Source organism: Perognathus longimembris, chromosome 8, assembly GCF_023159225.1.
Source record: "Perognathus longimembris pacificus isolate PPM17 chromosome 8, ASM2315922v1, whole genome shotgun sequence".
Taxonomy (NCBI): Eukaryota; Metazoa; Chordata; class Mammalia; order Rodentia; family Heteromyidae; genus Perognathus; species Perognathus longimembris.
Genome location: NC_063168.1, coordinates 34,052,936 through 34,341,293, shown reverse-complemented (window position 1 = coordinate 34,341,293; position 288,358 = coordinate 34,052,936). Strand labels below are relative to the sequence as shown.

Below are 288,358 nucleotides of genomic sequence, written 5' to 3'. Positions count from 1 at the left end.
GGTCCTAAATTGTTACTCCTTTGCAACAAGAAACAAAACCTGAGAGTGAGGAGCCTAAGCAGCTGTTGCACCTCTATATTGTAGCTTGGGCCTGACTGGGCCCTGAAGCTTCCTGGAATAACTGCAGAACATGTCAGTGTGAAGCCTGAACAAAATGCAGTCTAAAATAATCAAGGTAGCCAGAGAGACTTCATTTGACCAGAGTCAGTTAAAGTTAGAATGCTTTAGCCATTGTTTGTAAGATGCTTCACTGCCTTGTTTGATAATTGTGCTGTATACTGGAATATCAGCAGATAAATATTTGAAGTACCAGGTGCTCCACCAGGCAATCAAGCCCCTGACAAGTTACTGCCCCAATAAGTAACTAATGTATACATAGCAGGAGGGGACTGATGCCAAAAGCCCCTTGCAGCACCCCCCACTAACAGTCCTGAGGTCGATAACAGGTAAAAGCTGACCCCAGATGTCTTTTGCAAACTTTGACTAACTGTCTTGCTGTTAAGCCACAATGCCCCAACTAATCAGGAATAGATAACACACTAAAGGTTAACCAATCACTTCTTTTTAACTGAGAATCCCCTAGACTTGTTTATTATAAAAACCCGGTGTAATCTGTGCTAGGGGCCTTCACCCATCTTGGCTGTGTCCTTGTGGGCGTAGGTCCAAGCTCGAGCTTGCTAATAAATGACTCTGCTTTTGTATTGGAATTGGCTTCTCGGTGGTCTTTGGGGGGGGTCTCGAATTTTGGGCATTTCAAGAGTAAATGCCTAGAACCCTTGTAATACACCATAATAACTTTTCCTGTCTGTGACTACCAAGTGATCCTTTGTAGAATGATTAAAAGTAAAAGGCTACTCTTGTGCTTGATAATTAGAGAAGTCCTCCTCTATTTCATTGGGGGGGGCAGTCTTGGGGGCTTGAACTCAGGGGCTTGTACTGTCCCTGAGCCTTTCCATGTCAAGGCTAGCACTATACCACTTGAGCCACAGCACCACTTCTAACTTTTTCTGTTTACGTGGTACTGAGGAATTGAACCCAGGCCTTCATGTGTGCTAGTCAAGCACTCTACCATTAAGCCACATTCCCAGCCCCCCTATGTCATTTCTAACACCAGAAGGCATTTATTTAGATCAGGGACTGTGAGTGAAGGGGATGTGGAAGTGAATGTAAGCTAAACTACTAAAGAGGAGATAGAAAAGCTGTAATAGGATGCAGCAGTGGTACTCACTAGACACTATGTTGAAAATAAACTATACAATTTGTGGGTTGGTTGGAAGAGAAAATCTGAGAGAGAGAGCAAAGGAAAGAGTGACATTGTCCAAAAGGAAATGTACTCTTCACCTGACTTTGTAACTGTATAACCCCTCTGCACATCATCTTCATAGTAATAATTTTAAAACAAACTTTTAAAAGGAATCTCTAATAGTACAAAGAAATGAACTGTGTTGGGGCTGGGAATATAGCCTAGTGGCAAAAGCACTTATCTCGTATACATGAAGCCCTGGGTTCGATTCCCCAGCACCACATACATAGAAAATGGCCAGAAGTGGCGCTGTGGCTCAAGTGGCAGAGTGCTAGCCTTGAGCAAAAAGAAGCCAGGGACAGCGCTCAGGCCCTGAGTCCAAGGTCCAGGACTGGCAAAAGAAAAAAAAAAAAAAAAAGAAATGAACTGTGTTTAGAAGGAACTAAAAGTTTTTTTTTTTTGTTTAGATTGAGCATCAGTATTAAAAATCATGGATGACTTGAGTAAAAGAACATCTGCCTAGCAAGCACAAAGCTTTGAGTTCCAATTCCAGTACCACAAAAGAAAAGAAAGAAAAGAAAAAAGCAAATGCCTGTTTCATTAAGTCTGAGTGGGCAGCTGGCACAGGCCAACAGGCTCCCATTCTCTATGGCTTGGCTGAGATAAATGCAGTCTGCCCTTTGCTCTGAGTTGTTGCAGGCATGGGAGATAAATAAGGCTTGAGATTAGCAAGTATTTTGTACAAATCTTGGGGAATGACCAAGGTGAGTTTTAATACACGTCTCACAGACATCTCAGGAAGGTATGCCATCCAGGGCAGTGTGCTTTTCCGAGTCCTCAGGATGCCAAATACATTGCTAGAGCATTCTTTTTTTTTTTTTTTTTTTTGATGTTTGCATATTTATTTACTACTTTTATGTTCTTGAAAAAGGGAGGGTTGCTTTCCATTGAAGGGGGAAAAGGTTGAGTAGGCAGAATAGTGTTATTAGTTTCAATCGCAGACATCACTGCAGAGCAGGCATATTCTCCACACTCCTGGGAAAGGCACCCTGCGGGTTCTTTTGGTGTTGCACAACCTTGTCAGAATTAGATAGGTTTGTTAATGTTTATACAGACTTATTTTGCTTCAAGTGGAGGTATTGCTGCTGGTGGTTGGGTTTGATCATCACAGGTTTATTTATTTATTTTTCCACACACATTAGTAGACCCAAGCTAGTTTATTTACAGAAGAATTTTAGTTGTTTTTCCTAATTTGTATTTCCTTACATCAGACCAGTGCATGGTGATCCTCACCTGCAATCTCAGCTACCTGAGAGGAGGAGTCAGGAGGAAGGTACCTTTAAGGCCTAAAATTCAAATTCTGTTTCAAAATAAGATTTTAACAAGGTAGGATGATAGGATGTGGATCCATGGTAAAGCTCTTGTCTAGCATATGCAAGGCTCTGGGTTCGATCCTCAATACCTCAAGATTAATTATTTTAAACTCTTAACTAGTGAAAAAAATACATCAGAATCGGTTAGCAAATCACATTTGCTTTTAATTATCTCATTCACATTGCTTCCTCTTTGGCTGCTGTTCTGGCAACAGTTAGGTCCCCTCACTCAGGAAGATGCTTCTGATGAGGGTGTGAGCTGCGTGAAAACAGGCCCGAACCAGGGCTCTCAGAACAGGAAAACACGGAATCGCAAAACCACCTTTCTCCCTACTCCGAAAGAGATTGGGAACCAGAAAACCTGGAGCCTAGAGCTCAATGCAAACAAGGAAAGTAATGTTCCAGGAATGAAGCCGCCTTTCCCACACTCCAGAGCAAGATTGATCTTGAGAAATGCACTGACCACTGGCTCCTCTGGCCTCCTCCAGCAGGAACGGCCCCACGCCAGCATGTTTACAGGAAACTTTCTGCTTCTAGTTCTGTTTTGCTTGAGTTCAGGACCCCCTGAACAGACCACCAGAGACCAAGACCGATATAAACAGCAAAGAGGTGTTTATTGCGAACTAGCTCCGTCCTCCCCTGGTGATGCTCAGAGGCCCCGAGGCAAATTCTAGCAGTCTTTTTATATCATGAAAAAAACAACTCTTAAGCCATCTGGGGAAACTTCCACACACTCAGGCATACTTATGATTAACAATACATCACATTAAGCAAGCAGAGGGAAATAGGCTAATCTTATCTATAGTTAACTTTGTTAGCAGAGGGCCATAGTTAACTCTGTTAGCAGAGGGCTAAACCACATTCCCAAAGTTAAGCTTCAATCTCTGTTTATATCTTACACATACATTCTCCGTTAGAGACATTCAGCAGTTTTTCTCAAAAAATGTTTTGTGCATGCTTTCTGTGTAACCTCCTGATTTAGGGGAGAGCAAGCTTAGATTTTTAAGATGGAGTCACTTAGGTCTTTTCATTCCCTCATTTCTTTTCTGAGCCTTAGAAACATGGGTTCCTTTGGGTTGGTTTATAAGATGTTACCTCACCATAGCATACAGGTGCGTATTGGGCCCACAACACCAGCATTAACTCTATCTTTTACAAAGGCAATAAGTTTGCTAATTACATGTGGTCCAATAGTAAGCACAAGCAAAAGTATTATTAGGGGCACCATAAGGGTAGAAATTAAGGTAGTCAGCCGAGGGAAGTTGCTCACCCTTTTCCTTAGGCTACACATAATGAGCAAATCCAGGCTTCACATACTTTGTAAAACCATCTCAGCGAGGGAATCAAGCAGTTAAAGATATTTACATGAGGGGCTGGGGATATGGCCTAGTGGCAAGAGAGCTTGTCTCATATACATGAGGCCCTGGGTTCGATTCCCCAGCACCACATATGCAGAAAACGGCCAGAAGCGGCACTGTGGCTCAAGAGGCAGAGTGCTAGCCTTGAGCAGGAAGAAGCCAGGGACAGTGCTCAGGCCCTGAGTCCAAGGCCCAGGACTGGCCAAAAAAAAAAAAAAAAAAAAAAAAGATATTTACATGAAATCATTCTGGCTTACATTTAGATGACATCACACAAGTCCCTTAGCCCTGCAGATGCAGGTACAGATAAACATAGTTTCATACCGAAGCCCCAATTCTGACCCTATTTATATTATAGCCAATTTGATTACATACCAACTTTACTCATGAATGTCTTCCTTTTTCTAACCTAAAGGGAATCACTTGTCTTCCCCAGTTCTCTTTCTGAAGTCCCCATTCATGCCCTTATCCCCATTCATGCCCTCTTTTACTTACTCAGCGACTTACTTGAACATTCTGTGACAATTAACAATCCTTACTTTTTAAATCCCTTTGTTATCCAGAGGAAACCATCTTGTTTGCCCTATCCCTTTCTCCAAGGCTTTCTCTACTAACTTTCCTCTCTACATTTCCTGGGGCTTCTTTGCTGCTAGAGTTTTAAACTGTCTACATTTTCCTCTGGTTTTGGAATCTGGTTTGTCTAACTTACTGTGACTTCACCCACAGGCTGTTGGGGAAAACCAAGATGGGGCAAGGGTCAGTCCAATGGTCCAATGGGACTGCTGCTCCTAAGAAACCAGACCAGAGCCAACTATCATGAGTTACTATTTTAGAGTGATTTCTCCAGTTTCCAGTGTCTCTAAGTGCCTAACGTTGGCCAGTGGCATCTGTAAGATCCACCCCCAAGGGCTCCATGAAGATGCTCCCAGTAGTTTAAATTTCTGTCCAGTTACCTTGGTAACTGGCACACCTGATGGCAGTTACCTCCCTCTCTTCTCTGAGGTCACACCCTAATTCATCTGGACACACTCCCACCCCAGGCATTGCCTGGAAGTGACTCTCCAGCCTGTCATACATGCTTTGGATTTAGCAACAGGCCATCTGTTCCATGGAATTGTGTACTTGAAAATCTCTTACAATATCCAATTTTCTTAATAGAGGTAGTTAATTCCAGTCAACTCAAGAATGTCCCTCCAAAATTTTAGTTTCAGCAGATCCGAAGCACTTTCCAGAAGAAATCAGCTGCATGTGATAGAGTCCCATCTGTTTTTTACCAAGATAGGGCTGCACATGGTGAAGATGTAGATTCTTTCAGATAACTGTCAGGCAGGGGGCGTGGCAGCAGCAGGTAGCAGTGCTTCCCAGTGGCTCCAAAGGAATGTCACACCTCCTGCTGGGCTGCCTGCAACTCTGCATAGACTCTTTGGTAAGAAATATTCTTTTATGTGGGGTTTCCAACTCAACTGACATCCTGTCTTCAGAAAAGCTTCCGGTAAATTCCAAAGTTAGCTGGAAAATCCAGAATCCTTGGCCAAAAGTTAGGAGACATTTTAAACTGGCCTTATCTGAAAGACACTATAGGAAATCTTAGATATCTTTTATAATGTGAAAAAGAAAAGCAGTTTACTGTTACTTATTTAAAATAATTATGATGTACTATTTGCCACTGATCAGTAGCTGTCCAGCCTCATCCACACACAATCACTGAGCTCAAGCCACAATAAAATTGACAGTAAGCAGGACACAGTTTTTAGCAGCAAAGAGCACTGTTTTTACAGGAAACAAAAATCTAGAATCTTTCCCATGTGCTTAAATTATTATTTCAAGGAAGATAACATTCCTTGAATAACTTAAACTATTTTACTGTACCACTTACTGTTTTCAGTAACTAAACCTTTTAAATTATTATTTTTTTATAGGCCAACATAGAAGATTTGGCCTGCAATCATCTCTCACAAGTGCAGTTTTCACACTGTTTACCATTTACCTACTCACTGTAATCCCTTGATCTCAATGGGTAGCTAATGGCCAAAGATCATCCATCTTCTGTAATTTCTTCAAGCTGACTCATGGGCGTTGCTTACCTAGTTAGGATCCTATTACCTTAAACTGCTTTACCAAGGGGCAGCAGGAAATTATTAATCATTTAACTTTTAACAATTATACAAACCCTCTCTTGGGTTACAGCACTGTAGCCTCTTATCATTTTAATTTGTATAGGCATTTTTTTTTTTTGACTGGCTGAGGAAACCCAACAATGCCTAAATTACCTTTGTAGGCCTAGATCTCAATAAAAACAATTTTAGGTCCACAAGCTTTCTTTCCTGAACAAATATGCTAGCTCAGAATTCTTGTTGCCAATTAGAACTTTGAATAGATGCAGGGGTTTGGGATTTTAAACTATCCCCCACATGAGACAATCTTATCACTACTACTCACTATTACAAATGTCTGGCAAGTTCCTGTGCAGTAACAGACATGGGCATTAGAAAGGCATGCTTACAAACTATTCTTCTAGGATCACCCGGCTCTGATTAACTTTCAAAGGGCCAAGCACACATGACTCTAGGGTCTGACACCATCTCTGCCATTTAAGCAGTGGCTTACTGCGTCCGATGCTCCATCCTTTTCATCCCAGGAGTGACTTTTCCATTCTGAGGTAAATGCACCTTTGGCATTTTGCTTGGTCAGTTGCTGGGCTTGGGCTCGGGGCCTGAGTGCTACCCCTCAGCTCTCCAGCTCAAGGCTAACACTCTACCACTTTTGAGCTCTAACATAACTCACAACTCTGTTCCCAGCACTCTGCTGGCTGACTAGAGATGAGACTCTCACAGGGACCTTTCTCTGCCCGGGCTGGCTTTGAACCACTGATCATGAGTCTGTAAGGCCACCTTATACTCCAATTAAAGCAACAAGGTGGTCCACACAGAAATAGTTTTTAAGTATGATCTTAACTGGAACTTATTAAGGACCAAAGTTACATCTGACAAACTTGTAGGAATCGTCTGTCCTCTGTGAATCTGTCTTCAATTTTTACAAAAACCTGCAAAGTAAACTGGAGTAGCAATTAAACAATCATTTGGTAGCCAATACTTTCCTTTGTCCAACTTAAAACAGACATTTAGGACAAGTTTTATTTCCAAATCTCATATCTAGATATCCTTTTTTTTTTTTAATTTTAAAGTGTTTTTTTTTTTGTGTGTGTGTGTCTTTCCTGAGTTTCGGACTCAGGGCCTGAACACTGTCCCTGGCTTCTTTTTGCTCAAGGCTAGCACTCTGCCACTTGAGCCACAGCGCCACTTCTGGCCATTTTCTATACATGTGGTGCTAGGGAATTGAACCCAGGGCTTCATGTATGGAAGACAAGCACTCTTGCCATTAGGCCATATTCCCAGCCTGAAATTTTAAAGTCTTTAACATTACTCTCTAGCACTCTGGCTGCTCAAATTCTTTATCTAGAAATGTATTTTAAAGCCTTTAAAAGTAGAGGCTTTTACACCTTTGCCTCAGCCTTATTTACATCCGAAAGACTCTGAAACCCAGGGGTTTCTAGCCTCCTGGTTGCTTGTTTTAAGAGTCACTTATTTATTAATTATTTTAATTAATTAATTTATTTTTCCCAACTACTGCATGAAGACCTTTAAACTCAAAAGACAATTTTTCCTTAATGCGAGAATTATAATTACAAAATTAGAAATATCCATTCAGCTTTCCAATAAATTAGTGAGAAATATTATCCTGTTTTGCCATTTTTTCCTACATACAGAGAGTTAATGAGAGTTTATTTCTATCCTCATTAGTTTAATTTATATACTTTAAACTACTCTCCTGATTATATGTAACTTAAGATAGTTAAGAGTCTTACTATTACATCACAGTATACAAATAAAATTTAGTACCTGAATCATTAAACTGATGTCCAAAACAATTGTAACAAAAGTACTTTTAACAGTGTTCACCAGAATTACAAACACAAGAAATCCAGTCTCAGCATCTTTGCTTTTTCAATACATCCAAATTCTAAAAATAGCACAGAAATCAAATCACAACAGGTAAATATGAAAAGGGCCTAAGTGACTCCATCTTAAAAATCTAAGCTTGCTCTCCCCTAAATCAGGAGGTTACACAGAAAGTGTGCACAAAACATTTTTTGAGAAAAACTGCTAAATGTCTCAAGTGGAGGATGTATGTGTTAGACATAAACAGAGATTGAAGTTTAACTTTAGGAATGCAGTTTAGCCCTCTGCTAACAAAGTTTTACTATAGCCCTCTGCTAGCAGAGTTAAGTATGACCCTCTGCTAACAAAGTTAACTATAGATAAGATTAACCTATTTCCATCTGCTTGCTTAGTGTGATGTATTGTTAATCAAACATATGCCTGACTGTGTGGAAGTTTCCCCAGATTGCTTAAGAGTTGTTTGTTTCATGATATAAAAAGACTGCTAGATTGTGACTCGGGACCTCTGATTATCATCCAAGCTAGCTCACAATAAATGCCTCTTTGCTGTTTGCATCTGTCTTAGTCTCTGGTTGTCTTTTCGGGTTTCTGAACACGAGCATAACCTTGGGGGCTCATCCAGGATACCTCCCAAGTCCACCCAGACACCTGATCGAGAGGCGATGAAAATCCGGCTGGTAAGTGAAGGGAAGGCATTGCCAATCTGTGAGATTCTGCACTTTGGATAATCTGTGAGATTCTGTACTCTGATTCTGAGTGGATTGCCTCATTCCAAAGGCACCCGTATTTGTGATTGACGGATTCTCTGTCCACAACTGCCTTTAGTCTCAGGTTAGCAATCCACGACTGCAGCGAGTTCTTTGTCACATTTGTGTTTGTGTTTGTGTAGTTGTCTGGCTGTTTTGGTTGTCTCTGGCTGAGGGGGAAGTGGTCCCCTCAGAACTTAAGCAGGTCCCAAACCACTGGGAGAGCCTGGTGGCAGAAGCTTTTGTTTTAATATAAGTATTGTATTGGGTATTGCATATTTTATGGTAAATGTTTTTTGGACTGATAGAAAGGACTGCTGAATGTTGCCTTGAAGGTAAGAGGAAGTGAACGGAAAGGTGAGGAGTTAGGATTGGAAGCAGAAAGTGGAAAGGACTGAGTGGATACTCTGAGAGATGGTTTTTGGGTGTTAAGCATAAAGAGATAAATGCTGTCAGGTTGTATTACTGAGAAAATAAGCATAATGAGACACACTCACAACATCCTCCCCCCTTCCAGCTAAATTCCTCCTAGGTATCGGGCCTCAACTGAGAACATGGCAAACAGAAGACTTCAAGGAGTGACTCCAACTTCTCTTTCTCTTTAGGTCCCCAGTGGAATTCTCCTCCCTTCCTTTTCTTAGCAGCGTTGCTTCTCCAGATTTGTCAAACTGCTTGCCACTTTTTTATGTTTGTCTGGTTTATGTCAAATGCTCTGAGTTGTCTGAATGATGTGGTTAATTGGTCTGTGATGTAAAAGAGAAAGTGAAATTGAAAAGAGATTGAGTACTGAGGAGACTATGTTTGGTGGTAAATTAGGAAAGAAAGTAAAAGTAAATCCAATCAGATACTAGAAAAGATTGTGTTACAAAAAAGAAAAAAATTGCCTACATTCGTTATAGGACTGGTCTGGACTGTTCTTCTCTGCTTTCTCTATCTCCTGACTGTGACTGAGGAAATGGGACAGACTTCTTCTACCCCCCTGGATTTATGTTTAGCTCATTGGAAAGATGTACAGGCAACAGCTCACAATCAGAGTGTGAGTGTCCACAAAAAGAACTCTGGGGGACCCCCACCCAGCCGTCAGCAGAAAATTATTTGGTGTACTAAAATGTTTTGGTAAAACTATCAAGCCCTGGAAAATGAGGCTGGAGAATGCTAAAATCATTTGTTAAAAGTTTTGTCTTAAAATTTGGGTGTGGCAGGAGTAAGATTGGCAAAAATACCTCTTGCCACAGGAAAATGTACAACTGGTGTGGGGGTTCTGGCTGTATACGTAGAGGGGTGGTCCCCGATTGACCTCCCCTCCTCCCGCCCTGGGACCGAATGGCTGGAAGCCACTCCTACGCCTTCCGGTCCGGAACCGGAAAGAGTAGTTCTGGCTTGGCCCACCTCCCATCTCTATCTTGGGTCCATGTGGATGCCTTCAAGATGGTGCCGCCGGTGCCCAGGGGCGGTCCTATTGGGGCGTGACGTGATGCTACTCTGGCCGAGACAGCCTGGCTCAGCCAATTAGCAAAGCCCGCCTTCCTGCCTTCCCGCCTTCCCCACCATAATAAAAGTCTTCCCTCTGCCCCCTGGGCAAGGAGTTCAGTTCAAAACCCCAGACTGCCTCCCTGGAGTCTTCTTTTTTCTGCACCTATCGCTGACATGTGAGAAGGCGCAGGGGCGGGAGATTTCAGTAGCTCACTCTCCTTGGCTAAATGCAGCCCAACGAGAGCACGCTTTCACCTTCTGCAGGCGGAAGATAAGGCCAAGTGCACTCTCATAGTTTTTGGGGTTCGGGCATTTCCCCGGGAGATAGGGGAAAAGGGATTCATCAGATCCTGACAGACCGGTATTAATTTTGCGTGCTTTTAAGTTTTTAAACAAATATTTGTGTATGAGTATGTGTGTGCGCGCGTACGCACATGTATGTATGTGTATGAATGTGACTGGGTGATGCAAAAATGGGTGAGTTTAAGCTTAACCTGCAGGAAGCCATCAAGTTCAGGCATTATCAAATGCTTTAAAAGATTAGTGCATTGTTTTTTTTTGTTTTTTTTTTTTAAAAACAGAAACAAAAGGTTTTTTTTTTTTTTAAAGGATTTCTAAGGGTTCTTTAATTTGCAGTCAAAAAAGTGTTTAGTGAATTAAGATGTTTTCACTGTCATCAAGTAACCCGATTTGGCAAAGGGCATTGGGAACTTAAAATTTATTTTCCTTCACTGCTAAATATCAGAAATTTGGATATAAAGGTTTGTCACTGTTAAAAACACAAACTGCTTTTGTAGCCACTCCACATGGTGGGACAGTCATGGGGATGGCCATTCATGGTGGAAGAGGGCAAGCTGGCATGAATTCATGGAGACCTATGGAGTCAGGATGGAGCCAATAGAAGACTTTCTTTTGTCTCTTTGTTTTCAGGTGAACATTGGAAATCTTGTGGTAAAAAATAAATGATTTGACTGGAATTTCTAAAACTATCCCTTGAGAGGTACTAAGAATTGGAAAAGTTTTTTTAAATGGTTAAAAAGTTTATTTACCTAAGGTGATTTGATTCCTGTGCTATTTTTGCAATTCGGATGTATTGAAAAAGCAAAGATGCTGAGACTGGATTTCTTGTGTTTGTAATTCTGGTGAACACTGTTAAAAGCACTTTTGTTACAACTGTTTTGGGTATTAGCTTAATGATTTAAATACTGAATTTTATGTGTATAGTGTGATGTAATAGTAAGACTCTTAACTATCTTAAGTTACATATAATCAGGAAAGTATTTTAAAGTATATATATGAAACTAATAGGGATAGAAGTAAACTCATTAACTCTCTGTATGTAGGAAGAAATGGCAAAAAAGGCTAACGTTTCTCACTAATTTATTGGAAAGCTGAATGGATAAGTATTTCTAATTTTGTAATTGTAATTCTTGCATTAAGGAAAAATTGTCTTTTGAGTTTAAAGGTCTTCATGCAGTAGCTGGGACTGACGGAAAAAAAAATGGCTTTTTTTAAAACAGGCAGCCAGGAGGCTGGATGCCCCCTGGGTTTCAGAGTTTTGGGATGCAAATAAGGCTGAGGCAAAGGTGTAAAAGCCTTGACTTTAAAGGCTTCAAAATACATTTCTAGATAAAGAATTTGAGCAGCCAGAGTGCTACAGAGTAAATATTAAAGACTTTTAAAATAAAAAAAGGGTATCTAGATATGAGATTTGGAAATAAAACTTGTCCTAAATGTCTGTTTTAAGTTGGATAAAGGAAAATTATGGCTACCAAATGATTGTTTAATTGCTACTCCAGTTTACTTTGCAGGTTTTCTGTAAAAATTGTAGACAGAGGACAGACGATTCCTACAAGTTTGTCAGATGTAACTTTGGTCCTTAATAAGTTCCAGTTAAGATCATACTTAAAAACTATTTCTGTGTGGACCACCTTGTTGCTTTAATTGGAGTATAAGGTGGCCTTACAGACTCATGATCAGTGGTTCAAAGCCAGCCCGGGCAGAGAAAGGTCCCTGTGAGAGTCTCATCTCTAGTCAGCCAGCAGAGTGCTGGGAACAGAGTTGTGAGTTATGTTAGAGCTCAAAAGTGGCAGAGTGTTAGCCTTGAGCTGGAGAGCTGAGGGGTAGCACTCAGGCCCCGAGCCCAAGCCCAGCAACTGACCAAGCAAAATGCCAAAGGTGCATTTACCTCAGAATGGAAAAGTCACTCCTGGGATGAAAAGGATGGAGCATCCGGATGCAATAAGCCACTGCTTAAATGGTAGAGACGGTGTCAGATCCTAGAGTCATGTGTGCTTGGCCCTTTGAAAGTTAATCAGAGCTGGGCGATCCTAGAAGAATAGTTTGTAAGCATGCCTTTCTAATGCCCATGTCTGTTACTGGGCAGGAACTTGCCAGACATTTGTAATAGTGAGTAGTAGTGATAAGATTGTCTCATGTGGGGGATAGTTTAAAATCCCAAACCCCTGCATCTATTCAAAGTTCTAATTGGCAACGAGAATTCTGAGCTAGCATATTTGTTCAGGAAAGAAAGCTTGTGGACCTAAAATTGTCTTTATTGAGATCTAGGCCTACAAAGGTAATTTAGGCATTGTTAGGTTTCCTCAGCCAGTCAAAAGAAATGCCTATACAAATTAAAATGATAAGAGGCTACAGTGCTGTAGCCCGAGAGGGTTTGTATAATTGTTAAAAGTTAAATGATTTATAATTTCCAGTATAGAGTAAAAATCCTAAAGGACTTCTGACCCTGCTGCCCCTTAGTTTAAGGTAATAGGATCCTAACTAGGTAAGCAACGCCCATGAGTCAGCTTGAAGAAATTACAAAAGATGGATGATCTTCGCCCATCAGCTCCCCTTTGAGATCAAGGGATCAGAATGAGTAGATAAATGGTAAACAGTGTGAAAACTGCACTTGTGAGAGATGATTGCAGGCCAAATCTTCTATGTTGGCCTATAAAAAAATAATAATTTAAAAGGTTTAGTTACTGAAAGCAGTAAGTGGTGCAGTAAAATAGTTTAAGTTATTCAAGGATCATTATCTTCCTTGAAATAATAATTTAATCACATGGGAAAGATTCTAGATTTTTGTTTCCTGTAAAAACAGTGCTCTTTGCTGCTAAAAACTGTGTCCTGCTTACTGTCAATTTTATTGTGGCTTGAGCTCAGTGACTGTGTGTGGATGAGGCTGGACAGCTACTGATCAGTGTCAAATAGTACATCATAATTATTTTAAATAAGTAACAGTAAACTGCTTTTCTTTTTCACATTATAAAAGATATCTAAGATTTCCTATAGTGTCTTTCAGATAAGGCCAGTTTAAAATGTCTCCTAACTTTTGGCCAAGGATTCAGGATTTTCCAGCTAACTTTGGAATTTACCACCAAAGAGTCTATGCAGAGTTGCAGGCAGCCCAGCAGGAGGTGTGACATTCTGTTGGAGCCACTGGGAAGCACTGCTGCCTGCTGCTGCCATGCCCCTGCCTGACAATCATCTGAAAGAATCTACATCTTCACCATGTGCAGCCCTATCTTAGTAAAAACAGATGGGACTCTATCACATGCAGCTGATTTCTTCTGGAAAATGCTTTGGATCTGCTGAAACTAAAATTTTGGAGGGACATTCTTGAGTTGACTGGAGTTAACTACCTCTATTAAGAAAATTGGATATTGTAAGAGATTTTCAAGTACACAGTTCCATGGATGGCCTGCTGCTAAACCCAAAGCATGTATGACAGGCTGGAGAGTCACTTCCAGGCAATGCCTGAGGTAGGAGGTATGTTCAAGTGTATTGGAGTGTGTCCAGATAGACTAGGGTGTGACCTCAGAGAAGAGAGGGAGGTAACTGCCATCAGGTGTGCCAGTTACCAAGGTAACTGGACAGAGATTTAAACTACTGGGGGCATCTTCATGAAGCCCTCCTGGGGGTAGATCTTACAGATGCCACTGGCCAACGTTAGGCACTTAGAGGCACTGGAAACTGGAGAAATCCACTCTAAAATAGTAACTCATGATAGTTGGCTCTGGTCTGGTTTCTTAGGAGCAGCAGTCCCATTGGACCATCGGACTGACCCTTGCCCCATCTTGGTTTTCCCCAACAGCCTGTGGGTGAAGTCACAGTAAATTAGATAAACCGGATTCCAAAACCAGAGGAAAATGTAGACAGTTTAAAACTCTAGCAGCAAAGAAGCCCCAGGAAATGTAGAGAGGAAAGTTAGTAGAGAAAGCCTTGGAGAAAGGGATAGGGCAAACAAGATGGTTTCCTCTGGATAACAAAGGGATTTAAAAAGTAAGGATTGTTAATTGTCACAGAATGTTCAAGTAAGTCATTGAGTAAGTAAAAGAGGGCATGAATGGGGATAAGGGCATGAATGGGGACTTCAGAAAGAGAATTGGGGAAGACAAGTGATTCCTTTTAGGTTAGAAAAAGGAAGACATTCCCTAGAAAGTTTGAGTATGTAGCAAATAGTATCAATATGTCTTAAAATTAGAGCTTATGAGTAAAGTTGGTATGTAATCAAATTGGCTATAATATAAATAGGGTCAGAATTGGGGCTTTGGTATGAAACTATGTTTATCTGTACCTGCATCTGCAGGGGTAAGGGACTTGTGTGATGTCATCTAAATGTAAGCCAGAATGATTTCATGTAAATATCTTTAACTGCTTGATTCCCTCGCTGAGATGGTTTTGCAAAGTATGTGAAGCCTGGATTTGCTCATTATGTGTAGCCTAAGGAAAAGGGTGAGCAACTTCCCTTGGATGGCTACCTTAATTTCTACCCTTATGGTGCCCCTAATAATACTTTTGCTTGTGCTTACTATTGGACCCTGTGTAATTAGCAAACTTATTGCCTTTGTAAAAGGTAGAGTTAATTATATGCTATGGTGAGGTAACATCTTATAAGCCAACCCAAAGAAACCCATGATTGGTTTCCAAGGCTCATAAAAGAAATGGGGAAATGAAAAGGGACTAAGTGAGTCCATCTTAAAAATCTAAGCTTGTTCTCCCCTAAATGAGGTCGTTACACAGAAAGCATGCACAAAACATTTTTTGAGAAAAACTGCTGAATGTCTCAAATGGAGGATGTATGTGTTAGATATAAACAGAGATTGAAGTTTAACTTTAGGAATGCAGTTTAGCCCTCTGCTAACAAAGTTTTACTATAGCCCTCTGCTAACAAAGTTAACTATAGATAAGATTAGCCTATTTCCCTCTGCTTGCTAAGTGTGATGTATTGTTAATCAAACATATGTCTGACTGTGTGGAAGTTTCCCCAGATTGCTTAAGAGTTGTTTGTTTCATGGTATAAAAAGACCGCTAGATTGTGACTCGGGACCTCTGATCATCATCAGCGGAGGTCTGAGCTAGCTCGCAATAAATGCCTCTTTGCTGTTTACATCGGTCTTGGTCTCTGGTGGTCTTTTCAGGGGTCCTGAACGCGAGCATAACAAATGAACTTTTTAACCATTTTAAAAAACTTTTCCAATTCTTAGTACCTCCCAAGGGGTAGTTTTAGAAATTCTCACCAAATCATTTATTTTTACCACCTGGTTTCCAATGTTCACCTGAAAACAAAGAGACAAAAGAAAGGCCTCCATTGGCCTGTCCCACAGAACGGCCTATCTCCATCCTACTCCTCAGAACTTGATGAACTGTCCTGGTGCCGGCTTATCCTCTTCCACCATGAATGGCCATCCCCATGACTGTCCCACCATGTGGAGTGGCTACACAAGCAGTTGTTATTTTTAAAACAGTAACAAACAAACCTTTACATCCAAATTTCTTAATATTTAACAGTGAAGGAAAATAAATTTCAAGTTCCCAATGCCCTTTGCTAAATCAGGTTACTTGATGACAGTGCAAACATCTTAATTCATTAAGATACCCACTTTTTTTTTAATTGCAAATTAAAGAACCCTTAGAAATCCTTTTTTTTAACTATGCACTAATCTTTTAAAACATTTGGTAATGTCCAAACTTGATGGCTTCCTGAAGATTAAGCTTAAACTCACCCATTTTTGCATCACTCAGTCTCAGTAAACACATTCATACACATTCATACATGTGCGTGCGCATACATATACATACACACTCATACACAAATATTTGTTTAAAAACTTAAAAGTGCGCAAAATAAATACTGGTCATACATTTTCCAGTGGCAAGAGGTATTTTTGCCAACCTTACTCCTGGAACACCCAAATTTTAAGACAAAACTTTTAACAAATGATTTTAGCATTCTCCAGCCTCATTTTCCAGGGCTTGATAGTTTTAGCAAAATATTTTAGCACACCAAATAATTTTCTGCTGAAGAAGACTGGGTGGGGGTCCCCCAGAGTTCTTTTTGCAGACACTCACACTCTGATTGTGAGCTGTCGCCTGTGTATCTTTCCAATGAGCTAAACATAAATCCAGGGGGGTAGAAGGAGTCTGTCCCATTTCGTCAGTCATATTCAGGAGATATATAAAAGAGAGAGCAACAGTCCAGACCACAGCAAAATCAATTTTCCTCTCTCAGTAATACAACCCGATGGCATTTATCTCCTTTTTGCTTAACACCCAAAACCAGCTCTCACAGTAGCCACTCAATCCTTTCCATTTTCTGCTTCCAATCCTAACTCCTCACCTTTCCTTTCACTTCCTCTCACATTCAAGCCAACATTCAGCAGTCCTTTCTATCAGTCCAAAAAACATTTACCATAAAATATGCAACACAAAATACAATACTTATATTAAAACAAAAGCAATACCATAAAATAAACAACAAACACCTAGGTCTTCTGCCACCGGGCTCTCCCGGTGGTTTGGGACCTGCTTAAGTTCTGACAGGACCACTTCCCCCTCAGCCAGAGACAACCAAAACAACCAAACAACAAAAACAAACACAAACACAAATGTTACAAAAGAACTCGCTGCACAGCGTGGATTGCCAACCGGAGACCAAAGGCAGTTGTGGACTGAGAATAATGGGAGGGGAGAGGGACTTCTCCCACAGACCCCATCGGCGGCCCTATAGTGCATCCACCAGGACCCTTTGCCAACTTGAAAAAAACCAGGCAACCAGAGTACTTGCTGCTTGGCATGGATTGCTAAGTGGAGACCAAAGGCAGTTGTGGACAGAAAATCCGTCGATCACAAATACGGGTGCCTTTAGAATGGGGCAATCCACTCAGAACCAGAGTACAGAATCTCACAGAATGGCAATGCCTTCCCTTCACTTACCGGCCGGATTTTCACCGCCTCTCGATCAGGTGTCTGGGTGGGCTTGGGGGGGGTATCCCGGAGAGCCCCCAATGTTTTGCTCAGTTCAGGACCCCCCCCAAAAGACCACCAGAGACCAAGACCGATGTAAACAGCAAAGAGGTGTTTATTGTGAACTAGCTCCGTTGTGACACTCAGAGGCCTCAAGTCAAAATCTAGCAGTCTTTTTATATCATGAAACAAACAACTCTTAAGCAATCTAGGAAAACTTCCACACAGTCAGACATATGTTTGATTAACAATACATCACCCTAAGCAAGCAGAGGGAAATAGGCTAATCTTATCTATAGTTAACTTTGTTAGCAGAGGGCCATACTTAACTCTGCTAGCAGAGGGCTATAGTAAAACTTTGTTAGCAGAGGGCTAAACCGCATTCCTAAAGTTAAACTTCAATCTCTGTTTGTATCTAACACATACATTCTCCGTTTGAGACATTCAGCAGTTTTTCTCAAAAAATGTCTTGCAGGTTTTCTGTGTAACGACCTGATTTAGGGGAGAGCAAGCTTAGATTTTTAAGATGGACTCACTTAGGTCTTTTCAGTTCATTTCCCAGAGAGGTATAAAATCTACAACAAGGGATACAATCAGAATAAATAGGTTCACTCAACAAAAATGCTGCTATAACGACTCCTGGTTGCTGAGGTTTTCAGCACATTATTCCATGCTGGAAACGCCAGGGCTGTCTGAGAACTCGGGGCAGCCACACTCACCAACAGGTTTGTGCAGGATACACAAAAACACAACCCTCCTTTTTTCAGTGTACATGGCAAAGAACCAAGACTCCATCGTCAAACAAAATTACTTTGAACATTACAGTGCACAGAACAAGAGGGAGACACCTTCTTCTCAGAGGGTGACTGGAAGGCATTGTGCAAAGGTTCGTGTCCTGTGAGGAGGAGGGTGGAGCTCAGTGCCTGTGGTCTTCATTAGCTTGAACTCTGGCTCTTGGGCCGCTGCAGCCTCAGTGGGGGCCGATTCCTGACCATGGTTGGCTGTCTTCTCCTCCCCCTCCTCACTGTCATCGTCGTTGTCTTGGGGATAGAGGTCTGGGTACTTCTGCATGCATTCCTGCATGGCCCGGAACTGGTTCACACAGTCTGACCCCTTGATATCATCTGCGCTGTAGTGGAAGCAGAGAAGGTGGACTTGAACTGCTCCCCACAGGGCCGCTGGCCATGCCCCCAAGGCACGGCCAGTTCCAGTTAATGTCTCCATTTGGCAGTATCAGTCCGTGCTCCTCATATGGGTCGTTGGGGTCATCAGCCACCAGCTCTGCACTCCTGGGAGCTTCGTGGTCTTCTTTGGTCACAAATATGATTCGATCTTTCCCATCCTGCCGACAGTAGGCCATCGCTGTGCCCGGGGCTGGGACCTCGCAGAGGTGGCGGCTGTGGAGGGAGGTGGAGCGGACACAGGGCACACTTGGGCGCCGCAGGCGGCTCTGAGGCCCGCGCGCCTCCGCCACCTACGGGCCTGCCTGCCATGGGCCTGCCGCGCGCCTTCGCAGCCCTGGCCTGGTCATCTCAGGTTTAGATGGGGAAATTTTAGGAAAGTGTGATGGTAGTTTGATTTTCTTTGCTTTTAGTTGCTGAATAGATAATATATGCCTAAGCATTGGGGGAAGCTTCTGCTTGCCAACCCTCTTAAGTCCTTCTGATCACACACCTTGAACTGAATCTTGAAAGAGTTGCTTCTCTTGTTAGGTGTTGAATTCCATGTGCCTAGTCTAAATGCCGTTGGACTCTAGTGTTGATTGTTGATGTGAGGTGAACGGAATTGGCTGCCTTTGGATAACCCCCTCAAATGGAACTTGGTATTATTTGTTTTTGTTTTGTTTTTCATTTTGCCCAATAGAACCATCACAACTGGGAGATCCTGGATAGAAAAGATTGCACATATTCATCTAACTCGTGGAAGATGGACAGTAATTTTACAAGAATATGTATTTCAGCATCTCCAGGATGTCTGTTTTTTTAATTAAATTTTATTGACAAGGTATTGTGCAAAGGGGGTATAGTTACGTAATAAGGCAGTGAATACATTTCTTGTGATATCTTACACCCTCATTTTTCTTTCCCTTCCCTTGATCAGGTAGGCATATATCCAATATCCAGTGTACCAAAATCATATACAGTAACCACACAGGGTAGGCAACAGGAAATTCACCTAGAACTTTAAAGATAATGTCAACAGTAGAATCCTCCTGTGTCCTTCTTTTGGAGTTGTTTTTGCTTATCCTTGTCTTATATGATCATCTGTACATAGCTGTTGAGCTATTGTGATCCACTGATAGGTTTATTCTAGACCTTTTTTATGTTTAGTAGTTGTTTGGCTTTAGATACATAATGTAAAGTCGCTGGCCCAACCTGGCCTTGGACTCAGGGCCTGAGCACTCACTGTCCCTGACTGGGCCATTTCTTTACAAATGTACCTGGAAAACATACACATTTATATACATGTTTCATCAAAATTTATACCATACTCTGAAAATATGAACTAGCCTGCCTTTTGTATCCATGTTCATTTTTACTCATCTTTTTCAAGAGCTTGCAGAGCTAGTGTGTCCAAGGATGTGTTCATGGGTGTGAGAACTAACATGGCTGACAGGAGGAATGTATTTACCCAATCTTGGGCAATTCTCATGTATTATTAGTACTCTATGATGCTTTTTCAGGCATTTCCATTCAGAGGAGTTGGTATTAGGGTGAGAGTCTGCCTGCCTTTTGCAGTGGCTTTGCAGGCTCTTCGGCTGAACAGAGGCATTTGGGGATAAGTGCCCTCCCTTCTCCTTTACTCTCTTGGTGTTGAACCCCTATCAAAGGCAGGGCTAACTGTCTCATACAGGGGGTGGGGGTATGAAGGATGTGCAGACAGAACCAGCTCTCAGCAGCAATCCCTAGCCCAGCACTACTTCTCCACATACCAACTCAGACATGGGATGGGGCCTTTGTTCCTTTTGGGGGGACTATTATATGTGTGCATCAGAGAATACAAACTCTGCTAATCTTAGTTACACAGTTTGACTTTTTCCATATATTTCCAGTCCCTGATTTTCTATTTTCATTGCTGGGGATCAAACTCAAGATTTTTCACATGCTAGGCAAATGCTTTAGTACTGAGTTGCACCCCCAGCCTTTGGGTCCCTTAAAGTTCTTTTGAGGGCCTGGGAATATAGCCTAGTGGTAGAGTGCTTGCCTCCCATACCTGAAGTCCTAGGTTCAATTCCTCAGCACCACATATATAGAAAAAGCCACAAGTGGCGCTGTGGCTCAAGTGGTAGAGTGTTAGCCTTGAGGGAAAAAAAAAAAGAAGGGACAGTGCTCCGGCCTTGAGTCCAAGCCCCAGGCTTTGGCTGGCTAGAGGAGTCATCCAAGAGTTCTCCTGACTCTGCTTGGAGTGGCATTAGAGTGTTCATATGTTGTACACACACACACACACACACACACACATACACACACACACTGGTAGAATGTGCAGTCCTGACTTTGAGCTGCAGTTCCCACCTTTCTGGGGGAAGCTAGTATCCTTGCAGCCCAAAGACCCTCTATTAGCATTTGAATATTTTTGTCCCCTTCAAAATTCCTGTTGGAAACTTAATCCCCAATGCCACAGTGTTGAGTGTTGATAGTAGAGCCTCTGGGAGATGTTTGGACTAATCCAGTTATAAAAAAGATTTTTTTTTTTGAGAAGCAGGATGTGGTAACTCATGTCTCTAACCCTAGCTGTTCAAGAGGCTCAGATCTGACGATCAAAATTCAAGTCCAGGGCTGGGCAATATGGCCTACTGGCAAGAGTGCTTGCCTCATATACATGAAGCCCTAGGTTTGATTCTTCAGCACCACATATATAGAAAAAGGCCAGAAGTGGCACTGTGGCTCAAGTTGGCAGAGTGCTAGCCTTGAGCACAAAGAAGCCAGGGACAGTGCTCAGGCCCTGAGTTCAAGCCCCAGGACTGGCAAAAAAAAATTTCAGTACAAAGTACCCAGTGCATGATATTCTGTTATAGCAGCACCACATGGACTGAGATACTCCCCCTCACTACCAGGCTCACATCTGACTTATTTTTTTCCAGTCCTGGGCCTTGAACTCAGGGCCTGAACACTGTCCCGAGCTTTTTTGGCTCAAGGCTAGCACTCTACCACTTGCGCCACAGCACTACTTCTGGCTTTTCTATATATGTGGTGCTGAGGAATCGAACCCAGGGCTTCATGTATACGAGGCGAGCACTTTACCACTAGGCTATATTCCCAGCCCCACATCTGACTTCTTCAGATGTGGTTGGCAAAGGAGGCTAAATCCCTTTACCTTACTTGCTCCTCAAAAACTCCAAGCTCCACTTTCTCCCTATTTTCCCTGGATACCACTTGCTCATACCTGAAGTTAGGAGGGGGCCAGGGTTCACCTTCACGAAGATCACCTTGTTCCCTCCTTCTTCCCCAAGCCAGGGCCTTTACAGACTCCAGGAAGTAGGCCCAGTGAGATAGGATTAGAAGAAAATGGGTCCTTCATCCCAAGCTGTTCGAAATACGTTAATCACTGACCTGGGTGCTGCAGAGGGACATTTTGTAGAAAGGAAGTACACTTGTGTGCATGTCTGTGGGAGAAGCAGAGTTGGGCTCAGCTTAGGAGAGGAAAATGGGGTGTAGAAAGTGAGAAGAAAAACCTTGTTGGGAGTACATACTGCCAGCCTCCCCTTTACACTCACAGGCAAGCATGGGGCAGGCCCAGAGAGCTTAGTGGCCTGTGGTCTCCAGGTCATGAAATCTCTAACTGGATGACTCTGTGGTTCTGTGATGTCACCAAAAGGAGAAGAATGGGGAGCTGGGCTCAGCTCCATCGGCTCCGATTTTTCTCTCCTCTGAATTCTGATAGTTTTTGGGATGAGGGGAGGTGAGCTGAGTGACCAATGTGACCCAGCTCAGTCTCCCCTCAGGCCACCTCAGCCCCCACCACATTGATGGAGAGAAATTAGCCAGTGAGAGTCATTTCTGCAAAAGCAGAGCATCTTTTATGAAGCTCAACTGATCTAAAGAACAGCCATGAAAAACAGCTTTTTATTCTTCTGTTTCTAGAAACTTAAAGAACAAGAGAACTCATTCAAGCTGAGCTGGAAAAAAAATGTTTGGACAACCTGTGATCATGAGAATGGACCAGTCTTCTAAAACGAATCCTATGAGTTTTGAAACCACCGCAATCACTTTTTTCATCATCCTTCTAATTTGCTTCATTTGCATCCTCCTTTTATTGGTTGTTTTTTTATACAAATGGTATAAATCCATCTTGATAAATTGGGATCAGAATTCATATCATAGTAGATGTATCTAGATAATATATGAAGCAGTTTAAAATAGAACAAGTTAATACCTCAGCTATCTGCTTTTTCCTTGTCGGGGTTCTAGAAATGCTAATTTCCTGTTTAAAAGTGAGCGTCTCACATCACATGCTAGAATTAAGACTATTCTTCCTTTTCTGATTGTGTGTGTATTCTGGTTCTGGCTGGGGGCTTGAACTCAAGGCCTGGGCACAGACACTGAGCTTTTTTGCTCAAGGTACTAGAGTTATGTCACTTGAGCTATAGCTCCATTTCTGGCTTTTTTGGTAATTAATTGGAGATAAGAGTCTCACAGGCTTTTCTGCCCAGGCTGATTTTGAATTGGAATCCTCAGATCTCAGCCTCCTGAGTAGCTAGGATTGCAAGAATGAGATGCTGGTACCTAGCCTGATTTTTTATTTGTTTTAAGTTTTCAAGGCAAGAGAAGAGAAAAAAAAGAAAAGTCAACTTGTATAAATACTAATGGAGGTGAAGATTGTTTAACTACTAACGAGACAACCAATCAAGGAGAGCAAGAAAAGTAAGTACTCAAGGTAATGGCAGGTGATATTGATGAAGATTTAAACCGTGTTAATTTTTTCTCCTATTTTTGCAGTACTACAAATTAAACTTGGGGTCTCATTGCTAAGCAATTGCTCTACCACTTGACTACTCCCCCAGTCCTTTTGCTTTTAGTGTGATTTTTCAGATAGAGTCTTACACTATTTCCTCCAGCTGGCCTCAGACCATGATCCTCTTGTTCTCTATCTCTCTGGTAGCTGAGACTACAGATGTTAGCTGCCATGCCTGATCTATTGATTAATTTTTCTAGGATGCTAATTCAAGCCATAAACTTGAATGCACCACCAGGGCCCAGCATTCTTGTCCAGAGGCGGAGTAAAGAAGTGTTGGCCACACCCTTAGAAGAGGAGGACAAAATGAAAGAGACACAAGAGCCTGAGAATGCTGGCGAAAATGATCAGCAGGTGCTATGCTTCATTCATTCTCAAGTTTCATATTAATGTTTGAAAAGGAGGAAAACAATTCAGCTAGGTATCAGGGGAACTGCAGTCTTTCACTTAAGTTCGTACCTGGAATGAGTCCAGTGTCCACAGTCACTTAAACCATTTTTCTAAGCCTATCATTTCCCATTACACCAATTACACGCCAATTACGCGTGTCAAGCCTCGATGCTTACTCATTCTTGCATTCTTTTCTTGGTCAGTCATAGGGCTTGAACTCTGGGCCTAGGCACTGTCCCTGAACTCTTAAGCTCAAGTCTAGTGTTCTACCACTTTGAGCCATAGCACCACTGCCAGTTTTCTGGTGGTTAATTGGAGTCTCATGGACTTCCTTCTCAGGCAGACTTTTAACCAAGATCCTCAGATCTCAGCCTTCTGAGTAGCTAGTGAGGATTACAGGCATGAGCCACCAGTGCCCAGCTCATTTTGCATTTTTACATTCCTTTTTTTTGTAACTATTCTCTCTTCATTTTGTTTTTCTTAGACTTCTAGGATCTCAGAGGTGTAAAAGACTTTATAGGTCTTTCAGGGATCTACCTATTTCACATTACACATGTAAACATGAGACAAGTTCATCTTCCCACTGTGGCTAATCTTAGAGCTAGCACCCACGACCCTCAACTAGACTGGTCCTTCTTGCATAGCAGCCAAACTCTGCGTGGAACTTCAAAAGCTCTACCTCCAGGGTCCTAATGACAACCAAACACACACCCAGCCCCCACATGACCATGGGTTTCACTTTGTCAGCAAAGAACAGTTGTATCACTGTAGGCTTTGGCAACTGTGGAAATGCGGTGGTGTGGTCAGGATGTATAGTGCTTTCCTAAATAATTTCCAAAATCTTTTCCTGTTTCTTATTCTCAAGGAACATTAACCCTGCATTTTTTAGAAGCAGAGATCACATGTTTATAAATTGTTCACTTATGCTGTTTGTCCCCTTTCTCTTGCAGGGCAAAAAAGTTCAGAAAGTGCCCAGAATTGTTTCTAGAACTCCTTCAGTTGTTGAAATCCATAAAAGACCTTTAAAAGGAGTGACATTTTCTAAGGAGGTTATTGTTGTGGATCTTGGGAATGAATACCCTGAACCTCGAAGCTATCCTCGAGAACATAAAGAGAGAAAATGAAGCTCAAAATAAGGCTGAGCGCCAAAGAAGTGTCACCTTGGACTAACACTGAAATGACAGAGGGTACCAAGTCATGTTGAAACAGCAAAATGATGGGAATTAATTAAGCAAATACTAATAGTGTTTTACCTTTGTGCAGCAAGAAGTGAGCCATGTGCAAAATTCTGTAAGTAAAACACGCAGAGCTTGAATATACTTTAAAAAATCTCAAATCTAATTTCAGAAAATTGATTATATTAGGTGTCCTTGAAAGTCTCTACTCAAACACGTGAATAAAGGTTCTTGTGTTTATACAGATGTCTATTAGGTGAATTATATTCTCTGGATGCTCTAGCACAAGCATTCATGACCAAATAACATTATAATTAGCATCATAGAAACTTCCAGTAATTCGGGTTTGGGTCTCTTGTCTAGTCTTCATTGAACTCAGTCCTGACAAGTGCTTTTTAAGGTTGGTCTAAAAGCAAAGGTCAACTACCAGCAACAAAACATCCTGTTACTTTAGGTAAGTCCTGAGATTACACATATCTTGGTTTCTCTAATTTACTGTCTAATCCAGGTATAATGGCATGCTCCTGTAGTTTTGGCTACTTAGGAGGCTGAGGCAGGGAGATCATTTGAATCCAGAAGTTTGAGGCCAGCTTAGATAACATAGCAAGAATTTATCTTGATGTGAGAATGAGAGAAAGAGAGGTGGGGAGGGGAAGGAGAAGATGGAGAGACAGAGGGGAAGAGGAGGGAGGGAAGAGAGGAGAGAAAAGGAGGAAGGCGATAAATTTCCTGTCCTTGTGTAGAATATAATAGTACATACCAAAAACCATTGTAGTATTTATGAAACATTTATGAACTGTGTTAGGGGGCTATGAGAAAAATAAAAGTAGAAAATATAGCTTTTGATTCAGAGGCTTCACACATTGTCATGCATATGGCCTATAATCCATTAATATTTATTGATGATTGAGATAATATGTGCTATAATTAGAATGTGTGACTAATACCTAATGGGACCTAATGACACTTTAATAGGAGGAAGCCCTATGTTCTGGACCCATCCTGTTAGGAAGCAGAAAAGTAGCTTAACCAAAAGGAAGGATTTGATATATAAGAAAAGGCCAGAAGACCCAAGCCAAGGCAGAGTTTGTGTTGGGCAGCAGTGAGCTAGAGCTCAAGAGCTGGAGGCTGCTATAGGAGAGAGTTGAGTAGCATCCCATTTGTATAGATACATAACATCTTGTCTCTTCATTTGTTTATGGACACTTCAGCAGCTTCCATCTTTTGGCTATTGTAAATAATGATGCTAGGAATATTAAAAGATTTTTTTTTTGGTCTTGTTTTTGTGGGTCTTGAACTCAGGGCCTGGACGCTGTCCCTGAGCTTTTCTGCTCAAAGCTAGCCCTCTACCACTTTGGACCACAGCTCTACTTCAGGTTTTCTGGTGGTTAATCAGAGTAAAAGTCCTGTGGACCTTTCTGTCTGGGCTGGATTTGAACCATGATCCTAAGATCTCAGCTTCCTGAGTAGCTAGGATTACAGGTGGGAGCCACCAGCACCTGACATTAAAAGTTTTTGATCTAGAAAAGTTCAGACTTGGGCTGGGAATATGGCTTAGTGGTAGAGTGTTTGCATAGCATGCATGAAGCCCTGGGTTCAATTCCTCGTACCACAGAAACAGAAAAAGCCAGAGTGCACTGTGACTCAAGAGGTAGTGTGGTAGCCTTGAGCAAAAGAAGCTCAGGGACAGTGCCTAGGCCCTGAGTTCAAGGACCTAGACTGGCAAAAAAGAAAAGAATAAAACAAAGTTCAGACTTATCTAGATAACCATTTATAACTGTATGTTGCAATGTAATTTAATTGCCTATATCCTTGATATTTATGGAACCAAGTTATTTTGTTATAAGAAGAGGAGGAATTACTACTTAAATGATGTGTTTGTGTCAAGATGAAAGCCAGTTTCCTGGTGACTGAGTGTACTGAGCAAGGTAACAAAGGAAAATGGTGGAGAAACTGGCTATTAGTACCTGTAATAGTGCAGGCTAACAGTCTTGGCCTTCTGGATTGTTGACATCACTGTAATGTGAATCTTAGTGTGGTCAACAGAACAATCTGACGTTAAATATTAATTTTAATTTTACTCATTTTGTATGGCTGTATCCTTGTTTTTCTTTTTTGCCAGTCTTGGGGCTTGAACTCAGGGCCTGAGCACTGTCCCTGGCTTCTTTTTGCTCAAGGCTAGCACTCTGCCACTTGAGCCACAGTGCCAGTTCCGGCTCTTTCTGTTTATGTGGTTCTTAGGAATCAAACCCAGGACTTTGTGCATGCTAGGCAAGCACTCTACTACTAAGCCACATTCCCAGCCCAGCTGTACTTCCTTTATAAATGAAAGCTCCAAGAGTCAATACCAAGTTACATACATACATACATACATACATACATACATACACACATACATACACAGTTTTAAGTAGCACTCCCCCTTCCTTTCCTGGCCCTCTCCTTCATAGTTCAGTTATTGAAGAGTAAAAACTAGGAAGACAGTAGAGATGACTGTAGTGGCAATTCAGATGTGAAGCATGTGGATCTGCAGGTGGGAGGTGACAAAATGCAATGAGAATTAGCAAAATTATTGGTTAGAGATGGGTGCAAACACCTATATTCTCAGAATTCAGGAGCTGAGGCAGGAGAACCCTAAGTTTAAGGGCAGCCTGGTTAACATAGGGGTACCCTATCTCAATCAAATACACATACACACGAGTACACAAACACATGCACAAATACACACACATACTTTTGGGTTAGAGGGGGGAAGAATAAGAGGATGAGAAAGGGGGCTCTTCCTGAGTTTGGGTAATTGACTTATCAGAAATAGGAAATTCTGAAGAAATGACTGGATAAAAATTGTGATAAATATGCACTGAAAATGTGGCTTAGTGGTAGAGTGTTTGCCTAGCATGCATGAAGCCTTGGGTTCAAGTCTTCAGTACCACATAAACAGAAAACGCTGGAAGTGGTGCTGTGGCTCAAGTGGTAGAGTGCTAGCCTTGAGCAAAAGAAGCTCAGGGACAGTACCCAAGCCCTGTGTTCAAGCCCCAGGACTGGCAAAAAAAAATGTGATAAGTATTAACACTGTCTAATTTGATGTGTTGTTAAGAGGTTCAACCAAAAGTTCTCAGTGAAGGGTGGACATGATGATGTATGCCTTCAATACCAGCACTTGAGAGACAGACTGTAGGATCTCCAGTTCAAGGCCACTCTGGGGTGTGTAGTGAGACCCTTTTAAATGCTTTTTCTGGTTTCATAATTAAACAAGTTGAAATCAAAACAATAAGGTAGGATTTCCCCTCTGTCAAACTGTCAAATATTGGAATTATGATTATAGTTTTAAAGGATAAAGAGGTATATAAAATGTAGCCAGTATATAACTGGAAGATAATTTGTCAAAATTAAAAGCATACACATCAGGGGCTGGAAATATGGCCTAGTGGTAAAGTGCTTGCCTAACATATATGAAGCCCTGGGTTCGATTCCTTAGTACCACATATAGAGAAAAAGCCAGAAGTGGAGCTATGGCTCAAATGGTAGAGTGCTAGCCTTGAGCAAATACAAACCAGGGACAGTGTTCAGGCCCTGAGTTCAAGCCCCAGGCAGGACTGGCAAAAAAAAAAAAAAAGACACACACCATCCAGAGGCTGGTGGCTCACATCTCTAATCCTAGCTACTCAGGAGGTTAAGATCAGATGATCATGGTCTAAAGCCAACCTGGGCAGGAAAATCTATGATACTCATATCTCCAATTAACTTCCAAAAATCCAGAAGCAGAGCTATGGCAAAAATGGTAGAGTACTAGCCTTAAGCAAAAAAAAACAAAAACAAAAAAACTCAGGAACAGAGCTTGAGGCCGAGTTGAAGCTCCAGGACTTGCACACATAAATTGTACAAATGTGGGCTGGGAATATGGCTCAGTGGTAAAGTGCTCGCCTTGTATACATGAAGCCCTGGGTTCGATTCCTCAGCACCACATATATAGAAAAAGCCGGAAGTGGTGCTATAGCTCAAGTGGTAGAGTGCTAGCCTTGAGCACAAAGAAGCCAGGGACAGTACTCAGGCCCTGAGCTCAAGCCCCAGGACTGGCAAAAAACAAAACAAAACAAAATTGTATATATGTTTAGGCCCAGCAAGCCCTCTGTCTGGGATTTACCCCCATGATAAACTTTTATAGTTTACAAAAGGGGTAAGCCTGCCTGCTTCCTCTGTAGCAATGCTCAGGGGAGGGACAGCGAGAGGGAACATGTGAGCCTGCACACTAGCAAGAAGGTGGGTATTGGGGGTAGCCTAACACTGAAAATGACCCCCTTTACTGCTGCAGTGTTCTTTTCATTAAAAGTGAGTCCCTAGGTTAGCCCAATTTCAAAGAGAAGTGAAGTATAATGGGGGTTCGCTACAATTGTTGTGCCAAGTCCCGAGAAGACCACCAAGAAGGCCACGGAGACTCAGATGTTCCGAAATGCAAAAGCAAGGCAAGGCTTTATTCAAGCGAGCTGCAACTCGGGCCACGTCCTACCCACCGACACTGGAGGTTAAGAGGGAGCCTCGAGCTGCGATTTCACAGGGCTTATAAAGGCAAAAACAAAGTTACAGCAATCAGGTGTTCAAGCAAGATTAGGACACAGGTACAAATCTGATTGGCTCAGGGCTCGAGGCATTCTAGGGGTGGTTAGAGTTAAGCATTCCCAGTGGTTAGAGTTCTTGACCGACTGGGCCCTAATAAGCTTGTCCTGGGTTTGCTCACAGGGTCTGCTTATCTCAGGTTCACATGGTAAAGTGGGGTTCGTGTGGTAAAGTGGGGCCTGACTTCAAAGTCTGGCACGTCACAATGAAATGGGGTTCCCCCCCAAGGGAAGGGATTCCTGGTTCCCCCAAGAGTCCACCACACAGTCTCCAGCTACAAGATGACAAAAAGACAGATTTATTGGGGAAGTAAAAAGTGAACAAAAAGTGAACCGACTGGCCTTGGTCACAGCCTAGACTCGGGAGCCGAAACTGCCGACCACGTGTGCAGGATCAGAGCCCAGACTGGGGAGCTGGAACCGCTCACACCTGTGCAGCTCAGACTCGGGAGCTGGAACCGCGTGTCCGTGTGGCCTTCCAGCCTGGTTATAAGGCAAACATCACAGCCAAACTTGCCACACGCAGGCGGCCAATGAGGATACAACACTTACAGAGCATGCTAGGCCGCACGCAGGTGGCCAATAGAGTTACAGTCTGTCTCATGCTATCTATTTGAACCAACCTATCATTCTAGAATTGGCGCATGGATTTGGCAGGGCTCACATGATGCAGGTGGATATGCCTACTCATAGGAGGGCTCGGGTTTAACCTTGAACATTCCTTGAACTTTCCATGCTTCAGGTGGTCAAGCAGTTTACACAATCACCGTAAAGGGGAACTTCCCTGGATAGGGTAGGGGAGATCTTAGTGAAGATGGAGTTGGCTTCTGCTCTAATCTGAGCTGGAGTCAACCTGAAGTTCCTCCACAGCTAATGATGGCACTGGCCAGATCTGACCTCCCTATTACAAGAAGGAGCCACACATGAGCATTAAATCCAAGAGATAGGGAAAGGTGAGGGCCAGCCAAGAGGTGCCTACCACCAAGACTCATGTGGGGCCTGCCCCCAGTGACTAGGAAAGATAAACATGAATCCTCATTGAGAGAACTTGGCTTTCACAGAGGTCAGGAGCACTTGTAGGACACTGCCTGTCTGAGATACCTTTTTATCACAGCTACTGAAAAGTCTACTATAATGTACCAGCAGAGGGAAGTTAGACTCTGAGAAGTGGAGACAGCATGGAAATTTTCCAGGGAAAGGAGGATTTAAGCAAGTGTTGGTGATGGAGACTGTTAGGTCCTCTCCCTGAGGGCTCCATGTAGATGCTCCCACCTCATTAAGTCTCCACCCAGTTACCTGGGTAACCTGCAGACCTGGAGGCAGTTACCTCCCCCCCCCTCGTACTGGACAAAAAATGTCATTTACTATTGGAATTCCAAAAGTCTACTGCTGAAATTCATTTTTGCATGCTGTAAAACCTATGTGCACAGTGTGTATGTGTGTTCCATGTGTGTATGTATGTGTAAACGTCATTTGTTAGTATGTCCATCTAGCTATATATCTGTGCTAAAAACATCACATCTACTGAGTTGTCATTGCAGAATTCTGGCAAGTATTTGGTCAGTTCTTGACAAGGTACAGGTAAGCTCTAGTCCCCTTGGTCTCCTTGTTGTTTTAATTGGAAATCAAAAAGGGCTTTTGTGGCAAAGACTCCTTGGATTGCAGTTCGAAGCCAGCCAGGGCTGAAAATCTCTCTCAAACTCCATCTCCCAATCAGCAAAGAGCCAGGCTGGAAGCATGACTGAAGAGACTTATCTCTTACCAGACAAATGCTGGAAGTGGAGCTCAAGTGGTAGAGTACTAGCCTCAAGCAGAAGTGTTCAGGGACAGTGCCCAGGCCCTGAGTTCAAATCCTGTGAATGCCAATGGGGGCAAGCCATCCCAGCAACAAGCACTTAGACCCCTGGGACTCAGCCAGTTTAGGGAGCAAGGATCATGGAGAGGAGTAAGAGGAGAATTATGTCACATCCTAAATGGAGTCACTTTGTCTCGCCCTTTCAAAACTAACCAGAGCCGGGGGATCAAGAGATAGTAGCTTGTCCATCTAATGTCCATGCCTGAGTATAAGAACTGTCCAAGTCATCCAATTTTTAATTTTGTGCCCTAAACCCTTCCTTTTGCCTTAATATTTTTTTTGCCCAGCCCCTGCCTCATGAGACTTCTTCCAGGCTTCATTCAAGGACTGGCATCTACCACCAAGGGACCCTGCTGCTCGCCTTCTCCATTAGGGGCCACATTTCTGCCTTTTACCCCTAATGCCGATGCCCCTTGCCAGCAGGAAGCAGCCAGAGAGTCTTCGTCCTTTTTCATAACTATTAAAAGGCTGGAATGTAAGGTCTGTCCATGGAAGGCTCCATGTAGATGCCCCCACCTCATTAAGTCTCCACCCAGTTACCTGGGTAACCAGCAGGCCTGGAGGCAGTTACCTCCCCTTTCCCTGAGGTCACATCCTAATCCACCTGGCCACACCCCTTGCCCCTGCCCTAGATATAAGGCAGGGCCGGGTGGGGGTCGCTTGCTCTCTCTCCCTTCTCTCCGGCCATGGATCTTCTTGGCCACACACAGGCCAGCAGTTCGGTAATAAACTTTCTCTCCTGCCTGAATACCACGTGGCGTTCTCCTTTACCGGCTACCTACTTTAAAAAACCTAACAGAGACAAAGGGGGAAAGCCTACCAGGTAGAGGGACCTGACAGAAAAAGCCCAGGTGTACTGGGGAGCAGCAGCTGTCTGCTGGGCAGAGTGCAAGTGGTGGAGTGGCTCTAGATGAGAAGCTGAAAAGCTAGGATGGACCAGATTTCCAGGGAGCCTTGCCAAGAAATGGACACAAGGAGCCATTGAAGGAGATAAAGCAAGACAGTTCTGTTAGGAAGATTGCTGTAGGTGTGGTGGAGACTAAGGGGCCAGAGGACCATTAGGAGGAATGTACCAAGATCTAAGAAGTAAAACATGAATAGCTGAAGCTGAATGAGATGGAACAGAGCAGAGCAAGCACAAGAGAGACTCAACGGGGTAAGCAAGGCTGTGTAGTAACACAGCTGGCTGGGTGTGAGGCATAGACTCCTATCAGGATGGGGCCACTGAAGTTATATAGCCAGGACCCTGCAGATGAGAAAACAGTACATCCCAGACTAGACAGCTGTCTAGATGTAGAATGGCCTACACAAGGCCCACTGAGGGAACACAGGGCAGAAACAGGCAGAGAAGCAGGCTTAGGAAAATACCTGTGAACAGAAATTGCAGGTTCTTCAAATATTCATTGTCCTTTTTCTGTAGAAACAGCCCTTTCTCAGGTGATATTGACCACACTTTTTGGTCAGTGTACTCATAATCTGACTTGTGGGATTGTAACCTCTTTGCATAGCTATAGAACAACAACAATAAAACAAAAAGAGCTGGGTGCTTGTGGCTCACACCTGTCATCCTAGCTACTCAGAAGGCTGAAATCTGAGGATCATGATTTGAATATAGCCTGGGAAAGAAAGTCCATAAGACTCTTTATCTCCAATAAAACGACTCAGAAAAAGCTGGAAGTAGTATGTGGCTCAAGTGGTAGAGCACTAGCCTTGAGCACAAAGAGGCTTGGGGACAGTGCTCAGGCCCTGAGTTCAAGCCCCAGGACCAGCAAGAAGACACAAAACAAAAATAAAACCAAACCAAAAATAACCCCTTCTCCCATATTTTGGTGGGTTACCTGTGACTACATTCTGGCCAATGAGGTGAGTAGAGAAAGGGAAGCTTGCAGCTTCTGAGGCAGGCCTTTCAAGCAATGGAGCATGCTTGATTTGTATCCTTGCCTCTCTGTAGTGAGAACAAAGCAGGTGAGGGTTGTGTTTCAGAAATGATGGAGTAACAAGATAACACTTGGGAGCCAAACACATTGGTTTAGAGCCACTAGCCCAGCCAAGTGACAGAAATGAATTTCTAACTTAAGTCACTTATCAAAGGACTGGATTGATGTGACAGCCATTGTTTAGAATATGTATCTTATCAGAAGGAAGAGTGGGGTAGAGTTAAGCAAGGAGTACATGCCTCCTATCTGGGAGGCAGAGACCAGAAGGATAATAGTTTGAGGCTAGCTGGGGAAAAAGTTAGCAAGACTCTATCTCAAAGAATATTCTGGGTATAGTGGGGTGCACACCTGTAATTCTAGCTATATGAGGTGATGAAGTAGGAAGATTACCATCAGTGATTGGCTGGGGGAAAAGCACAAGAGCCTGTATGGAAAATAATTGAAAGCAAGAGAAGGGCTGGAGGCATAGCTCAAGTGGTAGAGCACTTGTTTAGCAAGTACAAGGACCTGAGCTCAAACCTTAACACTACCAAAAAAGTGGGGTGTCACTGGTGATTCTCACCTGTAACCCTATCCACTCAGGAGGCTGAGATATGAGGATCCTGGCTCAAAGCCAGCCTGGGAAGTAAAGTCTATGAGACTTTTTTTTGCCAGTCCTGGGGCTTGAACTAAGGGCCTGGGCACTGCCCCTGAGCTTTGTTGTGCTCCAGGCTAGCACTCTACCACTTGAGCCACAGCACCACTTCCAGCTTTTTTTTTTTTTTTTCCTGTGCATGTGGTACAGAGGAATTGAGCCCAGGGCTTCATCCATGCTAGGCAAGCACTCTACCACTAATCCACATGTCCAGCCCCTCTATGAGACTCTTATCTCCAATTAACCAGCAAAAAGCCAGAAGTGGAGTTGTGGCTCAAGTGGTAGAGTACCAGCCTGAGTGAGAAAGCCAACTAGGAGCATGAGTCCAAGTCCAAGCCTCAGTACACACACACACACACACACACACACAAAGTGGGTTAGGAAATGATGGAAGAAAATGCCTCTCATATCTCCTGCCAGAGTGTGTAATTGAAGGAGGACCACAACTGCTGTACTCTGAGTTCTATACTGAGTTTGTGCCAAGGCCACTTTCAGGTCATCTTATCCATTGACCAAGGACTCCACTAGTGGGCAGCATTGCTTCTAGGAGTCACCTTTGGCTTGGTGGGTAAAGTGCATCCTTGATGGAGGAGCGAGGGTAAAACATTACGTGCTTGGAAATGTTCTAAGAGGTTTGTTTGCATGGATTCCTTGAACTACACACCATCTACGTGGCTGGGTGTCAGACTCTGCTAGTTGTTTGCAATATCCATGCCTCCCTATTTTATGGGTAATAGAATTCCCAATATTAGCTGTGCCCATCACTGACCAAAATGAGAACCACATTTCCAAGCCTTCTTTACTAATACTGCCATGTGATACATTGTGGTCAATGAGATTTAAGCAGAAATATTGGGCTGGAGGTGTGCCTGTGTTTTATGTCAAAGGTATACTCTTCTCCAGTCCTTTCTCCTGCTGCTGGTTAGAATAAGGACATGCTGACTGGAATCAGAAAGACCACCATGCACTCTGATGTACCTTGTGTACAGGATTGATTGCCCAGGTCCCTAATGACTGTATATCTCTCATACTTGCCACAGGCTGTCAATTACTACACGGGATAGTAAAGACTATCTTGTTCATACATTCCTACTCCCCTATTATCATTTCTTGGTTATATAGAGGAAATGTAACCCTCATGGGTTCTTAGTTGGAATGGAGCCCATAAGGAAAGACACTAAGAAGAGAAAAACAAAGGAGTTTATTAATGTATACTTCATAGATGCAGGGAAGATAACTAGAGAATAAATAGCTCTGAAATCCTACTTATGTAGTATCTTCAACAAATCATACAGAAGTGAGGTGAAAACGACTCAGCCTCTTGGCCTGGCAACTTATAGGAAGCCCATATAAGACAGATAAAGGCTGATTAGTAAAGCTTGTGATGCAAGTTCCTAAGTGCCATCCCCAGGCTTGTAAAGACTCAGTTCTAGATCGGAAGACCAATGGATTAGAATTGAAGACCCAGAAATAAAACCGCACTCTTACAGCCAACTGATATTCGACAAAGGAGCTAAAGACATACAATGGAATAAACATAGCCTCTTCAACTACTGGTGCTGGGAGAACTGGGCAGCCATATGCAGAAAACTCAAAGTAGACCCAAGCCTATCACCATGCACCAAGATCAACTCAAAATGGATCAAGGAGGAAGAAAGATGGCGCCGATGGAATAGGGAGGCACCCCGACTCGCTCCAACGGCATAGTGAGCTGGGAACCCCAACACCCAACACCCCATCAAGAACCCAGTAAAACCAGCAGCCAGAAGCAGTGGAGAAACGCAGGAAAACAAAAAGGAGCAAAAAAGAAGAACCGAAAACCTACACGGAGCCGGAGATTCACCGGGGCACCCTCCCCCCTCCAGCCGACCCTGGCCCAAACAGGGTCAGGCTGGGAAAGGGGAACCCGGCGATCGGCAGACAGGCTGCCAGGAGCGCAGAATTCATATAGGGGGAGACCCCACGGACACAAGGCAGGGTGCGGACCAAGACACACCGGCAGCGACGAGAAGTTCGGGTCCACACCGGGTTTGGACAAGGGAACCCAGCGCGGCAGAAATCGGGAACCAGGGAAGTCACCACAACACTTAGCCAACCCCTGGAGGACCAACGGCTGCGAGGGACACACACACAAAGCAGCAAAAGTGAGTGCCCTCCCCTCCCCCCTCCCCCACCCCTGAGGGAACAAAGAACCCACAAATCAGGCGGGGAAACTCCCATCAGGCGCTGGGAAGTCAGTTTAGCAGGGGAAGGGCTCAGCAGCACCAACACCCCACAGGTTCCTGAACTGGCAGAACCGGCCCCGCCCCCTTCCCAACAGGGGCCGGGAGACGGCCGGTTGTGCAAACCCCACCTGAGGCGCCTGGACCTCGCAGACTCTTACAACTAAAACCACAGGCGCTGGTGGGCAATACCAGCCCAGCAGGGTCACTTGAGCCTGATCACGTCCCCCCTCCTCACAGCGGAGGTGAGGTCTGAAGGTGCCAAGCCACACCCGGACAGTCGATCCCACTGGGCCCCACACGTACCCCCCCCCCAACGGACTCGTGGGAGGGCGCAAGCACAACCCAACAACCCAGGACTTGCTCTGGGAGGCATATCCCGCCGAAGTGCCTGTTGCACTGAACGCACAGCGCACAGGAGGGCGGGGCCCCCCGGCGACAGCGCCCGCTCTGGTAGGCGTACCCTGCACTGGTGGGCGGGGACACAGCGACAGCACCTGCTGCCGTAGACATGTCTACACAGGAGGGAGGGAGGAGCTACAAACCAAACCTGAGAAGCCATCCAGATCTCCAGATGCGCAAATCACAAAGAAACATAACTCAGTTCATCAAAGGGCAAGCCAACTCGCCAGCTCCAAAAAGCAGCACGACTGAAGAGGAGATGGAGACTAAAAAAGCAAATGAGGCCATGTTAACAGGAATGATCGAAAGCGTCAGAAATGAAATCAGAAAACAATTCCAGGAATTTAGAGCGGAAATCTGGAAGGACACCCAGGAAGCCAAGAAAGAAATGGAAGCAAAACTGGATACAATGCAAACCTGCTTTAAAGAAATGGAAGCAAAAATGGATACAATGCAAGGTGCCTTTAAAGAAAATCTCCACATCCTAAGAATTGAAATGCATGAAAAAATAGATTTAAAATACAACTCTTTTTTTTTTTTTTTTTTTTTTTAAATTTTTTTTTATTATCAATTGAACATAAATTTTTTTTTTACAAGGTGCTGTGCAAAGAGGGTGCAGTTACATAGTAGGGCATTGTGTACATTTCTTGTGATATCTTACAACCTGTTTTCCCATCCCTTGTCTAGGTCAGGTAGACCCATATGCAGTATACAATGTATCAAGCACATATACAGTGTTCACAGACTTGGTCTCTACTGTCTCTCCATCTCCCTTTGTTAACAGTCATATATCAGGGAGATCATGCCCCTTTGTTTTCTGTGTTCTAGGCTTGTCTCACTCAACATTATTTGTTCGAGTTCTGACCATTTCCCTGCGAATAACAATATTTCACCATTCCTAATCGCTATGTAGTATTCCATTGTGTATAAGTACCATATTTTTTGGATCCATTCATCTGTGGAGGGGCATCTGGGTTGTTTCCAAATTTTGGCTATTGTGAATTGTGCTGCGATAAACATGGAAGTACAAATGTCCTTTTGATATCTTGGGTTTTGCTGTTTAGGATAGATGCCTAGGAGTGGTATGGCTGGGTCATAGGGTAGGTCTATATTGAGCTTTTTGAGAAACCTCCATACTGTTCTCCAAAGTGGCTGTACTAATTTGCACTCCCACCAACAATGGAGAAGGGTTCCTCTTTCCCCACAGCCCCTCCAGCATTTGTTGTTTCCTGAGTTCAGAGTATAGGCCATTCTAACTGGGGTGAGGTGGTATCTCAGGGTTGTTTTTATTTGCATTTCCTTTACTAGCAGGGATGTTGAGCATTTCCTCATGTGTTTCTTTGCCATTTTTATATCTTCTCTTGTGAAGTCTCTCTTTAGCTCTTTTGCCCATTTCCTAATAGGTTTATTGGGCTTGGAGGGGCTTAGTTTTTTGAGTTCTCTGTAGATGACAGATATCAGGCCTTTGTCTGTTGCTGTGCTGGTAAATATCCTTTCCCATATCGTTGGCTGTCTTTCTATTTTGGTGGCTATGACCTTAGCTGTGCAGAAACTTTTTAATTTGTAGTAGTCCCATTTGTTGAGTCTTTCCCCTATTTGTTGTGCGCCTGGGACTCTATTCAGGAAGTTCCTTCCTGTGCCTATAAGTTCTAGTGTCTTTCCTACTCTGTCCTTCAGTAGTTTCAAGGATTCAGGTCTGATGTTGAGGTCCTTGATCCATTTTGAGTCGATCTTGGTACATGGTGATAGGCTTGGGTCTACTTTGAGTTTTCTGCATATGGCTGCCCAGTTCTCCCAGCACCAGTAGTTGAAGAGGCTATGTTTATTCCATTGTATGTCTTTAGCTCCTTTGTCGAATATCAGTTGGCTGTAAGAGTGCGGTTTTATTTCTGGGTCTTCAATTCTAATCCACTGGTCTTCCGATCTGTTTTTATACCAATACCATGCTGTTTTTGTTATGATGGCCTTGTAGTAGAGCTTGAAGTCTGGTATGGTGATACCTCCTGCACTATGTTTTTTGCCTAGAATTGCTTTGGCTATTCTAGGTTTTTTGCTGTTCCATATGAATTTATGGATTGGTTTCTCTATTTCAGTGAAGAATGTGGCTGGGATTTTGATAGGTATTGCATTGAATTTGTATAACAATTTGGGCAGTATGGCCATTTTCACTATATTGATTCTGCCTACCCATAAGCATGGGAGGTCTTTCCATCTCCTTGTGTCTTCTTTGATTTCCCTTATTAGATAAAATACAACTCTTTAAAGGAAGAAATCTCCACGATCAGAGCTGATATGACAACCATAAATAGCTCTCTGACATCCATAAACTCCGCAATTGAAACCATGACACAAAGAGTAGACCATATAGAATCCAGAATCTCTCGCCTGGACGATGAAGCAGCTGACAACAACCAGAAAATGACCACACTCCAAGAAAAGGTGAAGCTTCAGGGAAGACTAATCCAGGAACTAATGGACAAAGACAAGAGATATAATCTGCGCATAATTGGAATAGAAGAAGGAGCCGAATACCAGAGCAGAGGGCTTAATCATGTTCTCAATAAAGTTATTGCAGAAAACTTCCCCAATCTCACAGGGGACCCCATCCAGGTAACCGAAGCCTATAGGACACCTGGCAGGCCAGACCCCAGGAAAGCCACCCCAAGGCACATAATATTCAAGACTACAGACCTCAAGATTAAAGAGCAAATTCTGAATTCAGCCAAAGCAAAGAAGGAAACTTTTTTCAATGGGAAGAGGATTCGAATAACATCCGACTTATCCACACAAACTTACCAAGCTCGAAGCGAGTGGAAGAACACCATCCAAGTACTCCAGAATAACAATTTACAACCTCGGATCAAATATCCAGCGAAATTGGAGTTCACATTCGAAGGGAGAACCAGATCTTTCCACACCAAAGAGGAGCTAAAGGAGTATGTGAATAAAAAACCAGCCCTACAGCGAATATTAAGAGGGGAACCCCACCCAACAGAGATCGTAAAAGACACACAGACAGAATCAGAAAGAAACTTCAATAGCCAAAGTCCAGCAGAAACACAAGCTCACTAAAGACAAGAAGAAAAAAAAAAAGAAGAAGAAGAAAAAACAGCCCACCAAGAAAATGGAAGGAGAAAAAACACCCTTATCCTTGATCTCTTTAAATATAAATGGTTTAAACTCCCCGATAAAGAGGAGCAGACTGGCAGAATGGATTCACAAACAAAAAGTTGACATCTGCTGTCTACAAGAGACCCACCTTACAGCAAGGGACAAAAACAGGCTTCGAGTGAAAGGATGGAGCAAGATCTACCAAGCAAATGCATCCACCAAAACGGCAGGTGTAGCCATCCTGATCTCAGACAAGCTTGACTTCTCTTTAAAGTCCACTCAAAAAGACAAAGAAGGACACTACATATTAATACAAGGAAAAATACAGAATCAAGAAATCACGGTGATAAATGTATACTCACCAAACAAAAGAGGCCCGACATATGTCAAGCAAATTCTCAAAGAATTACAGAGCAAGATAGACGCAAACACAATCATAGTGGGTGACTTTAATACTCCTCTCTCTCCAAGAGACAGATCCAACACCCAGAGGATTAGTAAGGGAGCTGAGGACCTAAATAACACCATTTCCCAAATGGATCTAACAGACCTATATAGAACCTTTCACCCCACAGAGACCCAATACACCTTCTTTTCAGCAGCCCATGGATCATATTCCAAAATAGACCACATCATAGCCCACACAAAGAACCTCAGCAAATACAAAAGTATTGACGTCATCCCATGTATTATATCTGATCACAGTGGATTAAAGGTAACCCTCAACAACAAAGGATACCACAGAGCCTATACACACTCTTGGAGGCTAAACCCCACGCTGCTATCCAACACTTGGGCCACAGATCAAATTAAAGATGAAATCAACGAATTCATAAGCCACAATGACAAAGAAAACACATCACAAAGAAACCTATGGGACACAGCTAAGGCAGTTCTGAGGGGCAAGATCATTGCACTCAGCACCCACATTAAAAGAATGGAAGCAGAGCAGGTGAATACCCTCACGATGAAACTAAAACAACTGGAGAAACAAGAAATGACAGAATCTAAAACGACTAGGAGGGGAGAGATCAAAAAGATTAAAGAAGAGATAAATCTGATTGAAAATAGAAAGACCATTCAACAAATAAATAAGACTAAAAGCTGGTTCTTTGAGAAAATAAACAAAATTGACAGACCCCTTGCAAGACTTACAAAAAAAAGAAGAGAAGAGACTCATATTCGTAAAATCAGGGACTCCACAGGAAAAATTACAACAAGTACACACGATATTCAAACAATCATAAGGAGCTATTTCCAAAACCTCTACTCAGCAAAAAACAATAATTCTACAGAAATGGATCAATTCTTAGAGAAGTACAAACTGCCCAAACTGAACCAAGAAGAAATAAATCAGCTAAATACACCAATAACTTACGGTGAGATACAGGAGGTAATCAAGAACCTCCCTACTAAGAAAAGCCCAGGCCCAGATGGATTCACCAACGAATTCTACAAAACCTTTAGTGAGGAGCTAATTCCAATACTCCTCAAACTCTTCCGCGAAATAGAAATGGAGGGAGAAATTCCAAACTCATTCTACGAAGCTAATATCATACTAATTCCCAAACCAGGCAAAGACCCAACAAAAAAAGAGAACTACAGACCAATATCACTAATGAACACAGATGCAAAGCTCCTCAATAAAATATTAGCTAATAGGATCCAGAAAGTGATCAAGAATATCATACATCATGACCAAGTAGGCTTCATCCCTCAGTCACAAGGATGGTTCAACATCCGTAAATCAATCAACGTAATTCACCACATAAACAGAACTAAAATCAAGAATCACATTGTTATCTCAGTCGATGCCCAAAAAGCCTTTGACAAAATACAACATCCATACCTATTAAAAGCTTTGGAGAGAACAGGAATAGATGGAACATTCCTCAAAACAATAAAAGCCATATACAACAGACCAACTGCTAATATCATATTAAATGGAGAGAAACTTAAGTCATTCCCCCTAAAATCAGGAACAAGACAAGGATGCCCACTCTCCCCACTTCTGTTCAACATAGTGCTGGAATCCCTAGCCATAGCAATAAGGCAAGAGGAGGACATCAAAGGGATCCACATCGGCAAGGAAGAAATCAAGTTATCCCTATTCGCAGACGACATGATCTTGTATCTGAAGGACCCAAAAACCTCAGTACCCAAACTCCTACACCTAATAAACCAATTTGGCAAAGTAGCAGGATATAAAATCAACCCACAAAAGTCAGCAGCTTTTCTGTACACCAGCAATAGACAAACAGAAAAGGAAATTATGGAAACAATTCCATTTACAGTAGCCAAAAAAAGAATAAAGTACCTAGGGATCAACTTAACCAAGGACGTGACGGACCTATTCAATGAAAACATCAAAAATCTAATAAGGGAAATCAAAGAAGACACAAGGAGATGGAAAGACCTCCCATGCTCATGGGTAGGCAGAATCAATATAGTGAAAATGGCCATATTGCCCAAATTGTTATACAAATTCAATGCAATGCCTATCAAAATCCCAGCCACATTCTTCACTGAAATAGAGAAACCAATCCATAAATTCATATGGAACAGCAAAAAACCTAGAATAGCCAAAGCAATTCTAGGCAAAAAAAGCAATGCAGGAGGTATCACAATACCTGACTTCAAGATCTACTACAAGGCCATCATAACAAAAACAGCATGGTATTGGTATAAAAACAGATCAGAAGACCAATGGATTAGAACTGAAGACCCAGAAATAAAACCGCACTCTTACAGCCAACTGATATTCGACAAAGGAGCTAAAGACATACAATGGAATAAACATAGCCTCTTCAACTACTGGTGCTGGGAGAACTGGGCAGCCATATGCAGAAAACTCAAAGTAGACCCAAGCCTATCACCATGCACCAAGATCAACTCAAAATGGATCAAGGACCTCAACATCAGACCTGAATCCTTGAAACTACTGAAGGGCAGAGTAGGAAAGACACTATAATTTATAGGCACAGGAAGGAACTTCCTGAATAGAGTCCCAGGGGCACAACAAATAGGAGAAAGACTCGACAAATGGGACTACTACAAATTAAAAAGTTTCTGCACAGCTAAGGACATAGCCACCAAAATAGAAAGACAGCCAACGATATGGGAAAGGATATTTACCAGCACAGCAACAGACAAAGGCCTGATATCGGTCATCTACAGAGAACTCAAAAAACTAAGCCCCTCCAAGCCCAATAAACCTATTAGGAAATGGGCAAAAGAGCTAAAGAGAGGCTTCACAAGAGAAGATATAAAAATGGCAAAGAAACATATGAGGAAATGCTCAACATCCCTGCTAGTAAAGGAAATGCAAATAAAAACAACCCTGAGATACCACTTCACCCCAGTTAGAATGGCCTATACTCTGAACTCAGGAAACAACAAATGCTGGAGGGGCTGTGGGGAAAGAGGAACCCTTCTCCATTGTTGGTGGGAGTGCAAATTAGTACAACCACTTTGGAGAACAGTATGGAGGTTTCTCAAAAAGCTCAATATAGACCTACCCTATGACCCAGCCATACCACTCCTAGGCATCTATCCTAAACAGCAAAATCCAAGATATCAAAAAGGCATTTGTACTACCATGTTTATCGCGGCACAATTCACAATAGCTAAAATATGGAAACAACCCAGATGCCCCTCCACAGACGAATGGATCCAAAAAATATGGTACTTATACACAATGGAATACTACATAGCGATTAGGAATGGTGAAATATTGTTATTTGCAGGGAAATGGTCAGAACTCGAACAAATAATGTTGAGTGAGACAAGCCTAGAACACAGAAAACAAAGGGGCATGATCTCCCTGATATATGACTGTTAACAAAGGGAGACGGAGAGACAGTAGAGACCAAGTCTGTGAATACTGTATATGTTCTTGATACATTGTATATTGCATATATGTCAACTTGACCTAGACAAGGGATAGAAAAACAGGTTGTAAGATATCATAAGAAATGTACACACTGCCCTACTATGTAACTGCACCCTCTTTGCACAACACCTTGTAAAAAAATTTATGTCCAATTAATAAAAAAAAAAAAGAAAGGAAGGAAAGAGGGGAGATTGATAGAGGGGGCAAAATTATTGGAATATAATATTAATGTGGAAATAAAACAATGAAATCACTGAGTAATCAAAAAACAAAAAAACAAAAAAACAAAATGGATCAAGGACCTCGATATCAGAACTGAATACTTGAAACTACTGAAGGACAGAGTAGGAAAGACGCTAGAACTTATAGGCACAGGAAGGAACTTCCTGAATATAGTCCCAGGGGCACAACAAATAGGGGAAAGACTCGACAAATGGGACTACTACAAATTAAAAAGTTTCTGCACAGCTAAGGACATAGCCACCAAAACAGAAAGACAGCCAACAATATGGGAAAAGATATTTACCAGCACAGCAACAGACAAAGGCCTGATATCGGTCATCTACAGAGAACTCAAAAAACTAAGCCCCTCCAAACCCAATAAACCTATTAGGAAATGGGCAAAAGAGCTAAAGAGAGACTTCACAAGAGAAGATATAAAAATGGCAAAGAAACACATGAGGAAATGCTCAACATCTCTGGTGATAAAGGAAATGCAAATAAAAACAATCCTGAGATACCACCTCACCCCAGTTAGAATGGCCTATACTCTGAACTCAGGCAACAACAAATGCTGGAGGGGGTGCGGGGAAAGAGGAACCCTTCTCCATTGTTGGTGGGAGTGCAAATTAGTACAACCACTTTGGAGAACAGTATGGAGGTTTCTCAAAAAGCTCAATATAGACCTACCCTATGACCCGGCCATACCACTCCTAGGCATCTATCCTAAACAGCAAACCCCAAGATATCAAAAAGACATTTGTACTTCCGTGTTTATCGCGGCACAATTCACAATAGCCAAAATATGGAAACAATCCAGATGCCCCTCCACAGACGAATGGATCCAAAAAATATGGTACTTATACACAATGGAATACTACATAGCGATTAAGAATGGTAAAATATTGTTATTCGCAGGGTCAGAACTCGAACAAATAATGTTGAGCCAGACAAGCCTAGAACACAGAAAACAAAGGGGCATGATCTCCCTGATATATGACTGTTAACAAAGGGAGATGGAGAGACAGTAGAGACCAAGTCTGTGAATACTGTATATGTTCTTGATACATTGTATATTGTATATATGTCTACCTGACCTAGAGAAGGGATAGAAAAACAGGACGTAAGATATCACAAGAAATGTACACACTGCCCTACTATGTAACTGTACCCTTTTTGCACAACACCTTGTAAAAAAAATTGTGTTCAATTAATAAACAAATAAAAAAAACTCATCTAAAAAAAAAAAGACTCAGTTCTTCTGAGTGTCATCCTTTGTTCTCCCTGGTGGGAGGGGGACAAGATACCTTAGTCTTCATAAATCCATGCCATTTTGGGAAAATAAGCTTTTCTCTATATGTGTCCCCCTACCCCCAGACCCTGGGGCTTGAACTCAGGGCCTGGGTATAGTCCCTAAGCTTCTTTTGCTCAAAGTTAGCACTCTACCACTTGAGCCACAATGCTACTTTGGGTTTTCTGGTGGTTGACCTTTCCTACTCAGGCTGGCTTTGAACCATGATCCTCAAATCTCAGCCTCCTGAGTAGCTAGGATTATAGATGTGAGCTACCAGCACCAGCTATGTGTCTTGTTTTTAGCAACATAATTCTGTTTGGGGAGGTATATTCTGGTATCAGTAGCAGTTGAATCTAGTCATTCAGGTAGGTGGTAGAGCCAAGCACTGACTGGACTTCAGAACCTGTGACATGGTCTGAGGTTTTAATAGGAGACAGCCATATTTATGTCCATTGATGGTGGTACAAAACTCTTCACAATGGCTTTCTACACTTCCACTGCCTCATCAAAGTGTCCCCATTATTGTTCTTGCCCATCTTCTTTGTGCAGATATACTATTATACTATACTATTCCTCTCCTAACTTGCACATGCGCCTCAGCATTAGGGACCAGGATCTTGAACTTGAGCCTCACCCTCAATCCCTTTGCTTTTGCTCCTGGGATAGAATTTCACTACCTTTCCCCTGGCTAGCCTTAAATCTGTGATCCTCATGCCATGTAGCTGGGATTAGGGGTGTGTGCTCTATGAATGAGGCTCATCCTCAGCCTTTTTATTTCTGTTTTGTTTTGTGGCTAGTCCTGAGGGCTTGGAACTCAGGGCCTGAGCACTGTCCCTGGCTTCTTTTGCTCAAGGCTAGCACTCTACCTCTTGAGCCACAGCACCACTTCTGGCTTTTTCTGTTTATGTGGTGCTGAGGAATCAACCCAGGCTCGTGCATGCTAGGCAAACACTCTACCACCGCTAAGCCACATTCTCAGCCCAGCCTTTTTATTTGTGAGATAGGATCTTGCAATGTAGGGAGAATGGCTGCAAACTTTTAGATCCTTTAGCCTCAGCCTCTGAAATGCTGATCACCAGCAGGCACTCTGGTGTCAGGCTCAGTAATATTTTATGAATTCAATTTTTAAAAACTGAGCTGCTAACCCACAAAAAATGTTGCCCATTAATTGCCATTCCTGTAAATTCCTGTAACCAGTTGCCCATGTCTTAGGTGAAATAAAGTGTGAAAGGTGAAATTCGCATTGAAAGACTTTTTGGTTCATTTTTGGCAGTGGGTTTACACAGCTGTGGAAGCCCTTTGGATTTTGGCATAGGTGGCTCCAACGACAAAGGAAGAAAAATGTTCTTGAGCCATTGGTTTATTTCATGCACCGGTAGACAGAACCAGGTAATCCCAACCTTCCATTGTCTGGTACCCATTTCTGAGCTACCCAACCCCCACCGCACCCCCATCCAAAGGGTGAGTGCTAAATTTTTGTAGGTGAAAACCGTAGAAGGGATTATTTCATACCCACTGATTGCAGAGTGCAAGAAGAGTCTCCCCAGAGTACGAGAAACTGTTCTTCACCTCCCCAGTCCGGGGTTGGGAAGACGGGGCTCGGCCCCACGCCATCTTTCTGCCCAACCCGCACCGCGGCGGGAGCGAGCAGCAACCCTTGGGGCCCGACACCAGTGTCGGCGCCCCGGGCTGTGGTCCCTCGGCCGGGCCCAGTCCCCCGCCTCGGCGTCGCCTCCGTCCACCCCGCTGGGCCCAGTTCCCTTCCCCTCAGTCCCCTCAGTCCCCTCAGTCCCCTCAGTCCCCTCAGTCCCCTCAGTCCCCTCAGTCTCCCTCACCGGGTCCTATCCCTGGTCCCCCCGTCCCCGGCCGCTCCGTCCCCTGTGTCGCCTCCAGCGAGTGTGGCCCAGTCTCAGGAAGGCCGGCGGTAGCCGCGGCTCTCCTCCGCGGCTCGGCTCCGCTTGGGCCCAGCTGGGCTGGGCTCGGCGCGGGCGGCAGGGCGGGGCGGAGCGGCGGGGCGGGGAGCCCCGGGGGCGGGATTTCTGGCACTTTCTGGGCGCTGCGAGCTGCTCCGGGGCGCGGAGGCCGGAAACGCCCGCCCGGAGCCCCTGCGGCCGGTCCTTGTTCGGCGCTGAGGCCGCGTCGCCATGGCCAAGTGGGGACACGGGGACCCGCGCTGGATCGTGGAGGATCGGGAGGATGGGACCAACGTGAACAACTGGCACTGGTGCGGCGGGCGCGGGCGCGGGCGCGGCGGGGGCTAGGCCCCGAGGACCTCCGGTGTCTCCGAGCCTCGCGGCCGCGGCGGAAAGCTGAGTCCGCACTGGGGCGGGGGCCGCGGGGAACGGCTGCCCACGGCCCGGGGACCCCGCTCCGAGCTGCCCCGGCCTCCTGGGCTCGGCGCTCCTCTCTCAAAGTTGGGCTGGGCCTCACGAGTGACTTCTGACACACCCTGTCGCTCCCCCGACGCCCGGGACCCGTGTCCCCGCGGGGGTCCCCCACTTTGTTGGCCAGAGCTGGCACAGGCGCTTGGGGATCGGGTGTTAGTGGCTTGAGAAGAACGGGAATTGGGATCTCACCGCCCCTTAACTTGCTGGGCCTAGCCTGCCCTTCTTTTTGACTGAATTCTCACCCGTCCTTCTTGTGTTTCCCCCTGGAACATGGGGTGACGTCTGCCCAAAGACTCAGGAAGATAGGCTTGCTGGTTCCCCGGTCCAGGTCACCTCAGGGCCATCAAAGGATGCCCAAAGCACAGAGTCCTGGCAGGGCCCTGTGGGGATGACATGGCTGTAGTAGATGTGTGAGTGCTGGTGGTGTCTGGGCCTTGCCTGTGCACCGGACACTGATTAATCTTTTAGGTCCATTACTGCTCCCTCCCTAAATGGGAATATTAATTTGGGAGAATTTCAGGGGAAAGTAAATACGTGGAAAAGCTTTTTTTTTTTTTTGTTTTTTTACATAGTGGGTTGTTAGTAGTGTCTTAAGGAATTAAGAGGACTTGAATATCCTTGGGAGAAGCCTAGTTTGAGAGTGGTGGGCCACTGGAAAGCACGGGGCCTGATCTGGTCTGGGCACTCTGGCTGGGCAGGATATCAGCTGGGCATTCCATTCACAACTGTGCTCTTGATTTCCTGGACAGGACAGAGCGAGATGCCACCAGCTGGTCTAAGGGGAAGCTCCGAGAGCTCCTTGTGGGCATCGTAGTGGAGAATGAGGCTGGAAGGTGTGAGATTGGCGAGCTGAAGCAGGTGGAAGGCGAGGCTTCTTGTAGCAGTCGCAAAGGAAAGCTGATTTTCTTCTATGAGTGGAACATTAAGCTGAGCTGGAAAGGTAACTGGGGACTCAGAGTATAGGCAGGGCTGTGAGAAGTCAATCCATTCAGTAGGTGTTAGTGGTTCTTGCCAAGCACTTGGAGTTGCTTAGTCTCAGAAGCTGGAGTTGTGCTTTTCTCCCAGCATGCAGACTCTGTGGAGGCCAGTGCTTTCAGCTGGACTCTTTCCCACCACCTATGGACTAGGGCAACCTGGAGCTGAAGCCTGGAGCTCTCTCCCTGCAGCTGTTAGCCACCTGAGTGAAGCCATCTCTCTCCAACCTGTACCTCATTGCTTCCCATTTCATTTCCCCCAAAGCTGATACTTGGTATGCCATATATGAGTTCCTAAAATTTTTTTTTTTTTACTATCCTTTTCCCTACCCCCATCATCTTCAGGACAAGGATGAAAAAGTGTATATAATTCATCGATTATTCAGTATGTGCACAGTTTTTCAACTGTCACTGCAGTCGATTTTAGGGCATTTTATTACCCCAGAAAGATCCTCTGTACTATTAGCAGTCACTACCATTTGTCTCTTTCCCCAATCCCTAGCAGCCATTCTTCATGTTTTTGCTTCTTTGGATTTGCCTCTGGGCAGTTCATATGCATGGAATCTTTTATTTGGTGTTTGGTGTCTGTCACTTCATTTTTCAAAGCACCTATGTAGCATATATGCCACTTATTTTATTTCATAGATGATTGATATTGTATGGATATAATACATTTTGTCTATCATTCATCAGTTGATGGACATTTCCGTTGTTAATAGTTTTGGGTCTTTTGCTAAAATCTCTTGTGATACAGTTTGTGTTCAGTAAGTATTGTTAAATAACCAAGGGGCCAATGACATGGAAAAGAAAAGGAGGAAAAAGAGAGAGAGATCTGCTTGTGGAGGACTGTGCACTGTTAATATTTGGGACTTAAGCTGAGCACTGGTGGTTTATGTCTATAATACTAGTTACTCAGGAGGCTGAGATCTGAGGATCTCCATTTGAAGCCAGCTTGGGCAGGGAAATCTATGAGACTCTCATCTCCAATTAATTACCAAAAAACCAGAAATGATGCTGTGGCTCAAAGAAGTAGAGTATTGGTCTTGAGCAAAAAGGGCTCAGGGACAGTGCCCAGACCCCAAATTCCAGCCCCACAACTGACACACATACACATACACAAATATTGGGACGTCCCTGGAGTGTTTCTGGAGAGTTTGTCTTAGAAACCCAGTGAGCTGACCTTGGCCTCTGCTCTTTGTTGCCTTGATGTCAGGAGCCAGGCCAGAGCCCAGGAAAGTATTCAGCAAGCATCAGAAACCGTCCCACAATGCTTTGCATTGTGGCGTGTAATGCCTGTAATTCCAGTACCAGGGAGGCTGAGGCAGGAGGATTGTGAGTTCAAGATCAGCTTGGATTACATAGCAAAATCCTGTCTCAGGAAAAAAAGAAAAGCCCACCCTTCTCTAGGAATGGGATCCTCCTGCTGAAGGTTTGTCCTGAGTTATTCCCCTGGTGGCTGCTGCTGGCTGGATTATATCAGGATCTGGCTTTACTCCTTCCCCAGGACAAGGCTGCAGGAACTTCATAATCTATGTCTTTTCATGGACTGTGTCTCTTCATCTCCCTTGGCTTAAAACAACAAGCAGGTCCTTTGCAAGATAAGACCCAGCCTCCATTCTGGAATTCATTGTCCCTTTCCATCCTCCCATCTCTTTTATGATTTGTCTCCTCTACATACCTTTCATTTTGCTTTGACTGGCAACAGCTCTGTAGAACAAGTTGAGAAATGTGGGTTACACATAGACCAACTTCTCCCCTTAGGGCTCTCACTTCCTAAGCTCTATGTCTGGCTCTTCCTCCCCCGCCTGCCTTGGCAGTCTTCTTAGATGTGGCCACTGCCCTGGGAGGAAGGTTGAATCCTGTGTGGGCTATTCAGTTAGGGCATAAAACCAGTTTTTAATTGAACCCATTTTCACTTTAGGTACAACTAAAGAATCTAGTGCAAAACACAAGGGATTGATTGAAATACCCAACCTTTCTGAAGAAAATGAAGTAGATGACACTGAGGTATTGATGGAGTTTCTTTTTTTTCTCATTAAGCTTCTGTGACAGATATTGGGTGTTTGAAAACTGTTTCTAAGCTGTATAATTATGGTGTGGTAGTTGTGAACTGTGGAGGGTTGTTTGACAAGAAGGATCACTTTACTGTGAGGATAGCATGGTGTGTAGAGCTCCAGTGGTGTGGGAAAAGGAGGAAGCCTTGGACTCTTCAAAGGGCCAGAGGTGTCACCTAGGCAGGTGACCACAACCTCCATAGCTCCATCTGCAAAGTGAGGCCAGTTCATTCTTCATGGGGGTCATCAGGTTAAATATGACCAGGTATGTGCTAGTCAGTGCTCAGGCTGCTTGCATGGCTTGCCAACTGATTTTTTTTTCTCTTCCCTTGTTTCCCTGTTTTTTTCCTCTTCCCTTGTTTCCCTAAGGCATTTCTTAGTCTTAGTATGTCTTGTCGTAAATGTTGCTGTTTTCAGGCTCTTTTCAGCCTCCTGGGAGATGGAACTGGTATAATTCCCATGCTTGGCTTGCCTTTTCATGTAGAAAGCTTGGCTTGGGGATGAGACCATTTGTGCACTGTACTTTCCAGATCAAGGTGGTCTGAGATAAGGTCTTTTGTGCATATATTTAACACAGAGGCTTCAATAGTAAGCAGCATGTCTTGGAATTCACCTTTTTGTGAAGGTTATATCAACTGCTGTGACAGTGGTTCTATCTTACACCTTCAGACTTGTAGTTGCTACACTCAGGGGTTGTGATTTCATTTTGCTAAATTCAGATCATTCACTGAGAAGCTTATTAACAGCATATTAACTTGGTCTTTTAGAGTTTCCCCTCAATGTTCCAGAACAGACAAGATTTGAATGAGATTTGAATTAGGCTCAGCTCAGTTAAATTATTGGGACCCAGCAAACCTTCATTCTGACAATACCAGAATACTTGATGCTTCCCCTCTATCTTTGGTGCTTCCTTTCTCTGTTCTTCTCTGTCCTTTCCCTTACTGAATCCTAATTCTTGTTCCTACCAAGAATCTTAACTGCAGGCTCTAAGGAATTTGATTTTCCTAATTATGGTGGCTTTGGGTTTTAAGAGTAGTGCTGTTGGGGCTGGGAATATGGCCTAGTGGTAAAATGCTCACCTCGTATACATGAAGCTCTGGGTTCGATTCCTCAGCACCACATATATAGAAAAAAAAAAGCCGGAAGTAGCACTGTGGCTCAAGTGGTAGAGTGCTAGCCTTGAGCAAAAAGAAGCCAGGGACAGTGCTCAGGCCCTGAGTCCAAGCCCCAGGACTGGCAAAAAAAAAAAAAAGTGCTGTTGAATATAAATATTTACAAGACTCATATTTGATCCAAATTTTTCTAGTAACCATATTAAAGAATAGTTGCTCCTGGTGCTGGTGGCTTACCTGTAGTCCTAGATACTCAGGAAGCTGAGATCTGAGGATTACAGTTGGAAGCCAGCCCAAGCAGAAATGTCCATGAAACTCAGGTTACATAGCAAAAGCTATAAGTGGACGTTATGACTCCAGAATTAGAGTGGCAGCCTTGAGCAAAAAGCCAAGCAAGAGCTTGAGGCCCTGAGTTCAAGTCCAGTACCAACCAACAACCAAAAAGCTCCCTTCCCCCAAACAGCAAAAAAAAAACCCCAAATCCTAACACCCCCAAAACAGGTGAAATAATTTTAATAATGTTTTAGTGAACCCAGTATATTAATACTATATAATTTTAGCATGTATTAATATATAATTATATATTTTATTGTTTTGTTCTAAGTCTTTGGAGTCTTGTGTGTATTACTCCACACATACTCTGGACCTTTTTCAGACGCTGATAAAAGCCATGGACCAAATCAACAATTTAACTCAAATACATACATGTAAACAATTTTAAATGTAGACTAAGGGGTTCATGTTCTATGAAGCCCATTTGAAATTTAGCACCAAACTTATTAGTGTACAGTTGATTAAAATTTTTATCCTTGCTGGGTGTTGGTAGTCTTTGCTACTGAGGAGGCAAGATACTACTCAGAAAAAGCCGGAAGTGGTGCTGTAAGTCAAGTGGTTGAGTGCTAGCTTTGAGCAAGAGAAGCTCAGAGACATTGCTCAGGCTCTGAGTTCAAGCCTCAGGACCAGCAAAAAAAAAAAAAAAGAAGGAAAAATTTTACCTTTATGCTGGCTGCTGGTGGCTCACAGCTGTAATCCTAGCTACTCAGGAGGCTGAGATCTAAGGATTGTAGCTCAAAGCTAGCCAGGAAAGTCCATGAGACTCCAAGTAACCATCAGAAAACTAGAAGTGGAGCTGTAGCTCAAAGTGGCACAATACTAACCTTAAGCAAAAGAGCTCAGGGACAGTGCCCAGGCCCTCAGTTCAAGCCCCATGAGTGCCAAAGAGAATTCTTTTTCAACCCTTATAGTTCCATTATGAAGAAACCTGTCACATCTCCAATGCTGCCACCTCCCTTCTGCCACTTTCACAGTTCTCTCCATCCACAGGGCCCAGTGTTGTGAGTATATTTTAAACCAGATTTTTCTTAGGTTTATATTTTTCTGATTTGTAGGTGAACGTGAGTAAAAAGAAAGGAGATGGGGATATACTGAAGGATCTTATGAAAACTGCAGGCACCGCCAAGGTCAGGGAGGCCCTTGGAGAGTACCTGAAGGCACTTAAAACGGGTAAAGAAGGCATCCTTGTGAATGAGAGGGTCCTTTTTCTATTTACCCAAGTATGCTTTGCACTGTGGTCTGGAGTCCCAGGTTTTTATAGTAGGAAAAATTGTAGTATGGACATCTAGAGCTAGACATGGCTAACAATTGGTGGTAATCAACACGTGCACAACATGAACTTTTTTGCCCTCAAGATTCTTAGTTTTCTGGAATGAAAATTATTCAATCATTTGTTTGTGTAATTACTTGTTTAATGCTTTTTCTGCTAGACTATAATCTCCACAAGAATATGGAAGTTGTCTTATTCACTGCTGTATGTCCAGCATCTAGCACAATGCCTGGCACATAGTAGATGCTTAATAAAATGACTTCAGGTATTACAGGTGTAGTTGAGATATGCACCTAGATGGTTCTACTGCATACTGAAGTGAGGTTATTAGAGAATCAGAGAAGTTACCAGGCATAATGTCCAGCAGCCAGCAGGACCCTTTCTGTGCACCTCATCCTCACACCCTGCTTGCTGGGTGTCCCAGGTGTTAGCTTAGATAGATTTGGGATTGCCAGTCTTCCCATGAAGCCACACAGAATGGATGGCATACGAACATATGAGGTATTGGGAAAGCACTGAGAGAGAGGGTCAGGTTTTTTACAGTGGGCAAGGGCCACAAAGCTATTAATAGTTAATCATACAGCATGGTTACTTGGAACTTTTGAAACCTTTACACATTTAAAAAACTAGCTTGATAGCAAGTGTAAGGTATTTGAATAAAAATAAGGCCTTTGATGCTGTGGAATGTAGCTGTAGCATGCTTTTGAGGTCCTCTAACGGATAATAGAAATTCTTTAAAAAATTTTATGCCAGTTTTTATTTTCTCATGTGATTTTGGGTTTTCTACTTTATTCTGTGCTTGAGGAAATTGTTTCATAAAACCATTTTCTGCCCTTCTTTATAGAATTTACAACAGGAATGATTTTACCAACGAAAGCTGTGGCAGTTCAGGAATTGACAGTTAAAAGGAAACTGAGTGAGAATACCTTGCAGGTATGACCTTTGGTGGCCCAAGTATGATGAAGGGAATGCTTAGTGCAAGTCATAGCTCTACACAACTTTTGATGAGAAACTGAAAGATAGCTAGGAAGGGTGTTATTCTGCACTTACATCTTCTGTGAGCCTTTAAGTTTCCATTTGGTTGGGAGCAAACCCAGGGCTTTGTGCATGTTAGCCCTACCATTGAGCTGTATGCTCAGCCTTAGACTTAGAGAATTTATGAACAGGCCTTTTTTTTTGTGGATACTAAATTTAACTCTAAACTGTCCTAAAGACTGTGTGTTTGGTAGGCAAGAATACAAATGAAATAACTTTCTCTCCTGTCTTTGGGGAAGATTTTAGATGTTATTGAGTTTGAGAAACATGGGTATGTCTCTGTGTGAAATTGATATTCTACAGCCTTAAGCAGACATCTCATTACATCATTTGGGCCATATTTACCATGTCCAAATAGGATTGGGGTGCTCCACCAAGCCTGGTAATAGATCAGAGTTCTGTTGCTGAAGGCCTTTCATGCTGCTTCTTGGGTGTGAAGAAGTAGTGTGGAACTTGTGGCATGTTTCACTGAAAAACATTTTATTGAGAAGACTTGACTTCATCCTAGCATTGTTCTCTTCTGGTACGCTTATTATCCTCTGGAACCCTAAAAAGGTTCAGGCCTCATCTCCAGTGGCTTTGGGTGTGAGGATTCCCACTGTGGCTGTACGTATGACGGAACTGTTTGACACAACAGTAGACCATCTATACAGCATCTTCACTGTGAAAGATGTAAGTAACTCCCTGAGTTAGTGTCCTAAATCCTGACACAGGAGGCTGGATTTTGGTTTCTCTTTTTTCTTATTGTTGGTCATGGGGTTTGAACTCAGGGTCTGCGTGCTGTCCTTGAGCTTTTTCACTCAAGGTTAGTGCTCTACCACTTGATCCACAGTGCCACTTCTGGCTTTTTCTGAGTAGGTGATTGAATTCTCAGAGACCTGCTGGGTTGGGTTTGAACTGTGATTCTCAGATCTCAACTTTCTGAGTACCTAGGATTATAGGTGTGAGCCACTGGCATCTGGTTCTTCTCTCCTTTGGCCATATTTTATGAGAACTGAGATGGTGGGGATATCAACAAGAATGACTCTGGATAATTGGAGGGGAGAGATGGGTATTTTCTCCCTGAGAACAGAAACTTTTTTTTCTTTCATCCAGAAGACAAAAACCTGAAACTAAACCCTATGGTTTAGATTAAAAAGGTAATAGGGATGGGGATGTAGCTCAATGGTAAAGCACATGCCTAGTGTGACCAAGGCAGAGTTTGATTGTACACACTCACACACTGATGAAATGTCTATATTTTGTTTGGATAGCTGGTACAAAAATTTTCCAAATCTCCTGCTGTATTGGAAGCTGAAAAAGGAGGGAAATTCCAAATGTTTGATGGGAACATCACTGGTGAATACATAGAATTGGTAAGTTCACAGGGTTAAGAAGTAAGCTTGTATCTAACTCTTCTTTTTGTTAATACTGTTATTTTTGTCCATGCTTCCCCGCCCGCCCCCCCATCCTCGGTCAAACTCTGGGCCTTGGCGTTATCCCTGAGCTCTTCAGCTCAAGGCTAGTGCTTGATTACTTGAGTTCATAGATTGAGAAGTACATGAAAGTTGGTTGTAGAACAAATTAAAAATGTTATGTATACTTAGTAATGGTAAAGATGATGCCCTAGTTTTATAAAAATTGTGCAAATGCATAGTATTTGAAGAAACAGGTCTTGCCAGGTACTGGCGGTGTACACCTACTGTAATCCTAGGTATTCAGGAGGGTGAGATCTGAGAATCAAAGTTCAAAGGTAGCCTAGGCAGAAAAGCACATGAGACTACTTATCTGGTTAACCACCAACAAAGCTAGAAGTGGAGCTGTGGTTCAAGTGGTAGAGTGCTGGTCCGAAGCAAATAAAAAAGCTCAGGGACAGCACCCATGCCCTGAGCTCAAGCCCCCAGCAGGACTAGCACATAGGATGGACACATGGAAGAAAGGAAAGAAATGTATCTTACCTCTTGCCCATTTTAGAAATTCCATGTTTGGCATACTACAATCTCCTGGTTCTGCTACCTAAATCATTAGGGTCTGTGTTGAAAGTGTTAGTACCTCCCCTTGACACTGGCTTTCTGTAACTCATTGGTATTAATGCCATGAATAAGGTATTTGGCAGTTGACACCAGGACTATGCTGTTCAAAGGATGTTTCTTCTGTTTTAAAACCGTTTTCAGTGGAATTTCCCCTTTGTTTTCAGTTAACAAATAGAAAGATCACCATGAAATGGAGATGTAGGAACTGGCCAGAAGGTATGTGATGTGACCGTCATATATAGAGGTCCAGTAACACAAAAGCTGGTATGGATAAGTATTCTTTTCCTAATGCAATAATATAGCTCCTTTTTTTTTTCCAGAACACTATTCAACAGTTGCACTAAGTTTTGTGCCTACTCTAGGGCAGACAGAATTACAGTTGGACTGTACAGGAGTTCCTGTGTGTAAAGAAGAAAACATGCGATCCTGTTGGCAGAAGCAGCATTTTGAAGAAATAAAAGGTTTACTACAACTGACCACTCTAAGTGGTTGAATTAGTTAGGTTTTATAAGGGCGTTGCTTTTTGTAAGCTTTCATGTTTACCTCTTCCTTAAAAAACAAATCGCTGTAATTTATTTTCTATTGGATGAAATCCATGAACCTATAATTAAGACTCTGCATTGAGTTAAAAGTAGTAAAAACCTGAAATTAGATATTAATCTCCCCTTCCTTCCATAGATGTCCCTCTGAGAGTAGATCAAAGTCTGTGTTCAGATAGTTGGCGTGTCCCAAGTTAAAGCTTGTCCTAGTAAGCTTGCTTTCAGCTCTGGTTTATATTTGAAGAAGACAAAAAAGAAATGGCATGTATTCTATTATTTTACTTCAGGGTTTTTAAGATGTAGCTCATAGGTGTGTAGGTCTATTTGTGGCATGCTGAAGTGAGGCTAGCTGGCTGAATTGCTATGCTCCTCTGGTCCACTCTGGGATGGAGTACATTGAGACATTATGGGTAAGATGCTTTTTTGGACTGCCACTATTTCTTTGTACTAAACTAGACAAATGCTTCTTCCCTTGTTCAGTTACCTCATTACTTTAATCTGAGATTGAAGCAACGTATGTAAACAAATGAAAAGTCATCACAATCAATTTAATTAAGTGCACAGAATAGCAGTCAGTCATGTCAATAAAAATAAAACAATTATTTTTACATCAAGTGTGCTTTATTTCCTCCACAGGTATTCTGTTAAATAAAGCACCATTTATATACTGCCAGGCCACAGCTAAAGAGGATTCTTTACAGAATCAAATTTCTTGTGGTTGTTCCGTATACAAGTAAACTTAATTTTGATAATAAGAACCACAGCGATTGGAGGCAATCTGCCTCTATTATAAGGTACAAAACTGGCACAGAGGACACCATATTATACACAGTAAAAATGCTGTAAGTTTAAATTACATTTTACAGGGTGAAGGAACCCCGTTTCTCCCAGACAGCCATATTAAACAAAAGCCACTACAGTGAACTCTTAATTACATAAAACATATCCATTATCTGATTGCCCTTTAGAAAGTTACTGAAGATGCAAGTTTTTTGTTTGTTTTTTTTTTCAATCTGAAATTCTGCCTGACCAAGAATTAAGCCTATAAATCTATCTTGCCATTCAAGCAGAGAGCACTGGACAAACTGAAGCACAAAAACAAATAAGCAAAACTTATACAAACAGCATCAGGAGGAGGGACTTAAAAGTAGACATGCTACATCTAATGTCAAGAAGCAGCGTGGTTTCCTTTGCCAGATATCCTTGTGACCATGTGGATTGTAGATTCAATGGTCCTACACAGGGTATCTAAAATGTCATGTTGCTGCATGTGACTAAAGAGTCCTCTGGAATGGCCACAACTGAGAGACAAAGCAGCTTCAGGGTCAGCAGAGGACAAAGCTTGACCATCACAGCTTCTCAAATCAGCTAAGTCAGACAGAACAGCAGAGATGGAAGTAGACGGGAACTCAGGTTCTTCTTCAGCTATGGTAGAATCCTTAGAACAGTGGAGGTCTTTAAATTCTTTACAGTCTTCAAATCTACCATTGTTGGACTGTTCTTCTGTATGCTGTGACCTGATGTTTGCTATGTCTTCTGAAAATGAAGATGGAACTTCCATTCGGTATTCTTTAACAGAACTATTTTCAGGGGAAGGAAGATCTTGCTCAGTGCCTGGATCAATAATTGAAGAGTCTCTTGTCTCATTGTCTGAAGTGCTGGTTGGGGTCAGGACCTCCCTGGTTTCTGTTTTCATGTCGCTGATGCAGCTGTCTACAGTGTGTTCCTCGTCACTGCTAACGCGCCTTCTTTTAACAGGAGTTGCCCCTTCGTCATCTGTGAACACAAACATGCAAGTGGATACTTGGAGGATAGCAATGGAGAAGCCAAATTTTAAACTAAACCAACGTATAGCTATTATTAAGTCAGTTACACCAAGTGTATTCTTCCATCTCCAACCCAAAGTCATATTAATCCATAAAACCAACCTTTAGTTTTTCTTTCTTTGGCTTCTTGCTCTTGGAGTGAGTTTCTCTGTTGTAGACACGTCCTACATTTGTTTAAAAGTTCTTGCAGAGTTGGGATTAGAGCTGGGTTTAATTGTTTGGGAGTGTGTACTGACAAGAGTAAAGCAAGTGCCCGCAGGTCCTACAAAAACCCAGATAGGAATATCTCATTTGAAACCTAACATTTTGACATAGCATTTCAGTTAAATGAACAATTTACTCTCCTAGGAGTCTATCCACATGTTTTTGGCAGTGCTGTGTGTGGTCTGAACTACAGGTCTTGTGTTTGTAGGCCTTGTGCTTTTAATCCCCCCCACCCCCACGCCTTCTGCCCCAGGCTGAGGCACTATTAGCACTACCATTTGAAACACAACTTTATGCTGGTTACTTAGAATAAGAGTCTGGAGTTTTGCTCAGTTGGCTTCTCAGTCTCCTAAGTAACTAGGATTATAGGTATGAGCCACCAGCACTGTTTTTGGTTTTTTTTGCTGCTGCTCTTGTTGGTCATGGGGCCTGAACTCAGAGCCTGGGGTGTCCCTGAGCTCTTTGGCTCAGGGCTAGCTCTCTACCACTTTGACCCATGTTGCCACTTCTGGTTTTCTGGTAGTTAACTGGAGATAAGAGTCTTATGGACTTTCCTGCCCTGGCTGGCTTTGAATCATGATCCCCAGCTCTCAGTCTCCGGAATAGCTAGGGTTACAGGCATGAGTCACTGGTGCCTGGCTGCTGGTTTGTTGAGATAGGTATTGACCAAGCTGGCCTATAAATTATCTTCCTACCTTTTTTTTTTTTGGGGGGGGGCAGTCCTGGGTCTTGACCTCGGCCTGAGCACTGTCCCTGAGCTTTTGCTCAAGGCTAGCACTCTACCACTTGAGCCACAGTGCCACTTCTGGCTTTTTCTATATATGTGGTGCTGAGGAATTGAACCTAGGGCTTCATGTATACAGGGCAAGCACTTTACCACTAGGACATATTCCTTGCTCCTATCTTCCTATTTTTGCCTCCTCAGTAGGTAGGAATATAGGTGTGAGCCACCATACCTGTCCTACTTTCCTAGTTTCAACTGCCTTTGTAATCAGTAAAGCATTAGTCTATTTGTTCTGGTTATTTAGGAGCTATAGACAACAACAAACATCACAAGTGTTCTAAAAATACAAATGAAAAGGAATGATTCTTAGTGGCCTTACTGCCCCTTAACATACTTAAAGCCATTATCTCAAATCTTCTAAGGCAGTTATATACATGTAAGCCATATTAAACACCTTTTTGAAAATTTGGTATTTTTCATCCTCCGTGACTTCTAGGAAGTGGATGTAGCTCAAATGGTAGAGTGACAGCATTGAGCAAAAAAGCCAAATGAGATTGCAAGGCCTCTGAGTTTAAGCTCCAGTACCCATACCAGAAACAAATAGCCAGGCAATGGCACTGGTGGCTCATGCCTATAAAAGGAGTTACTCAGGAGGCTGAGATCAGAGGATCATGGGCTGAAAGCCAGCCTGGGCAGGCAAATCCATAATACTCCTACCTATCTACAATAAATATTCCCACAAAAGCTGGAAGTGGAGCTGTGGCTCAAGTGGGAGAGTACTAGCCTTGGGCAAAAGATGCTAAGTGACAGCGGACAGTGCCTGGGCCCTGAGTTCAAGCCCTAGGACCCGCAAAACAAAAACTCCTCAAACAGGTGATGGTCCAAAGTTTTACAGTAGTTATAGTCACAGCAGTAAAATCTTATAATACAGGCCAAATACAGAGTTGGCTTAAGGCAACTTGAGATGATGCCTCTCATAGTTCTTACCCCATTTAAAGAAGCACTTGCTTTGGAAATTTCAACTCGGTTGGTGAAATCAGATTGTAGGTTTTGATACTGATTTATCAAGTTTGTAATAAGGGTACTAATCAAATTGGCACAGTTTGCTTCAGAAAACACTTGACTTTGAACCTGAAAAAGATATATTTTAAAACATCAAGAAGACTAACATAATAAAAATGTGCTTTAATTGCAAAAGACACATGATAGTTTCTGAAGTACCACATACCTTTAGAAGGAAATGTGTCATGAATGTGTAGACTATATTGTTGTTTAGAAAGGTTCTTTCATCCATTAGGATACATTTTATATATTCAGCGAAAACAGGATCTTCACACAAAAGCTTGATGCAGTTTTTTGACATGGCAGACTAAAATGAGGAGAAGAAGCACTGGTGGTTGAGCCCTGAAGTAATCAGACTTAAAACATTTTAGATGTCAGGACATCCTGAAGTCTTTTTTTTTCTTTGCCAGTCATGGGGCTTGAACTAAGGGTCTGAGCATTGTCCCTGGCTTCTTTTTGCTCAAGGCTAGCACTCTGCCACTTGAGCCACAGCACCACTTCTGGCTTTTTCTATATATGTGGTATTCAGGAATCGAACCCAGGGCTTCATGTATATGAGGCAAGCACTCAACCCCTAGGCCATATTCCCAGCTCTGAAGTCACTTTTTGAACAGCCACTTACAACTTAAAAGTCTGTTCAACATTTACTTACAACAGTAGTCACTATCTATTAAATAGATTAGTGCTAGGGGAAGATACAGCAAAAGTGGACAAATACATGCAGCTTTGTTATCTGGCATTGTGAGACTTAGCTAGAACTAGAAAAATAATGGCAACAGAAGGGGGATCCAATTAATAGGAAACCAAACTCTAGACAAAATAAATTTAAGAACTGAAATACATTCTATACATTATTGTATTATCTTACTAGCAATTATAATTTGGTGAATAACTGACCTCTAAGTACTGAAATGGTAAACAGCAATAGCTTTTCCTACGTACCTCAAGATTTAGTGGGTTCCATTATATGGCAATTTTACTAATATCTGGTACTCCTGTGTTTAACTGATCATGGCTCTTACACAGATGTAACTCTCTGGAGTGTCTTTATATGTGTTCTAATTAGAATTTTTATGGAAAATAAAACTTAAAAATAGGATTAAATTTTAACTAATATACATGTGTATATTTATTACAGTAGGCAAAAAATAACTTTTTTCGGTGCTGATACTGGTGCATCTACTCAGGGACAGGTGTTATCCTTAGCTTTTCCTCTCAAGGCTAGCACTCTACCACTGGAGTCCCAGCTCTGTTTCTGGCGTTTTGCTGGTTAACTGGAGGTCAGAGTCTCACTGACTTTACTGTGTGGGCTGGCTTCAAGGAGTCCTTGAATCTCAGCCTCCTGACTAGTTAGGATTACAGGTGTAAGCCACCAGTTCCCAGCCTGCAATAAGCAATTGTAAAAAGTTTAAAAAAGCTCAAGGTCACTTGAGGATTCAGGAGTAGGACCAGAATCCAAGTCTTCACAGCCTTAGTGCTAAGAAAAAGCTAATAGTGTCTGTGGCAAAGAATAGCAGCAGCAGAAAGGGAAAAGCAGAGCTCTCCAATTTACTGAATAGATCACTCAGTTCAAAAGTCAACCTGTAGGGCTGGGGATATAGCCTAGTGGCAAGAGTGCCTGCCTCGGATACACGAGGCCCTAGGTTCGATTCCCCAGCACCACATATACAGAAAACGGCCAGAAGCGGCGCTGTGGCTCAAGTGGCAGAGTGCTAGCCTTGAGCGGGAAGAAGCCAGGGACAGTGCTCAGGCCCTGAGTCCAAGGCCCAGGACTGGCCAAAAAAAAAAAAAAAAAAAAAGCAACCTGTAACTCATTTTTGGAATGCCTACAATGTATATTTAGTGTGAGCCAAGTGAGGTCCAATGCCTTTTAAAGATTCCTCCTTTTAGAAGGCATTTCTTCAGGGCTGGAATTGTGGTTCAGATGGTAGAGGTCTTCCCTTACTAGCATGAGGCTCTGAGTTCAAACCCTAAGTACTGTCCTCACCCTACCCCACCAAGAAAAGGCTTTGGTGGACAAGAGATAATTTAAAAGGTCTCTCTTTGAGAACAGTGTGACAAATAGTAAGAAGTAGGTAAACTATAATGTGAGTGAAGGTTTATGCTCAAGGGTGGTTAACAGACTCATCTTTTTCCAGTTTCAGGTTTTAAAGGGTAAGTAGGATTTCTTTAGGTCAGACCCAAGGACTACCAAACCTTTGGGTTCATTTGCTTTTCTCCTTTCTTTCCATTCTTCCCAATTCATTCCTTACACTTTACAAGCACTATTTATGTGCTAACTTGTATGAAGATGACTCTTCGAAACTTGAATAGTACAGGTAGTCTTTCCTGTTCTCACTGAGACTATTAATGATCAAACAGCCTATGAACCTTAAGAAAAACTACACATCAGAGTTAAAGGTCAACTGACATAGACATTTGGAATGGTAGTGAGCATCAGACAGCTGGAAGTGGCATATGCTTTCTTTCCACAGAATCTCCCTGTTTGGGAACTTTTCCCCACAACTATTGATATTGAATTATATGAGAAATTCAATTATAAACAACTTTTTGAGATATTCTCTGTGATACATATACATGTTAAGTAAAAGAACCCTTTTAGCCAAAGAAAGGGAATGCCCAAGGTTTGGTACCTAATATTTCTGAAATTCTGAATATTTCTGAATTCTGAAATATACTTCATTTCTAGTATGTTTTCAAAACTACTGTTCCTAAAATTCTTGACTCACTTGGTCATAAGAGACAAAGACCAAATCAATTAAAATTAATTTGCTTTACCTGAGTCTGGCATAGCTCAGTCCAAAGTTTGGGAAACAGTGCAAGATGAAGTGGCAAGCCTTCATAGGCAACTAGGACACCTAATATTTGAAAAGAAATCAGGAGAGGTTATAATTATAAATTACATTAATGAGGTTCTAAACTTGGTACATTATTACAGTTACTTCAGGTTTTAACTATGTGGTTGTCTATATTTTTAGATATAATGAATGTGTTTATAGTTCATTCCAATGATTCAACCAGTGTGATAATTTAAAATGCACTATTCACAATCTATTGATCTTTACTCTTTTAAAAACTTTCTCCAAATATAGGAGGGGATCAATCACAGGACCTTAAACATATTAGGGAAGCACTCTACCACGGAGCTGCATCCCTAACCTTGGAATCTGTGATTTAATCTCACTTTCTGCTTTTCAGACATCAAATATGCTAGTATTTCACCTCTTTCACCATCAGGTCTCTTGAAATAAACTTCCTTACTATCCTCCACATTTCTCCAACCCTGTTTAATCAGGAAAGACAAATGTAAGCTATCCTTCAATTAAACCTAAAAAGTATGGGCAAGACCAAGAATTTAAAACTTTATTTCATAAGATGTCTGCTTCAGATATTTATTTCCCAAGTTGTGGAGAAGCAGCATATACAACCTAAATGAATATGGCTATCCTTAAGTAAAACTTATAAACAATATAATCTGAATCTTGTACAGTTTGCCCGAAGTATTATTGTATTCTAGGTATTTTTGTTTTAAACTATTTAAAAACATGAAGCATACTCTTAGTAAGAAGTCACTAGGCATACAAGAACACACAGCAAATGGGCATAAGTTTGCCAAACCCTGGGTTAGATCTAGGATTTGAGAAAGTCTGAAGACAGCAAATCAGATACTGAGGACCCTTTTTTTGAGGTAGACCCGGGTATTTTTCTGTCAAAATTGTTCCCTTTGCAAAGACTCAAGGAAAATTTCAACTTTACCCTAACCTAATCAGGCTGGGGCTGCAAACATTTACTCACCACAACATATAAGTTTGATAATGCCATCAAATCAAGGCTACAGGGTAATTTTTTTGTTCCCATATTCCTGTGTCATAATTATCCATAAAAACAAGGTAAGAGATTGGCAAACTATAGTCTTTGGTCTAAGTCTGTCTTATTACCTGTTTTCAGTGACCCATTGAGCCAAGAATAGCTTTTATAATTTTTTAATGACTAAAAAGCAAAACAAAAAACCCAGCAGGGCACCAGTAGCTCACACCTGTAATCCTAGCTATTCACTGAAGGCTTTGATCTGAAAATTGAATTTTAAGCCAGCTTAGGCAGAAAAGTCTGTATGATCTTCATCTCCAATTAGCCAGCAAAATTTAGACTGGAGGTTTGGCTCAAGTACTGACAGAGTGCCAGCACCTGTACCGGGCATATGAACACACCAAAAACTAAAATGAGCGAAATAATACAACAGATCACAGCAGACATGAAGTAAAAAGTCTAAACTATTACTAATGTCCAGCTCTTTGCAGAAATCATCTGCCAGTTTTCTCAACTAGAGACTGCCCCAACACAAACCCTCTGTTTCTTTGGTCTTTCCTCCCTAATGGACCTACAAACTTGAAACAATCTATTTTTAATTTCTCTTGCCAGTCCTGGGTCTTGGGACTCAGGGCCAGAACACTGTCCCTGGCTTCTTTTTGCTGAAGGCTAGTACTCTACCTCTTGAGCCACAACACCACTTCTGGCACTTTTGTCAGGAACTTGTTTATGTGGTGCTGAAGAATCGAACCCAGGGCTTCATGCATGCTAGGCAAGCATTCTACCATTAAGCCACATTCCCATCCCCTCTATTTCTCTCTCTCTCTCTCTTTTTTTTTTTTTGCCAGTCCTGGGCCTTGGACTCAGGGCCTGAGCACTGTCCCTGGCTTCTTTTTGCTCAAGGCAGCACTCTGCCACTTGAGTCACAGCGCCACTTCTGGCCATTTTCTGTATATGTGGTGCTGGGGAATCAAACCCAGGGCTTCATGTATATGAGGCAAGCGCTCTTGCCACTAGGCTATATCCCCAGCCCTATTTCTCATTTCTGTAACTACCAAAAATAACTGCTATAACAAACAAAAACTCATGAAGGCCTTTTATGATCTAAAAACACTTCTAAGTGATTTTCTGATATAAGGATGTCTTTTGTACAAGTGAAACAAATCTCTAATGGCATCCACTGTGTTATATATATCAGAAAATCAGGGCTGTGAATATGGCCTAGTATTAGAGTGCTTGCCTTGTATACATGAAGCCCTGGGTTCGATTCCTCAGCACCACATATATAGGAAAAGCTGGAAGTGGCACTGTGGCTCAAATGATAGAGTGCTAGCCTTCAGCAAAAAGAAGCCGGGGGGGGGGGGGGGCTGGGAATATGGCCTAGTGGCAAGAGTGCTTGCCTCCTACACATGAAGCTCTTAGTTCGATTCCTCAGCACCACATATATGGAAAACGGCCAGAAGGGGTGCTGTGGCTCAGGTGGCAGAGTGCTAGCCTTGAGCGGGAAGAAGCCAGGGATGGTGCTCAGGCCCTGAGTCCAAGGCCCAGGACTGGCAAAAAAAAAAAAAAAAGAAGAAGCCAGGGACAGTGCTCAGGCCACAAGTTCAAGCTCCAGGACTGGCAAAAAAAAAAAGAAAAGAACATCATTGGATTTTTCTCATCAACTTTGGAGGGAGGGTGTTTTATTTTCAATCTGTATCATTTACTTGAATGGGACAATTAGGTTCAGAGAAATATAATCTGCTGAAGTCCATCCCAAAACCACTTCAGGATATGACTTTATCCCAGATTTATCTGATTAAAAAGCCTAGACACTTTCCAGTAATCAGTGTTTGCCCAAGCTTCAATAATTTATGCATCAATGTGAAAATCTTCACATTTGCCCATTACCTGTATTACCATTTTCTTGATACTTTAGATTTACTTGAGAGACTACTGTCATATTAGCCTTATTTTAGGCAATATAAACATCTAGAAAACCATTTTATTTACTAATTTGTAATACAGAAAATTCATATATATTACTAAGGAAAATATTTTCCTGGATCACCTCATACAGTACACTGGAAAACACTATCATCCATGGGAAGCTAAAGACCTTCTCGTAGCCCTTTCTATTCCCTTTTAAGCTGTGCCACCCTCTTCTGGAGTTTTTCCCTAGTATCTTCATAATGCAAGTATGGATGAGAAGCCCCCTAGCTCTATGACTCAAATTAAGACACCAATGTCATCTTAACTCCTACCAGACTCCTCTAATACTTTAAGTGTCCTACTCTCTAGATGCAAAGCACAGAGTGATATCATCACTAGAGTTCTTAAGCAAGCCTATAGTTTTTTACCTCCATAAACAGAGTGGGTACCTCTAAAAGTCTGTGAGACTCTTACCTCCAATTAACTACTAGAAAACTGGAAGTGGCGCTGTGGCTCAAAGCGCTAGCATTGAGCAAAGAGCTCAGGGACAATGCCCAGGTGCTGAGTTCAAGCCCTATGACTGACCCAAAACAAACAAAAACACCAAACAAAACAAAAGCAATAGCAACAAAAAACTACACTGAATTTCATACCACGTATCTTTTTTCATCCTATGATGATGTCCGGCATCCTCAGTAAGTTTCATATTCTGATACATCCCACCCATGAAGGAACTAATAAAAAAAAACCCAGAAACGATTCCAAATACATTCTTTCCTCACTACTAACTTAATAACCTCATACTGTAGAAGCTGCTAGGTAATAAGTAATTCTAATGTTATACCAGTGGATTTTCTACCTGAATTATATTATGATTGTCTACTTTTGTTCAGGAGGATATTGGGTGAAACTAAAAAACTCCCAATTACTAGGCAGATGTGCATTTATGTATGTATGTATGTATGTATGTATGTCAGACCTGGGGCTTGAACTCAGGGCCTAGGCTCTGTCCCTGAGCTTCTTTGTGCTCAAGGCTAGAGCTCTACCACTTAAGCCACAGCATCACCTCCAGCCTTTTCTGTTAATGTGGTACCGAGGAATCGAATCCAGGGCTTCATTACATGCTAGGCACTCTACCACTAACCCACAATCCCAGCCCTCTACTTTTTTTTTTGGATAGGGTTTTACATTTCTTGGTAGTGGCAGCCTCAGACTAATGCACTGACCTATTCTTTCCATGTTGTTGGGATTACAGATGTAAACCATCATGCTCAGCTTATCTGTTAGGACTCTCACAAATACTGCCAGGGCTGGCCTGTCTGTATTCCTCCTGCTCTGCCCAAGTAGCTGAGATTACAGCTGAGAGCCACCATACTCAGCCTCCTTTTTCTACTTTTCTATAAAACTAGAAGTGTCTACCCATCCACACATTATCTAGGGGAAGTGGTGGCACTGACAGATAAATGAAAGCCCAAAAGTAATTCTCTACTATAGGACCGAATCATCAGGACAGCTTGAGAATATCAAATATGGAACTACCCTATGTAAACCATTGCTTATCTGGGTTTCCTTGTAGGTTTCTAAAAAATATGATGGCCCTTCTACGGAACAATCAGATCCCTATGCCTGTTTTTCCATTATAAATGAACTGACAACTCTAGAATTATAAATATGTATCTTAAGTATGATTACTATGGATTTACTTTTTGGACTACAAGATTGGCTTCAGTAGATGTCTAGAGTACATATCCCCCGAAGCCTTTTAGGAAGTAGTTAACTAGTCACTTCTCTAGTTAATACCACCCTGATATTCCAGAGAAAGCTGACTTTTCTTTTTGGGTCAGTACTGGGGTTTGAACTCCAGGTCTTGCACTTTTGTTAAGGCAGGGCTTTACTACTTGAGCCACACCCCAGCAGCATTTTTTATGCTTAAATAATGAAAATGTTTACGGCTGGGAATATGGCCTAGTGGTAGAGTGCTTGCTGTGTATACATGAAGCCCTGGGTTCGATTCCTCAGCATCACATATATAGAAAAAGCCAGAAGGGGCGCTGTGACTCAAGGGGTAGATTGCTATAGCGCCTTGAGCAAAAAGAAGCCAGGGACAGTGCTCAGGCCCTGAGTCCAAGCCCCAGCACTGGCAAAAATAAACAAACAAACAAATAAATAAAATAACGAAAATGTTCAATTTCTTCTTGTTTCTAGGTTTTGTTTCCTTCTTAGTATAGTGTTCCTTAGTATCTCAAGGTGTTATCCACACAATCTCATGGTTTTATTATTTCAAGAAACTTCTCGGGCTGGGAATATGACCTAGTGGTAGAGTGCTTGCCTCACATACATGAAGCCATAAGTTTGATTCCTCAGCACCACATATATAGAAAAAGCCAGAAGTAGGACTGTGGCTCAAGTGGCAGAGTGCTAGCCTTGAGCCAAAAAGGAAACCAGGGACAATGCTCAAGCCCTGAGTTCAAGACCCAGGACTGGTGAGAAAAAAAAAAGAGAGAGAGATTTCTTAATTAGGTGTCTAACTGGGTTCTGGAATTGATTTTGGTCAATGGACTAAAGTATTAGAGATTTGCTTTCCCATTCCCAAGAAGCTGAGCAGTTATCTCAATGTGCTACCTATTTTCTTCCTTTCTTTTTTTGGCCAGTCCTGGGGCTTGAACTCAGGGTCTGAGCACTGTCCCTGGCTTCTTTTTTTGCTCAAGGCTAACACTCTGCCACTTGAGCCACTTCTGGCTTTTTCTATATATATGATGCTGAGGAATCAAACCCAGGGCTTCATGTCTAAGAGGCAAGTACTTTTACCACTAGGCCAGATCCCCAGCCCCTATTTTCTAATTTGATGTCATCCTTATTATAACTTACTTTTATATAATAAAAGGAAGAAAATACAATTACAAAAAGGAAAGGATCAAGTGACAGAGGAACAGATCTTCCTGTTTTTGTTTGCAATATTAGGGTTTGAACTCAGGGCTTGGCACCACTTGTTAGGCAGGCACTCTAACTTACTTAAGCCCCAGCCCCAGCCCCTTTATCCCCACCCCTTGCATTTTGCCTGGCTGGCTTCAGACCATGACTTTCCTACATTTTCCTGAGTAGCTGGGATTATAGGCATGTGCCATCATGCCTCACCCTCGTGAGTGATATTTTGATATGTACCTTTTTTTGATAGTGTTGTAAATTGTGTGTATGTAAACTCTTAAATACCTGAACTTTTAGACATCAGCAGTGAAATCTTTCAATTGTTTGGCTAACTTCTGCTGCTTTTAAATATCAAACTACTATGGTTCTGCATATACACTGTATTTTCTGACAGTAGCTAAGCTCCCTTTCCCTTCTGTGCTGTTTCTTCTAACTCCATTCCTGACAGACCTCTTTTTAAGGGACTCTAGTCTTCCCTTTTTACCTACAGCTCTACAGCCCTCTGGAATTCTAATCTGTAATTATCAAATAACTTCCTTTTATCTTTTAATAAATCTTTGTGTGTGGGGGGGAGGGAGGTGTCCAAGTACTAGACTTGATCAAAGGGCTTCACATTCTCACTTGGCTTTTTCACTCAACTCTGGTGCTTCACAACTTCAATCACATATGGACTTCAGGCTTTTTGCTGGCTAGTTGCAGGCTAGTCTCACAGGCTTTCTTGTCCAGGCTGGCTTCTAACCAAGATCTTCAGATCTCAACCTCTTGAGTAGTTAGGATTATAGACATGAAATACCAGTGCCTGGCCTAATAAATCTTAAAATGTTTGGTTATCCACATAAAACCATAAAAAGTTTTGCTCAAAAGCGGAAATCAGTTACAATCAAACACAGGTTCTGATACAATCCTACTTCTGGTTCAAGTATTTTAATAACCTCATCTTTGAATTAACTAACTTCAAGCAAGATCAAAAGCATAAGGAAATAACCAATTTAAATTTACCCATACCACTTGTTCGTGAAGAAATTACACAAATCAAAAGTCTAGAACTCGGTGTCAATGGAACACACCTGCAATCCTAGCTACTCAGGAGGCTGAGATCTGAGGAGTGGTACTTGGAAGCTAGCCTGGTGAGAAAAGTCTGACCATTAGCTACCACCAAAAAGCCAGATATGTGGCTCAAGTGTTAGCGCATAAGGCTTGAGCAGAAAAGCTCAGGAATAGTGAGTGCCCAGGCCCTGAGTTCAAGCCCCAGGACTGGCACAAAACAAACAAAAACTTGTGGGTAAGGATGGGAGGGAGAAGGCGGGGGGAAATGGGAATGAAGGAGTGACAGGGTCCAAGAAGCAATGTACTCCTGTACTCAAAACCTGACTTTTGGAACTGCAACCCCTTTAAAACAGAACAACAACAAAAAAATCCTATCAGCTCACCACTGCAGTTTATCAATGTAGGCTTTATTTTATCCAGACATTTACTAGGTGTCTCCCCTTGAAAATAGTCATTTCAGTTCCAGGAGGGAGTTAATGTTAAACTCTGGAACATAAATCTTTCCATGTATGAGAAGGTAGCTAGGACAGCACTGTTTTTAAGTCATTGTCTAACTTCATATATGGGACAGGTAATATGGTTTGGTTTATATGTAGTGCTAAACCACCAACCACATTTGGCTATTTACATACCATTCCTTTAATATATTTCATGTTCCCAGCACTCCCATATGGCAACAGTAACACACTGTGGTAGTGGTGCAGTGAGAGATAATACTGACACACAGAACAGAATCAGTACTGCTTCAGGATTACAAAATATTAAAGTACAAAATCTGAAAGTTAATTCAGTATAACCGGTGAATATTCTGCTTCTCCTCCCCACTCCATGTTTAATTACCTTTTGTTCAAAGAAAGACAGAATATGCATTACCTGATCAAAGCTGTTCAAATAAGAATAAAATATCCTCACATTAACTTTGGCATTAATTACGTGAACACAATTACCAAGAAGTTTTCCAAGAGTCAATGTAAGTCCCTCGTATCTGGGAGCATGTCTGTACTACCTACCAGAACTCCTGAATATCGTCTCATACTTGAGTATTGTTATTGCTAGGTTTTAGGTTTTGAACAATCAAGATGCACTGGCAAATGTAAGGATAGCCTTCATCCCCAGATCCTGGCATTTTAGCCACATACATTTTGCATACTACATATGCAAAATCTGCTAATAGTAACAGGTGGAAGGGAAAATCTTTCAAATTTGAATATGCTCTAATCACTTACCAATAAGATAGTTTTTTTTGAAGAAGTTTTCCCTGACAGCTGTTAAGCACTGCCTTCCTCTTGGATAATGAAATCTACATTGCCCTATCTGAAATGGATCAAAATCTTTTTGGTAGGAAGGATGGAATTGGGAATTAAGATTTAGATAGAGTACAAGGAGGACTTCTAGGGTATGATAATATTCTACTTCTTGACCTGGTTGGTAGTTTCATGAATATGTTACTTCCTACCCTTTAAAACCAAACTATACAGAGTGGTGGGGCTCCTGGGCCATCCTTGATGAAGTAAGAAGGTAGGACAAAGAGCCTCAGAACTTGGGAACAGTTCTGTGGATTAAGGGACACTGGGGGAGAATGTCCCCTTACTAGGTAGTGGAAAGTTACTCATCAGGAAAAGTTCTCTTGACAAGCACATCCTTGGAAAATTCACTGAAGGGTTTTCTTTTTCCTCTATTTCCCTCTTCAAATTTCTCTTCTCACTCACCTACTTTGTAAGATTTACCTCCTAATTACTCATATATGCACCTCTGCTTCACACTGGTGAGCCCACTTGCTTGCTACTGACACTGCTAGCTCCAAAGCACAGCTGGCACTATAGAGCTCATTTTACCCTCAAGATCATGGCTGGGGAAGTCCATCTCTAAGCCTGTCTCCCTAAGCAGAGCAGTTTTTTGTTTTGTTTTACAATTCTGCTGGGCAGATGGTGGACGTGGGCTTCAGTGTGTAAATGGGATTAGCCCTACTCCACACTCCTTTATAGGCCAGCTGAAACTCTGGGCAGGACTACTCAATGGAAACCAGTAAGTTAGTGTTTTCTTAATAAAAATTAAGTGTTCCCAAGAATACGAACTAATATTTTTAAACATTCACTTTAAAAAAATAAAAAAAGTATTGTCTCATATATTTTTCCCCTTCCTGAATGGCTAGGGTCTTAAAATAATTCAGTGGAATTTACTGCTCATCTTTTATACTTACTCAGCTTAACTAATGTTTCAGTAAATTTTTCACAGTTGATTGCAACTCGGCATAATAGATGGATGAACTGATGATAAGAAAAGAAGTAGTCTAGCAGCATACGATCATAAACGTCATCTTTGCCCTGAAGGTTAAAGATGATAAAATGGTTGCACTTAAATTGTATAATAAAGAGCATATTTTGTGCAAATGTAATAATAAGTTTAACTAAAATATGATTATTTAAATTCTATAAGAATCTAGTTTTAAGTTCTAAATTAGTAATGTTATTAAGATCTTAATTGTCATAAGTTTATTTTCAGTGTGCAAATGCTACTAAAATTACCCATTATTTCTATATACTCTGATAAAATAAAATTACTGTAGGATTTTAACATGTGACACTTTAGTTCTATAGATATATAAAAAATGACTTGAAATAAATGTGAAGTTATTTGTGTAAGAGTAAATATAGTATTATTTTAAATAAATATTTTATAGCTCAAGTATACTTAAGATCCAAAGATGGAGAGAGAGCGTGAATGAAGTGTGGGTGAAGAAATACAAAGGGAAAAAATGGTTTTAGAAAAACATTAAAACTAAGATAATCCTTTGTCAATGTATCTTGTTTCTATATTTTAGAATTGGCATTATTTTAGAATAAACATTAGAGGATAGACTAAAAGTGATGATAAAACAGGGGTATTATGCATAGGTCAAGAAGAATGTGATTTAAGGGCAGTAAAAGAGGCCTTGATTATATGGTGAAATTTAAAAATCATTAAGTACCTAACTTAACTTTTCAGATTTAGATATATGACCCAGTTATAATTTAGTCTAGTGACAAACACTAAGGATTACTATTATTAAGCTACTTTTTTCAGGGGGAAAAAAAAACTTACTACTTATTGTTGATTTTGTAAATATTTAACCAGTATTTCAGAGCACTGAATAGAAAAAGTCCAATGAGTCCATTCTTAGGATCCACAAAATGATCACTTAAGTCTAACATACTCTTAACTGCCAGGGGGGAAATTTCAAATTACTCTACTATAGAAACATGACTTTCCTGGCATCCCAACATACCTTACTGGTTTCCACCATTGTGGGCAAGAGGCACATATTGAGTTCAGGGCGCGGAGGCCGAATATTGCTTTTCCCTCCTATTAGCTTGATATTTTCTCGACAAGGGAAATAAGGTCCAAGAGACACTAAGACATTAAAAGTATACAATAAGAATAAATGGAAAAATAAATCTCCAAGATTTAGTGTGCAGAATGATTAATTGCCAACCATATTCAAATACTGTGCTAGATGAATACGTACTTGGTATATTACTGTGATGGTAAGTACAATGGTTGTGTTGTAGAAATGGAACCAGAGTATGAAGGAAGTCATGGGGACTCAAAAGCACAAGTTCCTTGAGGACATCTGAAAATTAAAACATAATTTGAGTATTAAAATATTGGAGTTAAAGCTACCTGCTATTTTCAAACTGTCTTTCTCACAAAAAAATTAGTATCAAAATCTCAGGTGGTATTTCTGTAGCTGGATTAACTTAGATATTACTCACTAGCCGGTGGGAACTGTTCCTTTTCCTGAAACATAGATACTATACAAAATTTTAACTATTGTTGCTTGCTGAATCAAAGCAGCTGAATTTGAAACAAGTTCACTTCATTTCCTTCAAGGACTAACTCATTATTCTGGGCTTGAGATGAATACTTCTCACCCAAGAAGTTTCAGATTTAAAGTAGAGAGTAACGATGATGGGGAAATGATCATACAGAGAAGCTCAGTACCACTATTGATTATGTTCTATAAAAGACTCTTAGGTTCCTATTTTCCCACTATTTGTCAACCCACTTCTTTTTCTCTCCAAGGAAACTGAGGTGTTTTTTGGGGGGCAAGTTTTGGGGGGCTTGAACTCAGGGCCTGAACACTGTGCCTGAGCCACTCTGTGCTCAAGGCTAGTGCTCTGCCACTTGAGCCACAGCACCACTTCTGGTCGGCTTCTCATGCATGCTAGGCAAGTGCTCTACCATTAAGCCACATTCCTGGCCCCAGGAGACTGAGTTTTACACTGATATGGTTTAAGACCTCAGGAGGGTTCCTCTGTGGCAGCGAGAAGAACCATCCCTATGCATCCCTTCACAGTGATGTCAACATTTTCTCATAGGTTAACAATCTGATTGTTAACAACAATATAGGGCCATCACCCTGTATATATCTACATAATTCTACTTTGCTTTTATAGAATCAAGAGGATTTCAGAGCTACAAGTTAACTTTAGACAAATGAAAGTCAAAGAGCTCAGATAAAATCAGTGACCAGATGAATAACTATTGTCCGGTGGAAGAAAAAAACACAACACAGTTTTTTTAGGATCTGTTAGCCAGCTAATGTGAACTACACATAAAAGTATACATTTATTCCAAACCGTATAGGAATAATATCACTTTTCAAAAACACAGAAACAAAACAACTTCACAGAAATCATTTCCAGGTTTTTCTTTTTGGCCAGTCCTGGGGCTTGGACTCAGGGCCTGAGCACTGTCCCTGGCTTCTTCTTGCTCAAGGCTAGCACTCTGCCACTTGAGCCACAGCGCCACTTCTGGCCATTTTCTGTATATGTGGTGCTGGGGAATCGAACCTAGGGCCTCATGTATACGAGGCAAGCACTCTTGCCACTAGGCCATATCCCCAGCCCCATTTCCAGGTTTTTACATAGGTGTTTATTTCAAGTAACTTACCTATACAGGCATTTCTTAGCTCTGGGGGGCTATAGGAATTAAGAAGAGTTAACAGTTTATGGGCAAATTCAATTCGTTCTTGCCACTGGATTAATGCTTGTTTCACATCTGCAAATATAAAAGCATACATAAAATAGAAAGCTTTTGAGAGATCACAATGTCTTATAATTTTATTTTGAAAACTACAGAATACTAATTCTAGATGATTCCAATTAAATCACATCAAAAACATGTTGGTGAAAACTAAGTGATTACTTTCAAGAGATAGCTATTAAACTTGTAGCTTTTCCCCCCACTCCCACCTCAGGTTCTTCTGTTTGCTAGTCAGGGTCTCTACTTGAACTATGTTTCCAATCTCTTGTTGCACTAGTTATTTTCTAGGTAGAGTCTTGCTTTATGCCTGGGCCATGATTACACCTATGTTTCTCCATTCACTGGAGATGATAGGTGTGCACCACACCACGGATCCATTACGCTTCCCCATAAGCTAGGATAACAGGTGCACGCTATAAACTTCTCTTTGCTGAGGCTGGCCTCAAACTAAGATCTCCTAAGCCTGGTTCCCAAGTAGCTAGAATCACAGGCTTGCTGAGACACTATTCCGGGCTAATTTTCCTGGATTTTCTTCTTGCGGGTCTTAGGCTCTTGAGTAGCTAGGATTCTAGACTTGAGCCGCTAGTGTGCAGAATAGATTTCTTAAAGTTCATTGTTCAGTGATAAAGATATGACACTTGTCTGTTGCTTTTGTTGCCCAAGCTGGTCTCAAACTCCTGAATCCAAGTAATTCTCCTTGCCTCAGCCTCTCAAAGACTGGGGCAGAAGGAAGCATGGATCTGTCCATGTTGTAACTAGAGGTAGCAATTATGTTCCTCTTTTTAGAAGTGTATATATGACATTCGATGTTCTTATTATTTTTGGTCTGTTGTGGGGCTTGAACTCTGAGCCTGGGCACTGTCCTTGAGCTTTTCAGCTCTAGGCTAGCCTCTACCACTTGAGCCACAGTGCCACTTCTGGTTTTCTGGTAGTTAATTGGAGATAAGAGTCTGGAGGACTTTTCTTCCTGGGCCAGCATTGTACCACGATCCTCAGATCTCAGCCTTCTGAGTAGCTAGGATTACAGGCGTGAGCCACTGTGCCTGGCCGTTCATACTATTTTATACGAACCTAAGTTATGTTTTATAGTTATCTTTTCTTGAAACAAAACAATGGTAATCTGAGTCATGAAGGTTTCTAAGCCAGAAAACCTTTAGGAAAGAAACCCAACTTTAGTTACTGTGCTTAGTATTGTTTTCCTAGCTCCTAAGTCTTAACAGTTATGGTATGTTTGCCTGTTTTTCAGGCAGATATTGAGAATATACCAGAACATTCCAGCTATATACCAGGAAGACAAGACAAAAATTTCCTGGTTAGCTAGCTTGGCACCATCTTCTGTGCAGAGATTAAAGACAATTTCTCATTTTGAGCTTAAATACTCTTATCTTTCCTTACTAGGAGCATTAACAAAAGTAAGAAGCAGAGATGATCAAACCTTTTCTCTGGAGATATGGACGTGTAGACTTCAAAACCGAAAGGAATATTGAGAGAAGTTCTACTAAGTCTCCAGTCACATGGCAAGCTGTAGCTTCATGATACATCATGTGCAATGTGTTGAAAGACTACAAGTCAATTAAAAAATTGAAACTTAATTTCATGTTTACTTTATAGAGCCACAGAATAGTAGTGCTCAGCCTGGCAGCTATTTTTGGATGCAGATTGTAAATCTGTGCACATGTGTACAAAGCAAATATCTGTTGTCTAATAACCAAGTCAAATTCTCCTATTCAGCTCTTCCAAAATATATTAACAGTTCTCACTTTCAGAGTCCTGTTTGTTGTAAACATTTCAGTTTGAAGAAACAATTTAACAAACTTCAAAAACAAATAAAAAGATCTTTTTTTGAACCACAATCTTAGAAATTGCAAAGATTAGTGAAAATAGGTAGCTGTTTTAAATAATTTTCCAGGGCCTGTATAGAAAAGACAATAGTAAAATGGCCATTAATCATATTCAAAATAGCAGGCCTAAAATAGGAAAAAGAGCTCTAAAGATATGGATTAAATTCCTTAAATGTATTGGCTTAACATTCTTTAAAACAATAAGAGCCATATACAGCAGACCAACTGCTAATATCATATTAAATGGGGAGAAACTAAAACCATTTCCCCTAAAATCAGGGACAAGACAAGGATGCCCACTCTCCCCACTTCTATTCAACATAGTGATGGAATCCCTAGCCATAGCAATAAGGCAAGAAGAGGACATCAAACGGATCCACATTGGAAAAGAAGAAATCAAACTATCCCTTTCCGCAGATGACATGAGCTTATACCTGAAAGACCCAAAAAACTCAGCCCCCAAACTCCTAGAACTAATAAACCATTTTGGCAAAGTAGCAGGTTACAAAATCAATCCACAAAACCCAGCAGCTTTTCTGTGTATCAGCAATGTACAAGCAGAAAAGGAAATTATGGAAACAATACCATTTGCAATAGCTAAAAAAGGAATAAAATACCTAGGGATTAGCCTAACCAAAGATGTGAATAACCTATTTAATGAGAACTAGAAAAATCTAAAAAGAGAAATTAAAGAGCAAACCAGGAGATTGAAAGACCTCCCATGCTCATGGGTAGGCAGAATCAATACAGTGAAAATGTCCATATTGCCCAAAATGTTATACAAATTCAACACAATCCCCATCAAAGTCCCAGCTACATTCTTCACTGAAATAAAGAAAACAACCAATAAATTCATATTGAACAACAAAAGACATAGAATAGCCAAAGCAATTCTAGGCAAAAGAAGCAGCACAGGAGGTATCACAATACCAGACTTCAAGCTCTATTACAGAGCCATCATAACAAAAACAACCTGGTACTGGCATAAAAGCAGACATGAAGATCAATGGAATAGAAGACTTGGACATAAATCCGCATGCTGATATTCGACAAAGGAGCTAAAGACATACAATGGAAAAAACAGAGCCTCTTCAACTACTGGTGCTGGGAGAACTGGGAAGCCACATGTAGAAAACTCAAAGTGGCCCCTAGCCTATCACCATGCACCAAGATCAACTCAAAATGGATTAAAGACCTGAAACCCTGAAACTACTGAAGGACAGAGGAGGGACACTAGAGCTTATAGGTATAGGCAGGAACTTCCTGAACAGAGTCCCAGGGGCACAATGATAGGGGAGAGACTCGACAAATGGGACTACTACAAAATAAAAAGTTTCTGCACAGCTAAGACATAGCCACTAAACTAGAAAGACAGCCAACCATATGGGAAAGGATCTTTACCTGCACAGCAACAGACAAAGGACTAATATCCGTCATCTACAGAGAACTCAAGAAACTAACCCCCTGCAAACCCAGTAAACCAATTATTAAATGGGCAAAGGAGCTAAAGAGAGACTTCATAGGAGAAGAAATAGAAATGGCAAAGAAACATATGAGGAAATGTTCAACATCCCTGGAAGTAAAGGAAATGCAAATAAAAACAACCCCGAGATACCACCTCACTCCAGTTAGAATGGCCTATACTTTGAACTCAGGCAACAACAAATGCTAGAGGGGATGCGGGGAAGGAGGAACCCTTCTCCAATGTTGGTAGGAGTGCAAACTAGTACAACCACTCTGGAGAATAGTATGGAGGTTCCTCAAAAAACTCAGCATAGACATACCCTATGACTCAGCCATACCACTCCTAGGCATCTATCCGGAACAACAGGATCCAGGATACCATAAAGACACCTGCACATCCATGTTTATCTCTGCACAATTCAAATAGCCAAAATATGGAAACAACCCAAATGCCCCACTAGAGATGAATGGATTTAAAAAATGTGGTAACTGTACACAATGGAATACTACATAGCGATTAGAAATGACAAAATAATGGCATTCACAGGGAAATGGTCCGATCTTGAACACATAATGTTGAGTGAGACAAGCCTAGAACACAGAGAACAAAGGCGTATGGTCTCACTGATAGGTGGTTGTTGGGGGGGAGGGGTGGGAGAACAGTAAAGATCATGTCTGTAAAATGACAAACTTCAAATGGTATTTCTATATGTTTTGGTCAGCGACTTTACAGTATGTCTCTAAAACCAAACAATTACTAAATAAACATAAAAAGGTCTAGGATAGATATGATTATAGAAGATGAGGCTAAACAAAATGAACTCCAAGAGATGGAAGAGGATTTTATTGTTGAGGTTATGTTTAATGTACTAGGTGAATTTCCTTTGGCATACCCCCTGTGGTCACTGTATATAACTTTGGTATACTGGATGTTGTATATATGCTTATCTGAACTAGGGAAGGGGGAAAAATGAGGGAGGGTGGAATAAATAAGACAAGAAATGTACTCACTACCTTATTATGTAACTGTACACCTCCGTACATCACCTTGTCAATAAAATTTAATTTTAAAAATGTATTGGCTTGTCCAGTCTTGTAACCTTTCTCTAAATTAACCTATACTATAATCCATACTGATTAATCAAATTCTTACATAATGTTCTGTTTTACTTTATTACAGTATTCACAATTCAAAGTCCAAAATTCGGAGTCTAGACTTTGTGGCAGTATATCATCTAAATAATACTGAGGGGCTGGGAATATGGCCTAGTGGCAAGAGTGCTTGCCTCATAAGTAATACTGAGGCAGTATTAAATCTGTAAACTGTTGAGAACATGATCTGTTTGTATGTCTTGTCACTAGGCACTGCATTCAAGTCTGTATGGCACAGAGTAAACATTCAAACATCTGTTAAATGAAAGACTAAAATTCTCACTATTCTTTTCAGATGCTTTTTCTTTTAACCAAAAAGAAATGGCCATTCCTCAAACAGAACCAGTAGTCCCTTGCCTCTGTCCTCATGTCATTGATCTGAATGCCACCCCATTAACCTTCCCAGTCTAACTTCTTCAAACCACAGTTCAAAAATGCTCTGTTTCTACTTGATAATCTCACTAACTGAAAAAACTAACCTATTTCTTTATTCTTGTGGTACTTTTGACACACACTGTTTTATCTTCATTAAGAGATTAAAGGTTATAATATACCACTGGTGGCTTTAAAATCATCTCAACATTTGTGGATGTGTTAATTTCATTTTCTCAGCTCTGTCAAATCAGTCAACTCTATAGAGATATAGTTTCTGCTCTTAACAAATAAAATGAATAAAGCTGGTTTATTTCAAATGGCTATTCTAAATACAAATCAAAGGAATAGAAAAGATACTCTAAAATTCTGATCTAATTATTAAGCATAAACTAGCATTTATTAATCTAGTTGAAATCTTGACACATATAAAACAGACTACCATAAACTTTATATATTCATAAAACAAGTAATTTTGGTGAGAACATTAAGATGAAAGAAATTCAGATAAAATATCCAATAAAGTATTTACCTCAGTCATCAAGATCAACCCTCGATTAAATATAACAAGAAGCCTGTCTTCATCCGATTCTAATAGTATTCTGAAGGCACTAGAAGAATATATCAAGTCCAGTGTGACAATTCTGAATCATAACATAACACTTAAGTGGTACAAAATAGGGTAGTAAAATTGTCATTAAATGTTTTCCACTTTACTACCAACATCAAAGTGGCTGCTACATCTGTTTCTTAATAATACAGGGCAAGATGAACACCCCAAACATTACAAATTTCCAACTGGTATATGTATGCAAATATTCTAAAAATTAAAAAATGTAAAATCTGAAACACTTCTGCTCCCAAGCACTTTGTATAAAGATTATTATAAAAGGCATTATAAAAGGTATTATTATAAAAGGTAATAATGTAAATAGGAAATTTTGGTGGTGGTGCTTCAAATGGTAGAAGATTTGAACCCCAGTACCAAAACACAAAGATGAAAAGGATAATTTCCAAATCTTCTAAGAACTTAGAGGAACATTATGCCTAGTAAGATCTAATCAAGGGGCTGGGAATATGGCCTAGTGGCAAGAGTGCTTGCCTCATATACATAAAGCCCTGGGTTCGATTCCTCAGCACCACATATATAGAAAACGGCCAGAAGTGGTGCTGTGGCTCAAGTGACAGAGTGCTAGCCTTGAGCAAAAAGAAGCCAGGGACAGTGCTCAGGTCCTGAGTTCAAGCTCCAGAAGTGGCAAAAAAAAAAAAAAATCTAATCAATTATTAATTATTCCCAATTGCAGAAGATGTGAAAATATTTTAAAGTTTTAGTACTAATAATATTGATTGTTAACAATAGGTTTATATTCTAAGTTGTTAAGTGCTAAATAATAAAATACACTGAATTATCAAAGCATGCATCAGTTAATTATTTAACATCAATGGAAAAATGACTAAGAATATTGGCCTAGGGCTAGGAATATGGCCTAGCGGTAAAGTACTTGCCTCGTATACATGAAGCCCTGGGTTTGATTCCTCAGCACCACATATATAGAAAAAAGCCAGAAATGGCACTGTGGCTCAAGAGGTAGAGTGCTAGCCTTGAGCAAAAAGAAGCTAGGGACAGTGCTCAGGCCCTGAGTCCACACCCCAGGACTGGCAACAAAAACAAAACAAATAAAAAAATTAAAATAAAAAAAAAAGAAATCTTACTTCATTAAGTACCTGGAAGGATTATTATAAAACCCTTCTACTTTCATGGGATACTTCCGCTTGCTTTTTAAAAAATTATTAGGGAGCTGGGAATATGGTCTAATGGTAAAAGTGCTCGCCTCATATACATGAAGCCCTGGGTTCAATTCCTCAACACCACATATATAGAAAAAGCCAGAAGTGGCGCTGTGGCTCATGTGGTAGAGTGGTAGCCTTGAGCAAAAAGAAGCCAGGGACATTGCTCTGGCCCTGAGTTCAGGCCCTAGAACTGGCAAAAAACAAAACAAAACAAAAATAATTAGGAAAACTGGAGGTAAGTAGTAAAGTCTGAGAAAAAACAATGTATTGAAAATCAATGCCAAGAATTCCTTTAAAATCTTGTCAAAGGTATTTTTCTCAGTCTGTGAACTAATGAACATTAAAATTCAAAAGCTTTCTAAAGCAAATAACCCGAAAAAACTTCATTAGTATATTAAAGATAGTACAGTGAAGTCTTCATAAAAGTACTGTAAAACAACGTGTGCCTAATAAAGGACCTCATCTCTAAGGTATACATGTTATATAGGAATATTTTTCCTTCCTTTCCTCTGCTTTTTTGTTGTTGTTGTTGGTCATGGGGCTTGAACTCAGGGCCTGGATGCTGTCCCTGAGCATTTCTGTTCTACCACTTTCAGCTCCTGATGGAGCTGGCTTCAAAACTTGATTCTCAGATCTCAGCCACCTGCGTAGCTAGGACTATAGGGTATGAGCCACCAGCACCCAGTCTGTTTTTTTTGTTTTTTTTTTTTAAAGATTTAACAAATTAGATTGAACATTATTTCTAGGGATAAAGGGAATGATTAACTATAGCAGCTTCATTAATTTAATTTTATTCAGACACTCAGTTACTTCTGTTGCTCTGAACAAGAGTGTGTGTGTGTGTGTGTGTGTGTGTGTGTGTGTGTGTGTGTGTGTGTGTGTGTGTGTGTGTATCTCCTCATGTTTAGCTACCCATACAAACCTAGGTAAAACAGAATGAAAAAAACCAAATACTATCAGGCTAATGCCAAGATGGAAAAAGCTGTTTCTGAATGCTTCTAGAACTGAATTACTTAGTATAAGTTAGGATGGATTGCCATAGGACAACTAAAACTTTAGGAGATTGTAATTATACACTTTGGATCCTTCCAGTTTTGGGGAAGCAGGGTGCTTAAAACCTAAGATTTGGGGGCTGGGGATATGGCCAAATGGCAAGAGTGCTTGCCTCGTATACATGGGGCCCTGGGTTCAATTCCCTAGCACCACATATACAGAAAACGGCCAGAAGTGGCGCTGTGGCTCAAGTGGCAGATTGCTAGCCTTGAGCAAAAAGAAGCCAGGGACAGTGCTCAGGCCCTGAGTCCAAGGCCCAGGACTGGCCAAAACAAACAAACAAACAAACAAACAAACAAACAACAAAAAAAACCAAAAAACCTAAGATTTGGATTCTAAAAAAAATATACAAATCTACAGAAGAAATATGAAGTTTCAGTGTCTCAAATTCTTCCAAAATAACTTTAAGTATATAAATTCTTCACTTATAATCTTAAAGAACTAGCTTCTGATTACAAATAACTTGTCTTTTACTGTAAAAAAAAATAGTCTTCATCCCCTCACCTAGTAAAACAAACCAAAACTAACTAAAGAACATCACAAAACATTTACCTTATTAAAGTAGTCCAGCAGGAACGGCCATCTAAGCAACGTAAGTAACAACTTATGGTTGTTTTCTTAAACTGTTTAATATCTTCTAGTTCTTCTTCTCTCAGGTCAGGCCTCTGAGCTATAAATAGCTGCATCAAATTAAATAATTCTTCCACTGCCTAAAAAAATGACAAATAAGAAACAATGTTTTAACCCTACAACATCTTAGAATGTCTTTCTCATTTCTAAATGGTATGTATGCTCATTAACTCCTAAAAACCACACAATACAGAGTACTAAAAAACTGGTTCAGGAATGGTTATTAAAAAATTAACAATGGATTCCATTTCAAAAACTGAATTTTATATTTGAAAAGAAATCAATAAAATTTAAACATACAAGTTCAAAAAGATAAAAACTACAAATAAGTATTGTGTAAAGAACTATTTTGTAATTCAGAGACAAGCTACACTAACCTTATTCCTTTTTTCAATACTAGGGACTGAATTTAGAACTAAGAACTCTACCACCTGAGCCACACTTCCTGTCCTTTTTGTTTTTTACTTTGTTTTTCATCTAGACAGGGTCTTCTGCTAACTTTCCCTAGACTGGATGATATTATTGTCCTCCTATTTCTACCTCTGAAGCATCTGGGGTTAAAGGCACAAACCATGTCCACCCTCATTTCTTTCAAAAAAGAAGAAAGCATTACTTTGCAACAAGGAATTGTTTACCTAAACTACACTGGAATTAATACTTTTCTTAATCTCGTGTGGCAATATTTGGAATAACTTTTGTGGACTAAGGGCTAATTCAAGTATCTCATGGATAAAATGTGGGAATATTTTAGGGAAGTTACTAAAAGTTAAAAATTAATTTCCTTTTGTGCATTTTAGGTAAGGTCTTAACAATGCTTACAATGTCAATGAAATTAAATCCCCACTTTCTACCTTTCATGGCAAAATTCACTTTTTTCATGACTATCTCCAAGGTAAGATGCACAATATATTACATTTCACTTGCCAATACCAAGAAAACACCATAGAGATGACATATGTTCTAACTCTACTAGTACTTGCCAAAGACATATTTAACCTTAGATATAATACTTAGTTGTGAAATTAAATTTTACATGAACTGTACTGGAGATAAATCCATGGAAATGTAATAAATCCTGTTATAGCTCTTTTATTTTCCCCCCTGTATTTTTTTTGTTTTTTTCTGGCCAGTCCTGGGCCTTGGACTCAGGGCCTGAGCACTGTCCCTGGCTTCTTTTTGCTCAAGGCGCTATAGCACTCTGCCACTTGAGCCACAGCGCCACTTCTGGCCATTTTCTGTATATGTGGTGCTGGGGAATCGAACCCAGGGCCTCATGTATACAAGGCAAGCACTCTTGCCACTAGGCCATATCCCCAGCCTCCCTCCCCCCTGTATTTTTATAGCCATGATTTCCTTTTTTGGGGGGCTTGAACTCAGGGCCTAGGCCACTGTCCCTGATCCCTTTTGCTCAAGGCTTATCAATGCCTGGCTCAATTTCTTGTTACTGAATTCTCTCCTTCCCTCCTTCCTTCCTCAAGTTTTCCTTCCTTCCTTCCTTGCCTTGCCCTACCCTTTCTTGTCCCTTCTTTTTAGTCATTCTAATTTCCTCACTTAGAGATTAAGTTTTCATTGTGGGCAAGGAAATCTAAGTAACTCACTCCACCACGTATAAAATAATTTGATCTATAAAGGACAATTTGCAATATAAAGAAAGAAGAACAGTGCTTAAAAAGGGGTTAGATTTAAGCTGTGCACGCTTGTAAATTAATGGATCTCTTCTCCATTACAATTCACTATGATGTAAGTTTCAGGCAAAAAAAAGAGCTAGTTTAAGATAAAATATTGTGCAGCCTAGAATAGTATATAGATCTGGATAATGAATTATCTAATTTTTAAATAGTATTTATATGCCTAAAGCTGACTTTTTCAGTAGGCACATATTTTTAAAAGTACCAAAAGAGATAAAAATCTATCTTTACAATAAGAAAATTTAGCCACACAGTTGTCAAATTTTATAACAATATATAGTAAGCTCACCTTGTTCGCAGATTTATTACACTGAGTTTTGACCAATGGTGGTAAAAGAGAAAAGTGATTTTTTTTTGGGGGGGGGGGGGGGGAGTCCAGTCCTGGGCTTGGACTCAGTCCCTGGCTTCTTTTTGTTCAAGGCTAGCTAGCACTATGCCACTTGAGCCACAGTGCCACGTCTGGCTGTTTTCTATATATGTGGTGCTGGGGAACTGAACCCAGGGCACATGTGTATGAGGCAAGCACTCTTGCCACTAGGCCATATTCCCAGCCTCGAAAAGTTAATTTAAAAAAAAAATTAAAGAAATTTTAAAAACAAAAAACTTTCTACAACTCTGTTGTCCTATGCTATCATTTGTCATATTCACATGTGGTCTGCTGAGTATTTCCTTGACCTTAATTTTGTGAAAATATGCCTCCCGAAAAGCAAATGGTGTCACAAAAACAATGTGCTTCACTGACACAAGAAGGTGACAATTATTGATTTGTTCAAAACTGGCATGTCTTTAGTAAAAGGTAGATGACTTTATAGGAAAAATATTAACTAAGCATCAGTACTGTACTTTTTTTGTGCCAGTCTCTGACCTTTTTTTTACTCAGGGCTAACTCTTTACCATTTAAGCCACAGCCCCACTTTCAACTTGGTAATAGTTAACTGGAGATCAGAATCTCACAGACTTTTCCTGCCTATGTTGGCTTTGAACTGCAATCCTCAGATCTTGGCCCCTTGAGTACCTAGGATTACTAGTGCTAGTCACCAGCATCCAGTGGTACAGAACTCTTATGTGTGTTTAGAGCATCTGTAGTTTTTCCTCAGTGAGGATCTCTTTGAAACCATATACACCTTGATACCAAGGGTAACAATATATGTGGATATTAAAAAAAGCACATTTATGTTAAATTCTGAAGAAAGGATGATGGGCTGAGGTATTATATTTCAGTGGTAAAGTCTTCACTCAGTATGTGCAAAAGCCCTGGGTTTGATCCCTAGCACTGATAAAACACAAGGAAAAAAAAAACCGAAGAAAGAATGTTTAACATTAGATTACTCTTATGTTTTTGAGAAGACAGATAAGAGCATCAATTTTACTCACTCCAGGATATTGGCTGGCATGTGGTGTAAGATTCTTAAAGGCCCACTGGATGTTCTGGTGAGAAGCCAGCTGTCGTGTGAATGCAGGAGATTGCTCACAGCAGAGCCTCAGAATGCCGTAGTAAGCAGGCAGCATCCCACGGTTAAAAAGCACCACATCCTGATCATCATGGTCAGCAAGGATGTAATTGAAGGCAATGTTCTTGGTTACCACTGGGTTTTGAACAATAAGGCGGATATTCTCTGGACAGTCAGCACACACATTGTACCAAAATGAAAGCAAAGCCTGTTTATTGTGATTTGTAGCTATTGCTGGCTCAGAAAGTTTAGGCTGGAAAAGGTTCCACAAATCCATGAAATATGTGGAAAACATCAGCTTCTCAGTTTTGGAAATTAAACAGTAAGTCATAAAGCTAAAATAGGGCACTAACTTTGTAGTGCCATGAACAGCAGCATCAACATAAAGTTTGGCTCTTGAGAGCAAACCAAGGAGTACGTTGTAGACCTGATGTAGGACTACTGTTGTGTCTGGACTGAGTGGAAGGTCACGGGTTGGGATGTGCAAAGACCTTGTTGACCGGAACATCTGGCGGAATGAATTGCTTGGTATAAGGGACACCAGAAGATAAGCTGCAGCTATAAAATGTAAAACAACACTGTCAGATTCTTATAAGATATAGACTGAAGAGCAGTCATTAATCACAAATTCACTCAGCCCTTTAATAATGAAAATGAAGAAAAACTAAGAGACATGACTTCTCTTTTAATGTCTGCTACAACCTTGGCTCTGCAGAAAGACTCCTAAGAGGTGATAGAAACACAAACCTTCCATTCTGCTGTTATTTTATTTATTTATTTATTTTTGGTCAGTCCGGGGCTTTGGACTCAGGGCCTGAGCACTGTCCCTGGCTAACTTTTGCTCAAGGCTAGCACTCTGCCACTTGAGCCACAGCGCCACTTCTGGCCATTTTCTATATATGTGGTGCTGGGGAATTGAACCCAGGGCCTCATGTATATGAGGCAAGCTCTCTCGCCACTAGGCCATATCCCCAGGCCCCCTGCTATTATATTTTTAATAGCAACAACAATCACCTTAGCAGAACTAGTTTTCAAGCTCTTTTGTTTAGCTTCTCCCAAATATAGTATTATTTAATTAAGAGAACTCAGCATTTAGAGGAATGATCTATCCAAAGGTGCTTGATATGGTCAAACCAATTAACTTATTTCATGGTCTCAATTTTCTTGCTACTTAAAAACCTGGTAAGTTACTTTGAAATAATATACAGATGTTTGAAAATTAAGATATAAAGTATTTTTTTTTCTGTTCCTTTCTGAAATAGAACTTATCATCTTCCTGCCTCTGCATTCAAAGTGCTGGGATTACAAGAAAGTACATAAAGAGAAAATCTTTATCTTCTAAGGCTAACCTAGAACATAAAGAAATTCTCCTTTGGGTTGTGGATATGGCCTAGTGGCAAGAGTGCTTGCCTCATATACATGAAGCCCTGGGTTCAATTCCCCAGCACCATATATACAGAAAATGGCCAGAAGTGGCGCTGTGGCTCAAGTGGCAGAGCACTAGCCTTGAGCAAAAAGAAGCCAGGGACAGTGCTCAGGCCCACAGTCCAAGCCCCAAGACTGGCAAATAAAAAAAAAAGAATTTCTCCTTCAACATATCTGAAAACTATCATTAAGCCTATGTTATAAATCTGAGAGGTTAATGAGTTTCTATTTCAGTCCACCTATCTGAGCACAGCATTGAAGTAGACAATATAAATACCTCACCCAACTCCCACAATTATCCTGGGGATAGGCAAAGTTACAGAGGAAAATCTTAATCTTGGATAAACAAATAAAAAGCGAAGAGAGGTAAAGGCTAGATTAGACTTTAAGAGATAATAACGAAGACAATAATAGTAGGAAAAATAGTAACTATTAAAAATAGGAAATTGCTAACATTTCAGAACCTATAATATTTTGACCTAACTTTATGTGGTAAGACACTGCTTTTATTATTTCTATTTTCACTTGGACTAACAGTGGTAAGACTACCTCAGATTACACAGGAAGATGGTAAAACTGGGATTCAAATGCAAGCTCAACTAACATTTGCAACTAAACTTTTTTTTTAAAACACTGTAACATCAGGGGATGTATACACTTTTCGATTTTTTGGTGGAAAGAGCAGTACTGGAGTTTTGTCAAACTCAGGGCCTTTGTTAAGTATTATCTGAGGCACACCCGTTGTCACAGATATGCTCTTAATGTAGTAATTTCTACTATATTATCATGGCAGATAAAGCTTGGGTTTCTAAAATCAAGTAAAATCAATTAAAAAAAACTACTTGAAATGATGCTTTGTGCATAATACTCTTATTTTCTAAAGAGTTCTTTGTCTACATGCTATTCTAGTCAGTCTAAAATTTTTAGGCTCATTTTGGTATGTGTTCAAATGTAACAATATAGCGTATAGTTTGTCATCCTGAATAGTTTTTGCATAAAACTGCAACTGCACAAAGTGATTTGTGATTTCAAAAGGGCATTCAGGGGGCTGGGAATGTGGCTTAGTGGTAGAGTGCTTGCCTTAGCATGCATGAAAGCCCTGGGTTCGATTCCTCAGCACCACATATATAGGAAAATCCAGAAGGGATGCTGTGGCTCAAGGGGTAGAGTGCTAGCCTTGAGCAAAAAGAAGCCAGGGACAGTGCTCAGGTCCTGAGTTTAAGCCCCAGGACTAGCAAAAAAAAAAAAAAAAAAAGGCATTTAGTTTAAGTTATACTTTTACTTCATTTCACTGGGGTTGGAGGCGGAGCTCAGTTGGTAGCATGCTAGCCAATGAACAAAAGCATCAGGTACCAAGCTCAAGTCCCAGTATTGGTCCAACAAAAAAAGAAAAACATTTTATCAAGAAAAAATTTAGCAGGGCCCAGATTTACCAAATAAAGCACAAAGAGGAAATGAAACCTCTATTGAACCTGTGGGCCTATCATTTAATTTCTATAATTAACCTTTTGCTTTGCTTTAATGTTGCACATAACCATCTCTTCATTTCTACAAAAATTGTTTGCTTTCAAATTTTTGCTAGAAAGGAAAACAACTTTTAAACTTATGTTTACATTTGAAAACAATTAAGGTTCATTTGGAAGAATAGGCCATCTGAATACAAACTTGCCTTTCTATAATATAAGAGGCTATGGGTCTTGTTTCATACTGTGAAACTTAGAATAAATTTACTTCCACTGCTACAAGGAAAGTATTTTAATACTTTAAGACACCAAGTAACTCCATTTTTATTCTTTTCTCAAAATAGTTCTTTTTTTTTTTTTTTTGGGTGCCAGTCCTGGGGCCGTTGCTCTACCACTTGAACCTCAGCTCCACTTTTGCTGGTTAAATGTAGGAAAAAGTCTCACTGACTTTTATGCGTGAGCTGGCTTTGAAATGCACTGCTCAGATCTTAGCCTCGAGTAGCTAGCTAGGAGTATGAGCCATTGGTGCCCAGCAAAAAGTCATTTCTTACAAGCTAGGCTTTTCTTTTACACATGTTAATTTATTCTATGATACACCCATTCTATACCAAAAGTACTTTGTTATATTACTTACAACACAATCTTTATTACAATTTAAAAACAGTACCTAACAATTTGTCTTGTTTTAACGGAACAGCCCCAGTTGACTTTGAACTCGAGCTTAAGTGATTTTCCTACCTTATTCTTCCAAGTAACTGGTACTACAGGTGCAAACTGGCATACGTAGCTCCTAACTGGGCCTTAAATTCAGCCCCGGGCTGGGAATATGGCCTAGTGGCAAGAGTACTTGCCTCCCATACATGAAGCCCTGGGTTCAATTCCCCAGCACCACATATACAAAAAATGGCCAGAAGTGGCACTGTGGCTCAAGTGGCAGAGTGCTAGCCTTGAGCAAAAAAGAAGCCAGGGACAGTGCTCAGGCCCCGAGTCCAAGTCCCAGGACTGGCCAAAATAAATAAATAAAATAAAATAAAATAAATTCAGCTTTTTAACATTATATAATATTACCTTAGGGATCATCTGAAGTATGTTATGTCCAATGACACTATTTGTAACTGAAAAAATTAGAAGCTGCTCATTTAGGAGCCAGGTATGCTACATACTACTAAACTACCATTCATTAAAGTACTCTACAATATCGATTATGTCTGTGCTGGCCTTGACAACAATCCTTCTATCTGTGCTTATTCATGTCTATGGTAATAGAAAGTATACACAACTGCACCCAGCCAAGGGATGCGATGAAATCTCATGAACTTTTATGCATGGACTCCAATGGTGATTCCCCCGATCTCAATCTCCCAAAAGTAGATAGAATTATAGGCCTAAACCAGTGGATCCAACTCACCATATTCATTGTTTTGTACTCAGTGAGCTCAGGAGTCAAGACACAAATGTCAACCAAGAGACATTTTAGGTATTATATATATGTATCTCATTACTGTAGGATTATTAAACTGATAGAAAAAAAAGAAGCAGCAAACCGCCTACGTATATCTAGTATGCACTCCTCTGAAAGTTGTATCTCGCAAAGATTTTCCTTCAGAATATATCTATTATTAATTGTCTAACAAACAATTCCCATAAACCTCTTACTCAGTTTCCAATTTTTGTGTGCCAGCACTAGAACTTGAACTCAAGGCCTTTCATTCTCAATCAACTTTCTTGCTCTCATCTGTCACTCTAGCATTTTAGTTAGGCCTACAGTCTATCATTTTGCTGATTAATTATAGACAGAGTCTCATGGACTTCTCTTTGAACAGTCATCCTTCAAGTCTTAACATCCAAGTAGCTAAGATTATAGGCACCTGGATAGTTCCCTCATTTTCAACATTTACTTTTAGTATAGTGTATACATTAGATCAAAGGAATAATTCCGGCACCTCAATATTAACTGAAGTCTATACTTGAGTTTTCAATAGGGGAAGTACCCTTTGTGTTATAAATCATGTCAGCGTACACACTAATACTTGTCTGACTTAGTGATATTAACTTTAACCACTTGTTAGAATTAGTTGTCAAATTTCTTTTTAATTTTATTGTTAAACTGATATACAGAACTGTTACAGTTTCATCCTTTTGGATACATTTAACTGTCAAGTTACTTCCCACATCTTCATGCTCTATTTTTGAAGGTAGCTGAATTCAGAGTAAGCAGTCATGCTTAGCCCCTGGGGATATATGTAAATTATTGGGAATTCTCTCATGTGTATTTCTATCAGTATGGACTTACAGATGTTTACTTTGTATTTCTGATTATAATGAAGTGTCATATTTGTTTCTCAAATTGTTCAAGGTTTGCTTTCAGGTTAATTTTAGATCCCTTTGAAATATCCCTATCAGATCATTGACTTTTTAATATATTTCTTCCTTTTATGGCTGCAGCTCATCTTATAAGTTACCTGCCCCAGCTCTAAAATGAGTCCTTTCTCTTTGGAGCTGTATTTTTTTTTTTAATTGGAGAATGGTGTTTAGAAATATCTGGGTACTTGATGTGTTTGTCACTGATTTTAGGCAGATAACTAGGAAACAAATTTTCTTGCAATACTGTCAAAAACTGCAGTTTGAACTCAGAGCCTCACATTTGCTAGGTAGTCATTCTTACTGCTTAGCTATATCTCTTGTCTTGCTCTGTTGTTGGTTTTTTTGGTTATTTTTATTTTGTGCCCATCCTGGGGCTTGAACTCAAGGGCCTAGGTACTGTTCCTGAGCTTCCTTTGCTCAAGGCTAGCACTCTAACCCTCGAGCCATAGCTCTACTTCTGCTTCTTTGGTAGTTTAGTGGAGATAAAGAGTCTCACCAACTTTTTCTGCCCTGGCTAGTTTTTCTTTCTTTCTTTTTTTTTTTTTGCCAGTCCTGGGGCTTGGACTCAAGGCCTGAGCACTGTCCCTGGCTTCTTTCTGCTCAAGGCTAGCACTCTGCCACTTGAGCCACAGCGCCACTTCTGGCCATTTTCTGTATACGTGGTGCTGGGGAATCGAACCCAGGGCCTCATGTATATGAGGCAGGCACTCTTGCCACTAGGCCATATCCCCAGCCCTGCCCTGGCTAGTTTTAAAGAATGATCCTCAGAGATCTTAGCTTCCTAAGTAGATAAGATTACGGGCGAGAGCCACCAGCACTGGGCTGCCAGTTATTTATTTTTGCCAGTCCTGAGACTTGAACTCAGGGCCTGGGCACTGTACCTGAGCTTCTTTTGCTCAAGGCTAGTAGTCTACGACTTGAGCCACAGCGCCACTTCCGGTTTTTTCTGTTGCTGTGGTACTGAGTAATCAAACCCATGGCTTGATGCATGGTAGGCAAGCAGTCTATCACCAGGCCACATTCCAAACCCTTGCCAGTTATTTTTAAGAGTAGGCCTTGTTTTCTTTCTGAGCTTGCACCCGGGCATAATTCACTTATGTTAGTCTTCTTGTCACAGCTAGGGTAACAGGCATGCATCAAATGCATCTAGTTTCCACTTAGAAGTGGGTCTTGTAAACTTTTTTCCCAGACTACACTCATGCCATGCTCTTCCCAATCTTAGCTTCCCAAGTAGCTAGAATTACAAGTGTGAGAATTAACTACTATGATTTTCATTTTCTTTGGATTCTCAAAAGTAATATATTGGGCTGGGGATATGGCCTAGTGGCAAGAGTGCTTGCCTCGTATACATGAGGCCCTGGGTTCAATTCCCTAGCACCACATATACAGAAAACGGCCAGAAGTGGCGCTGTGGCTCAAGTGGCAGAGTGCTAGCCTTGAGCAGAAAGAAGTCAGGGACAGTGCTCAGGCCCTGAGCTCAAGGCCCAGGACTGGCCAAAAAAAAAAAAAAAAAAAAAGTAATATATTATATTTCATGTTTATTTACAAGAAATTTCCTACTCTGTGAAAAGCTATTGTTGGTATTTGTCTATCTGTCTGCCAAGGTCTCTGTTTATTCTCTACTGACTTGTGCAAGATATTGGTTTTGGGCTGGGGATATGGCCTACTGGCAAAGAGTGCTTGCTTCATACATGAAGCCCTGGGTTCGATTCCCCTGCACCACATATACAGAAAACGGCCAGAAGTGGCGCTGTGGCTCAAGTGGCAGAGTGCTAGCCTTGAGCATAAAGAAGCCAGGGACAGTGCTCAGGCCCTGAGTCCAAGCCCCAGGACTGGCAAAAAAAAAAAAATTTTAAAAAAATTTAAGAATATTGGTTTTATCTAGCCAGTATTTTCTGTATCAATTATTATATTCAGCCTCCCTCCTCAACAGTCTTTTTTTTGTGTGTGTGGCTGGTACTGCTCCTTAGACTCAGGGCCTGAGCGCTGTCCCTGGCTTCTTTTTTACTCAAGGCTAGCACTCTGCCACTTAAGCTATAGTGCCACTTCTGTCCATTTTCTACATATGTGGTGCTGGGGAATAGAAGCCAGGGCTTCATGTATACGAGGCAAGCACTCTTGCCACGAGGCCATACTCCCAGCCTCAATAGTCTTTTTCTTTTTTTGTGCTAGTCCTGGGGTTTTGTCAAGGCTTAGTTGCTGTACCTAAGCTTTGGTGCTCAAGGCTGACACTCTACCACTTTTCCTGGCTAGGCTGACTTTGACCTGTAATCTTTGAATTACAGACATGAGCCACTAGCACCCAGCAATTAATGATTTTTGTTTTTCCACCCTTGAGCACAGGTCCTGGGGCTTGACAGTCTAGACACGGTTCCCAAGCTTTTTTGCTCAAGGCTAGTGTTCACCATTTCTGCCTTCTTGGTGGTTAACCAGAGATAAGAGTCTCATGGACTTTTCCTATCTGGGCTGGCTTTCAACTGCAATCTTCTCAGATCAGCCTTCTGAATAGCTAGGACTACAGGCATACGCCACCAATGCTGGCTAGCTTAGAAAGAAAGGGGGGGAGGAGGGAGGATAAAGGAAGGAATGGAAGGAAGGAGAGAGAAAAAAATGCAAAGAGGAAAGAGAAAGAAAGGGGAAAGGAGAGGAAAGAAGAGAAAAGTAAAAGGCAGGGCTGGGAATATGGCCTAGTGGCAAGAGTGCTTGCCTCATATACATTCGATTCCTCAACACCACATATACAGAAAACAGCCAGAAATGGTGCTGTGGCTCAAGTGGTAGAGTGCTAGCCTTAAGCAAAAAGAAGCCAGGAACAGTGCTCAGGTCCTGAGTTCAAGGCCCAGGACTGGCAAAAAGAAAAAAAAAAGGGAAAAGGCAGGGCAGACCAACAGCTGGGCACTGGCAACTCAGCCTGTAATTCTAGCTCCTTAAAAAGCTGATTGGAAGGACTGAGGTTCAAGGCTAGCCTGGGCAGAAAAGTTTTGCTTTCTCAAACAAAGGCTGTATGGTGATTGCACAGGCTTGTTATCCTGCCATACAGAAAAGCAAACATAGGCAGATTAAGCCTAGGTGGAAATGGATGACCATATTGTAAAAATAAGCAAGAATCACAGATGGCAACATAGTTGAGCAACAGGAGTGTTTCTCTAGCAAACGTGAGAATCCAAGTTCAAAGTTTCAGTACTGTCAAAACAAACTAGATATTTGTAAAACCTGTCACAATTCTCTAAATATTAGTAAACCTTGGTTTTAAAGAATAACTCTTAGAGCTTTGCATTATACAATGGCTATATTGTAACTTCATTTAAAAAGCAGAAAACAGAAAATGCTAAAAGTTTGAATGTCAGCAAATGGTTTGCTAAATTCTGAACATTTGACTTACAAGTCCTGACTCTAGGATAATTGTGAGCCAAAAGAAACCGTTCAACCCAGTTTTCCATATTCTGTAGGACCCAGCTGTGTGCCAGTTTATTTCGGGGTGTTTGTACTGCTAACCAATCCAGACACTGAGAAGGATTGTATTCAATCACCTACAAATAAAATGACAAGAACAGAATACAACATTAGGTCAAATTAATGAACAATTATTTTACGTTCTTTTCTACATGCCACTAATTTTACTTAAGGCTAAAATAATTAAAAAAAAAAACTAGAATCATTAAGTTTTATTCCTAATTTTAAGCTTCTTTTATTGACAAGAATGCTCAGAACATTTTATAACAAAATTTAAAATAAACAAAGATGGTAATATACGAGAACTCAGTGGCTTTTAGGTATTTTGTAGAATTTACTTGAAATCCTATTTGTCTAGCTGGATAATTCACTAGAACACTTGTTAGCATATGCAAGCAAAGCCCTGGGTTTGACTTTGAATACTATATACACAAAAAAAGAACTTAAATGTTTCTAATTTTACTATTTTATTTAAGCAGTAAGGATTGAATTTAGATGTTTGTGATTACAACACAAATGTTCTCTCACTTAACACTTTGTTCCTACTTTTCTAACACATTTCACCTTTATTTTTCTTATTCTATATTCAGCCAATCACTATTACATAAGAATGTAAAGCTGTTCACTGCATTGCTCTTAAAATTCTTTGCATGGGAAAAAGGAATTGTAGGAATCTAGAGCAGTGGTAGGCAAACGTGGCCCATAGGTGAAATTCTGTGGCTATTTTGTCATTTTATGGGACAACAGTCATGTCCACTAATCCACTCATTTATTTATTGTCTGTGGCTAAAAATGACACATTTAAAATCATTTCGAGAGGGACTATAGGGCCTACAAATCCATTTTCCATTTGGCCTTTGGAGAAAAAGAATGCTGACTCCTATTCTAAAGCTTTACCAAAATTCACTAAGGGGAAATTCTAGAAGTGACCAATACTTCCTCCATCATTTCTGTCAAATGTTGAAAGCAGTTTGTATTTCTACGTTTTTAGTTGTTTTATGACATTTTGGGGGGAGTAGAGAATGAGAACTTCCAATTGGCTAAAGCTGTTGGACTCTACAGGAAAAACATCTTTTTAAATATCTGGAAAACTACCTAAGGGGAGGAGGAGGGAGGTTAAAGGGAGGGAGAGCCGAAAAATGCAGAGGAAAGGTAGATGAATATAGTCATAGTACTCAATGTACATATTTGAAAATAGAATCAGGTAACATTACCTGAAGAGATAAGTAGGGTTGGGAGAGAAGGGCAAACTGATTAAGATGCATAGCATTAAAAAAAAAAAAAAAGATGCATACTACTCATAATGACATGTTGAATTAAACCCCCTACAAATACTTAAGAGATAGTAAAAATTACATTTAAAGAAGTGAGAGAGGGCTGGGAATATGGCCTAGTGGTAGAGTGCTTGCCTTGCATACTTGAAGCCCTGGGTTCAATTTCTCAGCACCATATATATACATATTTTTTTGGGGGGTGGGGTGGGTGGGGCAGTCCTGGGCCTTTAACTCAGGGCCTGAGCACTGTCCCTGGCTTCTTTTTGCTCAATGCTAGCACTCTGCCACTTGAGCCACAGCGCCACTTCTGGCCGTTTTCTATATATGTGGTGCTGAGGAATCGAACCCAGGGCTTCATGTATATGAGGCAAGCACTCTTGCCAGTAGGCCACATTCCCAACCCACAGCACCACATATTTTTTTTTTAAAATGCAAGAAGTGCACTGTGGCTCAAATGATAGAATGCTAGTCTTGAGCAAAAAAGAAGCCAGGGATAGTGCTTAGGCCCTGAGTCCAAGCCCCAGGAATGAGGGAAAAAAAAGAGAGAGCGAGAGAGAGAGGCAGACAGACAGACAGACAGAGACAGAGACAGAGAGATATAGAGTTAAACAGATAGACAGACCTCTTTTCTCCCTAAATCTGACAGAAGCTGTCTGGATCTGTAAAAACCGGAAACTACTTTAGGTACCTAAATAAGGAGAATTGGTAGTGACTGTATAAAAAAACTTGAAAATATAAATCTGAAAACATGGTTCTACAAAACTTACCTCCCAGACTAGGATGTAGCTCAGTGGCAAAGCACTTGCTTAGCAAGTGCAAACATCTGGATTCAATCCCCAGTACCAAAAAAGAAATGACCAAAAAAAAAAAAAAAGAGAGAGAGAGAGAGAGAGACTTACCTCCCATATCCTTTGCAGAATGTAAGAGGCAAAGGGAGGCATGCCTGGAGGACCACCAGCAAATTCCATTAGCATAGTTAACAATTTAAAGAAAGGATTGGCTGCCTGTAAGACAAGCATTCGTTTTTTAGATCAATCTGAACCAGTCTTTCAGCAGAAAAACAACACATCCTCTTCTACACATCACATTTAAATCTACTGGGAGAGCTGCCACTAATGCAAACAGCTGTCAGTACTCATGCATACAAACGTTCATTACCATAAAACAGTAGGATTAGCCAGGGGATACAAAATTAACGTGTAAAACTAGTGCATGCAAATAAAAAAAAAAAAGGCAATCACAGGGGAGCCACACCTAATTGACTTTTGGGGATGTCAAATATAATTGGAAAAAAGTAACTTTATTCTTTTTTGCCAGTCCTGGAGCTTGAATTCAGGGCCTGGGCACTGTCTGTGAGCCTCTTTGTGCTCAAGGCTAGAGCTTTACCACTTGAGTCACAGAGCAACTTCCTTCTCTTTGAGTAGTTTACCACAGATAGGAATCTTGCGGGGATTTTTCTGCCTGGGCTGGCTTGGAACCGCAATCCTCAGATCTCAGCCTTCTGAGTTCCTAGGATTACAGGCATGCACCACTGGCACCCAGATAAATTTTACTTTTAAATGTACAAATTATCACTATACATATTTATGAGGTAAATCATGATGATCTGAAACATATATAATGTACAGTTGCAAAATTCAGTTAATTGATATGCATTATCTCATCTAACATTTTTAAGGTGAGAACAGTTAATATATTTTTTGTTGTTGTTTTTTGCTGGTGCCAGTTTTTGAACTCTGGGCCTTGATAAGGCTTACTCCAGCCATGTTTCCAGCTGTGCTTTTTGCTAGTTATTTTAGAGATGGGAATCTAGTAACTTATTGCATGGACTAGCTTTGAACTAAAAACTTCCAGACCTCCTGAGTAACTAGGACTATAGGCATGAGACACTAACATCTGGCTTAAAATCTTTTAGCAATTTGCAAGTACATAGTACATTATTAGTTACAGAAGCCATTTGTACATAGATCTCTTGAACTTATAATGGGAAAATGTTATCCTTTTATCAACATTTCCCAAAATTTCATATCAATTTTATTTACAAAGCAGTTCTAGTGAAGACTCTAAATGAAATTTTTTCTATAGAATCTTTTGACAATGTTCATATGGATTATTAAAGTATTTCTATTTCTTTTATAAACACACTCATATTACCTAGATGCTACTCAGGTGGCTGAGATCTGAGGGTCACTTCCCAGCCTGAGCAGGAAGTCTGTGAGATTTTTATGTCCAATTTACTATGGCCTTGAACAAAAAAAATGCTCAAGGATAGTGCCCAGTCCCTCAGTTTAAATTCCAGTACCAGCACTCCAGCAAACGCTCAGTAGATATTATTTTGTGTTTTCCACATATACAGACAGAGCTTCTGTCTTCTGTTTTTCCTTATACATAGTTAGGATATAGGCTTTAAACCAACAACTTCAAAAATTATGATACTACTCTGATATAATGAATATACATTTATATTTGGTTGGGAAAAACGGATTTTTAATAAACATTTAAAGATAAGACAATTTGGGTTTCTTTTTGCCAGTCCTGGGGCCTGAACTCAGGGCCTGGGCACTGTTCCTGAGCTCCTCTGTGCTCAAGGCTAGTGCTCTACCACTAGAGCCACAGTGCCATTTTTCTCAGTAGTTTTACTGGAGATAAGGATCTCATGGGCTTTCTTGCCTGGGTTTGGCTTTAAACCATGATTCTCAGATATCAGCCTCCGGGAGTAGCTAGGGGTACAGGTATGAGCTGGCAGCAGTTAATTCATATTATATACTTAAACCAGATTAGTTAAAGTATGATACAGAAAAACCTGAAGAATCAGAAGAGCTCATTTGAAAGCACTGTCAGTGCTGATGATCATTTGAAAGACATAATTAACAAATGTTTACATACCTCAGGAGTCAACTTTGCTATTGATGTGAAAAGCATAGATACAATCTAAGTAAGAAAAAGGAAAATGTGATTTTTTTTTACTTTTGAGACAGGTTTTCTACCACCACCCCTTTTAAAAATTAATGAAATGGTTTAATTACCAAGTCTTTTAGCACTTACATGTTCAGCAAGTCGATTATTATACCGACACAGGCTGAAAATTAGATTACAAGTTTGTCTTATATTGATGCCATCACGAATATGTTGAAATAAGAAGGGAAATCCCTGTCAAAAGCAAAGGTAGTTCATTTAAAAACTATTACATTACTTTTATGATGACCAAATTGTTTAATATCAGAGAAGGTATTACCTTTCCTCCTGTTAATGATGCCATGTCAGTCTGTGATAATGTCAAATGCCTAAAAGAAAATATTAGTGGAAATAAATCTTTTCCATGTGCACTACTTTATAGCTATTTACATCATGACATGCATGAAAATCGTCCATTCTATAACTGTACAATTTGGGGGGGAGAGGGGGGAGGAAGCGTTAAATATCTAAACTTGCTTGCTAAGCTAAGTATCTCAAGTCATTTTCCAAGATCCTAGGATTAGTAAGTGATGTCAAATCAACTTTATTTCCATTAACTCAATAATTTTAGTATAATCAAAATGCTGGGGTGGGTTTGTTATACTTAGTAAGAAAGTTGTTTCTGTTTTGTTTTTTTTTAAACGTCAATGTATAAAACCAAATGAGCTTTCAAGAAATAATTAGTTTTACCTCCCAGTTTTAAGTTAGTATCTATTTAACTTATTACAGAAAAATTCAGATATAGAGTAGTGTAAGAATACCATTAATTCAACTTTTCATTTATCCAAAGACAATCACTTTTATCACCAGCCACTCAGTATGTACTATGCTGAGGCATAATCCAGATAATTTATCATTTATCTACAGATCTCATTATGTATCTTAGGTAAAATTTAAAACAACCAATGCGCCATTTGTGCATAAACTAATAATTTCTTAATATTTTACAAAATGCAGTATACATATTTCATGTTTATAAATATTTTATCATTTGTCTGAATCCAGACTTGAATAGTCTTTTGTTGTGAACAGTCTTTAGTTTGAGTGTCTCTTAATACTTTAATCTATTGGTTTCCCTTCTGATATTTATCCTGAAATTTGCTGAAGAAAGTAGGTTGCTTGTTCTGTAGTTTCCCAGATTGATGTTTTGCTAATTGTATGCAGGTGATTGTTTTGTTTTTTTTTTTTACATGTTCTTCTGTTTTGTATTTCCGGTAAACTACCAGGTAGACCTAGAGAATTGATCAGAACTAGGTTTGACTTTATTGCTGTTGTTTTGTGCCAGTCCAGGGGCTTGTACTCAGGGCCTGGGTGCTATCCCTGACCTTTTATGCTCAAGGCTAGCCCTCTACCACTTGAGTCACAGCTCCATTTCCAGCTTTTGATGGATAATTAGAGCTAAGAGTTTCACATCTCAGACGTTCCTGTCCCAGCTGCTCCGAATCATGATCCTCATATCTCAGCCTTGTGAGTAGCTAGGATAACAGGTGTGAGGCACTGGCACCCAGCTAGGTTTGATTTTTTTTTTTAATCAAGTACAATTTGTAGGTGATAAGTGTGGATTTTCATCAGTGGGTACACATGAGGGGTTATTGTTTTCTGTAATGTTTTTCCACCAATTCAAGCTCACAGAATAGCTATAGTCTAATTCCAACAATCCTTTCTCATTTATTAACTGCAATATCTTTATGATGGCAAACTTTCCTTCATCCATCACTTGGTTCCCATGACCTTTAAGTTCTTCCAGGTAGAATAAATTTTGTTATAGGTTTCAAAATAAAGATTGATTTTCCAATGTACTCCAAAAGTTGACAACGTATTTTTCAAATTTTCTTTTCGGTATCAATTAGGGCTTATTAATTTCATCATCTTGGTGTGTTTCACATTTCATTGTAGTTATTCTTACTTGTGGTATGCAAGTTGTCCAATCTATGACCAGCAGAAACTCCTTAAATAACCTGTTGAGCTCTTTTAACATGACCTCAGTAGTTTTAGATAGCCTTTGTGCTTTCCAAAAAAAAAATAAAATAAAAATTCAGATTCTCATTAATTTCTTGCCCCAAACCCGGGCTCAGAATAGTTTCAGAATAGTAATTCTATTATTAACAATATGATTGCTAAAACATTTTAGGACGATTTATGTCTTTCCCATACATCCACAGTTAATGTGTTCTAAGAATACTTTAATTCCTCTCCAGTAGCTGTATCACCTACTTAATATAGATTAAGGTTCAGTTATTTCATTATGCTTGTAATTTTTAGGAATTAAAAAATATATTTATTAATAATTATGCAAAACAGTTACATGCTTCCAAGGTTAAATCTATAAAGCAAGTAATTTTCTCAAACTTCTACTTTTGTCCCAGTTCACCTCATTTTCCCTCCCACTTCAACTGGAAACCATTCCTTAAAAAGATAGTTTTGATTTATAGTTAATGTTTGATAATTTTGGTAGTTACATCCTGTGACGTGTTATAAACACAGAAAAAAAGCAAATATTCCTTCTATGGGTAATACAGAATTATGTGCCTATGAGCCTTTTGTCACAACAATTCCATCAAGTAATAAACACATTACCGCACTTTACAGGTGTATCTGTTTAAAGACACCTTATTTAATATGTAGTTTATGCATTAACATTGAACTTATGGCCAACAGCATTACAACTCATACCTGAATCTAACACGTTTATTTTCACCCTGATGCACATCACAGCCTTCCTTGAATTTAGGAATACTAGACAGAACTTCAATACTGTTTGGGGGGCTATTTTAAACAGTTAAATCACCAACAGAAAGTATAAATATTTGAAAAATGTGGCATACATTTTGAAAAATACAATTGGTTACAACATGAAATGTGAAATAAGATGGCAGACTGTTGCCTAGTTGGACTCTAACTGGGAAATATGTATTAGGCAACTTAAAAATTTTCACCATTCTACATAAGCACACTGTCTGATAATCTCTCTGAAAACTCTACAAGTACTACTTTTGCATTATAAAAAAACTTTAGCAAATAAATGTATGAATGAAGATAAGCTGTGTACACATTCTCAGTTTTCTTTTTCTTTTCCTTTTTATTTTTTTGTGGTGGTACTAGAATTTGAAGTCAGGATCTTATGATTGATTGCTTGCTCAGCTGGTGTACTACCTACCACTTGAGTCATAACTCCAGCCCTATATTCTGTGCATTATTTTGGAGATGGAATCTAGTTTTTACCAGGCTGGCTTCAAACCTCAATGTTCCAGATCTCAGCCTCCTTAGCAGTTAACATCGCAGCCATGAATCATTGACACCAAGCCTTAGACTTCCTTCTCTTAAAAATTACCATGCTACAGCTATTCTTCTCCACCTTATTTTTTAACAAAGGGGGTGGGGGTGGGGCGCAAGGAGGACACATGTATACCATAAAGACTTCTCTGTGGTAGTACATATAAATTCCATATTGTTTATTTTTTGAACTATAGAATACTCTTGAGTGGATACCTTGATTTTTCAATGTTGATCCCTCTTTGGTGCACATTTGGCTGTTTCTATTTGAAATAATATTTCAATAAATAACTGTCTATATATCTTTCTGCACTTTGTAGCAGTAGATCTCTAGAAGTATAGTTGTTAGGTTAAAGAATGAATATACAATTTACATGTAATTTTGCTAGACATTTTACTGTAATTTTTTTTACCAATGACGATTTCTAACATGACTAAGAAATAAGAGTTTAGTAGAAAGTACTGAAATTCTTGAGCCACAAGAATTGATGAATAAGGTATTATTATTTGAAAAAATTTGTAACAAAAACTGAATTATAATAAAACAATTATGTAAAAAGAGTAAAACCAAACACACTTTAAGCATTTTGAATGTTGAAACATTTCACCTTTCTGAGCGAGACTGTTCAACCAAAAGAGCAACTAAAGCTATCATCTTTTCAAGGGCAGCTGGTCTGTATTTTTCTTCTGCCAGAGAGAGGATATCTTCTTCTTCTTCTTCTTCTTCTCCTTCTTCTTCTGACAATACTTCAACTTGAGGCTAAGTGGAACAAGAACAAATTCAATTTTAATGTGGTATTACTTTTAGATAAATTGTGGAACAATTGATTTATTTTGTATACTTATTGAGGTGGCAAGATTATGTATCATGAAAAACCACTACTCAAAGGTATAACTCTAACAACATTCAGAACAATTTTAGAGCAAGCTAGCAGAATTGTACAGAAAAGTAATTCTCAACACTATTTACCTTAACTAAAAGCAAAAATCCTTGAATAACTTTTGTTTTCATCTAAGTAAGACCCTGAGATAAACAAGATAAAACACAAAATGATGTACTGGGCATCAGAATCCTACTTATTCAGGAGGCTGGGATCTGAGGATTGAAGTTCAAAGTCAACCTAGGCAGACAAATCACTTATCACACCAATCACCAATCACCAATTTAAAAAAAACCAACAAAACAAAAAAGACCAACAAGAAAAAGAACTAGGAATGTGGCTCAAAGTGACAGACTATCAGCCATGAGTTGAAAAGGCTGGGTAAAGTGTTCAAAGCCTGAGTTCAAGCCACAGTACCAACACACACAAAAACTAAGTATGATAAAATGACATTTCTTATTTAAAATGCCAGTTACAAAAAGAAGAAATCCTAATTTCCAGTTTCCATATAATGTAAATACGCTTTTCAAACTTAGCTGGCCTCTGAAATGCTAAGATACTAATAAGATTTTTTTTTTTTTTTTGCCAGTCCTGGGCCTTGGACTCAGGGCCTGAGCACTGTCCCTGGCTTCTTTTTGCTCAAGGCTAGCACTCTGCCACTTGAGCCACAGCGCCACTTCTGGCCGTTTTCTGTATATGTGGTGCTAGGGAATTGAACCCAGGGCCTCATGTATACGAGGCAAGCTCTCTTGCCACTAGGACATATCCCCAGCCCCGCACTAATAAGATTTTTATGCCCTGAAAAAGGAAGAGACCTAGGCATAGTGGTGCATGACAATACTCATAGCATTTGGGAAGCTGAAACAAGAGGATTCTGTAGGACAATAATGGTGGCTCCTGCTTAGAATACGAGCTACTCAGGATTTGGATAACTGGAGGATCTCTTACAACAGCAGCCTTGTATAGAACTTCCAAAGCAATACCTGAGTACAGTGGTACATGCCTATTATCACAGTTACAGAAAAAAAAAAAACTGTAATAAGAGGATAGGAATTCAGGCTTCCCTGAGTAAAAGTGAGACTATAGCAAAAAGGGCTGGAGGCATGGCTCAAGCAGTAGAGCACCCACTTAGTAATCTGTAAGCCTTTAGTTGCAATGCTAATATTCCTCCCCACCCTGAAAAAAAGTGAGGCCAAAAGAAAAAGAAAAAAGTCACAACAGATAGCCATATATACTGGAATAGTACTGGTCCATATATATTTTTTTTTTTTTGGCCAGTCCTGGGCCTTGGATTCAGGGCCTGAGCACTGTCCCTGGCTTCTTCCCGCTCAAGGCTAGCACTCTGCCCCTTGAGCCACAGCGCCGCTTCTGGCCGTTTTCTGTATATGTGGTGCTGGGGAATCGAACCTAGGGCCTCGTGTATCCGAGGCAGGCACTCTTGCCACTAGGCTATATCCCCAGCCCCATGGTCCATATATTTTAAGAAGTGAGCCAGCATAACATTCAAGAGAATATTAGGTCAATTAATCTGATCAAGGATTAAATAAAGCCTAACTTCATTGTGTGCTATCTAAAACGGGTCAACTTCTCTAAGCCCCAAGTACCTAATCTGTAAAATGTACTTGTCTCTTAGGATTAAGCAAAAAATAAAATAGTATAAATAGATGTTAAAATCCAATGTATTTGTCACACACAAAGCAAAAGCTGTACCATACTTCAATCAGCCACTGAAGATTTTTGGAAGACTGACAAACTAAGCAATAAAGAGCTTGAAGAATATAAGCACTGAAAATGTACAGAATTACTTAGCAGACTGCAAAGTAGGTGGTGTCTACTTTGACAGTTTTTGTTTTGTTTTTTGCCAGTGCTGGGCCTTGAACTCAGAACCTAGGCACTGTCTGGGCTTTTTTTTTTTTTGCTCAAGGCTAGCATTCTGCCACTTGAGACACAGGACCACTTCTGGCCTTTTCTATATATGTAGTGCTGAGGAATGGAACGCAGGGCTTCATGTATATAAGGCAAGCACTCTTACCACTAGGCCATATTCCCAGCCCCTTGACCAAGTTTATTTGCTTTGACCTAGGATCTTCCCAGTGAAACGTATTACTCAAATTGTTAATTAGCTTGCTGCATCCATTAAAATAACATTAACATCACTTGCCAATCTGAGATCCTTAATATGATTTAATAAAAAGGATACAAGAGACTTTAAGGGTTTTTATTATCTAATGACTTTGCATAATTCAAGCTATTGGAAATATGGCCTCCATATCTCTGATAATGAGACAGAATGTACTTACATTTTCAGGTCCTTTGGTTCCCATATAAAAATGTACCATTGTAGATATGGCTTGCAAGGAAAGCAAAAACTGGCTCTAAAAAACATTAATTTAAAATTTAAAATGATATCAAACACACAAAAAAAAGTATATAATCCAAGGAATAAAAAAAAAAAAGAGTACCCCTCACCTCTTCTTCACCCATTTTGGCAAATTCGTAAAGGAAGGCAAAATACTCTGTAAGATGTTTACTATGAGGTTTTACACCATGTTCCATAATTAATAACAGAGTTCTCACAAATCGAGTGACACAGGAACGACCACCAATATCTTCTACTGAGGCATCCATATCATCAGACCTGAAAAGAAAAATACACCTTGGAGAATGTACTAGATTTGAGAGCAAATACTGCCTGAACAAAAAGTTTAAAGCCCTTAGTTTGTTTTTCATTTATACCTATAAACTGTATCTATGGATACAGAGTATATCTATACATATATTATTTTTATGTGTGTGCCAGTCCGGGGCTTGAAATGTCCCTGAGCTTTTTGCTTAAGGCTAGGCCTCTACCACTTGAGCTACAGTTCTACTTCTGAGTTTTTCATTTTTTAGTTAGTTGAGTCTCATGGGCTTCCTGTCCCAGTTGGCTTTGAAGTACAATTCTTAGATCTCAGCCTCCTGAGTAGCTATGATTATAGTTATGAGCCACTGTTGCATGGCTATTTTTCCTATGTTTTGGTGATAATTTATAGTAGCTGAAATAATAGTAATACTCTATTATAGTGACTAAATCCAAATAAAAGACCACTCTTCAAGTAATTTGTAGAGGATTTTACAGATGTAGTTAATTAAAATACACAACAAAAATAGTTCTCTCTTCTTGATGTATATAACTTCAAGTTTAAATATAACAACCTAAATATTTAAAAGTATTTAAAAATATTATGTCAGCAAATTGTCAAGGAAGTTAAAAAAAATGTTCAAAAAGGAATTCTTACCCATCTTCCATTCCTGGCTGCAGATAGAAATGAGCGTGCACAGGTCTCAATCTCTGAATCACATGTATACATAAGCGCTGAAACATCTATAAAGGGAAAGATGTAATAATTTAAAATCATCACATGACTAAAAAAACTAACATATTTGATGGATATAACAGTACATTCTGTAATTCTAGCAAGCAAGAGGCAGAGACAGGAGGATTACAAGTTTTGAGCATAGCCTGGTATACATAGTAAGATCCTGTCTCTGAAACAACAAAATTCAGGAGATGGAAAAAATAGGCAAATCTTTGGAGAAAGGTACAAAGTAAATTTCTAGTAGGGTGAGGGGTTGAGGAGAAGAAGATAAAAAAAAGAAATGATTACTAATGTAAATTAAATGTGAGTAGTTTTGGGGGTGAATGTTTTAAACCACTAAATTGTATACTTTGAAAGATCTGAGTGAATTTTAATGAGTAAGAATATATTACATCCAGGTCTGAGATTTATGGTTCTAAAATCTGAGACTCAAATCTTGAATTAACCACCAAAAAGCTGAAAGTGGCTAAAGTGGTGGAGCATTAGCCTTAAGCAAAAAAGCTGAGAGATAAGCCCTAGGCCTTGAGTTCAAGCCCAGGCACCATTTCAATAACAACTAAAAAATAACATAATTCACATTAAGTTTTTGATTTTGTCATTAAATGACTAAAAAGCCATGTTTAAATTTTCTTTGTGTAATTTTTTTCAAATAAATGAATTATACCCTCCTCATGTAACTTTCTTGGACACTCATACTGCTCTACCAGTTGAAATACCTTAGGATGTAAAAAAAAGGGAGGGAGACTTATAGGTTATCATGTGATAGCTGGAAAATGTCTGTAATTTTAATTGCTTGATTACAGTGACAGCCTATGTTAAAAGTGGCTGAAAAAAATAATAGCAAAATGACTTTTAAGGTAGGAAGTAGATCTTTTCAAATTATTTTCAATGCTAGGTTTAGGTCACAGACACACTTAGAATAATTAGAACTAAAAACCGCTGATTTTCCTAGGAACTTTTTTCAGTTACATCTTTTCCTTACCTGTCTCACAATCTGATTAGGACACTTAATTAGGATTTGCATTGGCCACCAGTCATCGTCAGCCATGCGATCCAAAAACCACTGTAAAAAAAAAAACCAAGAGCTTGGATTTTAATATTTAACCAACATTTGTTAAAATGAGATAACAATTACATAGGCTTGTTTTGTTAAATCAAATTGCTTCTCAATTTTTTTTACAAAATCTTAAATCTAAGGATTGCCTCATCACACAACTCCCCAGATCACATTTATGTTATAATATAAAACCTTTTGGCAACTTGAGGAACTTAAAATGAAGAATCATTTTTGACCTCATAAATGTCACAATGAACAATCTTTTATTCTTGTGAGTTATATGATTTGAGTATGATTCATATTCCTTCTGCTTAAAAAAAAGTATACCCCTGGAACAGAGTAAGGGGGAAGGGTGACACCATCCAAAAAGAAATGTTCTCTTTACCTGACTTAGGTAACTGAAACTCCTCTGTACATCACCTTTATAAGAGCAATAAATAAACTTAAAAAATTATAATCTAATTATGGATCTGAATCTTTCAAATAGCCATGGGTGAACTGAGAGACCTAGCAGTATAGGTTAAATAATATGCTGAAAATATTATCAGACAAAGCAAGTAGTTAGAATATCTTGAAAAATACATGACACAAAATAGCACCAAGGAATAAAAACAGTAGATATGAAAGATTTAAGAAACAAGTACAAATTGCATATTGTTTCTGAACACTAAATCAAACTAACAGAAAAAGCATTTTTGCAACAGTGAAAACTAAATACAAAATGAGGGTTAAAATCTTTTTCTTTTTTTTTGGGGGGGGGGGGGGGGGAGGCGGGGGCAGTCCTGGGCTTGGAGTCAGGGCCTGAGCACTGTCCCTGGCTTCTTTACCACTTGAGCCACAGTGCCACTTCTGGCCGTTTTTCTATATATGTGGTGCTGGGGAATCGAACCCAGGGATTCATGTATACAAAGCAAGCACTCTTGTCACTAGTCCATATTCCCAGCCCCTAAAATCATTTTTTAATTTTACTAGAAGTAAATGAAATTGTGGTTAGAGATTTTTCTGAAGTTCTTGTCTGCTGAATGCATATATACATTATGTCGTGGATGTAAAATATGACTTCTGGGTTTGCTTTAAAACATCAGCTGCAGAAAAAAGGCAGAAAGCAATAGATAAAATAAGAATAAAAAAATATTGGTTTTGAAACCAATATACCTTTATGCATGTAATTTCTAATGATCATTTCTTTTACTCCACTGCTATAAGGTAAAATAAAACTACCTTCTAAATAAGACATCAACTAATGTGCCATACTATACTACTACTACCTCTCACATCTGGAAAATCCCAAGACTACCAAGCTCAGGACTTCTTCAGTGCTGGAAAGTATTACTGCTCTACCACTTGAGCCACAGCTCCACATCTGGCTTTTTGCCAGTTAACTGAAGATAAGAGTTACACAGACTGTCCTGCCTAGGCTGGCTTTGAACTGTGATCATCATATCAGCCTCTTGAGTAAGATTACATGTGTGAGCCACCAGTAGTACCCAGTTACATATAACTCTCCTAAGTACAGTTACTAATGCTCTGAGAGTTTTTAAACTCTTCTCTTACACACTAATAGTATCAAAATGGTATGTATGTATACACGTATTTTTCACATTGTACATCTTCAATATATACAATTTTCTTTTCTTTTTTGGTGGTGGTGGTACTGAAGGTTGAATTCAGGGTCTTATACTTGCTAGGTAGGTGCTCTACTGTGTAAGCCACAGCTCCGCTGTTTCTTCGGCTTTCTTTTTCAAGGAGGATATTACTGTCTTTGTCTAGGCCAGCCTACTGTGATCCTCCAACTTTACACCTACTATCTACTTGGGATAACAGGTATGTATCACAATGCCTAGATTTTTGTTGTTGTTGCATGGAAGTCTCGCTGACTTTTTACCCAGTCTAGCACCAAATCTCAATTGGCCTGTGTAATTAGAATTATGCCCATCAGTATTGAATTTTGTACTCAAGACCTTTCTCTTCATTAGGCAGATGCCCTATTAGTTCAGCATATCCCAAGCCCTACAACTTTCTGTCAACTGTACCTTAATAAGGCTGAAGGGAAAAAAAAAAAATCGAAACAATGTTTTAAATGTAGTTAAGAATAATTTTGGCCTGATATAGGTAAACATGTGCAAGCCCAAGTTAAGCTAGTTAAGCATATTTAAGCCCCTGAATAAAATCTTCAGCACCACAAAAATAAATAGGGGGAAAAAAACTCTTGAGAATTTTAAAGCAATTAATATGTGTAATGAATTTGATGTATAAGTATTAACTTCTTTGCTGGATGCTGGTGGCTCAGGCCTATTATCCTAGCTACTCAGGAGGCTGCTATCTGAAGATCATAGTTCAAAGCCAGCCTGGGTAGAAAAGTTCCTGTGACTGTTGTCTCAAATTAACCACCAGAAAAACAGAAGTGGTGCCTTGGTTTAAAGTGGTACAGCACTAGCCTTGAGCAAAAAGAACCAAAACAGCGCCCAGGCTCTGAGTTCAAGGCCCACAAAAAAAGTAAATAAATAAAAATAAATTAAATGTTTGGGCCATGAAGTACTAGAAATGACTTATATTGAGATCCCTATCATTTTCAAAAGATAAAAACAATTTGAGCCGGGCACCAGTGGCTCACATCTGTAATATGATCTTCTAAGGATGCTGAGATCTGAGGACTGTAGTTAAAAGCCAACCCAGGTTGTAAATAAAGTCCATGAGACTCTTATCTATAGTTAACAACTGAAAAGCTGAAAATGCAGCTGTGGCTCAAGTGGCAAATTACTGGCTTTGAATAAAAAAAGCTAAGGGACAGTACTTTGGCCCTGAGTTTAAGCCAAAGGACAGGCAGCAAAAATTAATTAATTAAAAACGGTTATGGGGGGATTTAACTCAGCAGAAGAGTGCCTGCCTGGCAAGCGCAAGGCTTCCCAAGTTCGGGCCTCAGCTCTGGGAAAAACAAAAACAAAAAAAACCCAAACCTATAAAAACTGTTATAGTACTTTAAGCGTAAAAAAATAATGATATAAAACAGAATCTCAAGCTATTTAAACCATTTTTTGAATTAGTTGCCTTACCTCACAAGCTGCTTGGCTATTATTAAATTGTTTGGTCAATAATTCAATCCACTGAAGCATAGTAGGCTAAAAAAGGAAAAGAAGCCAATCAAGATGCAGGGACTTTTGAGCCAATGTTAAAACCCAAAAATAACAACACAAATAATAATACATAAGTAACACAAAAATTCACAGAACAAAACACATACCTTCTCTTTTGAATGAATAAATGTCTCTAGGACAAAGGAAGTACTTAACTGTAAGAAAAGATATAGCTAAGTAAATAGGATTCAATTATTTTAAAGTTAAAAATTTGACAAAGTTATGTAAGCTTATATATTACCTTTGCTGTCATTAGGGATACAGCTTTAGGATCTGGTAATGTACTTGGAATACAACTACACAACTGCCACATAAACCTAGAATTGAAAAATAGTAATTTAAAATCCATAACTAATTTAAAATATTAGTAAAAACTATATTAAAATTTCCTAACTTACCCAAAATACGTGTGTTCAAAAATGTTTTTGTCTTGAAGAAACTGCATATTATCATGCCAAATCCACTGAAGAAAAGAAATGTTAACATTAGCTAACAGAAAGCAGTTTATTTCATATTTTACCATGATATTTTTTATTTTTGTCGGTCATGGGGCTTGAACTCAGGGCTTGAGTGTTGTCCTGACTGAGCTTTTTTGATCAAGGCTTTGAGCAACAGCACTGCTTCCAGTTTTCTGGTAGTTTAATGGACAGAGGAGTCTCAAAGACTTTCCTGTCAGGGTTGGCTTTTAACCACAATCCTCAGATCTCAGCCTCCTGAGGAGCTAGGATTACAGGCATGAGCCACCAGTGCTTGGATTTACCACTACTTTTATTGGATAAAAAAGTATGCTACAGGGTTGGGAATGTGGTAGAGTGTTTGCTTAGCATGCATGGGTTTTATTCCTCAGTACCACATATCCAGAAAAAGCCAGAAGTGGAGCTGTGACTCAAGTGGTAGAGTGCTAGCCTTGAGCAAAAGAAGCTCAGGGACAATGCCCAGGTTCTGAGTTTAAGCCCCAGGACTGGTCAAAAAGGAAGAAAAAAAGCTGAATAAGAAGCAACCAAAAAATACATCCAGTTAAAATTCATGTTTATCTATCCAAGTATAAGGAATATAATTTATCTGGCAACTTTCAAGTGATTGTGAGTTTTTAAAGATTTTTGAAAAGAAGCAAAAGAGCATCTATATAAATATAGAAACTGGGTGCTACTGGGTGCTGGTGGCTACTCAGGAGGCTGAGATCTGATGATTGCTGTTCAAAGCCATTGTGGGCAGACAAGTACATGAGACTCTTATTGTCAATTAATCACCAGAAAACCAGAAGTGGTGCTGCTGTGGCTCAAAGTGGCAGAGCACTAGCCTTGAGCAAAAAAAGCTCAAGAATGGTACTCTGGCCCTGAGTTCAAGCCCCACAACCAACTTAAAAAAAATACAAAAAGAAAAAAAATACTGGTTTACTAATAACAGGATGTAAGATAAAGATTTATGCTTAACCTTGACAAAATATATTAAAAAATTGGCAGATCTAAAAAAAAAACAACAAAAAAATGGCAGATCTAAATGAGAAATATTTTCTTTGTAAATTTGAAAAACATGAAAAAAGATTGTCTCTCATAGGGGACAACAGCATCATTTTGCAATTGTTATATGCCTTTATTTCTCAAAAATATTGTAAACAGATTTCAAGACTTTGTCCAACAGTTTTATACAATTTTGTTTTGATGTTGAGGCCTTGTGAACTCTACCAGTAAGTTACATCCCTATCCCCATGGAATTATTTTTACCTAGAACAAATTTTCGTTCTGACTTCCAACACCATATTTCATTCTCCATTAAACATTTTCAATTACCTCTACCGCTTATCCTAGAGCACTAGAGTGGAACTAAATTGTTATAATTGTGTATGCAGGGTAATATTTGGGAGATTACAAGCTTAGTCACTTAGTCACTGATTTGTCTGCTTCAGAATTTTTCTTGAGTATTTAGAAATTCTGGTTTCCAAATTGACAGAATTCTGCCCAAAGGAGCCCTAGTGTGAATTTCTTCCTACCAGTTATAAGGTCAGTACTAGATTAGGTGCCCAAATTTTTATTTCCTTTACTCCAGGAAAGTCTTACTCTTGACTACTATTCTCTGTTTCTGGACCTAAAGACTGATAAGTCTCTTAGTCTTTACCATGGTCAGTGCTTTTAGTTCTGCCCTAGTATTTTTTAAAGTACGGTCCTTTTTTTCATTTCAACAACACAATTCTTTTTTGGGGGGTCAGTCGTGGGGCTTGAACTCAGCATCTAAGTGATGTCCTGAGTTTTTTTTTTTGCTGGCTTTACCACTCTGGGCCACAGTGCCACCGACACAATGTATTTAGAGGGACAGTGTAACCATTTTGCTGCATTTTCACATCTTTTCTAGGTGCTTTATTACTTATTTGCAGTGCCATGGGCCTTAAACTTGCTAGGCAAGAAGCTCTTCCACAAGCCAAATTCCAAACTCTCCTAGCTGTGTTTTCTATAACTGTACAACTTTACCTGGGCCACTTTTCTTTCAACTTGCCACTCATGTCATTTTCCAGACACTAAAACATCCACAACCCTACCCTTCTTAGGAAAGGAAAAATTAATTACTCTTTCCTCTCTCATTCCCTCCTTTCTTTCTCTTTTGTTAGTTGTGGGGCTAGAACGCAGGGCCTGGTCACTGTTATGAGCTGTTTTTTGCTCTAGGCTAGTTCTCTCCAACTTTGAGTCACAGTTCCACTTCTGGTTTGGGGGTGGTTATTTTGGAGATAAGAGTCTCATGGACTTGCCTGCCTAGGTTGGCTTTGAACTGAGATCCTCAGATCTCAGCCCCTTGAACAGTTAGTTAGGTTTACAAGTATGAGCCACCAGCGCCATGAGGTTACTTTAACAAGTCACAATTCTCTCTCTTCCTCCTTGTCTGTATTTTAGGAATACATGTCTTAAACACTTGGTACCTATATATTTTTTGATGATGTACATCAAAAGTTTATTTCAAATGCAGTTATAAATTCTATACAATGAAGCAGAACATTGTAAGTCTATCACCCAATCCAAAAACAACACTACAACTAAGTACGCAAATTATTTGTAAACTCAGGCTAATTTGCTCATACCATCCCTCTTTTTTTTTTTTTGCCAGTCCTGAGCTTGGGACTCAGGGCCTGAGCACTGTCCCTGGCTTCTTTTTGCTCAAGGCTAGCACTCTGCCATTTGAGCCACAGTGCCACTTCTGGCCGTTTTCTATATATGTGGTACTGGGGAATTGAACCCAGGGCTTCATGTATACGAGGCAAGCACTCTTGCCACTAGGCCATATTCCCAGCCCTATCTTTCTTAATTTTTTAACTGTTATTTTCCATTTCAGTTACTTTCATCCACTTCTCATTCACCTGTCACATGTTGTTATTTATGAACTGTAAATCTTCTCCAGATTTAGCTGCAACTGTAAATCTTAATGTTTTATAATCAGTTCTCATTCTGTATTATCCCTTATGTAAACACTTAATATATTTTAAACTGCTGTTAAAATCAAATTAATATATACCTCCAGTAATTCTGATGAAACATCAAATTTATATTCTCTACCATTTTCTTCTTCTGGTTCCATGCGTTTGTAAAATAGCATATATGCACTATGTGTCTTTAAAGACAAGAAAACAAAGAGCATTATTTTCATTTTGACAAAGACATATTTCTGAAGTTAGACATCACATACAAAAGTATATAAAGTAAATTATATATGAAAGAAACAATTACCTTTTCAAAGGAGAAATCCATGAATTTATCTGTGACAGAATCATAAGTCTTCGTCTATTTAAACAGAAAATTCCTTCTTTAAAAATGGATTTATGCAGCTGTATTTATACATAAATCACTTCATCAATATAATTTGTACTTCATCAGCAATATTTCAAAATAATGTTGTAAAATCCAAATAGCATTACACTCATAAAATCCTAGGTACTGCTGGGCATCAGTGGCTCACATCTGTAATACTAGATACTCGGGAGGCTGAGATCAAAGCCTGTCCAGGCAGGCTGTCTATGAGACTCTTATCTCCAATTAAACAAGAAGTTGGAAGTGGAACTGTGGCTCAAGTGGTAAAGTGCTAGCTTTTATTAAAAAAATCCAAAGGACATGGGCTGGGAATGTGGCGAGGTGGTAGAGTGCTCGCCTTGCAGACATGAAGCCCTGGGTTCAATTCCTCAGCACCACAAATATAGAATAAGCCAGCAGTGGCACTGTGGCTCAAGTGGTAGAATGCTAGCCTTGAGCAAAAAAGAAGCCAGGGACAATGCTCAAGCCCTGAGTTCAAACCCCAGGATTGGCAGAAAAAAGTCCAAAGGACAGTGCCCTGGCCCTAAGTTCAAGCCCCAGAACCAGCTAAACAAACAAACAAATGAATGAATAATCAGTGAGAATTCTATTCAATAAAGCTGTTTTGTTGTAAGCAAACAAAAAAGGAATGCAGAAAGGATTATTTGAAAGGTAATAATGATTAAGAGACAGAAGCAGAAGGTTTTGAAAAGAAAGATTAAAAAATGTGGAAAAGGATAAGACCTGCAATTAGAAAAACTGTCTTTCAAAAGAAAGGCGTTAGCTGGGCACCAGTAGCTCACATATGTAATCCTAGTTACTCAGGAGGCAGAGATCTGAGAATTGTGGTTTAAAGCCAAACCAGGCATGAGTCCAGGCAGGAGTCCGTGAGACTCTTATCTCAAATAAACTACTCAGAAAAAGCTGGAAGTGATGCTGTGGCTCAAGTGGTGCAGTGCTTTCCTTGAACACAAAGAGGCCCCAAGACCAGCAAAAAAGAAAAGAAAGACTCTGCATGCAATCAGTTTCTCTCCCTGCGCCATCTATCTCTCTGCCTTAATTTAAGAGGAGATGTCCTAAGAATAACATCTAGGGATGCATTTGATTTAGTGACAGACTGTTAATTTTTTCCCCCACTCATTTACAAATTGTTAGCAACTGAGCTACTTTTCCATTAAGAATAGCACCGATAACCAATTAAGAGATCTTTCATTAAAATCTAGAATAATTCTAGAGGAGGTTTTTTTAAAATAATAAGCATGGTTCTTAAATTTAAAATTAACGACGCTTCTTTGAGTAATAGAGATTATTAGTAGTTGAGCAGAATCAACAGGCTTCCCTATAATTTATGTGTGTTTTCTTTTTTAATAGTGTCAAGGTCAAACCCAAGGCTCTGTATAGTATAGGTAAGCATACTTTATTCCAATTGGGTTTTTAAAAAGTTTGAAAAAAACTCATACTCTACTAAGACAAATGAGAAGTAAAATGTCTTTTTCTATGTCCTATTGTAAATTATTTAACAAAGATGTTCCTTTTCTATCCTATGCAGAAACCAGGTTATTGCTGCTTTACAAAAAGCACTAAAGGAATAATTAAAGTTCAGGTGAAGCCAAGTTCTTTGTATAAGAATTTTCAGATTACATCCAAGAAAAATTTCTTTTTGTTCTCATATTACAGAATTCACTGAATAAATAATACATTCAACCCTAACTCTCATGGTACTGTAGTTCAATTTCTGTACTAATATTTAGCTTTTCATTTGTAATTTTTACCTTAATCAAAGTTCAGTTAGAAATAGTGCTTGTAAAATATTTCTTAGTGCGGGGCTGGGGATATGTCCTAGTGGCAAGAGAGCTTGCCTCGTATACATGAGGCCCTGGGTTCAATTCCCTAGCACCACATATACAGAAAACGGCCAGAAGTGGCGCTGTGGCTCAAGTGGCAGAGTGCTAGCCTTGAGCAAAAAGAAGCCAGGGACAGTGCTAAGGCCCTGAGTCCAAGCCCCAGGACTGGCCAACAAAACAAAACAAAACAGAAAACTTAAAAAAAAAAAATGTTTCTTAGTGTCTAGCATATACTAGGAACACACTAAAATTCCAAAACTTTACAACTAAATAAATTTTAGATTTAATAATAGCGATTATAATTACTATTAGATTTTATGATACCCAGAAATGTCACAAGTCACTGAGAATTGCTTAATGAAACTTACTGTCATCTCACCACCAAAACATTCAGAAGCAAGTTGTGCAGAATCAAAAGGTTTTACTTCAGCATCATTAAAAAGATACCTAAAATAGAGCACATAGTACCAATCACAAATGTTCTGAATATTTCACTATTGTATTAACTATTTTCAAAATGTTAGATAGTATACTGAAAATTTACAAATACTGGGGCATTAATTTCTAGTTCTACAACTGTAATTTGCAAGGAATTGAAAATATAATTCTGTAACAGTTGTAACCACCTTAAATCTCACAGATTTGGGCTGGAGATATATGTCTCTGTGCCTAATGTATTCAAGGCCTTAGGTTCCAACCTCAGAATGGTAAAGGGGAAAAAAAAGTCTGACATATCCACGTCTATGTACAATCTAACTGCAAAAATAAAGAATAAAACTTTTCTTAGATATGTGACTTGTAAAGATATTAGAAAAAATTAAGATACATTAAGGACTTTTAAAGACTCAGATTACACTTATAAATTACATACAAATAGATAAGGAAAGTAAAAGACATTATAAAGATAGATAAGTCAAAATTAAAAGCTGAATGAAATTGTTCTAACTGGAATTCAACGTATAAATGTACTCTGTTCAAAGCAATATTCTCAATACTTAGAAAAGTGTCTGAGCACACTTAGTCCCTTAGACTTGAGACACTTACTAAGGTATCTGAAGCTCATAAGCAGCTATCAGAGACTGATTTAGTAACTTGCAACTGTTAATCTGATAAGTAACGATAAAAACAAAACTTGTGTAGAAGGAAAAAGGCAGAATGAACAGAAGTAAAGACTGCATGTCAGGTATATTCTAAATGGCATATAGAGGAGTTCATGACTAGCCTATTGAAAGTCATTAGTAAACAGTTTCTGGGTGAATGAGTATATAAAATTTTGCAGGTATAGTTTCTCTGTGAATTTCTAAAGTTATATAAGTAGTCTTGTGCATTCATCTTTCTAAGGAAAGCAGTCATCAAATTCTCAATTTGATGAAAGTTTTTAAACCTTCATATTTGAGAACAATGGATTTATAAGCTTCTCAGTCACTTTCATTTTAATATTGTCATTTCCTATTATAATTTTATCTAAAGATAAAACTATCACAAATTTATATCTAAAAGAAAAAAAGCTTTTTTAAAAATCCACCAAAAAATACCTAAAACTCACCACTTGTTGTTTTTATATGCATGTGGATTGACTATATCTCTAATGAAGCTGTAATAGTGTCCACCATCTGCAGTTCCTGTGTGAACCGTCACTCCTATCAAGTCATACTCATAGCTCTCTGTGTCTTTTGACTGATCACTGACTTCCTTAAAACCTGAAATGATCACATAAAATAATGGCAATAATATTGAAAAATCACACAAGTGACACCTTATAATCACTTTTGATATAATGAAATAGGTACACATAGCTTATATATTAAGTATAAGTAACTACTGGCTAGGCCAGTCTACTACTTCAAGGAACATAATAAGCAAGTAACTGGGAAAACCATCATGTGTTAGCATTTTGTCACAGCTAACTGTAATATATAAGATATGTTTGTTAAATCCAGCTACCTCTTAGAAATAATTTCAAATGCTTCATTCAACTGTATACTATGAGCAAAGACAAGAAATACCTAAAAAAGGTAAATTATTGTCTTTCAGTATCATGTTAAGGAAAATAAAACATTATACTGGCAGCATGGTTCCAAATTAGATTTGTGTAGATAGAAACAAGATACAACTCCTATACACAAAAATTTAAAATCAAAAGGTAACAAAATATAAAAAAGAAAATTAGACTAGCACAACAAGTCTGAAGAACATTAATATTATGATCTCTATTTTCAAACTACACATAGTAGAAAGAATAGATAAAAAGCAAGGCAGAATAGATGTGCCTGGGGGCACCATCAAAATTGCAAAGTGAAGTTATACTTAAGTAAAGAGAAGAAGATAAGCTGGGCCTGGTGGCTCACGCCTGTAATCCTAGCTACTCAGGAGGCTGAGATCTGAGGATTGTGGTTTGAGGTCAGCCCTGAAAAAAAAAACCTGTGAGACACTTATCTCCAATTAACCATCAAAAAGCTGAAAGTGGAGCTGTGGCTCAAGTGGTAGAGTGCTAGCCTTGCACACAAAAGGGACAGTGCCCAAGCCCTGAGTTTAACCCTCAGGATTGACACACACACACACACACATACATACACACACACACACACACACAAAGATAAATGAGGATTCTACTTATTTTATCCCTATTTTACTGGAACAGTTCCTTCTTTTTAACACTTAATATTGATGGCTACACTCCTTTTGGAGACCTTACTGAAATACTGTTTCCACTATTCCTTGCTCCAGCTGCTCAAGCCATCTTTCATGAAGCCTCTTCCCTCTAGTAGCACACCAACTAAAATGTAAGCCTCAGGGGAGCAGAGATTGACTTTTGTTATTATTATATTCCTACTACTACAAGAATAGTAAGAATAGTGTAGTTATATAGTGGAGATATTGAACTGTTTTTATTAGATTTATTTATTCAATCAAAAATCTTATTAACTCCATATACTTCAATCTTTCTTTGTACAATTTCTTATCTAAGTCACTATCTTCGAGATGGTTTCGAAGAATACCCTCCCCTACATGCCTTTTATCATTCTTTAATCCATTTGAGAATAACTAGTCCCATTACTCACCTATTGGTCAGCATTCTACTTAAGAATCTAGTGGTTTCACAATTAATAAAGACCAAAATTATTAACATAGTTTAATGCCCTCAAAATGCTCTATTGCCTTAACATCCCATCCTCTTACTAAATAGCTCATTCCATGTTTTCAACCTCTTTCTCATGTTTGTACTTCTGCTTAAACATCATCTATGCTTCTTGATTCCCTTAGACCTGCCTGTATATAATACATTCACTGTCTTGTATGGCAATACAACACACTCATAACCTGTGTTCAATGTAAAATTCACTCACTTAGACATAAGCTCCTCAAGGACAGCAAACATGTTCATTTTGTTCATCACTGTGTCTAGGAAAATGCCTAGAACATGGTCCTAGAAAATACTAAGTATTTACTAGTTGAATCAATGTGCTATATTATTTTTAATAATATTTTCGGGGGAGGGGAGAATGAGGGAGGAGGTAACAAACAGTACAAGAAATGTATCCAATGCCTAATGTATGAAACTGTAACCTCTCTGTACATCACTTTGACAATAAATAAGAAAAAAATATTTTCTGCTAAAATTTTATTAACCATATAGAGAATGACATACTTGATTTCCTGATTAGTGGAGATTTATATAATAATTACAAAGATGGAAAAGTTACCTTCTTTCCTGTCACTCTTTCCCATAAGAAAATCTTCTGTATATGGTGTCATATCCAAACGTAAGGGGAAGGAAAAGTGTGTATTCACTTTCTCTTTCATCATTGTGACCATATTAAATGTATACCTCATTGTATTGAAACTCAGAATTCGAGGTAATTTCTTAAAACATGCCCTGAGAGGTAAACAACAAGAACAAGGAAACAGTTTAAATACTTGTTTGTTCGTGGAAAGCTTCAACAGCAAAGGCTTGCTTTCTCTCTCTCTCTCTCTTTCTTTCTTTCTGCCAGTCCTGGGGCTTGGGACTCGGCCTGAGCACTGTCCCTGGCTTCTTTTTGCTTAAGGCTAGCACTCTGCCACTTGAGCCACAGCACCACTTCTGCTCATTTCCTGTATATGTGGTGCTGGGGAATTGAACCCAGGGCTTCATGTATATGAGACAAGCACTCTTGCCACTAGGCCATATTCCCAGCAACAGCAAAGGTTTTCTTCAAGTTCATTCAGTTTCCATGCAAAGTCCACCAAGATGAGACTGACTGGAATACAATGCAAACAAATGTAGAGATGTAACAATGACCACTACTGTGTGTAACTAATATACTGGTGCCCCTTCACGTCCACAAAAAAGCCCACCAAGGACAAAAAGCTACAATGAGATATCACTGCAGTGTGCTTGGTGGTATGCCCAGTAATCTTAGCAGGTAGAAAGGTGAGCCTATGGCAGCCTAGGCTACATAATGAGAGCCTGTGTAAAAATAAATAAATAAAATTCTTAAAATCCATACACACACATCTATACATCTCCTTACAGAACTGTAAAATTTCAGAAAGCTAACAATCTATTTATTGTAACTCTAGTCTCATCAGAAGAACTTGTCATCTTTTAATAATACTTAAAAAGCTGTATTTCCAATTGATTACATGCATCTATAGTCTTTTATAATCAACTTGACTTAATGAGAAAAAAAAAACCCTTTCAGGGCTGGGGATATGGCCTATTGGCAAGAGTGCTTGCCACGTATACATGAGGCCCTAGGTTCGATTCCCCAGCACCACATATACAGAAAATGGCCAGAAGTGGCGCTGTGGCTCAAGCGGCAGAGTGCTAGCCTTGAGAAAAAAAAAAAAAAAAGAAGCCAGGGACAGTGCTCAGGCCCTGAGTCCAAGGCCCAGGACTGGCAAAAAAAAAAAAAATTTTTTTAAAAAAACCCTTTCAAACACATACTAACCTGAAAAATAAGACTCGTAAGCAATTTAAGTATTGTATAGTGGTTTTCCATTCTCTGCCTTCAAATATACTCAGTTCTCTTAACCTAGAAAAATTCTTTAATCTCAAAGTTCCTTCTTGCTTCCAACTTACTAGCTTGTTTTTAAAATACTCAGCTTCTAAAATGGTCACTCATTTCCTAGCTACTAAGGAGGCTGAGATCTGAGGATTGCTGTTCTAAGCTGGCCCAAGCAGAAAATTCCCCATAAGACTCTGATCTCCAATTAACCATTCAAAAACTGGAAGTGGCATTGTGACCAGAAAAAAAAAAAAGTATCATGAACTTTCCTACAAGGGCTGACTTCCAATTAGGATTCTTAAATTTCAACCTCCTGAGTAGATGGATTACGGGCCAGGTGTGAGAAACTAGCTTAAAAACATATTTTTTTTTTTTTTTTGTCTTTTATCTCTGGGAACTATGTCATGATGAGTATCTAGAGATTCTCTTCCCAACTTGTAGATCAGCATAACCTCATTTTCTTTATTCCTTTACTTCTATTATGTCATGTTTTCATCTGCACTTTAAAATTGGTTTCAATTTCAGTACTTTTCCAAGTTATATTCCTTCTCAGAAAAATATTTTCATGAATCCAATTAATGCGATAACTCCCAAATCTATGTATCAACCTTTTCATGCAACACATGTTATTTTCCCTTATAGTTGATATAAATACTCTATTTCAGAGATTTCTTTTTAAGTTCCAGGTTATTTCTATTTCTCTGCCCTTGCTCCTAATATATAGTTGCATAAGCTGGGCACTGGTGGCTCATGCCTGTAATCCTAGCTACAGCAGGCTGAGATATGAAGACAACAGTTCAAAGCCAGGAGCAAAATTGGTTTAACATATATGTATGCATTATAACAAACTACCAATCTGTTTGCAAATGGGGCTGGGACATTTCCCTGATAAAATATAGGAGAATGACAGTGTCCGATCCTGTGCATTCTGTTTAACATTTTGGTATAGCATTCTTTGTAATTCTAAACATTTTATATGAGGCAAGCACTTTACCTCTAGGCTATATTCCCAGCCCCTATAAGCTTTGTAGATTAGAATGATGATGTTCATTTTGAAGGCTAAAAGGTGTACTGTGAAATTTATGTAGTTACTTTATTTCAATAAAGAAAAAAAGTAGTTGTGTAAGATGGTCCTTAAGTTCTATTTATCACTCAATGAATCTGTAGACCTAAAACCACGAGTAATAACTGGATATATTAATCACACCTATAACACTAGTACTTGGAGATGTTGAAGCAGGAAGATTACAAGTTTGAGGCAAACCTGAGCCAACACTGCAAGATTCATTTTAAGAAAGGAATTAAAAAACAACAACACAAAAACCTCTCACTACACTATAGAGGTAGAAGTAATCAGGAAGATCTTTATTGATATTTCATAAATAGGCCAAAAAGAAAAATATGAAAAAAAGTCTTAAAGTACAATGAAGCCAGGCGCCTTTGGCTCATGCCTATAATCCTAGCTACTGAAGAAGCTGAGAATTGAAGATTGCAGTCAAAAGCCAGCCCAGCCTAGGTGCAGTTTAAGCCCTACAATCAACAACAACAAAAAATTCAAAATGAAAAAAAAAGTACACTGACAAACTTTGTTATCAATCAATCTATGAATTTCCTATCAATTAATATAAACAATTCATTTCTTTTTAATCATAAAAATGTTCTGTGAGCTGGGAATGTGGCTGAGTGGTAGAGTGCTTGCATAGCATGCATGAAGCCCTGTGTTTGACTCCTCAATATCACATAAACAGAAAAAAGCCACAAGTGGCACTGTGGCTCAAGTGCTTCAAAAAAGAATATATGAAAATTTAAAAAAAGTCTTATGTATTAGTAAAAGAAAAAGCAATTTTTATTTGAAGATAGCTTATCTACTAGTTTTCAAATTTTAAATAAAGGAGAGTATTTATGGGAAGTAGAGGTAGGGATCAAGTGGTAGAGCAGCAGCCTTGAGCAAAAAGCCAGGCAGAGTAGGAGGCCATCAGTCCATGCTACATTACCACATGTGCATGCTCGTGGGTGTGTACACACACACACATATACACACGGTTAACTTGTATGTGGTTTATGCCTATAATCCTCACTATTCAGAAGACGCTGATGTCTGGAGGAGCTCAAATGGTAGGGTGCCAGCCAAGCAAGCTTGCAAGCTGTGTCAGAGCATGAGGCTCTAAATTAAAGCCTAAATGTTATCACCCTAAATGCAAATGCCCAACAATACAATCGATACACATAGCACAAGGGAAAGAAAAACCATCTGGAATGTAGAATACAAAAATCTACATAGCATTCTTTTTTTTTTTTTTTTTTTGGCCCGTCCTGGGGCTTGAACTCAGCTCCTGAGTACTGTCCTTGGCTTCTTTTTGCTCAAGGCTAGAACTCTACCACTTGAGCCACAGCGCCACTTGAGCCACAGTGCCACTTCCAGCTTTTTTCTATAAATGTGGGGCTGAGGAATTGAACCCCCAGGGCTTCATATATACAAGGCGCGCACTTTAACACTAGGCCATATTCCCAGCCTCTACATAACATTCTTTAACTCAAAAGTTAACTTTTAGGTCTAATTCCAACCTAGACCTCTTTCTTAGCACCAATAATAATATACTGCACTGCCTGCAGAACAAGTCTTAAAGAGAACTCAAATCCTTCTAGATTATTTTCCTGAAATCTGCTCAACTTCCAATCTTTAAAGAGATCAGCATTTGAGTACTGTCTATACTTATTATATCCCCATATTTTCACCTGGTAAATGGAAGTAACATTATCTACTCACTATAAGCGAATGTTAGGACATTCTAACTTTTAAGTACAGAGAGTTCAGAGAGCTATGCTTGTTAAATACAAAGTCCTACGTGAAAGAGAAGTATTTTTCATCTAAAAATAAATCACTAGGGCTGGGAATGTGGCTTAGTAGAAGAATGCTTGCCTAGCATGCATGAAGCCCTGGGTTAAATTCCTGAGTACCACATAAACAGAAAAAGCCAGAAGTGGTGCTGTGGCTCAAATGCTAGCCTTGAGCAAAAGAAGCTCGGGCCAGTGCCTAGGCCCTGAGTTCAAGCCCCAGAAAAGGCAAAACAAAAACAACAACAACAACAACAAAAACCCCAAAACCCCACTAAAACTAGACATCTGAGAGTCAATATAGAGAATAAAAACAGTAACTGTCATTTTCTTTTGACTCCTTTAAAAAATAGTCCTACAAGCTAGAGATTCCCACTTTCTAGGCCAATTTATGTGTAAAATTGTAGTATACAACGAATAAGTAAAAAATTGTTTCATGAGACTGAGCTCTAAACAGCAATTTCTTTTTACATCAAAGACATAATTTATTACCCTGTATCACTTAAACACAATTTTCATACAAGTTTAATCTAGTTTATCCTTAGTTTGCTATGACTTCCACTGGATGATTTCTCAAAATGATAATAAATTACATTTCAAAAAACATACCTTTTCTCAGCTCGTACTTTCTTCCCACAATGAGAACAAGTATACATATTATCACCTTCTAAAGTGTCTTTAATAGTAACTTCATCAAGAGATTCCTATGTATTAAAATGACATTGAAAAGTTCATATTACTTATAATATCTTAACAACAAAAAGTAATTATAATTTGCTGAAAAACAGAGATCTAATTAAAATATGAAATCTTAATTTTGGCAAAATTGTTTTCCCCTTACATGAATTTCAATAAAACTCCCAATATTTTTACCTTGCTGGAGGCAGTAACAGAGTTTGAACTCAATGCCTTAAATGTACAATACAAATGCTCTACCATCTCAGTCATACCCCCCAACCACCTGCCCCAGCAATTTTTGGCTTTACTTTTCAGAGACAGTCTCATGTTTATATAATGGATTGGCCTTGGACCAGAATCATTCTGCCTATAGCATCCAGTATAGCTGGGATGACACGCACATACCATCATGCTATACTATTTCTTGAAATATCAAACTGGCATCATCCTGAACCCTACATCTCCTGAATAACTGAGATAGCAAGCTCAAGTAAACACAGTAGTGAATATTTTACATTCGAATTGGGTAAAAAATAGTTACCTTAAATTTTTATTTCAGAAGCAGAGCAAGAAGAAAATACATATAAGCAGCTAATTATCTTCAATCACATTATATATAAATAGCTTAAGTTATTTTTAAAACCTAAAACATACGGTCTACATATGGTCTATGGCCATATCACCCTGAATGCGCCTGATCTAAAATATAGCCAGGCATTGGTGGTTCACATCTGCAATCCTAGCTACTCAGGAGGCTAAGATCTGAGGATTGTGGTTCAAAGCCACCTCAGGCAGAAAAGTCCCCATGAGATTCTTATCTCCAATTAAGTACTAAAAAAAACCAGAAGTGGCACTGTGGTGCTAAGTGGAAGAACACTAGCCCTAAGCAAAAAACCTCAGGGACAGCACCCAGGCCCTGACTTCAAGCCCTGTAACTGAAAAACAAAACAAAACAAAAAACCTGACACAAGGGCTGGGAATATGGCTTAATGGCAGAGTGCTTGCATAGCATGCATTAAGTCCTGGGTTTGATTCCTCAGTCCCACATAAACAGAAAAAGCCAGAAGTGGCACTGTGGCTCACGTAGAGTGCTAGCCTTGAACAAAAGAATTTTAAGAACAGTGCCCAGGCTCTGAGTTCAAGCCCCAGGACTGGAAACACACACACACACACACACCCCTAAAGAATGTACGGTTAGGCACCAAAGGCTGCTGCCTATAACCCTAGCTACTCAGGAGGCTTAGATCTGAGGATTGCAGTTCAAAGCCAGCCCAGGTAGGAAAGTCCACAAGACTGCTATCTCCAATTAATCACCAAAAAGCTGGAAGTAGAGCTGTGTGTTAAGTGGTAAGAGTGCTAACTTTAGGGGGACAAAAACAGCTCAGGGACAGCACCCAGGCTCTGAGTTCAAGCCCTAGGACTGAACACACACACACACACACACACGTATTGTATTACTCACATAAATGTTTTTCATATCAGCTACTTGGCACCTCACAGTATAAAACTCTTCAGCAGTTTGACTAACATGTTCACAGTCCTGATGAATCAATAAGCAAAATTTAGTATTTATTATAATAAAACATATTAAGATCTCTACAATGGAAAAAAACCAAATACAATACTTACTAAAGACACAACATTGTTGGTAATTACACCTCCAAATAAACTTTTCACGGTATTTTTCTTTAATATAAAACAAACCAAAGTCAGTAAATGGAGACAAACTCGTACAAACTTCAAAGAAGCTTTCCAACATTCTGATACTAACCAGTTCTGGAGACATTTCTTCAATTTTAGTAATCAGATCAGTAAAAAATTCTGTCATATCTTTCTGCTCTCCAGTATTCAGAGGCTGCTTATCCATGGTATATGTTTTACAGAAAGGCCGAGGATTATATGCTTTACATTCACTCTCCTATAATGAAAAAGGAGAATTCTATTAAATAAATAGTACAAACAAAAATGAAAAAAAAACAAACAAAAACCAAATAACAGTAAAAACAGCTGTGTGCCAAAGGCTCAGAACTATAATCCTAGCTACTCAGGAGGCTGACACCTGAGGGCAGCTTAGACAGAAAAGTCCAAGTGATTTCTTCTTTAAGAAAAAATAACTAGCAGAAAGCACTGGAGATGTGGCTCAAATGGTGTCAGCTGAGCAAGCTTGAGAGCTAGTGTGAGATCTCTGAGTTCAAACCCCAGTTTGAAGAAAGAAAGGAAAGACAAAAAAAATGGGCAGGCACTGGTGGCTCATACCTGTAATCTTAGCAACTCAGGAGGCAGAGAACTGAGGATATGGGTTCAAAACCAGCCCAGGCAAGAAAGTCCATGAGACTCATATCTCTAATTAACCAAGAGAAGATTGGAAGTGGAGCTGTAGCTCAAAATGGTAGAGGGACAGCCTTGGGCACCTTAGTGACAACATCCAGGCCAGTTGAAGCCTTAAGACCCACCAAAAAAAAAAAAAAACCAAAAAACAAAAGAAAGAAAGAAAGAAAGAAAGAGAGAAAGAAAGAAAAGAAGAAAGAAAGAAAGAAAGAAAGAAAGAAAGAAAGAAAGAAAGAAAGAAAGAAAGAAAATGGAGGGAAAACAAGGTCTTAGTGATACTACACACAATGGACAAAGGCCTCATATCTAAAATATATGCAGAACTAAAAAAATTAAATTCCTCCAAAACAAAACTGCAAAGAACCAACAGCCCCCCCCCAACAAGTGGGCTAAAGACTTAAAAAGAGACTTCTCTGGGGCTGGGGATATGGCCTAGTGGCGAGAGAGCTTGCCTCGTATACATGAGGCCCTGGGTTCGATTCCCCAGCACCACATATACAGAAAACGGCCAGAAGTGGCGCTGTGGCTCAAGTGGCAGAGTGCTAGCCTTGAGCAAAAAGGAAGCCAGGGACAGTGCTCAGGCCCTGAGTCCAAGGCCCAGAACTGGCCAAAAAAAAAAAAAAAAAAGAGAGAGAGAGAGACTTCTCTGATGAGGAAATGAGAATGGCCAAGAGGCATATGAAAAAGTGCTCTACACCACTGGCCATAAAAGAAATGCAAATCAAAACAACATTCAGATTCCATCTCACCTCAGTAAGAATGTCCTATATCAAGAAAACTAACAACAAATGTTGGAGGGGATGTGGCCAAAAGGGAACCCTATTTCATCGTTGGTGGGAATGTAAACTGGTTCAGCCACTCTGGCAAGCAGTATGGAGATTCCTCAGAAGGCTAAACATAGAGCTCCCTTATGACGCAGCAGCCCCACTTTTGGGCATCTACCCAAAAGACCACAAACAAGAACACACTAAAGCCACCAGCACAACAATGTTCATTCATCGCAGCACAATTTGTCATAGCTAAAATATGGAACCAACCCAGATGCCCCTCAGCAGACGAATGGATCAGAAAAATGTGGTACATATACACAATGGAATTTTATGCCTCTATTAGAAAGAATGACATTGCCCCATTCATTAAGGAAATGGAAGAACTTGGAAAAAATTATACTAAGTGAAGTGAGCCAGACCCAAAGAAACATGGACTCTATGGTCTCCCTCATAGGGAATAATTAGCACAAGTTTAGACTAGTCACAGCAGAGGATTACAAGAGCCTAATAGCTATGCCCCTATGAATGCATAAGATAATGCTAAGTGAAATGAACTGCTTTTTATGGAAATGAATGATGAATCACTGTTGTAATTACTTTCAACATGCCATATGAAACCGTAGCTTCTATTGTTGATGATCCTCTTGTATCCCCTTCCTGTGGTTGTACCTGCACTATCACAGTATCTTATCTGAGTACAGTGGAAACTGTATATACTGGTATGAGAACTAGGAAAGTGAAAGGGAATACCAAAATCGAGAGACACAGGATAAAAAGACAAACGACTACAAAAGCAATACTTGCAAAACCGTTTGGTGTAAACCAACTGAACAACTCAGGGGGGGGGGGAGAGGGGAAGGGGGAGGAGGGAATGAGGGAGGAGGTAACAAACAGCACAAGAAATGTATCCAATGCCTAATGTATGAAACTGTAACCTCTGTGTACATCACTTTGACAATAAATAAGAAAAACAAACAAACAAAAAAAAACAGGTGATAGTAGTAAATCTACAAAGAAAGTTCCTTCCCCTGCCCCTGTCTTTTTTTTGAGACATGGTCTCAGTATATAGCCTAATATGACCTCAAACTCACAATCCTTTTGCTTCAGCCTCCTGAATTACAGGCTTGCACACCTACACCAACCAAGCCAATAATAGAGGGTGTGTGTGTGTATGCATACAGCCTATTCAGTTTGAATTCAAGACTTTCCACTTACTAGGTGGGCATTCAACTGCTTGAGCTACATCTCCCGCTATTTTGCTCTAGTTATTTCAGAGATCAGGTTTTGCTTTTTGCTTGAGTGAGCTAAGACAGTAATCTACTAATGCTTCCCAGTAGCTGGAATTATGGGTGCCTGCTATTATTCCTATGTTTATCTGTTGAGATGGGGTCTCTGAAACTATTTGTTGGGCCTTGGTTTGAAATGAATGCAATCCTATCAATCTCCACCAACACAGTAGCTAGAATTACAAACTTGAATCACTGGTGGTTGAGCCTAGGGAAAGTTTTTAAAATGCTTTATTTCCTTTTTTTGTTTGGGTTTCATAGCATTTTCATTTTATTTTATTTTTATTTTTTTGCCAGTTCTGGGGCTTGAAGTCAAGCACTCTACCACTAGACCACAATCCCAGCTCCAGTAGGACTTCATGTAAGAAGATTCTTAAATATCAAGAAAGAGTAAAGTCAGTGACTTTTGGAAGAAGAACACATTTTTCAAAAGTTTAAACTTTTTTTTTTGGCCAGTCCTGGGGCCTGAACTCAGGACCTGGGCTCTGTCCCTGATCGTCTCTGTGTTCAAGACTAGAGCACTAGTACTTGAGCCACAGTGCCACTTCTGGCTTTTTCTGTTTATGGGGGGGGGGGGGGGGGGAGGAATCGAACCCACGGCTTCACTTCAAACATGCGAGGCAAGCACTCTACCACTAAGCCACATTCCCAGACTAGTTTAAACCTTCTTTAAATAGTTTTGTATAAAGTAATTAAGACCAGCACTGGTTGCTCACACTTGTAATTCTAGCTTTGTTGAAAATCATGGTTTGAAGCTAGCTTGGGCAGAAAAATACTTGAGAATCTTATCTATAATTAACCAGCAAAATCTCAGATTGTAGGTGTGGCTTGTGTGGGAAAGCACTGGCTGCAAACAAAACAGCTGAATGGGAGACAACAAGTTCAAGGCCCAGTCTTCCTCTGCACACATGCAGACACACAGACACAAAAGTAGTTACAGATGGCCTGGAGCCAGTGGCTCATGACTATAATCCTGGCTACTCAGGAGGCTGAGATCTGTGGATCGTGGTTTGAATCCAGCCCTGGCAGAAAAGTCTCCATTAAACTCTCATGTTCAGTTAACCACTACCTATGCTCTGAGTTCAAGCCTCAAACAACCAGAGGTGGGGAAAAGTAGTCAACGCGGCAATTTACTATGTATTGGTGGCTCATACCTATAATCCTAACTACTTAGGAGACTGAAGTTCAAAAGCTAGCCCAGGTAGGACAGTAAGTAAGACTCAACTCCAATTATCCAGCAAAAACTTGGAGCTGTGGCTCAAATGGTAGAGTGCCAGTGTGAGAAAAAAGCTAAGTGACAATATCCAGGCCCTGAGTTCAAGCCCTAGTATTACTGACAGCATATATGTATGCAAACATGCATACACACATCCGCGCACACACGCGCGCGCGCACACACACACACACACACAGTAGCTTTCAGGTTTTCAGTTCAGATGGCAATGAGAGTTCTTATAAATCAGATTAGGATTGGAGGTAGGGTTCAAGTGATAGAGTACTTGCAAGTAAGTACTTACTACAAGAGGCCCTGAGTTCAAACCCCAGCATCACTTCTTTGCCCAGTTAAAAAACACTTATAAATGAAATTAAAATCAGATTCAGAGGATAACAAACAAATCTTTTATTTTGTTTTTTTTGCCAGTCCTGGGGCTTGAACTGTCCCTGGCTTCTTTTTGCTCAAGGCTACAACTCTACCACTTGAGCTACAGCACCACTTCTGGCTTTTTCTATATATGTGGTGCTGAGGAATCGAACCTAAGGCTTCATGTGTATGAGGCGAGCACTTTATCACTAGGCCATATTCCCACCCCCAAACAAATCTTTCATACTTGTAGAATGGTGCACAAAGAGAAATAGCAAAAAAGCAATGGGTTCCAAAGGACTTACTGATGATACTAGGAGTAAAAGTGGAAATGGTGAGGGACATTAGATGAGAATGAAGATAGAGGTAAAAGTATACAGGGCATATACTATGCAGATGGCCGTGAATACCCCTCCATTCATAATAAAGACCCAATGAAGTGTCTTAAGCAGGAGATCGATATTATAAGATTTTCCATCTTCTTAAAATTGTGTTGATAGAATAAAGAATGAGAACTATGAGGGACAAAGATCAGACACAAAGTATTATTCGAAGAATAAGTTAACAGAACATAGATAATTGAGATGTGACCAGTAATGCATTATGACATAACTAGATAACTAGGTGCTGGTGGTTCATGATTATAATCCCAATTACTCAGGATGCTGAGCATTGTGTTTGTTTGTTTTTTTTTGTTTTTTTTTGGCCAGTCCTGGGCCTTGGACTCAGGGCCTAAGCACTGTCCCTGGCTTCTTCCCGCTCAAGGCTAGCACTCTGCCACTTGAGCTACAGCGCTGCTTCTGGCCGTTTTCTGTATATGTGGTGCTGGGGAATCGAACCTAGGGCCTCGTGTATTCGAGGCAGGCACTCTTGCCACTAGGCTATATCCCCAGCCTCTGGGGTGCTGAAATAAAGAGGCTCAAAGTTAGCATGAGCAGAAATGTCTGGGTATCTTCTAAAATAACCAGAAAATACCAGTATTGGAGACGTGGCTCAAGTAGTAGGCAGCAGGCAAACTAAATAAGCATGAGGCCCTGAGTTCAATCCCCATTACGGGCAATTAAAGGTCATTATGACAAAGACATCAGGTAATTAAAAAGCTCAATTTAAAAATCAACAATACACAAAACCACGAGAAAGCTAGTACATGTGACAGTTCTTAGTTTTGTAAAGGAAACATATACAGTTAGGTTTCCTTTCCATGAGTCTCAAACATACCATTAAATATGTAAACATTTTCTGAAGCTCCAGAAGGGTAGTTTTGTGCTTCATATCTTCTGAATACTAAAAATCAAGAGAAAACTTTGTTAGAACATATACACTGCAGTAAAAATGAACATTCTAGCAAACAAAATTTTGCAGTGTGCTTAATACTACATTTTATTTTATTCTTTTATTTTTATCTCTATATAGGAAATATACCTTCACATTTTATTCTTTCTTTAGAAATTATAGGATTAAAAATTCAAATAGCTTTACTTTATGACAATAAATACAGGGATCCCTATTATTTTAGGAAACTGGAAAGAGAAATTTTTTTAATTCACTTTATCAGCACTCATTTGGTACAAAACTGACAAGAATGAAAATTAACTATTATGGAACATATAACTTCCTACAATATGCATACACTAAAAAATGCATTTGAGGGCTGAAGTATGGTACCAATGGTAGAGTACTTGCTTAGTAAGTACAAGGTATGAGTTGAAATGCCTGTATCATCAAAAAATTAAAACACAAAAGAAACATCCAAGAAAAAATTCATTTGAAACACCTAATAATATTTCATTCTCATATAATCCTGTTTCTACTTGTTCTACAACAGTACATTCTTGGCACTGAAGAGAAATGTCAGTTATGATGTTTAAAAACCATCTATTGAAATGCAATTACTCAGACTGAGGAACCTGAATAAATACACTGGACACTTAGCTCTGAATGCTAGAGACACTTTGCCAGATAAACTGTAGTATGGAAATATTAAAATAAAGTATTACTGCAATTATAAATTACTACCTGTCAGAACTCTGAAGCTCAGACTACAATAGAATATTAAACCTTCCCATTGCCAGTAGAATGTAACAGTTATATGTGCCAATCTTGTAGGGAGTGCAAATAACATTGTCTGCTGCTTAGGAACTCGTTATCAAATAAGGTCACAAAATAAGAACCTAAATAGAGATCTGTTCATCATATACAACAAAATTACCTAATAATAGAAGAATATTGAATATGGTATAATATTTGCCAATTTCACGAGTCCTATTCAATATTCTACAGGATATTCCTAGTACTCTACAGAAAACTTAGTATTACATGCGATTATGAGAATATTTAGATAAAATAAAATTGTCCAACATATTATAAAGATTCAGTGTGTATGAAATGCTAACTCAACATAAAAACAAAGCATTAAGAAATAAAGATCAAGATCTGTACCTCTCTTACTAGGGAATAAAGCATTACTGCCTAAAGATGAAACTAGATAATAGTAAATAAAACAAGGACATTTTATTTAATGTGAAATTCCAATTCAATTAATAATTATAATATGGTCATAATTATGTAATTAATATTAATCATTAGTAATTATAAAGATAATTAAAAGCAGTACTACGGTTTGAACTCAGGGCTTTGCATTTCCTAGGCAGGCACTCTACAGTTTGAGACTCAACTCCAATTCACGGTGTATAGTTCCTAAATATTCTACAAATACTGTGCACTTTCTGTAAAAAAAATACCCACTCATGCCCATTTGGATGAATATTATTGAAAAAACAAAAACAGAAAGTGACATGTGTTGATGAAGATTTAGGAACATTGGAAACCTTGTACACTAATTGTGGAAGTTGGAAGTAGAAAATGCACATGCTCGAAAATTAAACCGGTGCCAAGCACTAAAAGCTCATGCCTATAATCCTAGCTAATCAGGATATAGATCTGAGAATCCTGGTTCAAAGCCAGTTAGTGAAGGAAAGTTCATGAGACTCAAATTAACACCAAAAAGCCAAAAGGAGAGCAGTGCTTCAAGTGGTGGAGTCAAAGACTTGAGCAAAATAAGCTAAGGGATATAACCTATGCCCAAGTTCAAGCCCCGGTACCAACATGTTCATGTACATGTGCATGTGGTATGGGTACAGACATGTGCATGCATATGTGTGTGGTATGGGTACACACATGCATGCACAGGCATACACATGCATACACACACAAAACCATACTACTTATGGTGATATGCCCAAAAGGAGTAAATGTAAAGACTAAAGCATATATTATACACTCATGTTCAAAACAGCACTACCCATGTTCATAACTGCTTTATTCAGAACAACCCATGTATTTAAAAAGATGAATTACCATAATGTAGCATATGTTTCAAACACACACACACACACACACACACACACACACACACACACACACACACACACGGACTTGTTATTCATCTATAAGAAGGAAATTCTAATACATGCTACGATACAGATAAACACTAAAAGCATTATACTAAACAAAACAAGCTACTCTTAACTAATCACAGGATATTGTTGTATAATTAAAACTTTATTACACTTTATTCACTGCATATACTGTTTATGACCCTCTACTGTCTTTCAGAAATACTACAACATTATCTAAAGCATAAAAACAAAATATGCACGATAGCTACATACGTAAACTTGCTCAGTTTTACTCATTTATTTTTCGAAACAATTTTATATATCAAATTAAGATTTATAAATGAAAATCCTAAATTTCATCTAGAATTTTTTTTTTTTTTTGCCAGTCCTGGGCCTTGGACTCAGGGCCTGAGCACTGTCCCTGGCTTCTTCCCGCTCAAGGCTAGCACTCTGCCACTTGAGCCACAGCGCCGCTTCTGGCCGTTTTCTGTATATGTGGTGCTGGGGAATCGAACCTAGGGCCTCGTGTATCCGAGGCAGGCACTCTTGCCACTAGGCTATATCCCCAGCACCCACCCTGGCTTCTTTTTGCTCAAGCTAGCACTCTACCACTTAAGCCACAGCACCACTTCCAGCCTTTTTTGTTTCTGTGGTGCTGAGGAATTGAACCCGGGGCTTCATGCATGCAAGGCAAGCACTTTACCGCTAAGCCACATTCCCAGTCCCAGTTTTAATTTTTAAGGTGAAAAAAATTCTACCTTAGCAGTAAAGACAGCCTGTCTTGCCTCAGGAATCATATACAGTTGTTGGATAGTGGAAGCCAAGTAACAAGTAGCTCCCAGGTTAGTCAGGCCAACAAATCTACATTCTGCACGAACATCCTCATGAGGCCAATAGTCCCACTTATAAGGTGCATGGGCTGCTGAAAAAAAAGGGACAAAAAGATGCCCCCAAACAAATTATTAAGCAATGTATTTAGCTTTAAATTAACAAATAGACCTCCATTAGCCAATACAAATACAGAATTCTACACAGTAACTTTTAAAATCACATAAGAATATGTTTTTAAAAATTCAAAGACTTATCAAAACTCGGAAGTATTAATTTAGTAGCAAAATTATTTTTTCTTACCAAATAATGGATAAAGTTACTTGGTAATATTAATAATTGGAAACTTTTATTACTATTGATTATAATACTGGTAGTAATATTATTGGTAAACTATTACTAAATAACTGATAAAATTATTTGCCAAAATGAATCATTACTCATTACTACTGAATTTATTGCTACTGATTACTACTAAATAATTTTACAAAAAAATGCCAAAGTAAGGTTTTCACATTTTATTAAAAGCCAGTGTTTACTTTGTAACTTTAATATCCTATCAACAATGGTTTATAATGTTAAAGTATATAAAAAGTAGATTTTTTTTTAAGCAATGACACCCCAAAACTCCTTTCTGCATTCAAATTTGTAAAAACAAAAGAAAAGAAGAATACTTACACTGCATGTGTTGTGCCATAACCCAGTTGTGTATCAGCCTGTAGTTCTCCACAGAACCCTTCACCATTTCTACTAACAAATCATAGGCAGCAGCTCTTGAAGAATGTGATTTGCATTTTGGCTGTTGTCTATCTTTGAGATTGGGCAATAAAAATAGGAGATTGAAGATATCTCTTAAAAATTCCTGGAAAAAAATTCAGGATGTTATCTAAATTGGATGTTAATTACATTCCAATCTCAGCAAATAATGTACAAAACAGCAAATAATGTAAAATATAGACTATAATTTACTAAGACTACTCAAAAAGTTAAAGCAGCATCAACACCATTATTTGAAAGTCTTGCCAATGTTCTTTACAGCTAAAGATAATGGAATGGGTAGAGTCATCACCTCTCTATTTGTAGCTCACTTTTACAGACTATCTATGTACAGTGTTATTTCTTCTACTATATTAAGTGGTCAAAAGGTTTTAGTAAAGTTGCCTGTCTTCAAGTCCTACAGGTGGCCTGCATTTAATTAGTGGCAATAAGAGCAAAAGTAGCAACTCATTCACAATGACCATTATTAAGTGCTAGGCAACTAACTGCTTAAAGCAAGAACAAAAAACAAGAAAATTAAAACCTTGCCAAGTAGTCATAAAATTCATAGGTGCCAGAGTCAATATTCAAATCAACACATTCTTTATTTAATCTCGGTAACAATGAAGTGCAAAGTGAACTAAAAGGTTTACTCTGAGATTTAAGTACTTCTTTTTTTGTTTGTTAGTATTGAGGTTTGAAGGCAGGTGCCTCCAGCCCTGTGTTGGTTATTTTCTGATACAGAGTATTGCTATATATGAGAGTTTAGGTCGGACTGCAATACTCATGTTTGTATTTCCCCGAATTACTGCAATGATAGACAACACACTAAAGTGTCTAGCCATTGCTTGAAATGGAGTTAGAAGGACCTTTTATTTTTTATTGGGGCTGGCCTCCTACCACCTCTCAAGGCGCTCAAATTACAGGCTTGAGTCACTGAAACCAGCTGACAAATTATTTTAAGTGAATCAACTTCCAAATCCTCATGTTATATGTACATTTTCCTGTATTCATTTTGCCTAAGTAGTTGCTGGAGGTACAAAAGCTTTTCAGGTACTGTGCAGAAAACAGATCATGTAGTAAAGCTGAAATACACTTACCCTTAGTAGCATTGCCCCCTTGCTGTGATCTGGAAACCTGCCTAGTAAACAGTTCCCTATACTGATATAAGACTTAAGTAACAAAAGTGGCTTATTGTACCTATGTGCAGTTTATGCCAAACTGTTTTTCTTCTAAAAATGTGGGATTTCATTGACTATAGTCAATTATATGGGCATATGTACCTATAAGACCTAGCCTATGACAAAAAACTGGACTCTAAACTCTGAAGTATTTACCTAGTGGACAACACTCACTTACCTATACTCACTGTTGAGAGAATTAAGCATGCCTGTGCAACTTCACTGGGAGAAAACTTTTGGAAGATTAGTTTGCTTTGCACCTTTTTCTATTACTTCACTGCAACAAACATCACCCATGAATACACTATATGCTTAGTCTTAGGAGTCACAGAGAATCAATCATTAAACCTGGAAATGGACTAAGCACCACATAAACAGAAAAAAGCTGGAAGTGGTGCTGTGGCTAAAGTAGTAGAGTGCTAGCTTTGAGCAAAAAAGAGAAAAAAGCAGCAGCCAGGGACAGTGCTCAGGCCCTGAGTAAAAAAAAAACCGGGGGGAAAAAAAACAAAAACCAACACAATATTGAAGATATTGAATCTTACTGAAACTATACCACCAAAGAAGAGGTCATTTTTTCTTCTTTTCTGTGCCAGTACTGGAACACTCAGGGCAAGTGAGCCCTCCCTCAACTTTTTCTGCTCAAGGCTAGTCCTTTATCATCTTAGTCACAGCTCTACTGACAGCTTTTGATAGCTTATTAGAGATAAAGTCTCCAATAAATTACCAGAAAGACTTTCCTGTCTTTGCTAGTTTTTAATTGTTATCCTTAGATCTCTACCTTCTGAATAGCTAGGATTATAGGTTTGAGCCACTAGAGCCTAGCAGAAGCTATCTTTTTATATTACAGAGATAGAAATTAAAACTAGTTTTTCATTCTGACATGTCAATGCTTTCTATTCACAGGGTTCAAATTATTGAAAGTTCTCCATTTCTGCCAACAATAAAATTCAAGCAAAGTTTAGATGTTTCAAATCCATAATGTTTCAACCATTTCCCACACAATCATTGGATGTTTTTAGACATACCTGTCCTTCCCTTGAAAATTTAAAAGGAGGTTTGTGTTTAATAACACTTGTGGCAAGCCTTAGAAGTCCAGTAAGCCCATCATCTTCTACATTACCATCTTGATGATCAAGGATCTCCCTACTACAAAATAACAAGAATAGAAGCAAAATAAAATGGTTATATCATTTATCTTTTCTTAATAATATAACTGTCAATTTCATATCAAATTTTACCTTCGAATACAGTCAGCCAAATGTCTTGCCAAAGCATCTAAGTCGAGGAGTGTTGTCTTAATACAAAAAGAAAATACAAAATTCAAATATAGATTTTTTATTAAAAAAATCATTTTTATGGGTAATCAAAATTTAAGTCCTCTAAACTTATTATCAACTTAATACACCTACTTTTAAACTTGGTACCCATAAAATTATGGTTTCAATTTAACACTAATAGTCCTATAAAGAAATCAACTGAATGTTGGTAATAATGGAATAATGAATACATTGGAAATTCTGATATTTTATTTTTAATATATTTACAAAGATATAATTTATATAAAAAGGAATGCAAATTACTAGTTGTGGTGCAGGGATTGAACCTAGGGCCTCACAAACACTAAACATGTGTTGTACCACTGAACTGCATCTCCAACCCTAAAGGATTATTTTCATTACCATCATTTCCTTTTGTTTTAAGTACCTGTCTCAGTGCTACCCTGCTACTCCCTATGTAGAGTAGGCTGAACTTAAACATAAGCTTAAACTTAAACATAACTTAAACTCTGCCTCCTGAATGCTTAGCACCACCTTTAAACTGGCTTTAATAATGAAGTACCCTGGATAGTTTATTTCTAGAGCTTTAATTTTCATAACCGAAGAACATGATCAAAACAGCCTTCACTAAATAAGAGTACACACAACAATCCCCCCCCCCAACAACAAAAACAGTAATTAGGACAAACAAAAATGAGACCCAGATCTCTAAGGAAAAGAACTTTGACAACAGTGATTAGATTTATACTTTGGTATAAATGTGCAAATCTAGCTTTAAAAGGAAAAAAAATCTGTTTATCTGGTATCTATATTTTGATAAGTAGCAATTATATATATATATGAATTTCTTATAATTATTTTCCTAAAAAAGGAGATTTTAACAATTAAGATTTAAACTTAAAACCAGACAGCATAAAACCTTTAAGGTGTGTGTGTGTGTGTGTGTGTGTGTGTGTGTGTGTGTGTGTGTGTCTGCATGCACGGCATGCATGTATATGCTCTGGTTAGAGGGCTAACTCAGGTCTTGAGCCAATTTTTTGCTTAAGGTTAGTGCTCTAACACTTGAACCACAGCACTACTTTTGGCTTTTTATAGTGGTAAATTGGCGATAAAAATCTCATGCACTTTCCTGTCTGGGCTGGCTTTGAACTGCAATCCTTGTAGCTCAGCCTCCTGAGTAGCTAGGATTACAGGTGTGAGTAACTGGTGCCTGGCCAAAAACTCTAAGATTTTTTTAAGTCAATTTTGTATATTATGAAATCATTATAAAAAATTTAATATGTCGTCTATATATTTAAATGGATCCTCGTCATGTACTCTAATTTTTGAAAATTAACAATGGCATATTTCATTCTGACTAAGTTAATGTAAAGAAAGAAAATTATAAGTCTATGCTGAAAGTTTATCTTTAGTGACTAGGGCTAGTGTTTTTTAGCTTAAAATAACTTCAATTTAAATTTCAATTTTCCTTTGCACATTCAAGACTCTAAATCCATATGCTCTAAATTTTACTTTTCAACTAAGGTTTTATAATCATAAATCTTAGGAGAAAACTACGTTGCGAGTTAAGGTAAAAGTATTAGAGCATACCAGAAAGGTACAAATAAAACAAAAATTATGACAGTACCAACTAATTATAGATTAATAAGTATTTCTAATTTAAGGACTAATAAAAATCATAAACTATATACAAAATGCATGTCTACTAACAAGTTAATGTATAATTTTGAACATACCTGACTAGCATCCTTTATATGTATGTTATCAACTAATTTGCACAGCAACCAAAAATATTCTTTGCATCCAGGTTTTAACATTGGTTCTTCCTCATAATCATCTATCTGTTAAAAAATTATACTTTGTTACAACATTTTACATAAATTTAAGTAACACATTAAACAGCTTCAAAATCTGAAAAAAATTACAATGTATGAAATCAGAATAATCAGAATTACATATACCAATGAGTAAAATCAAGGTGACTAGAAATATTACTTATACTTGGAAGGATACAAATAGAAGGAAGATAATGGAAAGCCTAAAACACATGTATTTCTTAATGGCTTCTGGATTTATCATGTGGTAGATACCCTTACAAGGAGAACATACACAGTGGCAAACAAAACTACTCATAAATCATAAGTATGTTTAAAAAACGTGTATTACCAAATGAAAAGAAAGCTCCACTTATAATTCTAACTTATCAATAAATTTATTAACGAAAGGTCTAGAAACAAACACTATTTCTAAAACAGAATACCTATTGGTGCCCACAGACTTGAAATCAAAACACAGACTTTTATTAGTTGGATAATGGACACCCTATGCCACAATGTTGTTACTTTAAGAACTATGACTATTACCTTCTAGGTTAGAACTACATGGAATAATCTCAAGGATATAAAAATAAATATGGAGGAAAGAAAGAAATTACAAAAATAGAAATCTCCACTAAACATAGTAAAATCTTACCCTGATAGGTTTGAGTGCTTGAGCATCAGGAAGAAATTTCAACAATGTTGAGGCAGCCAAAAGCAGAAAAGAGCGATGGATTGAATCTCCTCCATCTAAGCCTGACAGAGATAACTTATAGAGACCATTGCAAGATTCATGACGAACTGCAGTCTAAGTGAAAAAGCAAGTTCCAGAGTCAGTCTGAGTTAGTATAGAAAAGCTTGTACTGGGCTAGAGCTGCAAAGAAGAGATAAAGTGCTTGCTTAGCATGCACAACACTCTGGGTTTGACCAGTAGCACTATCAAAAGAAAAAGAAAAGGTAATTTTGTTATGTTAGCACAAATAAATTTATACTGCTTCTTTAGCTGTTTTTCCTTTAAAATACTTTAAGTGCTTTAAAAATACACAACATGGTCACTGTATATGATTTTATTTTATTTATTTTTATTTTTTTGCCAGTCCTGGGGCTTGGACTCAGGGCCTGAGCACTGTCCCTGGTTTCTTTTTGCTCAAGGCTAGCACTCTGGCACTTGAGCCACAGCGCCACTTCTGGCCGTTTTCTATATATGTGGTGCTGGGGAATCCAACCCAGGGCTTCATGTATATAAGGCAGGCGCTCTTGCCACTAGGCCATATTCCCAGCCCCTGTATATGATTTTAGTACACTTGATAATGTATATATGCCTACCTGATCTAGGGAAGGGAAAGAAAAATGAGGGTGTAAGATGTCACAAGAAATGTATTCACTGCCTTATTATATAACTGTACCCCCCTTGCACAACACCTTGTCAATAAAATTTAATTAAAAAATTATACCTACACAAAAATATACACAAACAAAAAAATCAAAATAGAGAAAATAACTAATGCATGAGTTAAAGTATGATTCTCTCACTTTCTTCTCTCTCTCATGCCAGTCCTGGAGCTTGAAGTCAGGCCCTGGGCTTTTTTGCTCAAGGCTAGTGCTCTACCACTTGAGCCACAGCTTCACTTCCAGCCTTCTGTTTGTTAATTAAGGAAAGGAGTCTCACTGCTTTTCCTGCCTATGCATGTCTGATTTCAGCCTCCGGAGCAGCTAGGATTACAGGCTTAAGCCATAAGCACCTAGCTTTTATGTTTTCACTGAAGGTATCCATCCATCCATCCATCCATCCATCCATCCATCCATCCATCCAAAGGGGTTACCACTCAACATATCCATTTATGAGTACAATCTTGCATTCACCTTCTTCAGCTAAAAATTTTAGTGATGTTTATCAAACCCAGAACTTGTGTATGCAGGGGAAGCATTCTTACCACAGAGCTACATTCCTAGCCGCAGCAATGTATTTTACTCATACAACTCTCATCCATCTATACCTATATAAAAACACTATGATCATACGTTGTATCACAGAACATGCTATAATCACAATTTCTTTTTCCAGAAAGGCCTAATATGGCCCTGAAAACAGAAAAATACATAAACATAAAACCAAAGTATGAAAAGGGATTAAAAAAAGGGTATTTATACCATGAAGTAAGTAACAAGATAAAATACTGGGAAAACAAAGCAACAGATGAAGTTTGTCTGGCTAAATATAAGCACATATGAATTACCATGGTAACAACTCCTTTGTATAATTAATATATACATGAAAACAACCACAGGAAAGTAAAAACAGGTATTTCAAGGGAAGGGTAGAGGCAAAGAGTGGGAAGGCCTAAGAGAGCGGGTGAATGAGGGCATATATGGTTTTATGTGCATGTAAAAAAACACACACAAAAATGAAAGGCAGGTGCTGTTGACTTAGACCTAGTACCCTACCTACTCAGGAGGCTGAAATCTAAGGATCTCAATTTGAATCCAACCCAGTCAGAAAAGTCTGAGAGACTCATCTCCAATTAACCAGCAAAAAAGAGAAACTGAATGTGTGGTTCAAGTGGAAGAACACCAGACATGAGTGAAAATGGAGAATGAGTGGAGGAAAAAAAGGGAAAAGGGGAGAGGACTGAAAGGAAAAGGGGAAGAAAAGAACAGACCTTGTTAAAACTATTTTAAGAAGGGTAAAAAAAGAATGGGCAAGAGAAAGAGGGGTGAGTTTGAGGTTCTTATATGTATCTATGGAAAGGATACAAAAACTCCCTTGCACAACTAACATATTTAATAAGCAATAAGAGCTGGGTATAATTCAAGTGATATACTGCCTGCCTAGCAAACATGAAGCCCTTAGTTCAAACCTCAGTTCTCAGAAAAATCTTTACAAAAACAAAATAAAAGGGTTGAGACATCAAACTCAGGGTTTAGTATAGGCTAGGTAAGCATTCTACCACTGAGTTCTTTTTCCAGCCTCTAGAAAAAGCAATGAAAAATAAAACTCAGGGTTTACAACAGGCTAGGTAAGAATTTCACCACTGAGCTGTACTACCAGCCCTTGGAAAAGCCAATTAAAAGGAAATCAAAAGCATTTGTCTTTCAGAAAAGGATAAATATAAATAATGTAACATTTACATTTCTGCAATATAACACGTAATCTACAAAATGTGATAGACCTAAAAGAACTAGATAATGTGAAATATTCATTTAATTATGAATATTTATTCCTATCAGGTCTTTTTAGTTAACAATGCTAAAAGTGTGAGAAGGTATGAAGAGTAAAAGCACTAACCTTCAATCTTCATCTTACCTCAGGAATAAGGAGAGTCAGTTTTTTCAGCCAATCTTGTAAATAATCACTATCAGCAAGGCTAGATTTCACTGAAGAACAGCAATGAGCCCAACTGACCAGGAGCCACATTGAATAATGTGAAACTAAGGAAGATAAAAAGAAAAAAGAAAAAACAATGATTACATAGGATGGACTAAAAGAGGGCACAATGCTTGTCATTATAAAATATACAACCAGTGGGGCAGTGGTGGCTCATGTCTATAATCCTCAAGAGGCTGATATCTAAGGATTGTGGTTGGAAGCCAGCCTGGGCAGAAAAGTCCATAAGACTCTCACCTAAAATTAGCTACCAAAAATGCCAGAGGTGGAGCTATGGCTCAAGTGTAGACCACTAATCTTGAACAAAAAAAGCTCAGGAACAGTGTCAAAGATATGGGTTTTAGCCTCAAGACTGGCACTAAATAAGTACATGCATTAATAAATGCATAAATATATATTTAAAAATATACGTAAGTCGTATCTATTAATACCATCTTTTTTATTGTAAATTTTGGCTAACCCTTACCTTCATGTCTAGATCTGTGATCAGTCTGAGCTTTCAGAACTCTGTGAAGTAAAAACATACCACCAAGACAATTAAATCAACAATAATTTAAAATAATTACCATATATCCTTTAAAAAGTATCTATCTTCCCCTGAAACAGATTAAATATCAAGAACACTGTACATTTGTTTTATGGTTATTATCACTTATTTCACAATTACTGATAAATTAAATTTATGGAGAATAAAGTGATGGTTTCCAAATGGTGCCGGGAAGGGACCAGGGACATGCTAGGGAGCTGGTCAAAGGGGAGAAAGTTTTAGATAAATAGGAGGAATGATATTTAAGATCTAATGCAGAGCAGGAAACCTATAGTTAATCTACATTGGCCTCAGGGTATTATATAGCTCAGTGGTAGAGTCTTGCTTATTTAGCATATTTAAGGTCCCAGGTTTGACTCTTAGCATCACATATGCAGACACACATAATGAGAAAGAAGAGATAGAGGTGAGAAAGATTTAAGAGACAGAAACAGACAATTATTTTTAAAATAAAACAAGAAGTGTTGTTTCCATAAACAAAATGAATAAATACAACATAAAAGTGAATCCACAAAAGGGCTCATGAGTTAGAGATGATGTATAAAGCAGACATAGGCAATCTTGGTTTGGAGTCTAAACTCCTTTAAAAAGTCATGGGGGCTGAGTGCTGGTGGCTCATGTCTGTTATCCTATCTACTCAGGAGGCTGAGAACTGAGGATTACAGTTTGAAGCTAGCCTGGATAATAAAGTCCATGAGGGGGCTGGGAATATGGCCTAGTGGCAAGAGTGCTTGCCTCCTATACATGAAGCCCTCCCTGGGTTCAATTCCTCAGCACCACATATATAGAAAAGGCCAGAAGTGGTGCTGTGGTTCAAGTGGCAGAGCGCTCGCTATCCTTGAGCAAAAAGAAGCCAGGGACAGTGTTCAGGCCCCAAGTCCAAGCGCCAGGACTGGAAATAAAATAAAATAAAATAAAGTCCATGAGACTCTTATCTCCAATTAACTAGCAAAAAGCCAGAAGTAGAACTGTGGCTCAAGTGATACATGGCCAGTCTTGAGCCAAAGAAGCTCAGGAAGAGTATCCATACCCTGAGTTCAAGTCCCAGGACTGGCACCAAAAAAAGCCACAGAGATAGGCATGGTGGCACATGTCTGTAAATCCCAGTTTCTCAAGAGGCAAAACAGATTAAGTCCAGATTTTGAGGCTGGCCCAGTAAAAAAAAGTTACTGAGACTCTATCTCCACAAAGTAGCCCGTATGGTGGCATTTGCCACCAAGAAAGGATAGCCCCAGTCAAAAAATAAGATGTATTTGAGAAATAACTAAAAAGAGGTTGGGGTAGGAGCATCTATCTACCTATCAAGTATAAGCCCCAACTTCATATCTCAGCTTCCCATCCCCCCTCCCAAAATCCCACCTTTGTTGGTATAAAATATCCTTACATATTGAAAATACCAATTTCTAACAGGAACAGTAAAAGAAATTTTTACTTAAGACAGAAATGTATAGCTGTATATTACTTCCATTTTTCCTCATAGGAGTATGAGGAAAATGTATTTTTCCATTATACTTTAAATAACTTCAATGGAAATTTTTTTATTTCAACTGAGCAAACTAAATAAGAAAAAATTTCATTTTAATAAGCCAAGATGTAAGAATTATCTGCCTCATAAATAATCCACTGATCTATAGAATTCCTGTTTTGTAGTAATTTAAAAAAATTATCAAAATTCCAAAAGTCAGGTGGACTCAATTGTGCTAGCCTATTATCTCAGTACTCAGTCAATCTGGGGAAGGAGGATCTTAAGTTTGAGGCCAACCTGGATTATATAATGAGATCCTGTCTCAAAACCGAACAAAAATTAACCTAAGATTCATTTTACTGATTTAAAGTAACAAAAAGAAGCTAATGTACATAAAAGCATTTGGCCACATTTCATGTATTCTTTTTGTCATAATGGTAGAATATATTTAACTTCATCAAAAGAAATGTATACACATATACCTTTCAAAATGTGTTTAATCATTAGATTTTTAATAATACAGGCAAAGGGCTCAATGTAGCTACTTTAATGGAAGACATGAAAAACCTATGGCACTGACTAGGACCTCAGACATCACAAGAAATTGGGAAAAGTGAACTAATATTGCAAAGATTGTAGTGTTTACATTAGTTTTATGACTCATTTGAGTACAATGGCCAAGTTTAGCCAAATAAAATCCTAGCTACTCAGGAAGCTGAGATTTGAGGATCACAGTTATGGGGCAGAAAAGTTCCTGTGAGACTCCCATCTCCAATTAACCACCCAAAATCTGGAAGTGGCACTGTGGCTCAAGTGGTAAAGTATCAACTCTAACCACAATAAGGCTCAGGGACAGTGCCCAGGCTCTGAGTTCAAGCCCCACAATTGACAAAAAAGAAAAAAACACGGAATTAATTTGTCACAGATTAATGTAATTTTTTCCACTACATAAGGTGATAATATGCCCAACAAGTATCAATCAGTCACTACTATGTGGAAAATTCTGTATTAGTACTTTCGACATTTTGTAGACTGTTTATTTGTTGTTTGTTTATTGTGCCACTACTGGAACTTAAACTCAAGGTTTCATACTCTTGCTTGGCATTTTTTATGCAAGGCTAGCACTCTACCACATTAGCCACACACCGACTTCCACTTTTTGGTGTTTGAGAATCACACACTTTCTTACCCAGGGTGGCTTTGCTTCAGATTTCATCCCTCTGAGTAACTAGGATTATAGGAACATGCCACCAGTACCCAGCCATTATTTATATTTTAAAATCTACAAAGCAAGGGGCTGGGAATATGGCCTAGTGGTAAAGTGCTTGCCTCCCATACATGAAGCCCTGGGTTTGATTCCTCAGCACCACATATATAGAAAAAATAAAAAATAAAAAAAAATCTACAAAGTGGTCCAAATAAATGGCATATATGTTTAAATTTATTTGTCTTAAGCATGTAGGGACTACCCTACATGTAACAAGATGTCAACTAATAAATACAAAAAGAATAGTGATAAGAAGATAACATTTGCAAATATATTTTAATATTTAAAGTAGACACAAATCAACAGTAAAAGCGAACACCATAAATGGGGTTTGGGGCTCGGAATATGGCCTAGTGGTAGAGGGCTTGCTTCACATAAACAAGTTTTGTGAGAAGCAGGTAATAATAGTTTTAAAACATCTTCCTGAGCCAGGAGCTGCTGGCTCACCCCTACAATCCTAGCTGAGATCAAAGGATCCTGGTTCAAAGCCAGCCCAGGCAAGCAAGTTCGTGCGACTCTTATCTCCAATAAACTACTCAAAAAAGCTGGAGTGATGCTGTGGTTCAAATGGTAAGAGTGCTATCCTTGAGCAAAAGAAGCTCAGGGACAGCACCCAGGCCCAGAGTTCAATCCCCAGGACTAGCAAAAAACAAAATAAATAAATAAAAACTGGCCTAGAAAAAGAAAAAGTAGCTTGCACAATTCAAAAATGCTAGTATCATGAAATAAGCTGAGAAAACTATCTCTGTTGAGGAAAAGAAGTATGACAACTAAAGGAAATATGTGACCCTAGGTAAAAAAGAATATTGTTGTAAATAATAGTTAATAACATTGTTATAAATATTAATGGGGCTTCATGCCAGTAGACTATGCACACAATCCTAGCTACTTAGAAGGCTGAGATTGGGAGGCTAATGCATCAAAAATAGCCTGTAGAGAAGTCGAAGAGACTCCATCTGTCCATAGGAACACTGTATGAAATGGTGTATGCAATGACAAGGAGCCTAAATTAGGGGCATCATAGTAGAACTGTGTGCCTGGGTAGGAAACAACACCTTATCTCAAAACAGTGAAAAATAAGGTTGGAGGTATGTCTTAAGTAGGTGAAAACCAGCTAAGTATGGGGTTCTGAGCTCAAATCCTAGACTTAGACATTAAAATATTTAAAAAATGACTACAACACTTGTGTATATTAAAACAGACTATTATAAAAAAGATTAATGGGACAATTTAGGTGGGGACCATTTATTCCATAATATATTAATGTCAAACGATGCAAATTAATTTTGATTTTACTCTAGGGAAAATAGAGAAGACTAACAGAGGGGTTGAAGGAGACTATCTAAACTGCATGTAAGTGCAAAAATGTCCCAATAAAACCAGGCTTGTGTAATTTATGTACACCAATAAAAAGTCTTTAAAATGCAATATATTCACTCTAGTTATTAACAAAATAGCCTAGACTTTAGGAAATATAAATCAAAGTATTTTAAGTAAGTCTGATCTTATTCTTGAGATTCAGAAAAATACACTAAAACACAATACATATATATTTTGGCAAGTCCAAGTTGTTGACAACATATAAAAATCTAGAAGAAAGATATGATAGTCATACAATCTTAATATTTAGTTTAAATTCTAAATTTTCAAAATGGATTAAAACACTGTATTCTTAACTGAAACACATACATATAAACACATATACACACATTAAAAAATGCATACCTAGGAGCCAGATTATCATATGTATACGCAACAGACATAAGTCGCTGAATCAGACTGGTTCCTTGGACAAGAACAAGAAACACCTTTAAGATAAAAACATTAAAAATAATTATAAATACAGCAAAACACAAACTGAATCTTTAACATCTATTTTTTGAGACAGGGTTTCACAATGTAGCCAAGACTGGCCTCCAGCTCATGATACCCCTACCTTAGCCTGGCACTGGGATTACAGGTGTGTGTGTACCACCATGCCTGGCTAAAAAGTACATTTTAAACACAATATTCCATATTTTATATATAACATAAAGAATGTCCAAACAATTATTTGAAAATACTTTTAAAATGTTGCACATTTAGAAAATCAGAATTTTGTAACCATACTTAAACAGTAGCAACTTAAAATGAAAACAGTGAAATTTTTAAAAGCAAAAGTCATTCTTTCCATTTAACCCAAAGATTCACTGTTAATGAACTGTCTGAACACGACTGTAAGGGTTTAGGAAGATAAGTGAAAAGTTAAATGTTTCTTAAACTCTTTTTTTAGGTCTGAGACCTGGACTCAACTTGGTACCTGTCACTTTCCTTCACTGGCTAGTGATCTTTGTGCCTGCAGGAAACTAGGTGGATAGAACTCAACTTAATACTGTCTGAGCTACTAGAAGCCATAAATGAACACCATAGAATAAAACAGTAGCTTTGAGGCTGAAGACGGGGGCGTGTGTGTGTGTGTGTGTGTGTGTGTGTGTGTGTGTGTGTGTGTACACAGGAACAACTCTGGGCACAGCTCTCAATTTCTACTCACTCTAAGGGAAATAGTATTGGAAGTTAAGTGGACTGCCCAACAGAAACAAAAAAAACTCTATAGAAGAAAAGAGAATCAGTCTCCACAATGTCAGAAGACAAAGTATATGATTATTAGACTCACAAAGAACTATGGAAGCATGAAAAATAGCAGTTAATAGCTGCTATTTATAGGCAAGATCTTGAAAGGATATAGAGGAGGGAGAGGGGGGAGGGGGAGGGGGAGAGAGAGAGAGAGAGAGAGAGAGAGAGAGAGAGAGAGAGAGAGAGAGAGAGAGAGAGAGAGAGAGAGAGAGAGAGAGAATCCTACCTATGCAGGAGGTTGGGATTTGGAGCCGGCACAGGTAGAAAAGTTCTGAGATTTCTGAAACTCGTATTTCTAGTTAAGCACCCAAAAAAACAGAAAATAGAGGTGCTGGGAATATGGCCTAGTGGAAGAGTACTTGCCTCGTATACCTGAAGCCCTGTGTTCAATTTCTCAGCGCCACATATATAGACAAAGCCAGAAGTGGTGCTGTGGCTCAAGTGGTAGAGTGTTAGCCTTGAGCAAAAAGACAGTGCTCAGGCCCAGAGTCCCAAGCCCCAAGGCTGGCACGGGCACACGCGTGCACGCGTGCACGCAACACACACACGCACATGCACACACACACACACATACACACAAAAACAACAACCCAGAAAATAGAGCTGTGGTTCAAGTGGTAGAACTCCAACCTTGAGCAAAAGCAAAGGAGACAGCTCCCAGGTGCTGAGTTTAAGTCCCAAGTACCAGAATCAAAATAAAAAAATAGAGAAAAGGCAAAATGAAGCAATCATAAGATGTACCTTTCATTAAAATAAATGTTGAATTGAAAAAAAACTTAGATGACTTGGCCACTAGAATTAGCGTGACAAAAGACAAAAAAAAAGCCTATACTCTTTCTTTTTTAGGGGAGGGGGGGCAATCAGTGGTAGGGCTTGAACTTGGGGCCTGGGTGCTGCTCCTGAGCACTTTTGCTCAAGGTTAGCACTTAACCACTTTGAGCTACAGCACCACTTCTGGTTTTCTTTTTGGTTACTGGAGATAAGTCTCCCAGACTTTCCTGCCTATGCTGGCTTTAAACCGTGAATCTCAGCCTCCTGAAAGCTAGGATTACATGTGTGAGCCACCAGCAACCAGCCTTTTTGCATACTATTAATTAACTTTTTTAAAGAGTTGTACAGGGTTGGGAATATGGCCTAGTGGTAGTATGCTTGCCTCGAATACATGAAGCCCTGGGTTCGATTCCTCAGCACCACATACACAGAAAAAGGCCAGAAGTAGCGCTGTGGCTCAAGTTGGCAGAGTGCTAGCATTGAGCAAAACAAAGCCAGGGACAGTGCTCAGTGCTCAATGCTCTGAGTTCAAGCCCCAGGACTGGACCAAAAAAAAAAAAAAAAAAACAGTTGTAAAAAGAAGATATAATTCCATAGGTCAAATCATGACAAAAATGGTTCTTGGGCATTTTCACTCCTTCCTTTGCCATTTTTCCCCCTCCCAACCCTACGCAAAAGTTACATAATTCACTTACAAATAGTGTGTGTTGAATACAATGAGTGCATATGCTTACCCTTCTTTCCTCTATTCCTGTGCTCCCATTTGCCCCCCCCAAAACAAACAAATTAAGACAAAGACTAAAGTGTTTCTATTTCTAGGAATCTGTGTGATAAATAGTACTTTAGATATTTAGAGGAGTTACATATGTGGATTCCTCCCTTTTGGATAACCTCCTTTAGTCAGTTTGTGAATACATAAAAACTTGCATACGTTATTATGTTACTTGTTTTAGTAGCTTCCACATATGAGAAAATGTGCTGTTTGTCTTTCTGAAAAAAAAGAAAGAAAGAGGCAGGAGAGAGGGACTCAATTTCCTGTGTCGAAATTTCCTGTGTTGAAATAATATGGTTTCTATTTTCCTGACAACTGATAAAATAAACTAAGTATGTGAATTTATAAGTTCAATATATAAAGTTATGTAACAGTGAAATGGTACATCATACTTTCATTTCAACTGATGAACAAAAAAGCACTACTTATCCATCATGATTACCAACTTAAAATACAGCTTCATTTCAGTTGCTAAGACACATCACAGCAATTTAGAATATTTCCAATGCATTCATATATTTCTTCACTTTTTGAAAACAAAAACACTTTCTCTTTACACAAGTGGACTTCATTACTACAATTTAATGTTTACGTCCATATTTTACCTCGGTTAATCGTGGTATATGGAGACCCTTGGCATGATCACCAGCAGCCTTCCTTGATTTGCCAGGCCAGGTTCTTTTCCTATGGCTTTCAGCTATACCAGACCAGGCAAACACATCATGATAAGCTAAATCCAAATCAGATGGATCTACTGCAAACTGGCAGATTAATTTCAGCAAGCAAGCAAGACAGTCTAGCTGCCACTGTGGATAAGAAAAAAATGTCATTTTTCCATTTTCATTAATAAGTCAACTATGCAATTTTCAAAATAAAAATCAAAACAAAAACAAAAATGATTGCACAAACAGTACAAGAAATGTATCCAATGCCTAATGTATGAAACTGTAACCTCTCTGTAATTCAGTTTAATAAAAACATAAAATAAAAAAAAATGATGATTGCTACTAGTATACTATCTATATCCTGCCATTCAAGTAGTATAGTTACAACCTGTTATTTTTTTATTTTTTTTTTGGCCAGTCCTGGGGCTTGGACTCATGGCCTGAGCACTATCCCTGGCTTCTTTTTGCTCAAGGCTAGCCCTCTGCCACTTGAGCCACAGCGCCACTTCTGGCCGTTTTCTGTATATGTGGTGCTGGGGAATTGAACCCAGGGCCTCATGTATAGGAGGCAAGCACTCTTGCCACTAGGCCATATCCCCAGACCTCAACCTGTTATTTTTAAAAATCCAGATGCTAAAATGGTAAATACACTGTGAGATAAGTGACACCTTAATTTTTCGCTAAACTGAAATAAAAAGGTATATATTAGACACCTATTGTAATTTTTGAAAATGTATGAGTGTTATAATTAAAAATTGTTTTAAATACAAAGAAATAACTTGTCAATCAAATATATTTAGAGATAAAGCATTACATATTAATTTTTCATACTTGTAGCACTTACTTTTACTACTCTAGGACCAAAATAATCCTCGACAATTCAAAAAAATAACTATCTTTCACTTACCATATACATACTTATTAGAAATATTTCCAAAGAAAAAATGCTAATGTTCTTAAATCAAAATGTTTTCTTGAAACAAATCAATTATAATGTCAATTATGTACAAAAATAGTTACACGGCTTTCATTCATACCATAATCTTTGGCCTCTTGTTTTCCTGTTTCAATATCAACAGTACCCATAAATTCATCTACCAGGAAATAGTATCTTTCCTTAACTAATAGCATAATATTTTTTAAGTTGTTGTATAAAGGTTTTTCAATTCAACATGTCAGTTTATTCTGGTATAATGGATCTTTTAGTGTGTCTATCTGCTGCTCCTGAGGCTTGATCTCAGGGTCTGGGCACTGTACCTGAGTTTTTCTATGCTCAATGCTAGCACTCTACCACTTACGCCATAGTTCAACTTCCAGAATTTTTTTTATATCCAGCAAAGGGGAGGAAGTGGTGTTGTTTAAGAAGTAGAGCATCAGCCTTGATGGGAGGAAAAAGCAAAGTGGGAAAGACTGAGAGGCCCTGAGTTCTAGCCCCTATTATTCACGAATTATGTTGGCTAAAAACAGGTTTCAAACAACAAAATATATGAACATAAACACACACATACTTGAACACACACAAATGGTCAACAGGCAGAGCAAAGATGTACAAGATCATTAAGAAAATGAAAATTCGGGGCTGGGAATATGGCCTAGTGGCAAGAGTGCCTGCCTCATATACATGAAGCCCTGGGCTTGATTCCTCAGCACCACATATATAGAAAGGCCAGAAGTGGCACTGTGACTCAAGTGGCAGAATGCTAGCCTTGAGCAAAAAGAAGCCAGGGACAGTGGGCGGGGGGGGGGGGGGGGGGGGGGAGGAAAGATGGGGAAGAGGGGGAGGAGGGGGAGGTAAAATGTGGACGTCAACATTTAATTATGAAATAAAATACTTAAAATTTTGAAAGCATTAAACATACTGGAAAGATTATTAAAAGGTTGGCCAAAAGCATTTTTTAACAGCACTAGTTGATAGCAATGCATTACTTCAAAGCAATTATAAAACCCAAGTACTAAGAAACTATTGCTTGAATTGAATAGTATGTAAATGTAATGTAAATCTGCTTTATATTTAGCTCAACAAATTGGACTAAGAAGATTATATACTATTAATTTTTTAATGTTCCACAAGCAATTTTGTTTTCTTAACATTGAAGAACAGTACTCCTTCAAATTAATATTGATAATAATTTGGTTCTTTGAGGACAATATTTGTGTCAAATACAGTAGTAAAAATTATACATGTATATGTGTATATATATGCAATGTCTAATTATTACAAAATTTTAAGGTCTTATTTTCAAGGAAAAGACCATACAATGTTTATAAGTTAGTTATAGTTGAGAATAATGAACTTTAGCATTTAAGGATTTTTAACACTTTAGCTAGATGTCAATGGTTCACACCTGTAATCATAGCTACTTAGGAAGCTGAGATTGCAAAGATTTGGGTTGTAGGTCAGGCCCCACAAACACTTGAGAGCCCTTCTCAACAAATATCCAGCACAGTGGCATGCTGTTATTATGGCAGCTATGTACTAGGCTAAGAGTGAGTGGATCACAAGACAGTATCTCAATTGAAAAAAGAGGGGCACATTTTTCAGTAGCCTGTCATCTTAGCTACAATGGGAATATTAACATAGGCAAAAGACTGTCTAAGAGCACACCAAAGCAAGAAGCAAGACTCTATTTCAAAACCTTGCTGGGAACAAGGTTCACAGAATAGTAACCACTTAATAATAAGCATAAGGTCAAGTTCAAATCCCAGTACCACAAACAACAAAAGACAAAAACTTTTGTTCCATTATCAATTTATGAAATTCTATGTTTTTTACTATATGCCTTAATCTCAGTTATTACTACAATGTAGCCAAATTACACTTTGCTAAAACAAAAATACTAAAATGAGGGAACTAGTAAAGCAGTTGAAATAGTGAATTTTCACTTACCACAGTCCAAGATTCCTGATCTTTAGGCTCTAGAATTCCAGAATTAAAAATTTCTAATAACTGCTGAAGCCCACCAGCAGCAACAAACTGTGAGGAATTATGACAAAAATACTAAGACAAAAGATACTATATAATGTAATTTAACTTCGTTACTGATACAGTTGAGAGAATAGTCATAAAATATGGTATATTTATATTTATTTGGGGGGAGGAGTACTAGTACTCAGGCTTGAACTTGGGGCCTAGAGCACTTGCTGGACTTATTATCTGAGCTATACTTCCAGTCTAGCGTTTTGTACCTGGGCTGGCTTTGAACAATCCTACAGGTCTTACCTTTTTGAACACCTAAGATCATAGACATGAGTCAATTGTGTTCTGCTTAGGATCTCACTTTCTTTCAATCACCGAGATAACTTCTACATAAAATGGTAACACATAGATCTTACTTCCAAAAATAATTTTCAAATATTCTCCTAAGGCTATACACATGTATCCCATAAGCCATTTAATATCACACACTGAAACGCGTAATGCAGTTTCAAAGAAGAATGAGGAGTATCAGTGCTAAAAACAGAAACACCAAGATATTAAAGTAATCTTAGATAAGGTGCTAGACATCCTGTCTAGTACCTACCTCATTTTTGTTTTTAATGGTTTCTAATCAACTTTCTCCCGAAAGAATTTTTAAAAAATCAGCATATATGTTCATGATTTAGAGCAAAGAATAATTTTTAAGCTATGCTTTACTAGTAAATTCATTTAAAATGATTTAAAGAACTCAATTTGGGGAAAATGTAGCTCTATCATTATTACCAACATTATCACAAAAAGTATGACCATACCTTGCAACTCCAGGAATTTTTACTATTTTCTACCTGATCCTCACTTGAATCATCAGAATCTGGATAAAGATCACTATAACTTCCCTGAGGGAAAGACAAAAACAAAAAATAACAAGAGTGGATGGTAAAACAAAACATTTATTCCAGAATGAAAAGATAATACACTCTAGCTTTCTGAAGACAGTACAAATACTTAATAACAAAAGTGGAACTAAAATTACCGTTGACTCTCTCCTTATTCTTCTGTTAGGTTTTCCCAGGGCTTCAATAATTTCCAGAGCATATAATAGCTTGTGAGCACTTTTAATTTTGAGAAGTTCCTTCCAATGAGGTCCATCATTACTCTTAAATTAAAAAAAGAAAAACAGGTTTCTCAAGCCAAACTACTAATGCAATGTAAGAAAATACAGCAACAAACAGGAAATTAACACAGAAATATTACATATACTTTAGGATATATTTAAACATATAAAGACTATCATACTTAGTACTAACAGCAAACCTTAAGACTCAATAATTTTATTTGTTCATTTATTTATTTAGGGGCTAGTACTTTGGCTTAATAAACTCAGGTATGGAAGCTATCTCTTAGCTCAAGGCTAGTTCTCTACCACTTGAGTCACCTCTACCTCCAATTTTCTGTTGGTTAACTGGGGATAAAAAAATCTCAAGAGGGGCTGGGGGGGCCTAGTGGCAAGAGTGCTCAACTCATATACATGAAGCCCTGGGTTCAATTCCCCAGCACTACATATACAGAAAATGGCCAGAAGTGGTGCTGTGGCTCAAGTGGCAGAGTGCTAGCTTTGAGCAGAAAAAAGCCAGGGACAGTGCTCAGGCCCTGAGTCCAAGGCCCAGGACTGGCAGAAAGAAAAAAAAAAAAAAAAAGATTTTGGGGCTGGGAATATGGCCTAGTGGTAAAGTGTTCGCCTCATATACATGAAGCCCTGGGTTTGATTCCTCAGCACCACATATATAGAAAAAAGCCAGAAGTGGTACTGTGGCTCAAGTGGTAGAGTGCTAGCCTTGAGCAAAAAGAAGCCAGTGACAGTGCTCAGGCCCTGAAGTCCACGCCCCAGGACTGGCAACAACAACAAAACAAAACAAAAACCCTTCAGGAATCCTAGCTACTCAGGAGACTGAGATCTGAGGATCAAGGTTGGAAGCCAGCCCAAACAGCAAAGTTCCTGAGAGACCTTTATCTCCAATTAACCACCAGAAAAACCAGAAGGAGAGCTATGGCTCAAAGTGGTGTTAACCTTGAGCAACCAAGTTCAGGGACAGCGCCAAGCCCCAAGTTCAAGCCCCAGGACCAACCAGCACAGAACAATAATAAAACCCTTAAAAAAAAAAAAAAACCCTCAAGATTTTTCTACTCTGGCTGGCTTTGAATAGAGATCCCGAGATCACAGCCTTCTAAGTAGCTAAGACTACAACTACAGGTATAAGCCACTAGCAACCAAGCTAAAACATTTGTTAAATTTTGTTTAAACCAATAAAATACAAAAAGAAAAGAATGAGAAACTTAATTTCTACTTTGAAATGTTATTTTTCTTTTCTTTTTTTTTTTTTTTTTTGCTAGTCCTGGGCCTTGGACTCGTGGCCTGAGCACTGTCCCTGGCTTCTTTTTGCTCAAGGCTAGCACTCTGCCACTTGAGCCAAAGCGCCACTTCTGGCCATTTTCTATATATGTGGTGCTAGGGAATCGAACCCAGGGCTTCATGTATACGAAGCCAGCGCTCTTGCCACTAGGCCATATTCCCAGCCCTGAAATGTTATTTTTCATTGAAATGTTATAAGTGCAACTACTAAATCAAAATTCACCATTTTCTACAGTCCATCTTTTTTATTGTTGTTTTAATTGGTACTGGTCATGGGGCTTGAATTCAGGGCCTGCACATTGCCACTGAGCTTTTAATGCTCATGGCTGGTGTTCAACCACTTTAGCCACAGCTCCACTTACAGTATTTTTGGTGTTTAACTGTAGATACTGAAGTGCCAGACTTTGAACTCAGGCCCCATTTTACCACGTGAACCCCATTTTACCACACGAACCCCACTTTACCACGTGAACCTGAGATAAGCAGGCCCTGTGAACAGAGCCAGGACAAGCCCATTAGGGCCCAGTTGGTCTAGAACTCTAACCGCTGGGAATGCTTAACTCTGACCACCCCTAGAATTGAACCCTGAGCCAATCAGATTTGTACCTGTATCCTAATCTTGCTTGCTTGAACACCTAATTGTTGTAACTTTGTTCTTTGCCTTTATAAGCCCTGTGTAATCACAGCTCGGGGCTTCCTCCTAACCTCCGCTGTGTTGGTGGGTAGGACGTGGCCCGAGTTGCAGTTCGCTTAAATAAAGTCTTCCCTTGCTATTCCATTTCGGAATGTCTGAGTCTCGGTGGTCTTCTTGGTGGTGGTCTTGCGACTTGGCACAACAATACAAGTCTCAAAAGCTTTCCTGCCCTGTCTGGATTCGAACTAAGATTCTCAGATCTCAGCCACTTGAGTAGCAAGAATTACAATCATGAGTCACCAGGTCTCAGATTATAGCCCATCATTTTAGCTTCCAAACATCAGATATAGGGCTGGGAATATAGCCTAGTGGCAAGAGTGCTTGCCTCGTATACATGAAGCCCTGGGTTCAATTCCCAAGCACCACATATATAGAAAATGGCCAGAAGTGGCGCTGGGGCTCAAGTGGCAGAGTGCTAGCCTTGAGCAAAAAGAAGCCAGGGACAGTGCTCAGGCCCCGAGTCCAAGCCCCAGGACTGGCAAAAAACAAAACAAACATCAGATATAATATCATCTGAAATAGTGCAATAGTGTCCCAAATTACAGATAACATGTAGCATAATAGCAGGGTATTTGTTTTTCAATTTATTCCACAGAATTCTACTAACTATTCATCCCTCATTATATACGGCTTAATAATAATTTTTAAAACATTTTACAAATGGAAGAAAAACTCACAATATGTGATGGGATCATATTAGGGGACACTAAATTAGTAATTCACTAATTTTCCCATACTTCTTTCAGTCAAGTATCTAATAAGCACTCCACTGAAGTGTGTTTTTATCTATATATTACTTTCTGTGTCAAAAACAATATTCAAAACATGTAATTAAGCTGGGTGATGGTGGCTCACACCTGTAATCCTATTTACTCAGGAGGCTAAGATCTGAAGGATTATGGTTCAAAGCCAGCCCAGGCAGGAAAATCCAGGAGACTCTTACCTCCAATTAACCACCAAGAAACTGAAAGTGGTTTTATGGCTCAAAGTGGTAGAGAGCTAGCCTTAAAAAAAGAGCTCAGGGACAGCACTCAGGACGGAAGTTCAAGCTCTACAACCACCACCACCAACAATAACAAAAAACAAAATAAAAGAAACAAAAAACATGTAATTACAAAAACCACTAGTATAAAGACAAATACCTACATTTTTTTGCCACTCCTGGGGGTTGAACTCAGGGCCTGGACACTGTCCTTTGAGCTTTTTTTGCTCAAGGGTAACACTTTATCACCTGAGCTACAGTGCCACTTCTGGCTTTTTCTGTGTATGTGGTACTGAGGAATTGAACCCAGGGCTTCATGCATGCTAGGCAAGCACTCTACTGCTAAGCCAAACTCCAAGCCTGTAATCCTAGCTATTCAGGAAGCTGAGATTTGAGGTGCCCGGTTCAAATCCAGCTCAGCCAGAAAAACTCATGAAATTCTTATTGCCAATTAAATACAAAGGAGAAAAAAAAAGCTGGAGTGAAGCTGTGGCTAAGTGGTAGATTACTAGCCTGAGGATAAAGCCTCCAGGATAGTACCTAGGCTCTGAATTCAATCCCCAAATGTAGCACCAAAAATTAAAAAATAAAAATAAATCATTTGCACTATAATTAACTTATGTGACCTATGTTTAGTAAATAAATAAATTACAAACAAGACTATCTACCTATTAAATTGGCAATTACTACATTCAAATCCACTGGTACTATGAGTCAAATGATTTCATACATTACCGCAGGAATGTAGAAAAGCTTTGCAAGCTTACCTGTTCATCTGAGATATTTTGGAATGCCATCAGCATATTAGGACATGTAGGAAGAAGCATCAGCAGCTCCCAGACACGCCTAGATAGATTTTCTGCATGAAGATGAAGTTCCTCACATCTCAAGCTCTACACAAAAGAACAATTACTTATCAATAGATGATGAAAAAAATTAACTTTTGCATAAAAATCATTATCAAGTTAATTTTCTAGCAAAACCTTTAAATAGAATGTATTCAAGAAAATGAAGTCACATAAAAACAGCACTTTTTCAACATATATGAATATATTTTATGAACAGAAAGATTAAGCACTTTCCTCAGGAAACTTTTCAAACAGAAGTGAAATCATGTTTCATAAGGCCACTCAAGTGAATTTCTAGATCATCACCTATTTCTTTGTAGATGACTAATTTACTTACAACAAATACTTGGGGGTAAACCAAATTCTTGACCTGGATTTGTGAACAAAGATTAGATGAAAGCAAACAATTTTAAAGAACCACTTGTGATCATTTAAATTGAGTAGGGTGGTATACAAAGTTTAAAAAAAGATGTTTCAAAAGACATGTATGAAAAAACGAAGTCTGCTTCTCCCTGCCCCCCTCCCCAGATGTAACAAATAGCCAAAGATAACATTTACAGTTTTGTTTGTTTCCCAAAGAGCAGAAATTCATTTATTATTTTATTACCATTGGTGCTAAAAACTGATACTTTAGTATAATATATATTAAGATATGCCAAAGTATTATTAATGTCTATAAAGAGCAACAGTTCTTTTGGTACAATAGTTTTATAAAGATAGTATATAGTCATCCCTCTGTTAACTGTGAGGTTCTACTTCAGGATATATGTTCACAAAAAAACTACAAGTGCTCAAGTTCCTTAATATAAAAGCAAGTAACAAAGCGAGACATAGTATAGTACAAGACTGATAATCCCAGAACTTAAAAGAGTTTTAGGCAGGAAGATCTTGAGTTCAAGGCCAGCCTAGGTTATACAGCAAAACCATGTCTTAAAACATAAAACAAGTGGGGCTGGGAATGTGGCCTAATGGTAGAGTGCTTGCCTCACATACATGAAGCCCTGGGTTCGAAACTCCAGCACTACATATATAGGAAAAGCCAAAAGTGGCACTGTGGCTTAAGAGCTAGAGCGCTAGCCTTGAGCAAAAAGAAGCCAGGGACAGTGCTCAGGCCCTGAGTCCCAAGCACCAGGACTGGCAAAAAAAAAAAAAAAAAGACAAACCATAAAACAAACACTGTAGCATGAAATCTCAACACATTCTCCCACACACTTTCAATCATCTCTACCTTACTTACAATATGTAATACAATCTAAATATTTTTAGACTATATAATGCATAGAGGTTCAGTGATAGGGCAAAAAATCTGGGCATTCAGTAAACATCCAGTTTTCTTTTTCAAATATTTCCATTCCTTAGATAGTTTAATCTGTGAATGTAGAAATATATAGGAATAGCTGCACATGATAGGCAAGATAATTTTATAACGGGAGTTTTAAGGTGAACTTGACCTTTCATAGCCCTGATGAAACTGAAGCAATACTTGAGTTTTACACTTTGGACTTAGTAGATGAAATGGTAGTGAGAGTTCCTCACTAAAACAGCTCTACTCCTTTGTTAACACTTCTTTAAAAAAAACAGGGGCTGGGGATATGGCCTAGTGGCAAGAGTGCTTGCCTCGTACACATGAGGCCTTGGGTTCAATTCCCTAGCACCACATATACAGAAAATGGCCAGAAGTGGTGCTGTGGCTCAAGTAGCAGAGTGCTAGCCTTGAGCAAAAAAGAAGCCAGGAACAGTGCTCAGGCCCTGAGTCCAAGCCCAGGACTGGCCAAAAATTAAATATATATGTATATATACATATATATATATATATATACATATATATTTAAAAACAAAGTGAGACTGAACTCCAAACCAGAAAAGATTCTGAAGGAATTAGGTTCTGCAATTACTGAAAGGTTTTAAAATATGAGACATACACATGTCCTGTAAGTAGATAGATCCTTCTGCATGAAATGTTCCTCTTCTGGTTTAGGCCTCAGTCAAATATCACAAAGACTTATTACCTGGACCTATTACTTGGGTTTTTATAAGATCCTAAGGTTTATTTCTTCAAAGCCACTCCAAAAGATCTCATATTCTCACCAATTCATATGATGTCCTCTGAGGAACAGGTTACAACTTCTCATTGTTATATGAATTATTTTGTCTACACTGATGTTTTACAAGGTATCATTTGCCTTTCTGTAAATCTGTAATGCCTTCTCTTCACTCCTACCAACAGTAGGTAGCCTCTGGAATGCAAACCCATCTGATCTCAGCTTGAGAAAAGGTCTCACATTATGCTTGTGCTAGCTTCAAACCATAATCCTCTGGCACTCAGACTCCCATGGACCTAGAATGACAGGCATGAACTATGTGTCCACTTTGTCTATCTCAAATTACCAATACAATGCTAACATGAAATAAAGAGTTTAGCATTTGTGACATAAAAAGACATCAAGAAATGTTGACAGGTACCACTTATTGATTATACAACATGAACAAAAGGATTATTCTTAAAACGTACCCCCCCCCCCCCCAAGAGGGCTGGGAATATAGCCTAGTGGTAAAGTTTTCGCTTCATAAACATGAAGCCTTGGGTTTGATTCCTCAGCACCATGTATATAGAAAAGGCCAGAAGTGGCGCTGTGGCGCAAGTGGTAGAGTGCTAGCCTTGAGCAAAAAGAAGCCAGACAGTACTCAGGCACTGAGTTCAGCCCCAGACTGGCAAAAAAAAAAAAAAAAAAAAAGTACTCCAAGAGAAACGAGTGGGTAAGAGGACTCAGTAACTACAAACAAATCAGAGAAACTTGGGAGATCAGTGAGTGAACATTTATTTTTTTTGTCGATCATGGGGCTTGAACTCTAGGCCTGGGAGCTGTCTCTGAGTTCTTCAGCTCAAAGCTAGCACCCTACTAGTTGAGCCACAGCACCACTTCTCATTTTCTGAGTGATTTATTGGAGATAAGACTTTCACTGTCTTTCCTGCCCGGGCTGGGCTGGCTTTGAACTACAATCCTCAGATCTCAGCCTCCTGCATAGCTAGGATTAAAGGCGTGAGCCAGTAGTGAACATTCCTCAGTGAACATTTTTGAAGTAAAAGAACAGTAGCATAAAAAGGAAACCTATGAATGCACTACCATATGCTCTAATTAGTCTCGGGATTGTCATTTATTAGATAAGATATGGAAAAGAATGACCTTAGGATAAGTCAATTCTTAAGACATTTTCAAAAATGCCAGGTACTGGTTGTTCATATGTATAGTCCTAGCTACTCAGGAGGTTGAGATCTGAGGATTGTGATTTGAAGCCAGCCTGTGCTGACTTCAAAGTCTGTGAGACTCCAATTAACGAGCAAAAAAGCTCGAAGTACAGGTGAGGTTCAACTGACAGAGTGCCAGCCTTGAGAGAAAAAACTAAGCAAGAGCATGAGACTCTTATACTGGCACTGCCCCAGTATAAGCACAAAAAGAAAAAAATGGCAGTAGATTGAAAATAAATTTCTAAGCCAGGTGGCTTCATGACTGTAATTCCAGCTACGCAGGAGGCTGAGATCTGAGGATTGTGGTTCTTAGCCAGCCCAGGCAGAAAAGTCTGTGAGACTCTCATCTCCAATAGAAAACGCTGGAAGTGGCCCTGTGGCTCAAGTGGTAGAACTCTACCCTTGAGTGAAAAGAGGCTCTTTAAGTTCCAGGACCAGCTTAAAAAAAAAAAAAAAAAAGGAGGGAGAAAAGGTTGGGGGGGGGAGGAGAAGAGGAATTAATTTTTAGTGCTCACTTAGGCAGCACATATACTAAAATTGCAATGATACAGAGAAGATTAGCATGGCCCCTGTGCAAGGATGACATGCAACTTTGTAAAGCATTGCATATTTTTTGGTTTCCCTCATCTCATTGGTAATAATTAGTACTTGTCTAGGATAGTCCTACAGAAGACAATAGCTCAATAAATAGTACTTATCAACATGTAAGATGATGCTAAGTGAAATGAACTCCAAGTTTTGGAAATAAGTGGTTTATCATTATTATTTTCAACATATCATGTGAAATTATGCCTTTTTCTTTTGTCTTTATTCCCAGGGTTTTACCCTTGATGCCACTGTAACTGATTTTGGTTCCCTGGGCATCGTATATGGTATCGTATATACATTTATTGGAACTAGGGAAGGGGAACATCAAAATGGAGAGACAAAGGGTAAAAGTAGAACCAATGTAATAGCAATACTTACAAGGCAATATGGGGGGGAATCGGAGAGGGGGGAGAAGGTAGGAGAAAAATGAGGGAGGTAAGAAGTTTGATAATAAATGTACTCACTGCCTTACATATGAAACTATAATCTCTCTGTATATCACCTTGACAATAAATTAATTAAGAAAGAATTTTTAGTCAGGTATATTGGAGTACACCAGTAAGCCTAGCATTTGGAAGGTCTAGGCAAGAAGGTTCTAAATTCAAGAAAAGGGTGAGCTACAACAACAAGATCTCATTTCAAAACAAAATGTAGGGGCTGGGGATATAGCTTAGTGGCAAGAGTGCTTGCCTCCTACACATGAAGCTCTCAGTTCGATCCCCCAGCACCACATATACAGAAAATGGCCACAAGTGGTGCTGTGACTCAAGTGGCAGAGTGCTAGCCTTGAGCAAAAAGAAGCCAGGGACAATGCTCAGGCCCTGAGTCCAAGGCCCAGGACCCGCAAAACAACAACAAAAAAAACAAAATGTAACAATGACCAAAAATAACAACAACTACTTCTTGGGGCTGGGAATGTGGCTTAGTGGTAGAATGCTTGCGCAGCATGCATAAAGCCCTAGGTTTAATTCCTCATTACCACCTAAACAGAAAAGGCTGGAAGTGGCGGTGTGACTCAAGTGGTAGAGTGTTAGCCTTGAGCAAAAAGCAGCTCAGGGACAACACCAGGGCCCCGAGTTCAAGCTCCATGACCAACAAAACAACAACAGCCCCAAAACCATTCCTACCTCTTCCTTCTTGAATTCTCATTACTTCCTCCTCCTCCTCTCAATCTACCACCAAGTAACTTTGTTTCTGTCCTATTCTCACTTTATTTCCACTGCCACCATCCAATTCTAGGGCACTGGGAACTCATTCTTGGACTTACATATTAAATTTGTTACTACCTTTGATATTGTTGCAAGTAAATTAATGAAAACTCAGAACATGTGAATCTACCTCTGCTTAAGATTTACTTACTTACTCTTTGATTTACTTACTCTTTTACTCTTTGATTTTACTTAAAGTAAAATGGAGAACAGCTTATAAGTCCCATAAATCAAATATATTTCACTTTGCTTAGCTTTTTCAATATCATCCCTCTAAATCTATTAATTTCCATTGCCCTCCATATTTTACTAATTATCTCTAATAATTCCTAGGCTTGTCTAATGCCTTTTTGTTTTTGTGCCAGACCTGGGGCTTAAACTCAGGATGTGGCTGCTGTCTCTGACCTTTTTTTTTGCTCAAGGCTAGTGCTCTATCATCACTGAGCCACAGACCACTTTCAGCTTTTTCAGTGCTTAATTGGAGGTGGGAGTCTCACAGACTTTGCCAGTGCTGGCTTTGAAATGCAATCCTCTGAGCTCAGCCTCCTGAATAGGTAGGACTGCAAATTGCTGCTGGGTATGGTGGTACATGAACTCAGAAAGCTGAGTCAGGAGGATCATAAGTTCATGACTGGCCCTGGCTTACACTGTAAAACCCTGAATTAAACAAAATAGCATTAGAATGCTATGTATAGATCACTTGTCCTTTTCATTGAGTTCAGGATACATAGTCTGAGAGAAACCTTCTCACACCCAAAAAAAATTTTGTATCTTTACTGAACTAACAATACTATTACAGATTTCAGTTTTAGCATCAATTTCTATACAGAACTACTTCTCTGTTAAGTTTACTTGAAACTGTTAAGAATTTCCATTACCAATGTCTCCCACACTGGATTTAACGAAGGGTGAAACTGGACCTATTTTGATCATTTTTAAACAATATTTTCCCCATGTGTGTATATATACGTACATGTATATATGTGTGTGTATGTGTGTGCACATATATATATTCTGCAAAATGTCCCAGTTCTTTGGCTTTTTTTTTCCCACATGTATTTTTTGGTGTGTTTTTTTCCCCCTGCAAAACAAACAATACTTTTTAAAAATAGCATTTAAAAAAAAACAAAAACATAGCTCCAATCTGCCAAAGAACAAGTAGGATGACGTCCACATCCTGAGTTCAAGCCCCAGAACAGGAATGTGCATCTGTTTGCTTGTGTGCACACATAAATACATGTGTGCACACATGCGCACGTGCAACACACACACACACACACACACACACACACACACACACACACACACACACTAAAAACAGTATGCCCAGATCATATTAATCACTGTTTACCAATAATTAATCTGGTTCCCAGATTTTCTTAAGACATTATTTTTCTCTCAACACAAAGATGAGAGAATATTTGTGGAAAATAAATCTAACAGTCACCTCACTATCATCCACTGCCACTTTTCCTGAGGGTGGTTTGAATGTTGCAAGCATTTCTAGTAAATCAAATAGAGTAGTTAAATGAGGCTCTTGTAAAAGCAAAAGCATCGGAATGTTGTCCTTCTGAGGTGGTGGCAAGCAAGATGCAGGCAGTTGAACACCTTCTCCTTTTCGTTCTCTCCTTGGTGCACCCAAAGATACAAACACCATCTACAAAAACAGGAGAAATAGGGGGGAGAGAGAGGGAGTTACACATATCAAGTCTTTGGTTCAATAAATCAACTACATAACTTCCCTTAAAATTTTAATGTAAGAGGCTGGGAATGTGGCACAACTGTAGAGTGCTTGCCCAACATGCAATGAAGTCCTGGGTTTGATTCCTCAGCACCATATCAACAGAAAAAGCTGGAGCACCAGCCTTGAGCAAAAGATCAGGGACAGTGCCTAGACCCTGAGTTGAAGCCCCAGGACTGCCACAAAAACATTTATTTTTAATGTAAGCAGTAAGAACTATGCTTAAAATAAAGCCTTTGACTATTAAATTATTGACAGATAATTAAAACTAGATTCGAATTTACTTATGTACCTGCATATCCTTAAAACCAAGCTCATGAAGTGCTTTTTCATCATAATCTGTTGTTAACTCATGTCCAGATGAAATCATCCTGACAGGTCCCATGAGCCCACCTTAAAATAAGAGAAAAAGGAAGTAAATTTTTTATAAGAGATAATTGATTTGCTAAGAAAAGTATAACCCTATGTAACTTAACCTTAAGGATAATTCTTGAAAAGTATTACAATTGAGGCAAGTGGATACAGTACTAACATATACATACATTCTGTAATTACCTTTTCTCTTCAAATGAATAAGAAAATTAGAAAAAATGAATATGCTCTATTAAGTTTTTTTGTCAATTTCCCTTCACTATAATCATATACCTATTCCTTTATCATTATTTCTAAGTCCCATCTTCTGTTTGCTAAATAAAGTAACCAAATATATCGTTGCTGATCTTGTATATTAAAATATTAATGATCGTTATCAGTGATAAGACAATATAAACAGGGCACCAGAAACTCATGCATAATCCTATCTACTTGGAAGGGTGAGACTCCCTATTTCAGACCAGTCCAGGCAGAAATGTGCACAAGTCCCTCTTCTCAACCCTTAGCAGACACAGTGACATACCTGATATGTGGGAAGCTGAGACTGGGAGGACCTTAATGGAGGTAACCTGGACATAGTGGCACTCCTTTGTAAGTGAAGTAACTATGGAAAGCGTAAAATAAGCTACGGTGGTCCAGGTACTTTTTATTGCAGGAAAGAGCTATCTTAAAATAAGCAACAAAGAACAGGGTGGGACACACGGTTCAGTGGCAGATTACTTGCGAAACAAGTATAAAGCCCGCAGTTCAATCCCCAGTACTACAAAATAACAATAGCAATACAAAGACTTTGTTTGAGTCAGTAAGATGCTCTCAAAAGTCAACTCAGATAGTTGGTGGTTTACTTATAACTTTGAATTTCATTTCTTATTAGATAGGTCTGTGTTTATGTTCATGGACATGTACACTGGTTTGAGGAATATTTGTGTATCCCCCAATTAGATGTGTTTGAAATTGGGGGGGGGGGGAATGTTAACTCAAGATCTTGTACTTGCTATCACTTTCAGGCACTTTACCAGTTGATCCACTGTCAGTCTTTTTAGCTTTGTTATTTTTGGATGGAGTCTCATTTTATACTTGAGCTAGCCTGGGCACCACTCTCCTACTTTTGCTTCCTCCTATCACTGAGATGACAGGCATATACCACTGTTTCTAGCCAGAGGTCAAAAAAAATTTTTTTGGCCTGGCAAACCTCAAACTGCAAGCCCCTGTTGATGCCTCCCAAGGAGCCAGGATTACAAAATTAAGATATTACATCTGGCCTATATTTTAACCTTTAATCATCAAGGTTATAACATTGGGAGAAGGAGCCTTTGGAAGGATACAAGGTCATGAAGGAACTACTCTGATGAAAGGGATCAGTATTCCTATCGAAGAGATCTAGGGGAATATGCTTGCTCCTTTCTGAATTTATGTGAGGTCTTATACAGAAGTCATCATCTATGAGAAAAGAGATCCTTAATAAGCAATAGAATCTACCAGATTCTTTATCTTAGATGTCTCAGCCTCCAAAACTATAAGAAATAAACTTCTATTGTGAATCAAGTACTCAGTTTATGGGATTTATGAAAACCTGTGATGTTCATTACATTGCTAAACCAGATTGTACAATAAATCATAGGACTTCCTACCTTTTAATACTTTTAAAAAGATTCTGTGTGCTAGATACCTTAACAGTTCTAGAAAGACATGGAAAAACCCTTAGTACCCAAGTGCAAAGGTGTGTAGTTCATAATCCTACCTACTCACGAAGTAGAGATTAGGACTGTACTTCAATGTCAGTCCAAGGAAAAAGTGTTTGAGACATCCTCTCAATCATTAAAAAGTTGAGTATGATAGTATTAGTCTGTTATCACAGCTGTGTGGGAACTGTAAATAGGGGCATCATGACCCAGGCTGGCTGAGGCACAGAGACAGAATTCTATTCTCATAAACAATCACAGTAGAAAGGGCTAGGGGCATGGCTCAAGTGGTAGAGTGTTTGCCTAAATTGGCTTTGAGCCTTGATTCACACATCTCAGCTTTCAGAGTAGGTACAATTATATACAAGCATGAGATACTAGCATTTCAACAAAACCCAGATTCTTGTCAGAAATCTTGGAAGCAAAATAATGATAATGTTTGCAAAGTTTTAAAGGAAGAAAAAAAAGTTGTGATTTATATCACTAGATATAGTAAAAGTACTCTTCAAAAATAAAGGCTGGCTTGGCTGGGTGACGGTGGCTCACACCTGTAATCCTAGCTACTTAGCAGGATGACACCTAAGGATAGCTGGTCGAATCCAGACAGGTAAGAAAGTCCATGAGACTCTTATTATTATTATTTTTTTTTTTTTGCCCAGTCCTGGGCCTTGGACTCAGGGCCTGAGCACCATCCCTGGCTTCTTCCCGCTCAAGGCTAGCACTCTGCCACCTGAGCCACAGCGCCCCTTCTGGCCGTTTTCCATATATGTGGTGCTGGGGAATCGAACCAAGAACTTCATGTGTAGGAGGCAAGCACTCTTGCCACTAGGCCATATTCCCAGCCCCTCCATGAGACTCTTATCTCCAATTAACTATCAGAAAATCAAAAGTAGGCCTGTGGCTCAAAGTGGTAAAGCACTACCCTTACGAGAATAAGCTTAGGGACTGAGTTCAAGCCCCATGACTGACTAATAACAACAACAACAATTTTTTTTTTTGGCCAGTCCTGTGGCTTAGACTCAGGGCCTGAGCACTGTCCCTGGCTTCTTCCCGCTCAAGGCTAGCATTCTGCCACTTGAGCCACAGCGCCACTTCTGGCCGTTTTCTGTATATGTGGTGCTGGGGAATTGAACCCAGGGCCTCATGTATATGAGGCAAGCACTCTTGCCGCTAGGCCATATCCCCAGCCCCAACAACAAATGTTTTATGAAAACATTTTATAAACAATTTTGGACAAATAAAAGCTTGAGAAAATTCATCACAGGAACACTTGTAGAACAAAGTTTTAAAGAAAGTTCATTAGAAAAAAACAAATAGAAACATATCTACACACTGTCACAAAGACTGATAAAAATCAGTAGTAAATATATATAGTAGAAGTCAAAGAGAAGAAACAAGTAGGTAATTACATTAAATGTAAATGATGTAAAAAATGTTATCAGATAAGAGGAAGATTTAACAATTAAAAACACCAATATCCTCTATCCTCAAAAAGGTATGTCAACTAAGAAAACAGATAGGTTTATCAAGAAAACAAAAAACAATTCACAGACATTAAGAAATGATGACAGAAAGCAATAACCTCACGTAAGGAAGACAAAATAAAGTTGAAACCCACTCTCAGGAAAATTGAGTTAAAATTCTCAGAAATAAAAAATAAGGGGGTGGGAATATGGCCTAGTGGTAAAGTGCTCGCCTCATATACATGAAGCCCTGGGTTCGATTCCTCAGCACCATATAAACAGAAAAAGCCGGAAGTGGCACTGTGGCTCAAGTGGTAGAGTGTTATGTTAGCCTTGAGCAAAAAGAAGCCATGGACAGGGAGTTCAAGCCCCAGGACTGGCAAAAAAAAAAAAAAAACCAAAAACCCAAACAAACATAGGAAAGAAGTAATTATTAGATGAGTTATTAGATTTTAAAAAAAACCAATATAAAAGCATAATACTGTTAAGAGGGAAAACAGAAATTAAAATCTTTAACACCAGTATAAAAACATTTTTCCAAACTGGAAGACACATGTTGCCAAACTGAAAGTCCCACTAACACTTGAATATTAAAGAACTCACAATTTAAAACAGATTTGTATTTAGAGCCACAGTGTAAATTTTCTTAGCAGTATGGACAAGATTAATTACAGGCTATAAAGAAAACATAAAACAAGTTTAAAAATATCAGAAAATAGCATGGCTTCTTAAGTCTTAATAGCAACACTTACTAATTCCTTTAAAATTCTGAAACAAAATTACTTCCAACCAAGAATTTTTTGTTGGTGTTGTAAAGGCGATATACAGAGGGGTTACAGTTACATAAATCAGGTAATGAGCACATTTCTCTTCTACCTATAATTTTTTGGGGGGCAAGGGTCTGTTGTGGGGTTTAAACTCAGGGCCTGGGTGCAGTCACTTGAGCTCTTTTTGCTCAAGGTTAGCATTCTACCACTTTGAGCAACAGCTCCACTTCTGGGTTTGTTGTTATTTTGTGTTTGTTTTGTTTTGTTGTTGTTTTTTTGCCAGTCCGGGGCTTGGACTCAGGGCCTGAGCACTGTCCCTGGCTTCTTTTTTGCTCACGGCTAGTACTCTGCCACTTGAGCCACAGAGCCACTTCTGACTGTTTTCTATATATGTGGTGCTGGGGAACTGGACCCAGGGCTTCATGTATAGGAGGCAAGCACTCTTGCCACTAGGCCATATTCCCAGACCCATTTCTGTTTGTTTTGTTTTTTTTTAACACTGAATTACATTATGAGATGAAAATTAAAAAGCAAAACAAAAAAAACAGCAATGAGAAAAATGATATTAGAAACAAGATATAGAAAAGAATGAAAAACAATCATTAGGAGGATGATAGAATATACCTCTCTGTCACTGTTTTGTGCTAGATGCAAGAGAACAATCAGTAAGAATCTATGTTTTTAAAGAATAGTACTTTTTTTTTTTTTTTTTGCTGTGTTTTTTGCAGTACTGGAGTTTGAACTCAGGGCCTCATACTTGTTAAAGCTGGTAGCACTACTATCTGGGCCATACTTCTATCCTTACCTGGACTGTCTTAATAAAAGAACTATTAAGCCAGGTGCCAGTAGTTCATGCCTTTAATCCTAGCTACTCTCGGGAGGCTAAGATTGGAGGAAAGAGATCTGAAGAGAGCCTAGACAAGAAAGACTGAGATTCTTATCTTCAATGAAACTACCAAAAAGCCCGAAGTAGAGTTGTGCCTCAAATGGTAGAGCTCTAGCCTTGAGTGAAAAAAGCTCAGGACAGTGCTTAGGCCCTGAGTTCAAGCCCCAGGACAGCACTGAAGAAAATAAAAAATTAAAAAAAAAATTTAAAGAAGAGAGCTACTAAAGTTTTTGTTCTCATCTTCATATCCTACTGTGTTTGAAATAGACAACATTTATCTTATAGAACAAAGTCTGTTTTGGCTTGAGAGTTACTAGTAATCATGAAGGAGGGAGGAGGGGAAGGTAGAGGAATGGAGGAAGGGAAGGGAGAAGGTAGGCAAAGTAGGGAGAGAGGGAAGGAGGGACCTTCTGACCCTATTACTGTTGTATATTCCAGAATTTTATCAGTATTACAGCCCTAAGGAACACCTTGAATTATATCAACAGATGAGGCTTTATAAACTGGTAAGGAAAGGTTTAAAGTTTTTCATCTCCTGTCATCTCTCAGGTAATAGTGTTACACTTCTCTTTACCTCAAATCTAGTAAAAGTATAGTTGCCAATAATAAATCCAAAACTCAAGGTAATGTTTAGGGGCAAGGAAAAGGCTGTTACTGGGGAAAACACCCACATAGCTCTTACTAGTATTCTAGTTCTTAATCTGGGTTGAAAAGAACTTGAACTTTCATTTTGCTATATTACTCATTTCATATATTCCTCTTTAGGTTTAACACACTTCAACATAACAGAATCAGTTAACTTTTGGTCAGAAATTATGCATTTACAGACTCAATGTAGAGCTATTTATAACAGAGAAAAAGAAGTATCTCAAATCTGATGGCACACCACAGTAATCTAGTCACTTAAGAGGGGAGGCAGAAGGACTGAAAATGCAAGTTCAAGGTCAACCTAGATGACTTAGTGAAGCCTTTTCTGAAGAAACATAACTTTAAAAGAACTGGAGTTGAAGCTCAGTGGTAAAGCACTTACCTAGAATACACAGGCCCTGGGTTCAATGCCCAGTACCTCAAAAAAGAAAAGAAAAGAAGAATGGAAGTAAGCTAAATGTTCATTAATAAAGAAGAGGTAAAAAAAAAAATATCATAGTCTGCCCTGTGAATGAACTTTCTGTAACTAAGCTGGAATGTTTTCTAACAAAATGTTAAGCACTACAAGCAAAGACTAGAATATGATGCTACTATTTTGTGCACATGTGTGTCTATGAGAAAGAGAGAGGAAGGAGAAGGGAGAGGTGGTAGGGAGAGGGGGGAGAGAGAGGTAGAAAGGGGGTAAGGGGGAGGAGGAGAGGGGAGGGAGGGAGGGGGAGAGAGGGAGGAAGGGGGAGAGAGGGAGGAAGGGAGGGAGGGAGGGAGAGAGAGAGCGAGCCAGAGAGAGTGCGCGCACGCGCTTTTTCCCTCATGTCTGGCATTCTACTACTTGAGCCCTTTGGATTCCGTATGTTATCTGGAAAGTAAGAGCCATGGATCTGTTACCCACAACAGTTCTGAATCACAATTCTCAGATCTGTCTCCTGAGTAGCTAAGATTATAGTAATGAACCCAGTGGTGATGCTACCAGTTCTGTTCATATAAGATGGACAGACAGAAGGATGAATAGATGCATGCATGCCATAAATGCACATTCTCATTTCTTAGCATCTCTTCAAGAATATATGCATATGGGAATAAAGTATGTCAAGAAAAGGGAAATAGTAGTTTAAAGATGGGAATAAGAAGTATACTAAAAGAGGTATACAAGCAAGTTAACAAAACCTTAAGAAGCATATTTTAGACTTTTTTGTGCCAGTCCTGGAACTTGAACTTAGGGCCTAGGCACTGTCTCTGAGCTTTATTGCTCAAGGTTAGTGCTCTACTACACACAGCGCCACTTCTCGATTTTTTGCTGTTTAACTGGAGATAACGAGGTCTCATGAACTTTGTTGTCCTCACTGGCTTTATTTTAACCCATGATCCTCTGATCTCAGCCTCCTGAGTAGCTAGGATTATGGGTGCCACAGACACCTGGCAAGATTTCTAAGCTCTGTGTGTATGTGCGCGTGCACACACACTCGTGCGCACATGTGTGCATACACACAAAATCTATATACCTAAACATAAACATTTTATTCCCTTATTTCAGGTTTTGAAATATTTCACAGACTTTACAAGCTTAGCATTCCTAACTGAAAAAATCCAAAATCTTTTGCACACATCACATAGGAACCAAACGGGTTCCAATCTAAGAACATTTCAAATATTTCTTTTAGAGATGTTCAATCTGTATTCAATCTATCATTAAAACCACTAAAATTTTTAAACAGAAAGTAATAGTTTTCATGATGTTTCTTTCAGGGTTATTTCACATATCTTATGCAAAGATATTAAAATCCCAGTGGCAGAAAGAATTATAAGTAGAAAAATCAAATATATAATTTTATGACCACACGAAAAAAATAAACATCCTAAGAGTGCATTGTTTACATATACTGTGAAAAAAATGAAAATACAATAAAAAGGAAAAAAACTAAACCAAACTTGAATTAAGAGTGGGTAATACATGAAATCTAAATTTACAAAAAAAATTTCAAATGGTTTATCAGTTTTAAAACGTTTTGAATTATCATATCAAGATTAAATATAACTTTAAACTGCTGTGCTGAAATATAATGCCTTTGTACACTTACTTGAAGATAATAACAATTTTTTCTGAGAAAAAGGTGAATAATTGTAAACAACCTATGAAAACTTTTAGCAATTTTTCTATCTGAAAATGAATAGTACCAGAAGAGACAAATACAGTTAGTTGATACAGAGAAAACTTTTTAAATTGTTGCTGTGATTTCAATGTTTGTATCTTCTCCAAACTTAATCCCTTAGGCAAAAGCATTGGAGGGTGGGACTTTTTGGGCACTGTTTAGGTCTTGGGGGTTGCAGCGCATGAACAGATTATTGCTTATATAAAAGGATTTGACAGAGGTATTATCTTTCTTTTTGACCATCCACCTTTTGCAACAAGAAGGAGCAACTTCCTTAATAACTATCTTGGTAGCAGAAAGCAGCATTCCCAGACTCTAGGCACTTTGATCTTATGCTTCCCAATGTCCGAACCATTAAAAAATAAACTTCAGGTGTTTATAATACATCCCATCTAAGGAATTTGATTAGTGCAGGAAAAAAAAAAGGGACTGAAAAAGCTGTTCAACAACAACAACAACAAACTTTAAGCAGAAAAAAAAAATAGAAATTTGGAACGATTGGACTTACCAGGAAACTCTGCCTTTCTGCTGCTTTGACCAAACTCCTGAAGTTGAGCTTGTTGATTTATTTGTTCTTTCTGTAAATTTTCATACCAATGAGTTACTTCAGCCCTAAGATCTGCTACCTGGTCACTAGGATACATTTCAATAGTCATCTGAAATATGAGATGCAATCAATTTAAAAATATTAACACTAAGTTAAAATTAAAAACAAAACCAAAAGCCCAACCACCAAATATCTGAAATTGGAGATGTTAAAAATTTGGACATTAATACTCTAATCACCTTATCTGGAAGCCCAGCTGGCTGGCATACAACCCTTAACGGCAAAGACTGTTTGTCACTCAGGGCTTTCAAATGACTACTAATACCGGTGCCTTCTATTTGCCACTGCCTCAGATGATATGCAAACCTAAAACAAGACAAAAAAGCAAATAAAATGATATCAACAAGCATTTTAATGTTGCATCAGTTTTCTAAGTTTTACACGCTGGAAATGTTCAGAGTTCTATGCACCAATTTACTATGAAAGCACTGTATTTTCACTTAAAGCTGAAAAAACAAACACACAAACAACTATGAGCTGTTTAAGAAATATTTCCCAAGAAAAATTACTAGAAGGAAAATCCTACTAAGAACTGTTAAGGAGAGAATAAGAAAGGGATGACACTGAGATAGAAATACATTCTAGCAATAAAATGAAATTTAAGATTGCATCTCATTACTGGTAAAATTATAAAATAAACAAGGAAAACATATTCCAAAGAAAAGCATGAAGCATAATACTTTCTAAGGTATCCTTTTTTTTTTTTTTTAGCTCTGCAGTTGCTCTGTAAAAGGGGAAAGTGAGGGAATAAATGGATTTCCCTACAAAGAATCCAATATTCAGGTCCTATGACTAAGCTAAACTATGTTTTCTGTTGGTAATTTCAAGGCCAGGGTTGTTCTGGTATGTTTTACGTCAATGATTTTATTCTTTTTGAAAGGCAGCAGAAAGACTATCACAAACATCACAGGACATTTAGCAGCATTTCTGTTCTCTACTCTTCAGAAATTAGTAAGCTCCTCTGCTCCCAAGTTGTGATAACAAAAACTGACTCTAGACGTTTAAAAAAAAGAAAAGCTGAGCAGTTGTAATCCTAAATACTCAGAAGGCTGAGATCTGAGGATCACAGTTTGAAGTCAGCCAGGGCAGTAAAGTCCCAGAAGTGGGGCTATGGCTCAAATAGTGCTATCCTTAAGCAAAAAGAGCTCAGGGACAACAGCCAGGTCCTGAATTCAAGCCCCCAAAACAATGGGGGTGGGGACAGGGGAATGAGAGGAGGAAAGGCCAGTGTAAGTGGCCCATGCTTGCAATCCTAGCTACTCAGGAGACTGAGAGCTGAGGATAAAGGTTCAAAGCCAAAGCCAACCAGGACAGGAAAGTCTGTGACACTCTAAACTTCATTAACCACAACTGGAAGTAGACTATGGCTTAAGTGATAGAGCACTAGCCTTGAGTACAAAAGCACAGGGACTGTGCCCAGGCCTGAGTTTAAGCGCCAGCACCATAATAAGGAAGGAAGGGGACAGGGACAGGGGAAAGGGTAAGGGTAAGGGTAAGGGTAAGGGTAAGAGAAAGGGAAAAAGGATGACCTGAGTGTAAAATGGGTACTGTTTGGGGAGGTGAGGGACCCATGGAGAGGCAAAAAATAGTGATGGGAAAAGTGACTATAATCAAAGTACTTTATACTGCATGTCAGGAAAATAGGTTAAGAAAACCAGTCAAAAATTGTTTAAGAAGGGGGAGAAAGGAGACAGATGCCAGCGGCTCACATTTGTAATCCTAGCTACAGAGGAGACAAATCTGAGGACCATGGTTTGAACCCTGCCTTGCCAGTCAAGTCTGTGAAACTGAACTACAAAAAAGTCAGTAGTAAAGCTGTGGCTCAAGGGGTAGAACACCAATCATGAGCAAAAGAAGGTCAGGGAACACGCGCACGCACACGCGCACACCCACACCCACCCGCATGGTAGTTGGAGATATAAAGAACAGCAGAAGTGATGAATTTGAACAAAGTACACGTATGTATGGAACTATCACTATGAAAGGCCTCTGATAAAATTAACATATGCTAATAAGCTTTAAAAATATTTAAGAAACTATTCACTATTAATGTAAGAAACAAAAACATAACTATTTTATATTTTGAGTCCATGAATGAAAGGCAATTTTAAATAACATTAAGGATATTAAGCAGTTGGTATCATACAATGATACCAGACAAAAATTTATATGAAAGTTTTCTAACTACTCAATTTTATTTATTTTCTAGTTCCACTTGTATTATATAAATTGGATAACCATATTCCCTTTTAGCATAAAAGATGAGCTAAGATATATATAAAGGGAAAGATAATAAAAATTTTCATATAGGATGTGGTAGCATGAGTTTATAATCCAAACTATTGGGGTAGTAATATATGGGAGATTCTGGATTAGAGGTATGACTCAAGCAGTAGAATACTTGACAAGGAAGCATAAGGCACTAAGTTTAAAACCCAGTATCACGGGGCTGGGAAAGTGGCCTAGTGGTAGAGAGCTTACCTCCAATACATGAAGCCCTGGGTTCAACACCTCAGCACCACATATATGAGAGAAAGTCAGAAGTGGTGCTGTGGCTCAAGTAGTAGAATGCTAGCCTTGAGCAAAACGAAGCCAGGGACAGTGCTCAGGCCCTGAGTTCAAGCCCCAGGACTGGCCCAAAGTAATAATTAACAAGGTAAAACAAAGTTTGAATGCATGAAAAAGGATTTGAGAGCTCTGATTAATTAAACTAACAAAAAATTATTGAATCTTTAGGGGGAGGAGGAATGTTTTATTTTTGTGCCGTCCTGGAGCTTGAATTCAGGGCACGATTGTTTGTTTTTTCTTTCAATGCTAGCATTCTACAACTTGAGCCACAGAGCTACTTCCAGCTTTTTGTTGGTTAACTGGAGATAAAAGTCTCAAGAGACTTTCCTGCCTGAACTGGCTGAAACGGTGATGCTCACATCTCAGCCAGCTAAAGCACCTTAGGATTGCAAGTGTGAGCCAGCAGTGCCAGGTCAACTGTAGTTTTAAAAGAAGTATTTATGTATCACAATGTTAAAAACTAGTAATAATACACTGTATAAAGCTTAAGGGTTTGGACCAACAGGCCCTACTGAATTGTTAGACATACAAAAAATAAAAAAGTAGAAGAAATAGTATATCATTAACAGTAAATATTTCTTATAGGAAGAGAGCAATCATAGAAAATGTAAATTGTCTATCTTAATGGAATATCTGAATTTTGTAATGAGTATTGTTTTTATGAATTTGAGTAAGATAGCACATTTATTTTTCTAAAGTGATGAAGGTATGAGAAAATGGTGTTTCTGTGAAAAAAATTATTGAAAGTTTTCTTGCAGTCTTTAAAAATCACAAGGTATTGTTTAAGTGGAATTTCTAAATTATAGTTAAAGAATTTTTCAATGTTCAAATGTTTCAAATTATGGTCATATGTTATTTATAAGGAATGTGTTTGATACTGTTCTTATTCAGTATTTCTGATATTTCAAGTAAAATGTTAATATAAGTTACATGACTTTTTAGTATCAACCTAAGATCTGAAGTCAAAAGAAGTTATTAATTTGAACAATTTTTCAAGTTCTTAGTACTTTTACATTTACTGATAATTAATGACTCTTAACCAACAGAATTTCTTAATTAAAACCACTCACCTTTTATTTTAGTTGAAATATTCATAAATGTTAATTTGCTTTATTCCTCTATTACACAGACTATATCTAAATTAATTACACAGATATTCATTAACAGAATTTTTTTGGTCATGTTTGCATGGTAAATGGAAATTAAATGACTCAGTGTGATTCAACTATGAAAGATTTACTTGATGTTGGTGAGAGTTCTAGTGCAACTTGTTTTGGTAACTGTGTTCCTGCCTTTTCAAATCATAATTCATATCTTCTTAGAGAGGAAATGCTGTGCAGAAATTCTTATTCATACATATATGTTCAGAGACATTAGATGTTAAAATTGTACAAAATATACTAAGAAATTATATTGCCTACTTATAGTGAAATAGTACATGTTCTGAATTAAAAGTTACTTCAATTATTAACCCTGTGGTATTGGCGATTATACTTTCTACCTACACTTAATAAAAACTTTAATTTTAACAGTACATTTTAGACATGTCAACAATAAAAGAGGAAATTCATTCTTATCAGATAGTATAAAAAATTACCTTCTTCTAAATGCTTCCAAATGTGTCTTCAACATAAGCAATCCTCTTTCTATAACTGTAAGACTTGAGTGTGATTCTTGTTCAAGACTGCTAGAAGCTATCATAAGACTTTCCATGCACTTACTAATAAATTCTTGCTCCTTCTCCAAACCTGTTTTACCTGGAACCCAAACGTTTATACATGTATGTTAATTATATCTTCATTTACAGAAAATAAAATGAGTACACTTTAGCAAAATATCCTGACATAAAATTATCTATTGAACAAAATTACAAACAACTTACCATTAATGTAATAGGAGTTAATATACTGAATGGCTGCTCGACTGACATCACCAGATTGTGCCCTTAAAGCAATGCCCCAAAATTGGTCCATACCACATAGCTAGGAAAGAAAAATATGATGTCAGCTCTAAACTGTGTTTGTTAAATGATGCAACTGATCAGGACACTGGAGTATCAAACTTAAAAACAGCAAGAAAAAAAACCTAAAACAATTTAACATTTTAGAAAATAGAAAAGGGCAATTCCTATTTTAGAGAGAAGGCTATTAAAGATAAATAAAAGCCTTGAAAACTTCCTCAGATACTGATGAATTTTATAACCGATATTGGGTTCAAATAAATTATTTACAAAGCAACCAAACAATGTAAAATATCTAGCTCACAAATTACAATAAAGTAAAAAATTCTTAATTCTCTAAAACATGCTACTAAGGAATTAAACCAAAAATTAGTAAAAATCATAGTTCTATGCTTTATCCAAGTTGTATTCACAAGAAATTTAAAAGATCTACTAGCCAAATTCTCATGCAAATTTGTGATGTTCACAGCAATAAATGTATACTCACCGAACAAGAGGCCCTACATATGACAAGCAAATTCACACAGAACTACAGAACAAGGTAGACCCAAACACAATCATAGTGGGTGATTTTAATACCCCACTCTCTCCAAGAGACAGATCCAACACCCAGAGGATTAGCAAGGGAGCTGAGGTCCTAAGGAACACTATATCCCAAATGGAGCTGACAGATCTATACAGAATCTTCCACCCTTCAGAGACCCAATACACCTTCTTCTCAGCAGCCCATGGATCATACTCCAAAATAGACCCATGTCATAGCCCACACAAAGAACCTCAGCAAATACAAAAGTATTGACGTCATCCCATGTATTATATCTGACCACAGTGGAATAAAGGTAACCCTCAATAACAACGGTTACCACAGAGGCTATAAACACTCTTGGAGGCTAAACCCCACACTGTTATCCAACACTTGGGCCACAGACCAAATTAAAGATGAAATTAACAAATTCATAAGCCACAATGACAATGAAAATACATCACAAAGAAACCTATGGGACACAGCTAAGGCAGTACTGAGGGGCAAGATCATCGCCCTCAGCACTCACATTTAAAGAATGGAAACAGAGCAGGTGAATAACCTCACAATGACACTAAAACAACTGAAGAAACAAGAAATGATCAAATCTAAAATGACTAGGAGGAGAGAGATCACAAAGATTAAAGAAGAGATAAATCTGATTGAAAATAGAAAGACCATTCAACAAATAAATAAGACTAAAAGCTGGTTCTTTGAGAAATTAAATAAAATTGACAGAACCCTCGCAAGACGTACAAAAAAAAGAAGAGAAGAGACGCATATACGTAAAATCAGGGACTCCACCGGAAAAGTAACAACGTAAAATCAAGGACTCCACCGGAAAAGTAACAACAAATACACACGATATTCAAACAATCATAAGGAACTATTTCCAGAACCTCTACTCACTAAAAAACAATAATTTTACAGAAATGGATCAATTCTTAGAGAAGTATAAACTGCCCAAACTGAACCAAGAAGAAATAAATCAACTAAATTAACCAATAACTTACAGCGAGATACAGGGGGTAATCAAGAACCTCCCAACAAAGAAAAGCCCAGGCCCAGATGGATTCACCAACGAATTCTATAAAACCTTTAGTGAGGAGCTAATACCAATACTCCTCAAACTCTTCCGCGAAATAGAAACAGTGGGAGAAATCCCAAACTCATTCTATGAAGCTAATATCATACTCATTCCCAAACTAGGCAAAGACCCAATAAAAAAAGAGAACACTACAGACCAATATCACTAATGAACACAGACACAAAGCTCCTCAATAAAATATTAGCTAACAGGATCCAGAAACTGATCCAAGAAAATTATACATCATGACCAAGTAGCCTTCATCCCACAGTCACAAGGATGGGTCAACATCCGTAAATCAATCAATGTAATTCACCACATCAATAGAACTAAAATCAAGAATCACATTGTTATCTCAGTCGATGCCCAAAAAGCCTTTGACAAAAAACAACATCCATACTTAATAAAAGCTCTGGAGAGAACAGGAATACATGGAACATTCCTCAAAACAATAAAGGCCATATACAACAGACCAACTGCTAACATCATATTAAATGGGGAGAAACTAAAATCATTTCCCCTAAACTCAGGAACAAGACAAGGATGCCCACTCTCCCCACTTCTTTTCAACATAGTGCTGGAATCCCTAGCCATAGCAATAAGGCAAGAGGAGGACATCAAATGGATCCACATCGGCAAGGAAGAAATCAAGCTATCCCTATTCGCAGACGACATGATCTTGTATCTGAAGGACCCAAAAAACTCAGTACCCAAACTCCTACACCTAATAAACCATTTTGGCAAAGTAGCAGGATACAAAATCAATCCACAAAAGTCAGCAGCTTTTCTGTACACCAGCAATGTACAAGCAGAAAAGGAAATTATGGAAACAATTCCATTTACAGTAGCCAAAAAAAAAAGAAAAAAAAAGTACCTAGGGATCAATCTAACCAAGGACGTGACGGACCTATTTAATGAGAACTATAAAAATCTAATAAGGGAAATCAAAGAAGACACAAGGAGATGGAAAGACCTCCCATGCTCATGGATAGGCAGAATCAATATAGTGAAAATGGCCATATTGCCCAAATTGTTATACAAATTCAATGCAATCCCTATCAAAATCCCAGTCACATTCTTCACTGAAATAGAGAAAGGAACCCATAAATTCATATGGAACAGCAAAAGACCTAGAATAGCCAAAGCAATTCTAGGCAAAAAAAGCAGTGCAAGAGGTATCACAATACCAGACTTCAAGCTCTACTATAGGGCCATCATAACAAAAAACAGCCTGGTATTGGTATAAAAACAGACCGGAAGACCAATGGATCAGAATTGAAGATCCAGAAATAAAACCACACTCTTACAGTCAGCTGATATTCGACAAAGGAGCTAAAGACTCTTCAACTACTGGTGCTGGGAGAACTGGGCAGCCATATGCAGAAAACTCAAAGTAGACCCAAGCCTATCACCATGCACCAAGATCAACTCAAAATGGATCAAGGACCTTAATATCATACCTGAATCCTTGAAACTACTGAAGGACAGAGTAGGAAAAACGCTACAACTTATAGGCACAGAAAGGAACTTCCTGAATACAGTCCCAGGGGCACAACAAATAGGGGAAAGACTCAACAAATGGGATTACTACTAAATAAAAAGTTTCTGCACAGCTAAGGACATAGCCACCAAAATAGAAAGACAGCCAACCATATGGGAAAGGATCTTTACCAGCACAGCAACAGACAAAGGCCTAATATCTGTCATCTACACAGAACTAAAAAAAACTAAGCCCCTCCAAGCCCAATAAACCAATTAGGAAATGGGCAAAGGAGCTAAAGAGAGACTTCACAAGAGAAGACATAAAAATGGCAAAGAAACATATGAGGAAATGTTCAACATCCCTGGTAGTAAAGGAAATACAAATAAAAACAACCCTGAAATACCACTTCACCCCAGTTAGAATGGCCTATACTCTGAACTCAGGCAACAACAAATGCTGGAGGGGGTGTGGGGAAAGAGGAACCCTTCTCCATTGTTGGTGGGAGTGTAAATTAGTACAACCACTTTGGAGAACAGTATGGAGGTTTCTCAAAAAGCTCAATATAGACCTACCCTATGACCCAGCCATACCACTCCTAGGCATCTATCATGAACAGCAGGTCCCAAGATATCAAAAAGACATTTGCACTTCCATGTTTATCGCTGCACCATTCACAATAGCCAAAATATGGAATCAACCCAGATGCCCCTCCACAGATGAATGGATCCAAAAAATATGGTACCTATACACAATGGAATACTACATAGCGATTAGGAATGGTGAAATAGTGTTATTCGCAGGGAAACGGTCAGAACTTGAACAAATAATGTTGAGTGAGACAAGCCTAGAACACAGAAAACAAAGGGGCATGATCTCCCTGATATATGACTGTTAAGATGGGGTGACAGAGAGACAGTAGAGACCAGGTCTGTGAAACCAAAAATGCTTGTCAAATAGTATTTCCCACAGGATTGGGGCAGCGACCCAACATTATGTAACTAAAACCAAACAACTACTCAACATATAAAGGTCAAAAATTGACATCTCAGTGGAATACAATAGCTCAAAAGCTATGTATGTACGTTTATATAAGACTACTGTCGACATAATTAATTGTCGACATTACATTTAAAGCCCTAGGCGAATTTTCTTTGGCGTAGGTCACGTGGCTACTGTATATGTTCTTGGTACATTGTGTATTGTATATATGTCTACCTGACCTAGGGAAGGGAAAGAAAAACAGGGTGTAAGATATCACAAGAAATGTACACACTGCCCTACTATGTAATAGTACCCTTTTTGCACAACACCTTGTCAAAAAAATTTTGTTTAATTAATAAATAAAATAAATTGTGATGTTAACTATAAGACAAAACAAGTGGTTTCCATATCAATTACACAAAAAGTAAGGATAAAAAGCTCTCAAGGGGCTGGGAATATGGCCTAGTGGCAAGAGAGCTCGACTTGTATACATGAAGCCCTGGGTTCGAATCTCCAGCACCACATATCTAGAAAACAGCCAGAAGTGGCGCTGTGGCTCAAGTGGCAGAGTGCTAGCCTTGAGCAAAAAGGAAGCCAGGGACAGTGCTCAGGTCCTGAGTTCAAACTCCAGGACTGGCAACAACAAAAAAGATAAGCAAGAGTAAAGAAAGATAACCTCTTAACAGGTGATTTTACAGCTTTTTATGTCATAAAAATGTGGTACTACCTCTTAGGCAAATCACATTAGTATAGTTGCCTCAAACTATCACAGTGAAACTTATAGCGATACTGAAGAGGTACTAGGAAAAAGAAACAAAAACAAAACAAGCCTACCATCACTATTTGAACAAAAAATAAAGGAAAAAGATGCTCAAAAAGCATACCAGGGGGCTGGGCGTATGGCCTAGTGGCAAGAGTGCTTGCCTCGTATACATGAGGCCCTGAGTTCGATTCCCCAGCACCACATATACAGAAAATGGCCAGAAGTAGCTTGAGCTGTGGCTCAAGTGGCAGAGTGCTAGCCTTGAGCAAAAAAGAAGCCAGGGACAGTGCTCAGGCCCTGAGTTCACGGCCTAGGACTGGCCAAAAAAACAAGCAAACAAACAAACAAACAAAAAAAAGCATACCAGGTACCATATAGAATAATAACATTACCTTTATATCTTTTTCCTCCTAACACAACACAAATTTCTAATGAAAATATGGAAGGACAAAATAAAAATTAAAGCAACTAAATAGAATTACAATAAGGTAATCTTGAAAGTAACAATTAGTGTTAGAAGAGTGAGAACAATGCACTCAACAGTATCTATTAGATAAATTAGAAAAGTAGAATAATCCTAAACCTAAAATAAGACTACTGGAACATCACGCCTCACAGTTACAAGACTAAAACCTTGCCTAGAACAAAAGAAATTTACAAGACAAAAAACATTTAGACTCAACACAAACAAATCATCCATCACATAAAATACTTGATTATATTGTCCAAAAACTTATAGAAAACTCAAAGAATAACCTCATGACCCTTTTTCTATATATCAAGAACATGACAAGTTTTCATTAAGTATAAGCAGTCATTTTTTAAGCACTGAAAACAATCACCAAATCTGCTTTATATGTTATTATTAAAAACCAAAAGAGGCTGGCAATGTGGCTTAGCAGCTGAATGCTTGCCTAACATGCATGAAACCCTGGGTTCCATTCCTCAGCACCACATGAACACAAAAGGCCTGAAGTGGTGCAGTAGCTCAAGTGTTAAGAGTGCTAGCCTTGAGCAAGAGGAAGTCAGGGACAGCGCTCAGACCCTGAGTTCAAGCCCCAGGAGTGCAGGCGGGCAGGTGGGCAGGTGGGCAGGCGGGCAAGTGGGAAGGCGGGAAGGCGGGCAGGCAGGCAGGCAGGAAGGACAAAAAGCTTTACAAAACTTAGAATAAAATTAATTTGATAGTAAATTAAAAGCTTAGTAGAAATGTAATTTGGTAGTCTAACTTAAAAATTCCACAATGACATCATAAAATATTAAGTATAAAGTCATACCTCAGAGTTTGAACCACCATCATAGGCACTGGTAGCCAATCTAGCCAAGTTACACAAATGTTGAAACAGGTTTAATCCAGTCATGCTAATCGTTTCAGGTTTTAGCTGGGGCATCTTAGGGGAAAAATATTAATGAAAGTTTAGTTGATAATTAAGTTAACATATTTTATTAGTTACAAGTTGACAAATTTAATTATGTTGAAAACATTATAGAAGGAACAATACCAACTCAGATTTATTCAACTTTTACTTTGTGGCATTCTATTAAGCATTTATATATATTGTCATAGTCATTCTTGTTTTTCAGAGGAAGGAATTGAAGTCCATGAATTAAATCTGTGGTTGGGACATACATACAACAATGGGCAAGGTGAGGCAAGGTGGACTCAAGTGTTCCGCATCTGTTTTCAAGATATACAAACCCAATTAAAAAAAAGTGACCAGTCAGGACTGGGAATATGGCCTAGTGGTAGAGTGCTTGCCTCATACATGTGAAACCCTTGGTTCAATTTCTCAACACCACATGTAGAAAAAGCCAGAAGTGGCGCTGTAGCTTGAGGTAGAATGCTAGCCTTGAGTAAAAGACGGTGCTCAGGCCGTGAGTTCAAGCCCCAGGACTGAAAGAAAGAAAGAAAGAAAGAAAGAAAGAAAGAAAGAAAGAAAGAAAGAAAGAAAGAAAGAAAGAGAAAGAAAGAGAGAAAGAAAAAGAGAGAGAGAGAGAGAGAGAGAGAGAGAGAGAGAGAGAGAGAGAGAGAGAGAGAGAGAGAGAGAGAGAGAGAGAGAACAGTGGTGTACCTGGTGGTTCACATCTGTAATTCTAGGTACTTAGAGGATGAGATCTGAGGATTGTAGTTTGAAGCCAGCTCAGGCAGGAAAGTGTGATACTCTTATCTTCAATTAACCACCAAATAGCCAGAATGGAGCCATGCCTCAAGGGATAAGAGCGCTAGCCTTGAGTAAAAATTCAGGGACAAGGCCTGGGCCCTGACTTTCAACCCAAAGACTTGTACACACATGAAAAAAGTGAACAAAATCTTCTGTCAACTACTACTAATGACTATAAATAATCACAAAATATGCAGTTAAGTATACTATTGTGTTCTACTAAGGACTTGAAATTTAAGATGATTTTAGTTTTATTTGTAACTTGACCTTGGAGCTAATAAGAGGTTTCAAGAATACATTCTAAAACTCACATGTATATATTCTACCACACAGATAATCTAATGAATTGTAACAGCCTTCATAAACTCAAGAGGAAGCAGAGGACAGAGAGCCTGCCAGGCACAGTAGCACAAGGATGTAATTACAATTACTTGGGAGCTAGAGACTGATAAAAATCACTTTGAAGGGAACCTGGGATCAAAGAGATAGCAATTCACTGCCTTACCCAACAAGATGGGCCTGCCTACTGCTATACAACTTTGGTCCCGGCTACTGGAAGACAGATAAAAGACTGATGTTGACCCCAGATAAAAAACACAAGATCTATCTGAAAAAGTAACTAATAGAAATAAAAATAATAACAAAACAAATACAAGAGAGGAGGCTAAAAGCAGGGTTCAAGTAATAGAGCTGTTGACTAGCAAGCTTAAAGCCCTCAGTACAAGGCCTAGTATATCCTTCCCTGAAAACAAACATGGGAATGATTCCATTATGAACACTACCACTTGAAGTAACCATGGTGTCTATAGAACTGGAAAATCTTTCATATCAAATCTAAGAACTGATTTGTATTTACTCTGAAATTTAACAGAATTATAACACTTAACTAAGGAAAAGTCACAAAAAATTCAGGTTTTCTACTTTTGGCTTAGATACCTTCAATAAAAAGTGGACAATGAAATTCATGATTTTAAAAACTAAATACTCAGGGCTGAAAATATGGCTTGGTGGTAGAGTGCTTGCCTAGCACGCATGAAGCCCTGGGTTCAATTCCTTAGTACCACATAAACAGAAATGGCCAGAAGTGGTGCTGGGGCTCAAGTGGTAAGAGAGGAGTGCTAGCCTTGAGCAAAAGAAGCTCAGGGACAATGACCAGGCCCTGAGTTCAAGCCCCAGGACTGGCAAAAATAAATACAGACAGACAGACAAACATATGTACTTACTCAAAGAACCAAAATTTGCTAGTGCAGGCCTTACATATTACTCTATCATTAAGGTACTTTACTAAAGACTGAAACATATGACCAGGTGCTGGTGGCTCAGCCCTGTCTGTAATCCTAGCTACTCGAGTGGCTGAGATCAAAGCATTGCCATTCAAAGCCAGCCCTGGCAAGAAAGTTTGTGAGACTCTCATCTCCAATTAATCACATAAAAGGCTTGACGTGCCACTGTGACTCAAGTCATAGTGCCAGCCTTGAGCAAAAGGAGCCCAAGGGACAGTACCCAGGCCTAGTTCAAGCCCCAGGACTGGGCGGAAAAAATCAGACATATAGAAATAAACAAAATATCCATTTAGTTAAAATACAAAATAAAAAACAGTACTGAAATCCGAGCAGCAAAAATTTATATAAAAATTGCTAAAAACTAGGTGACTGGTCTTTTTATAGGAAGTATAAGCATTTGAATTCAGAATGCTGGGATTACTAGGCAGGCATTCTACTACTAGTTCTTATTTCTAGCCTAAATGTATCTACTATTATAAAAAGTACATTGAAAAAGAAAAAATTAGCCCAGTGCAGGTGGCTCACACCTGTAATCCTAGATATTCAGGAGGTTGAGGATCCCAGACCAAAGCCAATCCAGGCAAGAAACTCTTTGAGACTCTTCTCTCCAATTATCCACCAGAAAAATGGAAGTGGCTCTGTGGCTCAAGTGGTTAGCCTTGAGCTAAAGAGCACAGAGCTCAGGCCCCGAGTTCAAGTCAGAGAGAGAGAGAGAGAGAGAAAGAGAGAGGGGGGGGGAAGAGGGAAGAGGGGTGAGAGAGGGAAAGCGAGAGGGAGAGAGAGAGGGAAGAGAGAGAGAGAGAGAGAGAGAGAGAGAGAGAGAGAGAGAGAGAGAGAGAAGCCCAGTGCAGGTGGCTCATGTCTATAACCCTAGGGGATTGTAACCCGAGGGTTGTGGTTCTAAGACAGTCCAGACCAGAAGTTGGAAGTAGAGGTATGGCTCAAGTTGTACAGAGCTAGCCTTGAGCAAAAGAGCTCAGGGACAGTGTACTAGGTCCTGAGTTCAAGCTCTACTACTGGCAATAAAAAGAGGGAAAATAAATACACAGTTCATATATCAACATATGAAAAGAAAACAGGAAAATATTATAAAGAATAAAGCAGGCAGGAAATAAAGTTACCTTCTCCAAGAAGAGATGTTTGTAGGTTTCCATTCCCATAGCATGTTGATCTTTACTTCGAACTTGATTTAAAAACCAATGAAGTGCATCATCATAACACTCAGAATCTTCCACTAAACAATGCCATAAAATGTCAACTTGTTCTAAACTTAATCCTAAAAACATAAATGTTATACATAGTAACTATAAAAAAGTTACAATATCCTCTTAGTGTATATTATACATAGGTATTTCATTTATATAAAAATTATGGTACATTACTCTCAGTAAAAGTTCCTCTGCCTTCTTTTCTGAGAAACTTTGAATCAGGACACATACAATATTTTGGTTCTAATTCAACATATTATTAGACCAACAGCCAGAAATAAAAAGAAAATAACTGATGGCATTTTTCAAAAAGAACTTCGTAAGAAATTTCACTTATATATGCTTACAAGATGTAAATGCAACTGAAAAATACATGTAAGTCACCTAAAAACATGCAACCCTATGAAGTATTCTACAAGAGTCAGTAGGTCTAAAATAATAATTCTCTCTAAAATATGAAGGCAATATTATAATAAAATGACTAAACTCCAAATTTTAAGTAGTTCTGTTTAATGTATATAGAGAATAAAATATGCAAAGGCAATTCTCTGAACATGAGATAAACAAAAATAGGCCACAAAGATTTGAAAAATACTATGAAAGATCTTATACAAACTGTGAATACATTTAAGATGTCAATACAAATTTCAACTATAACTGTCTAGTATTTACTTAAATTTAACATTAGTTATGGAGGGTGTTCACTTTGGTATTTACACACATATCAAAAGATATATATCTTTTTAAATGGATTAAAAATCTTACTGAAATGATCAGGTGATCCCAGGGTCGAAAATACACAAGTCAGGAATTGAAGTCTAACTTGAACTTCAGCACTATGACTGTACCTATAAAAAACATCATTAGATTATATGACTCATTTTCTTTTCAGATATATATATAAATCCTAACATAACAAAAGTCAAAATCAAAAATCCCTAAGAATTCATAAGTACTAGTCATCGTCGTCGTCCCGTGTCACCCCCCCCCCGCCCCCAGCCCTGTCTTGGGGTTTGAACTCAGCTCCTGGGCATTGTCCTTGAGTTTCATTTGCTCAAGGTTAGTGCTCAACCACTTGAGCCACTTCCAGCTTTTTCTATGTATTGGGTATAGAGGAATTGAACCTGGGGCTTCGTGTATGCTAGGCAAGCACTCTACCACTGGGCAACACTCCCAGCCCCATTTAAAGCTTTGTGAATAATTTTTTGTATAACCAAAGCTATGTAATTAAAATAATTACTAGGGAGCTGGGGATATGGCCTAGTGGCAAGAGTGCCTGCCTCATATACATGAGGCCCTGGGTTCGATTCCCCAGCACCACATATACAGAAAATGGCCAGAAGTGGCGCCATGGCTCATGTGGCAGAGTGCTAGCCTTGAGCAAAAGGAAGCCAGGGACAGTGCTCAGGCCCTGAGTCCAAGCCCCAGGACTGGCAAAAAAAAAAAAAATTAATAATAATAATAATTACTAGGGCTGGGAGTGTGGCCTAGTGGTAGAGTTCCAGCCAGGGTTCCAGCTGCAGCAGGAAAGTCTGTGAGACTTTTATCTCCAATTAACCATCAGAAAACTAAAGTGATGCTGTGGCTCAAAGTGGTAGGGTGCTATCAGGGATAGCATCAGGTTCTGAGTTCAGGCTCCACGACTAACCCCCCCCCCCCCAAAAAAAAAAAGATTAGACATATCGCAATACCATGTAACAAAACACTTTCAACTTAAGTAATAAGTACATAGCAGGTTGAAGGCATAGCTCATATGGTAAAATACTTGCTTAGACAGTACAAGATCCTGAATTCAATTTCCAGTATTACATCAAAAAGAGGGGAAAAGGGAAGGAGGGTTAGAAAGAAGGAGAGGAAGGAAGAGGGAAAGGACGGGAGAAAAGAAAGGAGCAGGAAGCCAGGTGCTTATGTCCAGCACCTGTAATCCTAAATACTCAGAAGGCTGAGATCTAAGGATCATGGTTCGAAGCAAGTGCAAGTAGGCAAGTGTGAGACTCTTAACTCCACTTAACTACCAAAAAAAAACCCCAAACCGGAAATGGAGCTGTGGCTGAAAGTGAGTGAAAAGGCTCTCGGGACAGCACCCAGGCCCTGAGTTCAAGAATTATAACATACCAAAAAATAAAAATAAAGAAAAAAGGAATAGGGAAGAGGAGGAAAGGGAGATAGAGGTGAGGAAGGGAAGTAGGGAATAACAGAGGAAAGGAAAAAGAAAAGAGTAAGGCAAGGGAGGAAAAAGAAAGTAATATTTAAAATTTTTTAGAAGATTACTAAAAAAAGAATGAAATAATGAAAACATAAATTTGGATTAAAAAATAGAGTCCTTGCCAGGCACCGGTTGTTCACATCTGTAAACCTAGCTACTCAAGAGGCTGAGATCTGAGGATCATGGTTCAAAGCCAGCCCCAACCAGCCCGGACAGGAAAATCCATGAGACTCCAATGAACCACCAGAAAACCAGATATGGCACTGCAGCTCAGAGTGGAAGAACACAAGTACTGAGCAAAAGAGCTCAGGGACTGCTCCCAGGCTGAGCTCAAATCCCACAACCAGCAAAAGAAATTTGTTTTTAATAAGACATAAATAAAATAGGAATTTAAAGGATCACATCTCAGTCAGGACCAGTGACTCATCCTTATAATCTCAACTAGTTGAGAGGCTAAAACAAGGAGGATCATAGTTCCAGACTAACCCAAGTTTTATTTCACAAGATTCTACTCACAACAGCTGTTGGCTGTGTCACCTATTGCTCATTCCAGTTAGCAAGAGGCAAAGGTGGGGAGGAGATCCAGGCCAGGTGGGACATTCAAGTCTGCAGGATTCCTTCCTGTCATCCTAGCTATGCTGGGAAGCTAAATAGGTGTTTCAACAGTCCAGGCTTTGGCCTAAACAAGAAAACTATCTCACAAATAACCAATGCACAACTTCTGGCATTTACTGAATATATCACAAGCCAGGACAATGTAAAGACACTAACATCCATGTTTATTACTGCAATATTCACAATAGTCCAGCTATGGAAACAGCCCAGATGCACAACAATAGATGTATCTATATAGAGTGGAATTTTATTTACAGCCATTAGAAAGAATAACATTTTGTCATTCACAGGGAAATGAATGGACCTGAACAAATCATATTAGGTGAGGGTAAGCCAAGCTCAGAGGTGTTGGGAGCCAAGCCGGCAGCAAACTTCTTCCTGACCTCTGTGTTCTCAAGGACGTGCAAGGGCATGGATTACTGGAAAGACAGGACTAATTGGAAATGCTTTACTATGTCCACAGGAGTCTTCTTTTTTTTTTTTTTTTCAAATTTTTATTATCAAACTTATGTACAGAGAGGTTACAGTTTCATACGTTAGGCATTGGATACATTTCTTGTACTGTTACCTAGTCCCTCATACCCCCCTCTCTCCTCCCCGTTTCTTTCTCCCCCCATGGGGTGTTCAGTTCACTTACACCAAACAGTTTTGCAAGTATTGCTTTTGTAGTTGTTTGTCTTTTTTTACCCTGTGTCTCTCGATTTTGGTATTCCCTTTCAATTTCCTAGTTCTAATACCTAGTTCTATACACGGTTTCCAATATACTCAGATAAGATTACAGAGATAGTGTAGGTACAACCACAGGAAGGTGATACAAGAACATCATCAATAATAGAAGCTACAGATACACATGGGACTTTGAAAGTAGTTACAACTGTGATATAACAATCGTTTCCATAACATGGAGTTCATTTCACTAAGCATCATCTTATGTGTTCATAAGGGTATAGCTATTGGGCTCTTGTGATCCTCTGCTATGACTTGCCTAAACCTGTACTAATTATTCCCAATAAGGGAGACCATAGAGTCCATGTTTCTTTGGGTCTGGCTCACTTCACTTAGTATAATTTTTTCCAAGTCCTTCCATTTTCTTACAAATGGGTTCTTTCTGATAGAGGCATAAAATTCCATTGTGTATATGTAAGGAGTCCATTCTTATGTTAACCAACCTCATCCTGTCTTAGCTGCCATGGAATATTGCCAACTCCAAGCCTTTTTGTGTTCTTGAATTTTAGTAACCCTATGCTATTTCCTGGTTTTCAAACTGCATATAAGCTGGAAGTTAAGAATAAACATGGCTGCAGTCTTGAGCTGCAGACCTCCTGGACCCCATCTTTTGTCTCTTGTCTTTTTTCTCTTGTCTTGTATCTTTTTTTTTCGGTAATCCTCGCCCCCTCAATCAGGATTCCCTTTCGCTGCCGGCTGGCTCTGGCACAGAGGGACAAATGAAGCATGCTTTCTCTCATATGTAGAAACAGTCTAAAAATACACTGAGACATAGTAAATTACATATGACACTAGACACATACGGTGAGGAAAGGAGGATACTCTTAGGAAAGAAACACAAAGGTACAATGCCTATGTCATGCCTCTGACGTATAAAATAATATCAAAATGAAGTAACGAGTATGAGATGTACTCACTACGTTATGCATGCAACTGTAATAACCTCTCTGTACATCCCCTTCACAACAAAATTATTATTATTTTTGCCAGTCCTGGGGCTTGAACTCAAGGCCTAAGCACTGGCCCTGGTTTCTTTTTGCTCAAGGCTAGCACTCCACCACTTGAGCGATAGCACCACTTGCGGCTTTTTCTGTTTGTGTAATGCTGAGGAATCAAACCCAGCTTCATGCACGCTGGGCAAGCATTCTACCCCTAAGCCACACTCCCAGCCCAACAAAAGTAAATTTTTTAAATTTAATTAAAAAAAAACCAAAACACAGAAATTGAAACAACAGGGTTTTTGTTGTTGATGGTGGTGGTATTTGCTTTTGTCAGTCATGGGGCTTGAACTTGGGGCCTGGGCACTGGTCCTAAGCTCTTTTGCTCAAAACTAGTGTTCTACCACTTGGAGCCACTGCACCACTTCTGGTTTTCTGGTAACTAAGGGAGATTAGAGTCTGGTGGATTTTCTTGTCAGGGCTTGAACCACAATCCTCAGATCTCAGTCTCCTGAGGAGCTAGATTACAGGTGTGAGCCACCAGGATCCAGATGCAAGTTTTTTCCTTTGTTGCTGTTTCTTTTCTTTTTGTCTTGTTGGTTTATCTGTCTTTGGGAGGGGTGAACAAAATGCAGCAGTGGTACTCGTTAGATACTATGGTGAAATGTACTCACTAGATAACTTTGGAGAAAATGAACTATACAACTTGTAGGTGGGTACCAGAGAGGAAAACTAGGAGTGAGGGAAGGGGTGACACTGTCCAAAAGAAATGTACTCATTATATGACTTATGTAACTGGTAATATTATATCCCTTGAACAAATAAATATCAATAGCATTTCCCTAAAGATCATAAAGAATGTAGCTGATAGAAAACTAACATTCATAATTTATGAGAAATTTAATGACTGATACAGGGTTTTATAAGAGTCTGTTAAGCAAATGAGTTCACATAATTCTCTGTGAACCGTTTATAGCCATTTATAAAGAACTAGAAGTTTAAGAGGTAATTGTATTTAGTATGGAGATAAGATGGGTCTGAAAAAGTAGACAAAGGCCAGATTGTGGCCAGTCAGAATGTCAGAAAGGAGTGTTTAGTATGCTTTGACCTGGAAAGTCATTGAAAATTTTTGGGGATGATCATAGGAGAAAAGTAAGAATCAGGTTTGCATTTGAATTACTTTAGCAATCCAATGAATCATGCACTAAATCAGTATATTGTAGTTCCAACATGTCTCTGAGCACCTTAAGTCAATGAGAGTAACCAATCATGAGTTCTAGATCAAAAGTCAAGTTAAGATAGAATTACTAACCATTTATAGTGTGTATGTCAGTACTGAGGCTTGAAATCTAGGACTGGGAGCTATCCTTCAGCTTTTTTGCTCAAGGTTACCACTATACCAACTTGGGCCACAGGTCTGCTAGAGACAAAAGAGACTTGTGGATTTTCTTGCCCTGGCTGGCTTCAAATCAGGATCCTCTCAGATCTCAGCCTCCTGAGGAGCTAAGATGAGCACAGATTTCCCACTGAATTTCTCAAATTCTGAAAGGGGCAGTCAGCCTAACTCTGATCTTTTCCTTACATAGAGTCAAAGGTACTCCATAACTCAAAACCTTATAACTATCCAATATGTGCAAAATTTTCCAAAACTGGCTCCCTCAAAATTACACTATCAGAGAAAAGTCAATCTCATTTAACCTACGTGAGAGGTACTTACAGTGCATGTTTTTGTCTTCCTTCTCTTACAGCTTGAATGTAGTATACCAGGTTATCAAAGAAAAGCTTCATCATGTTCAGTTCTTTCTCGGCCCACCTGAACCAATTAAAGAAAAAAGAATTTTAAAAAGGACAGAGGTGCTAGGTGTAGGTAGCTCATGCCTGTAATCCTAGCTAATCAGAGGATTGGCTAATCTGAGGATCCTGATTCAAAGCTAGCCCAGGCAGAGAAGTCCATGAGACTCTTTTCTGCAATTAACCACCAGAAAATTGGAAGTGGAGCCGTTGTTCAAAGTAGTAGGGCACGGGGCTGGGGATATAGCCTAGTGGCAAGAGTGCTTGCCTCATATACATCAAGCCCTGGGTTCGATTCCCCAGCACCACATATACAGAAAATGGCCAGAAGTGGTGCTGTGACTCAAGTGGCAGAGTGCTAGCCTTGAGCAAAAAGAAGCCAGGGACAGTGCTCAGGCCCTGAGTCCAAGGCCCAGGACTGGCAAAAAAAAAAAAAAAAAAAAAAAAAAAAGTAGTAGAGCACTAGCTTTGCACACAAAAGCTCAAGGATTAGTGCCTAAATCCTGAATTCAAGCCCCAACAACTAATTTAAAAAAAAAAAGGACAGGCGAGAGATCAAAACATATTCTTGTACAGAAAAAAGTATAAAAATTTCAAGTATAGGGCTGGGAATGTGACTTAGTGGTAGAGTGCTTGCCTAGCAAGCATGAAGCCCTGGGTTTGATTCCTAAGTACCACATAAACAGAAATAAACAGAAGTGGCGCTGTGGCTCAAGTGGTAGAGTGCTAGCCTTGAGCAAAAAGAAGCCAGGGACAATGTTTAAGCCGTGAGAGTTCAAGCCACAGGGCTGGCTAAAAAAAAAAAAAGCAACAAAAACAAAATTCAAGTATAAAATTTTTCTGGCAATCATTATTTATATGTGAATAGTGAAGACATTAACCAATATTTCTTAATCTTTATGAATTCAAATTATATTTTAAACTCAAAATTATCAATACATATGAAAAGGATAAAATGTTTCAAAAGGTTTGCTACTGCATTAATACTAAAAATAATATACCATTCCACAAAAACAATCTACAAGCCTAAGTTGTCGTATCACAGATTTTAACACTATACCTGGCATATAAAAAGCATATGATAAGAGTTTATTGGCTAAATCTTAAATTTCTCAACTACTTATTAATAATACCTTCTCTTATTTAAAATTTTTGGAGCTAAGGTCTTAAGTGACCCAGAGGCTCGTCTTCAGCCCATGATTCTGCTGCCACCAGCAGAATTGTACTGAGATTACAAGCATGAGCCACTGTGCCCAGGTGACAAGGTAAACTGTTTTTAAAATCAAAGAAATGCCCAGGATATATGTTTCATTAATCTAGACCATTAGAATAAAAGTAATCATACAAACATCCAAAGATACCAGGGTCTGTAACTTCCATGATTAACAAAATGTGTGTCAAACAGCAGTTAATATATCTGCTATAAATCTATGAACAAGTGAGAAATTTCCCAAAGTGTTAGTGTAAATTATTAATCAATTCACTATAGCTGTATTCTCAGCATAGGTGACACTTTTCTGGCCCATCAATGAAAGACAGAAAAGATACATTCAGTAAGACTTAGGTTTAAATACAGCTGAAAAACACTTGCCAGAGCTTCAGTCAAGTAACCTGACATCTTAAAGTGTGCTGCTATAGACTTGATAAAAGTCAGTGATGAAAAGTTCTTATTTTAAAATATAGGCTACTGGAGAGAGTTTACAGTATTATTATGCCTAGCAAATTTAAAGTAAAAAAGGTATTTGGAGCTGGGAATGTGGCTTAGTGATAGAGTGCTTGCATAATAGCATGCAGGAAATTCTGGGTTTGATTCTCAGTACCACATAAACAACCACATAAACAGATGCCGCTGAGGATCAAGTGGTAGAGTATTAGCTTTAAGCATAAAGTTCAGGGACATGCCCAGCCCCTGCGTTCAAGCCCCTGGACTGGAAAAAAAAAGAAAACAAAAATTGTAGCTGGGTTTATAGCACAGTAGCAAAGCACTTGCCTATTAAGTGTAATATCCTGGGTTTGATCCCCAGTACCAAAAAGACTAAGAAAAGGAGCTAAAACACACACACACACACTTTTTGTTATTATTCATGATAGTTAACCATAGCAGTGCCTTTGTAAGAATTCTTTAACATTCATTAATCATAAATTTTCTGTAAATATAAAGGAAAAAGAATATTGCCAACAAGAGGATCACAGTGCCTAATAGCTATGCCCTTATGAATGCATAAGATGATGCTAAGTGAAATGAACTCCATGTTATGGAAACGAGTGTTATATCACTGCTGTAATTACTTTCAATATGCCATGTGAAACTGTAGCCTCTTTTGTTGATGATCCTCTTGTATCCCCTTCCTGTGGTTCTACCCGCGCTATCACTGTATCTCATCTGAGTACCCTAAGTACTGTATATACTGGTATTAGAACAAGGGAAGTGAAAGGGAATATCGAAATAGAGAGACACAGGATAAAAAAGACAAACGACTCCAAAAGCAACACTTGCAAAACCACTTGGTGTAAACCAACTGAACAATTCATGGGGGAAGAGGGAAAGGGGAGGGGGGATGAGGGAGAAGATAACAAAGAGTACAAGAAGTGTACTCATGGTCTAACATATATAACTGTAACTCCTATGTACATCACTTTAATAATAAGTAAGTAATTATTAATTTAAATAAGTAATTATTAATTTAAAAAAAGAAAAAATAAGAATACTGCCACCCTACGTGGTTACTGTATATGATCTCGGTACACTGAATATTGTGTATATGCCTACCAGATCTAGGGAAGGGAAAGAAAAAGGAAAGAAATGTACTCACTGCCTTATTATGTAACTGTACCCCTTTTGCACAACACCTTGTCAACAAAATTTATTTAATAAAATAAAAAAATTACTTTTCAAAAAAAAAAAGAATACTGCCAACATTATTAACCTAATGTTATTCTAGAACCAATTCCTTCCGTTGAGAAAAATGAAAAGTATGAAGTGTTTATTATGGATCTTATTAAGGAGGCTTTTTTTTTTGGCCAGTCCTGGGCCTTGGACTCAGGGCCTGAGCACTGTCCCTGGCTTCTTTTTGCTCAAGGCTAGCACTCTGCCACTTGAGCCACAGCGCCACTTCTGGCCATTTTCTGTATATGTGGTGCTGGGGAATCGAACCCAGGGCCTCATGTATATGAGGCAGGCACTCTTGCCACTAGGCCATATCCCCAGCCCTTAAGGAGGCTTCTGTTGTACTCACATACAATAAAAAATGTCTCTAAAATCCACAGTAGTAATTGCTAGTTTTATCCTTACACTTAAAACAAAAAAACCCTCAAGGTGTTTCTACTGAAAGGAATGTTCACAGAACTAAATGACAGAGAAATATAAGGGCATGTTTAGGTGAGTGTATAGTGGTTGGTGCATTCCTACAATCCCAGCACTCAAGAAGCTAAGATAGGGGCTGGGGATATAGCCTAGTGGCAAGAGTGCCTGCCTCGGATACACGAGGCCCTAGGTTCGATTCCCCAGCACCACATATACAGAAAACGGCCAGAAGCGGCGCTGTGGCTCAAGTGGCAGAGTGCTAGCCTTGAGCGGGAAGAAGCCAGGGACAGTGCTCAGGCCCTGAGTCCAAGGCCCACGACTGGCCAAAAAAAATAAAATAAAATAAAATAAAAAAAAGAAGCTAAGATAGGAGGATTCTGAGGTTGAGACTAGCTGGGCAACCCTAAAAATAAGAAAAAACAACAAAAAATAGTATTTAGTGCTGGGTGCCAGTGGCTCACACCTGCAATCCTAGCTACTCAGCAGACTGAGATGCTTGCCCCGCAGGAAAGTTTTATGAGACTCTTATCTAAAATTAACCACGAGAAAACTGAAAGTGGCGTCATGCCTCAAGTGGTAGACCACTAGCTTAGAGCTGAAGAGCTCAGGGACAGCATCCAGGCTCAAAGTTCAAGCCCCACAATAGATAGATAGGCAAATAGAACTAGCTAGATTCTGGCGGCTCATGCCTGTAATCCTAGCTGCTCTAGGAGAGTGAGATCTGAGAATCACAGTTCAAAACCCAATTGGCCCGGGCAGGAAAATCTGTGAGACTCTTATCTCCAATTAAATCACTAGAAAATGGAAGTGGTGCTATGGCTGAAAGTGGTAGAGCACTAGTCTTGAGCAAGAGTACAGAGGCAGCACCCAGATTTGGAGTTCAAGCCCCATGATTGACAAAAAAAATAAACATTTAAAATCACATGAAACTCAGTTTTGGAAAAAAAGAAAACTTAAAATGCTTTTTTAAACTTACATTGTAATCCAATGGGTATCATAACTGCTCCCAAATTGCTGAAAGGTACCAAACAGTTTTGGAAGAAGACGAAGGGAAATTACTACTGATCTGAAAAAGCAAAACACAGATTCTTATGGAATATAATAATTTTAACAACAGGTCCACCTAGTTTTTAAAAATCTTCTTATTATTAAGGTGTTATTCAGAGGTTTCACAACTCAGATATTGCATACATTTCTCTTGAACAGCATCATCCCTTCCTTCGCTTTTCCCTAGAATCTAACTTATTGTGGATACATATATGACTAAAGGAAAGAGCATGCCAAGGTACTTTTTTATGGAACTAATCCTTTACCTAGTTATTCTTACCACTTTTCCCACACATATTATTTGTATACAAGAATCACTATCTTGGGGCTGGGGATATGGTCTAGTGGCAAGAGCACTTGCCTTGTATACATGAAGCCCTGGGTTCAATTCCCCAGCACCACATACATAGAAAATGGCCAGAAGTGGCGCTGTGGCTCAAGTGGCAGAGTGCTAGCCTTGAGCAAAAGGAAGCCAGGGACAGTGCTCAGGCCTTGAGTCCAAGCCCCAGGAAAGGCAAAAAAAAAAAGAATCACTATCTTTCAAACCAAGGTAATAATTAAGTGTAACACATATATGAAGTCTGAGGGACCAATAGGAGAAAAGTAAGTCATCTTAAAACCTTAAAAACCAGCCATACGCTGGTGGCTCATACCTGTAATTCTACCTACTCAGGAGGCTGTGATTTTAGGATCACTATTCAAAGCCAGCCTGGGCAGGACTTCTATGATAAAACTCTAATCTCCAATTAACCACCAGAGGCTCTGTAGCTCAAGTGACAGAGCACTAGCTTTCAGATGAATTGCTTAGGGACAGCGCCTAGGCCAAATTCAAGGAAAAAACAACTTCAAATCTGAGCGTGCCTAACATCTCAACAGAAAAATATTGATATGTATATATAAATGCCAGAAAAGGAGGTTGGCTGATGATCTTAGAAGCCAAAGAAATTTGGTTTGATTTTTTTTCTTTCTTTTCAGAAACCAATACATTTTCAGAAACCATACATTTTTTTTTTTTTGGCCAGTCCTGGGCCTTGGACTCAGGGCCTGAGCACTGTCCCTGGCTTCTTTTTGCTCAAGGCTAGCACTCTGCCACTTGAGACACAGCACCACTTCTGGCCGTTTTCTGTATATGTGGTGCTGGGGAATTGAACACAGGGCCTCATGTATACGAGGCAAGCACTCTTGCCACTAGGCCATATCCCCAGCCCACATACGTTTTTTTAAAAGAGAAAAGTTGGCACTCATGGACTGGGAATGTGGCCCAGTGGTAGAGTGCTTGCCTAGCATACATGAAGCCCTTGGTTTAATTCCTCAGCACCACATACACAGAAAAGGCCAGAAGTGGCACTGTGGCTCAAGTGGTAAGAGTGTTAGCCTTGAGCAAAAAGAAGCCAGGGACGGTGCTCAGACCCTGAGTTCAAACCCCAGAGTGGCAAAGAAAAAAGTGGGCACTCAGTCTATTAGTATGTGGTTTTAAGTCAGTACCCGCCACTGCCTACTAGCTTAAGAAAAGTATGAAGAATATAAAAAAACAGAAAGTTGCTCTTCCCGTGGGAAGGCAAACAATAAAATAAAAAACCAAAATCTTAAGAAAGGTTTTGAATGAGTCTCCTATATTTAAATTTGACTACAAAGGACTGGGCAAACTGACTCTAATGATAGTGAAAAACTTATTTTTCATTGGGTACAAGTAGCTCTTTGCCTATAATCCTAGCTACTCAGGAGGGTGAGCTTAGAATATTGTGGTTCAGAGTGAGCCTCCGCAGGAAAGTCTGTGGCACTGTAACTCAAAATGGTAGAGCTCTACACCTTGAGGAAAAGAGCTCAGTAGCAGCACAATGCCCAGGCCCTAATTTCAAGTCCCACAATTGACCAAAAAAAGAGGAAGAAGAAAAAGAAAATTTAGGTTTCTTCCAATCTTCCATTTTGCTATCCCTTCAGAACATACAAGAATCTTGCTGCCTCAAAGCCTTTGATAATGTATCTACTTGCATCAACCTTTATCTAAATATCTGTATTACTACTCCTGGTCCATTTTTCTTGTTTTTTTTTTTTGGTTTTTTTTTTGGTCAGTCCTGGGGCTTGGACTCAGGGCCTGAGTACTGTCCCTGGCTTCTCTTTGCTCAAGGATAGCACTCTGCCACTTGAGCCAGAGCGCCACATCTGGCCGTTTTCTGTATATGTGGTGCTGGGGAATCGAACTCAGGGCTTCATGTATGCAAGGCAACCACCCTTGCCACTAGGCCATATTCCCAGCCCTACAGTGACTTTTTATTCACTATCAATTAACGACTATTTCCTTAACATGTTTACCAGTAAAATGTGCTCCTCAAGACCAAGATCATGCACATAGATATGCATTATATTCATAATCTGATTTGAATTGAAACTCATATGTACAATTTTAAATTTTAAAAACTCATGCCTGTAGTAAACATTGATTGAATACTTGTTTAAAAATTTAAAAATCAAGGCAAGGAATGTGGCTTACTGGTAGAGTGCTTGCCTAACATGCAATGAAGTGCAGGGTTCAATTAGTCAGTACCACATAAATAAAAAAGGCTAGAAGTGGTTCTGTTGCTCAAGTGGTAGAGTGCTAGCCTTGAGCAAAAGAGGATCAAGGACAGAGTCCTACTCATATTACCCTAGCTACTTATGAGACTGATACCTGGAGGATGAGTTTGAAGTCAGGCACGGGGAGAAAAGTACATTCCATTTAGCAAGCAAAACATCAGACAGAAGGCAAAGCTCAAGTGGTAGAGCACTACCCTGGGCAATAAAGCAGAGCAAGTATGCAAAGCCCCAAGTTCAAGCCTGTTACTCTCACACACATACAGAGAGAGAGAGAGAGAGAGAGAGAGAGAACACAGAACTTAAAAGCAACTCTTGAAAATCCTATTCTCTTACAACCAATCCTGTTTGAGGTATAGAAAGTTTATAGGACTAGCAAAATGTAGGACATAGAGACATGACTCAAATTGCAGAACACCAGTTGTGAGCAAAAAGGCCAACTTAGAATTTGAGGTCATGAGGACAAATCCCAGTACCAGCAAAAATATCCAGGAAAGTCTGAGACTCTTTATATTTCCAATTAGCCACCAGAAAGCTGGAAGTGAACTGTGGCTCAAAGTGCTAGAGTGCTATATCCTTGAGCAACAGCTCAGGTACAGTGCCCAGGACGAGCTCAGGCCCATCAGCACATACAAACAACAACAACAAAAATAAACAAAAAACAAAGCCTTGAGTTCAAGCCCAGGTACCACCATTTGGGGAAGAAAAAAGACACAAATACAGCTTTATATGTTATCTGAGTAAAATGGACACATTCACTGGGGGATCTTCAAAGTTGAATTCAAGTACGGATAATTTTATCTAATCCTGACTATATTAAGAAATTTGTTCTACAAACAACAGTATTTGTTGAACACTGGTGGCTCATGCCTGTAATACTAGCTACTAGGCTGACATCTGAGAACACAGTTCAAAGCCATCCTGGGCAGGAAAGTCCTAAGATTCTTATGTGCAATTAATCAGTAGAAAACCAGAAATGGTGCTGTGGCTCAAAGTGGTAGAGGACTAGCCTTGAGCTCATGGACAGAGCCCAGGACCACCAGAGTACAAGCCCTACAGCTGACAAAAACAAAAAGACACATTATTTACCACAAGTTGACATGAAATAGTGCATGTAATAACATCTCTGGGGAGGGGAAATATATATATTTTTTTCTCAGCCCCAATATATACTTTTTATTAAAAAAGTATTTACAGGGGCTAGGACTATGTCCTAGTGGTATAGAGTGCTTGCCTTATATACATGAAGCCCTGGGTTCGATTCCTCAGCACCACATATTTAGAAAAAGCCAGAAGTGGTGCTATGGCTTAAGTGCTAGCCTTAAGTAAAAAGAAGCCAGGGACAGTGCTCAGAGTCTGAGTCCAAGTCCGGAGACTGGGGGGGTGGGGGGTGTTTACATTGTTTCTATTTAAATGGTAGAATTGGTAATGATTTAAAGGAGACTAATTTCCCTTTTTGTGCACACTGATCCTGGGGCTTCAACTCAGGTTGTGGATGCTGTGTCTGAGTTTCTGGTTCCAGACTAGTGCTCTACCACTTTGAGGCATATTGCCACTTCCAGTTTTCTGGTGATTAGAGATAGTAGTCTCACAGACTTTCTTGCCCAGGTTTGCTTTGAAGAACCATCCTCAGATCTCAGCCTTCTATGTAGCTTGGATTACTGGGCTGAGTCACCCGCGCCCAGGCTTAGTTTTCTTTCTCAGAAAGAAACTCATAATTTTTTTGCTTCACAAAAAGTAAACAGGGCTGGGGATATAGCCTAGTGGCAAGAGTGCCTGCCTCGGATACACGAGGCCCTAGGTTCGATTCCCCAGCACCACATATACAGAAAACGGCCAGAAGCGGCGCTGTGGCTCAAGTGGCAGAGTGCTAGCCTTGAGCGGGAAGAAGCCAGGGACAGTGCTCAGGCCCTGAGTCCAAGGCCCACGACTGGCCAAAAAAAAAAAGTAAACAATCCATATTAGCATAGATGCCAATAAAAAAATTTATGTCAATTATTACCTCTCATCAAAAAGTATAAGATAAATTATACAAGATAAATTATACAGGACTCTAGGCATTCATTCACACACAGTGAGACCAAAGGAAGATACTGTTAGGAGAGTAACATAAAGGTATAATGCTTGTGTACATCGGATCATATAAAGTAATTTTTATCAAAATGAACTCCAGAAAATGGAAAAGAGTTGTTATTGTTTTTGGTTTCTTTTCTTTTTGTTTTATCTGTCTCTGAGAGGATAAGAGGGGACAAAAAAGGAAGGAAAAAGGGTGAACAAAGGAAATGGTGGTACTAGATACAATGTTGAAAATGAACTATACAACTTATGGGTAAGGGAGGGAAAAACTGGAAGAGAGAAAGGAAGGGATGATATTATCCAAGTAGAAATTACACTTTACCTGGGCTATGTAACCGTAAACCCTTGTACATCATTTTTTTTTTTTTTTTTGTCAGTGTGGGGGCTTCAATTCAGGGCCTGGGCACTGTCCCCAAGCGTCTTTATGCTCAAGGCTAGTACTCCAACACTTGAGCCACAGCACCACTTCTGGCTTATTTCTGTTTATGAGGTACTGAGGAATCAAACCCAGGGCTTCATGAATATAAGGCAATCACTCTACCACTATGTTACATTCCCAGACCCCTGTACATCATCATTATAATACCAATAAAACATTTTTAAAGTGTATATGATACTCTTAGGGGAGGAACACAAAGGCACAATTCCTATGTGTCTATAGTCATATAAAATAATATTTATAGAAATGAACTCTAAGAAATAAAAACAAGAGTTTTTTTTCTTTTTTTTTGCCAGTCCTGGTGCTTGGACTCAGCACCTGAGCACTGTCCCTGGCTTCATCTTGCTCAAGGCTAGCACTCTGCCACTTGAGCCACAGTGCCTCTTCTGGCCTTTTTTGTCTTATGTAGTGCTGGGGAATCGACTCCAGGGCTTCATGTATACGAGGCAAGCGCTCTTGCCACTAGGCTATATTCCCAGCCCCTAAGCGTTTTTTAAAATTTTTTTGTTTGTTTGTCGGGGGGAGGGGGGTGGCAAAGAAATGGAGGGACGAAGGTTTAACAACTGCTGGTAAGACTCTTTTTTCAAATAAGCCACCAGAAAACCAGAATTGGCACTGTGGCTCAAAGTGTTAGGGCACTAACCTTGAGTGCAAAGAAGCTCAGGGATAGTGCCCAGGCTGAATTCAAGAACCAAGATTAAAAAAAAAAATTGTGCTATATCAGAAAATGGAACAAGGGGCTGGGAATATGGCCTAGTGGTAGAGTGTTGTCTCATATACATGAAGCCCTGGGTTCGATTCCTCAGCACCACATATTTAGAAAAGGCCAGAAGTAGTAGCACTGAGGCTCAAGTTGGCAGAGTGCTAGTTTTGAGCAAAAAGAAGCCAGGGACAGTGCTCAGGCCCTGAGTTCAAGCCCCAGGACTGGCAAAAAAACTAAAAAACAAACAAACAAGAGTCTCTAGGGGATTCTTCTGCCAGGGCTGGCTTTGAGCTGCTGGCTTAGAGTAGACAGGATTACCAGAATAATAACAAGTACAAGGCTTAGCTCTCAACTTTTTTTTTTTTTTTTGGGGGGGGGGGCTGTCCTGGGCCTTGGACTCAGGGCCTGAGCACTGTCCTTGGCTTCTTTTTGCTCAAGGCCAGCACTCTGCCACTTGAGCCACAGTGCCACTTCTGGCCATTTTCTATATTTGGTGCTGGGGAATCGAACCCAGGGCTTCATGTATACGAGGCAAGCACTCTTGCCACTAGGCCATATTCCCCACCCATCTCTCAACTTCTTAAGATAAGCTTTTTTAGATTCCACATATGGTGAGATAAAGTAGTGCTTATCTTATATTACCTTATTGTTCATGAATAAGTAGCATATTCCTTTGTGTATTTTTATCACATTTTCTTTATCATTTACCCATTAATATAAACTTTTGTTTCCTTTTATTACTTACTATAGTGCTGAAAGGAACATGGGAGTATAAATGTCTCTACCATACTTATTTCAATTCCTTTGGATACCCAGTTATGGGATTGCTGGATCATAGGGTAGATATATTTTTCTTTTTCTTTCTTTTTTTTTTTTTGGCCAGTCCTGGGCCTTGGACTCAGGGCCTGAGCACTGTCCCTGGCTTCTTCCCGCTCAAGGCTAGCACTCCGCCACTTGAGCCACAGCGCCGCTTCTGGCCATTTTTCTGTATATGTGGTGCTGGGGAATCGAACCTAGGGCCTCGTGTATCCGAGGCAGGCACTCTTGCCACTAGGCTATCTCCCCAGCCCCTTCTTTTTCTTTTAACTGCCAAACCTCCATACTGTTTTCCCTAATAATTATACTAACTTACATTCCCATCAATAGCAAATAAGGTTTCCATTTATTCTCCAAAGCCTGGGTAGTACTTAATGTCTTTCACCTTTTTAATATGAGCCATTCTATTTTTGTGGCTTGAACTCAAGGTTTTGTGTTTGCTAGGTAGGCATGCTACCGCTTTTGACACTCTGCCAACTCCTTTTTGAGATGGTTACTTTTAAGACAGGTCTTGTGGTATGCTTGGGCTAACCTAAATTGTGATCCTATTTGTGTATCTCTTCTTGTTCAAATGACAGATACATACCATACATAGACACTGACTGAAATGGGAGTCTAGTGAACTTTTATGCTCAAGCTGGCCTTAAACCACAATTCTCAGATCTGTCTCCCAAGTGAACTAGTATTACAAGCTTGAGTCAATATATCAAGTTGATAACTGCGATTCCTGATGTGAAGTGATATTTCAGTGTGCTTTTTTTTATTTGCATTGGCCTTCTGATAACTAGTAATTAGGAACATTTTTGTTATAGAAGTTGGACGTTCACTTTTGTTTTTTGTTTTGTTTTTTTTGCCAGTCCTGGGGCTTGAACTCAGGGCCTGAGCACTGTCCCAGGCTTCTTTTTGCTCAAGGCTAGCACTCTGCCAACTTGAGCCACAGCGCCACTTCTGGCCTTTTCTATATATGTGGTGCTGAGGAATTGAACCAAAGGCTTCATGTACATGAGGCAAGCACTCTTGCCACTAGGCCATATTCCCAGCCCCCTCACTTTTGTTCTTTTGTTTTTATTTTGGAGAGGTGGAACTAGAGGGTTTGAACAAAGAGCCTCAGGCTTGCTAGGCTGGAGTTAAGACTGCTGAACTATGGAGACTTCACTTCTCTGCCCAGCCTGGCCTCAAACCTCGATCATCCTATTCTTAATTTCTCAAGTACCTAAGAATTACAGGAGTGATACATCAGTTTGATAATAAAAATTTGAGAAAAAAAAAAAAGAATTACAGGAGTGAGCCACTGGTGTCTTCTTTTGAGACATCTCTATTTACAACCATTTTTTACTCAGGTGATTTTTTGCTATTCAATTTTTTTAGTTCCTTCTATTTTCTGTATCATCAAACTCCTGTCAGATACAGTCTGCAGACTCCTGTCAAACACATAATCTTGGTTGCCATTTACTAAAATGAGAGACATGAGAAATGTACACATTTTATGTACTCAACTTCATGAATTATTTTATGCTTTAATACCACCAAAGGTGAGATAAAAGATTCACAAACATGGAGGCGCATGTTGATTATAAAATGTGTCCATTTAACTTAAGGTTCATTCATTCCGGATTTAACTGTATATATAGCACAGGACAGTCCAAGGACATATAACTGCAATTTAGACACAACATCATCGTAATTGTATTCCCAGAAACATAAAGTATTATTGTTCCTTTTTCCAATGTTGGAGATCTTATTAAGGGTTGTGAAAAGTGATGAAAAACAAGAAACACACCATCAAGAAAATATTGACAACTGAGGGAACTGTTTTTAAACTTAGTATGAAAACCATAAATATTTAAAATATTAATAAAGGCACATTAAAATGAGAAAACAAAACACCTAATCAAAAAGAACTATGTCACAAGAAGCATGACAACCATGTAAGCATTTTTTTAACTTCTTCTTTACCTGTTGTTTGCTAAATTTTCAAGGCAACCTTCAATGAATCTCATTCGAATTTGTCTATCCGTAAACCAACATACTAAAGAACAAAGAAGTTTCTCTGCTTCATTTATAAGTCCTTCAGAAAGATTAACCTGAAAAAATGCATATACATAAGGTTATGATTTATCCCAATCATTTTTGCTGTAATGCTATGCAATTTTGGACTTATTACATTACTTACTGCATCATCATCTTGCACGATATCCCACAACAAAGTGTTTCCTTTCTTGCAAACATTATCCAAATTAATGTCTGTCACAGCATTACTGTTAAATTGATGTTTATGCACAGCAGGTCCTGATGGGGCAAAACGCAACACACTATAGAGGAATACAGCTGAATGAAATTTAGAATTAAAAGTACTAATAACATCAACAAACCAAAAGAAAAGTTTAAGAATAAAGCTTCTCTTAGACCATAAAATTATAATCAATTACTTCATTTATGAAGAAAATTTCCAGGCACTGGTGGCTCACACCTGTAATCCTAGCTACTCAGGAGGCTGAGATCTGAGGATTGTGGTTTAAAGCCAGCCCAAGCAGAAAAGTCTGTTGAGACACTTATCTTGAATTAACCACCAGAAAACTGGAAGTAGAGCCGTGGCTCAAGTGGTAAAAAAAATCTAGCCTTGAGCTGAAGAGATCAGGGACAATGCCCAGGCCCAGAGTCTAAGTCCCATGATGGGCAAAAAAAACACATTAATTAAAAATAAATCAAAGTTTAGAGTTAAGGGTAAAGTCAAGTAAATCTTTCCATTATCAATAAATATGACTGTTTTTCACTTATTAGGAGAACTGCATGTAAATGTTGGATACTCAACTCAAAAATAAAGAAGGCAGTGGTGCTAGAAATAATTCCTTAACTAGTTTATATTCTTCTAGATATTTTTTTCTGTCTGGTCTTTCATAACCCCTCAAATTCAATTAAAGATTCTATTATAACAAATCAGATTTTAAGTACATGACTAATTGTTACAATAATCAAAATTAGTTTTGTTTTAATTTTAAACAGCTTTACCATGAAACCCAATTCTGATATGAGTGTAGTAGTATCTTTCCATGGTTTTAATGTGCATTTCCCAGATAACTAAACATTAAAAAATGTATTTATTGGGTAGGCTATGGATATAAGTCAGTGGTAGAGCACTTGCCTAGAACGTATGAAGTCTTAGGTTTAATTTCTAGGAAAACACAAAAAAGGAATATACTCTTAAGGCAAAAGGAGTGTTATAAGAATATCAAGGGTACGGGATGGGAATATGGCCTAGTGGCATGAGTGCTTGCCTCCTACACATGAAGCTCTTGGTTCGATTCCCCAGCACCACATATATGGAAAACGGCCAGAAGGGGCGCTGTGGCTCAGGTGGCAGAGTGCTAGCCTTGAGCTGGAAGAAGCCAGGGACAGCGCTCAGGCCCTGAGTCCAAGGCCCAGGACTGGCCAAAAAAAAAAAAAGAATATCAAGGGTAGTGTTGGCCTACCACATATGAAACACTAAGTATATGACCACTGTCAACAAACAAAAATAATTAATAATTTCTACTTATCTTTTATGACGTATTTGTCAAAATTTTCTGCCTGTGTTTTAAAAAATGTTTAAGATGAGGTATCTCCATATTACACAGGCTGAGTTGAAACTCTTAAACTCAGTGATCTTCTTCCATCAGCCTTCTGATGTATGGGACTACATGCACACAACATGCCTTGCTCCCAAATGTAAATGTGTTTGTCTTACTAGGTGATATAGTTAAGTACCAAAATTGACCTAATAATTTTATTCAATTTTTAACTCACTTTTTTTTTTTTGCCAGTCCTGGGGCTTCTTGAACTCAGGGCCTGAGCACTGTCCCTGGCTTCTTTTTGCTCAAGGCTAGCACTCTGCCACTTGAACCATAGTACCACTTTCGGCTTTTTCAATGTATGTGGTGCTGAGGAATCGAACCCAGGGCTTCATGTATACGGGACGAGCACTTTACCACTAGGCCATATTCCCAGCCCCTTAACTCACTTATTAAAAGTTTCTAAAATACTAAATAAAGGAAAGTGGGGATTAAAAAGTGACAACTTAGTAATATTGAATCAAATTCAACCTAATGACTTCAACCCTATTTCTTAACAACTCCACCACAACACTACAGAAAGAAAAAAAAAGTCAAGGTAAGTTTACCTGAATTACAAGGAAAATCTAGAAACACTAGGTCTCTAAAGTTTGGGAAGAATAAGGTCTTTTATGATAAAGCATTGTCATCCCCAAAACTATTTCATCGACTTAAGTGTGTTGATGGTATCTAATCAAGCAAGGGGTTACATAAAGCCTTTAAACTAATTCTATAACTATTTTTCACTTCCATATTTTTGCCCTTCTTGAAATTTCCAATCTTCTGCTTTTTATGGCAGTACTGGGGCGTGAACTAAGGGCCTCACACTCTTAACAATTGAGTCATACCCCAGCTGATTTTTCATTTACTTTAACTTTTAGAAAGCATCTTGTGCTTTTGCACAAAGCTGGGCTGGCCTCAGACCAAAATCTTTGTATCTTCATCCTCTACATTGCTGGTATTAGAGGAAGGCCTTCTCTATAACCTTTACTTGTGGTACTGGGATTTGCTTTCAGGCACTCTACCATCTGGGTCAAACCCTTGGCTTCTTTTTTTTTTGGGGGGGGGGGGGGAGAATCTTGCTAGGTAGCCTCAACAGCCTCAGACGATTTTTTAAAAATCAGTCATGGGTTTTGAACTCAGGACCTGAGTGGTGTCCCTGAGCTTTTCTGTTCCAGGATAGTGCACTACCACTTCCAGTTCTCTGGTGGTTAATTGGAGTCTCATACACTTTCCTGCCTGGGCTGGCTTTGAATCTCAGATCTCAGTCACCTGAGTAGCTAGGATTACAGGCATAAGCCACCAGTGCCTGGCTCTCTCAGACTCTTTTTTTTGGGGGGTGGGGGGAAGAGGCGGGGAGGGGCGTCCTGGGGATTGAACTCAGGGCTTGCGCACTCTCCCTGAGCCTCTCTGTGCTCAAGGGTAGTGCTCTACCACATGAGCCACAGTACCACTTCTGGCCTTTTCTGTTTATTGGTACTGAGGAATCAAACCCAGGGCATCACGCATGTTAGGCAAGCACTCTACTACCATTAAGCCACATTCCCAGACCTCTCAGACTCTTTTTAAGTGATAAAATTAGAGATATATATGCCCTCTATTGCTCTTTAGCTTTCCTATTCTCCACTCATCCTTGTGTGATCATATTCTATTAAGATCAATTTTGACTGATTAGAATGATCTTTTCTCAAACATTTTCATCATCAAAAAAGAAATAACTTTCTCTTTAGCAGAGCTCTCTCCTTATTTCTTCCAATTCTTTTTGTCGTCAGGTTAAGTACAAATCTACTTTATTTTACAGATTTGCCCAGCATACACACTTCATAGGGACAGAATCATTCATAGAGATGATATGAAATCTATTACAGCTAGGTTCTAAGATTTCTGAGAATAAAATAGAATATAGCCAAGTATTTTCTAAAGTATCAATCCGTAATTTTCTTTCTTTTTTTGCCAGTCCTAGAACTTGAACTCAGGGCCTGAGCACTGGAGCACTGTCCCTGGCTTCTTTGTGTTCAAGGTTAACACTCTACCACTTGAGCCACAGCACCACTTCTGGATTTTTCTATATATGTGGTGTTGAGGAATCGAACCCAGGGCTTCATGTATACAAGGCAAGCACTCTAACACTAAGCCATATTTCCAGCCCTCAGTCTGTAATTTTCTTACTTATTAATTTGCATTCTTCCCCAAACGAACACCTCTCAATAAAAACATAGGCCATACAAAGGCACTGATGGCTCATGCATATAATCCTAGCTACTCAGGAGGCTGAGATCTGAGAATACCAGTTCAAAGCCAGCACAGGCAGGCAAAAACTACAGTGAGACTCTCATTTCCGATTAACCACCCTAAAAAGCCAGAAGTAGGGGGCTGGGAATATGGCTTAGCGGTAGAGTGCTTGCCATGCATGCATGAAGCCCTGGGTTCGATTCCTCAGCATCACATATATAGAAAAAAAGCCAGAAGGGGCTCTGTGGCTCAAGTGGTAGAGTGCTAGCCTTGAGCAAAAAGAAGCCAGGGATAGTGCTCAGCCCTGAGTTCAAGCCCCAGGACTGGCAAAAAAAAAAAAAAGCCAGAAGTAGAGGAGTAGATTAAGTGAGAGTGTTCTGGCCTTGAGCACAAAAAGCTAAAGGACAGCTCCAGGCCCTGAGTTGAAACCTCAGTACTGGTACCCGCTACAAAAAATATTTACATTCATTCATGATTAAATGTTCATAATAATTTCATTCTATTGGAAAGTAAATTACTATGTAGAAGTCATTTTTTCTATAGAAATTCACTATACAATTGACTGCAAATTCTTTTAAACAATGTAATAAATTATCTGTTTTCAAGATGTAATAGTTTATCATAAAGTCTTACCTTGACTAAGATGTTCATGGTATATAGATGCCAAATTGGGAAGATGCTGTTGGAGATGAGATGTTAGTTCTGCATGTGAATTAATTTGAACTAATTCTTCTTCACATCCAGATTCTTCACCATCAAAATCAGCCATATTTTTTTCTGATTTTGCACTGACCTGTGAACTACTGCAACTAACATCATCTGCACTTAACATGTCATCAACCATATGCCTGTAACACAGAGAAATCACAAACTTTAGGGACTTTAAAATTTTTCTTAAAATATTTGGCACAAATTAAAACAAAATCAGGAACACAACAATGCTATTTCACCTCTAAAAGGGGTACAGGAAACCAAGTTTTCTAAGAGCATGTGATCCTAACTAACAGCTTCACACAAAACTATAAAGAAGGCTAAGTACTATGGAACATACTTGCTGTCCTAGCTACTCAGAAAGCAGAGGTAGAAAGACTGTTGATCAAAGCTGTCCTGAGCAAAAGCACAAAATTTTGAGAAAAACAAACTTAAAAAGCAAAAGGACTAGGTGCATGATTCAAGTAGTAGAGTGCTTGTCTACAAAGTGTGAGGACCTAAATTCAATCTCCACTAATCACCCTTCCATTCTTGGAGGAGACGGGACACCTAACAGCAAGGTGCTGGTAGCTCATGCCTGAAATCATAGTTTCTCACAAAACTGAGACCTGAAGATCACTGTTTAAAGCAGGAAAGTGAGAATCTTCTCTCCAATTGACCATCAAAAAGTCTAAGTAGATTTCTGGCTCAAGAGGTAGAGCACTAGCCTTCAGCAGAAAAAAGCTCATGGACAGCACCAAAGCCCTAAGTTCTAACCTCAGGACCAGCATAAAAATAAAAACCTGCAAAAATATAAATGTTACAATTACTTCATAATTTTATAATATACATCCAGCTTATGTTTTACTAGATAGAGACAGATTTTTTCAAATTGTTCTAATGAGGTATACACACACACCTCATTTGAACTATTTCAAAGAACTTGTAGGTAAGATCAATATACTGGTAGAGCTCATTCTATAAAATCAAAGTTACAACATAGTCTGCTTTCATTTATTCACAATTACAGAAAAACATTCCAATTTAAGGCTATAACAGATATATTTAATATTAATTTGGAAGTACTGGAAGTGGTATGATGCAAATCAGCATGTACAAAACCTTGGGTTTACTGTGTAGAAACTGTCTCCCAATAAATTTCCTTTAACTTAGGAAAGGTATAATAAACAATAAACACTTCCAAAACACACTGCACTGTGTATTCTAAAGGATATAGTGGCAAGTAACAAAATAACACGTGGAAGTTTAGTGTTAATTTAGAGACTCACAAGTAACAATATACACAGAAAACAAAGGGCTTCAAAAAAACAAATTACGTCTTATGGAGTAAACCTACAAAATCTAATGATACAATTTTTAAATTTAGGGACTGGGAATATAGCCTAGTGGTAAAGTCCTCGCCTCATATACATGAAGCCCTGGGTTCGATTCCTCAGCACAACATACATGGAAAAAGCCGGAAGTCGTGCTGTGGCTCAAGTGGTAGAGTGCTAGCCTTGAGTAAAAAGAAGCCAGGGACAGTGCTCAGGCCCTGAGTTCAAGCCCCAAGACTGGCAAAAAAAAAAAAAAAAAAAAAAACAAAGCAATTTTAAAAATTATTTATTGTCAAAGTGATATACAGAGTTAATGATATAATTTCTCAAAAATGTATTATGAGTTGAATGTCAAATATAAAGGACATACTGTAATGTTCTGAACTGAATGAATATATCACACATAAGTTATATAATGAAGTTAACTGCTTTGGAATAATTGGATTAATAAGGAATTTTGGGATCAATTTTTAATGTAACATCTATAATATTAGACATTAACAATTCTTGATTAGAGCTGATTTCCAAATGTCCCTAATGGGAACCAAATGTCTATAAAGGCAATTTTTGAGCAGCGTATACAGCTCAATTGTAGAGCATTTGCTATTATTAGCATGTACAAGAGTCCCAAGTCCATCTCCAGACCCACCAAAAATTAATAATAAAGATAATTTAAACACTTTTGTTGTTACAAGTAAAGGAATGCTACTAGCATTTAGAGACTGACAAAAAAAAAAAAGTATGCTGTTAAACATGCACAAAACAGGGGTCTCATTGCTGTGGAATCAAGACCAAAAATTATCTGGTCCAAAGTATCTACATTGTCAAGATTAGGAAACACTGACATTGATATTATAGAGAGTAAAATAAAGATACTGGATGCTGCTGTCTTATGCCAAGGAACTCAGGAAGCTGAGATCTGAGGATCACAACAAAGCCAGCTCGGACAGAAAACTCTATGAGACTCTTATTTCCAATTAAGTACCAAAAAGCTAGAAGTTGTGGCTCAAATAGTAAAGCACTAGCCTTCAGCAAAAAAAGCCTAGGGACAGTACCCAATCCCTGAGTACAAAGCTCAGAAGCAACACCAAAATAAAAGAAAATCAATTTAAAAAGAAAAGAAAACAATGCATGTGGGCACAGACCAAATTAAGGATGAAATTAAGAATTCATAAGCCACACGACAATGAAAATACATCACAAAGAAACCTATGGGATACAGCTAAGGCAGTACTGAGGGGCAAGATCATTGCCCTCAGCACTCACATTAAAAGAATGGAAGCAAAGCAGGTGAATAACCTCACAATGACACTAAAACAACTGAAGAAACAAGAAATGATCAAATCTAAAATGACTAGAAGGAGAGAGATCACAAAGATTAAAGAAGAGATAAACCTGACTGAAAATAGAAAGGCCATTCAACAAATAAATAAGACTAAAAGCTGGTTCTTTGAGAAAATAAATAAAATTGACAAGACCCCTCGCAAGAATTACAAAAAAAGAAGAGACTCATATGTAAAATCAGGACTCCACTGGAAAAATTACAACAAATACACACGATATTCAAACAATCATAAGGAGCTATTTCCAAACCCTCTACTCAGCAAAGAACAATAATTTTACAGAAATGGATCAATTCTTAGAGAAGTACAAACTGCCCAAACTGAACCAAGAAGAAATAAATCAACTAAATAAACCAATAACTTACAGTGAGATATAGGAGGTAATCAAGAACCTCCCAACAAAGAAAAGCCCAGGCCCAGATGGATTCACCAACGAATTCTACAAAACCTTTAGTGATGAGCTAATACCAATACTCCTCAAACTCTTCCACAAAATAGAAACAGAGGGAGAAATCCCAAACTCATTCTACGAAGATAATGTCATACTCATTCCCAAACCAGGCAGAGACCCAACAAAAAAAGAGAACTACAGACCAATATCACTAATGAACACAGACGCAAAGCTCCTCAATAAAATATTAGCTAACAGGATCCATAAACTGATCAAGAAAATCATACATCATGACCAAGTAGGCTTCATCCCACAGTCACAAGGATGGGTCAACATCTGTAAATCAATCAACGTAATTCACCACATAAACAGATCTAAAATTAAGAATTACATTGTTATCTCAGTCGATGCCCAAAAAGCCTTTGACAAAATACAACATCCATACCTATTAAAAGCTTTGGAGAGAGCAGGAATAAATGGAACATTCCTCAAAACAATAAAAGCCATATACAACAGACCAACTGTGCTACCATCATATTAAATAGAGAGAAACTTAAATCATTCCCCCTAAACTCAGGAAGACAAGGATGCCCACTCTCCCCACTTCTTTTCAACATAGTGCTGGAATCCCTAGCCATAGCAATAAGGCAGGAGGAGGACATCAAAGGGATCCACATCGGCAAGGAAGAAATCAAGCTATCCCTATTCGCAGACGACATGATCTTATATCTGAAGGACCCAAAAAACTCAAGTCCCCAAACTCCTACACCTAATATACCATTTTGGCAAAGTAGCAGGATACAATATTAATCCACAAAAGCCAGCAGCTTTTCTGTACACCAGCAATGTACAAGCAGAAATGGAAATAATACCATTTCCAGTAGCCAAAAAAAGAATAAAGTACCTAGGGATCAACCTAACCAAGGACGTGACGGACCTATTTAATGAGAACTATAAAAATCTAATAAGGGGCGCATGACGTGTGCGCGCCCTCCGCATCGTCCACCGCTGCCACCTCCTCCAGCCGCTGTAGTGCTGCCTGTGTGCTCGTTCGGTGCGGACCGGGGGCCTCTTTTGTGAAGCGGCATCTGAGGAGACTCCGGCGCTCGCGATGGCCAACAAAAAGCCCAAGGAAGGAGTCAAGACTGAGAACAACGATCATATTAATTTGAAGGTGGCGGGCAGGATGGTTCTGTGGTGTAGTTTAAGATTAAGAGGCATTAGTGGCAAGAGTGCTTGCCTCGTATACATGAGGCCCTGGGTTCGATTCCTCGGCACCACATATACAGAAAATGGCCAGAAGTGGCGCTGTGGCTCAAGTGGCAGAGTGCTAGCCTTGAGCAAAAAGAAGCCAGGGACAGTGCTCTGGCCCTGAGTCCAAGGCCCAGGACTGGCCAAAAAAATAAAAAAGATTAAGAGGCATACACCACTTAGTAAACTAATGAAAGCCTATTGTGAAAGACAGGGTTTATCGATGAGGCAGATCAGATTCCGATTTGATGGGCAGCCAATCAATGAAACAGACACACCTGCACAGTTGGAAATGGAGGATGAAGATACAATTGATGTGTTCCAGCAGCAGACAGGAGGTGTCTACTAAGAAAGGGAACCTGCTACTTTGCTCCAGAACTTTGTTCTTATAGACCAAGAATACATTCTTAACTAGAAAACTGCAATTTGGTTCCACCAAACCTGACTACTACAGTAGTTTTCTCTATTCTTTCATTTTCCCCTTCCCCATTCCTTTATTGTACATAAAGTAACTGGTGTATGTGCACAAGCATACTACTTTTCTTTTTTCTTTTCCTTTTTTTTAAAAAAAAAACCTAAATGGGCAATGGTATATTTTGATTGACATCAAATGGAGATGGGATGGGGAAAAATACTGGTTCTGTGAAAATATCCCCCTTCTCCATTAGTGGCATGCTCATTCAGCTTTTATCTTTATATTTCAGTAAGTTATTTTGCTCTCACTGTTTTAACAAAAAAAGAAAAAAACAACAAAAATCCTTGCATACCTTGTTTGATTGGAGAATTTTAATGTTTTCGTTTATCATTGTAAAACCAAGGACAATTTTATAACTTTTTTGTACGTAGCTGTTACATGCACAGCACTAATCTAAAATAAAAAGACTTAAGAAGTACCTATAATATTTCCCTAAGAAATATGTTAAATATTTTATTTTTAAGCAGGCTTACCCATCATGGTGGTGGTGGTGGTGGTGGTGGTGGTGGTGGTGGTGGTGGTGGTGATGTTGTGGGCCAATAAACTGGCGACAATTAAATAATTCATTCCCAATAGTCTCCCCAAGGAAATCCCCAGTTCGTGTGATACAAGACTCCTGAGAACCCTGTGCTATGTGAGCAGCATTCATTTCCCCTGAAAGATCATGTTCTGTGTCTTCAGAATGAGCACAGGCATCAAGCATTCGTATCCGATTATCTACTGAGGGCAAAGACTCAGTGTTAAAAACTAAGTCTTTTCCTGTTCCGTTGCTTGTGACATTTCTTTCAGATAGACCTTGTGATTCCCCTAAGCAAATGCCTGCTTGACTTTCTAACTTTCTGTTTCGAAGATCTGTTCCACAACTGCTTTTGGGAGGACTGTGACCACGATCATCATCATCTTCTTCTTCTTTAAGGGCTTCAATATCTGCAATGTCTTCTGACTGTACCTCACTTCCAGGGCTCCCAGCTGACTGGCTTGCGTGGCTAGAATTGACCTCATTGCTAGATCCATCACTATGTCCACTGCTGCTACCAGGACCACTGCTTCCATCTTCACCACTGTTGGCAGTTTCATCAGAACTCCCCTGCATGGATTCCTGTATTTATAAACAAATGCATTGAAAAATTTTAAACTAGGAAGAAAAACCATAATTGTTATCAACACACTGTGCTTTTCTCAACAGCTCTCATAGTACTGTCCTTCTGTGAACAATAAAAAACTTCAATGTCAAAAGCACCAGAGGGAAAAACTCAACAAGGATTATATTTATATTCTCAGTACAAATGATAAACATGATGGAAATATTTCAAATCCTGTTAAAAGGGCAAAATCTATTTACATACCTCTGTGTCTGAAAGTCGCTGCTGCACATGCTTGGTTCTATTAATAAGTTGCTCATCCATTTCAATGTCACTCCCTCCACTTTGATGTGTATCACTATTATCACTGCTTTGAGGGCTTGCTGCAGGTGACCCTATATAAAGTAAGTTTAAAATTTTTTAATTCTAATTTCTATTAGTGTTTGCCTAGTAGACAAACTTTTTGATGGGTCAGTTGTTTCTAATGAGGACTGAATTTAAGGCATCACAATTTGTAAATGCTCTACCACTTGAGGCACATTCCCAAGTCTTTTGCTTTTTATAGTTTCTTCTTCACTTAGCACCTTGTGCTTTTCTCCAGTCCACCCTGGGACCAAGATTATACTACTTCTACTTCCTGAGTAACAGGGATTATAGAAATGTACCATGTCTACATTGTTTTTGAAATAAGGTCCCTTTAACTTTTGCAACAGTTGACATAAAACCACAATCTTCTTATCTTTACCATCCTAGTAGCTAGAATTATAGGTGTGCCACTATATCCAGCCCCATTTGGCAATCCTTTCTAAAAAGGATGGAGGTGTAGGTCAGTGGAAAGGAACGATAAGTAGTTCACTTGCCTAGCAAGCTAGAATCTCTGTACTTAATCCTTCTTACAGGGAGGGAGAGAAGGGATAAAAGAGGTAAAATGGATAACTAGATTTATGTGTAGGTTATAGAATGAAATATATATGACTCTGATACTAACATATTACTATCAAACTATCCCCCAAATCATCAAAATTATATCATATTTCATGCATATATAAGACACAACTTACAAGGAGATGGTGCTGCTCTTCTGAGTTCTTCTTCCTCTGAAGAAAAAGGAAAAAACAGGAAGGAAACATTCTAAGTCACTGAGCTTCTTTGGACCAGTGTATTATTGTTCATAGAACAGAGTAAAACAAGACACAGATGGGAAAACCTGTAAGTTGTTGTGTGAACTAACTCAGAAAACCCTAGAAGAATAGTATGTAAAGTCAGAAGACACAAGCTGGGTGCAAATATGTCACATTTTAGAAAAGTCCTTGAAGCTAGGCTCAAGTGGCTCATTCATTATCTGTAAGGCTAGTGAGACTGTGATCTGAGAATTCTAGTTCCATGTCAGCCCAGGCAGAAAATTCTGAGAAACACTTATCTCCAATAATCAGCAAAAAGTAAGAGTGGAAGTATGGCTTGAATGAGTCAACCAAAAGTGTAAAGCCCCATTACCACCAGCATTAAGGGGGGAGGGGGGGAAAGAGTCCTTAAAAGTTATATATTTGAAAGATACACAGAAAGCACATGACATATTAAAAAAAAAAAAAAGGAAGAGAAGGACTATTATGTTCTAATCTTAAAAAATCTCCACAGAAAGGTTTTTCTGTTGTTCTTTTGTTTGTTAGTCAATCTTGGGGCATGAACTCAGAGGCCCGGCACTGTTCTGAGCTTTTGAGGCCAAGACTATCACTGTAATACTACTTTGAGTCACAGTTCCCCTTTCAGATTTTTGCTGGTTTATTAGTCGCACACACAAGACTTGGCTCTGAACTGAGATCCTTAGTTCTCAGTCTCCAGAATAGCTAGGGTTACAGGCATAAGCCACCAGTGCACAGCAGGTTTACTTTTTTATGTATTTACTTTTGCCATTCCTCAGGCTTGAACTTGGGCCCTGGTGCTGTCCCTGAGACTCTTTGTACTCAAGGCTTACAGTCTGCCACTTAAGCCACAGTGCCACTTCCAGCTTTTTCTGAGTCATTTATAAGAGTCTCATGGGCCTTTCCTGCCCAGGCAGGCTTCAAACTCCAGTCCTCAGATCTCAGCCTCTTGAGTAGCTAGGATTGTAGGCATAAGTAACGCCATGGCGCCTAGCAGCAGATTATTATTATTATTTTTTTTTTTTTGCCAGTCCTGGGGCTTGAACTCAGGGCCTAAGCACAGTCCCTGGCTTCTTTTTGCTCAAGGCCAGCACTCTACCACTTGAGCCACAGCGCCATTTCTTGCTTTTTCTGTTTATGTGGTGCTCAAGAATCAAACCCAGGACTTCATGTATGCAAAGCAGGCACTCTACCACTAGGCCATATTTCCAGTCCCCAGATTTTTTGTTTTTTTTAAGAAAACAAAAAGATGAAAAAAAAAAAAGATGAGGGGCTGGCGATATGGCCTAGTGGCAAGAGTGCTTGCTTCATATACATGAGGCCCTGGGTTCAATTCCCCAGCACCACATATACAGAAAATGGCCAGAAGTGGCTCTGTGGCTCAAGTGGCAGAGTGCTAGCCTTGAGCAAAAAAAAGCCAGGGACAATGCTCAGGCCCTGAGTCCAAGCCCCAGGACTGGCAAAAAAAAAAAAGAAATATATGCAATATACAATGTAAAAACAGGTTGTAAGATATCATAAGAAATGTACACACTGCCCTACTATGTAACTGCACCCTCTTTGCACAACACCTTGTAAAAAAATTTATGTCCAATTAATAAAAAAAAAAAAACTATTTAAAATTAAAAAAAAAAAAAGAAAAGAAAACAAAAGATGAGAAAATTAACTACTGAAATTTAATTATCATTCTTTACCTGAAGGGTAAACCAAAAACAGTAACAAACAACATTTTAACACATTCATATATAGTCTTTCATTACATTAGAAACTTCAAAATTTAGACAATGTTAAGATAAGTGACTCTTATCTGAAAATCTTAGGCCTCGAAATATTTTGCATTTTTGAACTTTCCCAATTTTAAAATATATGCATACATGTAATAAAATACCTTGAGGCTAAGACTCAAGAGAACACAAAATTCATTTGCTTCCTTTCCTATATACCTTGTGTACTACACACCCATCTTCAGGCTAATAACACAACTTAAAGGTAGTTTGATACATTTTTAATACACCTGTGATTTGACAGAAATCTGTCAGGCCATAGAGAACGTGGAATTTTCCACTAGTGGTGTCATGTCTTCCTTCAAAACTTGTAAGTTTTGGTTTTGGAGGATTAAACTTGGGGGCTAAGTGGTGTCTCTAACCTGTTAGGCTGAAGGCTAATAATGCTCTATACTTGATCTAGAGCTCCATTTCCAGGGGGAGGGAGTGGGTAATTAGAAATAGGAATCTCATTGACTTTCCTTCCCAGTCTAGCTTCCAACTACAAATCCTCAGATCTCAGCTGCTTTAGCAGCTAGGATGATAGGTGTGAGCCACCACCGTCCAACTAAAAGTTGTGAATTTTTGACCATTTTAAATTTAGGATTTTCAGAATAGGAATGAGCAACCAATACAAGCATAAAAGACTTCAAATCTCAGTCACAGTCTCAAAATTTACACAAAAATTTCAAAATTCAATAATACATTTTACTAACCTTTTTTATTTCCAATGGGAATATTAGTGTTCAATAAAGATGCAAAAGAACTCTGTTTGGACAGTTGAGCCTTAGCTGCCAGTGCATTATTCCACAATGCTTTAATTAACATAGAAGCCAAGTACAATGTCTTAAAAAGAGAGAGAAAATTTTTTAAACTGCAAGTTTTCTGGCAACACTGTACTAAATGTAATACATAACTGAAATGCAATAATTAAATAAGCTACCAAATGATCTTAGTAGCAAGGTAAACCATCAATGAACAAGAAAAAAAATTGTCATTATATCTATATATATTACCTGTTCAGTATGAACACTTGGCTCAAGAGCTGAGACCAAATTAAGGAGATGTCTAAGTGGTACAGGATCCAAATTTTTGATGAGTGATGGAAATAAGTCATGAATGTACCGACTACAATGTTTCAACTACAAAATAAAAGAAGAGAAAATAGTTCTGGATGATTACTCACATTAAAAAAAGGAAAAGGTTCACTATATATATAAAGTATTTAAAAGTTACAGTTTGGGCTGGGAATATGGCCTAGTGGGAAGAGTGCTTGCCTCCTACACATGAAGCTCTCGGTTCGATTCCCCAGCACTACATATATGGAAAACGGCCAGAAGGGGCGCTGTGGCTCAGGTGGCAGAGTGCTAGCCTTGAGCGGGAAGAAGCCAGGGACAGTGCTCAGGCCCTGAGTCCAAGGCCCAGGGCTGGCCAAAAAAAAAAGTTACAGTTTGCAGTCAGGAAATTGGCCTATATGCTAATTTTTATGTATTGGTAAAATACTAATTATCAAATACCATAAGTGGTAGTACAAATCAGTGAAAAGAAAATTGCACTTATTAATTTATCTTATCCAAACTACAAGCTTAATCTCTTTTTAAAAATTTTTATTACCTTTTAAATAGTTGTATAAAGGAGTTGCCATTCAACAAAGCATCTTATAAATATAATCCATCACCCTGCAACTGCAAATTTAATCTCTTGACTGCAAAAAGCCTACAGAGTAAATTTGCAGACTCCAAATAAGAAGGTAGGTAAAATTTATATATAGGTATTAATATTAAATGCAATTAAGGAACTGGGGTTAAAGTGCATTGGGAGATCCCTTATATCATGTATCAGAGGTCCTGATCTTCATTTGATCCCCAGCACAAAATAAAATAAACAAAATAAAATTATTTAAAGACTAAGATAGCTAGGTACCAGTGGCTCACATGTGCAATACTACTCAGGAGGCTGAGATCAAAGCATCAAGATCGTAAGCCAGCATGGGCAGAAAAGTCAGAGCGACTCTTATCTCCAACTAAACATCATGATGCAAGTGGTAGGACACTAGCCTTCAGTATAAAAGCTCAGGGACAGAGAGCCTATCATCTGAGATCAAGTCCCTAGACTGGCATCCCCACCCTCATCCCCAAAAGACTAAAATATAGTCAAGTATAAAATTACAAATAGTTGAGCTGGCAGCTCACGCCTATAATCCTAGCTACTCAGGAGGCTGAGACTTCAGGCTTTCAGTTTGAAGCCAGCCAGGGCAGGAAAGTCTGTGAGACTCTTTATCTCCATTTAATCATGAAAAAGCTCGAAGTGGTACTGTAGCTCAGTGGTAGAGTGCTAGCCTTGAGCAAAAGGAACTCAAGGATAATGCTCAGGCACAGAGTTCAAGCCCCAAGACCAAAAAAATTAAATAACTAAAATTACAAATCATAAATTAATGGAGAAAAAAGCAATATAAAATTTCTGGTATGTATCTCATGTTTAAAAGACACTTACCTAACACTTATTTTAAGTGCTTATTAAAATCTCTTATTAAAAAAAGCCACAAAAGATCTATGAGCTGGGTCACTCCAGTGGTTCACGCCTGTAATCCTAGCTACTCAGGAGGCTGAGATCTGAAAGTCTGGGAGACTCTTATCTCCAATTAACCACCAGGAAACTGGAAGTGGCACTGTGGTTTAAAGTAGTAAAATGCTACCCTTGAGCTGAAGAGCTCAGGGACAACTCCCAGGCCCAGAGCTCAAGTCCCATTACCACTACCACTACCACCACCCCCACAAAAAAAGAAAAGAAGACAAGATCTATGTGGTAAGTAACAGGCAAGCTGGGGATATGGCCTTGTGGCAAGAGTGCTTGCCTCCTATACATGAAGCTCTGGATTCGGTTCCTCAGCACCCCATATACAGAAAACGGCCAGAAGTAGCACTATGCCCTTGAGCAAAAAGAAGCCACAGACAGTGCTCAGGCCCTGAGTCCAAGCCCCACGACTGGCAAAAAAACCCAACCAAACAAAAAAACAACAACAAAGTTTCAGTAACAGGCAAGAAATAGGAAGACATTACAAAAAGCAGCAATATGCAAATATTAGAAAAATATCTATGTTGTGTGTGCGTGTGCGTGTGCGTGCGTGTGTGTGTTTTGCCAGTCCTGGGCCTTAAACTCAGGGCCTGAGCACTGTCCATGGCTTCTTTTTGCTCAAGGCTAGCACTCTGCCACTTGAGCCACAGCGCCACTTCTGGCGGTTTTCTGTACATGTGGTGCTGAGGAATCGAACCCAGGGCTTCATGTATATGAGGCAAGCACTCTTGCCACTAGCCCATATTCCAGCTATTTATGAAAATGTAAGTACCAAATACTTTATCATTATGAATGTATTTTACAACCACAAAGTTGCTAAATCAAAGAAACAAACAGATCGGTGATTAAGGGGAGCTCTAAAAGGTAAAAGAACTAAGGTTTCATATTATCTCCAACACATGTCTATTAGAAAATCAACATTTTACTCTAAAACATTTTTATATTTTATAAATATAAACCACATGAATTCTCTCCTGCTGTCTGTCTATGATATCACAGCAAACATGCACAGGCATACTCCAAAGCAGAATGTAAAATAAACCTAAGTAGTATTAAAGAAATTCTATGTAAGACTTTGATTTTTGATACGTAAATTGTATTGTAAAGGTGATATACAGAGGGGTTACAGTTACATAAGTAAGGTAATGGTACAGTTCTTTTTGAACAGTGTTACCCCTCTCTCAATTTCTCCCACTTTTTCCCCACAGAACACTCCCCCACCCAGTCCCACATACACCCTGCCCCAGGCCTGGAGTTGTAAAGTTCATTTCTAACATAGATAGTATCTAGTGACTATCACTGTTGAATTGGTTCACCCTTTGTCCCAATCCTCTTCCTTTCCCCAAATCAGATAAATTCAAATACAAGACAAAGGGTACAGAAACCAAAAGCAGTGACAAAGGGGAAAAAAAAAACAAAGGAGAAAAAAAAGCAAGAAAAAATAAATAACTGCAAACAGTACAATAAAAAAATAAGTCTTGTTTCCATTTCTTGGAGTTCATTTCAATAAGCATCATTTTATATGGTCATATACACATAGCTGTTGAGCCACTGTGATCCTCTCCTAACAATATCCTCCTTTGTGTAAGATATCACAAGAAATGTACGCACTGCCCTATTATGTAACTGTACCCTTTTGCACAACACCTTGTCAACAAAATTTAATTAATAAAATTTTTTTAAAAAGAACCTGGAAAAAAAATATCCTCCTTTGTGTGTAAATGTTTACAAATGCTGTTTATTCGTGCAAAAGTGTAATTACTTGTCTTGGATTAACTTGTACATTTATAGATGTATTCTAGTTATTACAAATGAGGGAAACCATGCAACCTATGTTTCTTTGGGACTGGCTTACTTTGCTTAATGTATTATTTTTCCAAGTCTTTCCATTTCATTATGAATGGGACAATGTCATTCTTTCTGATGAAAGCATAGAATTCCATTGTGTATAACATATCGTCAAAGAAACAACATCCCATTAATAAGTGGGCTAAAGACATAGAGAGACTTCTCCAAAGAAGAAGAATGGCCAATAGATGCATGAAGAAATATTCAACATCTCTGGCCATAAAAAAAATGCAAATCAAAATAATGCTTACATTTCACCTCACACTAGTTAGAAAGGCCATTATCAAGAAAACTTATAGTGGGCTGGGAATATAGCCTAGTGGCAAAAGTGCTTGACTCGTATACATGTAGCCCTGGGTTCGATTCCCCAGCACCACATATATAGAAAATGGCCAGAAGTGGCACTGTGGCTCAAGTGGCAGAGTGCTATCCTTGAGCAAAGAGAAACCAGGGACAGTGCTCAGGCCCTGAGTCCAAGGCCCAGGCCCAGGACTGGCAAAAAAACAAAACAAAACAAAACAACCTAATAGTAACAGATGTTGGTGGGAATGTAGCCAAAAAGTAACGCTAGTATACCACTGGTAGGAATGTGAACTCGTGCAACCACTCTGGAAGGCAGCATGGAGAAGAAGATTCCCCGAAAGGATAAACATAGAGCTTTCCTATGACCCAACAATCCCATTTCTGGGCATTTACCCAAATGACCACAAACTAGCCTGCACTAATGCCACCAGCAAAACCATGTTCACTGTAGCATTATTTACCATAGCTAAGATATGGAAACAACCCAGATGTCCTTCAGTGGATGAATGGATCAAGAAAATGTAGTATATCACAATGGAATTCTATACTTCCATCAGAAAGAATGACATATAAGAGTTCGTATAAACTACCATTGACTTCAATTCTATTTGTTCTCCATTGAAACACAACAAATTATTTTTTATTTTTATTTACTTTTTTTGGCCAGTCCTGGGCCATGAACTCAGGGCCTGAGCACTGTCCCTGGCTTCTTTGTGCTCAAGGCTAGCACTCTGCCACTTGAGCCACAGCACCACTTCTGGCCGTTTTCTGTATGTGTGGTGCTGAGGAATCAAACCCAGGGCTTCATGTATACTAGGCAAACACTCTTGCCACTAGGCCATATTCCCAGCCCACAAACAAATAATTTAAAACTAGAAATACTTTAAGGAAAAGTGAGTAAGTCATGTTTTATAGGTCTTACTTTAAAATGGTGATCAGCCAGGTGCCAGTGCCAAAGCCAGCCTGGCCAGGAAAGACTATAAAACTATCTCCAGTAAGATACCACCCTAAAGGGCTGAAAATGGCTCAAGTAGTAGAGTCCTAGTCTTGAATAAAAAAAGCTCAGGGACCACATGTAGGCTCTGAGTTCAAGCCCCATGATCAACCAAAAATTAAATTTAATTTATTTCAGCTGGATACTGGTGACTCATATTTGAAATCCTTCTCAGGAGGGTGAGATAGAAGGATCCTGGTTCAAAACCAGCCTGCGCAGGAAATTATGGCCTCTTATCTCCAATTAGCCACTAAAAAAAGTCATAATCAAGGATCTTGGTTATATTTAAGTGGCAAGGTCTTTAAGAAAAAAACAATCATGAAATCCTATGAAGCAAGAAAATAGATGTGCTTTTTTAGATGTGCATATTATGAAAGTAAATTCAGAAAGTACAAAATGCCATGGTGTAGGCCCATAATCCATCACATTATCCTTAAGTAGTTATCAAAAAAGATGAAAAGTATACCTAGAAAGATGAATAAAATGTAAGGAATTCACCTCTGCACCTAAACTAAAGCAATGACATCAACTATCATTACATATCAAAATTCATGAACAGTCCACCCTCAAAAGCCAACAACAGTTGTGGAAACAGCTCAGATGTCCTACCACAGATGAATGGATCCAAAACATGTGGTACCTATACACAATGGAATTTTACACAGCCATTAGAAAGAATAATATGTCATTTGCAGGGAAATGGATGAACCTAGAACAAATCATGTTAAGTGAAGTAAGCCAAGCTCAGAGACAAATGGCACATATTTTCTCTCGTATGCAGAAGCTAGGTATATAATACTAGGACATAAGTTATACAGGTCTCTAAGCATTCATACACAGTGAGACCAGAGGAGGTTACTCTTAGGAGAAGAACAGAAAGGCACAATGCCTGATCATACAAAATAATAGCAAAATGAACTCCAGGAAATGAAAAGGGGATGGTTTTTTTTCTCTTCTGCTTTGTTTTTGTTGTTGTTCTATATGTTCATTTCTATGTCTTTGGGAGTGTAAAGGGAGGCACAGAAATGAAGGGACAGTGAACAAAATACAGCAATGGTACTCACTGGACACCACTGAAAATGAACTATGCAACTTATGGGTGAGATGGGAAGGGAAAACTGAGAAAGCAAGGGAAGAGGTGACATTGTCCAAAAAGAAATGTACTCTTTACCTGACTTAGGTAACTGTAATCCCTTTGTACATCACCTTTATAACAACAAAAATATTTTTTTTAATCCCAGCCAAGCACAGGTAGCTCACGCCTGTAATGTTTGCTACTCAGGAGATTGAAATCTGAGGACTGTAGTTCAAAGCCAGACAGGGCAGCAAAATTCATGAGATTCATATCCAAGGAAGTACCAAAGAAGTCAGAGGCAGAACTGTGGATCAAGTGGTAAAGCACTAGGCTTGAACAAAGTAGTTCAGGGACAACACCCAAGCCCTGACTACAAGCCCCAGGACAAGTTTAAAGAATAATTTTACATATAATTGGAATAGATGAGGAAAAAGAATTAAAAGCTAAAAGAATTAAGAATCTATTCAACTAAACAGAAAACTTCCCCAAGTTCAAGAAAGAGAATCTCACAGAGCCATCTAGAACTCCAAACAGAAACAAAACAAAACAAAACAGGTAACAAACACACTGAGACACACTATTGGAAAATCTCTAAACATATAAAATAAGGGGTTCATTTTAAATGAAGCACAATCAGAGAGGGAACTTTATTACAATGGAAAGCAAATTAAAATAACTGCAGATTTTTCAATACAAACTCTAAACACAAGAAGAGGTTGGAGATACACAATTCAAACACTGAATAACAATGTCACCCTAACTAGGGTACTCAAATAAATTATCATTCACAAATATAGAGAAACTAGAAATCCATAATAAACAAAAACTAAAGAAATTCATGAGCACTACACCAGCACTAAAAGGGATTTGAAAAGGAAGCATAATCTCAGAATCAAAGAAATACAGCAATAAATAAATACTATTAGAGGTTTCATTTAGTAAAAGAGGAAGCAATAAAGTAGGAAGCAACAAGAAAATAGCAAAATGGCAAGAAACACACCATCTATCTCTCCATAATAACATTAAATGTCACTGGGCTCAATTATCCAACCAAAACAGCTATAGAGCAGAAACTTGTATCAAAATACAACATTTTTCTGGGCACTGGTGGCTAACCCCTGTAATCCTAGCTACTCAGGAGGCTGAGATCTGAGGATTGCAATTCAAAGCCAGCCTGGGAAGGAAAGTGCATGATACTCCAATTAAGCATCAGAAAACCAGAAGTGGTGCTGTGGCTCAAAGTGGTAGAGCACTAGCCTTGATTGAAAGATTGAAAGGGACAGTGCCAAGCTCTGAATTCAAGCCCTATTACTGATCTAAAAAACAAACAGATTTAACCTTTATTGTCTCCAAGAAACACATTTCACTGTCATAGATAAGGAAAAAGATCTTTGAACAAACGTATCCTGTAAAAAGGCAGAAGTAGCCATACTGTTATCTGATTTTAAAAAAAATAGGCTTCAAATACAATTCCCTGTATTCTATCTGATCCCAATGGAATTAAAACTAGAACAGGAAAAGATACCACAGAAAAATACCCCAAAACATGGGTGTCATTCAATAGGCTGTTCGGGTGAGCAAATGCAGTTATTATAGCCAATGACTTCAGGGTAGAGAAGGGAAAAATGGGGGAGGAAGAACTGACATTGTCAAGAAGCAATATACTCATAACCCAATTTATGGGACTGTAACCTCTCTGTACAACTACTGATAATAATGATGATGATATGATTGTTTCCTGAGGAAGTTAAGATTCTGATTTACTCTATTCCAGCAGTAATATAGTAACGCATGGTCCATTCAGACTTCATACTACATTCCCGTTTTTGCACATCTTCATTTACCTCATAGAGAAGTGAAGTCCTTAAAACATGTAACACTCAATAAAAACAGTTATTACCTGTGCTGCAGCCCAAATGCAGTCAATATGCTGAGTACTCAATCGCCCTTCTGCAGCCAAGAAATTCAAAATCACTTGGCACTGTTTGATAATCTGGAAAAAGAAAATGATGTAATTTCTTAAAACATTCCTCTTTATAAAATATATAAATAATACAAAATTATCAACAAACCTCAATATGTAAATTTGGTCCAAATATATGCTCCACTACATTGTTGCTAATAAGCCAGTCTGCAAGTTCTTTTGCAATGGACCTAAAGTCAAATGATAAAAATAATGTATTAGCTTCCCTTGTATAAAAGGTAGACCCAGTTGAACACCTACATTTGTTTTCATACAAATAACAGTGGTTGTATACAATTTTTCAGACTACTACAAAGCATAACTAAAATGACCTAAAACATTCCCTAAATTTATAAATTAGTAACAAGTAACTGTAAAGATAACACCTAAAATCGAGTACACAAGTAAGACTACGAAGTTCTAAACTTTGCCTCCCCCCCTTAAAATTTCCATAGTAGCAAAAGCTTAGAGACACTGCCCAGGCCCTGAGTACAAGCCTCAGGACCAGCACCCCCCAAAAAAAAACCACACACACACAAAAAAAAAACAGAATAAAAACACTGAAAAAAAAATTTCCACAATAGGCACAGATGCATTCAGGAAAGACTTTCCATAGCTATATAATGCAAAAAGGAAAGTAGGGGGCTGGGAATATGGACTAGTGGCAAGAGTGCTTGCCTTGTATACATGAAGCCCTGGGTTCGATTCCCCAGCGCCACATATATACAAAATGGCCAGAAGTGGCGCTGTGTGGCTCAAGTGGCAGAGTGCTAGCCTTGAGCACAAAGAAGCCAGGGACAGTGCTCAGGCCTTGAGTCCAAGCCCAGGACTGGGGGGGGGGAAAAAAAAAGGAAAGTAGGTTACTAAAAAGGTACCTCCAGGAAAGATCATACCCAAAGCAAATATTACAGGAAAGTGAGTAGAGAGAAATATTAAACTACTAATAACATGCCTTACTCACTTCTGGGTGGTCCTACTGAAGTTATGATCTTTAAAATACAATTCTAATTTACATATAGATAAAAAAAATCATGGGCTGGGAATGTGGCTTAGCGGTAGAGTACTTGCCTAGCATGCACGAAGCCCTGGGTTCAATTCCTGAGCACCACATATATAGAAATGGCCAGAAGTGGTGCTGTGGCTCAAGTGGCAGAGTGCTAGCCTTGAGCAAAAAGGAAGCCAGGGACAGTGCTCAGGCCCTGAGTTCAAGCCCCAGGACTGGCAAAAAAAAAAAAAAATTCATGAAGCTGGGGTTGGGGCTGGGGATATGGCCTAGTGGCAAGAGTGCTTGCCTCGTATCCATGAGGCCCTGGGTTCAATCCCCCAGCACCACATAAATAGAAAATGGCCAGAAGTGGCGCTGTGGCTCAAGTGGCAGAGTGCTAGCATTGAGCAAAAGGAAGCCAGGGACAATGCTCAGGCCCTGAGTCCAAGCCCAAGGACTGGCCAAAAAAAAAAAAAAAATCATAAAGCTGGGCACTGGTGGCTCACACCTGTAATCCTAGGTACTCAGGAAGATCTGAGGATCTCAGGATCGTGGTTTGAAGCCAGTCCAGGCAGTAAAGTCCATGAGACTTTGATCTCCAATTAACCACCAGAAAACTGCTAAGAAAAAGCCAGAAGTGGTGCTGTGGTTCAAGTGGTAGAGTGTTAGCCTTGAGCACAAAGAAGCTCAGTTAGAGACAGAATCCAAGCCCCATGGATTTCTAAAAAGATAAACTCTGGGCAGGAGGGAGGAGGCGTACAAATGGAGGAAGGGTGAGCAAATATTCAATGTATGTTATGTAAAAATTGAGTTATGTAACTTAGGTAGGCATGGAAGGGGGAGAAATGAAAGAGAACAATGATAGAATGCATTAATCAAGATGCATTGTACTGATAACATTACTTACAAAATTGTAACCTCTTTGTACAACTACTTAATAATTTTTTAAACTCTATTCTTTCAGATTCTTGAGAAGCTAAGAGCCTATAATCCTAACTACTAAGGAGCTGCATATGATGATCCAGGTTAAAACCCAGCCCATGCAGGAAAATCCATGAGACTATTATCTCTAATGAACTACAAGAAAATACAAGTGGGAGACTTCCATCCAGCCTCCAAAGCCAGTATGTACACACACAATTTTTTTTTAATAAAGGAAGACTGGAGGAGTTTTGAATTGCAAAGGTTGAACTACAAAGGTACAACTACTTTAATAAATTATTAAAGCACAAGTTTATTTTTGTCAATACCCAACTTTCAGGACTCTGGAAACCTACATAGGAGAGTCCTAGAAAGAAGAGAAGTATGAGCCAGAAAAATTACTTTAAGTAATGGCTAACACCGGCCACATTTGCTAAAAATATTCCATTGACACATAAACAAAACATAACAAATTCTAAATAGAAAGACCACAAAAAGATTGCATCATATGCAAATGTTCAAAGACAGTAAAAGAAAAACTAAGAAATTAATGACAGTAGCTGACATTTTAAAAATCGGGAACAAATAACCGCTGTATCAGAGCAAAAATTTTCTTATAGCATGAAAATAGCACTAACCTGAAGATAAATGCATATTATAACATGTAAAACAACTAACCAATAAAAAAGCTGAAAATGTAACTGTGGCTCAAGTGGCAAGAAACTGGCCTTGAGGAAAAAAAAAAAAAAAAGCTTAGGGACAATGCCCAGGCCCTGAGCTCTAGCCCTAGGATCAGCACAAAGCGAAGCAGCAGCAGAAGCAAAAATACACAAAAAATCCCAGGGTTTATGTTGCTCAAGTAGTACACTGTCCGTGTAGCAAGCAGTACAAAAAGAGATGAATATGGCCTAGTGGTAGATGGCTTGCCTTGTATACATGAAGCCCTGGGTTCGATTCTTCAGCACCACATACACAGAAAAAGCCAAAATGGTACTGTGGCTCAAGAGGTAGAGTGATAGCCTTGAGCAAAAAGAGCCAGGGACAGAGCTCAGGTCCTCCTAAGTCCTAAGCCCCAGGACTGGCAATAATAATAATAATAACAACAACAATACCAAACCAAGGAATAATAGTAATAAGCTGTAGTTAGAAACTTCAACACCCTACTTCCAATACAGAACCATTAGAAAGAATATGGGAGAGAACATTACAAATAAATGAAAATTAATAGACAACAATAGAATAACCCTTGCGAACAAAAGAAGAATAATCTTTTCTTTTCTTTTTAGGCCCAAGACCAAGACCTGAACTCAGTACCTAATGGTTTCTCTCACTGCTGGCAGTCTAACAACAGAGCCATGCCTCCAACCCCAGAATAACCTTAACACATGTAACATTCTACTACAATAGAGACCACACGCTAGACCATAAAACACAACACATACCAGTTAAGGATCAACTGTTTTGAAACCACAAAGATTTTGTCTTGTAATAGATGGTACTACTGTAATGAAAATTCCAACTTTTTTTCCTTTTTTTTTTTTTTTTTTGGCCAGTCCTGGGCCTTGGACTCAGGGCCTGAGCACTGTCCCTGGCTTCCTTTTGCTCAAGGCTAGCACTCTGCCACTTGAGCCACAGCGCCACTTCTGGCCGTTTTCTGTATATGTGGTGCTGGGGAATCGAACCCAGGGCCTCATGTATACGAGGCAAGCTCTCTTGCCACTAGGCCATATCCCCAGCCCCAATTCCAACTTTTTCTTCCTTGTTCAAAGTAGGAGGCTTTATTCTTAATTAGGTCATGAATGCGGAACCTTCAGTGGCTCACGCCTGTAATCCTAGCTACTCAGGAGGCGAGATCTGAACGTTTGTGAAACTCTCATCTCCAATTAAGCACTGGAAGAAAAAAAAAAGCCAGAAGTCTAACTGTGGCTCAAGTGATAGAACACTAGCCTTGACCAAAAAACCCCAGGGCCAACACCCAGCGCCTGAGTCACAGGACTGGCTGGCACACATGCATACATGCACACACGTACACAAACATGCATGCACACACAAGCGCACAATGTAAGTGAAGCTATATCCCAGGTAGCAGCAATCCACCTTTGAGCAAAAAAGCAAATGGAGAATGCAAGGCCCTGAGTTCAGTACTGCCACGAGAGACTGAGACAAAGAAAGAGCACCAGCCCAGATAGTACTAACCCTCTCGTTCAACCATGTGATGATATAATAAGAAAACACCAATTTGCAACCCAAAATATACTCCACCAGAACTAAGAAAGGTGTCAACCTGATTGTGAATTTCTATATTACAGAACATGGGAAATTAACTTCTGTTGTATGAATCAACCAATTTATAACACTTTCTTTATAAACTTACAGTAAGATGGTGTGCTTTCTGAAATCAATCACTACCATATTCACTACTAAATTCTCTCGTTAACAGTATCCTTTAGCATTTTGTGACAAATAACACTATATGGTGGTATGCTTATAAAAACACAGAAATCAAGCTGGTAACCAGTGGCTCATACCTGCAATCTTAGCTATGCAGAAGGCTGATCTGAAGAAAAGTCCATGAGACTCTTATCTCCAATTAACTACCAACAATATAAAAGTGGAACTGTGGCTCAACAGCAATTAAGCCTTGAGTTTAAGGCCCAGGATCAGCATTAAAAAAATTTTTAAGTAAATTACACAAATCTTTAATATATTATGTTGTATAAATTAAAGCAATAAGACCAAGAATTTCTAAAAATATGTGAAATCGAATCATCAATTATGTATTAAATAAACACATCAAAATGGCATATTCGTGTATAAATTAATGCTCCTACTTACGTTTCTGTGTCTGATACCAATGATTCATTATTGCACACATCATTGAAGGTGTGAAGTTGATTCTAAGAGTAGAGAAAAAAATTAATGTTTTTCTTGTTAATTTTTCTGTATGTTTGCATGTGACAAGAATACTAAACTGCTTATTTCTATAGGTCAAAACTGGAAACCAGATTAAAATTATAACATAAAAGGTATAAAATTAAACACTTCTCACCAAGTGTGACAGATTTATCACAATAAAAAATTAAAATCCATTCCACAAGTAATAATTATGCCTTGTTACACTAAATAAAAATAAAGGAAATAAACTTAAATAAGGGGGAAAGACAAAAAATTCAATGTAGGTTAAAGTATATCATAAAAGACAAAGTTTCAGGGCTGGGGATATGGCCTAGTGGAAAGAGAGCTTGTCTCGTATACATGAGGCCCTGGGTTCGATTCCCCAGCACCACATATACAGAAAACGGCCAGAAGTGGCGCTGTGGCTCAAGTGGCAGAGTGCCAGCCTTGAGCAAAATGAAGCCAGGGACAGTGCTCAGGTCCTGAGTCCAAGGCCCAGGACTGGCCAAAAAAAATAAATAAATAAAATAAAATCTTAAGCCACTCGGGAACTGAGATCTGAGGATTTAGATTCAGAGTCAGCCAGACATACAAAACAGAGGAGACTCTCTCCATCAAATAAGCAGAAAGCCAGAAGTAGAGGCATGGCTGGAGTGGTAGAATGCCAGCTGTGAAAAGAACAGCTGAACAAGAACACGAGGTCCTGGGTTCAAGCCCTAGTGCCATGAAAAAAAAATCAACAACTTGAATAATAGGAAAGATTTGCTTCAAATTCAGGTTTCACAAGTATTTCCTGTGAATACAGAGAAGACAGATCTCCTAATAATTTCAAAGTATCATGGTTTAAAGAAAAATCTTTCACAGGGGGCTGGGGATATGGCCTAGTGGCAAGAGAGCTTGCCTCGTATACATGAGGCCCTGGATTCGATTCCCCAGCACCACATATACAGAAAACGGCCAGAAGTGGCCCTGTGACAAGTGGCAGAGTGCTAGCCTTGAGCAAAAAGAACCTAGGGGCAGTGCTCAGGCCCTGAGTCCAAGGCCCAAGACTGGCAAAAAAAAAAAAAAAAAAAGAAAAGAAAAATCTTTCACAACTAAGTTCTTTCAAATTATTTTTTGGAGGGATTGCTTGAGCATTAAAAGATGGAAAATGCAATCTTTCTATGTGTATGAAATATGCATATATAAAAAAGTATATATACATGTTTATATAAAGTACAACATATGCTTATGTTTTTGTGGATATATATGTGTATATATACTTATATATGTACCATAATTTGAACATTTATGTAGATAAACAGATTGATATGTGTGTGTGTGTGTGTGTGTGTGTGCATGTAAGTTGATGAAACTTGTATTTCAAACACTTAAAATTTGGGTGATATATTTAAAAAACAAATTATCTTGGGCTACACAGCTAAGCACATAATTACTAAACTAGAAAGACAGCCAACAAACTGGAAAAAGACCGTTACCAGCTATACATCAAACAAAGGCCTAATATCTAGTATATACAAGGAGCTCAAGAAACTAACCCCTCCCAAACCTAATAACGAATCACTAAATGGGCACAGGAACTAAGGAAACACTTCTCAGAAGAAGAATGGCAAAGAAACATATGAGGAAATGCTCACCATTCCTGGCCATAAAGGAAATGCAAATTAAAACAACTCTGAGATTCCATCTCGCCCCAGTTAAGATTGATCAACATTTTTACACTTTTTTTTTTTTGGTCAACGATCATGAGTCCTCGGCGCTGTCCCTGAGCTCTTCAGCTCAAGGCTAGCACTCTACCATTTGAGCCACACAGTACCACTTCTTGGTCAACATTTTTTTTTTTTTTGGCCAGTCATGGGGCTTGGACTCAGGGCCTGAGCACTGTCCCTGGCTTCTTTTTGCTCAAGGCTAGCACTCTGCCACTTGAGCCACAGTGCCACTTCTGGCCATTTTCTGTATATGTGGTGCTGGGGAATCGAACCCAGGGCCTCATGTATATGAGGCAGGCACTCTTGCCACTAGGCCATATCCCCAGCCCCTTGGTCAACATTTTTAATTTGAACAAAAACAAATGTTGGCGGGGATGTGGAGAAAAAAGGAACCCTTCTGCATTATTGGAATGTAAATTAGTACAACCACTCTGGACAGCAGGCTGGAGTTTCCTCAAGAAACTAAACATAGGCTGGGAATATGGCCTAGTGGTAAAGTGCTTGCCTAGTATACATGAAGCCCTGGGTTCAATTCCTCAGCACCACATATATAGAAAAAGGCCGGAAGTGGCGCTGTGGCTCAGAGGTAGAGTGCTAGCCTTGAGCAAAAAGAAACCAGGGACAGTGCTCAGACCCTGAGTCCACACCCAAGGACTGACAACAAAAACAAAACAAAGAAATTAAACATAGGGCTGGGAATATGGCCTAGTGGCAAGAGTGCTTGCCTCATATACATGAAGCCCTGGGTTCGATTCCCCAGCACCACATATATAGAAAATAGCCAGAAGCGGTGCTGTGGCTCAAGTGGCAGAGTGCTAGCCTTGAGCAAAAAAGGAAGCCAGGGACAGTGCTCAGGCCCTGAGACCAAGGCCCAGGACTGGCCAAAAAACAAAAACAAAAAAAAAAAAGAAATTAAACATAAACCTTCCATACGACCCAGCCATACCACAGCTGTGCATCTACCCTGAACATAATGAACCAGAATATGAAAAAGACACCTGCACATCCATGTTCACTGCCACACTACTCACAACAGCCAAGATATGGAAACAGCCCCGATGCCCCACAATAGATGAGTAGCTACACAAAATGTGGTACCTATACACAACAGAATTTTACACAGCCTTAGAAAGAATAATGTCATTTGCAGGGAAATGGATATAATGAGAAAAAAAATCATGTTCAGTGAGGTAAGCCAAGCTCACAAAGACAAATGGCGCATGTTTTCTCTCATATGAAGAAATTAAGACCCTAATTGAGCTATGATAAATTATATGGGATTCACTCACACACAGTAAGACCAAAAGAGGATACTCTTAGAAAGAGGCACAAAGGTGCAATGTCTAAATGCCTCTTCATATTTAATTTTTTTCACAAATTAGAGGCCTTTATTAGAACTGTTTCTGAATGCACAATGGAGTTCTGCAAAGCCTCTTCATATTTATATAAAATAATAAATATACTGTAACAAACTCCAAGATATGGAAACAAGGGACCTCTTTTTTTTTCCAAGTTTTTAGTTTTTGGATGATTCTCTATCTTCTTTACCTTATGTATGGTATATTCAAGTGTATGTCTTTGGAAGGGTTAAGGAAGGTACAGAAATCAATGGAAAATGAGTAAAAAAAGTACAGCAGGGAAGCTCTCTGGACACTGATGAAAGTGAATTATACAATTCATAGATAGTAACAGGAGGAAGGGACTGGGAGAAAAATGAGGGACCAGAAGACACTCTATGAAAGGAAATGTATTCATTACCTGACTCATGTAATTGTAATGCCTCTGTACATAACCTCCATAATAATAATAAATTAAATTAATAACATTTTTTTAAAAAATGAGCAACAGGGCTGGGGATGTGGCCTAGTGGCTAGAGTGCTTGCCTCATATACATGAGGCCCTAGGTTTGATTCCCCAGCACCACATATACAGAAAATGGCCAGAAGTGGCGCTGTGGCTCAAGTGGCAGAGTGCTAGCCTTGAGCAAGAAGAAGCCAGGGACAGTGCTCAGGCCCTGAGTCCAAGCCCCAGGACTGGCAAAAAAAAAAAATGAGCAACAGGTACAGGGAGTGTGACAGAAGGGGTGAAATTGATTGGAATAGTATAAACATGTGTGGAGATATAACAATAAAATCCTTTTCTGTATAACTGTTAATATAAGCCAAGAAAAAAGAGCCAAGCACCAGTGGCTCAAGCCTGTAATACTAGCAACTCATGAGGCAAGAGACTGTTTATCTCCAATAAACCACTAAAAAGCAGGGAGGGAGCTGTGGCTCAAGTAGAACAACAGCATTAAGCAAAATAGAGGCCTAGTTTTGAGCAAAACAGAGCCCAGGGACAGCATCCAGGCCCTGAATTCAAGCCCCAGGGAAGGGGAAGAGATGGAGGGAGAGAGGGAAGGAAGGAAAGGAGGGAGGGAGGAAGGGAGGGAAGAAGGAAGGGAGAGAGGAAGGAAGGAAAGTCAGGAAGGTAAGAAGGACAAAAATATATAAATATAACTTACTGTTATCTGACTCAATCCAGCCAACCTCATTGTTAAAGTAGGTGACATAAAGTACTTAAATGCAAGATCCAGGCTTTCTTTATCAAAGCATAATGTTGTATCCAACGGTTCCTTCACTGTGCTCCACATTAAATCAGCCATGTTACGAGCTGCACTCTGTCTTAACTCCTGATCAGAGAGCTTGCATAAATACCTAAGTAATTCAAAAATAGAAAATACACAAAAACTCACAAAACACTATTAAAGAAGACCTACTAATTCTAACATTCCTTTACTTCATACCTTCATTATGTTATACAATAAACTGGCATGCTTAAACATAGCCCCAATTTACACTATTCCTTTCCTTTTGTTTCTAGGTCTGAGACCAGAACTCAAAACCTGACACTTTCAGTCACTGGCTGACATTCTACCAACTGAGCCACGCCATTAGCCCCCATCACAATTTAGACTATTTCTAAGAAATGTTTAAAGGACTTTGACCTATGGCAGTCATTTTCTGGCTGAGAGTCTAACTTGAATGAGCAACTATAAAGAAATCACCAGTAAAGCTGTATTGATGTGTGTCATATTTACAGCAGATTTCATTATCAAAGCACATTTGCCCTCCTTAACATAACCAAAAATTATTAATGTATACATTATAAAGTGTTACTTTTATATTCTAAAACCCACAAAAATCTGGAGTTATGTTTATGTGTTTCTCTCAGGTCTTGACTCGTAAGTCATTTCTTTGGGTGGTTGCCTTCTTTGTTATTCAACTTTTTGACATTAGTGCTCTTTATTAGGTCACATATTTCTTCGTTATAAGCAGAAGCCTTTTAAATATGATTGTATTACTTTTTCCATCAAGAATTATCAATGCAGGCTCCACTGGTGGTCGCTCATGTCTGTAATCCTAGCTACTCAGGAGACAGAGATCTAAGAACTGTTATTAAAAACTAGCCAGGACAGAAAAGTCCAATCAACTGGCAAAAATGGGAAATGGAGGTATGGCTCAAGTTTAAACTCTAGTATTGGCACACAGACACAAATGTAAGCGTTAAACATATACTCTTATGCATGCATAATAAGTGCTACAAACCCAACTGTTGACTAAAGGAATCTTGAGTTTTAAATTAAAACATACTAAATTAATAACTAGGAGAAACCTTGTAATCTTACCTGATAACATAGGTTCTAAAAGGTATAATGTGCTGCATTACAGCAGGGATATGTAGCCATATTCTAATCTATAAAGAAACAAAGATGGCATTAATGTTATAATAACTATGTTCACCTTGTTCACTAAGTTAATCATTTAGTAAACTGCTTCTTCTAAAGCTATATACATGTTATCAAATTTTTTTTTTTTTTTTGCCAGTCCTGGGCCTTGGACTCAGGGCCTGAGCACTGTCCCTGGCTTCTTCCCGCTCAAGGCTAGCACTCTGCCACTTGAGCCACAGCGCCACTTCTGGCCATTTTCTGTATATGTGGTGCTGGGGAATCGAACCCAGGGCTTCATGTATATGAGGCAAGCGCTCTTGCCACTAGGCTATATCCCCAGCCCATGTTATCAATTTTGAAACAAGTAAACTTTAAAGAAAGATTTTGTAAATGTACTAATCTATTAAGTAATTTAACATAAAACATTATATGTACAAGAACTTACATTCACTTTTAAGAAGTGCAAAAAAGAAAAAAAAAAGCATTTCCTAGAGCTTGAACTCAGGGTACTGTCCCTGAGCCTGTCTGTCTGTGTTCAAGGCTACCAACTGTGCCACAGTGCTACTTCCAGCCTTTTCTTTTTGTTTTTTTTGTTTGGCCAGTCCTGGGCCTTGGACTCAGGGCCTGAGCACTGTCCCTGGCTTCCTTTTGCTCAAGGCTAGCACTCTGCCACTTGAGCCACAGCGCCACTTCTGGCCGTTTTTTTTTTTTGGCCAGTCCTGGGCCTTGGACTCAGGGTCTGAGCACTGTCCCTGGCTTCTTCCCGCTCAAGGCTAGCACTCTGCCACTTGAGCCACAGCGCCGCTTCTGGCCGTTTTCTGTATATGTGGTACTGGGGAATCGAACCTAGGGCCTCGTGTATCCGAGGCAGGCACTCTTGCCACTAGGCTATATCCCCAGCCCTCTGGCCGTTTTCTGTATATGTGGTGCTGGGGAATCGAACCCAGGGCCTCATGTATACGAGGCAAGCTCTCTTGCCACTAGGCATATCTCCAGCCCCAACTTCCAGCCTTTTCTATTTATGTGGTACTGAGGAATTGAACCCAGGCTTTTGTGCATGCTAGGCATGCACTCTACCACTAAGCCACATTCCCAGCCCTATTTTTTTTTTTTTTTAAATGACAGTCCTGGAGCTTTAACTCAGGGCAGGAGCTATCCCAGAGTTTACTGCTCAAGATTAGTGCTCTACCATTTGAGCTACATACCTATACTTCCAGCTATTTGGTAGCTAATTGGGTAAGAGTCTCACAGATTTTGAGATCTGTGGATTGTAGTCCAAAGCAAGCCAGGGCAGGAAAGTCCGAGATGCTTATTTCTAACTATCCATCAAAAGCTGGAAGAGGCTGGGCACCAGTGGCACACGACTGTAATCTTAGCTACTCAGGAGGCTGAGATCTGAGGATTCTCGTTCAAAGCCAACCCAGGCAGGTAAGTCCATGAGACTCTTATCTCCAATTAACCACCAGAAAACCAGAAGTGCCACTGTGGCTCAAAGTGGTAGGGCACTAGCCTTGAGCAAAAGAATCCAGAAATAGAGCCCAGACCCAGAGTTCAAGCCCCATAACATGAAAGGAGGAGGCAGGGGGAATAGAGAGGGGAGAAGAGAGAGGGGAGAGGGAAGAGGAGAGAAGAGATGAGTCAGCCTGGGCACTATCCCTGAGCTTCTTTTTGTTCAAGGCTAGCAGTCTACCACTTGAGCCACAGCACCACTTCCAGGTTTTTCTGTTTATGTGGTACTGAGCAATTGAACCCAGGGCTTTATGCATGCTAGGCAAGCACTCTACCACTAAGCCTCACTCCCAGTTCTCATTTTTTAAATCTTTTTTAAAGGTTAGTGTATTCAATTTTTTTCAAAACATGATGTAGGAAAAAAATGTTACTGTACATGCCAACTTGTTAAAAATTTGCCTCTTCTGGACACAAAATCCATATGAAAATGCTAGACATCACTCCCAAGATCAAGACCAATTCCAAACAATACTTACATTAGACACAACCGTAATAAATGCATGTGCTATAAGAAATGGCAATGTTTCCGGGGTTCCATATTCAAAGCAATCCTTCATGAGAGAAAGGCCATTTTTCCCACAGAACAGACAGACATACCGAAGCAAATGCAATGGTACTTCTACATCCTGAAAAATAAAACATTATCATTATTGTAAAGCTTACCAAGAACAACTTTCACTTACTAGCAAACAATAAAAAAACTATTGATCAGACATTAAAAGAAGACTCAAACATCCATAGAAATAGAAACAAAAAATTTTTTACATAAACCTTAGAATGAAAAAACACTTACATTCATATCACAGAATGCCCCTAATATGTTACTTTCTTGAGTTGATATATCCTAATTTAAAAAAAAAAGTAAATAAAATTAGGCCACAACTATTCAATAACAATATAAATAAAAAAATACAGTCTTCAAAAATCCTACCTTTAAAAAAACAAAACTCAATAAACACATTAGCCTATAATTACTTATCCTCAACAGTGACACTGCTAAACTAATGTAAATCAGCTCTAAGGTATAGTTTAAGCAGTCTTCAAAGAAATTTCTACAGCATTAACTACACTATTTTTTTTGTCATGGTTTTTATTTTACATTTCTTTACACAAGCCAGACATTCTATCATTGAGCTAATCCAGCATTCAATTTTGTTGTTAGTTTGTAGGTCATGGGGATTGCACTCAGGGTCTAGACGCTGCCTCTGAGCAATGAGTGCCCCTGAGTGTTTATGCTCAGGGCTAGTGCTCTACCACTTTGAAACAGTTACATTTCTGGTTTTCTGGTGGCTAATTTAGGAGTTACAGACTGCCCTGTCTGACTTTGAACCATGATACTCAGATCTTAACCTCCTGAGTAACAAGGACTACAGACATGAGCCACTGGCACCTGGCTTCCAGCATTCAAGTTTTGAGAATCTCATTATGGTAGTCAAGGCTGGCTTTTAACTTCTGATGCTCTTTTCACTTCCAGAATGCCAGGATTAATGCCACCTACTACTACCACACCTGGCTAATTTGTCTCTCTTAAATTAAAAAAAAAAAAATGAGGGGCTGGGAATATGGCCTAATGGTAGAGTGCTTGCTGCCTCGTATATATGAAGCCCTGGGTTCGAATCCTCAGCACCACATATACAGAAAAAGCCAGAAGTGGAGCTGTGGTAGAGTGCTAGCCTCGAGCATAAAGAAGCCAGGGACAGCGCTCAGGCCCTGAGTTCAAGCCGCAGGACTGGCAAAAAAAAAATTAAAAACAATTGACTCTCTTTTGTAAAATCAGGGCAGGTTGGGAAGCACTGCCATGGATAAAGTGGTAGATCACTAGCCTTGAGCACAAAAGCTCAAGGACAGCACCCAGGCCCTGAGTTCAAACCCCATGACCAACAACAAAAAATCAAGTTGCCTACTAGCATTTTCTATATTCTGGATGTTGATTCCCACCACAGCAATAAAGTCAACCAATCAATCAATAAGTAAATCAGGTAATTCTTACAAAAACATAGCATACTTAAGTGATCTTTTTTTTTTTTTTTTGGCCAGACCTGGGCCTTGAACTCAGGGCCTGAGCACTGTCCCTGGCTTCCTTTTGCTCAAGGCTAGCACTCTGCCACTTGAGCCACAGCGCCACTTCTGGCCGTTTTCTGTGTATGTGGTGCTGGGGAATTGAACCCAGGGCCTCATGTATACGAGGCAAGCTCTCTTGCCACTAGGCCATATCCCCAGCCCACTTAAGTGATCTTTGAACCTGTACACCGGAATTCTCTAGGCATATACTTAAGAGTTCTACAACATGCCTTCCATATGTAACATTTAAACTGATTAAAACCACACTCACACATTGATGAGGAGGCTGTAACAGGTATGATGATTTTGGAAAAGCAAATTACATCTAACCAGTTTTTAAATGCACACTGTGTCTCTGAACAACATATTCAACTTTTGGGTATTTACCCTAAGAAAAATGCTAATGTACGAATGATATTCACTGAAATGATTCATAATCCACCTTAACGTTAAAACATTTGCTATCCATCAATCAGATTCATGATCAAATCTTATGCAGCCATTTAAAATTGTAAATATTCTAAAATTGGGGTTGGTAACAATTGCACAATTCAAACTGACAATAAATTAAAGCAAGTAATTGTGCTATTTAAGTTACATCTTTTGAAAAGTTGTTTAAGTAATAAGACTGATCCATAATATATAAGCAAAGATAATCATTAATTTATATAAAAACAAAATGTAAGTAGGGCTTTGGAGACTCACACCTGTAATTCTAGCTACTCAGGAGACTGAGATCCAAGAACTACAATTCCAAGCCAACTCAGGCAAAAAAGTACAGGAATCTCATGTCCAACTAAAATCCTCAAGTAGAGATGTGGCAAAATAGCCAATCAAAAGCAAACGGCACTGAGTTCAAGCTTCAGTACCATCACACATATACTATGGGCTGGATGTGTTCAAGTGATAGACCATCTACAAAGCCCTGACTTCAAACTCTAGTACCACCACCAAAAAACAAAAAAACTGAATTTATGATGGGGATCTGATAATTGTCATTTTTGAGACAGGGTCTCACTATTGTAGTCCAGGCTAGCCTCAAATGTATAGCTGAGTGTAACTTTTTCCTTTATTTTTTTGTCTTTATTGTCAAATTGAAGTACAGAGGAGTGTAAATTTTTTAAGTTTAGAAATATCTGAGTTAGGTAAACTGAAGTTTGTTTAGGTTTATTTAGGTTTAAAGCTTTTAAAGTCTGTATTTTAGCCAAATATGGTAACTCACACCAGTAATCCTCAGTATTCCTGAACAAATTCTAGTCACCCTAGACTACACAGTAACACCCTGTCTCAAATAACCAAGAAAAAATAGTCTGTACTTCATATTTCTTTGCTACATTTAAAATGTTATTTTTTAATCAGAAAGCAACATCTGAAAAACAGATACCAAAGGAACCCATGCACTCACTGTCATTACTTTTGCCAGTCCTGGGGCTTGAACTCAGGGCCTGAGCATCGTCCCTGGATTCTTTTTTTGTTCAAGGCTAGTTACTCTACCACTTGAGACACAGAGCCACTTCTGGCTTTTTCTGCATATGTAGTGCTGAGGAATCGAACCAGGGGCTTCCAGTATGCTAGGCAAGCACTGTACCACTAGGCCACATTCCCAGACCCACTGTTATCAAACCTGAACTTTGAAATAAAGTTTGAAAATTATTGAAAGCAATCAAACTCTCAGAAAATATCAAAAAACCTATTTGTCCTTAGAGAAATCAAAAAACTTGTCAAACTAAGTATACAAAATCTAAATCTGCTTTTGAGCTTCTAACAGCAGAACCACATATTAAACCTCAACAATGGGGCTGGGAATGTGGCTTAGTGGTACAGTGCTTGCCTAGAATGCACAAAGTCCTGGGTTCCATTCCTCAGCACCACATAAACAGAAAAATCCAGAAGTAGAGATGTGGTCCAAGAGGCAGAGTACAGCCTTGAGCAAAAAGAAGCCAGGGACAGAGCTTAGGTCCTGAGTCCAAGTTTTAGGACTGGGGAAAAAAAAAAAAAACAACTCAACAAACTTTTATAGCTCAGTACTACAGTGCATGGTAAGTTGTGGGGTTCCATTCCTAGCACTAACAAAGAAAAAAAAGTCTGAAATTAAAGAATTCCTGTAGTACTGTTACACACAAAATCAGGGACTAAGTGAAGCATGATGGAACATTTTCAGCCAAGCTTTCTAGCCTAACATAAACATAGCTAAACTGCTTTCAATCATGTGGATCATGTATTAATGATGCAGTTACATATATTTGAAATTGAGAATGTTTTACTAGCTCATATTTCTACTCTGGATACATGAAGATTAAATGTTACTAATTATCATGTATTTGTAGGGAACAATTTTAATCTCACAAAGCTGAACCAATCATATTTCTCTTTGAAAATGTGTAATTTTAGTTACCCCCGAAAGGGGCCTAAGAAACATTAGTAATTTTAAAAAGTTCTCATGGCTTTTCACAAAACCTCAGTTACTAAATGAGCTAATATCTATTTTAGAAGTAAACAGAAATTTTCCTATTTTTCTTTAAAGAGATTTAAATCGTTAACTATAGATTTAAATTCTTTATCTACAAAAATCTAATAGCCAGGCACTGTGGCTCATGCCTGTAATCCTAGCTACTCAGCAGACTGAGATCTGAGGATCTCAGTCAAAAGTCAGTCCAAGGGGCTGGGGATATGGCCTAGTGGCAAGAGTGCTTGCCTTGTATACATGAGGCCCTGGGTTCGATTCCCCAGCACCACATACACAGATAACGGCCAGAAGTGGCGCTGTGGCTCAAGTGGCAGAGTGCTAGCCTTGAGCAAAAAGAAGCCAGGGACAGTGCTCAGGCCCTGAGTTCAAGGCCCAGGGCTGGCCAAAAAAAAAGTCAGTCCAAGCAGGAAAGTCTGTGAGACTCTAATCTCCAATAAGCTAGTTTTAAAAAGAAAGGGGGGCTAGGGATATGGCCTAGTGGCAAGAGCGCTTGCCTCGTATACATGAGGCCATGGGTTCAATTCCCCAGCACCACATATACAGAAAATGGCCAGAAGTGGCGCTGTGGCTCAAGCGACAGAGTGCTAGCTAGCCTTGAGCAAAAAAAGAAGCCAGGGACAGTGCTCAGACCCTGAGTCCAAGCCCCAGGACTGGCCAAAAAAAAAAGAAAAAGAAAAAAGAAAGGGGGATGGGGAGCCAAAAGAGGAGCTGTAGCTCAAATGGTAGACCACTAACCTTGAGCAAAAGTAGCTTAGGGACAACATCCAGACCCAGGCCCAGGCCCAAGGCCCAGCACCAAAAAATAAAAATAAGGGCTGGGAATATGGCTTAGTGGTCAAGTCTCATGTGCATGAAGCCCTGGGTTTGACTCCTCAGCACCACCTATATAGAAAAGCCAGAGTGGCACTGTGGTCCAAGTGGTAGAGTGCTACCCTTGAGCATAAAGAAGCCGGGGACATTGCTCAGGCCCTGAGTTCAAGCCCCAGGACTGGCAAAAAAAAACCAAAAAATAAAAATAAGGGCTGGGAATATGGCCTAGTGGTAGCGCATTGCCTTGCATATATGAAGCCCAGGATTCAATTCCTCAGCACCATATATATAGAAAAGCCAGAAGTGGCTCTGTGGCCCAAGTGGTAGAGTGCTAGCCTTCAGCAAAAAAGGAATCCAGGGACAATGCTCAGTCCTTGAGTTCAAGCCGTAGGACTGGCAAAAAAAATTTTTTTTAAATATAAAATAAAAATAAAATCAGTGTTCTATGAGCCATGAAAAATTGAAGCTTATTATATTGAGAATAAAAATCTGTTTTTAAAAGTAGTGTATTGCGGGCTGGGAGTATGGCCTAGTGGTAGAGTGCTTGCCTCACATACATGAAGCCCTGGGTTTGATTCCTCAGCACCATATATATAGAAAAAGCTGGAAGTGGGCTGGGGATATGGCCTAGTGGCAAGAGAGCTTGCCTCGTATACATGAGGCCCTGGGTTCGATTCCCCAGCACCACATATACAGAAAACGGCCAGAAGTGGTGCTGTGGCTCAAGTGGCAAGAGTGCTAGCCTTGAGCAAAAGGAAGCCAGGGACAGTGCTCAGGCCCTGAGTCCAAGGCCCAGGACTGGCAAAAAAAAATTAAAAAAAAAAAAAAAGAAAGAAAAAGCTGGAAGTGGCGCTGTGGCTCAAGTGTTAAAGAGTGCTAGTCTTGGGCAAAAAGAAGCCAGGGACAGAGCTCAGGCCCTGAGTTCAAGCCCTAGGTCTGGCAAAAAAATTAACAAGTAGTATATTGCTTTGAGTAAGTCTACAAAAAATTTCACCAAGGAGAGGTTCATGAACATAGGTTTTTCAGTTTTCTTTCTAGATTATATAAGTAAATAAAATTTGAAATATATGTATTTTAGAGTCATTGGTGCTCAAATTAGTAGTAATAGTTGCATAACTGGAAATACACTAAAAATCACTAACTTGTCAGATCTTAAAAGGATATTGCACAGCCACATCTGGCTTTAAAGAGGTGAGTTTTTTTTTAACTTTCAAAAAGGGTGAACTAGCTGGATGTAGTCTCAGCATTCAGGAAGCTGAGACAGGAATAGAGTATATGTGAAGCCACCCTGGGACAATAGCAAATGTCTCAAAAAAAGATGTCTCAAATAAGGGAAAAAAGTGAGGGAGATTGGTGAGGAGGTAACAATAAAAAAATTCAGTATGGTTTAGAACACTGTAAATAAAGATTGTACATACATAGAATATGCCAGAAATATGTTTAAGGTTTTAATGGTTTCTCTCCTTTCTACAGATTTTCCACACTGTATTTTTAGGATAAGGTGTCAGTCATTATGTTGCCCAGGATGTCCTTGAACTTGTGACTCACCAACTTGATTAGTGGCATGTGCCATGGAACCCAGTTTCTACAGTTCTTGTACTTGTTTTCTTTCTAGCTAAGAAGCTTAAAACACTATGGCAATTCATGTCACACAATTACACATAGTTATTTAGGATAAATAATGAGTCCTCTCATCAATATTATGCATTACCAGTCACTACTACTTTTTTGGGAGTAGAGATAGACAAGTCAAGTCACAACTTCTTTCAAGAACCCAAAGATATTATTGCCAATTGCAATTCTGGCAACTTTCAAACATCAGGTGAACTGGAGGAATGGCTTAAGTGGTAGAGAACCAACCTTGAGCAAAAAAGCAACAGTACCCAGGCCCCACTCCTGGCACAAAAAGCAGGTGAAGGCTTTCCACATTGTAGTCATCTCCCATCACCTTAACAGATTCTATCCATACCAAAAATTCTTGGCATGAAGGCCAGCAGCAAATCAATACAATAGGCTGGAACGTAATTTTCAAGGCCAACTTTTCAAACCATATTTGTGTAGTCATGTGCATACCCTCTATTTGTAAGCATATACAAAACAACAAATGATATCTATGCTAGTACAAACTACAACTGTGAATATGTCTGTTATATTTATTTTTGTTCCGGATTAGAAATTGCTTCAAAACATAGCTATCAATTTTTTCAAACTACTTTCTAAATTTCATTTGATATTTTTTCCCATTTTTTATCTCTTAAAGTAGACCTTATTACTGACAGCATTAACAAAAGCTGCAAAACAAAGACCTGATTGAATAACAAAATCCTTTAAGATATCATCATCGGGCTGGGGATATGGCCTAGTGGCAAGAGCGCCTCTTATACATGAAGCCCTCGGTTCGATTTCCCAGCACCACATATACAGAAAATGGACAGAAGTGGTGCTGCGGCTCAAGTGGCAGAGTGCTAGCCTTGAGCGGGAAGAAGCCAGGGACAGTGCTCAGGCCCTGAGTCCAAGGCCCCGGACTGGCAAAAAAAAAAAAAAAAAAAAAGATATCATCTTTTAGCAGAGCATGATGATATAAAACCTCAGTCCCAGCAACATTGGAGGATAAGCCAGGAGGGATCTCAAGACTGCACAAGTTAAAGTAAACATAATGAGCCTTTGCCTCTCTTGTCTCTCCTCTCTCTGTGTTTCTTACCCATACATACACATTCCAACTTGGACATGGATGATAGCAGAGGAAGAAAGCTAGATGGAGAGGAGATTCCAAGTTTCCATCTTATTCAGTACTAGAATAATACAGGGATCAATCCAGTATGAGAAAATGGCTGGTCAGCACTTTTAAGCCTTAGATTTCAAAACTTTTTACAACATGCTACGAACACTTGACCAAAAATTTTAAACTCTTTAATGACTAGTCCCTCTTCCATAAAATGAGGGCATTGACTAAGTTTTTAAAGTCTTCATTCTCAAAACACCAACACATGAGTTTTCAATATTTTCCTTCGATTAAAGATTTCCCTGGGTTATAGTTCTTAAAAGTACACTGGAAAGCCAGGTCCTAATAGATCACCCCTGTAATCCTAGCTACTCAGGAGGCTGAGATCTGAAGATTATGTCTCAAAGCCAGCCTGGGCAGAAAAGTCTGTGAGACTTATCTCCAATTAACCACCAGAAAACCAGAAGTGGACCTGTGGTTCATGTGGTAGAGTGCTAGCCTTGAGCCAGAGAGCTCAGGGACAGTGCCAAAAAGTCTGAATTCAGCCTCCACCCTCCCCTAAAAAGTACTCTGAAAAACCTAAGTAAACCAGAGACAAGTGGCTCACAACTGTAATCCTAGCTACTCAAGAGGCTAGGATCTGATAATTGAGGTACAAAGCAGGCTGAGGCAGGTAAATCTGTGAGACTCTTATTCCAATTAATCACAAAAAAAGATTGAAGTGGTAGAGCACTTGCCTTGAGCAAAAGAAGCTTAGGGACAGTGCCCAGGCCCTGAGTTCAAGCCCCAGAACTGGCAGAAAAAAACAAACAAAAATAACCTTGTGAAACCACTGCTCTCAACAAAGCAGTAAGATGGATAACATTGTACAAAGAGAAATGCAATCATTTCCTGACTTATGTAACTCCTCTATAAAAAAAAACCTTTAAGTAACAATTAAAAAAACAAACAAACCTGTTTTGTTGTTACTGTTTTTGCCAGTCCTGGGCTTGAACACAGGGTTTGGGCACTGTCCCTGGGCTCATTTTTGCTCACAGCTAGCACTCTACCACTTGAGCCACAGCACCACTTCCAGTTTTTGAGTTGTTAGTTGAAATAAGAGTCTCAACAGGGAGTTTTCTGCCAAAGCCAGCTTTGAACCGTGATCCTCAAATCTCAGCAGCCTGAGTAACTAGGATTACAGCGTCCAGCTTTTTTATTTTACTTATTTTTTTGATGCTCACCCTCAGGGCCTGGACACTGTCCATTAGCTTTTCTGCTCCACATTCAGCTTTTTTGGTAATCAGAGATGAAAATTTCATGAACTTTCCTGCCCTAGTTGGTTCTGAGCCTCAATCTCACCCTCGTGAGTACCTAGGATAACAAGTGTGAGCCACCGGTGCCTGGCTCATTAGGAAAAGTATGCATTTGTGTATGTGCATACGCATGGGCACTGGTCCTGACACTTGAACTCAGGACCTTGGGGCTGTCCCTGAGCTTTCTTTTATTCAAGGCTAGCACTCTAACACCTGAACCACAGCTCCACATCTGGCTTTTTGGTTGGAGATAGTCTCACAGACATTCCTGCCCAGGCTGACTTTGAAACAAAACCCTCAGATTTCAGCCTCATGAGTAACTAGGATGACAAGTGTGAGCCACTAGCATCTAGCTTTTGCAATAATTTTTTTTTTTTTTTTTTTTTTTGGTCAGTCCTGGGCCTTGGACTCAGGGCCTGAGCACTGTCCCTGGCTTCTTCTTGCTCAAGGCTAGCACTCTGCCACTTGAGCCACAGCGCCACTTCTGGCCATTTTCTGTATATGTGGTGCTGGGGAATCGAACCCAGGGCTTCATGTATACAAGGCAAGCACTCTTGCCACTAGGCCATAACCCCAGGCCCGAGCAATAAATTTTTAACTGAAGAAAATGTGTTTCTAAATGAATGTAATATATAGTGATCCCTAACTAGATGATTTCTAGTAACCGAATTAAGACATTAAAGTATGTTCTTAAGGTAAGTTTTTTGGGGTTAGATGATGGATCTTCATTGTTAAAAAAAAACAAAACACAATTATTTTATAAAATGGTTAATATGACAACTTTTCGGGAGGATTTAAACTCAGAGCCTTGGGGCGGGGGATATGGCCTAGTGGCAAGAGAGCTTGCCTGGTATACATGAGGCACTGGGTTCGATTCCCCAGCACCACATATACAGAAAACAGCCAGAAGTGGCGCTGTGGCTCTAGTGGCAGAGTGCTAGCCTTGAGCAAAAGGAAGCCAGGGACAGTGCTCAGGCCCTGAGTTCAAGGCCCAGGACTGGCCAAAAAATAAAAAATAAAAAAATAAACTCAGAGCCTTCTTCTTTCTTGAGCAAGTGTTATACTGCTTTTTCACACTGACTATTTTTGAGATAGGATCTCATTTCCTACTCAGGTTTATGCCTGCACTGCAGTACACCTATTTACACTTCCCACATATCAGGGATAACATGCATGTGCCATAGTTGCTTATAGTTGAAAAGGAGCCTCATCTGTTTTTGCACAGGCTGGCCTCAAATCTTGATCTTCCCTTCCTTAGTCTCCCAAATAGCTAGCATTACAGATGTGAGCCACGGTCACCTGGCTTATAACATATTTTTAATCAGCTTCTACAAGCAAAGTTAGCAGACTAAGAATACTAGAAGAGTACAATCCAGCCAGGCACAAGAGGCATTTATCTGTAATCCTAGCTACTCGGGAGGCTGAGATCTGAGTATTGCAGTACGAAGCCAGCCGGGGCAGAAAAGACAATGAAACTCTTATCTCTAATAAATTACTCAAAAAAGCTGGAAAATGGTGCTGTGGCTCAAGTGGTAGAATGCTAGAATGGGGGAACGGAGGGAAGGCACAAAGTAGAGTTGTGGTTTGAGTGGCAGAATGCTAAGCCTTGAGCAAAAAACCTAAGGGAGAGCATCGAGGTCCTGAATTCAAGCCCCAGGACCAGTACAAAAAAAGAGGAGGGGAGGGAAGGGAAGGAGAGGGGGTAGGAGAGTGAGCACAATCTGGTTTAAAATATTCTTAGAGAACTCTCTAATGGGCAAAATATCTACATAAGCCATGTTTGTAGACAGTGTAAATTCAATGTAAAAATATTACAAAAAAGAAATTGGAATATTACAATAAAGGAATTATTTTCTAGATTAAAAAAAGTTCAGAGAAGTATAAAGGTTTTTAAGACAAATAAGCACAGCTAGAGGATGGCTCAAATGGTAGAGCTCCTGGCTAGCAAATGTAAGGGCCCTGTGTTAAAATGCCAATACCACGAAATCTAAGTAAAACTAATAAGTTAAAGGGAAGGTAAATTTTGTAAAAACTTGGTATACTCTGTAAAAGTCACATTTTTTATCCTAGTATGCATAGGAAACAAAAGTCAAGGATATAAAATAAAGCTTTACTTCTATTTCTACCCAGAGATGGAATCCATTGCACTACCTTTTGACCCTTATGAACTACTTCATGAACTGCAAATTCACCTGACAAATTCATTTTACGACATTTCAGCAGCCGGATTTGAGGAAGCCTTACTAAATAAAGCTTCTACTTTGGGTTCTCTGAGCACTAATAAAATCTGTCTTTAATGTGACTGAAAATACAAGTAGCTCCAAAGACCTTACACCACTAAATGCCAAACAGACAGGTGAGACTTGTTCAACCCACCCAACCAAATCTCAAAATAGGTGCTGTATATGTAACCCATACAAAAACTACCAAAGCAAATGCCCAATATGAATAATAACTGTTTCATTAAACCCTGTTCCATGGAACTATCTTAACTCTTTGTTTCTGGAAAGAAATCCCTATCTTAATAATTTTTAGGTAAACTACTAAAATTTGAAAATCATTATAAAAATTATCACTAGTGGAATACTATTATTTAACATCATTATCCCATAAGAATGAATCACTATGTTTCTTTTTCTTTTTGGTCAGAGACCAGGACTTGAATTCACTATCTTATCATTTCACTTACTGGTGTCATCTATATTTCTATGAATGAAATTCATTCCATGTGCCTCTCTTAGCATAGTCACTCTGTGTTGTATGTATGTATGTATGTGTGTACGCACACGCACACACACGAGTGCCAGTACTAGGGCTTGAACACAGCCTGCACACTGTCCCTTAGCTTTTCCATGCAAAGCTGGTACTCTACCATTTGAGTCACAGCTTCATTCCTGGTTTCTTGATTAGAAATAAGAGTCTTGGACTTTCCTGCCTCGGCTGGCTGAGCCATGGCAGTCCAGCTTAATCAAAATTTTTTGAAAGGTGGTAAACTATGACAGAGATGACACTTACCAAGAAACTGAAATGTTGAATTGAAACTCCTTTGTACAACTACTTAGAGATAATAAAATTAGAAAGAGAAAAAAGACAATTCTTCTTGAAAGAGTTACAATAAGGACAGTAAGGCCTACAGCATCAAAATGTTTAAGTCAATCACTAACAATTTCATTTCCATGAGTTCAATGTACAAATAGGGTTGAGCAAAATTTCAAGACAGCTGACTATATAATATTCTAGAGAAAACTGAAATTATTACAACACTACTAACTTTTATAAATTTTTCCATCAACAATAAGTTCACTCATAAGAAATAAGCTGCCAACCTAAAGCTTACTAACTCTAAAAATTCAGAATATCTATTTTTACCTACCTCTATAGTAGGATGAGTATTATGTTTGTAAGCAGTATATAAGGGAAACTGAATTTGAAAAATTTTTGCTACACATAGTAAGAGTTTTTCCTTCTCATCTGTACTCCATAAACTAAAGGGATCAGAGCTCTTTGAAGATTCCTCCTCAGTCAGATTACAAATTCTTGTAGAGTTTGGTTTCTTTTCTATTGACTTTTGTCTTTCTGTACTTTCTTCATTACACTCTCTATCTATACTCAGTGGTTCTTCCGCTTGATTACTCTCATCTTGCCACGTGGAATCTATGTTAATAGTAGTACAATGTTTACAAAGCTGGTCCCGGAGCACTTGAACTTGGGCAATCACTAAGTTAATAAGTGCACACACTACTTGGTTAAAAATCTCCAAATGCTTATATTCCTTGAAGCAGCACAGGCATTGCCTATAAGAGAAAATAAAATTCAATAAATAAATACTTCCTAGAGGCAAGTTATTTTTATAAGTAATACTTTTAAAAAGCAATCAAATATATTAAAATATTTTTTTGTGAAGTTTTAGTTTTGTAGTGTGTGGAGCTCCAACCCAGAGTCTTCAGCACGCTAGCCAAGCACTCTACCAGAGCTATATCCTCAGCCCTTTTTCTTAACTTTTTTTTTCTCATGTATGCAGATGTAGCACCATAAGTGCTCAAAAATAAAACATCACACCCACAAATGAAATTTAATAAGATAGTCACCATGTTAGGTTTAGTACTATCATCTTTAGTGTTGTGTATATAGCTATCCTTCTTATACAAGGAATTAACTTAGGCAATAACAATTATGGCATATTTCTTTGCTTCTTCACTGAATTCTGAACATATATTAAATAAGTATTTTAAAAGCTGATTGCAATAAAATATCCTATTAATTAAAGCTAGTTATTTTAAATAGGGGTTCTGTTGTCAACTAATGAAATAGCTACATTTTTAAAGTAACAATTTGCTTTGAAGACTATTTCAAAGGGAAAGCTAAACCAATATATTAAACACTATTTCAGATAGGTATTCTCACTCTTTTTTTTGGCCAGTCCTGGGGCTTGGACTCAGGGCCTGAGCACTGTCCCTGGCTTCTTTTTGCTCAAGGCTAGCACTCTGCCACTTGAGCCACAGCACCACTTTCTGGCCGTCTTCTGTATATGTGGTGCTGGGGAATTGAACCCAGGGCTTCATGTACAGGAGGTAAGCACTCTTGCCACTAGGCCATATTCCCAGTCCGTATTCTCACTTTTGATCAAACATGTTAAGCAACATCAAATACACATGTACCATATATTCATTCTTTTTAGTTTAGTTTGTTTTTTGTTTCTGGCCAGTCCTGGGCTTTGGACTCAGGGCCTGAGCACTGTCCCTGGCTTCTTTTTGCTCAAGGCCACTTCTGGTAGTTTTTTGTTTTTTTTTTTTCTATATATGTAGTGCTGGGGAACTGAACCCAGGGCTTCATGTATACAGGGCAAGCACTCTTGCCATTAGGCCATATTCCCAGCCCCTTTTTTAGTTGTTTATTTATTTTGGTTTTTATTTCTTTTTCTTTTCTTTTTTTTTTTTTTTTTTTTGCCAGTCCTGGGGCTTGAAGTCAGGGCCTAAGAGCTGTCCTTGAGTTTCTTTTGCTCAAGACTGGCACTCTATCATATGAGCCACAGCTCCACTTCTGACTATTTCTGTGTATGTGATACTGAGGAATCAAACACAGGGGTTCATGTATGCTAGGCAAGTACTCTACCACTAAGCCACACACTCATAATTAATGGCAAATAATAAATTTAAAAAGTCAGTATTACACACAAATCTTATTCTCTTAGACATGCTCAGTTAATAGCATGATGGATCCATAAACAAAAAATAAAACCAAAAGAAGTACCTAGTTCTAACATGAAGTTCCAATGATAGGAAACAGTTATAATCTATAATGTTCACCTAGTAATAATACCAAAACAAATCTAAATATCTATACTATAATCCAATAAATCACAAACTGTATAACCAAGTAGAAGTAATTTCATTTCTTTTTTTTTTGTTTCTTTTTTTTGCCAGTCCTGGGGCTTGGACTCAGGACCAGAGCACTGTCTCTGGCTTCTTTTTGCTCAAGGCTTGCACTCTGCCACCTGAGCCACAGAGCCACTTCTGGCCGTTTTCTGTATATGTGGTGCTGGGGAATTGAACCGAGGGCTTCATGTATGGGAGGCAACACTCTTGCCACTAGGCCATATTCCCAGCCCCCGTAATTTCATTTCTGTAGGCATGCAAAACTTGAAATATGGCCACAAATTCTTTAATACTCTTCCACTGGAAAGATTAGGCCTAACTTTGTTCTCCTTGAAAGCAGATGGTACTTATTCCTAATGAATAGACTATGGTAAAAATAACAACATGTGACATCATGACTAGGTGGTAAGATACTGTCATCACACTGCAACAACATTCAAGTTGTGTGTAGAAAAATCCACTAAGAAATAACTTCAGACCACCCATCAGCACTTATATTCAGTCACAATGAGGTAACTTGAAGCAAATCTTCCAGCCCAAGTAAGCTTTCAGATGACTATAACCTGGCCGATAATTTGAAACACCTTATGAGAAACCCAAGCCAGAAGAATCCAGCAATAACAATCCCAAACTCTCATCTCATTTAAACTTTAAAGTTAACAAGCATATTATATTACTGTTAAGATACAATTTTTAAGCCAGGCACCAGTGGCTCACACCTGAAATCCTCATTACTCAGGAGTCTGAGATCTAAGGATCACAGTTCAAAGCTATCTCAGATAGGAAAGTTCATGAGACTTTTAATTCCATTTACCAACAACAACAAAAAAGGAAATGGAGCTGTGGTAAAAATGATGAGTACTGGGATGGGAATATGGCCTAGTGGTAAAATGCTCGCCTTGTATACATGAAGCCCTGGGTTCGATTCCTCAGCACCACATATATAGAAAAAGCCAGAAGTGGCGCTGTGGCTCAAGTGGTAGAGTGCTAGCCTTGAGCAAAAAGAAGCCAGGGACAGTGCTCAGGCCCTGAGTTCAAGCCCCAGGGCTGGCCAAAAATAAGAAGATGAGTACTAGCCTTGAGCACAAAAACTCAGGGGCAGCACCTACGCTGAGTTCATGCCCCAAGACAAGCACTTGAAAAAAAAAGATACAACATTTAACCAGGCACAGTGGTGTACATGTCTGTAACTGTAGCCCTCCGAGATTAACACTAGAACACTATGGGTTTGAGGCCTGCTTAGGGTACTACATGGTAAGACATATTTTGTTCAAAATAAATTACTTTTAATTTGGCCCACACAAATAGGCAACGCATTATGCCTTGTTTTCTCAGCAGCAAAAGAAAGGGTTTTTCTTTGAAGGCCTTCGCCACCTTTAAAATTCCTTAATATAACAACTTCTAAAAAAAGGAAAATGCTCCAAAAGCAATTCTGATGAACAGACTATTTCTGTAATGTTTAGGGAAAATTAGCTTTATAAGGAAAGGTCATAAACTTCAGCATTATATTAGCTTATTTTCTTACTAATACCTCTATATGTTGAATTGAAGGCCTTTTCATAGAAAGAGCTAGTCCTGTGGCTTAAACTCAAAGGCTTTTGTGATGTCCGAGAGTAATTTTTTTTAATGAGGCAGAAATATTCCATTTGTTTTAAAACAACAAGGTATCAAGAAAGTACAACAAAACCTGACAAAAATATCTTTGTCAAGTACTTTGTTTTGGGTTGTTTTTGAACTCAGGGTCTGGGCTCTATCCAGCCTCCCTGTGCTCAAGGTTAGCACGCTATCACATAAGCTACAGTGCCACTTCTGGATTTTTCTGTTTATGTGGCACTAAGGAATCGAACCAAGTACATGCTAGGCAAGCACTATATCACTAAGCCACACTCCCAGCCCTTGTCAAAGATTTTCTATTTCCTAAAACTGCACTCACATCTGGAGTATTAATAACATTAGTCTAACAACAGATTTGTTCAAATTTTATTCAATAATTCTATTCATAGGCAGGCAGGTCAAATCTGAAATGAAACAAGCATAGTTACACCTTGTGAATATGACAAATATATCTTTTTTGTTGCTTTTACCTCAAGCTTTTTAAAACTTTACAACCCTTAGACAAGTACTAACTTAAATCTTTAATATTAAGAGCTAGGACTGAGAGTATCTGGTAACTCCTGCCATGTTATCCATGGGGCTGTGCCTCATATATTCTTTCTGTATGTATCTGATTCTCTAGTAAGGAGCAGTTTCTCTGCCAATATCATGTTCTTGTTGATTTTCAGACTGAATTAGAAGACCTAATTTGAAGGCAGATACTGAGGAAGGAGAGGAACGGAAAACTAAAAGGAGAGGACACATTTAACATAATTCTGGCAGAGAAGTTCCCGAACATCCAAGATAGGCCTATTCAGATACAAGAAGCCTCTAGAACACCAAACAAACCAGACAAGGAAAAAACATCCCGTCACCACATTGTAATCCACAGGATCAAGAGAACAAGGAAAAGATCCTAAAAGCTGTCAGGGAAACCAGTCAGAGTAACTACAGATTTCTCAGCTGAGAGCATGAAAGCATAAGAGCTTGGAATGATGTAAGCCCAACAATGATGCAGGCAAACTACCACCACCCAAGAATACTATACCCAGCAAAGCTTCCTTCATAACCAAAGGACAAATAAAAGCATTCCATAAAAAAAAGAAAAATTAAAACAATTTATAACCACCAAGCCAGCACTACAAAACATACTTAAAGACATCCCTTTGCATTTCTGCTCTATCACTTGAGTCATAGCTCCACTTCCAACTCCTTTTGAGTGGTTGATTGGAGATAAGACTCTTATGGCTGGGCACTGGTGGCTCATGCCTGTAATCCTAGCTACTCAGAAGGCTGAGATTTGAGGATTGTGATTCAAAGCCAGCCCAGGCAAGAAAGTCCATATGACTCTTATCTCCAATTAACTACCAGAAAACCAGAAGTGGAACTGTGGCTCAAAGTGGTAGAATGCCAGCCTTGAGCTAAAGCGATCAGGACAGCACTCAGACCCTGACCACCACCCCCCCACCCCCCCCCCCACCAAAGAGGTTGGAAGGGAGTGAAGGAGGAATCCTATTACACTGTTGGTGGGAATATAAACTAGTACAACCACTCTAGAAGGCAGTTTGGAGATTCCTCAAAAAACAAAAGAGAGAACTGCCCTATGATCCACAGATACCACTCCAGGGCATTAAAGGATGCGGTAAATACACTTGGCACATTCACATTCATTGCTGTGCTATTCACAATAGCCAAGTCATGGAAACAGCCCAGAAGCCCTATAACAAATCAGTGGATTAATATATACAATGGAATTTTACTCATGTATCAGAAATTATAATATGTCATTTGCAGGGAAATGGATAGACCTAGGAAAAACTATATTAAGTGAAATCAGGCTCACAAACAGTGCATGTTTCTCTCTTATGTGAAAGTTAGATCTAATATAAAAACACAACCAGGCGCCAGTAGCTCATACTTACAATCCTACCTACTCAGGAGGCTGAGAGCTGAGGACTGATGTTTGAAGCCAGCCCAGTCAGTGAGACTTTTATCTCCAATTAACTACCAAAAATGCTGGTAAGTAAGACTATGGCTCAAGTAATACAATGTTAGCCTTGAATAAAGAAGCTCAGGGACAGGCGTAGGCCCTGAGTTCAGGCTCCAGGCCAGCACCAAAAAATAAATAAAATAAAAACACACATGATAACATATACAGAGATGCATATGCACACAAACAGACTGCAAAATGGTATACTTAGGGGAGGAGTCCAATCATGTAACTCCACTGAACAACTAATGAGCTGTCATAACATAATGAATATCATGAAGCAGAACAAGTTGAAGAGCAAACAGAGGTAGGAAAGGTAAGCAAATGCAATCCTTATATTCAATGTACACTATGTAAAAAATGAACTACCTGAATTGAGTGCAAAGGTGAAAGGAGGAAAAGAGGAGAGAATAATGGAGGAATGACATTGATCAAGACATAACTTGAATTATGGAATTAAAATTTTTTGTACAACTACTTTAAAAAAAACCAAAAACCTCAAGACATCGCTTAAGATAAACATGAAACATGAAGCAGAAAAAAGGACTCAGTGAGAGTACATTTTGCTGCCCAACAACCAGACTAACATTTCTCATGGCCAAACACTAAAAGATGTATCTTAGAGAATATAAATATCCTAAGAGAAAAGTCAATTTATCCTCACAATACAAAGCAGACCAACACTGAAATGCCCTATCCACAGAGAACATCCAATCCACTTTTTAATCTCTCCCCCTGTCTTTCCTCCCCCATCCTCTATGTCACTCCTCTCCTTCCATATCTCCCCCTTCTTATATCTCCTTCCTCTCCTTTCTCTCATATACCAGTGCTGGGGCTTGAACACAAGGCCTGAATACTGATCCTTAGCTTTTAACTCAAAGCTGGAGCTCTACCACTTGAACCACAGCTCCACTTTCCAGCTCTGTATGCTTGAGTGGGTGTGCAATGTGCATGTGCAATTAGAGGTAAAGAGTCTCAGACTTTCCTCTTTGAGCTGGGTTCAAACCAAAGATCCTCAGGTCTCAGCCTTCTGAGTAACAAGGATCACAGGTATGAGCCAACAGCACCCAGCTTAATGGTCTTAACCATAAAAGAACAGCCAAAGATAATAAGAATTTTCAAAAACCCTGCTCTACAAAGATAAAAACAAGCAGGAAAATGAGAGAACTGCACATTCATTAAATGCAGAAAGGGAAAAAAGGTCTTAAATGTAATTTATACTAAATATAATTGGTATTGAGAAGACCTAAGAGGGGCTGGGAATATGGCCTAGTGGCAAGAGTACTCGCCTCCCATACATGAAGCCCTGGGTTCTATTCCCCAGCACCACATATACAGAAAATGGCCAGAAGTGGCACTGTGGCCCAAAGTGGCAGAGTGCTAGCCTTGAGCAAAGAGAAGCCAGGGACAGTGCTCAGGCCCTGAGTCCAAGCCCCAGGACTGGGGGAAAAAAAAAAAAAAAGAAGACCTAAGATATGACAGATTACTGAAAAAAGAATTAAATGATGAAAACATAAATTTGGGTTCGAAAATACAATCCTTGCCAAGCCCTGGTGGCTTAGGCCTATAATCCGGAGCCTGAGATCTGAGGATTTCAGTTCAAAGCCAGCCCTGGGCAGGAAAGTCCAAGAGACTCTTATCTACAATTAACAACCAGAAAACTGAAAGTGGCACTGTGGCTAACGTGGTAGAGAGCTAGCCTTGAGCTAAAGAACTCAGGGACAGAGCTCAGAGTTCAAGCCCTATGATGGATAAAAACAAAACAAAACAGAAAACTATAATCCTTTTGTAACTAGACATATGTACTCAACAACAGAGTAGAAAGTGTAAGTGAGAAACTTATGAAATAAAGTTTTTGAGAATGCAAAGATTGGGGCTGGGAATGTGGCTTCGTGGTAGAGGGCTCGCCTTGCATGAATGAAGCCCTGGGTTCGATACCTCAGCATCACATAAACAGAAAAGGCCAGAAGTGGAGCTGTGGCTCAAGTGGTAGAGTGCTATCCTTGAGCAAAAAGGAAGCCAGGGACAGTGGTGAAGCCTTGAGTCCAAGCCCCAGGACTGGGAAAAGAAAGAGAGAGAGAGAGAGAGAGAGAGAGAGAGAGAGAGAGAGAGAGAGAGAGAGAGAGAGAGAGCACAAAGACTCACCAGAATGCAGACAATGACCGTTTTTTGAAACTGAAAAAGACCCTAGAGTTCTGAGGAAAGGTGCTAAGAGTAAAAATGAAAAGTTCAAGAATAAAAACAATAAAAAGGATAACTTCAAGAAATAAAAACAATAAAAGGGATAACTTCAAGAATAAAAACAAAGCTGGGTGGTGGTGGCTCACTCCTGCAATCCTAGCTACTCAGGAGGATGAGGTATTCGGATTGCAATTCAAAGCCAGCCTGGGCTTTTAGTAAAGTCCATGTGACTCTTATCTCCAATTAACCACCAGAAAAACAGAAGTAGCGCTGTGGTTCAGTGTAAGAGCACTAGTGTTGAACAAAAAAGCTCTCAGAAAGCCAGAAGTAACACTGTGGCTCAAGTGGCAGAGTGCTAGCCTTAAGCAAAAAGAAGCCAGGGACAGTGCTCAGGCCCTGAGTTCAAGCCCCAGGACTGGCAAAAAAAAAAAAAAGCTCTCAGAGACAACACCTAGGTCCCAAGTTCAAGTCCCATAACCTACAAAAAAGACAAAAAAGAATAAAAACAGCCAATATTTTCACAAATCAGTATTGGTGCCTACAATGCAATAGAGTACTATACTTTACAGTGATGAGAGAAAATAATTTTCCATATAGAACTCAAGATCCCAAAAAAGCTGTTCATATGGGGAGGAAAAAAAACTTTAGGCCTATAAAATGTAAAAAGTACTGGGGCTGGGAATACACTGTACATCCAATATAGAGAAAGGTAAAGACAATTTTAAGATGAGATCAGAAAGGGAGGTAAGCTGTTTAGTAATCCTTGAGAGCAATCAATATAAGACTAAATCAGGAAAAATGAAAAAAAAAACAAACGAGTAAGTCTGTGGGAGAAAAATAACATCACAACTATATAAAGGGTTGAAGAGTTGGGGAAAAATTAAAAGGGATCCACACACAGAAAATCATTTAGGTGAAAAGTCAACAGACCTTGGGCTGAGAATATGGCTTAGCGGTAGAGTGCTTGCCTAGCATGCATGAAGCTCTGGGTTCAATTTCTCAGCACCACATAAACAGAAAAAGCCAACAGTGGTACTGTGACTCAAGTGGTAGAGGGCTAGCATTGAGCAAAAAAGAAGCCAAGGACAGTGCTCAGCCTGAGTCCAAGCCCCAGGACTAGCAAAAAAAAAAAGTCAATAGACGTTAAGAATCAGATAATGTGTAAGATATGAAATAAACTACTGAGCATTTTTGGTTCAAATTTTGACTAATATTTTATATTTACAACTACCCAAAGATTTATACTGAAAAAATGGGAAAGAACAAAAAAGTGAAATCTTTATAGCATCATAAAAGGAAGGACATACATTATACCTAATACCTAAAACTGGTAGAACATGACTGGGAATATGACCTAGTGGTAGAGTGCTTGCCTCATATACATAAGCCCAGGGTTCAATTCCTCAGCACCATATATATAGAAAATGGCCAGAAGTGGCACTGTGGCTCAAGTGACAGAGTGCTAGCTTTGGGCAACAAGCAGCCAGGATCAGTGCTCAGGCCCTGAATTCAAGCCCCAGGACTGGCAAAAAGAAGAAAAAAAAAAACAAAACAAAAACTTGTATTAATGTATATTTCTTGAAAAAAATTAATATAAAATAAAATGCATACAGAAATACCTTTAAATTAAAGTACACAGGCAAGAGACAGAAAAGTGCTTCGAATGCTTAAGGAAAAAAATGCAAGATATAAATTGAAAACTATTTTGCAAGTAAGCTTGAAACATTTAAAAACAAAAATAACAAAAAAGAGTCAGGTGCCAGTGGCTGATATCTATAATCCTAGCTAAGATTTAAGGATCACAGTTCATGGGGCTAGGAATATGGCCTAGTGGCAAGAGTGCTTGCCTCCTATACATGAAGCTCTAGGTTCAATTCCCCACCACCACATATATGGAAAACGGCCAGAAGGGGCGCTGTGGCTCAGGTGGCAGAGTGCTAGCCTTGAGCAAAAAGAAGCCAGGGACAGTGCTCAGGCCCTGAGTCCAAGGCCCAGGACTGGCCAAAAAAAAAGGATCATAGTTCAAAGTCAGCCTAGGCAGTAAAGTCTGAGAGACTTCTTCATCTCCAAATTAACCACCAAAAAGCCAGAAGTGGATCTGTAGCTCAAATGATACAGCACTAGCCCAGGACTGAATTCAAGCCCCAGGGCTGGTACCAAAAAAAAAAAATATATATATATACATATATATCAGCATTTCTAATATGAAATTTATCCTGTATATCAGTTTTTTTGTTTGATACAGTACTTTTCTTTTTTGTCACTCATGGGGCTTGAACTCAAGAGCTTTGGCTCTGTCCCTGAGCTCTTTCGCTCACGGTTAGTGCTCTACCACTTTAAGCCACAGCTCTACTTTCAGTTTTCTGGTGATTAATTGATGATAAAGGACTCACGAACTTTCCTGCATGGGCTGGCTTTGAACCATACTTCCTGAGTAGCTAGGATTATAAACATGAGCCACTGGTACTTGGCTATACTTTTCTTCTTATTCTTCTTTCATTTACTTATTTAGTGTGTGTGTATGTATGTTCTTTACATGAGCCACACACCTACTTACAACTTTTTGCTAATTAACTGAACACAAGACACGTGAACTTTTTTGCATAGGCTGGCTTCTAAATTCAATCCTTAAATCTCAGCCTCTAGAGTAGCTAGGATTAAAGGAACTGACCTACCAGCACGCAGTAATTTTATTTTCTTCTCCCACAACTTATCCTAACACTCATTCTGTAAGCTTTCCACCTACTCTATTTTAGTTATTAAGGAGCTATCAATCAAGTAAATAATGATAACTGAGCCAACCCCCAGGGGCTGAGATCTGAGAGCATCAGTTTAGAGTCAGACCAGCCAGACAAATTCTTCAAACTTTGGTCTCCAAAAAACAGCAAGCGACTGAAATTGGAGGTGTGACTCAATTAGTATATGTAAACCAAGAGTAAAAGAGCTGAGCATGAGCACAAAACCCTGAGTTCAAGCCTCAGTATCATCAAAAAATAAAATAGGGCTGGGAATATGGCCTAGTGGCAAGAGTGCTTGCCTCCTAACACATGAAGCCCTTGGTTCGATTTCCCAGCACCACATATATGGAAAACGGCCAGAAGGGGTGCTGTGTCTCAGGTGGCAGAGTGCTAGCCTTGAGCGGGAAGAAGCCAGGGACAGTGCTCAGGCCCTGAGTCCAAGGCCCAGGACTGGCCAAAAATAAAAATAAAAAACCATAAAACAAGCGTACATAATAAGTTTGTCAAATAAACCAAAGAGTAGACTATGGGGTATAGTTCAAGGTGATAGAATGCCTGCATAGAAAGCAATAAATTCAAATTTCATTACAGCCAAATATTTAAGGGTGGCATCAATATATCAATTATACAATTAAAATGATGACAGTGATAGATCTTAGTTAAAGGTTAACTGGACATGGAAAAGTCAGATTACAAAATATATAAGAAGTCAAATAAAAAATTTTAAACCATTATTCAATCTTACACAAACAAAGGACTTGTTTCTCTAGAGGAAGATCATGCTGTTTTTGGTTGATTGGTTGATTGGTTGGTTAGGGTTTGTTTTGTTTTGGGGTATGTGTGTGTGCATGGCTGTATTTGGGTTTGAATTCAGGTCCTAGCCCTCTCACTTGGCTTCTTGGCTTAAGGCTGGCTCTCTAACATTTGTGCCGTACGTACTTCTGCTTTGGGATTTTTTTTTTCCCAGTGAGTAACTGGAGAATAAGAGTCTCAAGGACTTTCCTGCCCAAGCTGGTTTCAATCCATGAGGCTCAGATCTCAGCCTCCAGGGTACCTATTATACTCATGAGCCTCCAACAGAGGCCCTTTGATAATCTGTGTGTATGACTCTAACTCATTCATATGTATTTATATGTGTTTACTAATAAACACACTGAACTATATCCTCAGCCCCATTATATTGATAACCTATGATAGCTATTCAAACTTTTCTTCTAGTAAACTTATTAAACATTTTATACGACACCGTTGCTTATATACCAGATCCATTTTCTGGGCCTCAAATTAAGAATCTCGTTTTAGTCAGATACTGGTGACTCACATCTATAATCATAGCTACTGAGGAGACTGAAATCTGAGGTTCACAATTCGAAGTCGGCCCCCACCCCCGGGGAACGAAACTCTAGGAGACTGTTTTATTTATTTTTGCCAGTCATGGGGCTGCAACTCAGGGCCTGGGTGCTGTCCCTGAGCTCTTCAGCTCAAGGCTAGCACCCTTACATCTGGAGCCCTGGTGTCACTTCCGGTTTTCTGGTGGCTATTGAGAGATAAGAGTGTCATGGACTTTTCTGCCTGGGCTAGCTCTGAACAGCGATCCTCAGATCTCAGCCTCCAGAGTGGCTAGGACTGTGAGCGTCTAGACTTCTAGAAGACTCATCTCCAGTTAACAAGCAAAAGGCAGGAAGTGAAGATGTGAAGATGTGGCTTAAATAGTAGAGCAAAAAAAGCTAAGTGACAGAGGAAAGCCATGAGTTCAAGCCACAGTACAAACACACAAAAGAAATCTCTTGTTTTAAGAAAAAAAGAGGGCTGGGGATATGGCCTAGTGGCAAGAGTGCTTGCCTTGTATACATGAGGCCCTGGGTTCGATTCCCCAGCACCACATATACAGAAAACGGCCAGAAGTGGCACTGTGGCTCAAGTGGCAGAGTGCTAGCCTAGAGCAAAAAGAAGCCAGGGACAGTGTTCAGGCCCTGAGTTCAAGGCCCAGGACTGGCAAAAAAAAAAAGAATCTCTTGCTGGACACAGGTAGATCACCACTAAAATCCTAGCTACCCAGGATGCTGCAATCTGAGGTTCACAGTTCGAAGCCAGCCCAGGCAGAATAGTCCATGAGACTCTATCTCCAATTAACACAAAGAATGCCAGAAGCCTATCTCTGGCTCAAATGGTAGAGCAAAAATCTCAGGGACAGCTCCCACATACACAGGACCGGCAAGGAAAGAAAAAAAGTTTCTTTTATAGATTATCTGTTGTTATTAGCTGTTTCTATCCTACAAGAAGCATAATCACATCTAAAAACGGTATTTTTTTGAAGCCCAAGAAAGTAACATGGAGCTTGGGGGAAAAATGTAAAGGGTGTTACTATAAAGTCCTGTGATTAAATCAGTTATTTATTTTCATCCCTTCTTCTCCAGTCTACCAGCATAAGCAATTACAAGTATAGCAAAATTCTACTTGTATTAATATCAGTGAAAAAAACTGTGCATACATGTTTCCTTCTTCACAGGTAAACAGAATTTATAAATATTACAAGCCCTATTTTCCAGTTTGACCCTACTGGTTTTAGCTTACACATCCTTCAATTTGTATTTCACTTCCCAGGCATATTTAATGGTATAATTAAAGTAGGTATTTATTAAGTTATTTTATAAATGGGGGGGGGGGTAGATGAATGGTAGAGTGCTTAAAGGTTCTGGATTTGATCCCCAGCATTACAAAGTTCTAATACTAAGGAAGTGTTTTGTTTCTTCACATCATCAAGATAGTAATAATAGCTGTGGGCTGGGAAGGTGGCTGTGGCATGCATGAAGCCCTGGGTTCAATTCCTCAGTACCACATAAACAGAAAAAGCCAGAAGTGGCACTGTAGCTCAAATGGTAAGAGTGCTAGCCTTGAGCAAAACAAACTCAGGGACAGTGCCCAGGCCCTCAGGTCAAGCCCCAGAACATGCCAAAAAAAAAAAATAATAATAATAATAATAATAATAGCTGGTTCAATATTCTAGTTTAAAAAAATGATGAAGTGAGAACTTAAAGTAAATTTTTTGTAATCTCTCTAGTGTATAGGTCATGAAGCAAAAATTTTTGTCTAATCTGGCTCAAAGCCTATGCTCCAGTGATGTTACTCTTAAATAGTATAAAGTAAATCAAAGGCTTTCATTCATTTGGAGGCAAGTTCTTTAGTATTCTGACAAATCTGATGAAATTCCTGCCTATAATCACATATATCAAAAAAAAATTATAATTTCATTCCCACCCATACACTCTAGCTTAAAATTGCTGATAAAATGATTTAAGATATGCATCTAGGATAAAAATGCATAGAAAACTATAGCTGCAGATGCCACTATGAGTTCCACCAATAACTCATAGTAAAATTTTGGAAAAATTTTATTTCTCTGAATTTCATTTGCTCTGGCATAACACAGAGTGTAAACTTCTCCTGCTTTAATATGTTGCTACCTATAGAAATTTATTATAAATAAGTTCAACACTATGACTCAGGTTCAACACTTCTCAGAATATTACTTTGGTTATTAAACTAATTCTGTATTGCTAGCATGTTAATAATACCTACGCATAAAGCAATAACAATCTCTACTAAACTTAGTCAAAAGAAATTCATCTGCTGGATTAAAAGAGATGCTAATATTGATGATATGCCAGTTCACTTTCTTAACATATAATAATGTTTTAGATGTACATTACAGTAATTCTATAGGTTTATATAGTATACCTTGACAAGCGTACTCATTCTATTAATTTCCCTTCAACAACCTATCTGCTTTAGATCATTAAAACCTACAAACTTTTCTAAAAACAAATGTCTACTAATTTTACAAATGAAGGAAAAAAATCTTTTAAAAAAGTATATTGGTATAGAGCAAATGATATTTGAGATTAAACTATGCCTGCTAAACTATGATTAGCTAGCCTTATATTGTACACCTCAAGACATTCTTGTGTCACCATATTCAATATGTTCACTGATCACTGTACACAATACTGTGGGCAACAATGGGTAACATTCTTACTCATAAAAATTTTAGAAAGATTATTTAAATTGGATAGGCACTTAGGTGAAGATTCTTAGTGTGAGGATGAAGATGATTTTAAGTACTGATAAAATTCCATTTAAAGCTAAAAGTAATGCAACATCCTAAAAGAAAACTTGATGACCAATAATGGCAATTTAAAATATAACTCATAAAATTGACCTTCAAAATACGGAAAAATGCATACCTCTGTGTCCAGGAATTGATATAAGCAAAAATTTTGAGAGTATGTTCCTTCCTAAGCTGCAGTCCATCACCACCTTCTACATCTGATACTGAAATAAAGAAAAATAACCATGAATAATGCTCAACCAATATTAAAAGTCAATACAAAAACAAAAGCCTCAACTTAGAATTTTTTGTGTGTGCCAGTCCTGGGGCTTGAACTCAGGTGGAGGCACTGTCCCTGAGATGTTTTTATTCAGGGCTAGTGTTCACCACTTGAGACACAGCTCCACTTCTAGCTTTTTTGGTACTTAATGAGAGTTTAGAGTCTCAAGGACTTTCCCACTCTGGCAGGATTCACACCCTGATCCTCAGATTTCAACATCCTGAGTACCTAACATTACTGGCACACGCAACCAGCACCCATCACAAATACATTCAAGTCAATCAATCTTTTAAGTTTAGTTACTGATGAATCTAAGTTTAAAAATAGATTCCTAACAGATGCAAGATTTCTTATCTCAACTCCAAATCTACCCTTCTGTGTTATGCTCTGTGATGTAGGGGCTGGGACCCCTGAAATCTACACTTTATTTCCAGCTGGCTTGCTGTTAAGACCTTTCTGATGCCCATAGGACACTAGAATGCTAAAGATACAAAAAAAACAACATCCAGCAACAGCACTAGTTCCATCTGCCACGTTTCTCTTAGGATCCAAGCAACCAGGGCTGGGACTGTGGCTCAGTGGAAGAGCGCCTGGCAAGCATGAAGGAAGCCCTGGATTCAATTCCTCAGTACCACATAAACAGAAAAGCCAGAAGTGGCTATGTAACTCAAGTGGTACAGTGCTAACTTTGAGCAAAAAGCAGCTCAGAGACAGTGCCCAGGCTCTGAGTTCAAGCCCCAGGACTGGCCAAAAAAAAAAAAAAAGAGAGAATTCAAGCAACGTCTTGAGGTCCTTCTACCAGTCATACCAGCGGTAGCTGAGCAACATCTTTCCCTTATAGCCTAGATCTTCCATAAATTATTCCACAAACCGTAGGCCTCCCAGAAATTATTAGATTCTGACAACACTCTGGTCTATTTTCCCCTTCATAGGGAAAATAAGCTGTTTCCTCTAGCCTCCGGTTTTGTCAGGGTTCCTTCTTCTTGATAAAAAAATCTAATACCCCACTATAACCTTACATTATATATCTAAAACCAAACAAATACTAAACATAAAAAGGTCTAGAATAGACCTATCAGTGGATCACAATAGCTTAACAGCTATGTACACATGATCATATAAGACGAGAATAAGCAAAAACAACTCCAAGAGAAGGATACAGGAGGATTCTATTATTCACATTACATTTAAAGTCCTAGGTGACTTTCCTTTGGTGTACCCTACGTGGTTACTGTATATGATTTTGGTACACTGGATATTGTATATATGCCTACCTAATCTAGGGAAGGGAAAGAAAAACGAAGGTGTAAGATATCACAAGAAATGTACTCATTGCCTTATTATGTAACTGTACCCCTTTTGCACAACGCCTTGTCAACAAAATTTAATTAAAAAATTAAATAAAATAAATAAAAATCTAATACCCCACTATTAAATTTTCTCCTCAATTTCCTGACTGATCACCACATTAATTTCAAAAACAGTATGTATGACTATGAAAAGATCCTAAAAAACTGGAAGCAGAAACTGTATGGTGGCTAATTGGCTATGAATCTCCTGACTGGTCTGTTCAGGCTGGCTTTGAGAAGCCAGAACTACAGGCATGAGCCACTGGTGTCCAGCTCTTCATGTATTTATTGGCTATCGAGGAATGTCTGTTCAATTCATCTGCCCATTTGTTAATTGAGTTATTTGTCTTTCACTGTTTGAGTTATACATACATACATACATACATACATACATACATACATGGTAAACATACATATAATATATATAGGAATTCCTTGTCAGACAGTTGGCAAAGATCTTTCGCTCACTAAGTAGAGTATGTGTGTATGTGTGTGTATAATTGGCCATTGTTTTCTCTGATGTGGAAGAAGCTTGTTAATTTAATACAATCTCAATCAATTTGACCTATTGGAATCCTATTCAGAGATCCTTGCCTACAGAGTGATAGCGGGAGATGAGATTGATTGGAATATACTGTAATACGTGTGGAAATACTTTTTTTAAATCCCTCATATAACTAATAGTTCAAAAAAGAAAAAGACATGGCCAGACACATGTAATCCTACCTATTCAGGAGGCTGAGATCTGACGATCTCTGTACAAAGCTAGTCTGAGGAGGAAAGCCCATAAGACTACTCCAGTTAACCACCACAAAAGCCAGAAATTAAGGTGTGAAAAGTGGTAGAGCACTAGCCTTGAGCTAAACAGCACGCGATCAAGCACACACGCGCACGCACACACACACGCACACACAGAGCGTTGCCTCTATCTTTATCTTCAAATGGTTTCTCTATATTTTCCTGTAGTAGTTTCAAAGTCCAATGTCTTTCAGTAAGGTCTTTGATATATTTTGAATTGATTCTTGAATAGGACAAGAAATAGGAATCTAGGGCTGGGAGTATGGCCTAGTGGCAAGAGTGTTTGCCTTGTATACATGAAGCCCAGAGTTCGATTCCCCAGCACCACATATATAGAAAATGGCCAGAAGTGGCGCTGTGGCTCAAATGGCAGAGTGCTAGCCTTGAGCAAAAAGAAGCCAGGGACAGTGCTCAGGCCCTGAGTCCAAGCCCCAGGACTAGCAAAAAAAAAAAGAAAGAAATAGGAATCTAGTTTCAGACTTGTGCATATAGATGTGCAGTTCTCCAATACTACTTATTGAAAAAGCTCTCTTTAATATGTATTATTAGCACCTTTGTTAAAGATCCTATAGTTGCTGTTATGTAGGTTTATTTCTGGGCCTTCTAATCTACTCCACTGGTCTACAGGTCTGTTTTAGTACCCAGTACTTCAGAAGTATAATTTGAGGTATATACTGTGAAGCTTCCAACACTGCTCTTTTTGCTCAGGATTGCTTTGATTATTCATTGTTTTTCAATGCTTCCATATTTTTTTTAGGACAGGTTTTTTTCTATTTTTGTAAAGATTGTCACTGAGATTCTGACAATGATTTCATTGGATCTATCGATCACTTTCAGGGTACAATCATTTCACAATACTCATTCTAAAGGCTGATGGAACATAGTTGATCTTATCATCTAGTATCTTCTTTCTTGGCAGTTAATACTTCTCATTGTGAGGGTCTTTCAAGTCCTTTAATTTATTCCTAGATTGTCCTGGGGCTTGAACTCATCCTGGGCACTGTCCCCAAGATATTGTGCTCAAGGTTAGTGCTCTACCACTTGAGCCACAGTTCCACTTCTGGCTTTTTCTGGGTATGTGGTACTCAGCCTAACATTCTTAGCACTTGGGCCAGTTCCACTTCCAACTTTCTGGAAGTTAATTGGAGATGAGTTTCATAGACTTTCTTGCTGGGCTCAGATCATCTTAGCCTCCTGAGTAGCTAGTGAGTCACTAGCACCCAGCACTGTATGTTTATCTTGAATCCCTTACTTTGCTGTAACTGTTTTCTTTTGCAGCCAGTTCTGAAGCTCAAGCTCAGGGCCTCACACCCTCACTTGCTTATTCATCAAGGCTGGCACTCTACCACTAAGCCACATCTTTACTTCCAGCTTTTTGCTCATCAGTTGAAAATAAGAGTCTCACAGACTTTTTGCCTGGGCTGGGTTGGAACTGCAATCCTCAGATCTTAGCCTCTTGAATAACTAGAAATATTAACTTGAGCAAATAATATCAGTATATCCACAAGTTTTTAATGGAGCCTTTTAAGTATCCGATAAAATCTGCAAACAGGGATGATTTGATGTCTTCCTTTTCTTCTTATATATTTTTTATTATCACAATACAAAGGAGTTTCAATTTAACACATCAGTATAAAAGTACAATGTAGCACTGTGTGTGTGCGTGTGTACACAAAGGTTTGAGTACCTGGACACTGTCCCTTAGCTTTATTGCTCAAGGCTGGCACTCTAACACTTGAGCCACAGACTCCACTCTTGACTTTTTAGTGGCTGGCTGAAGCCAAGAATCACATGGACTTTTCTACCTGGGCTGGATTAGAACTGTGATTCTCAGACCCCCTGAGTAGCTAGGATTACAGGCATGAACCATAAGCCCCTAAGAATCTTGATCAATGTCACCCCTTCCATCTTTCTCCCCCATCCTGCCCACCCCAGACTTTGTTTTCCTTTGAAACAGCTTCGAACTATGAGGCCCAAGCTGGCCACCACCTCACAAACCTCCTGACTCAGACTCCCAAATGCTGAGATCACAGATGTATACCACCATTTCTGGCCTGCAAACAAACATTTCAGTAAAGGCCAGAAAGTATGTACTTTAGGTTTCACAGGCATACAATCTCTCATACCTATGCAAGTCGGCTGTAATATCTAGAAAGCAAATACAATCAACACATACAAATGGGTATTGCTAGATTACAAAATTAAGGAGCTGGTTACTTTAGCTGTTAAGCCATAGTTTATCAATTTTATGATACAGTAAAACAAGATACATAATTCACTGCATTTAAATCTCCATTGTGCATAAAAATATCTATTTCCTAGGCACCAGCAGCTTATACCAGTAATTGTCACTATTCAAGAGGCTGAAACTGGAAGTGGAGGTATGGCTCAGTGATAGAGTAGCAGTCTTGAGCAAAAAAGTCAAGTGAGAGCATGAAACCCTAAGGTCAAGTCCAAGTACTGTCCACACACACACACACACACACAACAATCATTTATGCATTGACTATTATCTACTGCATACTTTGTGCTTAGCACTAGACATGATAATAAATGAAAAAAGCAACAGTCTCCACCTCACAGAACTTAAGTGTAATAAAAATGGAAAAAAGAGGTAAATATAAATATACATTGTGCCAAGAAATTGAATAGAATGCTGTATAGCAAATAATATAGGTGCATATCATATATATCATACATGCTACTCATATATATATTATATAACATATCTGTATGTATATATAATTGAGTTGGGGTGAGAATCTAGTGGTAGGATCTAGTAGTAGAGAATCTGCCTAGCAAGACACAAGGCCTCAAGTTCAAACAGGCAACAATGGCTCATGCCTGTAATACTAGCTACTCGGGGAGTTGAGATGTGAGAATCACAACTGGCCCAAACACGTAAATCTATGAGACTCTAAACTCCAATAATCTACCAAGAAGCCAGAAGTGGAGCTGTGGCTCATGTGGTAGAGCACTAACCTTGAGAAAAAGCTCAGGGACAACACACAGGCCCTGAGTTCAAGCCCCAGGACTTGCCTGCGCACACACATAAAGAACATAAAAAAGCAGGGACAACACAACACACAGGCCCTAAGTTCAAGCCCCAGGACCAGCACAACACACAAATAGACACACACACACAGACACACACACACACACACACAGAAAAAAAACACAAAGAATACAAGCCACAAGAATAATCAGCATTTCGAATTTCAACTTTTAGATTAAATGTATACAAAAAGGGACTGGGAACATGGCTTAGTGGTAGAGTGCTTGCCTACTGTGCATGAAGCATCAGGTTCGATTCCTCAGTACAACATAAACTGTAAAAGCCAAAAGTGGCACTATGGCTCAAGTGGTAGAGTGCTAGCCTTAAGGAAAAGAAGCTCAGGGACATTGCCCAGGCCCTGAGTTGAAGCCCTAGGACTGGCAAACAAAAAAAAAAAGTACGGGGCTGGGGATATGGCCTAGTGGCAAGAGTGCCTGCCTCATATACATGAGGCCCTGGGTTCGATTCCCCAGCACCACATATACAGAAAATGGCCAGAAGTGGCACTGTGGCTCAAGCGGCAGAGTGCTAGCCTTGAGCAAAAAGAAGCCAGGGACAGTGCTCAGGCCCTGAGTCCAAGCCCCAGGACTGGCCAAAAAAAAAACAAAACAAAAAAAAGTACACAAAAAACTTTGTAACTAATATATAATGGGCTGAGCTTGTACCTTAATGACAGTGAGTATGCTTTGCATATCTGAGGCCAGGATTCAAGCACCAACACCAGAGAAGGAAAAAAAGGGGGTAGGGGAGCTTATGTTCTCATAGCCTTTAAAGAACGTATATAAAAGTTTATTAATATGTAACATATATAAAATATATAGTTTATTAAGTTCAAATTCCAGTACAGTCATTTAAAATCAAATGCTCCCTGGGTGCCAGTGGCTTGTGCCTATAATAATACTAGCTACTCAGGAGGCTGAGATCTGAGGACTGCAGTTCAAAGCCAGCCCAGGCAGGAAAACCCTGTGAGACTCATCTCCAAATAGCCACCAGAAAACCAAAAGTAGCGCTGTGGCTCAAAGTGGCAGATCACTAGCCTTGAGCAAAAAGACCTCAGGAACAGTGCACACCCACAACCGACCAAAAAAAAAAAAAAATCAAAATCAAGTGCTCTTAGCTAGGCACCGGTGGTTCAGGCCTGTAATCCTATAACATGCTAGACAAGCATTCTACCAGAGCTACAATTCCTAGCCCACATAAATGGCTTAATATGTTGATATACATTTAAAGCCATTTTTTACTCTAAGGAAATTTTACCTTACAAGTCAATTAATTTCAACCTACCACCATAATACTCATTTCAAAGCATATATAGAAGGCTGGAGGTTTGGCTCAAAACAAGCTGTAAGTAGAAAAAGGAGCAAGAACACAGGCCCCAAGTTCCAGCACACACACACACACACACACACACACACACACACACACACACACAAAATAAGTATATAGCCTTTAACATCTTATCAACATGTTTTGGACCATGAATTACAAAAGTAACGATAAAAGCAGCTAACAGAGGCTGAGGATGATGCTCAAAAGTAAAATCACTGGTCTAACAAGCACAACACTCTCAGCACCACGCTTACCACCAATTTAAAAAAAAGCTGGGCACCAGTAGCTCACGCCTGAAATCCCAGCTACTCAGAAGGCTGATACCTAAAGATCACTGTTCAAATCCAGCCCAGGCAGGAAAATGTGTGAGACTCTTACCTCCAAGTAACCACCAAAAGGCTGAAGTGTAGCTGTGTCAAGTGGTGGAGCCCAGGCCCTGATTTCAAGCCCTAAGACTGGCATTTAAAAAAAAAGGGGGGGGGGGGCAACAGACTATAAACAAACAGAGGAATTATGTTTAAATTAAATGAATTTGCTGGTGGCTCACACCTGTAAACCTAGCCGATCAGGAGGGCTGAGTTCTGAGGATTACCATCCAAAATCTGTCCAGGTTAAGAAAGAAAATCCTTGAGTCTCCTATCTCCAAATAGCCACCAAAAGCCTGAAGTAGATGGCTGTGTGGCTGAAGTAATAGAATGAAAGCCATGAGCAGAAAAAGTTCAAGGGACAATGCCCCAGACCTTGAATCAACGCCCTAGTACTGGCACAAAAATAGATGAGACAGACAGATGTATTCGGTAACACAAACTGATAGTAGCAAAATGTACCTTTTTTAAATTAACTTTGAATAGTCATACAAAAGGATTTCAATTTAACGTGTCCCTTTGAGTACAATGCATCTTGTCAACCATTCCAAATTTACCTACTACATCCAACTTTTTTTATTTCCTAATTATCAACAAAGCTTAATATAAAGGAAAACAGGAATTCAAATACGATAAATGCTATATTAAGACATTTTTCAATTTCTAGGATATCTGTTGAGACCATATTTTAAAAAGGATTAGTCCTGGGGCTGGGGATATGGCCCAGTGGCAAGACAGCATGCCTCGTATACATGAGGCCCTGGGTTCGATTCCCCAGCACCACATATACAGAAAACGGCCAGAAGTGGCGCTGTGGCTCAAGTGGCAGAGTGCTAGCCTTGAGCAAAAGGAAGCCAGGGACAGTGCTCAGGCCCTGAGTCCAAGGCCCAAGACTGGCCAAAAAAAAAAAAGGATTAGTCCTTATTTTAGGGTCTGTAGCCTAGTTCTAGACAGACCTCAATGGCCCTTCATCTGTAGACAAAATTATTTGTCCATATACCTGTTCTGTTTCCATAAGATTTTTTTTTTTTTTGGGGGGGGCCAGTTCTGGGCCTTGGACTCAGGGCCTGAGCACTGTCCCTGGCTTCCTTTTGCTCAAGGTTAGCACTCTGCCACTTGAGCCACAGCGCCACTTCTGGCTGTTTTCTATATATGTGGTGCTGGAGAATTGAATCCAGGGCTTTGTGTATACAAGAGGCAAGCTCTCTTGCCACTAGGCCATATTCCCAGCCCCTGTTCCCCTAAGATTTTAAAGCTTGAGACATTTTAGCTAAGAACAAATGACAAAAAAGGATGTATAAAATATTACCAATTTTTATTGATAACAATAATTTGCGTTCTCCAAGATTTTTTTAATGCTGCCAGTTTAGCCTCAAACTATGCAGCCTAAGCAACTCTCAAATTTGGGATCTTGTTGGGCGCTGGTGGCTCACACCTGTAATTGTAGCTACTCAGCAGGCTGAGATCTGAGAATCCCAGTTAAAAGCTGACAGGAGCAGTTAAGTCCCTGAGACTGTCCAAAATAAGCCAGAAGTTAAAACCCTGGCACGTGGTCGAGTACTGACCTTGAGCAAAAAAGCTGTTACAGTACCCAGACCCTGAGTTCAAGCTCCAGGATCAGTGTTAGAAAAGGGGGGTGGGGGATTTCCTGTCTCAGATTACCAAGTAGCTGGAATACAAACATGTATGCCATCCATCACCATGCTTGCTCTGCTCCAGAGATTAATTTTTGTTTGGTGCTTTTTGTTTCATTTTTTTTTCCAGTCCTGGGGCTTGAACTCAGGGCCTGAGCACTGTCCCTGGCTCCCTTTTGCTTAAAGCAAACACTTTACCACTTGAACCATATTACTACTCCCGGCTTTTTCTCTTATGTGGTGCTGAGGAATCGAACCCAGGGCTTTCATGCATGCTAGGCAAACACTCTTCCACTAAACCACATTCCCAGCTCCTGTTGTCATTTTTTTGTTATTGGTGTTTTGAGTTCGAACTTGAGTCACACTTCTAGTCTTCTGCCAGATTATTGGTGTTTTTTGGTCAATCCTGGGGCTTGGGACTCAGGACCTGAGCACTGTCCCTGGCTTCTTTTTGCTCAAGGATAGCATTCTACTTCTTGAGCCACAAAGCCACTTCCAGCTTTTTCTGTTAATGTGGTGCTGAGGAATCAAACCCAGGGCTTCATGCATGCTAGGCAAGCACTATACCACTAAGTCACATTCCCAGCCCTTCTGCCAGATTTTTAAAAATAAAATTTCCCCAGAAATCAATTAACTAGAGAGCACAAAGCCCTGAGTTCAAGCCCCCTTCCCGGCCCCCAAAAAAAAAGTGTAGCTAAAATACCCCTACCAAAAACTCTTAAGCCTGACATAAAAGTCATATTATCCACATGTCCACAGATTATCTATTTAATGGTCCATCCCAGCAGATGTCTTTTTTTTCTTTTTTTTTTTTTGGGGGGGGGGGCTAGTCCTGGGCCTTGGACTCAGGGCCTGAGCACTGTTCCTGGCTTCTTTTTACTCAAGGCTAGCACTGCCACTTGAGCCACAGTGCCACTTGTGGCCATTTTCTATATATGTGGTGCTGGGGAATCGAACCCAGGGCTTCATGTATACAAGTTAATCACTCTTTTTTTTTTTTTTTTTTTTTTTGCCAGTCCTGGGGCTTGGACTCAGGGCCTGGGCACTGTCCCTGGCTTCTTTTTTTTGCTCAAGTCTAGCACTCTGCCACTTGAGCCACAGCGCCACTTCTGGCCGTTTTCTGTATATGTGGTGCTGGGGAATTGAACCCAGGGCCTCATGTATACAAGGCAAGCACTCTTGCCACTAGGCCATATCCCCAGCCCCAAAGTAATCACTCTTGCCATTAGGCCATATTCCCAGCCCCCCCAGCAGATGTCTTTAAGTTTCATTAATATTTATAAATTTGACAAGAAATAGGATTTATCTTTAAATAATTCTAATTTTTTCAATACCAACTTGGATATACATAATTTAAAACCAGGCAAGGTAGACTACAAACATAATTCCTGCACTTGGGAGGCTGAAGCGGGAGCATTATAAGTTCAAGACTAGTTTGAGCTCATGTCTGTAACTCTAGCTACTTTGTTTGGCTTTTTTGCCAGTCCTGGGGCTTGCACTCAGGGCCTAAGCACTGTCCCTGGCTTCTTTTTGCTCAAGGCTAGCACTCTACCACTTGAGCCACAGTGCTTCTTCTGGCTTTTTCTATATATGTGGTGCTGAGGAATCAAACCCAGGGCTTCAAGGCAAGCACTCTACCACTAGGCCATATTCCCAGCCCAACTCTAGCTACTACTTAGAAGGCTGGATCTAAGGCTCTCCATTTTAACACCAGTTCAGGCAGGGAAGTTCCTAAGATTTTCTCTCCAATTAACCACCAAAAAGCTGGAAGTTGGTCATGTGGGTCAAGCAGTGGAGCACCAGCCTTGAGCAAAAAACTAAAGGGCAGAGCTCAGGCCCTGAGTTCAAGCTCTACATGCTGACCTGCTTAAAAAAAAATTAATGTGCATAATTTTATTTCTTCTCTTGGTTAATCAAATACTGGGAGATGAATTTTAAGCATATTATTCTGGGACTTGTACTCAAGAACTGAGCATTGCTGCCCCTTAGCTTTTTGGCTCAAGGCTGACCCTCTACCTCTTGATGGCCACATCTCCATTTCTGGTTTTTTACTGGTTAAATGAAGGGAAGAATCTGAGACTATCCTGTCTAGGCTGGCTTCAAACAGTGATCCTCAGATTTCAATCTCCTCTGTAGCAAGGATTACAGGCATCAGCCACAGGCACCTCCTTTAATTCAAATTAAGACTGAATCTTTGTACAGCCTACAGGGGAGGAAAAAGACAGAGAACCAGTAATCACTGAGGGAGATTACAAGAAATATACATAACCTACTTGAACTCAACAGGTTTTTACCAAACTAAAACTATCATGTTCATTCTCAGGCTCCATCCATCATAGCCATGGATAAATATTACTATGGTGAGATACAGTAATACCCTCTGCTCTCAAGAGAATTAAAGAATTTTATGTTTGGGCTAGGTGCTGGTGGCTCCGATCTGTAATCCTAACTACTAAAAAGAGGCTGAGATCTGAGGATCCTGATTCAAAGCCAGGGCAGTAAAGTTGGTGAGACTCTTATCTCCAATAAACTACTCATAAAAATTGGTACCGTGGCTCTCAAGTGGCAGAGCACTAGCCTTGAGCAAAAAGAAACTCAGGGACAGAGATCAGGCCCCGAGTTCAAGCCCCAGGACTGGCACACATACATACACATACATCATACACATACATCATAGACACAAACACTCTTATGTGTAAGACAGACACAGCAAAGGAAAAAATGAAAAATTTAAAACTACAAAAGTTGTTTTTTTTTAATGTAACTGGGGCTGGAAATATGGCTTAGAGGTAGAGCGCTTTGCCTTGCATGCATGAAACCCTGGGTTCAATACCTCAGCACCACATAAACAGAAAAAGCCAAAAGTGGTGCTGTGACTCAAGTGGTAAAGTGTTAGCCTTGAGCAACAAGATGCCAGGGACAGTGCCCAAGCTCTGAGTTCAAACCCCAGGACTGGAAAAAAAATGTTAACTGGTAAATATCCTGGAATATCCTGTGTAAACCCCATTCAAAAACCCTCTAAGAGGGCTGGGGATATGGCCTAGGTGGCAAGAGAGCTTGCCTCGTATACATGAGGCCTGGGGTTCAATTCCCCAGCACCACATATACAGAAAACGGCCAGAAGTGGCGCTGTGGCTCAAGTGGCAGAGTGCTAGCCTTGAGCAAAAGGAAGCCAGGGACAGTGCTCAGGCCCTGAGTTCAAGGCACGGGACTGGCCAAAAAAAATAAAAAACTATCTAAGATACTAGTGTTTAGGATACTTTAGACACCACTGTCTACTATGGAGTTCCAGGAATTTCTCAGACAACATTGACCAGTAGTTTTATGATCTAGATGCCATCTCTTTTCAAAAGAATTAAACTTTAGTTTCCTTCCACACTATGGCTACAATTTTCCTACTTAAAAATCAACAAAAAAATTATTTTCCTTATACCAGACAGCAAAGCTATTCCTATTCCAACTTAAAGTCAAAATCACACAACTCACATCTAAGATGTTTACCATATCCTAAACGATCTGTACCAAAAATGAAGTTATCTCAAAATGCAAGTCATCTTAAAATTCTAGAAAAAAATTAGGATACAAATACTCGAAATTATGGTTTGGATATGTGCAAATGTCTATTGTACCTGTCAGGAAGTACATGTGCACCTGAAAGTAAATTAGGGCAGGGTACTAGTGGCTCAAACCTGTAATTCTAGCTACTTGGGAGGCTAAGATCAAAGGATTCCAGTTTGAAGCTAGCCAAGGGAGGCAGAAAAAGTCATGGACATTCTTATCTCCAATTAAGCAGCAAAAAGCCAGAAGTGGAGATGTAGCTCCAAGAGTAGAAGCCCGACCTTAAGGGAAAAAAAACTAACAGTAAAAGGCTCTGGGTTCAAACCCAGTATCTGAACAAATAAAAAAAAAAAATTAGAATCCTTCCTCTTATTACTTTTGGACATTAAATTAAAACTAAAACGTAAAAAAGAAATGGGATCACACATTTTATAAATTAGTTGAGTATTAGAAAACAGGTTGTTCTGAAGTTGGCCCAAATTTCACACACAAGTTCAAAACCCACATAAACTTTGTAAATAGTGGTATGTCATCAAGTTTTTGCAAATTATCTTATCTAGTTTACTCCTTCCAACCTAGGCCTTTGGGCCTAGATACGGTTAACTTGCAATATAATTCGTTTCTTTAGACAGACATACCATCTTGTATGGGCCAAGAATAAAACAAGTAAAATATGGCCAGAAAATGTACAAGGCTTTTTATTCCAGGAGACAGGACATGAACTATCCAGGATGAAATCTCCGATATAAAGCTCTCCTTTAACAGAATTTGCCATTAAAAAAAACGAATGGTACGCGAAGAAATTTCATTATCTAATTTATTTTTTTTTAATAAAGGTAGGAAGGTTTCAATCATCGCTATCCCAGTTCATTTTCTGCTATTTAAGGACTGGCAGATGGGTTTAATACACCCACACGCCCTCAAGGGAGGGAAAAGCCACCACCCTCTTCCCAAGGAGTTTAATGAAAATGAGCAGGTTACAAGGGAAAAAAAAAAAAAAAAGAGGCCTCGGCCGCACACTGGAAATCAAAGAGGGCGGCCAAACCACTCCAGCCCCGAAGCCCAGCGTCGTCCTGCGACGCCGCCTCCCCTCACCTTCCCAACAGGGCAGAGGGGCGAATAGCTCATTAGTGCCTTCGTTAATTGACACCTGTAATGAGGAAACTTTCTGAGTGCTCCCAGGCCCGGCCAGGCCAGAGCTCGGCGGCCGCCGCCACTCGGGCGCCCAGGTAACCAGGCCGGCCTGGGCCTGAGGCGCCGCGACGGCCGCACCATCACGCACCTTCCCCGGGCCGCTAGGCCAGCACGCCGCCGCCCGCCGCGGTCGTCGCCTCCCGCAGGCCTCAGCAGCCAGGGAAGGCCAGAATGCGGCGCGGGGACCCCAAACCGAACCCCCCAACAGGCCGCCACCCCGGCTACTTACTTTCATTTAACACCTCCACCAGGTCTGCGCAGTTCTCACACATCGTTCGGCCGCCGCCCCCCCCTCCCCCGCTAAGGTTCGCACTGACTGAGCCCGGCCGGCGGGGGGGAGGGGAGAGAGGCGGAGGAGGAGGCCGGCCGGCGGGGCGGGGAGGCGACGAGGGCGGGCGGCGGCGGGGACTGGGCGGGGAGCCGGAGGATGGGGGGGAGGGGGCCGGCGGTCCCCGGAGCGGGCGGGGGAGCGGAAGGGGGCGAGGGGTGGTGCGCAGGCCGGAGGGGCGCGGAGGCGCCGGCGGCGAGGAAGGGGGGGAAGGACGGGGGAGGGGAGAGGAAGGGGGCGGGAGAGAAGCAGCAGAGTCACTTCACCACCTACAAGACGCCGCGGCCACCGCCGCCGCCGCCGCCATTTTAATACAGCGCTCGGGCTGCGCTCGGCTCTTTCCGCCCAGGCTAAGGAGCCGACGCGAGGCGCCTCGCGCTCTCATTCCCCCTCCCCCTCTCTCTCCGCGCTCGCTCGTTCTCCCTCTCCTCTCCACGCTCTCTCTCGCTCGCTCTCTCTTTCCTCCCGCCCACCCACCGCTCGCTGCGCACACACGCCGTAAGCCGTACGCCGCGCACCCCGCCGAGGCCGGCTCACCGCCCTCCCTTTCCTCTTCCGTCCGGCCTCCCCGCCTTCGGTCCACCCCCTCTGCGTGCTCGCCCTTCCCACCCCGCCCAGCCCGGATCTCTGTCAGCGGCCGGAAGGGAAACGCGAAGCCACCCCGGCCGCGGGGGGAGTCCGGGTGAGTGGAAGATGGCGGCGGCCGTAAGCGGGGCTCGGGGGCGCGGCGTAGCCCACGGCTGGTCATCCTCACCGCCCTGCCTTCCCGCCGCCGCTACGCTTCGACATTTTATCGGGGGAGTCGGTGATGGCTTCTGTCCAGATTCCGGCGATTTGGGGGTGGGGAAAGCACTTGGAGTCGCCGGGGATTAGAGGCGACACTCCAGGCCGGCATTCTGGCACATAGTTTGCACCTCACGGGCCTCGGAGAGAATGGAACAGCCCTGCCTTAACCTGTTACCCTACAGTGCCCTGCGGCTCTAAGACACCTTGACGGCGCTAGAAATGGCGGGGTAGCGTCCCCCGGTCCCTCGTGTACACGCTGTGGGATCCTCTCATGAACACACACACACACACACACACACACACACACACACACACACACCGACCACTCCACCGGAAACGGTGCTCTGAGCTGCTCGCCTCGAGCGCGTTGCCAGGGCTGTGTAGATGAAGAACTGGTGATGACTGTAGTCTTAGCCAACTAGTTAGCTTTAAGAAAATTTTCCTCACAGCTGCACCGCACACACCTTCGAGGATTTCTGTTCTCAGCGTGTTGACATAGGGATTATGACTGTGGAGTGCAAACGATTGCCTCCGTTGAGATTTGCAGAATTGTACCCCCAGCAGCTTCGAAGATCCTGTAGTCACTGTAGGTTTTATAGACATTATTTTCTCCATACTCAGACCTTGCCCTACTACTGTATGCCTTGGTTTTCTGTTGGAGAGCTGTTTTGTCACCTTCCCTTTTTTTGAACAGGTTTTTGCTACTTGATTTTGGTTTGTGTGAGCTGGTATTATTCAGCTAACATCCATTCCACTCATCTTTTTCATGACAGAGAGCCCAAGTTTCTAAAGGGGGCTTCATTGAGAACTTGGTCTCAGAAGGAATGCCCTAAGGAATATTTATGGTTTGTTTAAAATCGCCAGTCTTAGTGATATCCTTTTTCTAGAGTTGGCCACACAATTGAGTACCCGCCCAGTAAATGTAACCAGAAATTTTGGGAAGAATTGCCTTCTAATAAAAGGGACAAATTCAACAGACTGGTGTTTTAATACGTTTATTTTTCTGCCTTGGTCGGGCACTGGTAGCTCATTCCTGTATTCCTTGCTACTCAGGAGGCTGAAATCCATCTTGTTTTGTCTTGACAATGAAGCCACAAGTGGGATAGAAGCTAACCTGATACAAAATAATAAAATGTGAGTCCCAGCTGTCTATTCCCAGAGTGTTTATGTGAGAAAAAGAAATTCCTGGTGGTTGGGGTATAAACCTGTGACCCCTGCCTGTAGAGAAGTTACATTCCACCCCTCCTCTAAGGCTTGAACTCTGGGCCTGTGTGCTGTCACAGAGTTTTTCTGGTCAAGGCTACAGTGCTACCACTTGAGCTACAGCTCCTCTTCTGGCTTTTTTTGTGATTAATTGGAGATAAAGAGTCACATAAACTTTCCTAGCTGGGCTGGCTTTGAACTGTGATCCTCAGACCTCAGCCTCCTAAGTAGTTATATAGGCATGAGCGCCCCCCCCCCATACATTCCTTTTTTTTAATCCATTCTCTTTTTTTTCCTTTTTTGCCATCCTGGGACTTGAACTCAGGGCCTGGAAGCTGTCCCTGGGTTCTTTGGCTCAAGGCTACCACTCTCCCACTTGAGCCACAGCACCACTTCTGGATTTTTCTTTTTATGTAGTATTGAGGAATTGAACCCAGGGCTTCATGCATGCTAGGCAAACACTCTACCACTAAGCCATATTCCCAGCCCTTAAGCCATCCTTAGACTTATTACTTACAGCCAAATACATTCCTAACTTGTACAGATGCCTTATTAATAATTGCAAGAAGCCAGCTGGCTCATGAAGCCGGCATGATAGACAAGTCCATGAGACCGTTATCTCCAACTAACCAACAAAAAGCCAAGGGAGGAAATATGGTTCAAGTGGTAGAGCATAATCCTTGAGCAAAAAAACCAAGTGAGAGCCCAAGGCCCTGAGTTTAAGTCCCAGTAACAGCACCAAAAACAAAAAACCCTCAAGTATACTTTTTTGGTTTTGAAGATGGAGGATAGACTTGGGGACTAATTTGTGCTAGGCAGACCAGTTCTGTCAACTCTATACTTTTCTAAAACCTTAGAAGCTGAGATGGTGGCTCACTCCTGTAATCCTAGCTACTCAAGAGGCTAAGATCTGAGGATTGCAGTTGGAAGCTAGCCAAGACAGGAAAGTCCATGAGTAGTTAACTGCCATTAAGTGAAAGTAGAGCTATGGCTCTACTTGTGGTAGAGTACAAGCCTTGAGCAAAAAAGCCCAGGAACAGTCCTCAGGCCCTGAGGTCAAGAAAAAAAAAAATCAATAAATAAAAGGATTGTCAGGTTTGGTAGCCCAGGCCTATAATCCCAACACTCAGGAGAAAAGAGAAAAAAAGACAGTAGATCTCAAGTTTGAGTCCTAGCCTATATATCAAATTCCAGACCAGCCTGGGCTACTAGTGAAATCCCATCTCAATAAACCAAAGAAAGTAAGCTTAGTATGATACTTGGTTGTCCTAGTGGGCCAGCTCATGAAACTAAATGTTGGAACTCTTGTCAAGCATGCACAAGGCTCTTGAGTCTTATCCCCAGCAGTAGAAAAGAAAATGCTTTGAGAGTCCAAATAATCATCATAAATAATGATTGCTTTTCAGTTACCTACACCAGTGCTCAAAAAGCTTTGTTTTTCTTTGGGTGGTGGGAGGAAGGGGCATTGTTTTTGTGCTAGTCTTGGGGCTTGAATTTAGGGCCTGACCATTGTCCCTGAGCTTTTTCACTCTAGGGTAGTGTTCTGCCTGTTAAGCTACAGCTCCATTTCAGCTGTCTGTGTTTGTGTGTATGTTGGAGACAAAAGTCCTAGATTTAGCTGCCCATGCTGGCTTCCAACTACAATCCTCCGATTTCAGCCTTCTAAGTATCTATAATTACAGAGCCACTGTCACCCATATTCAAAAAACTTTTTGAACTCAAAGATGTCTTGTTCTTGCTTACCTTTGTTGTTCTAAGCTGGCAAACTGCCAACTTAAGCAGCATCTGCACTTCCAGCTTTTTGTTTGCCTGGGCTGGCTTCATCCTCAGATCTCAGCTTCCGAATTATCTAGGCTTATAATGAGCCACCAGTGCCCAGCTTAACTTTTTTCTTTCTTTTCTTTCCTTTTTTTTTTTTGGGGGGGGGCGGGGGATTGATTGTGGAACTTGAACTCAGGGCCTGGGAGCTGCCCCTGAGCTCTATGCTCAAGGCTAGCACTTTACCACTTCGAGCCACAGCACCAATCCAGTTTTCTGGTAATTAATTCAGCATGAGTCTCACTGACTTTCCTACCCTGATTGACTTTGAACCGAAATCCTTGATTTTTTTAGCCTTCTAAGTAGCTAGGGAAGGAACCAGGTTTATAGGCTTGAGCCACAAGCACCCAGCTTAACTTTTTCTATACACCTGTAACCCATGCAGTTGAGAAGATGAGGTAGGTGGATCATGAGTTTGAGGCCAGCCTAGTTTACATAATGAGACCATCTTTTAAAAAAGGAAGGAGAAAAAACCTGGGCACCAGTGATTTATGCCTGTAATCCATGCTACTCAGGAGACTGAGATACAGAATATCACAGAAAATTCTGATCATAGAAGCCAGCAAGAGCAGTCTGTGACTCTTATCTCCAAAATAACCAGCAAAAAGCAGTTTTCTAGAGGTATAGCTCAAGTAGTAGAGCATAAGCTAAGCTAGAGAAACTGAGTCTTTTATCACAGCTGTTCAACTGAATACAAAAGCCATTGTATGTAATAATGGAAGCATATTCTAGAAATTGTGACTACTGAACTTTGGGATTATGTCACAAAACATTGCTTTTCCTTTTTTAAATTCTATTTCTGTTATGGGGATTGAACTGGGCCTGGGCACTGTCCCTGAGCTTCTTTTG

At 39.4% G+C, this 288,358-nt stretch overlaps 3 protein-coding genes, 1 long non-coding RNA gene, 1 other non-coding gene and 2 pseudogenes across 11 annotated transcripts; 5 read left to right on the top strand and 2 right to left on the bottom strand.

Annotated features, from left to right (window-relative positions):
* Nucleotides 1–569: 569 nt before the first annotated feature.
* Nucleotides 570–18,797, bottom strand: LOC125356889 (annotated as a pseudogene). Its single transcript, XR_007211977.1, has 2 exons — nt 18,038–18,797; nt 570–579 (listed from the first exon to the last, which is right to left on the bottom strand). The product of XR_007211977.1 is annotated as a mitochondrial intermembrane space import and assembly protein 40-like (transcript).
* Nucleotides 18,798–22,581: 3,784 nt separating this feature from the next.
* C8H2orf74 (chromosome 8 C2orf74 homolog) lies at nt 22,582–24,866 on the top strand. The gene is made up of 4 exons (XM_048352190.1): nt 22,582–22,676; nt 23,151–23,261; nt 23,553–23,706; nt 24,693–24,866. The coding sequence occupies exons 1-4, from the start codon at nt 22,582–22,584 to the stop codon at nt 24,864–24,866; spliced, it is 534 nt and encodes a 177-aa protein (XP_048208147.1).
* Nucleotides 24,867–47,155: 22,289 nt separating this feature from the next.
* LOC125356410 (activator of 90 kDa heat shock protein ATPase homolog 2) lies at nt 47,156–57,420 on the top strand. Of its 4 annotated transcripts, none has more exons than XM_048352857.1 (9): nt 47,156–47,320; nt 48,233–48,423; nt 50,379–50,464; nt 53,387–53,465; nt 54,071–54,159; nt 54,823–54,933; nt 55,515–55,616; nt 56,438–56,489; nt 56,594–57,420. In XM_048352857.1, exons 1-9 carry the CDS (start codon nt 47,241–47,243, stop codon nt 56,764–56,766), a joined length of 963 nt encoding a protein of 320 aa, XP_048208814.1. In that variant the 5' UTR covers nt 47,156–47,240; the 3' UTR covers nt 56,767–57,420. The 4 variants fall into 4 exon arrangements, with proteins under 4 accessions (XP_048208814.1, XP_048208813.1, XP_048208812.1 ...); XM_048352856.1 differs by having other exon boundaries at nt 47,157–47,320; nt 54,817–54,933; XM_048352855.1 differs by lacking the exon at nt 53,387–53,465 and adding an exon at nt 53,012–53,126 and having other exon boundaries at nt 47,158–47,320.
* Nucleotides 57,342–284,176, bottom strand: Usp34 (ubiquitin specific peptidase 34). 3 transcript variants are annotated; one of them, XM_048352847.1, is made up of 80 exons: nt 283,604–284,176; nt 269,949–270,036; nt 255,201–255,621; nt 243,266–243,316; nt 242,949–243,098; nt 240,922–240,989; nt 239,758–239,950; nt 235,486–235,547; nt 230,854–230,935; nt 230,682–230,774; nt 223,004–223,129; nt 222,704–222,833; nt 220,147–220,182; nt 219,350–219,480; nt 218,477–219,102; nt 213,153–213,367; nt 208,874–208,989; nt 208,657–208,784; nt 200,025–200,114; nt 195,671–195,766; nt 190,234–190,316; nt 189,382–189,536; nt 186,093–186,206; nt 179,904–180,003; nt 179,619–179,778; nt 175,633–175,759; nt 175,355–175,502; nt 167,174–167,274; nt 166,588–166,797; nt 160,017–160,142; nt 156,197–156,319; nt 155,976–156,059; nt 155,134–155,220; nt 152,187–152,387; nt 149,151–149,233; nt 144,613–144,653; nt 144,066–144,190; nt 141,417–141,569; nt 140,681–140,785; nt 138,906–138,961; nt 138,693–138,813; nt 136,409–136,592; nt 135,661–135,821; nt 132,723–132,788; nt 127,310–127,456; nt 127,168–127,224; nt 127,001–127,078; nt 125,470–125,564; nt 120,742–120,914; nt 118,584–118,737; nt 117,406–117,484; nt 115,134–115,187; nt 114,922–115,017; nt 111,822–111,886; nt 111,665–111,740; nt 111,531–111,578; nt 111,343–111,408; nt 108,215–108,295; nt 107,152–107,237; nt 106,343–106,511; nt 106,174–106,248; nt 103,601–103,752; nt 100,000–100,048; nt 99,810–99,914; nt 99,651–99,695; nt 97,664–97,768; nt 95,420–95,567; nt 86,709–87,343; nt 83,569–83,726; nt 80,705–80,783; nt 76,779–76,905; nt 75,251–75,358; nt 73,824–73,928; nt 73,584–73,708; nt 72,519–72,642; nt 63,407–63,486; nt 60,795–60,935; nt 60,554–60,697; nt 58,741–58,900; nt 57,342–58,588 (listed from the first exon to the last, which is right to left on the bottom strand). In XM_048352847.1, the coding sequence occupies exons 1-80, from the start codon at nt 283,644–283,646 to the stop codon at nt 57,981–57,983; spliced, it is 10,656 nt and encodes a 3,551-aa protein (XP_048208804.1). In that variant the 5' UTR covers nt 283,647–284,176; the 3' UTR covers nt 57,342–57,980. The 3 variants fall into 3 exon arrangements, with proteins under 3 accessions (XP_048208804.1, XP_048208806.1, XP_048208805.1); XM_048352849.1 differs by lacking the exon at nt 255,201–255,621 and having other exon boundaries at nt 283,604–283,624; XM_048352848.1 differs by lacking the exons at nt 72,519–72,642; nt 73,584–73,708.
* Nucleotides 93,268–110,503, top strand: LOC125356412. Its single transcript, XR_007211888.1, has 3 exons — nt 93,268–93,285; nt 100,465–100,470; nt 110,214–110,503. It is a non-coding gene; the product is annotated as an uncharacterized LOC125356412 (long non-coding RNA).
* LOC125356988 lies at nt 163,852–163,958 on the top strand. The gene has a single exon (XR_007212020.1). It is a non-coding gene; the product is annotated as a U6 spliceosomal RNA (small nuclear RNA).
* On the top strand, nt 217,282–217,933 carry LOC125356411 (annotated as a pseudogene).
* Nucleotides 284,177–288,358: the final 4,182 nt, after the last annotated feature.

Coding starts and splice junctions, on each gene's coding strand:
- Usp34 (XM_048352847.1), bottom strand. CDS start 283,646: ATGTGTGAGAACTGCGCAGACCTGGTGGAGGTGTTAAATGAAA. Junction 213,368..218,476: donor CACCACCACCACCATGATGG/GTAAGCCTGCTT, acceptor TCTGTGTTACAG/GCATATGGTTGATGACATGT. Junction 156,320..160,016: donor AAAATATCTCAGATGAACAG/GTAAGCTTGCAA, acceptor TTTTAATTTAAG/AGTAATGATGGACCTCATTG.
- LOC125356410 (XM_048352854.1), top strand. CDS start 47,241: ATGGCCAAGTGGGGACACGGGGACCCGCGCTGGATCGTGGAGGATCGG. Junction 54,934..55,514: donor GCATCTTCACTGTGAAAGAT/GTAAGTAACTCC, acceptor TTGTTTGGATAG/CTGGTACAAAAATTTTCCAA. Junction 55,617..56,437: donor CTGGTGAATACATAGAATTG/GTAAGTTCACAG, acceptor CTTTGTTTTCAG/TTAACAAATAGAAAGATCAC.
- C8H2orf74 (XM_048352190.1), top strand. CDS start 22,582: ATGAGTTTTGAAACCACCGCAATCACTTTTTTCATCATCCTTCTAATT. Junction 23,262..23,552: donor AATCAAGGAGAGCAAGAAAA/GTAAGTACTCAA, acceptor TAATTTTTCTAG/GATGCTAATTCAAGCCATAA. Junction 23,707..24,692: donor CTGGCGAAAATGATCAGCAG/GTGCTATGCTTC, acceptor TTTCTCTTGCAG/GGCAAAAAAGTTCAGAAAGT.